Genomic DNA, 275,660 nt, shown 5'->3' with positions numbered 1-275,660 from the left:
AGCTCTATGATGTACGCAGCCTTTTGTGAAGGGGACCAGAGTACCATGTCTGGCCTAAGGTTGGTAGAAGCAATCTCAGGTGGAAAAATGAGTTGCTGGCCAATATCGACAAGCATCTTCCAGTCCCGGGCCATGGCTAGGTGTCCAGTTTCTGGCTTCTTAGGAGGATGCTTGGGCCTTTTCTGTCCCTCTCGGATTAATGTTGTTGTTTTGACGGGATTGCTTGTTTTTGGAGGTAATGAATTGGTTGCACTCTTGGTCTCATATGCTGCAGCCAGGCTCTTGAGGACCCGATTGTACCTCCAGGTGTAGCGGCCTTGTGAGAGGCTGGTCTTGCAACCTGTCATTATATGCCTGAGAGTCGCTGGAGCTGGGCAGAGGGGGCAGGTCGGGTCCTCGCCATACCATTGATGTAGGTTTTTTGGTGATGGAAGCACTGTTACGGTGTTCTTCCGTCGAAGGAGAGGCGGACCAAAATGCAGCGTGGTTATTTCGATACATGTTTAATAAAAGATAAACATGAACAATACAAAACAAATAAACGTAACGTGAAAACCTAAACAGCCTTATCTGGTGCAAACAAACACTGAGACAGGAACAATCACCCACGAAACACTCAAAGAATATGGCTGCCTAAATATGGTTCCCAATCAGAGACCACGATAAACCCCTGCCTCAGATTGAGAACCACTTCAGGCAACCATAGACTTTTCTAGACAACCCCACTATACCACAATCCCAATACCTACAAAAACCCCAAGACAAAACACACCACATAATTAACCCATGTCACACCCTGGCCTGACCAAAATAATAAAGAAAACACAAAATACTAAGACCAGGGCGTGACAAGCACATCATAAACAGCTCTTATGATGAAGCTGATGTTGCTTGCCTCCATTTGCCAAAGCTCACTCCAGTTGATCTTTCTCCTCTCCAGGCCTTCCCATCACGTCCATTGCCCTTGTTTAGCAAGAGAGACAGCCTTTGCACCTGTCTGCGCACCTCCTCGACCACCAGCTTCCTGCTTTCAGATGTTGTTGCCTTATGGAATGTTGGTTTGCTTGCTGCCAGGCCAAAGCCTCCTCTTCCATGCTGGATATTCCCCACAATGTCTCAGGGCTGATGCTGCACAGATGTTGCTTGCTGCACAGCCTTGGATGATGTCCAGTTTGTAGGGGAGGTGCAGCCTTGCTAATGGTCTGGTCTTTGGAGTTTTCAGTATCCTCTATGAACTTGAAGTGGACAAGAGGTAAGATACATTCATTTGCCAGTCGATATTATTTGATGTAGTCTGACATCCGTTCACAAATTCAAAGGTTTTACCTTTGTTTATTCACTATTACACAGAGCTGGGTTATTGTAAGGGCTTACCTGGGCTGAAGCCCCTGGGCCCAGGCCTGTTAGGGGCCCAAGAGGCAGGAAGAAAATTGTACAAATAAAGGAAATCCATACCGTATATATTATTTAGGTAATATATATAGTACCAGTCAAATTTGGACACACCTACAAATTCAAGGGATTTTCTTTATTTGTATTATTTTCTACATTGTAGAATAATAGTGATGACATCAAAAACTATGAAATGACATGGGGGGGGCGTTAAACGAAATATATTTTATATTTGAGATTCTTCAAAGTAGCCACCATTTGCTTTGACAGCTTTGCACACTCTTGGCATTCTGTCACGCAGTCGCCTTGGCATAGATCGGTACTAGTGGACCTAAACCATGGAAAATGCACCCTACCATAACATGTTACTTGTATCCCTCATTTATTCAAGTGTTTCCTTTATTTTGTCAGTTATCGGTTGCCTATAGTCGAGAAGTCTGCAATTTGGCCAGCATGATTGGGGCGGCAGGGTAGCATAGTGGTTAGCGCATTGGGCTAATAACCGAAAGTTAGCAAGTTCAAATCCCCGAGCTGACTAGGTACGAATCTGTCATTCTGCCCCTGAACAAGGCAACCCAGGCTGTCATTGAAAATAAGAATTTGTTCTTAACTGTCTTGCCTGGTAAAATAAATAAATGATTGCCATGTACAGTGCATTTAGAAAGTATTCTGACCCATTGACTTTTTCCACATTTTGTTACAGCCTTATTCTAAAATGGATTAAATAAATAATCCTCATCAATACCACAATGACAAAGTGAAAGCAGGTTTTTAGAATTTTTTGCACATTAAAATAAGAAAACAGAAATACCTTATAAGTATAAGTATTCAGTTCCCATTGATCAACCTTGAGATGTTTCTACAACTTGATTGGAGTCTACCTGTGGTAAATTCTATATAAGGTCCCACAGTTAACAGTGCATATCAGAGCAAAAACCAAGCCATGAGGTCGAAGGAATTATCTGTAGCGCTCTGAGACAGGATTGTTTCGGGGCACAGATCTGGGGAAGGGTAACAAAACATTTCCGCAGCATTGAAGGTCCCCACGAACGCAGTGGCCTCCATTCTTAAATGGAAGAAGTTTGGAACCACCTAGACTCTTCCTAGAGCTGTAGTACCCTCCAACACCATAGTACCCTCCAAACTCATCATTAAGCTCGAGACCCTGAGTCTCGACCCCACCCTGTGCAACTGGGTCCTGGACTTTGTGATGGGCCCTCCCCAGGTGGTGAAGGTAGGAAACAACATCTCCACTCCACTGATCCTCAACACTGGGGCCCCACAGGTTTGCTTTCTCAGCTCTCTCCTGTACTCCCTGTTCACCCACGACTGCGTGTCCACGCCTCCAACTCATTCGTCAGGTTTGCAGACAACACAACAGTGGTAGGCTAGATTACCAACAACAACGAGACAGCTTACAGGGAGGAGGTGAGGGCCCTCAGAGTGTGGTGTCAGGAAAACAACCTCTCACTCAACATTAAAAAAAAACTAAGTTAATGATTGTGGACTTCAGGAAACAGCGAAGGGAGCACCCCCCTATCCCCATCGATGGGACAGCAGTGGAGAAGGTTTGTCGGTGTACATATCACCGACAAACTGAAATGGTCCACGCACACAGTGTGGTGATAAAGGCGCATCAGCACCTCTTCAACCTCAGGAGGCTGAAAAAATGTGGCTTGTCACCAAAATCCCTCACTAACTTTTACAGATGCACAATGGAGAGCATTCTGCCGGGCTGTATCACCGCCTGGTACGGCAACTGCACCGCCCACAACAGCAGGGCTCCCCAGGGGGTGGTGCGGTCTGCACAACGCATCACCGGGGGCAAACTACCTGCCCTCCAGGACACCTACAACACCCGATGTCACAGAAAGGCAAAAATGTATCATCAAGGACAATAACCACCCAAACCACTATCTGTTCACCCCACTTCCATCCAGATGGCGAGGTCAGTACATGTGCATCAAAGCTGGTACAGAGAGATAGAAGCTGTTTTTCAATCTCAAGGCTGTCAGATGGTTAAACAGCTCTAGAAGCATAAGCATTTCGCTACACTCGCAATAACATCTGCTAACCACGTGTATGTGACCAATAAAACTTGATTTGATATATTAATATGGGACATTTTCAGCCCTTTCCTGGGTAGCTTATATAACAAATAGACATGAAATGGAAAAGAGCAAACAAAACAAGAGAATAAATATATACATTAATCAGTTGGTGTGTGTAAGTATGTGGGTGTTGCGGAGTTGAAGCTACAACCCATAGGCTTGGCTGTCTCAACAATTCCCAGCTTTTGGGAGGGAGGGTAGACAATGAGCATGTCATTGCGGATGTAAGCAATGTCCCCACGCACTCTGGCATCTTTCATGGCTGGAATAAGTTATTTTCTATTCTGTCAGGATGGTCATTGTTGGGGAAGATATACTGTACGTTCTTATCAAGTTCTTGGCTCTTTCCAGTACAGCTACCTTGACCTTGAACCTCAGGAACTTGACCAATATTGGCCTGGGCCTGTCACCTGGGCCAGTGGTGGGTTTTCCAGTCCTGTGGGCGAACTCCACCTCTGCCCATCTTCAGTTTCTCCAAGATAATTTCCCTCACTTTGTCCTCAGACTCTGTCCAGGTCTCATGTGGAGATTCTGCAATTTCGTCCACAACCATGTTGTTCCGCCTTGATTGTCCCTCGATCTGATTTACCTCTCGTTGTTATCATGGATTCACATACAGAACTCAATGACTTACAGATTGCTGCATGTTGCCTGTCTCCAGTTTAAACTCATCGAACTGACCCTGGGAGAACTGACCCTGCAAACTATTCTTTAGGTCCTGGACCTCTGGTCAGGTCGTCCATTCTTTTATTAGTTGACTCCACCAGTATTTGGACAAAACACTTGAATCTATTTTCTTGTTGTTTTAACAACTGCTTGTAGAAATATTGTTTTGTTTAAAAGATCCTTCAGCGTAGGTTGCGCTGTTACTCCTAGCAGTTCCAGACAGGGCAGGTCGCAGGGAAAATTGAAAACAACAAGTATCTGGACAGCCACAAGCCCGGGGCGATCCGTGGTCCCAGCCACAATGTCTAACCGCGTTGCCGGCTGCGTTCAAGCCCTCAAGAAATCTCTGCTAGCTTGATATGCAGCTATGCCAAACAGCTCCTCAGACCCCACCCTTGGTCGGCAGGATCACTGGACAAATAGGAGTGGTCCGAGCAACTGATGCCAACCTCCTTCGTGGGATCCAAACTCAAAATGTTTAGTATCCATTTCTACTGTGTTACAATTAAATTCTAATCCATCAATGGTCACTGTAATATACAGTAAACTAGTGTTTTTCAACTCTTCTAGCTGGCATAATATGGGCCGTTATGCTTTGCAATGTTAATGACAATAGATTAGTGATCTACTAGTGGTACAAAATGTACAAAATGTTTACCATCCATTTAAATGTGTTAACTGTGTTATCACTCAAATATAAATTGTGATAGGACAGAACAAGTATTATTCAAATGGTGTAGCTGGCAAATACAGACATGTTATGCTTTGCAATTGTATTAAGAATGTATTAGTGATCTACTATTGGCAGACGTGAAAAAAACATTACCATCCATTTCTGCTGTGTTTAAAATTGAATTATAATCATTAAATAGTTTACTGTAATATGCAGTAAACTAGTTCTTCCAATCTTGTAGCTGGCAAAATATGGGCATTTTATACTTTCAAATGATGAATGATATACTGGTGGCACACGTGAAAAAATGTTTACCATCCATTTTTACTGTGTTCAAATTAAATTATAACCCCCCCCCCAAAAAAAAAATCACTGTAATATACAGTAAACTATTTTTCCCAATGTTGTAGCTGGCATAATATGGGCATGTAATGCTTTGCAATGTTAACTCCAATACTGTATCAACCATTGTGTTATACACGGCGTTTGTAGCTGGTTATGAATGTCTCAAATAACACAGGTTAATATTGGTCATTATCTGAATTTCCTGACTTTGAGACAATTACATTTGTATTTGAATTTGTTATGAACAAGGTAATGGTATGTTTTTCTTATGTAGTCATTTACTTTTTATTTTTCAGTCAGTCTCGAGGCATGATCATGAACAGCATCTTAAAATCCATCTTTGAAACTATATTTTTAACTATATTTTCCATCTGAAAATATATTTTATGAAACAGCATATTTCATAAATTAATGAACACAAGATTTCTTCAGAACAGGTCAACTTTTAAGTCAATTTTTTCAGCTTTTACATTGCCGTTGGCTTTTCGATGGGCCATGGCTTATAAAATAGAATTTTGTATGCATTTTCACACATTTATTTACAGTATTTATTCTGTTCATCCTTTCCCTTTACAATTAGAAATGGTAGACTTTTGTGCAGTTATGTCCTCTGGCTGATATAACACTGACTAACTACAGTAAGGTGAAACAACATTTTGGTCATAGAGTCTATCTTGTTCAATATCTTTGTTTCAAAACCCCCCGAGCCTAGGTGAAAAATCTGTGGATGTGACCTTGAGCAAGGCATTTAACCATAATTGCTCTGGATAAGAATGACTAAAATCTCAAATGTTATTAGTGACACCAGGACCTAGACAATTACGTGGTGCAAACAGAAGGCTGGAGGTAGCCCAAGTTTTTGTTTTATGACAACACGAGCAATTGGGTTGTCAAGCAGGTTCACATATTCTGGATCTGGCTATACTGAGTATCTGCACATTATTGGATTTGAGGCTGAAGATGAGGCAGTCTATAGTTGCACTTGTCATAACTGGGTCACTGGCATACACCTAGTGCCACAATTGCATGAGCAGCCTGTACAAAAACCTAACTCCATTCAAAGCAGGAGAAACCTTCAAAGCTGTTGCCCATCCCTACTGTCATTTCCACCATTTTCATCAAACTGACCAGACATTTATAATTTGAAATCAACATACAATAATGTGTCAATCATGTCCATTTATCTAAAATATAATATCGATATGCATCTATATTATAATTCTCAACACCTGCATGCTAAAACAAGGGCCGCGATGATACCAATATTGAGATACTCGGTAGAGAAGGGAAGTGTTATTTCCTTCATGATGTCTTTTAATTGTATGTGAGGGGACCTCTAATGAGGAATGCTGTGTTGCAATAAGCATTTATTAACTTGCCTCTATTTGATATTTCAACAACTGAAGCCAATTCTGCCAAGTTTTTAAAGCAGACATTTACCATCATCACAAATCATGTTATATGTAAATCCCAGAGAGAAAGAGAGAGTGTTAAAGACTGGAGTGGGAGAATATGGGTCACTTGGACTGTACGTGGACATGCTTAAATCCACTGACAATAGCCGGCTGGGTTCACTGAAGACAGTAATGCTGCTCGTGTTTTGCGTTCTCTTGTGTAGCGATCGATTGCTACTGCCTGAGTCGTCTGATGTAAAGATGGATGCCTTCCGATATAGGTAAATAAAATAAAACATTTATGGACTGGCATGTATCTAATTGTTATGATCGTCAAGGCTAAAGGGAGCTACACCGTGAAGTGATATTTTTCTTGTGACACAATGTATCGAGTTTTTAAAACGAACAGCAGCAGTGCACTAAGCAAACCACAGCGTGCTTCGCAGTAATCTGTTTCTTGAAGTAACATTCAATGTCTTACAATTGCTTCCGATTGCACCATATGTTAAGTTGATGATACATTTATTTCCAGTATTTTTTGTTATTTTCTGTAAATGATCACAAAATATCCCCCGTCTCTTTCTGCTAATCTGAAATCGACACGAATACAATGGTGTCTATCTGCGTTATTTTCAATTGTGCATACTGGACAATGTTATGCCCCATAGTAGGGGCCGAGGACTTCTGTGTGATTTAAAAAAAAAAGAATATAAGGAAAACATTTATTCAATGCTGTTCTGTGAACGATATATGATGAGAAGCAGGACACGTAACATGTCGTTATCTGATTTGTACGACAAACAACGAATAATCCAATTATTTTTTGTCATAAATGACAGGTTATAAACGTGAATAGCCTAGATTCCACTTTTTTAATATAATTCATTGTGCATTTAGTTGTCACCCTTTGTTACAATGTTTAATTGCTTGTTGTTGCTCCTGCTCCCCACACTCCTTACCATGACTCATTGAAATATATTTTACATTGTAAATGTCATGTATGAAGATTAAATTATGTGTTATGATATGTGTCTTCTCTCCTGTCTGGTCTAGCCCCGTCTTGGCCAATGCATGCTGCTTTACAGCATGAACACAGAAGTGTGGGCTCATCTTCTAATTCTGGCAAATGAAAATGGATGAGATTTCGATGTCCAGCCTGGACAACAGCAAGCTGGAGGTAAATATAGTAGTAGGTTTGGTTTAGTCCTGTGTGGACTATACATAAGGGTATTGTTTTTTTACCCACACTTTTCATTTTAGTCTTAGACAAAGGCTTAAACATTTGGACTGTGTGTTATTTGGACTGCAGCTATGGCTGATGCGTAACCTGGCCGGCGCAATTCAGCTTGACTGTTTGGCCCTAGTGTGAATCAGTTCTGTAGCCAACTCTTCTAACAGTATCATTCCATAGAAAGGCTATATCCTGGTTCTATATAATAATGCTGGGGTGGTTGGCAGGGCGTAGCTCAGGACATCCTTTCTGACCTGGTGGAGGATGCTTGTCTGGGCCTGTGCTTTGAGGTCCACCGGGCCGTCAAGCAGGGCTACTTTTTCCTGGAAGACACGGACCAAGAAACCATGAGGGACTTTGGTATGTATTTCTACTTTCTACTCACCAATGTTTTTAAATTATTGTTTAACAATGGTTAAGATAAAGACGTGTACAGACGATATCATTCCACAAGTTTTAATTTGCTAACTACACCACCATACAATGATTGCAATATATAATATATACCTTTACTATGTAAAGTGCTTTGAACTACAATTTTTCTTTCTCATTATTTTTTTGCATGAGTAGAAATTGTGGACCAGCCAGGAGTGGATGTGTTCGGGCAGGTGTACAACCAGTGGAAGAACAAGGAGTGTGTCTGTCCCAACTGCAGCCGGAGCATCGCTGCGTCACGCTTTGCCCCGCACTTGGAGAAATGCCTGGGCATGGGGCGCAACAGCAGCCGCATAGCCAACCGCAGGTTAGCCCCCCTACCAAATACTAATTGAGTGTATGTAAACTGCTGACCCACTTGGAATGTGATGAAAGAAGTAAAAGCTGAAATAAATCATTCTCTCAACTATTGTTCTGACATTTCACATTCTTAAAATAAAGTGCTGATCCTAACTGACCTAAGACAGGGAATTTTATGAGGATTAAATGTCAGGAATTGTGAAAAACTGAGTTTAAATGTATTTGACTAAGGTGTATGTAAACTTCCAACTTCAACTGTATGTCATATTGATGCGTTTACTGACATCTTTAAAGGGGTGGCTAAACTCACTAAATTCGCCTCCCTTTTCCACATCCTTGTTATGAAATGCTAGAAGCCATGACTGAAGCAACGAGGGTTTGAATGGGGAGTGTTATGTTCGCTAATAGCCTGGCGTTGTGTGTTCCTCTTTACTGATCCTAAACAGCAACCATACTTTACGAGATGAATGGCTTAGCAACCACTTGACGCAGCATGGCAACGTGAACGTGATTGGTCAAGAATCTTAAACCCTGAGCATTTCCTCCTTTCTAGAATACCTATGATACTTGTGTTTATGATGCTAATGTTATCTCACGAATGTGAGGATGTTTGAGTTGGGTGGAGGGAAAACGAGCCCTTTTATAAAGACCAAGTCTTGTTCTTTCAACACAACATTGGCAACTATGTATTGTTTCATGTAAACAAGACTGAGGCGCTGTGTGCTAATGGGTATTTCTGTTGTCTGTAAAGAAATGGGCAGGCTGTAAGGTTCTGCTGCACTCAGCTCAGCTGCTTCTCCGTGCAGCGTTTACCATCCCCTTTTAGTGGGCAAGACTGGGCATGATTGAAATCAAAAAAGAAAATCACAAATATCCAAGGATTTAGGAATTTATGTCATAGTTTTGGAAGATATTGACTTAATGACCAAAATGATCCTATTTGCGCTTTGTATTACATTTTGGCACTAGAATAAATGTTTCTGACTAATGTTGATGCCTCAGGCCGTTTTCAACCAGACAATTATTTTTGTTTTGGTTCAGCTAACCTTTAAACACAGCTACCCTAATACCAGTTGACATTGCAGTGCAGACAGCAATGTAATGCCGTTAAGACTGGAGTTGCTGCCTCGAATACCCAAGCCGACAAGGTGAAACATCTGTTGATGTGCCGTTGAACAAGGCACTTAACCCTCATTTGCTTCAGGGGCGCTGTACTATTATGGCCGACCCTGTAAAATAACACATTTCACTGTGTCTCTCTGGTGTATGTGACGATAAAACATTTTCTCATACCACAACAGGGTAGTATTATTTTCTAATCAAATGTAGTTTGCACACTTTTCATTCAACTGTAGCCTTACTTTCTCTAGCAATCCTGAAGGAAGGATTCTTTCAAGTACTTTGCTTTAGCCTGCCCGGAGTAACAGACGGGCGGAGTTTGCCGTTTTTGAGACTATTCTATTGGTCCATTAAACCACACAAGCTCAATTAAGCGCAGATTAAATATTGGAAATGATTTCAAATAATTAAGCGCAGATTAAATATTGGAAATTATTTCAAATAGTATTTTGAACCCAGGTCTGGCCATAAATCAATGGATGATGTCACTGACTGTCCTTTCTTCCCCACACAGAATAGTCACCGGCAACAACACTAACAATAAATCAGAGAGCGACCAGGAGGATAATGATGACGTCAATGATAACGACTGGTCCTACGGGGCGGAAAAGAAAGGTAAAGGACTGACTTTCACCCTCCTTTTCATGGTGATCTGGGTCCTGTTTAGTAGGCAGAAAACGAGCGCAAACGTTGTGAAACAGAAAGGTACCACATGACCTTATCCAATAAGAACAGAGGTTAAATCAAATCCCATTTTTATTTGTCACGTGCTGAATACAATCAAATGCTTACTTACAAGCCCTTAACCAACTATGCAATTTTAAGAAAAAATAAGTGTTAAAGTATTTACTAAATAAAGTGAAGTAAACAAAAAATACATTCAAATTATAATGAAAAAAATAAGAAATTATTAAAAATAAATAAAGAGAAACAATAAAATAGCAGTAACGAGGCTATATACAGGGGGGGTTGGGTAGGTTACTTTCTAAATGTAATCCGGTAGTTACTAGTTACCTGTTCAAAATTGTAATCAGTAACAACTTTTGGATTACCCAAACTCAGTAACGTAATCTGATTACATTCCATTACTATTAGATTACTTTCCCCTTAAGAGGCATTAGAAGACAAAAATGCAATTGAACAACAACTATTGTAGGATAAATCAATGTTGAAGTTTACATAGCTGGCTATATATGGATGTAAAATGTTACTTTATTGGTTGGTTATGTAGGCTTCTTCTAACCCATCGCTTTCTACTACATATAATAATACGATTCAATTATATCTTTACATTAAAAACCAAAGTCTATCAGAATTCCAATAAATGTTTTACCCTTTGATCTTCAAGAATAGGATTTGAAAGTATAGATTAGCCAAATAGTTTTACCTGAGCATAACCCCAAAACTAAGGACTTATTAGCCAGCCCTACTTTGTTTCTGATTTTGTTGTCATGGAGAACTGATTGGGCTCATTGATTCGAGTTGAAAAATAAATGCTGCGCTCATGGAATGGCGTGCTTTGAGTGCTGTTGAAAAGTGCTATTTACATGTGAAAAAGGAATGCCATATGCTGCATTTTCTATAGGCTGATTGTTTACCTTTTTGTTGGTGACACTTTGATATCTTGATAATCTGTAACTGTTTAAACGGTAAATCCACAGATGAAACAATAACAAAAAGGCTACCCCACCTCGGTTTTGGTAAAAAGCTGAGGGATGGGCCTGGAGAAATGTAACCACACCCAGATTAATAGACAGAGCTATGGATGTATGGACTGACCATCCATGTTATCAAAATGATTGTTTTAACCATGTTGTGAGGCTGTACGGTGTTTGTTTACATTTACAATGTTTACAAACATTGGAGAAAAACAAGCTTATATTTTGGGTTCTCGTGGAGTGTGACAGTTGAACTAAGCTCGAGGCATTTATATAAGTTATATTCTTCAAGAATCAATGGATATATATAATTTATACATCTAAAAATTGATGTGGCAGATTGCCACTTTAAGTCTATCAAAAGTGTGCATGTGTCCATTAGACCTATGGAGAATAAAAAATGTTTAGCAATAAAAGCCCCACTTTTACTCCATAGGCTGGGATGCGCACTATGCAGCTGTTGCAAGAGCATTTTTCACTGGCTGTGTGATTCACATCAATGCGCTATGTAGATGTCAATAATAAGTGATATCCGTATCACCATAGACGACACCACTGATGTCATCCTTACCTCCAAGCGTTTATTCAAGTTGGATAATCTTTCGATGCCGACAGCAGTCGCACCATTGGAAGACATAGTTTGGACTGTAGCCTACAAAAGCCTATTCATGCTCTTTTCCCGTGATCCATCAAACACATTTGGTGTGTCATCATAGTGGTCTCTGACTTGTGGTCAGACTCGCTCACGTGGAACAAATTTAAACTTGCACCTTTTTTCAATACTGATTTGAATGTCATTGAGAAAACAGAAGTGTCAAGGATTTCTTTTCGCAAACATGCTTTCTGAATTTAAAAGTAATCCTCGACGTAATCATCTAGTTTTTCAAAAGTAGCTGTAATCTGATTACAATATTTTTTCTGGTATAGTAACAGATTGCAGTTAGGTTTTTTGTAATCTGTTACTCCCCAACCCTGGCTACCGGTACAGAGTCGATGTGCGGGGACACAGGTAGCCATTTGATTAGCTGTTCAGGACGCTTATGGCTTGGGGGTAGAAGCTGTTAAGAAGCCTTTTGGACCTGGACTTGGCTCTACGGTACCGCTTGCCGTGCGGTAGCAGAGAGAACAGTCTATGACTAGGGTGGCTGGAGTCTTTTGGAAATGTTTAGGGCCTTCTGACTCCACCTGGCATAGAGGTCCTGGATGGCAGGAAGCTTTGCCCCAGTGATTTACTGGGCCGTACGCACTATCCTCGAGTGCCAGTTGCCATACCAGGCAGTGATGCTCTTGATGGTGCAGCTGTATAACTTTTTGAGGATCTGAGGACCCATGCCAAATCTTTTCAGTCTCCTGAGTGGGAATAGGTTTTGTTGTGCCCTCTGCCCTCAGTGTGTTTGGACCATGACAGTTGGTTAGTGATGTGGACACCAAGGAACTTGAAGCTCCCAACCTGTTCCACTACAGCCCCGTCAATAAGAATGGGGGCATGCTCAGCTCACCTTTTCCTGTAGTCCATGATAATCTCCTTTGTTTTGTATCACGTTGAGGGAGAGGTTGATATTCGAGGTCGACCGATTATGATTTTTCAATGCCGATACCGATTATTGGGGGACCAAAAAAAGCCGATAGTGATTAATCAGACAGTGCCTTGCGAAAGTATTCGGCCCCCTTGAACTTTGCGACCTTTTGCCACATTTCAGGCTTCAAACATAAAGATATAAAACTGTATTTTTTGTGAAGAATCAACAACAAGTGGGACACAATCATGAAGTGGAACGACATTTATTGGATATTTGAAACTTTTTTAACAAATCAAAAACTGAAAAATTGGGCGTGCAAAATTATTCAGCCCCTTTACTTTCAGTGCAGCAAACTCTCTCCAGAAGTTCAGTGAGGATCTCTGAATGATCCAATGTTGACCTAAATGACTAATGGTGATAAATACAATCCACCTGTGTGTAATCAAGTCTCCGTATAAATGCACCTGCACTGTGATAGTCTCGGAGGTCCGTTAAAAGCGCAGAGAGCATCATGAAGAACAAGGAACACACCAGGCAGGTCCGAGATACTGTTGTGAAGAAGTTTAAAGCCGGATTTGGATACAAAAAGATTTCCCAAGCTTTAAACATCCCAAGGAGCACTGTGCAAGCGATAATATTGAAATGGAAGGAGTATCAGACCACTGCAAATCTACCAAGACCTGGCCGTCCCTCTAAACTTTCAGCTCATACAAGGAGAAGACTGATCAGAGATGCAGCCAAGAGGCCCATGATCACTCTGGATGAACTGCAGAGATCTACAGCTGAGGTGGGAGACTCTGTCCATAGGACAACAATCAGTCGTATATTGCACAAATCTGGCCTTTATGGAAGAGTGGCAAGAAGAAAGCCATTTCTTAAAGATATCCATAAAAAGTGTCGTTTAAAGTTTGCCACAAGCCACCTGGGAGACACACCAAACATGTGGAAGAAGGTGCTCTGGTCAGATGAAACCAAAATTTAACTTTTTGGCAACAATGCAAAACGTTATGTTTGGCGTAAAAGCAACACAGCTGAACACACCATCCCCACATGGTGGTGGCAGCATCATGGTTTGGGCCTGCTTTTCTTCAGCAGGGACAGGGAAAATGGTTCAAATTGATGGGAAGATGGATGGAGCCAAATACAGGACCATTCTGGAAGAAAACCTGATGGAGTCTGCAAAAGACCTGAGACTGGGACGGAGATTTGTCTTCCAACAAGACAATGATCCAAAACATAAAGCAAAATCTACAATGGAATGGTTCAAAAATAAACATATCCAGGTGTTAGAATGGCCAAGTCAAAGTCCAGACCTGAATCCAATCGAGAATCTGTGGAAAGAACTGAAAACTGCTGTTCACAAATGCTCTCCATCCAACCTCACTGAGCTCGAGCTGTTTTGCAAGGAGGAATGGGAAAAAATGTCAGTCTCTCGATGTGCAAAACTGATAGAGACATACCCCAAGCGACTTACAGCTGTAATCGCAGCAAAAGGTGGCGCTACAAAGTATTAACTTAAGGGGGCTGAATAATTTTGCACGCCCAATTTTTCAGTTTTTGATTTGTTAAAAAGTTTGAAATATCCAATAAATGTCGTTCCACTTCATGATTGTGTCCCACTTGTTGTTTATTCTTCACCAAAAAATACAGTTTTATATCTTTATGTTTGAAGCCTGAAATGTGGCAAAAGGTCGCAAAGTTCAAGGGGGCCGAATACTTTCGCAAGGCACTATATATATATATATATATATATATTAGTGTGTGTGTGTGATAATGACAAGTACAAAAATACTGAATGAACAAAGAACACTTATTTTAACTAAATATAATACATAAATAAAATCAATTTAGTCTCAAATAAATAATGAAACATGTTCAATTTGGTTTAAATAATGCAAAAATAGTGTTGGAGAAGAAAGTAAAAGTGCAATATGTGCCATGTAAAACTAACGTTTAAGTTCCTTGCTCAGAACATGAGAACATATGAAACTGGTGGTTCCTGTTAACATGAGTCTTCAATATTCCCATTTAAGAAGGTTTAGGTTGTCATTATTATAGGCATTATGACGTGTCGACTATTTCTTTCTATACCATTTGTATTTCATATACCTTTAACTATTGGATGTTCTTATAGGCACTTTAGTATTGCCAGCCTAATCTCGGGAGTTGATAGGCTTGAAGTCATAAACAGCGCAGTGCCTCAAGTATTGCTAAGAGCTGCTGGCAAATGCAGTAAAGTGCTGTTTGAATAAATGCTTATGAGCCTGTTGCTGACTGAGCGGGGGTAGGTAAACTGCTATATCAAATCATAGACTTAATTATAATATAATAAACACACCGCAATACGAGCCTTTGGTCATTTATATGGTCAAATCCAGAAACTATCATTTCGAAAACAAAGCGTTTATCCTTTCGGTGAAATACAGAACTGTTCTGTATTTTATCGAACGGGTGGCAACCCTAAGTCTAAATATTGCTGTTACATTGCACAACCTTCAATGTTACGTCATAATTATGTAAAATTCTGGCAAATGAATTATGGTCTTTGTTAGGAAGAAATGGTCTTCACACAGCAACGAGCCAGGTGGCCCAAACTGCTGCATATACCCTGACTCTGCTTGCACAGAATGCAAGAGAAGTGACAATTTCTCTAGTTAATATTGCCTGCTAACATACATTTCTTTTAACTAAATATGCAGGTTTTAATTGATTTTAAGAAAGGCATTGATGTTTATGGCTGGGTACTTTTGTGCAACGATTGCGCTTTTGTTAAATCATCACCCGTTTGGACAAATTGAAGTAGGCTGTGATTCGATGATAAATTAACAGTCACCGCATTCATTATATGCAACGCATGACACGCTAGTTAACCTTGTAAAATCATCAACCATGTGTAGTTCACTAGTGATTATGTTAAGATTGATTGTTTTTTATAAGATAAGTTTAATGCTAGCTAGCAACTTATCTTGGCTCCTTGCAGCCACAGGTCCTTTTGACGCTGCACTCGTGTAACAGGTGGTCAGCCTGCCACACAGTCTCCTCGTGGATTGCAATATAATCGTCGTCCAAAAAGGCAGATTCTTCTGAAAACTTGAAATCGGCCCTAATTAATCGGCCATGCCGATTAATCGGTCGCCCTCTAGTTGTTATGCTGGAACCACACGGCCAGGTCTCTGACCTCCTCCCTATAGGCTGTCTCATTGTTGTCGGTGAAGTTAATGATGGTGTTGGAGTCGTGCTTGGCCATGCAGTCATGGGTGAACAGGGAGTAAAGGAGGGGACTGAGCATGTACCCCTGTGGGGCCCCCGTGTTGAGGATCAGCGTGGCATATTTGTTAATACCTACCCTTACCACCTGGGGACGGCCTGTCAGGAAGTCCAGGATCCAGTTGCAGGATCCAGGTGGTCTGCTTGAAACATGTTGGTATTACAGACTCGGTCAGGGACAGGTTGAAAATGTCAGTGAAGAGACTTGCCAGTTTGTCAGTGCATGCTCGGAGTACACGCCCTGGTAATCCGTCTGGCCCTGCAGCCTTGTGAATGTTGACCTGTTTATGGTCTTACTCACATTGGCTATGGAACGCGTGATCAAAGTCGTCCGGAACAGCTGGTGCTCTCCTGCGTGCTTCAGTGTTGCTTGTCCAGATGCGCACATATAGAAATAATTTAGCTCGCCTGGTAGGCTCGTATCACTGGGCAGCTCACGGCTGTGCTTCCCTTTTGTAGTCCGTAATAGTTTGCAATCCCTGCCACTTCCAACGAGCATCGGAGCCAGTGTAGTAGGATTCAATGTTAGTCCTGTATTGATGCTTTGCCTGTTTGATGGTTCATAGTTGGGCATCTGCGTCATCTGACAACTTCCGTATTGAGCGAGTCACTGGTACTTCCTTCTTTAGTTTTTGCTTGCTTGTTGTTTTCCATTGCAAAATGTTTTCCTACAGTGTGCCCTACGAAACACTACCCTGGTGACTGACAGTTATATAAATTGTGTCTACTCACAAGAGTAGACACATGGAAATTAGAATCCTATAATGGTGAATACCAGTAGTCAATCTTTACATTAATTTGAACTGAAACAGAGTTGACTTCAACTGTGCACATGCAAAAAATGTAGTTGTATATGTTTGATCTTCACTTGATATCTAGTAGTAAAACAAATGTGCTTTGAAGTGTTATCAATGTGCTTGGTTCTCTTGTGTATTTGTACATTATGATATCTTGTAAATCATTGAAATTATGTCCACGTGTCTTATAAAATGCTCTCGTTTTTGCAGCGAAGAAGAGAAAATCAGATAAGGTATTTGCACTTTCTTTGAAACAACAATTAAATATTTTCTGTAATAACATAGTTTTGCCACTAGTTGATCATTCTGCTTTTCTTGATGCTTTATCTGAATAGAATCCACTGCCACAGCTGAATTTCAAGTGAGAAATCGAAGGGAGAATGTTGATTGGCACTTGGGGTTTGTGTAGTTGTAACCAATCTAATAAAATTACTACAGGAAAGCACGGCCAAAACAAACCATAAAAATAAAGTTATCTTAATATGTTCGTAAAGTTTCCAACAGTATGCAGCATGATCCTGAAAGGCGACGAGACCAAATTTCGATTTCTTCAATTTTAATATTTGTTGTGTTTGTCAAGCTTTCTGTTAAACAGAACATATTGTTTTTATTGAATAAGACAATTAAATTACACATTTCTTATAGTTTTGTGTAAACTATTTTGTTTTATATGTACATAAATATATATTTTCCTTTTTTATTGTAGAATCCAAACTCACCCAGGAGATCCAAATCATTTAAACATAAAAGTGGTAAGTTATCATCATTAGTCTGTAACTACAAAATGCATGGTAATTGTGACAAATGGAGCGATTGCTTTAGGCCTCATTCTTTGGATAGGCCTAATACACACTCTGGCATTAATTCAATAGTATGACAGTGTTATGACAAAGGATATACTGTATGTAAGTTGTCCCTGAGACGCTCTACCCTAGTTCTAGGTCATTGAGACAGAGATTAAGGTGTGGACTGTGGCTCATATGAAATATAAGCTATCCTACAGATAATGGTGTTTTGTATTGCAGTTGCGCTGTGAATCTAAGAAGATATTGCTATTTTATATTAAGGTGGTTCCAGAGATCATTTGACAAGTGTAACTAAAATAAAAACCTCCTGGACCATCCCCATAATCAGATTTTCACAGCCACAGTATAATTTCCTTGGAGTGGAGAATGGAGGTGACTTTGATAAATAGAGTCAGTCTGTCTCCACAGGTATGATGGGCCCCAGACGGCGTATGGACAACCAGGAGAGCCCACGCATGCTGATGAAAGACGAGGCCTTCCCTCAGTGACAGACACACAGGAAGACCATTCAGAGTCCACCCTGGCTCCTTTTGTTTTTCAATGGACCGTGACAGATGTGTAGTAGACTATTGCTAAATGGGTCGTGTTCATTAAGCACCACACTGAACAAAACTGACTGATACATGGAGGTAGTGACTGAACTTCTCCAATAAGAAATGCTTGTTTGTTTTTCCATTGTGAAACGTTTTAAAATGTTTTGTTACTATGTGCCCTAATGAACACAACACTGCTGAAGCAGTCCAGAGACTGTGTCTCTTCCGTTTTTCCCCTCCACCGAATCGTTGCACCAATAATCATTATTTTATATCATACATTATTTTATCGATAGGTAGCTCTTGGCTGGCCTCTTTACGAAATATTGTGTTAGAGCAACAGATAAGGAGTGAGGTCGTACAGTGGCTAGGCAGAGGCAGTCGAGGTCAGAGCAATGGATACTAAGGACCATTTGATTATGCACTGACTTTTTGATGATATCAGTCAAGAAGTCTTTTCAACTATCATTTTTTTGACAAGAACATAATTATGGACAAATGGACAGTTAAAATCAGAAGTCGCACAACTTACAGGCAATAATAATTAATGGTTTGTCATTTTATTACTCCATATTCACAGTGTCAACATCATGATTCTCCTACTGATGAGTATGCTGAAAGGACTCCCGTCACTTGTCATATACCTGTGGAAATAGGTTTTGAAATAAACTGCAAACTCCTTGCAGTAGAACATGGGTTAATCTGTTTCATTGTAGATGAGTAGTTAGTTAGGCTTGTTTTCTAGCATTCAAAACATTATTTTATTATTTGTTTACATTGTAAAGGGTTATATGTCTCCTCAGTGTTGTGATAGCAGCATTTCAACTATTTAAATATTTACACTATCATGGCTTTGTATTTGTTCATCTGTCAAGTAATAAACGATTGTCATCTGTCGACGTGTGATATTTGAACTGCGAGTATAGGAATTAAAATTATGTTTGGCTTGATGTGGGCTGATGCATACATCTGGGGAGGGGGGTTGCAACAAAGCCAAGATTTAGTAAACACTTTTCTGTTGAATGAACCTGAACATACCCTAAGCCTTCCGAGCCTGTAGTGCACTCAGTCGTGAGTAGGGGAGGCTGTTGATTGCCTGTTGTGGAAATTCAACATTTTGCTGTTTTTTGGTGTGTGCCCAAAGTGATGTAGCTAGTAGGGCTTTTAGCTTGCTGTGTTTTTGAAAATGTTTTGATTTTAAAGCCTATACACTCAGAATTTGTATTTGGCATGGGGGTTGACAGGGTAGCCTTCAGTCTCAGAGTAAAGTATCTTTGCTACGGTCGGAACAGTGACAAATAAAACCCATTCTTGCAGAAAGGGAGCTTTCAAAAGGTTCAGCTGTAGAGATAGGACTCATCTTTGTATCCGTGCCATTATAGCATCTGTGCCATTGAGGCTATCTCCATTTTGAAGTAGTCAATTTTATTATTCACGATTGGCTGATCCCTTCTGATGACTGGGCTGGACATGACTCCAACAGGGTCACCAGGAGGGATCAGCCAATGAAGTTGGAAGTCTCACCCAGTTGACTAAATTAAAATAGTGGAAGCCCTCAATGGCGCTGCCCATGCGAACATAGCCTTTTGACCACTAGAGGCCTCTGTCATTCTCTATGGTTTCAGCCAATCTGGCAACAACTAGCTAGTAGGAGGCGGCACTGGCAGTTGACACGGCGCACACACTTCTATCTTCAGACATTGGACAGACTCTTCAACATGCTCTTGTGACCATTAATATAAATTGGCCTGACAAATTCAACTATTTGGGGGAGGGATGATACAAATATACCACTTTGTAGGAAGGAGTAAAGCGACCGTCGGTCATCACTTGCAAATAAACACCCCGGAACTGGTTAGCTAGTTAACGTTACGCTCAGTTGGCTAGCTTTTTATTGGCAATGTTTACTAGCGTTGGTTGCTAGCTACACAACTGTCAACACGCGTGGAGAATAAACGTTTGGCCTGTGTACTATCAGCAAGACAGCTTGTTCTCAACACCGAAAACTTCACGGCGACCTACCACCACTTGTAGCTCCGAAAATGGCTTCAAGAGGGGGCTTTCCGGCTACTCAGATGAACCCCAGTGTTAACCCCATGAACGCTGGACATGCAGGCGGTGGAATGAGGATGCCAGGAATCCAACAGAATTCGGGTTTCCGAGCCATGAATGCCACTTCCCAGTACCATCAGGTAACTTGTCGAGAGGTTACCCCTCGGCTAACTTGTAACTAATTGTATATAATAGAATTTACCGTGATAACGTTGCTTTATTGGCTAAAATATGGCAAGTAATATTACTTAGTGACAAGTTAGGCAACGTTACTGTATAACGTTATCATGTTACAAAAACAGTGTTGGGTTAGGCTAACTACTAGCTAGTAAAGTTAGCTAGACACTACTGTGAATGTCAGACAAGTGGCAATGCAGCTACTGCAGTTAGAAAATTGACGTTTCCTCTTCATCTGTTGTATATTGATTTGTAATATAATCTGTCAACTTCCGCATTTCAAGAAAGTGAAAAACTGACCGCGGCATGAGTAGTTGATCATACCTATGTGAAGCTAGCCACAATAGTGTCATTTGCGGCTCGCCTTCAAAATAAACGTCCCCCTTTGAAAGTGATTCAAACGGATACAAATAGTGGAATAATGCCGTTGGATGTTGTACCTATGAAATGGGGTATCAGCCTACTCAGTCATACTCAAATATTAGCGTCTTATCTCTTATTGTGGGACTCTTAACTGCTGTACAGTGCCATATGGATGTCCAATAGACTGACTGGAAGGGTGATTTCCCACAGTTGAAATCCGACAGTAAGACCTAAGAAGCTTATAGTTGTGTCAACTCTACAGTTGTGTTGCGTGAAAGTCAATTTAATGGGTCCATAGGTTAGGCTTTAAACTGCATGTAAATATGCCCCAAATGCAATTCTAAAGTCTAATACATCCAATGTGATTTCATATTAACTAATTGTCTTTTGTTTAATTTATATAAAGATATTCTAGCCTTATCATGCCATATTTGGACTTGATATCAATTTTTTATCCGTTTGAATTACTTTCCATTGGAAACTTATTTTAAAGACCAACTGCAAATGAAACTCTTGTGGCTAATCCTTATTATGGCTAGCTTCATACAGCTAATCATATATCACGTGGTTGCTTCCTGACCACTGTCAGTTGTTGGAAAACAATGTTTGCAAATTAACAGGCAGTCGAAATGCAAGCTTTTTCATCACCGCTGTATGCATGACTATATGTAGCTAGTTCATGCATAATGTGTTAGGCTATGTAATATTGTGTTACTAATACATGGTTCCGCTTTGAAAGATATCAGAACAAACATTGATCACTTCAGCGAGGAAGAATGTTGTCAGTTTGCCATTAATGTAACCCCTTTCTGTCCCCCTGTGCTTTTAATTTCCAGCACCCTGGTATGCCTTCCAACAGGGGGATCCCGATGGGGCCAATTGGGGGCCCTGGACCCTCTTATGGGGGCGGGAACATGCCCTTACGCATAGGAATGGGGCAATCAGCCATGGATGCCTCTCGAAAGCGATTCCTTCAACAACAACCGCAGGGGGGGCTGGGAGGCCCAAGGCGTGGGTGAGTTAGGGGTTGGGTGGACTGTCTGGGGGGCACATGGTCGGTTTTTAAAAGGGGACATCGGGGTTGTTGTAGTGGTGGTGGGGTTTGTGGGGCACCATTGTACAGCATATTGATTAACCATGACTGAGGATTATGGCTGTACAAAAATATATTTGGTCTTGCCAGACATTGTCCTTGTCTGAAATCTGTCATGCATACTACTTACTTACTAAAACTACACACTATTTACTAATCAAACTACATACTATTTAGAACATACTGCTTAGTAAAAATGAATGCAGTAAGCAACAAATATCAACATACTAGGCTCACCCATCCTGAGAATGCATCATCTAATGTGAAATTGCGCTGATTCCCGCCATTCGTTCATTTGGGTACAACGTGTGCCCTTATCTCATTATCAGCTGTTGTCACACACATGTGAGTCTGGAAATACTCTTTTCTTCCTCAAAAATGTGCAGCTAGATTAAAAGCCAAAAGGAAAATAACATCCTGGAATTTAAAGCATACTCGCTTTTTGAAATTTCGCAAGCCTAAATGGCCTACTATTTAGAAAGCTAGTATGATTATTTGGACACGGCTATTGTCTATACCAGGTTATCGTTCTTGGTGAATTCTCAGGCAGTTATTTTTTAATTAATGATGCAGTTTGAATGCTGAATACTTCATGTCATGAAGACATGCAACCTAACTGCACTACTGTCAATGATAATGCATCTGGTAACCCCAACCAATAGAGCACCATGTGATCCCCCACACACAAGTACAAGCCCTTTATGACCATTAAGTGTACACCACAGTACTAGAAGTCAGCCATGTGGCGGTACATTAATGACACACAAGACAGACGGTCACAGTCTTTAGTGACCTTCCAGGGTCTTTGATAGTGACGGTGGTATAGGGACACTACTGAAAGACTCTTTTGTACCCCTGTCCTCTCAGTCAGTGGTCTGTCTGTTGCTCCACACAGTCTGCTGCACAGAGGAGTTAAAAACAAAGAAGACGTCCCATGACCATGCCCCACTGCCAGACAGAGCCACGTGGACAAGGGCATCTTTTTCTTACTTTTTTTTTACCTCAAAATGGAATGAGGTCATCTGCTTGTAAATGTTCGGGAGGATGGATGTCTGGTGGTTATTTCTATCATTTTGATTTACTGCAAGGGTCTTGTGTTTTTGAATGTAGTTTTCAAAATATACTGAACAAAAATGTAAATGCAACAATTTCAACGATTTTACTTAATACTACAGTTCATATAAGGAAATCAGTCAGTTGAAATACATTTATTAGGCCCTAATCTATTGATTTCACATGACTGGGCAGGTTTGCAGCCATGGGTGGGACTGGGGAGCCAGGCCCAGGGAATTAGAATATGTTTTTCCCCCACACAAAAGGGCTTTTATTTCCGACAAAAATACTCCTTAGTTTCATCAGCGGTCTGGGTGGCTGGTCTCAGACGATCCCGCAGGGGAAGAAGCCGGTGTGGAGGTCCTGGGCTGGCGTGGTTACACGTGGTCTGCAGTTGAGGTCAGTTTGGTTGTACTGCCAAATTCTCTAAAATGACGGAGGCGGCTTATGGTAAAGAAATGAACATTCAATTCTCTGGCAACAGCTCTAGTGTTTAATCAGCTTCTTGATATGCCACACTTGTCAGGTTGATGGATTATCTTGGCAAAGGAGAAATGCTCACTAATAGGGTTCTGAACAAATTTGTTCACGTTTTTGCGAAATAAGCTTTTTGTGCATATGGAACATTTCTAGGGTCTTTTATTTCAGCGCATGAAACATGGGACCAACACTTCACATGTTGTGTTTTCTATTTTTACTCAGTATATATTAGATACTTGGCACTTGATTAGCGAGTTGCACCAAGGGCTGAAAGTGAAAGGCTCTCCAAGGCCCTGAATAGTTGGATTTACTTGTTAAGCAAGGGTGAGCTAGTTTAATTCGATCAAAGAAAACAAAAGCTTTTGTTGATTCAATTGTGATAAGTGTTAGCCTTTGGGTCCAAAGAGTTGTGAGCCTGAACAAGCATCAGGGTCATATTCAGTAGGCACGTAGCGGAAGAAAACATATTGAAACGTGGCAGTACCATCTGAAGTCGTCCAATAAGAAACACTCTTTTTCTGTTGCAAGACATTTTGGTACGTTTTACCTGAATGAACACATCCCAATCCTCTAGCTTTTCCCTGTGTGGAATAGTGTAGCTATCATCATAAAGGTGTTTCTGTTTAAATAGCCAACATTCTAATTGCCTTACAATATGCCATTAAAGATTTGTGAAGATCTAACACCTTGTCTCGATTTTTGCAGCAAAAGGCGCAGGATGGCCGACAAGGTGCTACCACAGAGGGTGAGTATAAACGTTGCCCCCTTGAAAAATAATAGTTTGATCTAAAACCATAGATATGCATACATTATATGGCTCTGGATCGATCCATTTATTCCCGAGGGGAGGAAGACCCCATATCCCCCACATATTGAAACCTCCTTGTTCCAGATACGAGACCTGGTTCCAGAGTCTGAGGCCTATATGGACCTGCTGGCCTTTGAGAGGAAGCTGGACCAGACCATCGCCCGCAAACGCATGGAGATCCAGGAAGCCATCAAAAAGCCCATTACGGTACAGCTCAAACTCATTTGTATGTATGGTATTGTAAGATAATAATCATACATTGATCAATTAACACAATTTGGTCTTCCAGTGTTTCCCCTTAGATTCCTCTTCAGTCAGTATACAAAGGCTCCCGAAGCAAAATCCAGGGCAACATCCATTTTTTGTCAAATTATTTTACTCTGTCTAGATCTACAAAAATTATTTTAGGTCTCTCAGGCAAGAGAACTAGGAAGGGAGGCCTCCCCAACATTGGTATAGGTATGGGAAACACTTTCTTTGTAAGGTTGTGATGCGTGCTCTTGTTTACCTCTCCCTCTCAGCAAAAGCGCAAGTTGAGGATCTACATATCCAACACCTACACTCCCGGCAAGCCAGAAGGCGAAGAGGCAGAAAAAGTGTCATCCTGGGAACTAAGGGTGGAGGGAAAACTCCTTGAGGATGTAAGTGAGCCAACGGTGTCTGTTTATCTGACGCCAGTGGTAGCTAGCCTAAAACTTGTGACGTCACCCACCTAAAACCACACAAGACAAATGGAATCGTATTTCTAGCCAAAGCTTAGTTGTAAGTCACAAGCCAGTAGGTATTGTTCGTTGTCCACCATGTAGGGAAACCATTTTTTTTTTAAAGCGGAGGAAACGATACCTGAATAAAACTGCATCCATAGTGCTTGTTTGTCATACTCGTATAACACCATGTTATTTTTGCGATGTACAATCAACACCATATGTAGTTGGACAGAACCTAAAATTTGGCTCTATGCTCCAGCGTTTTGGGTTTTGAGATGTTTCAAGAGGCGACAGTACAAAATGTCACCTTTTCATTCGAGGGGATTTTCAAGCATACTGTTTTACCGTTTAGAAATTAAAGCACTTTATACAGTGCGTTCGGAAAGTATTCAGACCCCTTGACTTTAAATTGTTTTGGTTACGTTACAGCCTTATTCTGAAATTTATTAAATCAAAAATCATCTGCTATCTACACACAATACCCCAAAATGACAAAGGGATAACAGGCACTGATCTGTGGAAGGGTACCAAAACATTTGTCCAGCATTGAAGTTCCAAAGAACGCCGTGCCCTCCATTTAAATGGAAGAAGTTTGGAACCACCAAGACTCTTCCTAGAGCTGGCTGCCTGGCCAAACTGAGAAATTGGGGAGAAGGGCCTTGGTCAGGGAGGTGACCAAGAAACCAATGGTCACTCTGACAGAGTTCCTATGTGGAGATGGGAGGACTTTCCAGAAGGACAACAATTTCTGCAGCACTCCACCAATCAGGCCTTTATGGTAGAGGGGCCAGATGGAAGCCACTCCTCAGTAAAAGGCACATGACTGCCCACTTGGCATTTCCGAAAAGGCACCTAAAGACTGACCATGAGAAACAAGTCTCTGGTCTGATGATAACAACATTGAACTCTTTGGCATGAATGCCAAGCGTCATGTCTGGAGGAAACCTGGCACCATCCCTACGGTGAAGTGTGGTGGCAGCATCATGCTGAGGGTATGTTTTTCAGCGGCAGGGACTGGGAGACTTGTCTGGATCAAGGGAAAGCTGAACGGAGCAAAGTCCAGAGAGATTATTGATGAAAACCTCCTGAGGGCTCAGGACCTCAGACTGGGGCGAACGTTCACCTTCCAACAGGACAACGACCTTAAACACACAGCCAAGACAATGCAGGAGTGGCTTTGGGGCAAGTCTCTGAATTTCCTTGAGTGGTCCAGCCAGAGACTGGACTTGATTTGAATATCTCTGGAAAGACCTGAAAATAGCTGTGCAGCAACGCTCCCCATCCAACCTGACAGAACTTGACAGGATCTGCAAAGAAGAATGGGAGAAACCCCAAATACAGGTGTGCCAAGCTTGTAGCTTCATACCGAAGAAGACTCAAGGCTGTAATCGCTGCCAAAGGTGCTTCGACAAAGTACTGTGTAAAGGGTCTGAATACTTATGCAAGTGTGGTATTGTAAGTTTGTTTTAAATTATAAGTTAGCGAACATTTCTTGCCCTGTTTTTCCTTTGTCATTTTGGGTTATCGTGTGTAGATACTGTGTAAAAAAAACTATGTGATCAATTTTAGAATAAGGCTGTAACATAACAAAATGTGCAAAAGGTCTTAATTCCTTCCGAAGTCACTCTATATCTAGTCCCCCCCCATTTGACAAAGTCATAATTATTTGGACAAATTCATTTTATTAGTAAAAATTGTAGTATTTGGACCCATGTTCCTAGCAGGCAAAGAGTACATCAAGCTTCTGACTTGACAAACTCGATTTAGGTTTGTGTTTTGAGTTATGTTTTGCCCAATAGGAGCAGAAAAGTGATTGATTGACCAGAGTGATTTTCTTTCTAAATGAGTAGATAAGATGTTTCTGAACACCTTTTTAAATAAACCTTGATAATGCCATGATTAAGAAAAGTCATGATGAGTGAGGTTGGCCTACAACAAACCATGCTAACCTCTCACCATTACCAATAACAGGGGAGGTAAGCATTTTTCAGTGGGTATGGTCTTTGTGCCTCTACATTTCTCACTCCTCATGATTCATGAATGACTTTCCACAATCATGGTAGAATCCACATTAATTTAGGAGTGTCCAGAAACATCTTCTATTCTTACTAACAATAAAAGTGACTACAAAATGACACTATATTATTCACCATTCTGTTCCTACTGGGCAAAACATTATCTGAAATGCGACCAAAACAAACTATAAAAAAAGGGGAGTTATTTAACTAGGCAAGTCAGTTAAGAACAAATTCTTATTTACAATGACGGCCTACCAAAAGGCCTCCTGCGGCGACACAGCATGGTAGTGACACAGCATGGTAGCGACACAGCATGGTAGCGACACAGCATGGTAGCGACACAGCATGGTAGCGACACAGCATGGTAGCGACACATGACGACAACATGGTAGCAGCACAACATGGTAGCAACACAAAACATGGTACAAACATTATTGGCCACAGACAACAGCGCAAATGGCAAGAAGGTAGAGACAACAAGACATCACGCGATGCAGCCACAACTGTCAGTTAGTGTCCACGCTTGAGTCTGAGTGAAGAGCTGGAGATAAAACTGTCCAGTTTGAGTGTTTGTTGCAGCTCGTTCCAGTCACCTAGCTGCAGCAAACTGAAAAGATGAGCGACCCAGGTACGTGTGCGCTTTGGAAAACCTTTAGCAGAATGTGAATGGCAGAACGGGTGTTGTATGTGGAGGATGAGTGCTGCAGTAGATATCTCAGTTTAAGGGTTAGTTGATAGTAATTTAACGTTTTGTTGATAGTTAATTGAGCGTCTATAGACCATCTACAGATGGACTATCCAAATAGTGTCAATGGAATTTTCTGTTGGAAACATTCTGTATAGGAGGCTGCAGCGATTAGACAGAAATGGGGAAATTAGGGGCCACACATTAAAGCTGCAGCCATGATCAAAAGCCATTAACTGTTGTAATGCATACATTTCAGAAAATATGTTCCAGCTTTATTTTGGTGCATATGACCTCTCGCTTATCTCCGTTACACTATGTTGCAACTTTTTAGATCAAATCTCCACTACAAATGCATCCAACAAGTTTGTAGAGACACAAACACTATGTAGTCATAACCACATTTCCATACAACCATTTCATGCAGATGATTTGCCTGACGCATAAAACAATAAAATAAAAAGTAGTGGCAGGTCTGGTGGAAATTTGGTAGATAATTGTTGTTGGTGAAATGGATTATGCGACATTTGCGGTGGATATGCTTTTATGCGCAAATATGGATGTTAATTTAAACCATCTCGCTGGGAAGCTTGGAGTCATGAGATTTTAAAATGGGGAGTTGCAGAGTTTATAGGCTGAAATAAGTTTTAAAGTTCATACGTTTATGACTTATGGTGGATAAAGTGCACGATAATGAGCTTTATGCAAATGTACAATAAATATCGATACTACGTCATCATGCACAGCTGTTTATCTGCAAAAAGTCCGTTTGATGGAAACCAATTTGCCTATTTTTCTTTACATACAGAATTGAGTGACTTTGACCTAATATTATTACTTATTTTGGGGGGAGACTAAGTACATAAAGTGCCTTCATTTCTAGATGTTAATAGGAAACATTTGATCTCAAATCCACAATTCACATAGCCAAATTCACAATTTTCTTACTTAACTGTCCAAATACGTATGGTGTTGAGTGTATGCTCACTGTTCAGAAATATTGTTTTCGCCGCTACCATTTCATCTGAATCTAATGCCCCCTTTTTTTCTTTACAATTTACTACCTGAGCCTCTCTCAAAATATTTTAGGCACTTAACTTCAGCATTCTCCCATTCTGTTGGCCTGTGTCCTTGGCTTACACTACCCAGCCAGATGTTTTTTTTCAGTTTTTCTCTCATGTTCCTCTTTTCTCCGAAACAAGGAATTGAAACCATGGCTCGTTCTTTCTGCTACGTGCCATGAGTCGACATGCACCCTTCATACTTCTCATCTTCCAGCTGACAGTCATTGACTGCATCCCAAACGGCTCCCTATATAGTGAACTACTTTTAACCAGAGCCCTATGGTAGTAGTGCACTATATATGGAATATAGTGCAATTTGGAACGCATGCAATGACTGGGCTTGGCTGCAGCCACATTAAAAAGGGGGGGATTTATTTCTTGTTTTCCATTGCCTCAGTGGTTAGAGCGTGTGTAGGAAGGAGAAAGGGAAGGGGTGAGAGGGGACATGTTGCGCAAACCGTCATTGGCAGGGGTGAGTTTTGTTGGGGGGGGGGGGGTGTAAACTTAACCTAACATTCTGGGAGAAGTTGGCTTTCGCCAGCCACAGCCCCCTGATGTGGTAGGTACCAAACAATGCAGCTGTAGCAAAACACTGTAAAACCCAACAAAAATACCAGTGTGAATTATTTGTTTTCTTCTATTCTTTCCTCACATGCTTTTCCTAGCCTGGGAAACAGAAGAGGAAGTTTTCGTCCTTCTTTAAGAGTCTGGTCATTGAGCTCGATAAGGAACTGTATGGACCTGATAACCACTTGGTAGAGGTATGAAGGACACCATTACATACTTTGTCAACGACATTGACACCGTTTTTAGAAAGGTACCCCTGAACAAGCGTTCAAATTGCCATTACTGTTCAATTGGTCAGACATGAACAAAAAAAGCCTGGGTAATGAAAGGCTTACCGTAATGAAACTCCAATATACAAACGCATGTAGCACACAGCCATGTTGATCCTACGAATGGTGTTGGTGCTTATGTAGAGAACGGCTTGCACGAAGAAAATCTCAATAAAACCCACGCTAAAGAAGAATAGGTGTTAGTGTGCTGTTTTTGCACCATGTCAAGTTCTTTCGGGCACACAACGGGAAATGTTTTGCATCGGGAAAAAGATAATTAGTTTCTTATTGGACAAGTGCAGTTAGACCCTCCCTGTTTGTCCATTTTTCTACCATTTGGTGCCTAATGAACATGACTCTGGGTTTTATTCAATAGGCACAAAACAAGCCGAAATGTGGAGGGAGTTGCTAAACTTGTCCAATAAATTTGTTTTTAATTTTGTTTGCAAAATGTTTTGCACTAATTAATATGACCCACAGTTCTAAACTCTCTCTGTATTCTCTCAGTGGCACAGGATGCCCACCACCCAGGAGACAGACGGCTTCCAGGTGAAGAGACCAGGGGACGTGAGCGTGAAATGCACCCTGCTCCTAATGCTGGACCACCAGGTATACACACACACACACACACACCAGTGTATATTTTGTGCACTTAAATTTGATTTAGTCTATTAAGTCTTAGTCACATTTGTCATTTGAATAATGGCAGTTGGCCATTTTAGTCTACTATAGCCTACCTTTCATTTTAGTCGCATCACATTTGTATTGCCTCATTAACCAATAGTAAACATAAAACACTGACTTCGATGTGCACAAACATCCATAGCCTTGTCCTACCAACATTTTTCTGCATAACATCCTATTATCTTCCCAACAACAGAAATATGGCATATACAGTACCAGTCCAAAGTTTGGACACACCTACACATTCAAGGGTTTTTCTTTATTTTGACTATTTTCTACATTGTAGAATAATAGTGAAGACATCAAAACTATGAAATTTACACATGGAATCATGTAGTAACCAAAAAAGTGTTAATCAAATCAAAATATATTTTAGATTCTTCAAAGTAGCCACACTTTGCCTTGATGACAGCTTTGCACGCTCTTGGCATTCTCTCAACCAGCTTCACCTGGGATGTTTTTCCAACAGTCTTGAAGGAGTTCCCACATATGCTGAGCACTTGTTGGCTGCTTTTCCTTCACTCTGCGGTCCAACTCATCCTAAACCATCTCAGTTGAGTTGAGGTCGGGTGATTGTGGAGGTCAGGTTATCTGAAGCAGTGTTCCATCACTCTCCTTGGTCAAATAGCCCTTACACAGCCTAGATGTGTGTTGGGTCATTGTCTTATTTTTATTTATTTTTTTTACCTATAGTCCAGGCAGAGGAGGGTTATGTAATTTGATGAAATTTCGATATTTCTCAGTGTTTCAGATTTAGTTCCTCATTAGGCTGTATATCGATGTGCGCTGATGCCGCCCCTCATCTCTGATTCTCCACTGGGTGCTCAATATCAAGTGTTCCTATAGGCTAATTGGTGTGGTCTCAATCAAGTGATCCGTAGCGTATAGGCTACAGAGTGCATGTTTAGAGGGACAGAGCAAAGTTATATTTCTAAGATTGCTGCCGGGATGGTGTAAATAAAACTAGGCTGCATAATACACGGCAATGGATATTCCAACCCTGAGCCCCAGCCTGCTCTGCTATTGCTGATCCAACACTTTATTTTGTGTGTGTGTGCTGCTTACCCAATGACTGTGCTGTGTAGGGCTACGGTAGCAGTTCAGGAGGAGAGTCAAAGGTTCCTTCCTAAAATCATTTTTGATTAGGCCAAGTCCAAAAAATTCACTAACACTCTGTTCAGTTTGAGAAGGGGAGCGCGAAGATGAGGAGGGCCCGGAGGTCAACTTTGATAGCGTGCTACTGCTATAATAGATTTTTATTAAAAACAATATGTTATTGACCTCCCAATAAGCTAGTTTCTTTGTCGTTCAGAGGCTGACTTTGCTTGGGAAGTAATCTAATTCTGTCACTATGGATTGATTTAAGCTATTCACCCAGACAGCTTTTTGGGAAACACTTGTGACCTCTGATTGGGTTAAGCCACAGAAGAAGAGTAGCCATCAGTTAAAGCTTACATTTATCTGTGTAGGTAGGCCTACTTTCTGGGGTGGAAAGGTAAGCCCAACTTTTGAAAGTACCATGCTCAGATTCATAATGACGTCTCTGATTAAATTAACTGCGGACAAGACACACACTGATTTGGCATTGGAGAAATATGATAATATGAACACAGGCCTATATCTCTGTCCATTCTTAGCCTGTAATTTTGTGTGGTATTAAAAAGATATTCAACTAATATGTGAAGTTACATAGAATTGCATGAAATGTTTATAAAAGACCAAAAAAATTATCGGGCCTGCAAATACGATGATTGATTCAGGCAATGCTTTTACTATAAAGGAGATCTTTCCTCCCCTACTCTTGTCCACGGTGGTATTAGAACCCACAACCTTTTGGCCCACAGCCCTGTGCGCTATAAAATGCTTACAGAACGAAGAACCGTTTGTAAAACGGCACATCCAAGTCTCTGGTCTGTCTAAGAAGTGAGGGTATGTTCTCTGCTATCCACTTTGTTTCAATTATTATTTTGGGGTTAGGGGAGGGTTTAGGCCAAATATATTTCGCATTGTTCTACATAGCATAGTTCTATCTGAAAGTTCCAAAACATTGTGTCCTGCTGAACAAGTCTTTGGCTGTTTACACTGCTGCTACTCGCTGTTTTATTATCTATGCGTAGTGACTTTACCCCTACCTACATGTACACATTTCCTCAACTAACCTTTACCCCCACACATAGACTTGGGTTCCGGTTCCCCCTGTATATAGTCTCATTATTTTGTTACAAAATAATAAAAAAATATCTACTTTTAGTTTATATTTTTCATAACTGCATTGTTGGTTAAGGGCTTGTAAGTAAGCATTTCACGGTAAGGTTGTATTCCGCGCATGTGACGAATAAAATTCTTAGATTTATAGTTGGCTAATAAGAACATGACTGAACAAGATGTAGCCTAAACGAATGGTTAACGGTCCAGTCCGCAAGTAGCATAGTCGCGCTATGCTTTATGAATGTAAATGCGGCCCGCCAATGCGCTTGGGCAAGAAAGCGCAACCGTAGTATTGGTCATACCTTTTGAGCGGTAAGGGCTAGAATCAGGCGGTTTTCTGAGGAAAAGAGGGAGACTTGGCTACAGAACCTGGCTATGAAATGCAGTGGCGAATGTGTGGAGGGTTGAGCGAGACTACACATTCAAAGCCAGCCTACTTTTCTATACTCAAGGGGGAGAAAAACACAGCTAGACTGTTAACTATTAAACTCAATGCTGCTATTGTTTTTATTTTGTAAAGCAGCTTGTTTCCTAACCAGTCAAAGGGTAACTAAATAAAGGCTGGTGGTGACTGGTTAGCTATGGGGAAGCAAGAGTGTGATCCGAGGCGGCGCCGGAGCAGAGCCTGTCTGCCCACTCTCATCTCTTGCTCCCCCGCAGCTCACCAGCTCCAGGCTGTGTGTAGAGTATCCTTCCCACTGTTGGAACAGAGCGGTGCATCTGTGCTGCTAATATTGATGGTGCTTATCACTGAAAAGATCTCAATCTCTCCAAAAACGAAGTAAATACTGACACACAGAAGTGTAATACGGCATGGTAACACGTAGGCATTACAGTACCAATAAACCAGAGTAGCTATGGTGAAATGTCACATGCTATCACGTGTGATGACAATTTTGTTCATAAAATTGTGATGTATGTTTTGACTGTTATTACTACGTAGTCACTCAGACGTTATCAGGGTCATGTTTGCCCGCAGCATACCACCCTGTGTCCCATTTACTGGTTCAACTCTGAACCTAAGCAGGGTCGGTCCTGGTAGGTCCCTGGATGGGAGACCAGATTCTGCTGGAAGTGGTGTTTTGAAGGGCTTCTGGTCTAAGGAGATCCAAATTGCCCAGGAGAGTGAAGGGGACATTGCCCTACTCCATCTTTCGGATGGGACTTTAAATGGGTGTCCTGTCATTAAAAATCCCATGGCACTTACCGTAAGAGTAGGGGTGTGAACCCCGTTGTCATGGCTAAATTCCCAACCTGGCCCCATTCCATCATGGCCACCTAATCATCCCCCCATTCCTAATTGGCAGATCACTCCTCACCTCTCCAACTGAATGCTGATGTGTGGTGAACGTTCTGGCACATAAATGGTCGCCGTGCATCACCCAGGTGGGTGCTACACATTGGTGGTGGATGAGGTGAGTTTCCCCCTACTACGTAAAGCACTGAGTACCGCAGTTGGTAGAAAAGTGCTATATAAATCCAATCAATAAGTAGTATTAATTAGGCACCAAACCAAAGAAAACTGACTGAAACAGGGAGGGACTAACTGTCCAGTAAGAAACGCACATTTTTGTTTTCCATTGCAAAATGTTTTAAAAGATTTTCCGTTGCTTTCCGTAATGAACATGATCCTGATAATAGATATGGGGGAAGGTCAACTGAAGGATGCATGGCAGATGTGTCAGCCCTTTCGCAATATGTATATCATTTTAGGGAAGTGGAGGCGTGCCAATTTTAAAAAGCCAAACTGGCATTACCACATTTGAAGTACTATACTTTCAAACACGTGTTTAATATCTGCATGTGGATTTTGAGGGTTGAATAGTGATGTTTAAATTTCCAGTAACCAACAGAGACGATGTGATGGGAAGTGTGTTCATCTCCCTCCTCCTTTTTCTCCTCTGCATTTTTCCTTCTCCCCTCTCTCCTTTACCTCTTCTTTCACCACCTCCTCTTCACACAGCCCCCACAGTACAAGCTGGACCCAAGACTGGCCCGACTGCTAGGTGTACACACCCAGACACGGGCTAGCATCATGCAGGCGCTGTGGCTCTACATCAAGAACAACAAGCTGCAGGACAGCCACGAGAAGGAGTACATCAATTGCAACCGCTACTTCAGACAGGTGCAAGCCCTTAAATCTTAAAGGGATGACTTACTTATTCATGATGGCACCTAGTGGAGCAAAGGGCCTCACGTCTTAAAGGAATCATTCATCTCAATTGAACATTGTCAGTGTTTAATTGGATGTCGCCAATGTTTTTTGAGGCCTGCAGAATTATCTTAATGTAGATATAGTATGAACAACAAACCACACAGTCCTAAATCGATTACAGTTTAAATTTAGACTTTTGTGGGATAACTTTTGTGTTTTTTGGGGGGGGGGGGTGAACTGTAATTTAAACATTACTTGTCATGTAGCCTTAGGAAGCAATTGTGAAAGCTCTCAACCATTTGTCAACTTGACATAAATACAACACAAACATGCAGAAATACCAGCAAACAAAAGTAACTCCACAATGAATGAAACTTCTACGTAGAGCCAATTTAGGTTGGTAGAATGTGTGTGATAACAGTTGTCCTGAAGCAGGGATTTTCAAACATCTCCTCGGGGGGCCTCCAGCCGTTAGCAAGTTGGTTCAACTTGTCATCAAGCCCTTGACTACTGTGAATACAGATATGCATCCGTTTCTCACAGATACCTTTAAAAAAAATAAATAAAAAACGGCAGCCTAAGGCACTGCATCGCTGTGCATGAGGCATCACTACAGACCCGGGTTCGATCCCAGGCTGTGTCACAGACGAACGGGAGACCCATGAGGCGGGACACAATTTGTCGAGCGTCGCCAAGTTAGGAGAGGGTTTTGACAACCGGCATGTCCTAGCGACTCCTTGTGGCGGGCTGGGCGCCTGCAAGTGGACTTTGGTCGCTAGTTGTTCAGTGTTTCCTCCGACACATTGGTGCGGCTGGCTTCCGGGTTAAGCGAGCAGTGTGTCAAAAAGCAGTGTGGCTTGGCAGGTTCGTGTTTCGAGGGACGCATAGCTCTCGACTTTCACCTCTCCCGAGTCCGTACGGGAGTTGCAGCGATGGGACAAGACTAAATACCAAGTGGATATCAAGAAAAAGGAGTAAAAAACCCCACTCAGTATCTGGTGTGACCACCATTTTCCTCATGCAGCGCAATATCTCCTTTGCATTTGATTGTTGATTGTGGAATGTTGTCCCACTCCTATTCAATGGCTATGTGAAGTTGCTGGATACTGGCAGGAGCTGGAACACGCTGTTTTACACGTCGATCCAGAGCATCACAAACATGCTCAATGGGTGACATGTCTGAGTATGCAGGCATTGGAAGAACTGGGACGTTTTCAGCTTCCAGGAATTGTGTACAGATCCTTGCGACATGGGGTCGTGAATTATCATGCTGAAACATGAGGTGATGGCTGCGGATGAATGGCATGATAATCTGTTTATTCAAATTGCTATTGATTCAATGCATTGTGTTCTTTGTCTCTAGCTCATGCCTGCCCATACCATAACCCCAGCCACCACCATGTAGTATACTGTTCACAACGTTGACATCAGCAAACTGCTCGCCCACATGATGCCATAGATGTGGTCTGTGGTTGAGGCCAGTTGGACATACTGCCAAATTCTCTAAAATGACTTTGGAGGTGGCTTATAATAGAAAAATGTACATTTAATTCTCTGGCAACAGCTCTGGTGGACTTTCCTGTAGTCGGCATGGCAATTGCACGCAAGCTCAACACTTGAGACATCTGTGGCATTGTGTTGTATGAGAACTGCACATTTTAGTGGCCTTTTTTATTGTCCATAGCACAAGGTGCACCGGTGTATTGATCATGCTGTTTAATCAGCTTCTTGATATTCCGTTAACTTGGCAAAGGTGAAATGCTCACAAACAATGTAAACAAATTTGTGCGCAACATTTGAGAGAAATAAGCTTTTTGTTCATATGGACAATTTCTAGCATCTTATTTCAGCTCATGAAACATGGGACCAACACTTTACATGTTGCGTTTATATTATTGTTCAGTATAGTTTAGGGCTACAACAAAAGTGTGAAACATCTGGGGGGTCCCAGAGGAGAGATTTCTTTTTAAAACCACTGTCCTAAAGCACAGGTATCAAACTTTTTCCATGGAGGGCCGAGTGTCTGCGGGTTTTCACTCCTGCCTTGTACTTGAATGATCAATTAAGGTCCCTGATCAGTTCGGACATATAATATAACACAAATTAAGAAAATAACAAAACATCAAACTCTGCTTCCATGGAATGAGTTTGACACCCCTGTCCTAAAGGAATGTTTTCTTTTTTTTTTTTTTTTTTTTTTGTAAATCAAAAATAAGCTTTACTTAAACGGTTAACTACCCCTTTAACTTGTCTGAACTGCAGATTTTAGGCTGCACACGTATGCGGTTCTCTGAGATTCCCATGAAGCTGGCTGGCCTGCTGCAGCATCCTGACCCCATCATCATCAATCACATGATCAGGTGTGTATGAGTGGCTAATAACCAAACTCAAATCGACACCTACCCCTTGTGCTTGTATAGATCTGAGCGGAATGGATGGAATTATGCCAAGAGATCTCAAAGTGCGTTCTTGTTGTGGCCCCCATACTGATATCTAATACCTATTGGAATCGGGCCCTATTGGAAGTGTTCCTAAAACCCATGTTCATTACTTTATTACCATAGCTTAGTAATATCATAGTCAGGCTAAAGTCTGGGATATAATTTCTTACATCTGTATTTAATCATTTAATGTACGCAAAAAAAAATTAAAGGGATTTTTCTGTGTTCGTCCCTTTAAACCGATTACGACTGTCTTAATACGTCTCTGTTCTATTCTCACCACTCTAGCGTGGACCCGAACGACCAGAAGAAGACGGCGTGCTACGACATTGACGTGGAGGTGGACGATCCTCTGAAGGCCCAGATGAATAGTTTCCTGTCCTCCACTACCAATCAACAGGAGATCGCCGCCCTGGAGATGAAGGTCGATTTTGAATTGAATAAACTTTATTGATCCTTAAGAGGTCTGGAACCCTGACCACTATAATGCCCGACTGTTTCAGACCCTTGCTTTAAGTCAGTGGAATCTTTTGGCAATAACCCTTTCTTTTGAGTGGCTGCAGCCAGCAGTGTCTGCATGTTTTCATTGAGTGACTAATAAAACTTCCATGACGGAACTAGTGAGTAGATATCTTCGTAAATTGGGAGCGCCTCTGTTGCTCAGGTCTTAGTTTGAAGTGCAATGTTTGAGCGTCTGCCCGTTTCTCTTATTAGGTGATGGATGACGAAATCATTGAATCAACACGGCTAGTGCTTAGCCTGGTCCCAGATAGGATTGTGCTGTATAGCCAAGACAGTTGGCAAGACGTTATAAACAGATCTGGGTACAGGCTTATTAGGGCTGGCCTTTCCAACTATAAAAACATACAGGTCTTCATGTAATTTCTAGTATCTCATCAGGCATGTCCTCACTCGACTCTTCTCAGATCCACGAGACCATTGAGTCTATTAACCAGCTGAAGACCCAGCGAGACTTCATGTTGAGCTTCAGCAACAACCCGCAGGACTTCATTCAGGACTGGCTCAAGTCCCAGAGTCGAGACCTCAAGGTACTGACCAACTGTAAATACCTTGGCATCAAGGGCTGCATTCCATTCCAAAATGCTGCTCCCTTCCCGATCTCTCTCTCTCTGGTTCTTTTCCGCACACTTCCATAGCCAAATCTTTTCACAATGTAATAAATCCAATGACTTGTGCATCTGTCCTACTTAATAGAATGTATGTATAGGAATCCATTGCCTTGAATGTAATGTACACACATGCATATCCTCTTCTCCTTGTTGTGTAGAGGAGATTTGAGATGGTGGACCAAGTTATTAAAGTATTGTACCACTTACCTGTAAATGTATTGTTGTTTCTCAGTTGATGACGGACGTGGCAGGAAACCCAGAGGAGGAGAGGAGGACTGAGTTTTACCAGGCCCCCTGGGTGCCAGAAGCTGTGGGCCGATACGTCTACTCTAAGGTAGGCATCCAGCACCATCGGATGGGTGATGGGTCGCAATATTTTTCATTAGGGCTATTTGTTGTATCCGTGCAGTACACTCTGTATTGGTCTATCACTAAAAGGGAACAAGGTTGACACACCTGTACGAATACTTTTAGGATGTTTTATGTAGGTAGGGCTGGTCGACGTTTATAAATAAATGCTTATCATGCCGTTTCACTGTTAAAGGAATAGTTCACCCAAATTACACACTGAATTCCTTACCCTGTAAGCGGTCTATGGACAAGGTATGACCGCAGTCCATGGTTTGGTTTTATTTCTCTGGCACTGTTTCAAAAAATGCAAACGTTTCAGCATTTGTGGCCCATCCCATTCAAGTCATGGTACCTATATTCGCGTTTTTCATATCCAAATCTTCCAAAAGTATCTAAAATGTAATTATGACTCAAAATTGCTTAGATGATTTCAAAATGATGGTACCGATATTAGCGTTTTTCGCAATTTGAGACACTTATGGATGACTTGGATATTTAAAAAAAAAAGCTAATATTGATACCATGACTTGAATGTGATTTGTGTCACGAATGCTAAAATGTTAGCATTTAGAAACTGTACCAAGGAAACTAAACCAAAGCATGGCTCTGTCATACCTTGTCCATAGACTGAACAGGGTAAGTAAACCAATGTCATTTTTTAAATTTTGGTGAACTATCCCTTTAAAAATATACACATTTCTGTGTCTTAGGTGCAGCAGAGAAGACAGGAGTTGGAGCAGGTGCTGGGAATTCGACTCACCTGAGTCCTTATGGAGCGTAGCTCCCCAATCCACTAAAACAAAACAAGGCACATTTTTAAGATGGTCTTAAACTCCCAGTTTTACATTAATCATATCCAAAACACAACCACAGAACTGGAATCCGCTTCTATCAATTCGCATTGCCTTTTTCAACCACTTTGTAATAGCAAATGTTTATATATATATATATATATATATATATATATATATATATATATATATATATATATTATTATATATATATATATTATTCTATAACTATTGCAGCTAATGTGTCTTTCAATCACAAAGCCTTATGTCCTTATGGGAATGGTTTGGTGCAATGGTTTCAGCAGGGTAAAGGCTTTTGGGTACTTGTCTGGTATCTGTTAGTAGCGCTTTTCTTTCTCCAAAGTAATTACTTTGAGACCAAAGTAATGATTTTACATGGTCTTGCTTATAGTCTCGTCTTTCTCCACATTACGAGGGATACTGTTTGACAGCCAGCTGATTCAAATATTTGCCTTTTTATAATATTGCAAGATGTACAAATGAGTTTGTAGCTTTCTTCCCACATTTTGCTTATGATGTCTTAACTTGAGTCAAAACAACTTGGACAGTACCAATGCTTATGTGCCATTTTTGTTGTGTGTGTTTTTACCATAGTTTTTCAAAGCTATGGAGATGATTAGTTAGGGGAAAGTACCTAAAGCCTAGTAGCCTTTACACAAACAACGCTTGTTAGAAATACAGAATAATATCCTAGAATCCATGTTTGGACAGGACACTCAGGAAATCGTAGTGCTGGTAAAGGGGCTGTTCTATTCGCTAGGAAAGGAGCCCACTTTGTCCAGCTGTTTCAGTCAATTTGGATTTGTGTTTCTCTGTTCACATGCTGTTTTGATTGGTTGTTAGGGTATTTCACTGTCTGAATTCCAAGGGGGTGGAAGATTGGCAGTTTGGGTGGGTGCAAGGGGGTCTCCTAAAAGGAATACTTTGTGATTTTGGCAATGAAGCCCTCTACTTCCCCAGAGTCAGATGAAATCATTGATACCGTTTGTCTCTGCTTCCAGTATAAGGAACTTAGAGGTAGTATCGGGAGCCACTGATAACTAGCGTTAGCGCAGTGACTGGAAGTCTATGGTATTTACTAGCATGCTAATAGTTTCCATATACTTCCAGGCATTGCGCTAACGCTTGTTAGCAACTTCCAAACTGCACGCAGGAACATAACAGGGTATCCACAAGTTCATCTGACTCTGGGGAAGTAGATAAAGGGCTTCATTGCCAAAATCCTGAAGTATCCCTTTAACTTAATTTAGGAAGTCTGAAACTGTTATTTGAATTAATAAGAATCCAAACCATAGTAGTACTTCACAATGTGCATATGGTTGTCCACCATTGTATTTTCATGTAAGTCTTAAAGGGATAATCCACCACAAATTCATATGATTAACAGATTAATGCCAGTCTATAAGGTAGCTAGCTACCTGTAAAATCTCCTAGAGAAACTGCACTGTCAATTTAGGAGTCTTAACCCTGTTTAACTTGCAGTTCGTCTCTGCCCAGAGCTTCATACAGTCATTGGCCCACAGCAAGTGCAGAGAATGTTGCTATGGCAACTATGGCCCTTTCCCACAGACACACAGGGTGCATTGCAATATGGTACTTGAAGGAGAAACTGGGTTGAATAATTTGGTACACTGTTTAGATTGAGCACATCTAAGCAAAATATGTACTCTGTGATGCCGGTATAAATGGATGGATGTGTTCTAGAGAAGTATGCCCATATCATCTATTGGCAGTTTTGGCGATCTGGAGTGCAGGTAATTGTTTTAAAAGCGCTATTAAATGTAATGGGGGATAACACTATCTCCAGTGACAAGAACCATGTAGCTATGATACGTTCCTACACGGTTTTCACAGACTGACCACTTAGGAGTTAAATCATTTATTTTACCCAGTGATAGCGCAGGCTTTCCCCAAATTGACAGGCTTTACATGACTTTAATTTCTGGGGTTGGATTATCCCTTTAATCAATTCTGAACAAAAATGTAAACTCAACATAATAGTAATACTTTCAAAGATTTTATTGAGTTACAGTTCATATAAGGAAATGAGTCAATTGAAATAAATAAATGAGGCCCTAATCTATGGATTTCACATGACTGGGCAGGGGTGCAGCCATTTGGTGGGCCTGGGAAGACATAGGCCCACCCACTGGGGAGCCAGGCCCAGCCAATCAGAATGAGTTTTTCCCCCACTAAAGGGCTTTATTACAGATGATCCTGCAGATGAAGAAGCTGGATGTGGCGTTCCTGGGCTGGCGTGGTTACACGTGGTTGTGAGGCCGGTTGGATGTACTGCCAAATGATCTAAAAAAAACAACATTACATTCCTGCACTCAGCACGCTCCCTCAACTTGAGACATCTGTGGCGTTGTGTGACAACTGCACATTTTTAAAGTGGTGTTTTATTGTACCTGTGCAATGATCATGCTGTTTAATCAGCTTCTTGATTTGCCACACCTGTCAGATGGCTGGATTATCTTGGCAAAGGAAAAATGCTCACTAACTGGGACATGCAGAAACTGAGAGAAATCAGCTTTTTGTGTGTGTGTACAGGACTTTTTGTTTCAAGCTCATGAAACACTTTCTGTGTTTTTTTTGTTTTTTTTTCAGTGTAGCTTGAATGTTTTATATGCAGGTTTTTACTTTAGGAAAATGTCTAAATGCCTATGAACGTTCCAAGAATCTGATTTTTGTCAGTGCCAAAATTGTTCTTGTGAAACAGAGCAGTTACGTTTCAAGGAATCTCACTGCTGTGCCTGTTCCGCTTGATTTTCTACGATATCTTTGTAGAAGTTTGCATGTTTTTGTATCCTCAATTGAAAGCTTTTATACAATTATACTCGGGGGTGCCTTTTGGAATATTTCATAAAATAAATATACTTGAAGAAACATTTCTATGTATTTATTTGGACAGTAAACCTTACACATTTTTTTGGTCTCTATTCTCCAGCATTTTGGATTTGAGATGTTTTATGAGGCGACAGTACAGAATGTCACTTTTTATTTGAGTGTGTATTCATACATCTGTTTTATGTTTTAGAAATGAAATAACTCTGTATATAGTCCCCCATTTTGAAGGTGTCATAAGTATTTGGGCAAATTCACTTAATATATTAAAGTAGTCAAGTGAAGTATTTGGTCCCATATTCCTAGCATGCAATGACATCAAGCTCGTCGAACATCTCATTCCAAAATCATGGGCATTGATATGGAGTTGGTCCTCCCTTTTGCTGCTATAACAGCCTCCACCTCTTCTGGGAAGGCTTTCCACTAGATGTTGGAACATTACAGCAGGGACTTGCTCCCATTCAGCCAGAAGCGCATTAGTGAGGTCATGCACTGATGTTGGGCAATTAGGCCTGGTTCGCAGTCGGCGTTCCAATTCATCCCAAAGGTATTCGATGGGGTTGAGGTCAGGACTCTGTAGGCCAGTCAAGTTCTTCCAGACGGATCTCGACAAATCATTTCTGTATGGACCTCGCTTTGTGCACAGGGGTATTGTCATGCTGAAACAGGAAAGGGCCTTGCCCAAACTGTTGCCACAAAGTTGGAAGCAAAGAATCTAGAATGTCATTGCATGCTATTGCATTAAGATCTCCCTTCACTGGAACTAAGGGGTCTAGCCCGAACCATGAAAAACAGCCCCAGACCCTTATTCCTCCTCCACCAAACTTTAGTTGGCATTCTGCATTGGGGTAAGTAGTTTCTTTCCTTGCATCTGCCAAACTCCGATTCGTCTGTTGGACTGCCAGATGGTGAAGTGTGATTCATCACTCCAGAGAACGCGTTTCCACTGCTCTAGAGTCGAATGGCGGCAAGCTTTATACCACTCCAGCCGGCACTTCGGCATTGCACACGGTGATCTTAGGCTTGTGTGCGGCTGCTCGGCCATGGAAACCCATTTCATGAAGCTCCCGACAAACAGTTAGTGCTGATATTGCTTTGAGGCAGTTTGGAACTCAGGAGTTAGTGTTGCAACCGAGGACAAACTATTTTTACGCACTTCAGCACTCGGCAGTCCCTTTCTGTGAGCTTGTGTGAGTTACCACTTCATGGCTGAGCCATTGTAGCTCCTCAACATTGCTCTTCACAATAACAGCACTTACAGTTGACCGGGACAGCTCTAGCAGGGCAGACATGTTATGAACTGACTAGTTGGAAAGGTAGCATCCTATCACAGTGCCACGTTAAGTCACTGAGCTCTTCTGTAAGGCCATTCTACTGTCAATGTTTGTCTATGGAGATTGCATGGCTGCGTGCTCAATTTTATACACCCATCAGCAACGGGTGTGGGCGAAATAGCAGAATCCACTAATTTGAAGACGTGTCCACATACTTTCGTGTGAATATATAGTGTATTTATGCCTCTAGCTTTCTCACTGGTCCTAGATCTGTTTGTACAGCAAACTCATATTGTCATTGCCAAACTTTAGCATGACAATGAACTTAAAGAAGTGTACTTTTTTACAACTAAATTGGAATTTTTGATGTGAATGGCATGTTGTAGAAGTACCCAAACGGTTGTTTTTGTTTGTTTGTTGCTAGTTCACTTGTTTTTACTAAACTTCCCCCAACCAGCGATTTACTTTCTCATTCTGCCGTATGAGTGCTCAAATAAAACATAAACGAAAGTAATTTTAGAAATGGAAAGTACTGTGATGCAGGTCTTTCAGATGTTTTACATGTGAATTTGTCTCATTCCGAACTTTATCCGTAACGTTAAATTCCATTTTGTGCGATTTGCCGATAAAGTTCAGAATAGCACAATTTCATGTGTTCCCGTTTCTATAAGGTTGTATTTGGGTGTTTTTAGTGCTTTTGTTTGTTTTATTCAAGCCCCCATACTGTTGAACGAGGATGAGGAAGTATATTGTCGGTTGGTGTAAGTTTCTCAAAAACATGTGAAATTGCCAAAAAAAGTGTCTGGACACTTCCATAACATGCCATTTACATCCAAAATACAGATTTGTTTGTAAAAAAAAAAAATATATATATATATATATATATATATTTCTTTTTTAAAGGTGTTGGTTATACATCACAAACAGATCTGGGACTAGGCTATGTTTTAAGCTATACAGAGGAGGCTTAAGAGCTGGCCTCGTGCATGCCCAATGTGTTCGTGTTCAGGCTGGTTAAGAAGCCTGTTGCCGTTTACAGAAAAGGACTGCTTAAACCGGTATGGCTGGTCTTTCCTGTTTATTACTCTCCAATAACGGCCAAACTAACTACACATGTATGTCCTTGTGTTCTGCTAGGAGTTGGCTTGAACAAACTTGTCTATTCAAACACAAGGTTGTCTGTTTTAACTTAAGTCCAAGAACATATCCTCAATGCCAGTCTCTTTGAAATGCATTCAAAACTTAAATCATTATTTATCATACACACCGAGTGTGCAAAACATTAGGAAAACCTTCCTAGTACTGAGTTGCACACCTTTTTGCTCTTAGAATTCAATTCATCAGGGCATGGACTCTACAAGGTGTCAAAAGCATTCCACAGAGATATTGGCCCTTGTTGACTTGAATGCTTCCCACAGTTGTTACAAGTTGGCTGGGTGTCCTTTGGGTGGTGGACCATTCTTAATACACGTGAAAAACCCAGCAGTGTTGCAGTTCTTGACACACTCAAACAGGCCTGGCACCCACTCCATACGCTGTTCAATGGCACTGAAATATTTTTGTCTTGCCAATTCACCCTCTGAATGGCACACATACACAATCTATGTCTCAAGGCTTGCAACTCCTTCTTTAACCCGTCTCTTCCCCTTCATCTACACTGATTGAAGTAGATTTAACAGGTGACGTTAATAAGGGATCATAGCTTTCACCTGGATTGACCTGATCAGTCTGTCATGGAAAGAGCAGGTGTTCCTAATGTTTTGTACACTCAGTGAATGTAAATTGCACCATATTGATATAGCTAATATGGTACATCAGGCCCACTCCAAGGACTATGCAAATTTATTTTACAGTCTTCAACATTTTTCCTGACACAGCTTCTCAAAATAGTTATGGTATTTGCAGAAATGACAGAAGATCATAAACTTGCTTTTAGTATTATTACCTTCATTTCAGTTTAGTGTTTGACTGTACTACACCCCCAGTACAGCAGGCGGCAGTAGGCTCCAATTTTAATTGTAAAACATTTACTGAAGAAGAGATTTGTATTTCGGAAGTACGCTTTCGTCCACCGGAAGTTTAGAGTTTTAAGATGGCGCTGGACGGAATGGACCATCATGTAAGTGATTTTTTTTTTGTTGCCCTTAATTTATTATGATTTGTTCACACTTGTGGGAATGTTGTAGATACGACATTGAATAGAGACACTTAACAATGTGTTCTGTGAAGTTGGTACTTGTCAGAAGTTGATGTAACCGTTTTGAAGAGACCAAAACAGTTGTCAAAATAGAGAATCCTGACGGTTTGCTGTCTCATTGTAAACTAGCTAGCTAACGTTAGCTAATCTAATTAATCGTTTGCTTCAGTAACATTCCTTATATTTGTGGCTGTAAATAACTCAGGATAAGTTAAGTAAAATTAACACAAGTATTGCTAACTAGCTATTACGCCTAACGTGCTTCTTTAGTAAAGATACTTTTAAATATTTTACGTTTTGTAGCTAGCTGACGTTAGCTGCGTGTATTAACCATGTCAGTTAACTGTAGTAAATATTTTGCTGGCTATATTTCCAAGAGGAGTATTTGAAAAATGTTAGGTTAGTTTCGGGTTTTGCTATATAATTAGGCCTGTACAGCTAGCTACAACGTTAGCCACCATGATGTTAGCTGATTAGCCAGCAAGCTAACGTTAGCTAGCTACGTTGTTTACTTGACAACAAAGATCCCACTGTTAATGCATGTCTGTTTTGCAGATGGAGATGGAGGACAGTAAAGGTGGTTCTGGTCTCCGGCAATACTACCTGTCTAAAATAGAAGAGTTACAGGTAAGCAAACACAGATTCTCATTAAATTGACTGTTCGCTACACGTTGTCTATTGACTCCATTGTGACACTGCTAATATCCTGGTATCTGGTCTTTCTGCTTCCAGTTGACAGTGAATGACAAAAGTCAGAATCTCAGACGTCTACAGGCTCAGAGGAATGAACTCAATGCAAAAGGTAGGAATGATTGTTAGCTATCCAGCACTTTTTAATTGAAAAAAAGAACAGCTGAACTTCTTCAAACAGTGTAACTAGCTAGTACTTAATTGTAGCAGTAATTGTGTGGCTTATAAAATGGAAATGTTCTCGGACTAAGTAAATTGATTGTACTCAAACAAAACATGCACTTTATGAATTGGCAGTCATTGTTCAAATCTATTTGCTTTGTCCCTAGTGCGTCTCCTTCGTGAGGAGCTGCAGTTGCTACAGGAGCAAGGTTCATATGTTGGAGAGGTGGTGAGGGCCATGGACAAAAAGAAAGTGCTGGTCAAGGTAGAGTAGCCTTGTTTTGCTGAAATGTAGACGTAACAAACTTTTACGGTGGTATGCTGTAGCTGCATCTAGATGACACTGACAGTCTACTACTGTACCTACTTAATTGTCTCCAGGTCCATCCAGAGGGGAAATTTGTGGTGGATGTGGATAAGAACATTGACATCAATGATGTAAGTATGGACACGTTGTTGATATTTGACCCCAATGTGATGAGAACTTAATGTTTATGTATAAAGGTACATGTACATCTGTGTACGTACAGATTAGTAACACACAACCAATAATTTAACTATAATATTTGTTTTTGTCAAATTGGTTTGAGTGTTAAGGGAACAAAATTCAGTTGAAAAACAAATATCCCCACCCAATTCAGGTGGCTGGACAGAAAGAAAAGACTTGGAAACACAACTGAAATTAAGAATAAATGCAACAAACTTCCTCATAATTCAGGACTGTATCACACTGATTTACCCCGCTGACCATTCCTACCAGGTGACTCCAAATTGCCGTGTTGCGCTGCGCAACGACAGCTACACCCTGCACAAGATCCTGCCCAACAAGGTGGACCCGCTGGTCTCGCTCATGATGGTGGAGAAGGTACCTGACTCCACCTACGAGATGATTGGTGGCCTGGACAAGCAGATCAAGGAGATCAAGGAAGTGATCGAGCTGCCAGTCAAGCACCCAGAGCTCTTCGAGGCTCTCGGCATTGCACAGCCCAAGGTGGGTGGCCCAAAAGGGAAAAGCCCTTTATTGGGTTATTGGTTAATTCACAGGTCATATCAACTGTATATGTTACCCAGTACGCATTATGAGCTTTGAAGGTAAACTCAAACAATTGCTTTTTGCGTTTGAGTTGACCTTGTACTGTCTTAAAGGACACAACACTCCCAAAATCAAATGTTTTTCAGACTTTTTCATATTGTGTTGGGGTTGTCCTAAGGTCTTGTTCTGTCAATGCCCCACAGCATTTATCACATACTAAAATAACCTCAGCAGTCTTGATTCCCAGAAGGAACAGAAAAAAGTGACACCAGCTAATTCTAACACAATTATACTAAAATACATCATGACGTTTGAGATGCACTCTGTCGTGTTTTGGGATGTCTAGCCTCCCTTGTGTGTCTCACCACCAGGGCGTGCTGCTGTACGGACCCCCAGGCACAGGGAAGACCCTGCTGGCCAGAGCCGTGGCCCACCACACCGACTGCACCTTTATCAGGGTTTCTGGCTCGGAGCTGGTGCAGAAGTTTATTGGGGAGGGTGAGTCATCAACGATCAGTCAGCCATTTTGGTAACCATTCGACAGGGTTCCCAAGTGTCTAGTAATTACGTATGTCAGGGGATTTCCAGAATCAGGGAGATTTTGCTGCTTCTGTTCTCCAAATAGCTGCTGTTTAGCCAGCTCCAGCACGTTTAAGCCCATTTCAGTCCATTTTCATGGAGCACTGAGTGATAGTAGGCTAAATGTTTCTCACAATGCAATTGGTGAAATGGAAGCTGTTATTTGTTTTTCACTTACATCACACTGCTGGCTATAACGCTGCTTTGTCTTCCCCATCCCAGGTGCCCGCATGGTGCGCGAGCTGTTCGTCATGGCCCGTGAGCATGCGCCCTCTATCATCTTCATGGACGAGATTGACTCGATCGGCTCGTCACGTCTGGAGGGGGGCAGCGGGGGCGACAGCGAGGTGCAGAGGACCATGCTGGAGCTGCTGAACCAGCTGGATGGCTTCGAGGCCACCAAGAACATCAAAGTGGGTGACACGTACATACACACAGATACATCACTGTCGTCATATGCTTTATAATGTGGCCTAATCTACAATAACACTATCACTCTATACAACACCACACCCTCTCTGCACCTTTACTTAATGTGTATGCTATTCCTCTGCTCTAACACTTGACACCGCTGATTGATTTCTGTCACTCTCCTGTTGGTACTGTCTGACAACACTTTCTTTTTAATCACACTATAGCTACTTTATTGTCCTCTACTCACTGTCCTCCCACCCACTAACCCTCTGCAACCTATCAATCTGTATTTGCATGTTCTCTGTGATGCTATAAACAGACAGAACCAGTATTTTTTTTAATGATGATGATTATATAGAAATGGGCAATAAATGCAGATAAAGAATATATTTAATCTCTAAATAAGAAAGAAAATAGTAAGAGTAGTATACAGGGATGCAAACTCATACTTTTACGGCTATATTCACTGTGTTGATTTCAGAATAGGGGTCAGCCAATGAGCTAAATAAGAGGGGCACAAAAAATCTTCTCCCTGTGTGATCACTAACGTTACCTTCTCTAGCGGCTGTGTCATCGCACACTCCACGTAACAATCTTTGTTCCTGACATGGCAATTTGCAATGCAATTTGAGATAAGCAACCTGTGTTCGAAGTCACGCTTCGGTTATAGTTGATCAGAAGCACATTATAGTTGCATCTATGTTTCAGTAGCGCAAATTATTACACACCCCGTTATTAACGTTAGCTATGTTGGCAAGCTAACATTACCACCCGCCGATGAATACTGGTGTATGTTTCTCATATCAAATTTGCGTCCTACAAATAGAATATCAGTTCAGAGCGTGATGTCACATACTGTATGTTGTGGACATGTTATAGTCAAGGTAGTGCCACTTACTACTTATTGCATGGTGCCCTCACCTAACATGGACAGACTAAAACAAGTCTTCACTCAACATCCATGACAGTTATGTCACGTCAATCTTAACATCAACACTGAAGGTGCTAGTCAATATACTCTAGGGAAGGGGAGAGAACACGTAACGTGACCTTTCAAAAGAGACGGGTCAGGGATGTCTGGTCACACCATCACTTGTCCTATTGAGCAATTTATTTTTGTTTTGTATTTTTCCTGTTCAAATGAATACAACTTGAATAACCGAAACACACAGGCAGTCAGAGATGCTGCGTGTTTCTTCATTGTCAGCCTGACTAAGACCTTTGAATAGTGCTGAGCGACTAACTGAAATGTTGGTTATTTTTACACATCTAATTGACCGATGTCAGTTCAATTATTTGAATTCCATTTCGTAGAAAGAAAAATCTGTGAGCTCAATGCGCAGTTTTCTCTAGGAATAAATCCGATCAGGCCCGAACTGTGCGACGTAAACTGAACAAAAATATACTGAGGGACAGTTAGCGTAAGGAAATCAATTGAAGTAAATAAATTACGCCCTAATCTATGGATTTCACATGACTGGGAATACAGATATGCGTCTGGTCACAGATACCTTAGGGTAGAGGCGTAGATCAGAAAACCAGTCGGTATCTGGTGTGACCATTTGCCTCATGCAGCGTGACACATCTCCTTCGCATGAAGTTGATTGTGTAATGTTGTCCCACTCCTCTTCAATGGCTGTGCGAAGTTGCTGTATATTGGTGTGAACTGGACCACGCTGTTGTATATGTCGATCCAGAGCATCCCAAACAGGCTCAATGGGTAACATGTCTGCTGAGTATGCAGGCCATGGAAGAACTGGGACATTTTAAGCTTCCAGGAATTGTGTACAGCCATAGGGCCATGCATTATCACACTGAGACGTGAGGTGATGGCGGCAGATGAATGGCACGACAATTGGCCTCAGGATCTCGTCATGGTAACTGTGCATCCCGCAGGTGAAGAAGCTGGATGTGGAGGTCCTGGACTGGCTTGTTTGCGCGTGGTTGTGATTCTCTAAAACAACGTTAGTGGTGGCTTATGGTAGAGAAATGAACATACAATTCTCTGGCAACAGCTCTGGTGAACATTGCTACAGTCAGCATGCCAATTGTTGTGCATTTGTTTGGTAACAGCAGAGAATCCCCTCCTGGATCAAGAGCTCTGCTGGCTAATATTAGTTTTGTGCGTGCGGCAAACTGTGAAGACCTTTTTATTTTTTTTACTGTACTTTTATACTTGTAAAAAAATTTAAGTAGAGTAAAGAAGCTGTGCAAACATTTTGTACAGCTTCAATGCGCTTGTTAGAATTTAGTTATTATTCTCTGAGGATTCCTTTGTACTTGTTAGCATTCTGGTAAGTTATGTTTTTGTGGGCTTTGAGTATTAGTACTTTTTAAATAATAAACTTGTGCACTAGGTAATAAAAGCAGATCGTGTTCATCATTTCTCCCGCTAGATAATTTTTCATTATGAAGCTTACCGGTACTATATATTTTCTTAAGAGGTTTGAGCCAGCCATGTGTGTTTGTTTACAAAGACGCACAAAAAGCAAAATGGAAGCTTTGTGAGGTGAGTTCGCTCGGCAGTGCAACTTAAGTGAGGTGATCAAGTTACACTTGTATGAAATTCACTGTTTGCCAGCAATATATCTTAGAACTATTAATTTAACCATCTAAGATGTGCCAAATCAATTCTCCCCAGCTTGGTTTTGCTAATATTAGCTAAGTGGTTTGCAAGATCAAGCATCTTCGTAACAGCAGCAGAGACGATCCCCTCCTGAATTAGCGTTTACCTGGCATCTGCTATGAGAATTCCTTAGTACGCTATATATACAGAAGTATGTTGCCATACCTTCAAATTAGTGGATTTGGCTATTTCGGCCACACCCGTTGTTGACAGGTGTATAAAATCGAGCACACCGCCATGGAATCACCGTAGACAAACATTGGCATTAGAATGGCCTTACTGAAGATCCCAGTGACTTTCAATGTGGCACCGTCATAGGATGCCACCTTTCCAACTAGTCAGTTCATAAAATTTCTGCTCTGCTAGACCTGCAACGTCAGCACAATAACTGTTCGTCGTGAGCTTCATGAAATGGGTTTCCATGGCCGAGCAGCCGCACATAAGCCTAAGATCATCATGCGCAATGCCAAGCATCTGCTGGAGTGGTGTAAAGCTCGCCGCCATTGGACTCTGGAGCAGTGGAAAAGCGTTCTCTGGGGTGATTAATCACATTTCACCATTTGGCATTCCGATGGATAAATATGGGTTTGTCAGATGCCAGGAGAACATTATCTGTCCCAATGCATAGTGCCAACTAAAATTTGGAGGAAGGACAATGGTCTGGGGCTGTTTTTCATCACTGGAAATCTTAATGCTACAGCATTTTAGACGATTCTGTGCTTTCAACTTTGTGGCAACAGTTCGGGGAAGGCCCTTACCTGTTTCCCCATCGAACACCTTGGGATGAATTGGAACGCCGACTGCAAGCCAAGCCTAATCTCTCAACATCAGTGCCCGACCTCACCAATGCTCTTGTGGCCGAATGGAAGCAAGTCCCTGCAGCAATGTTCCAACATCTAGTGGAAAGACTTCCCAGAAGAGTGGAGGCTGTTATAGCAGTAAAGCTGGACCAACTCCATATTAATGCCCATGATTTTGGAATGAGATGTTTGACCAGCAGGTGTACACATACTTTTGGTCATGTTGTGTACTTGTTAGAGTTTTGTCATTCTGGTAAGTTACTTTTTTTTTGTCTTTTAAAAATAGCGCCCCTTGTGCACTACCGGTAATACCTGTATATCCTGGGATGGCCCATGCACGGTATGAATGTATTGAAATCTGGATACCGCCCAACCATACTTTTGAAGAGGTTGGAGCAATAAATAACATGTTCTCACGGGCCACTGTGTTTTTACCTCTTCTGAGGCTGCTGACGCACATCTATCTGGGGCAGATAGACGGGGGAGACGTTGAGCGTGAGACACTGGTTGCAGCCAGCTGGTTGCAGGTAAAGGCCTCCCACAGGCGCTACTTGATCCTGCGCCTCGGACCCGTCTGTGGGGTCCCTCTCTAGGGCGCTGGAGGGTGGGGGTGGACCATATATGTACAGTACCAGTCTAAAGTTTGGACACCCACTCATTCAAGGGTCTATTTGTACTATTTTCTATATCGTAGAACTATGAAATGAAACATGGAATCATGTAGTAACCAAAAAAGTCCAAATATATTTGAGATTCTTCAAATAGCCAGCCTTTGCCTTGATGACAGCTTTGCACCACAATTCAATGCAAAGGGTGGCTACTTAGAATAATCTAAAATATATTTAGATTCAACACTTCTTTTTTTTGGTTACATGATTAAATATGTTTTGATTTCCTCACTGATCTACAATGTAGAAAATAGTAATATAAAGAAAAACCCTAGAATGAGTAGGTGTCCAAACTTTTGACTGGTACTGTATGTACGGAGAGAGTTGTCTAACACCACACGCTATGACAGTCAGACCCTTAACTCTAGCAAATGGAAAATAGTTTGAGGGGCTCTCTAATAGTACATTTGTAAAGTACGTTGACATGACTCTACCTCGGCCTTGAGGAGTCGTCCAGTTTGGTGAAGAACATGTTTGGAGCTGGCCCTGAGGACGCTCCATCTAGAGGAGCGCTCGCCCCTTCCCTCCCTCACCTTGTCGTCTCCCTGATCAAGAGCAGGTGCCCTCGGCCTGGTGACCATGGGCAATGTGGGACGCCTGGTCTCCACGCTGGGCCTCACAGTGGCAGTGGGGCCGAACTGTGTTTGTCACTGGTGTATTTTGACCTGGCAGACCAGTGGCGCAACAGTGGGGCTGACTTCACCCTCTCCACGCTGCTGCTGGAGGACCCAGTGGTGCTTTTGTTAACAGGAGCAAGTGAAGAGGGAAGAGATTCCTGGGAGGAAGTGGAGCAAAGCTCTACCTTCTTTCACACTGTTGCCTGGTCAGCTAGCAACGTTTCCCAAGGGAGAGGCTTGCGCCCTTCACAGTAGTCAACCTCATGCCTGGAGGAGCTACACTACTGAGGCAGTACTTCTCGTTGGTTCCTGAAGAATTTAAATGAAGCTGCTCTTAGATTTTAGGATAAATATTTAACTAATTTATATATATTTTTTTTATTGAAATTCCATCCATTTTGAAGGATACAAATTAAAATGTTACAAATCTATACAGACCCCTAAACTTTTTCTACGTTTTGTTACAGCCTTAATCTAACATTGATGAGGAAATATTTTTATTGAATAAATTTACACACAATACCCATAATGACAAAGTGAAAACAGGGTTTTTAGAAATGTTTCTAATGTATTCAAAATAAAAACAGTTGCCTTATTTACATAAGTATTCAGACCCTTTGCTATTAGACTTGAAATTGAGCTCAGATGCGTCCTGTTTCCATTGATCATCCTTGATGTTTCTACTACTTCATTGGAGTCCAACTGTGGTCAATTCAATTGATTGGACATGATTTGGAAAGGCACACATAAAAGGTCCTGCAGTTGCATGTCAGAGCAAAAAAAAAGTCATGATGTCGAAGGAATTGTCAGTCGACACAGGTCTGGGAATGGGTAACACAACATTTCTGTAGAATTGAAGGTCCCCAAGAACACAGTGGCCTCCATTCTTAAATGGAAGAAGTTCGGAACCACCAAGACTCTTTTTCTAGAGCTTTCCACCCAGCCAAACTGCTTAATTGGGGAACAATTGCCTTGGTCAGGGAGGTGACCAAGAACCTGTTAGTCACTGACAGGGCTTCAGGGTTTCTCTGCGGAGGTGGGAGAACCTCCCAGAAGGACAACCATCTCTGCAGCACTCCATCAGGCCTTTATGGTAGGGTGGCCAGACGGAAGGCACATGACAGCTTGCTTGGAGTTTACCAAACGACACCTAAAGGACTCCGACCATGAAACAAGATTCTTTGTTCTGATTAAATCAAGATTGAACTCTTTGCCCTGAATGCCAAGCCTCATGTCTGAAGGAAATCTGGCACTATCCCTATGGTGAAGCGTGGTGGTGGCGGCATCATGCCGTGGGGATTTTCTTTAGTCAGGATCGAGGCAAATATGAACGGAGATCCTTGATGAAAACCTGCTCCAGAGCGCTCAAGGCCTCTGACTGGTGCGACGTTCACTCTCCGTCAGGATAACAATCCTAAGCACAGAGCCAAGACATCGCAGGAGTGGCTTCGAATGTCCTTGAGTGGCCCGGCCAGAGCCAGGACTTGAACCCGATCGAGCATCTCTGGAGAGCTGAAAATTAGCTGTGCAGCGACGCTCCCTATCCAACCTGACAGAGCTTGAGAGAATCTGCAGAGAAGAATGAAAGAAGAAAGAAACTCCCCAAATACAGGTGTGCTAATCTTGTAGCCTCATACCCAAGAAGACTCTAGGCTGCAATCTCTGCCAAAAGTGCTTCAACGAAGTAAACCATGTCTCTAAACCCTTATCAGTGCCTGCCACGGGATTGCCTTTCATTTACTAAATACATTCCACCTACAGATAACCATTAACTTCTGGTGTAGAAACTAGACTGGTACTCAATATTCCAATTGGATACCTGATAATTAACAATATTTCAAGTTTAGAACTCATCACTCTGGTACAATACTCATCACATCTCATACTTGTCTCTATTTTTCTGCTGCTTTGAATGATGCCCAAGTCCACATTGACTGCTAGCCAGTTACATTGCTATATATTGTTTTCACTATGTACCTGGATTTCAAAGGTTTCCATTTCTCTAAAAAACCTCTATAAACAAAATGCACAAACTTGCACAATTGTAAATGCATGGCTACTCGACTATAGTAATCAGTCATTGTGATTGAATTAACTAGCCTTTTTTTGTTGTCTAATTCTGTTCGATTTATAGAACACATTTTTGGTCTAGAGTAGCTGGGAATCATTTCTGTGTTCAGGCTTGTTAATTCCCTAAACCCTTTCTGTCCAATGTTCTTGCAATTTACAACCTACTTTTCTAACACTGCAATATATTTTCTCCCCTTTATGCAAAGTAATGTATTGAACATGTTTTTAAAGGTGATCACATAGGGTTAGCCTAACAGGCTAACATATAGAAAAGTGCAAACCAAAGAAGCCTTTATGGAAAAGGCTGAATATGACTAAAAGGACTAATACTGTGTGTTTGTTGTGTTTGTGCTTTCTCAGGTCATCATGGCCACCAACCGTATTGACATCCTGGACTCTGCCCTGCTCCGACCCGGCCGCATCGACAGGAAAATAGAGTTCCCTCCTCCCAATGAAGAGGTCGGTACTGTTCCAACATATATTTTTTTGCCCCTCGAATATTATGATAAAACAAGTAAAAACCTGCCTTTGGGCTGGGATTCTATTCGATCATGCTTGTCAGCTATGCACCTTTTTTAAAGGAAATGTTTGTGAACCTCGAAGGTAAACGCTGCATATGTCGTGTCAATCAGAAATGACCTTTAAATGGCGTGTGATATAACGCAGATTCTTTGCTCATCGGTAAAAAATCGATAGTTACATATCAGGATATAATTTAAGATATCTTATGGTTTTGAAAATAGTGCAATATTATTTTCACTCTAGTTGGCTGTACCTGCACCGAAACGCCAGTATTTGTCCTTCATGGTTGTTCTCATCTTTATTTAAATCAGGAGGCAATTTGTTTTCAGCTATTTTACTTCCATTGCTGTTCAAAACTCGTTTCTTCATGGCTCTTGTACCTCTGCAGTAGACATATTGTGAGCAATATGTTTGGTACTTTGAATCGCAAAATCCGTATCTAATCACAATACATAACATATAGTGAGATCCCTTGCATTTTCCGGCCCCTCATCAGAAATACAAAGTGCTGTATTCTGGCACCATTTTTTATTATTTGTAAATATTTTAAAATAAAGGATTTATACCATTGAATCTAGTCCAGCATCCTCACTCTCTCCTCACGCTCTGAAATGTGTTTGCGTTGACACTCGTTCCGTTTCATGTGAGCAGCTTGCTGCTACAGTGTCGTAATTCTGGCGTTGTCCAATTTTATTTCTGCTCCTCAGGCTCGTTTGGACATCCTGAAGATCCACTCAAGGAAGATGAACCTGACGCGTGGTATTAACCTAAGGAAGATTGCAGAGCTGATGCCAGGAGCCTCCGGGGCTGAGGTTAAGGTGAGAGACACGGTTTGGCATGTGCCAACCATATGAAGGCTACCACAGGTCTGAGACACTTTGGAATGGGGTTCAGAGTATGAGGGCCAGTAGGGAAGTATTTTAGCCTCTACCCCTTAGAGCTGTGGTTCTCACTTTTTAGCCTGCTACCCCCCAAAAGGGAGTGGTTCGAAGCTCGAGACCCTTCACGCAAACCCTGCGCCAATGAAGCCTGTCATTACATGCATAAACGGTGCCGCATTTACAGAAAGTAAATTTTCCTCATCAATCTACACACAATACCTCATAAAAACAAAGCGAACATTTAAAAAAAAAAAAAAGTTTGCACATTTATTGAAAATAGATGTCTTAATTACATAAGTATTCAGCCCCTTTGCTATAATATTCTAAATTGAGCTCAGGTGCATCCTGTTTCCATTGATCATCCTTGATGTTTCTACAACTTGATTGGAGTCCACTTGATTTGGAAAGGCACACACCTGTCTATGTAAGGTCCCACAGTTGACAGTGCAGGCCAGAGCAAAAACCAAGCCATGAGGTCGAAGGAATTGACCGTAGCGCTCCGAGACTGGATTGTGTCGAGGAACAGATCTGGGGGAGAGTACCAAAACATTTCTGCAGCTTTAAAGGTCCCCAAGAACACAATGGCCTCCGTCATTCTTAAATGGAAGAAGTTTGGAACCAAAATTCAAAAGGCACTCGCACATCCGAGCAAACTTTTTGCAGGTGCACTTGATTTAAAAAAATCTGAGTTATGTTCAGTAGTTCTAAAACATGTGATTGTGCAGAGCACCACATCAATTTACAGAAATACTCATAATAAACATTGAAGATACGACTATTATACATGGAACTTTAGATAAACTTCTCCTTAATGCAACCGCTATGTCAGATTTCAGAACTTTATGGAGAAAGCAAACCATGCAATAATCTGAGAACAGCCTTTAGACAACAAAGCAGCCAAAAAGATACCCGTCATATTGGGTAGTCAACATTACTCAGAAATAGCATTTTAAATATTCACTTACCTTAGACTATCTTCATCAGAATGCACTCGCAGGAATCCCAGTTCCACCATAAATGTTCGAGAATGTCCATCAGTTATGTCCAAATATCTTCTTTTGTTAGGGCGTTTGGTAAACAAATCCAAAAGCGCGTTCAGGTCGCGCTGAACGTCGGATGAAAAGTTCAAAACGTTCCGTTACAGCCCGTAGAAATATGCCAAACTAAGTATGGAGTCAATCTTTAGGATTTTTTTAACATCATTAATGTTCCAACCGGACAATTCCTTTGTCTGTACAAATGAAGTGGAACGTATCTACCTTTCACGTGAGCGCGCCAGACAGAGGCTGTGGCACTCTGCCAGACCACTCACTCAAAGAGCCCTTATGACCCCCTCCTTTAGAGAAGAAACCTCAAAACGGGTTCTAAATACTGTTGACATCTAGTGGAATCCTTGGGAAGTGCAACATAACTAATATCACCCTGTATCTTCAATGGGGGCTGAGTTGGAAAAACTACTTTTCCACTTCCTGGTTGGATTTTTTTTCTCAGGTATTTGCCTGCCATATGAGTTCTATTATACTCAGACATCATTCAAACAGTTTTAGAAACTTCAGTGTTTTCTATCCAATAATAATATGGATATATTAGCATCTGGGACAGCGTAGGAGGCAGTTCACTCTGGGCACGCTATTCATCCAAAGGTGAAAATGCTGCCCCCTATCCCAAAAAGGTTACGCTAACAATGTAGACCTATGCTTTTTGCAATTATCTTTAATTCAAGGCATACCCTCTCATACACTTCCATTTGAGTCTTGGTTTTAGCTTAATAACCTAATAGCCCGGTTACTGAGGATGCATCAACATTGTAATTACTCCACAATACTAACAAATGGCAGAGTGAAAATATGTAAACTTGTACAGAATAAAAATATTCCAGAACATGCATCGTGTTTGCACTAAGGCACTAAAGTAATGCTGCAAAAATTGTGGCAAAGAAACTGACTTTTTCTCCCGAATATAATGTTTTGTTTTGGGCAAATCAAACACGACAGAGTACAATTCATATATTCAAGATTGGTGGTGGCTGCATCATGTTAGGGGTATACTTACCATCGGCAAGGACTAGGGAGTCTATTTAGGATAAAAATAAATGGAATAGAGCTAAGCACAGGCATTATCCCAGAGGAAAACCTGTCCACTCTCCACCAGACACTAGGAGACAAATTCACCTCTCAGCAGGACAATAACCTAAAAGGCCAAATATACATTGGAGTTGCTTACCAAGACAACATTGAATGTTCCTGAGTGGCCGCGTTAGTTTTAACTCGTCGGATGGAAATCTATTGCAAGCAGTGGTGATTTAGCATGTAAGTCTTGGTGGGGCAAAAGAAAAGTAATGCCAGCTAGCAAAGCCACGACACACAATACTAAACAATACATTAGTTGCACTATAAGAGTGACAAACTGTGCCCATAAACTGTTAGGGCCTACATAAAACTGTCCCAACGTCTTACCACTGCTTCGCCTGGCTATCAGTGGCGCCTTGTCTGGCAGGCCTCATTTACTGCCTTTAAAAAAAATAACATGGCTGACTTGTGGCAACAAATGTGGTTTCTAATGACAATTGAGATGTACAAGCTAAGGCATATGGGGACAAAAGGAGGCAATCGGTAATTTCAGTTAAGACCATGATCGAGCTAGGACGGAAGTAACGTTAGTCAATAACTTTGTTTAGCACCCTTTGAAATGTACAGCGACCGAATTCAGAAAAACGTTCTTGGTGTTCTCCCTGTACACCAAGTCAGAACCCTAGGATAATTAATGGGGGCATATCAGCAGACACTGAAAGCTCTTAGAATATTTGATTACATTTCCTTAAAATGGGTTATAGGCTACAGTAGAACAGTAGGTGAAATTAAGAGGGGTAAGTAAGACCAAATTATTAAGGTGAGGGAAATGGGCTATTAACATCTTACTACACTTGGTATTACTTTCTTAGCTACAGTATACATATCTCCCTGGCATATTACATTTATGAAGCAGCATACGATACATTTTGGACTCACATTATTCATCCTGTGCTCACTTGAACAGAAAGGTGGCGTGGCGGTCCTCTGAGTTAAGTTTTTTTGACCGTGGCACAAATCATGCTTCATGGACAGCATGGCTAAAGTTTAATATTTTTTACTTGGAAAAGAGACCCTTAATCCCAGATTTGGGACCAGACAGCCACTGTCTGATTCCTTCTAAGCCATTCGTTGACCTTGTGATTTCCAACTTGTTGTGAAAAGTTTATGGCCAATGAGCACCGATATGTTTTATCTATCATTTCTCCATTATTTCTATTAATTTGACAATAATTAAAAAGGATTTGCCAGTAGATTGTAAACTTGATTCATGACTGTTAGCTAAGATTGTGAAAGTATGATGTTGACATGATCAGTCCATTCAAAGCTGCTGTACATATAACGTGATTTTCCATCATTGTCTGACCAATGACATTGAGCCTTCTTGGATGGGCACTTCTATGGCAGCACCCGAAGGGATAAAATGTTTCTCTTACACTTGGCAGTGGTGCAAAGTCCCCATGAGTGAAAGAACACTGAGCCAATCACGGCGCAACACTCTGTATTTTCTGCTGGCTTGCCCCACCACCCCAGAAAGCACCGAGCTATGCTAAAACACCTGCATTTTGAAACACCCTTACTCAGTAAAACAAAAAAGAGACACCATGTGACTTTATTAACTCAATTATATACAGTGCCTTGCGAAAGTATTCGGCCCCCTTGAACTTTGCGACCTTTTGCCACATTTCAGGCTTCAAACATAAAGATATAAAACTGTATTTTTTTGTGAAGAATCAACAAGTGGGACACAATCATGAAGTGGAACGACATTTATTGGATATTTCAAACCTTTTTAACAAATCAAAAACTTAAAAATTGGGCGTGTAAAATTATTCAGCCCCTTTACTTTCAGTGCAGCAAACTCTCTCCAGAAGTTCAGTGAGGATCTCTGAATGATCCAATGTTGACCTAAATGACTAATGATGATAAATACAATCCACCTGTGTGTAATCAAGTCTCCGTATAAATGCACCTGCACTGTGATAGTCTCAGAGGTCCGTTAAAAGCGCAGAGAGCATCATGAAGAACAAGGAACACACCAGGCAGGTCCGAGATACTGTTGTGAAGAAGTTTTAAAGCCGGATTTGGATACAAAAATATTTCCCAAGCTTTAAACATCCCAAGGAGCACTGTGCAAGCGATAATATTGAAATGGAAGGAGTATCAGACCACTGCAAATCTACCAAGACCTGGCCGTCCCTCTAAACTTTCAGCTCATACAAGGAGAAGACTGATCAGAGATGCAGCCAAGAGGCCCATGATCACTCTGGATGAACTGCAGAGATCTACGGCTGAGGTGGGAGAATCTGTCCATAGGACAACAATCAGTCGTATATTGCACAAATCTGGCCTTTATGGAAGAGTGGCAAGAAGAAAGCCATTTCTTAAAGATATCAATAAAAAGTGTTGTTTAAAGTTTGCCACAAGCCACCTGGGAGACACACCAAACATGTGGAAGAAGGTGCTCTGGTCAGATGAAACCAAAATTGAACTTTTTGGCAACAATGCAAAACGTTATGTTTGGCGTAAAAGCAACACAGCTGAACACATCATCCCCACTGTCAAACATGGTGGTGGCAGCATCATGGTTTGGGCCTGCTTTTCTTCAGCAGGGACAGGGAAGATGGTTAAACTTGATGGGGAGATGGATGGAGCCAAATACAGGACCATTCTGGAAGAAAACCTGATGGAGTCTGCAAAAGACCTGAGACTGGGACGGAGATTTGTCTTCCAACAAGACAATGATCCAAAACATAAAGCAAAATCTACAATGGAATGGTTCAAAAATAAACATATCCAGGTGTTAGAATGGCCAAGTCAAAGTCCAGACCTGAATCCAATCGAAAATCTGTGGAAAGAACTGAAAACTGCTGTTCACAAATGCTCTCCATCCAACCTCACTGAGCTCGAGCTGTTTTGCAAGGAGGAATGGGAAAAAATTTCAGTCTCTCGATGTGCAAAACTGATAGAGACATACCCCAAGTGATTTACAGCTGTAATCGCAGCAAAAGGTGGCGCTACAAAGTATTAACTTAAGGGGGCTGAATAATTTTGCACGCCCAATTTTTCAGTTTTTGATTTGTTAAAAAAGTTTGAAATATCCAATAAATGTCGTTCCACTTCATGATTGTGTCCCACTTGTTGTTGATTCTTCACAAAAAAATACAGTTTTATATCTTTATGTTTGAAGCCTGAAATGTGGCAAAAGGTCGCAAAGTTCAAGGGGGCCGAATACTTTCGCAAGGCACTGTATATGTGTGTGTATATACATATATTTCACCATGGTAAAACCTGTATGTGTGTTTCTGTTCCCTCTTACGTCTCAGGGTGTGTGCACAGAGTCCGGGATGTACGCCCTCAGGGAGAGGAGAGTGCACGTCAACCAGGAGGACTTTGAGATGGCTGTTGCCAAGGTTAGTCTTCTGTCCTGTTTGTCTCTCTCTCTCTGTCCATCACTCTCCAAGAGACAGTTTGTCTCGGTTTTACATTATTCCTCTTATTCCCACATTCCTAACATATCGTTACTAACTAGTGTTGATCAGAGATTAGGTGTACATTCTTATATCTATACTGTTGTCGTGTCTTTGGCTATGCCGGATTAAGTGATATGACATGCTATTCTATGAAATAGTTTCTCTAATTAATATTACCTGATTGAGCTAATCATGTAAATGTAATTAACTAGAGTCGGGGCACCACAAAATAATATTTATAGAGCTGTTATCTTCCCGAATAAACTCTTAAAGACCTAGTAATATTTTACATCAATAGCAGTCAATATTAATCGTCACCTTAATTCAGTCTCATCTGAAAGTTGTAAATTCTGCACAAACCCTGGCTAACAAGTTGAATCAGCAATACAAAATTGGGTTTAATTATTGATTTACTAAATACCTAACTAATCACAGAATTAAACATAATTAATGAACTTGATTACAAATTACGTCATAGGAAAACGTCCCTAGCGGGTGGAACAGATATGACAGCTGGTTACACAAAAGAAAAGGGTCTGGGTTTGAGTGAAAGAGTGGGAAGACTGATGAACAAAGGGCGAAGCTGTGCTATCGTAAATACAGTATCTTATGCATTCTAAATTACCGGCCATTTGGAAAAGGAAAATGCAATAAATATTTACTCTGAGCTGCGCTTCGGTAGGTTAGAGGTAGATGGAAGGCCGTGTTGCCCAACCGAGTCCTTTGTCCTTTGAAGAATGTCTCTGCTGGTAAATTGAATATGTTGTAGTAACGTCGTTGTGTGGTAGATGGGATACTCTGTCTGTTCCTTCCTAACCCTCGTTTGCAGCGGCTGTTGCTAACTCAGCGGCTAGGAGGTATCACTTCTGTAGTGAATAAGAGTTCAAAGTTCATACCATTCGCAACCAAAGCTCACGCTGATGTTGGCTTTGTTCTGTAGTTATTATCTGAACCATTCTGACATCGGAACGTTGTCCTCGGGAAGGAGGTTATATTGTCAAGGCTTTATATAGGAAGGGAGAGGAGAGCGTGTTTGAAACGTTTTATAGCCCATGTCCCTTCACAGGGGCGGGGCCATTGATTGAGCAGACCTTATGAAAACCCAAATCTCATGATTTAGAAGCTAAAATCACATTTCATCCCATCACAAATAATTTAATATTCAAACATTTAAATTGAACAACAATTCCATGTGAATCCGATAACTCTGTGTATACTTTCCACTGTAGAGTTTGTCATCTTATCATTGATGAGAATGTCTCAGATGACAACCGAACTGACATCATATTTGAACATCTTGACCATGTTTTGTTATAATCTCCACCCGGCACAGCCAGAAGAGGACTGGCCACCCCACATAGCCTGGTTCCTCTCTAGGTTTCTTCCTAGGTTTTGGCCTTTCTAGGGAGTTTTTCCTAGCCACCGTGCTTCTACACCTGCATTGCTTGCTGTTTGGGGTTTTAGGCTGGGTTTCTGTACAGCACTTTGAGATATCAGCTGATGTACGAAGGGCTATATAAATAAATTTGATTTGATATTCATTAAGTACCACCGCAAATGTTCAATTTGTCGGATTACCAGAGTATAGTTAATTTCCCCCCACCTACTGATGTTCCTAGAATCTCTGTTAACCAAGAGTTTTGCAAATGTAACATCAGTAGGGTAGAGGGAGGAAAAAGGGGGGAAGAGGCATTTATGACTGTCATAAACCTACCCCCAAGCCAACGTCATGACACTGTTCTCAGATCTGTGTGTCTTTCCAACTACTGTGGTCATTGTCATGCCAAAACTGACATGACAACTATATAGGAGTTGACTATACACTGCTCAAACAGATTTGGGTCAGACAAACTTACCATCTTGCCATTAAAATGGACAGTCAAATCCTTTTCCCCTTATCACTGATAATAAAATAATGTTATTTGTCACATGCTTACTTATGGGCCCTTTCCAACAATGCAAGAGAAAGAAAATTGAGAAATAATAGTAAATTAAAACGTGTAATATAAGTAATAGATACACAGAGTAACGATGACTTTGCTATGTACAAGGGTTAATAGTACCGCGTCGATGTTCAGGGGTAAGAGGTAATTGAGTTAGGCACACAATATATACAAAAGTATGTGCAAAGAGGTAGGCCACACAAGCGCACAGAACGGGACTGCTTAGTGCTGAAGCACGTAAAAATCGTCTGTCCTCAATTTGCACTACTGAGTTCCAAACGGCCTCTGGAAGCAAGGTCAGCACAAGAACTATTCGTCAGGAGTTTCATGTAATTGGTGCAGCCGCACAACAGCTTAAGATCACCATGTGCAATGCCAAGTGTCAGCTGGAGTGATGTAAAGCTCACCGCCATTTCGCTTTGGAGCAGTGGAAACGCGTTCTCTGGAGTGATGTATCACGCTTAACTATCAGGCAGTCCGACTGACGAATATGTGTTTGGTGGATGTCAGAAGAACGCTACCTGCCCCCAATGCATAGTGCCAACTAACATTTGGTGGAGGAGGAATGATGTTCTGGGACTGTTTCATGGTTCAGGCTAGACCCCTTAGTTCTAGTGAAGGGAGATCTAGATCTACATTCTAGATGATTCTGCGCTTCCAACTTTGGCAACTGTTTGGGCAAGGCCCTTTCCTGTTCCAACATCACAATGCCCCCGTGCCCAAAGCGAGGTCCATACAGAAAAGGTTTTGGTGTGGAAGAACTTGACTGGCCTGCACAGAGCCCTGACCTCAACTCCATCAAACACCTTTGGGATAAATTGGAATGACAACTGCGAGCCAAGCCTAATCGCCCAACATCTGTGCCCGACCTCACTACTGCTCTTGTGGCTGAATCGAAGCAAGTCCCCGCAGCAATTTTCCAACTACTAGTGGAAAGCCTTCCCAGTAGAGTGGAGGCTGTTATAGCAGCAAAGGGAGACCCACCCCCTATTAATGGCCATTATTTTGGAATGAGATGTTCGGCGAGCAGGTGTCCACATTATTTTGGTTATGTAGTGTATGTACAGTGCATTCGGGGAAAGTATTCCGAACCTTGACTTTTTCCTCATTCTGTTACGTTACAACCTTATTCTACCCCATAATGACAAAGCAAACACAGGTTTTTAGAAAATTTTGCAAAGTTATTAAAAATAATTCATTGAAATATTACATTTACATAAAGTTGAAGTCGGAAGTTTACATACACTTAGGTTGGAGTCATTAAAACTCGTTTTTCAACCACTCCACAAACTGTCGGTTAGGACATCTACTTTGTGCATACCACAAGTAATTTTTCCAACAATTGTTTACAGACAGATTATTTCACTTATCATTCACTGTATTACAATTCCAGTGGGTCAGAAGTTTACATACACTAAGTTGACTGTGCCTTCAAACAGCTTGGAAAATGCCAGAAAATAATGCCATGGCTTTAGAAGCTTTTGATAGGCTAATTGACATAATTTGAGTCAATTGGAAGTGTACAAGTGGATATATTTCAAGGCCTACCGTCAAACACCGTGCCTCTGCTTGACATCATGGGAAAATCAAAAGAAATCAGCCAAGACCTCATAAAAAACGTGTGAACCTCCAAGTCTGGTTCATCCTTGGGAGCAATTTCCAAATGCCTGAAAGTACCACATTTATATGTACAATAGTACACAAGCATAAACACCATGGGACCACGCATCCGTCATTCCGCTCAGGAAGGAGATGCGTTCTGTCTCCTACAGATGGTGCGAAAAGTGCAAATCAATTCCAGAACAACAGCAAGAAGCCACTGCTCCAAAACCGCCATTAAAAAAGCCACACTACGGTTTGCAATTGCACATGGGGACAAAGATCATACTTTTTGGATAAATGTCCTCTGGTCAGAGGAAACCCAAATAGAACTCTTTCGGCATAATGACCATTGTTATGTTTGGAAGAAAAAGGGGGAGGCTTGCAAGCCGTAGAACACCATCCCAACCGTGAAGCATGGGGTTGGCAGCATGTTGTGAGGGTGCTTTGCTGCAGGAGGGATTGGTGCACTTCACAAAATAGATGGCATCCTGAGGTAGGAAAATTATGTGGATATATTGAAGCAACATCTCAAGTCATCAGATAGCTTGGTCACAAATAGGTCTTCCAAATGGACAATGATCCCAAGCATACTTCCAAAGTTGTGGCAAAATGGCTTAAGGACAACAAAGTCAAGCTATTGGAGTGGCCATCACAAAGCCCTGACCTCAATCCTATAGAAAAGTTGTGGGCAGAACTGAAAAGGCGTGTGCGAGCAAGGAGGCCTACAAACCTCAGTTACGCCAGCTTTGTCAGGAGGAATGGGCCAAAAATCACCCAACTTATTGTGGGAAGCTTGTGGAAGGCTACCTGAAACAGCTGTATTTGGGGAGTTTCTCCATTTTTTGCACATCCTCTCAAACTCCGTCAGGTTGGATTTCAGGTCTCTCCAGTTATGTTCGATCAGGTTCAAGTCCGGGTTTTTGCTGGGCCACTCAAGGACATTGAAACTTGTCCCGAAACCACTCCTGTGTTGTCTTGGCTGTGTGCTTAGGGTCGTTGTCCTGTTGGAAGTTGATCCTTTGCCCCATTCTGAGGTCCTGAGCGCTCTGGAGCAGGTTTTCATCAAGGATCTCTCTGTACTTTGCTCCATTCATCTTCCCTTTGATCCTAACTAGTCTCCCAGTCCCTGCCGCAGAAAAACATCCCCACAGCATGATGCTGCCACCACCCTGCTTCACTGTAGGGATGGTGCCAGGTTTCCTCCAGATGTGATGCTTGGCATTCAGGCCAATGAGTATATTTGTTTCTCTCTTTTATTTAACCAGGTTGGCCAGTTGAGAACAAGTTCTGTTTTACAACACATAGAATTAACAAAAGTACAGTCAACACAATAGAAAATAAATACACAGTGTGTGCAAATGTAGTAAGGAGGTAAGGTAATAAATAGGCCATAGTAGCGATGCGATTACAATTTAACAAATTAACATGGTTGTGCAGATGATGAAAATGTGCAATTAGAAATACTGGCGTGCAAAAAGTATATACAAATGATATGGGGATGAGGTAGGTAGTTGGGTGGGCTATGTACAGCTTCAGCTGGTCTGATAATCTTGGTTTCATCAGACCAGAGAATCTTGTTTCTCATTGTCTGAATCTTTAGGTGCCTTTTGACAAACTCTAAGCGGGCTGTCATGTGCCTTTTACTGAGGAGTGGCTTCCATTTGACCACTTGACCATAAAGGCCTGATTTGGTGGAGTGCTACAGAGATGGTTGTCCTTCTGGAGGTTTCTCCCATCTACACAGATGAACTTTGGGTGACCTTTGGGTTCTTGGTCACCTCCCTGACCAAGGCCCTTCTCCCCCGATTGCTCAGTTTGGCTAGGCGGCCAGCTATAGGAAGAGCCTTGGTGGTTCCAAACATCTCAAGGATGATCAATGGAAACAGGACGCACCTGAGCTCAATTTCGAGTCTTATAGCAAAGGCTCTGAATACTTATGTAAATTTATTTGATGCATTTTATTTATAAATAATAATTTTTGCAAATAAAATATAAAACCAGTTTTCACTGTCATTATCGGTTGTTGTGTGTAGATTCAGGAAAAATATTAAATTCATTTTAGAATAAGGCTGTAACGTAACAAAATGTGGGAAAAGTAAAGCGGGCTGAATACATCCCGAATATATTACCAGTCAAAAGTTTGGACACCTACTCATTCAAGGATATTCTTTATTATTTTTACTATTTTCTTTTTGTGGAGTTATAGTGAAGACAAACTATGAAATGTCACATGGAATCATGTAGTAACCAAAAAAGTGTTGAACAAATTAAAATATATTTGAGATTCTTAGTAGTAGCCACTCTTTGCCTTGATGACAGCTTTGCAAACTCAACCAGCTTCATGAGGTAGTCACCTGGATTTTGTTTCAGTTAACAGTTGTGCCTTAAGTTAATTTGGGATTTATTTTGTTCTTAATGCGTTTGAGCCAATCAGTTGTGTTGTGACAAGGTAGGGGTGGTATACAGAAGATAGCCCTATTTGATAAAATACCAAGTCCATATTAGAACAGCTCAAATAAGCAAAGCGGTACAACAGTCCATCATTACTTTAAGACATGAAGGTCAGTCAATACGGAACATTTTAAAGAACTTTGAAAGTTTCTTCAACTGCAGTCGCATAAACCATCAAGCGCTATGATGAAACTGGCTCTCATGAGGACCGCCCCAGGAATGGAAGACCCAGAGTTACCTCTGCTGCAGAGGATAAGTTCATTAGAGTTACCTGCCTCAGAATTAAATGCTTCAGAGTTCAAGTAACAGACACATCTCAGCATCAACTTTCAGATGAGACTGCGTGACTCAGACCTTTATGGTCGAAATTTTGCAAAGAAGCCACTACTAAAGGACACCAATAAGAATAAACTTGCTTTGCCCAAGAAACACGTGCAGTTGACATTAGACCTGTAGACCTTTTTGTTCTGATGAGTCCAAATGTGAGATTTTTAGTTCCAATTGCTGTGTCTTTCTGAGAGACCTTGTCGTGCCCTCTTCATGACCGTGTTGGGATGTTTGGACCATGATAGATCATTAGTGATGTGGAAATGAGGAACTTGAAGCTCTCGACCTGCTCCATTACACCCCTGTCGATGTGAATGCGGGCGTGCTTAGCTCTCCGTTTCCTGTAGTCTACGATCAGTTCCGTTGTCTTGCCGACGTTGAGGGAGAGGTTGTTGTCCTGCCACCGCACTGCCTACCCTCACCACCTGGGGAGTCCCATCAGGTCCCAGAGTTCTTAGCTTAGTGATGAGCTTGCAGGGCATTATGGTGTTGAACGCTGAGCTGTAGTCAATGAACAGCATTCTCATGTAGTGTTCCTTTTGTCCAAGTAGGAAAGGGAAGTGTGGAGTGCAATAGGGATTGTGTTATTTGTGGATCTGTTGGGGGCAGTATGTGAATTGGAGTGTGTCTGGGATGATAGGGAGACATTCTCACCACATCAGGTAAATGATCACTGGCTAATGACCCCTATCCTTTGTGTCTTTCCAGGTGATGCAGAAGGACAGCGAGAAGAACATGTCCATTAAGAAACTCTGGAAGTAGAACTTTGGGGGGGGGTTTTGGACCCCAACGCAGATATTTACCCGCAAAGTCACATATGTATATTTTTCTTCTTTTGTTTAGGGTTGGTTTATAATTGTTACCTAGTTCATTCTAAAAAATAAATTGTCTCCCCACTGAGAAACAAGTCCCCCATTTTTTTTTGTATTCTGCTGTAGCCTGGTTCCTGATCTGTTGTGCTGTATACCTAAAAAGACCATAGGGGGTTGGCTAAACAGCACAAACCGATCTGGGATTAGGCTACCTCTCCTGAGTCTTGAATATGATAAGTATTGTGTAAATCAAGACCAGAGGGGTATACTACAAACAGGATCAATGAGTTGGCCAGATGACTTTGATAAACAACCAGTAACAGTACGTGGGTAAAATAACTGAGGAAGCCAAGCCAGTGAAAAAAGCCATATTATAACCTATGTTCTGATAATTGCGTTGTTTGCTCTATAACCCATTCGTTCATACGCCACCGTGATATTCAATAAGGCAAAGCCATCAAAAAGACAAGTCACACGGTGGCGGAATAAATTAAACTACACACACGTTTTTTTCCTCACAAAACCGGAGAGCAACACCTGTCCGTTGAAGTCCACAAAGCAAATATTGCATTCAACAATTTATATGACCTGCAACATGATCAAGCAAGTTAATGTTTTCGACTGTTTACTACATAAACTGATTTACCTCAAATCAGCACAAAGACGACAAGAGCTCTGCCTTTGCGATTCCAGCACCATTTTAACTTAAATGTAAAAATCACGTCAAGGCTATATATGCTTAGTTTAATAAACTGAAAAAATTAAGATATCAAAAACAATTTAGTTCAATCAATGTTGCTCTGTATTATGTGGCTGTCCATGGTATGTTTAAGTAAAAAAAAATATATATATGTATATATGTATGTGTGTGTGTGTGTGTATGTATATATGTATGTATATGTATGTATATATGTATGCCTGTACAGAGAATTAAGTCAACCACACGTCCAAAACCCCATCTCCATCCATGGTTTAGAAAGTTTGTCTGAAAATGTGTTTTTCTTAGGAAGTAATTTGTTTGGTCTGAAGCCAAATCCAAACTGGCCTCCCTTGGTGTTTTCCTGCACCAGATCAGCTCAACGCTGATTGGCTAATTATTACTTTTTTTTAATCAAGGGAGGCCAAATGCTTGCTGGCATCAGTCAAATGCTACAGCGGCAACATCTTATACTCTTTTTGTCCAGACAGCATCAGATACATGGGCTACACATACTGACAGAGGCAGTGTCTCCCTTGCTCAGATGATTTCTCCGGTGAGATTCAGCAACGTGCAAATTTAATTGTAGTATACCTTTTAAGGAAGGCCAAGTAAGCCCTGTTTATACCTGGTGCTAACATGTCTTGATTTTGCCCACATTTTTAGATGGGTATAGACAAGCTTTTCCTGACCACCAACCGGGGGTATCAGATCAGGTCTCTGCCAATAAACCTCAGAATTGGGCTGCCTGTGTATACACAGCCACCCTGAACCCAATTCTGATTTATTTTCATATCCACATTTTTCTAACTTTTGTGACCCATATCAGATTTAAGCTTTCACAGTGATGTAGCATCCAAAGTAACACACAGATGCAATGCTCATTTCCTGTCACCCTTCCTTGAAATTTGGCGGTATTTATGCTAATGGCAGGTCATGTAAAAAAAAATTAAAAAACACGTGAGAGCAAGAAAAATGAGTGTCCAGACTGAGGTCCCATATCCAATATCAGAATGGTATCAGGGATTAAGATCCACATATGGATATGATAATAAATCTGAACTCAAAAGACCAGATTCCATGTGGTGTTTTGCTGTTTAGCCATTAGGTAAAAGCTCAGATTGGCAAAACATCTAATTTGGGAGACATTTTAATACCATGTGTAGACGTGGGAAACCTTGAACAGAAACCCTATTAAAACCATGCACACTTTGTCCTGCCTGATCTTATCTACGTTCTGATTCTGATCATATTTTGTCAGATGCTAACATATGGAATTGTTGTAAGATGGACATACCGAGGATCATTTAGCTATTTGATTTGGGATTGTAAGACCCTTTAAAGGTTTCTCCCTTCACGGCCAGTGTGGGAGGAACTGGTGCAGCCGGCAAATTAAATACCACAGCAGAGGACTGCTGTGACTGTAGATCTGACAATAATCCTACAACTAAACAGAGAATGAGTATAAGGCCTAGATTCAATCAGATCAAGCGTTAACCGCCGACACCCGCATAGCTGATGTTTTGCCTGTGTCTGAGGTGTGACTGTGTTGGATCTGTCAAATCATCGGAAAGCAGCCGCTTTTGATCCTTGTCACGAAGACACACCCATCCTACTCGCGCTACAAGTTCAGAACGAGGAAGTGTGGGCTACACAGAAGTAATGACTCAAATTCAAAATCATTAAATGAAATGAGCATTTCTATCAGCCCAATCAAAGTGTAGAGTACATCTCACATTCCTGTGTTTAAAATTGTAAACAGGGCTGCGGATTTGGGGATTTGGATTTGACAGCTCTAACACAGTTCCCCTTCAGACGCCGCCAAAACAACTGCTATGCTGATGTCGGCTAAAGCGGATGTGATTAAATAGAGGGAGCGTGTGCATGTGTGTGTTTTAATTGCCTGTATCACCTTTTGCCGCCAGTTTAGCATAGGTAGACGACTGCAGCTGTGAAGGCTGTGGTTGAGCAAATAGGGGTGTCAGATCTAACATAGAAAGGCACAATTTTCTTAAGTTAACATAATTATACAACAAAATAGAGTGAGTGAGTGTGTGTGACAATTACCTGGACCACATCACACTGCGTCAGGTGTACAAGCCTCTGGAAGTTCCAGCGTGCCACTTCAACAACCACTCCCTCAATGTGAGCAAGACAAAGGAGCTGATCGTGGACTACAGAGGGTAATTTGAACGGCCAAGGACATCAATGGGGCCAAGCTTCCTGCTATCAAGGACCTCTATACTAGGCGTTCAGAGGAAGGTCCAAAAAATTGTCAAAGACTCCAGTCACCCAAGTCATGGACTGGTCTCTCTGCTACAGCACGGCAAGCGGTACTGGAACTCCAAGTCTAGGTCCAAAAGGCTCCTTAACATCTTCTACCCCCCCGAGCCATAAGAATTCTGAACAATTAATCAAATGGCCACCCAGACTATTTGCATTGACACCCTAGAAACTCCCTAGAAAGACAGGAACCTAGTAAGAAACCTAGAGAGGAGCCAGGCTCTGAGGGGTGGCCAGTCTACTGGCTGTGCTGGTGGAGATTATAAAATAGTACAGCCATTTACACCAGATTGTTCTTCAAGACATTTCAACATTCATAGATGACCAGCAGGGTCAAATAATAATCACAGTTGTCTCTCATTGTTGAGCATTTCGAAGTTGAGACAGCAGGTCTGGTAGTGAGAGACAGGATCAAACAGCAGGTCTGGGACAAGGTTGCACTTCCGGTGAGTCCTGAGCAGGCCAGGGTTCCATAGCTGCAGACAGAAACAAGATCAGCAGCACGACGAGGTGGACTGGGGACAGGGATAGCCAAGAGTCATCAGGCCAAGTAGTCCTGATGCATGGTCGTGGGCTCAGGTCCTGCATCCTTTATTTAATTTGTGTAGACTAAGCCCTAGAGGTTTTGTAATTTAGCGTACTTGTCAATCCAGATCTGAATAATTGAAATCCTTTTTCACACAGTTGTGCATGCTTCAGTGTTGCTTGCCTTGAAGCGAGCATAAAAAGGCATTTAGCCCGCCTGGTAGGCTCGCGTCACTGGGCAGCTCGCAGCTGGGTTTCGCTTTGTAGTTCGTAATAGTTTGCCCTGCTACATCAGACGAGCGACAGAGCCGGTGTAGTAGGATTCATTCTTAGTCCTGTATTGACGCTTTGCCTGTGGGACGACATTGATGCACTTCTTGATAAAGCCTGAGACTGAGGTGGTATGCTCCTCAATGCCATTGGATGAATCCCGGAACATGTGCTAGCAAAACAGTCCTGTAGCGTAGCATCCGCGTCATCTGACCACTTGAGCGAATAGATGGCGAGGGAGATCTTTGTTCGCGTCTCTGTGGGTAGAGTAAAGATGGTCTAGAGGTTTGTTTTCTGGTTACACATGTGACATGCTGGTAGAAATGAGGTAAAACTGATTTAGATTTGCCTGCATTAAAGTCCCCGGACACTAGGAGTGCCGGTTCTGGATGAACATTTACTTGTTTGCTTATGGCCTTATACAGCTCATTGAGTGCGGTCTTAGTGCCAGCATCGGTTTGTCGTAGTTAATACAGCTACGAAAAATATAGATCTCTCTTGGTAGGTAGGGTGGTCTACAGCTTTTCATGAGGTACTCTACCTCAGGCAAGCAGTACCTCCAGACTTCCTTAATATTTGACATTGCGCACCAGCTGTTATTGCCAAATAGACACACACCAACACTCCTCATCTTACCATTTCTGTGACTCTTGCTGGGTGAAGAAATATGCACCTCTTCCAGTTTACAGTGTTCCCTATGTGAAATCAGACTGACTAGCGCCACAAAACCAACCAGTGGCAAGAATTATATTACACCCGGTTTTGTTAAGAAACCCCATAGACAATGCATGGGAAATGGTTTAGGGGCCTACCTCCCTGCCAGCCTTGTCTTTGTTTTACGCTCACCTGTAAACTCCACTCACTGACTTGTCACTCTAAGCTCTGCCCACTGAGCTTTCATCAAACCAATACATTTGATCTGCCAGTGCCCTGGGTGCGGAGTTGCCCTCAGAACATAACTGAACCAGTTAAACCCCTCTGGGCAGAATTCCAGGGCTCTTTCTCAATTATTATTTTCTCAATTTCTTGTCCTCTCCTGGCACCATTGAAATGGTGGAAATCTGGTCACATTGGGGACACAGTGGACGCATAAAAGACACATTTTAATACCACGAGAAGACGCAGTAAACTGTGATCAGATCCTCTTTATCAAATCAGGAAAAAAACACATGATGGTGCCAGGTGTAACCAGGGCTAGAAGGACAATGAAGAGGGTGGCCAAATCAACAGGGTCATCTTGTATCTTTAAGGAAGAGATTTTATTGAATTACTTCATCACCAAGCACACAGTCCTCAGTATTATTTTGCGTTCAATGAGTAATCATTGATCATTCATAATGAAATCACATCTCCATCTTGCCCACATCTGTTATGTATAATTGAAAACCAAATTTGTACTTCATTCTGTTTGATGTTCAGTACTTACTAGACTAATCTACTGTACACATTCTAGATTATTATAGAATGCGTGGCTCTGATAAATAGTATACATTTTCAAGACCATTACTCTCACATGCAAGTATTATATGCTTTTTCATGGTTGTTGCCACATTGCCAATTAGGATTATTATGCTCTACTACAGATCAAGATGGCATAGCCCTACTCACAATACAGGTGAACGCACAATAGGAGTGTGTGGATGCATTAAGTTATTGAGCTTTATTTTGGCAGATTTCTGTGGAGTCTCTGGGGCTACAATCTGTTACCCTTCCATTTGGGACTTACAGTGTCTTAGCCGCCTGATCAACAACATTTGATTACCATGCTTTAGTTCAGCCAGTATCCACAATTCCCCATTGCACATAGCCTCTATTATAAATGAAGTAAACATGCAATGAGGATGAAGGAATAATACACATCTTTAAACTGTCCACAATTCAGTAATGCAAAATAGGCTTGATCTTGAGGTGACGGCAGCCAATACTTCTGATGCAACGTGTAAAGGCATCGACAAGTCTCTTATTAAGAGTCTGTCAACCCAAACTGCTCCAAATGATTCCACCGTATTCACTTGAGTCACCACCGATAGCCGTTGTCCTCGTGGAAAGGTCCCATTCCCAAGTCCCCTCGTTTCGTTCTCCACTCATCTCAATGTCAGTTTGCCACCACCAACACCATCACTCTGGCAGTGGGTAGTCTCTTGTGACTGTTAGCGTAAGCGCATCTGAGATTTGGTTCTGGCTTGTGAGATTACGGGAGTGGTTGAACACAATGGCAGTAAAACACTTCAAAGTTCAAATCCATTCCCATTATCTCAATGTCACCCGCTAGTTTCTAATGGCCTGGGTTTTTAATTGTATTATATCTGTAGCGCCAGGGAGTGTATGCTAGGTGGTTCGGGCCCAGCCAATAGGCACCCAGTGAACCTCTGTCTCAACCCTCTGCAAGATGTCCCGGAGTTCAACGCATGCACTGGCCAAGTCCTCCTTCACTAGTACCCGGTCCACCAGGTGGCCGTAGCGCTCGCCCATCAGCACGGCCGACTGCCTCATTTCCTGAAGGTCCTCCTCCTAACCATGGGGCAGAGAGAGATTCAGGACAATCAGGTGTTTTTAAAAGCATTGTTTTTTTACTGTTGCTACACACCTATGTATTATCAATAGGATGCGACTGCTATCCATACGAGGTTGCGTGTGTCCATAGGGTGAGTTTGACTTAAAGGTGTGGGTGGTCTATAGGATAGGTGGGTTTTCCATAGCATTGGTGTATTGATAGGGTGAATGTGTTTGTTTTTAAATGGATATTATGTCTTCAGTCTGTAGTGTGTCTGGGGAAAAGGTTATGCCTATGTGTGTGGCTATGTGTTTGGTTTGTCCTGGTTATGCAACCTGATCAGGAAAAAACTCCTGTCCCTAGTGTGTGTGTGTGTGTGTGTGTGTGTGTGTGTGTGTGTGTGTGTGTGTCGTGTGTGTGTGTGTGTGTAACTCACAGTGATGCCTACACTGAGTGATGAAGATGAGCCGTGACGTTTGCAGTGGCTCTCATGGATACGAGGCTTCACAAATATAACATAAGGCTTAAACTCAGCCGTCCATAGGATCTTCAGTGCCTGATGGAGAGCAGAACACATTACTCGTCATGATCGTCATCCTGGACGGCACAATACACATGGTTCGGGTTAACCTCAAATGGTTTACACAGGAATAGCCTGAGACACATGCACGTTGTGCCATTTGTTGCATAACGTATAAACACTGCAAGTAGTAGTTTTGTTTTTTGTTCAGTCGATTGTGTACACGTGACTGTACTTACAATATTTTATGTGAATCTGTTGGTTGAGGTCAGTAGAGGAGGGTGGAGTAAGGAAAAGGGGAGGACCGTTCCATTCCAGCCGGTACAATGAGCCCATCGTCCCCAATTTTTCCCCTCCACTGGCTGAGATACATACATACCTCTGGTTGTACATCCACCAAGCAAATCTTATTTCGATCCAGCACACTGCGGATGGCCTCCAGGCTGGTGCCATAGAAATGATCCTTGTACTCCCCATACTCTATAAAACTGAACAGACAAAACGTAGCCTAACACAACGCAGTAGAAACAACATGTCTTCATTATTGATAGATACTAAAGGGCTCTATTCAATCTGTACCGCTGAAGCGTTGCAGATTCCGCAATAGAAATGTTAAGGTCATTTCCGATTGAGGCGGCATATGCAGTCTCAGCTATTGCGGGAACATTGCCTTTAAATTTCAATCAGGATTTAACGCTGAACTTCTGCACATTGAATTGAGCCCACAACCTTCCTTTATATATATATATTTTTAAATTAGCTAATCTATATAATGTTAGAAGCATGAACTAACATGTTGCTCTGAATGTCAGCCTCAAAGGCCTGTTTAGTGATGAAGTTGTACTCCACTCCCTCCCTCTCGTGACTCTTCTTGGCTCTAGTGGTGTCTAGGGTGGAAAGGAAATTCACAGATACAATACCAAGAATAACATGGACACAATGCAACTTACTCTGTGTGTCTGAAATAAAGTCACTTGGGTGTGTGTGTGTATGTGTGTGTGTGTGTGTGTGTGTGTGTGTGTGTGTGTGTGTGTGTGTGTGTGTGTGTGTGTGTGTGTGTGTGACTCACGCGGCACAGCCACACCAAAGTGGCAGGGATTCTCAGCGATCACCTTCTGTTTGAGCTCATTAATTCTGGCCCCAAGGGAACCTGTGGCCAGACAGACAATGATAGAACACCTTGTTTACCAACCGTCTGAACACTTGTCGTCAAGTCTACATTACATAGACAGACATGTTTACAGTGCAGATCAGTAGAGGCTAGTCCAGGTAGGAAGGACCTCCCTTGTAAATGAGACTCTCATGAAACAGGACTACCTTTCTAAATGTCTCTATAAGGGAGTGTGATAATGTCAGTAGCGGTCGGTGCCGTTGAAGATGAGGGAAGGCGATTATTGTTTTATGAGCATGGCCTTATTTCTATTACAGCATATTGGATGACTGTCATTCATATTCCATTCACCCAGTTCAAAGTAACATCGATAGGTTTAGGCTACTACATGATACTCTAATTTTCCCTATACCCATCATGAGGTTGATAAAAACTAGCCTATGAATGAACGTTTACAACGTAGGTGCACAGGTCGAGAGAAAAATGTGAGTAATCAAGGTGACAGAGACACATTCAATACCGCTTTGCACACTCTTGCCTGTATCTAGCTGATCTAGGATGTAAAAATGTGTCCAACTGTTGCAAACAAGAGTTTCTATTGGACAAATTCAGGTATGTTTATCCCCGTTTGATTCTGTTTAAAGAAAGTTTTTCAACAGAATCAGCTGAAGGATCACACACAAACACCGTTCACTTTCATAGCAGCCACGTACAAACAGCATAATCACATAATTCCTTCTCGCATCTACGTGCTCTCCTCCTTTCACCTTTTCCCTTCGCTTGTGGACTTCAGTGCACAACAAATCAGCTGTCTGTGACCAGGCGAAAACACTGTTCCAAGCCAAACCTTCATATCATAACCGCTACACACAGCCTACATCATTGTCACCATATTCACTAACGCCATATTCACCAACGCCATAGTCAACATAGCTACGAGAACTATCGCGTTAGTAAACCCGCTACCATCATGCAGTACAATGCTTACCTTGACTTGGAAAAGTTCCAGTGTTGGATAGCTATTACCAGCTAGCTAACATAGCATCTCTTTTTATTCGAGCCGGGTGTTTGAGTAAGCTAAACTAGCTAGCTGCATTCGCAAGCTAAGTGAAAGTGAAAAAGATACGACATTGCTCTCTCTTTTGCTCTCTCGCTTCTCCTTCATTTTTGAAGAGTTCAAAACTGTTCAACTATTGTCTTTCTCTCTCTTTGAGTCAACTACTCACCACATTTTATGAACTGCAGCAGCTACCTAGCTGTAGCTTATGCTTTCAGTACTGATTCTGTGATTGTGTGGACAACATATCAGTTCATGCTGCAAGAGCTCTGATGGGTTGGAAGATGTCCTCTGGCAGTTGTCATAATTACTGTGTAAGTCTATGGAAGGGGGTGAGAACCATGAGCCTCCTAGGTTTTGTATTGAAGTCAATGTACCCAGAGGAGGACGGAAACTAGCAGTCCTACGGCTACACCATGGTGCTACACTACAGAGTGCTGCTTAAGCTACTGTAGACCATTGCAAAACTGTGTTTTTTAATAAATTATTTGGTGACATTTGAAAATGTTTAGTATTATCTAAAAAGGATAACTTTTGTAATGTAACTTTTTTTTATTTATTTTTATTTATGAAATTCACTTAGGAGGATGGTCCCCCCCTGCCTACTCTGAGGAGCCTCCACTGGGTAATGTACATTTTTGATCAATTGTTGTAGGTATTAATAAAGCTTTCAATGACAAGCACACACAATTCAACCGATCAGCTAAGTTTCCTCAATAAAACAATGGCAGTATTTATTCAGTACCAGTCAAAAGTTTGGACCCACCTACTCATTCCAGGGTTTTTCTTTATTTTTACTATTTTCTACTATTTAGAATAATAGTGAAGACATCAAAACTATGAAATAACACATGGAATCATGTAGTAACCAAAAAAGTGTTAAACAAATCAAAATATATTTTATTTTTGAGATTCTTCAAAGTAGCCACTCTTTGCCTTGATGACAGCTTTGCATACTCTTGGCATTCTCTTAAACAGCTTCATGAGGTTGTCACCTGGAATGCATTTCAATTAACAAGTGTGCTTTGTTAAAAGTTCATTTGTGGAATTTCTTTCCTTAATGTGTTTGAGCCAAGCAGTTGTGTTGTGACAAGGTAGGGGGTATACAGAAGATAGCCCTATTTGGTTAAAAAAACATGTTTATATTATGGCAAGAACAGCTCAAATAAGCAAAAAGAACGACAGTCCATCATTACTTTAAGACATGAAGGTCAGTCAATCTTCAAGTGCAGTCGCAAATACCATCAAGTGCTATGATGAAATTGGTTATCATGAGAACCGCCACAGGAAAGGAAGCTCAGAGTTACTTTTGCTGCAAAGGATAAGTTCATTAGAGTTAACTTCACCTTAGATTGCAGGCCAAATAAATGCTTCACAGAGTTCAAGTAACAGACACATATCAACATCAACTGTTCAGAGGAGACTGCGTGAATCAGGACTTCATGGTCGAATTGCTGCAAAGAAAGCACTACTAAAGGACACCAATACGAAGAAAATACTTGCTTGGGCCAAGAAACACGAGCAATGGACATTAGACCGGTGGATATCTGTCCTTTGGTCTGATGAGTCCAAATTGACGATTTTTGGTTCCAACCGCCGTGAGACGCAGAGTAGGAAAACAGATGATCTCCGCATGTGTGGTTCCCACCGTGAAGCATGGAGGAGGAGGTGTGATGCTGCTTTGCTGGTGACACTGTCATGATTTATTTAGAATTCAAGTGTTAACCAGCTTACCACACTTAACCAGCATGGCTACCACAACATTCTGCAGTGATACGCCATCCCATCTGTTTTGCACTTAGTGGGACTCTAATTTGTTTTTCAACAGGACAGTGACCCAAAACACACCTTCAGGATGTGTAAGGGCTACTTGACCAAGAAGGAGAGTGATGGAGAGCTGCATCAGATGACCTGGCCTCCCCAATCACCCGACCTCAACCCAATTGAGACGGTTTGGGATGAGTTGGAGCGCAGAGTGAAGGAAAAGCAGCCAACAAGTGCTCAGCATATGTGGGAACTCCTTCAAGACTGTTGGAAAAACATTCCTTATGAAGCTGAGAGAATGCCAAGAGTGTGCAAAGCTGTCATCAAGGCAAAGGGTGGCTACTTTGAAGAATATAAAATATATTTTGTTTTGTTTAACACTTTTTTTGGTTACTACATGATTCCATTTGTGCTACTTCATAGTTTTGATGTCTTCACTATTATTCTACAAAGTAGAAAACAGTAAAAATAAAGAAAACCCCTTGAATGAGTAGTGTCCAAACTTTTGACTGGTACTGTATATATAGAGAGTATATTTTTAACACAACTAGCTAACATTATGGATTGGTAAGTTCAGAAATGCTAAATCCTATACCTGTAGTTCAATATATCCCAAGACCATAGTCCACTTGACACTAATAAACTAAAAGAGCCCTTATGTCCTTTACCTATCAGCACCACTAGGCGAGGCCTCTCGCTGGGGCGGGGCTGGTAGCGTGTCACTTCCTCATAGATTAGGAAGTCCAGCAGGGCCGAGTCTGGAGTGCGAGGCTCTCCCGGGGACCCCTGTCGATCTTTTCTACTCAGACAGAAACTTCTGCGTAGACCAGCTGAGGTAACAGTCACACGAAAAGACAGACAAATATGAGGGACAGACAGATACAAAACGCAAGAAAGAGCACTTAACACTTTAGTCTGGGTGCCTATAAAATGCAAAAGCAGAGACAAACTAACACTCAGGCTAAATTCACAGTATAATTTAGAGAGAAGCTTTTTTTTCAGAAAAGGCTTCGAATCACAAAACGTTAGTTGTCTGATCAAAGGGCTCCAGATAAAATGATCAATTCCACTCTCCCCCAAAATATATATGGAAGGAAAAAGCAACATAACACAACACTACGACGTGAATAAAAGTCTGTAATGGTACCTGAGTACAAATCCCAGGAAAAAGCATGGCCACAGGAAGCAGGGGTCGCTTTACTCTTATTGGGAAAAACTACAACTAGCATTAAACCACCACTCAACCAGCCCCCGTGTCTGATATGGTGCAGCAAAAGAGCAGATCAGCTTGGTCGAGTTAGCCATGAGTCCAACGCAAGGCCTCTTTAAAGACAAGCACCAATGGACAAAAACACAAGAAGCACCTATAGCTTAAAGTATAAAATAATGGAAGCACTCTCTGTACACAATATCGTTTAAAGAAAGCTGCTCCTCTGCACAGTGAGGCGCAAACGCCAAGCACCACAAAAGTTCACAGCAGTGGCGCTCAACAAAAGGCCACAGAGCATACTGAAAGTAGACAAGAAGCACACAATGCTAATAGCACTAACACATTGCTAACAGTTTGTTGAATTGGATGTGGATTCTTTTCCCCATAGGAGCACAACTTTAATTCAACCAACCACAATTGAAACGGAATTGACCCAACTCTGTTCAAGAAACCAAAAAGGAGGTGGCAAAAGTGTTCAGCAGCATTAAGCCATAGTAAGACCCTTCTAACATAGTATGAAAGGTGGATCCTGTATTAGCAATTAGCAAAGCAGTAGAGATACTAGCTAGAAAGGTGGATGTGGGTTTGAGGACCGGGGAGTGCAGCAGAGTTGTCATATAGGCCACGTTCGAGGCCACCCACATTGCAGGTAACCACTTCAATATGATAATGTAATCTGATGCTCGACTGCAATGGATATTATGTATTCAATCATCGGTTAATGTGTGCAGTGCGACTGCTTTGCAGGCGGTCTGCAACATGGCCATAGTCACAAGGAAGGGAAAGGTCAAGGTAAAGGAGATGTGGTGTGATGGAGATCTTGTAAACCTTCACTTAAACTCTCAAAAGGGGACTAGAGCTACATAGTAAAGACCTCATAAGGGTAAATAATGTTGTCATAATGCATTCATTTGAACAAAATTTGTTTCAACGGCCCACATCGACCTTTCAGTGAATGGATTAGCTTAGCCGCGAGGCTAGGTAAAGCTTGGCTTTAGCGTCAGGGCTAAAAATGAAGCGTGTTGGCGAGTGGAGCTTAGTCCGTGATGCCCTCACCTATGTCTTGTCCACTCTGAGAGCCCTCACTGTCACAGTCTGCTGTAGGGAGGCAAGCAGGGAGAGAAGACAGGGTGAGAGGGGGAGGGTAAGGAGGGAAGGGGTGTGTGGACTGTGGAGGTTTCTGAAGAGTCCAGGAGGGGGGGGGGTTAGGGTGGTAAAGCAAAGCAGGCAGGTGTGTTACAGGTATTGGGTCAAGGAAGGTAGGCAAAGAAAATAACATTCAACAAGTGTCTGTATGTGTGTGTGTGTGTGTGTGCTCTCTCCACCTACCTCTTTCAGCCGGATCATCTGAGGTGAGCAGTAAGGGGGGGGGGATAAAGATACTCAGACAGATAAAGATATGAGAGGACAGTTATATTACCCTTTGTTTGCCCACCTACAGATTTGTTGTCATATTTGCTTCCGAACTGGATAAAAGGATTAACCCTTGGAGGATCATTTTAAAATCCCTCCTCTCTTTTGATATCCTTAATCTTTTTTTCTCTTTCTCTACAAAAAGCATACGAATTTCTAGAATGCAAATAATACAATGCAGACTAAACTGTTTTTTATTACTAATGGTGTAAAATATAAGTGATCCTTGGGAATCAGTGTATTGAGAGAGCTTACATGTGGGTGTTTTCGGTGACACAGGCGCCTGGTAAGTGCCCATCTTTATTCTGTATTTAAGACGCCTGTGAGAGGTGTACATGGGATAAAAATCCCTCAAAGTTAAAGTAGACTCGGCAATTTGACATAATCATACACAGCGAGGTGACTTCTAGTTTATAGAAAATCAACAATAACAAAATTCTAATCTGCCAAGACTAACACGACGGGCTCTTCCCAATATCATTGGCAATTATATCCCAAAAATGCAGAATACAAATATATTCCTCAAATTAAAGGTAAATTCAGCAATAGGACATCATATACAGCAGGGCCCCTTAAGTAAGTTGTCCATTATTTTGTACTCTTTAAAGTTTAAACCATTCTAAAAAAAATCAGTCTTGCCTACCTCTCCTGAAACTGTGTAGAGGGGATTAGGGCGGCCCTCAGGTTGCTGTCGCCCACTCTCTTGGCCTGCCACCAGGTGACATCGTCCTGGCTCACCACCTGCAGGATATCCCCCCGCTTGAAAGGAAGTCCCGCCTCCTGGCAGGGCGTGGCCTTGTCCTCAAAGGGGGTGTAGTCAAACAGGGCCCTCAGGTAGACCTAATACAGGAAGAACAGGGTTCAAATCCTGACAGGGGTCATTCTAAAGAGAAGAAGAGGTGCATCTCTCACCACAATTAAAATATGTCTTATTTGAACTTAAATTTAAGGAGGAGATGGGTTTTTTAACCCCTTTTTAGTTTGCCTTTTAAACTCTCATCATATTGTTTTGTATTTTCTTGTGTGCCAATAAATAAATAGCATGAGCTGGCACACACCCAGAGAAAATGATTTTGTGTAGAGGTGCTGACTATATAAACTCCCAGTCCTTTATTTATTGGGTAAAACACCAACGTTTCGGCATCACTGTGCCTTCAAGTTGGTGTTTTACCCAATAAATTACTGGGAGTTTATATATCTTTATTTATTTTTTATAGCTGCCAATAAATAAATAAAAGTGTAGCATTCTGGCCATCAATGGCCTTCATAATGTTTTGACTGTCAATGGACTACGAACATCCCTCAGAATGTTCGTATTACATAGAAGTATGCCTTGTAATTCCGTGGCTGGATACTCTCATAACAAATCCGGGTTGTGTTCAGCAGGGAGAAAACGTTTTCACACTACCTGAACTGGGGGCAATAAGAATGTACAGTTTTGGTGATCCCTCCTCACCTTGCTCTCCTTCAGCCTATCTTCCTCCGCAACGGCAGGGATGATCTTCAAAGTGATGGAGCCTTGTGACTGGGACTGGTTAAATAGAAGTCAGAAGGATAAAGCATGTGGCTAAAATGACCTTGATAATCAATTACTGCAGTCGTCAATGAAAACAATGATAGCCTGTATAGTAGCTAGATTAGCGAGCATTCGAGCAAAGCTTTACACCTACCAGAATCTGACTGATCTCATCTGGTCTTTTGTGAATGATCAGGTTCCCGTTGACCTCTCGAAGTTCGTCTCCCACATGCACCAGACCTTGAGGCAAGCAGACAGACAGACAGACAGACATGAAACAACACAAGCAGTACCAGTCAGTCAAACACCAACATGTGCATTAACTTTCTAAAATATATGAGCTAAACAAAACACAGACACAGTCGATAACGTTTCCATGGCAATGGCAGTGACCAGCTTTGACTGCAACCCCTCTCAGTAATAATCTGCAAAATGCAATCTTGTGGCACACGCCTAATCTGAAGGATTTTATGTCTAGTCCATATTGAGTAGTGACCTGTTTGATTTCTGTGAGGCCGTGACATATAATCCCTTCTCCTATCAGCATTTCAATATTTGTTCAACTTCAAATTTGGGTATAAATCTGAAGATCTTCCTTCTCTGTCTTCGGAATGTCGTGGTTGAGAGAGATGGACTTGCTGCGTTGAGTCATCCAGTTTGACTTAAACCAAGAAGTTAGACTTTTGAGGTGAGGACTTTTTGACCATGAATAACCTTCATTATGTTGTAATAGGTTGGGATGCTGTAGGGTTGAGTTGAGTAAAGTGGAACTGTAGTTCCAGCCAGATCTCATAGAATAGACCGAACATAGTCAATTTAAATCCGGCACACTCAAATTAGTATGATATGAAGCGTTTGGTATTGTTAGGTTCTAAATGAACCGTGTAAAGACTCACGGACGATTGTTAAAGCTCAAACCAAGTTTATACACCCAAAGGGTCAGACAGCTGACCAGACAAAGACATGTTCCCACCAGTATATAAACCCTAATTTGGGTGAAATCTCCTCCTTCCCTCTATAAACATTACATATGTATTTCTAGGCAGGAAGTTAAGTGATGTGGGTAATAAGCTCCCTTAATCTGACCTGACCTCGGCCCCCCAGTAACCGCAACCATTTGATTGCCTTTCCTTTACTCAGAACATTCCAAGCCCATGGCTCATATCCGACCTTAATTGACTCCACCGTACACATTCCTCCTACAGATAATCGTTTTCTTTTGGCGTCGAAACCAGACTATGGCCCTTCTCATTTCCATAGGATACCTGATGATTAACAGAATTTCAAGTTTAGAAGTCAGAACCCATCAGTATGGTTACATAGGACAGAAGGTTGCTTAAGGCTGGTTGGTCAGGATGGGTGGGCGTATAACGCGAACGTCTAGCAACCCAAAGGTTCCGTGTTTGAATCTCCACACAGACAACTTAAGCATTTTAGCAACTTTGGAACTACTTGCTACTTTTTAGCTACTTTGCAACTACTTAGCATGTTAGATAACCCTTTAGCCTAACTCCTAATCCTTTAATCTAACTCCTAACCCTAAACTTAACCCTAGCTAACGTTAGCCATCTAGCTAATGTTAGCCACAACAAAATGGAATTAGTAACATATACTTTTTGCAAATTCGTTACAAATTGTACGAATTGCAATTCGTAACATATTGTACGAATTGTAATTCATAACTCATCATAGGATGGACATCCACACATTAATACATACCATACGAAATACGTATCATACTAATTGGCGTGTCTCGGATTTATATTTAGTATGTTACGTGTACCCCTGAGTCCAGGTTGGTAGTTTATGAGGGTGGGTATAAATGTGGATGAAAAATGGAGGAGGCAGGGTACTTTGGTGGTGTCGGTATGGGGAAGGATCTAAGATATGGTTGGTGCAGTACCATATGAGGGGTAGGGCATTGTTGTGGGAGTGAGGGTTTGTGCTGTGTGTGTGTACACGTGCTTACACATGCTGCTCTCTTACCACTGCGGTCCGCAGCCCCTCCCCTCATGATCCTGGCCACTATTACAGCCCCCGTCACCTCATCCCTGCGGATGGTCGCCCCCTGGAAAATTTCACCAGGTGATGCGCTTAATTATTGCTCCCACGTAACTAGGTCACAGACACTTAACTAGCTCGCAGACACTTAACTAGCTCACAGACACTTAACTAGCTCACAGAAGACTATCGCAAAGCATGACACATTCCTACTTATAGCCTTTCAAATTCTAAATGGTTGTGCATATTATATTTTAAATGTACCACTGGCCTCTCAAAATGAATTTCCATGAAATGAGGGTCATAATCTCATGCACCCACAATAAAGTATTGTAACGTATATTGTAAGCTAACGTAAATTGTACTGTATATTGTATCATATCACATCATATCCTATCAAGACTCACCAGGGGCTCCTTGTTCTTCACCAACCGGACGATCTTCACAGACTCTTCCTCCAGCTCGTCGTCCACTTCGTCTGGCAGCGGGGGCAGCACGGGGTCAAAGTTCTTTTGGGCCACCGTGTCATGTGCTGCCAGGATAGCCTATAGGTCAAAGAGAGACAGACCATAGTGAGATGGGACACATCCTAAACAATGACAATGATAATAAATATTTTGTTTCCACTAAAACTGAGTGGGACAGACAATCCATCAATTCAATGAGCAAGGCACGGAAAGAGAGAAAGGATGAAAGAGAGGCACAAAGAAATTGAGACTGAAGAACCTTGAGAAGAGATTGAAAGAGAGAGACAAAATCCCCCCAGGCTATTGTGCAAACGAGCGGGTATAATGAAGATATTACTATACTAATGTCATGAGCTGTGATTTCTTCCCTAGCTGTTTGAAATAAAAAGCCATTAAATTGAGCATAATGACCTTGATTAATGTGACTGAAGAGGACTGTCTGTGGCTGCGTCTGAAATGGCACCCTATTCCCTACGTAGTGCACTACCTTTTCACAATATGTAAGGAATAGGGTGCCATTTGGGACTCAGCCTGTGTCGGGGCTGTAAAAAGGCTTAGTGCTTGCTTTTGATGATGTTGAAGAGATAAAAAACATGAGAGAGGGAGAGAGCGACGTGTGTGTGTGTGTGTGTGTGTGTGTGTGTGTGTGTGTGTGTGTGTGTGTGTGTGTGTGTGTGTGTGTGTGTGTGTGTGTGTGTGTGTGTGACATGTGTACCTTGAGATGAGGAGCACTCAGAAGCAGAAGCAGTTCCCTCTCATCACCTTCCATCGGTCCATTCTGAATCTCCTCGGCCAACTGTCAACCACAGCATTAGGATGTCATCATAAGTAGGCCTAAGACATATTGCTGGTGACTCAACACAACTGAATCGATCTGCCTCCATCTTCACTGACATTTATTAACTGGGTAGGTGACAGCAAAGTTCCAGGAGGCATCCACCAGATCTTCTTCACCTGCCCTGTGTTTTCAACTCAGTGGGTTGTGGATGTACTTACATCCTCTGCCAGACAGGAGGCGCTGTGGAGAACTGGAGTAGGGCTCTGCCGCTCATACTGCCGCAACTTCTCATGGATCTGTGGTACAACACATCAGAGGCTGGTGGGAGGAGCTATAGGAGGACGGGCTCATAGTAATGGCTGAAATGGTGTCAAACACATCAAGCATATGGAAACCACGTTTGACTCTGTTCCGTTAATTCAATTCCAGACATTACAACGAGCCCGTCCTCCTATAACTCCTCCCACCAGCCTTCTCTGCAACGCATATAGTATGAAGATCAAATTTAGCCGGACTTGCCTATAAGACCTGAAGACTTAAGTTAGCTCCCAGAGCCTAGGCTACACAACATTAACACAACTTTGAACCCAGTGGGTTACATCAGGGGGACAAATCTTTAGGGTTGTACCTTCATCAGATACGCCAGGCTCTTCTCGCTGAAGACATCCTTGAGGAACACCAGGTCTTCTTTGTGTTTGGCATCAGGGTGGAGCTGAGAGGTGAGAAGGGCCAGAGTCTCATGCAACCCTACAGTGAGAAAAGCATGATGCCATTACAGGGCAACAGTGGTGGAAAAACTACCCAATTGTCATTCTTGAGTAAAAGTAAAGATACCTTTAATAGAAAATGACTCAAGTAAAAGTAAAAGTCACCCAGTAAAATACTACTTGAGTTAAAAGTAAAAAAGTATTTGGTTAAAAATATACTTAAGTATCAAAAGTAAAAGTATTAATTTATTCAAATGTCTTATATTAAGCAAACCAGACTGTGAAATGTTTTTTTTTTTTTTTTTTTAATTTACGGCTAGCCAGGGCCACACTCCAACATTCAGACATAGTTTACAATTGAAGCTTGTGTGTTTAGTGAGTCTGCCGGATCAGAGGCATTAGGGATGACCAGGGATGTTCTCTTGATAAGTGTGTGAATTAGACCATTTTTCGTGTCCTGCTAAGCATTCAAAATGTAACGAGTACTTTTGGATGTCAAGGAAAATGTATGGAGTAAAAAGTATAATATTTTCTTAAGGAATGTAGTGAAGTAAAAGTAGTCAAATGTATAAATAGTAAAGTAAAGTACAGATACCCCCAAAAAACTACTTAAGTCAAAATACTTTAAAGTACTACTTAAGTACTTTACACCACTGCAGGGCAAGCACACTACCTCCTCTGCCATGAAGGTGAAAACCTCTTGGCAGAGGCTGTACTACCTTATAGACCTTTTCATATTGCATGCTGTAGCCCAGTGCTACTCACAATTAATATTCAAATTAGGGGACAACAGAACTCTGTGATTGGCTGGCCCCAAAAAAGCTGGTACTAAGAAGAGCACTCTTAGCTCCCAAGCGGCAGGGGGCTCCCGAGTGGTGCAGTGGTCTAAGGCACTGCATCTCAGTGCAAGAGGCGACACTACAGTCACTGGTTTAAATCCAGGCTGAATCACATGCAGCCGGGGTTGGGCAGAGCACAATATGCCCAGCGTCGTCTGGGTTTGGCTGGGGTAGGCCGTCATTGTAAATAAGAATTTGTTCTTAACTGACTTGCCAAGTTAAATAAAAAATAAAAAATAATGTAGTAACATGAACATTATACATGAGTTTTAGCCATATGTCTGCCCTTACCTGTGTTTCCAGAGAGTTGAGGCATGGCTTCAATCATTTAGAAGCTGGAAGGGCCAGCTAGTGTAGACTCAGGATGGACAGAAAAGGAAGATAGAGTTGCTGGAGCTTCTTTCTCTGCCTCCTTTTTCTTATTATCCAGATTTATACCCCGGCTGTCAATCCTACAGGAAAAAAAACAACAACAAAACAAACTGCTAGCTCTTCTTAAATGTAACTAAATGTAATCGAAAATGTAATCTACGTAAACCCCAAAAGTAATTATTGAGCCATTAACAATAGTTGCATACTCCAAGAAAGGATAAAATCTCACCTTTCTGGTAAAACAAAATGTAAAAAATTGCTGAGGTGTAGTCATTTTTGAGGACCCAAGCTCAAGTACAAAGTGCAAATATGAAATATTTTATATGATGTATTTCCTATTCAACAAAACTATGAATTATGCTTGAAAATACATTTTTTCTAAATATAGTATAATTAATTTCTAAAACGACTAACTATAATATTTCACCTTCCTGTAAAATACATAATTTGTACATTTAGTGTTAGAGAAAATGTGCATACTTTCTAAAGGTCTCTTGATCAAAAAGTCTGCCCCCATCACTGTGAACTTCTCACAGAACTCAAGCTTGGCATCCTGGCATTCATCTCATATTAATCTTGTCCATCTATGACAAATGATTGACACTTATGTAGTTCTGTCCTTGAGCTGTTCTTGTCTATTAATGTTCTGTATTATATCATGTTTTGTGTGGACCCCAGGAAAAGTAGCTGCTGCTTTCGCAACAGCTAATGGGGAACCTAATAAAATACCTAAAATAACAAATACTAAACAATGTGTTTGTTTAAAATCTAATTTAATTATTTTAGATTACTGGCTATAAATCGATCCACAGTGCTACAGTGATGAAACCACTCTCTCCTGATGTGTTACGATGTAAGGATTCCAGGCATAAGTGGCGGCAGGTAGCTTAGTGGTTAGAGCGTTGGACCAGTAACCGAAAGTTTGCTAGATCGAATCGCTAAACTGACAAGGTAAAGACCTGTGTGTTCTGCTCCTGAACAAGGCAGTTAACCCACTGTTCCTAGGCTGTCATTGTAAATAATAAATTGTTGTTAGTGGCAATGACTAGGTTTCAGCCAGTTGATTGACAGTCGGAAGAGCAAATGAAATGGTAGGAGGGACATCCCAGCTTCAAGTGGTGTCAGATTTCACATTCTGCTCCACACAGGCAGAAGATACATAATCTTGTGTCCATGAGAATCAGGGCTACTGCTCAACGCACATATCGATTTATAAGTGAAAATGTCGATGTGAACTGGTACTCGACCACGCAGGTCCCCAAAATAGGGGACTTTACTTTGTAAGCAGTCTTTTTTAAATCTTAATACTAAGATTTAAAGGTCCAATGCAGTTGTTTTTAATTAAAAAAAAATCTCAATATCAAAATAATTTCTGGGTAACAATTTCTTAAGCAAGAATATTCTAGGACTTTCTGGGATTGGTCTGAGTGGGGAGGTGGAAACTGAAAATGAGATGTTATTGGCAGAAAGGTTTGGAACTCTCTTGTTGGCCTAATTTACTGCATGGGGATGTCACCCATGGAAGGCCAAAACTCCATCCCACCAAAGCAGGCTGAAATGTCAGGTAGTCTTTGTTAAACAATTTCACAGTGTTATTTCACCCTCAGTGTGGAAATACATAAAATCACATTTTTGACTGCACTGGGCCTTTAATGTGCTGTGTTCGGTTTCTTGATAAAGTGGGGCCAGCAGAGCTGATCGGGAATGGGAAAACTTTTACACCTGTGCACCAATATGGCTGACTGTGGAGTCATGGGAAGTGTAGTGTGGGTTTTCTAAAAGTGAGAGGACATCATTTCCCTAAGGCTGCACCTGTTGACATAGTTATGGACTTATGATTGAAATGGACATACCAATTAAAATACTGTACAGTACTCACTTCTCATCCCTCACAGGCATAGGCGCACAATAGCTCTGTTTCGATATCCACACTAGCATACTACTTAGAATTAACTAATGTAATGTGCATGGATCCAAAGTAGTATGCTAATATAGACACTGGAGCGTAGCCATTTCCTCACGCGCGACATAGTCATCCTGAGAAATAAGTGTGGGAGGTCAGGAAACTCCTTACCACCTTCTTTCATGGAAACGTCAGTCCATTCTCCATCATACAGCCTGCAGTGATTGACACTAACTGTGTGTGTGTGTGTGTGTGAGAGAGACACCACCCCGTGCTGAACCAAAAAAAGCAGTTGGAAACGAGACTAAAAACTGTTACTATTCCCTGTTACGTATATGGTTGACCTTTCTTATCTGTTACTAATATTATATTTATTTATTTGATCATTAAAAGTGCATTAAAGGCTCTGGTTTACTATGGTGTACCTAAAAAAATACATTATTGAGGACAATATACAATAAATCCCAAAAGCTTATTTCCATTGTGGTCCTCTAAATACCAAATTGCCCCATTAACGTTTTTGGCAGATTTGTATGTGTTATCTATCCTTGGTAATCATGTGTGTAATCCTATAGATGGTGTTGAAAAAATCTGTAGAAAACGACACCATGACATCTTTTCCCACCATGGAAAATGACTCACAGATAACAGAAGGGCGCTCTGTGTGTGTGTGTGTGTGTGTGTGTGTGTGTGTGTGTGTATGTGTGTGTGTGTGTGTGTGTGTGTGTGTGTGTGTGTGTGTGTGTGTGTGTGTGTGTGTGTGTGTGTGTGTGTGTGTGTGTGTGTGTGTGTGTGTGAAAGAGGGAGAGAGATTGTGTTTGTGTGTGTGCATGTGTGTGACTGAAGGTGTGTGTGTGTAACCTGCATTACATGATTATCCTGTATTATAAACAAAAGCACGCATCAATCTTATCCATTAACTTACAAACCCAAACAACATAATCATACAAATGAAAAGTTTAATCCAAACAACATACTGATTGCATGCCTGCACCATACATGTCACGATCCTCTTCCCGTAAATGACGGGACCAAAGCGCAGCGTGATACGTGTTCATGATATTTTATTAAATCAGAACACTTGAACAAAAAAATAACAAATAGGAAAACGAACAGTTCTGTAAGGAAACTAAACTATACAGAAAACAACTACCCACAAAAACCCTGTGGGGAAAAGCTACCTAAGTATGGTTCCCAATCAGAGACAACGATAGACAGCTGTCCCTGATTGAGAACCATACCCGGCCAAAACAAAGAAATACAAAAACATAGAAAAAGGAACATAGAATGCCCACCCAAATCACACCCTGACCAAACCAAAATAGAGACATAAAAAACTCTATGGTCAGAGCGTGACAATACACTGCATCTTACTTTATCTTCCCTGGAAAAACTAACTGTGTGTGTGTTACCCATACGTTTAGGTAACATAGCTTGCATGCGAAATGAAATAAAATAATGAAAGTTTAGAGAATGTTATGGCTAGTGGCTACCAGTTGGGATCAGATTCCTTTTAAATTCAGAAGGTGTCTGGCTTTTCTCAATGCTTCTCATTAAGAACATTTGGAATTTGAGTTGAATTCCTGAAATGACTGAATTGAAATGGCATTGACCCTAACCATGGTACCTAATTGTTCACCCCGCTCCCACCTAGGAGGAGGAGACAGTACAGGTGCATCAAAACTGGGACAGATAATTTGATAAGCAGCTTATAACTTCAGGCCATCATACTGTTAAACAGCCACCACTAGCCGGCCTCTGCCCAGTTCCCTGACCTGAACCTTAGTAACTTTAACTAGCCGGCTACCACCTTGGAATCTACCCTGCACTTTAGAGACTGCTTTTCTCTGAGTTGCAGTTCATATAAATCAGTCAGTCAATTTAAATCAATAAATGAGATCCTAATCTAAGGATTTCACATGACTTGGCAAGGGTGCAGCCATGGGTGGGCCTGGGAAGTCATAGGCCCCACCCCCCTTAGACAATCCCACAGGTGACAAAGCCGGATGTGGTGCTGGCGTGGTTAAATGTTGTCTGCGTTTGCGAGGCCGGTTGGATGTACTGCCAAATTCTCTAAAACGATGTTGGAGGTGGCTTATGGTAGAAAAATGTACATTGAATTCTCTGGTAACAGCTCTGGTGGGCATTCCTGTAGTCAACATGCCAATTGCATGTTCCTTTAAAACTTGAGACATCTGTGGCATTGTGTTGTGTGCCAAAACTGCACATTTTAAAGTGGCCTTTTATTGTCCCCAGCACGATGTGCACCTGTGTAATGATCATGCTGTTTAATCAGATTCTTGATATGCCACACCTGCCAGGTGGATTATCTTGGCAAAGGATAAATGCTCAATAACAGGGATATAAATACATTGATGTACAACATTTGAGAGAAATAAGGTTTCTGTGCGTATGGGACATTTTTGGGATTTTCTATTTCAGCTCATGAAACTTGGGACCAAAACTTTATGTGTTGTGTTTATATTTTGTTTTCAGTGTACACTGTATATACGCAGCACATTCAGAAAGTATTCAGACACTTTTACTTTTTCCACATTAAGTTACGTTACAGCCTTATTCTAAAATTGATTACATTGAGGGGGAAAACAATCTGCACACAATACACCATAATGACAAAGCAAAACAATTTTTTTCCCGAAATGTTTGCATATTTATACAAATAAATAAACGGAAATATCACATTTGCATAAGTATTCCGGCCCTTTACTCAGTACATTATTTAAGCACCTTTGGCAGCGATTACAACCCTGAGTCTTCTTGGGTATCATGATAAAAGCTTGGCACACCTGTATTTGGGGTGTTTCTCCCATTCTTCTCTGAAGATCTTCTCAAGCTCTGTCAGGTTGGATTGGGAGCATCGCTGCACAACTATTTTCAGGTCTCTCCTGAGATGTTCGATCGGGGTCAAGACCGGGCTCTGGCTGGGCCACTCAAGGACATTCAGAGACTTGTCCTGAAACCACTCCTGCTTTGTTTTGCATGTGTGCTTATGGTCGTTGTCCTGTTGACAGTTGAGCCTTTGACCTAGTTTGAGGTCCTGAGCACTCTTGAGCAGGTTTTCATCAAGGATCTCTCTTGGTTTCATCAGACCAGAGAATCTTGTTTCTCCTTTACGTGCCTTTTGGCAAACTGTGTTCTTGGGGACCTTCAATGCTGCAGACAATTTTGGGTACCTTCCTCAGATCTGTGCCAAGACACAATCCTGTCTCGGAACTCTACAGACAATTTATTCAAAGTTGTAGAAACATCTCAAAGATGGCCGATGGAAACAGGATGCATTTGAGCTATATTTAAAGTCTCATAACAAAGTGTCTGATTACTTACGTAATTTACCTCAGTACTTCCGGCACTGACAGAGATGGCCGCCTCGCTTCGTTTTTTTATGTGTTATTTCTTACATTGATACCCCAGGAAATCTTAGGTTTTAGTACATACAGTCGGGAGAAACTATTGGATATAAGAGCAACGTCAACTCACCAACATTACGACCAGGAATACGACTTTCCCAAAGCGGTTCCTCCACCACCCAGGACAATGGATTGGATCCCAGCCAGTGACCCAAAACAACGGCGCCGCAGAAGGGGCAGACGGAGCAGTCTTCTGGTCAGGCTCCGTAGACGGGCACATCGCGCACCGCTCTCGAGTATACTACTCGCCAATGTCCAGTCTCTTGACAACAAGGTAGACGAAATCCGAGCAAATGTTGCCTTCCAGAGAGAAATCAGAGACTGTAACATTCTTTGTTTCATGGAAACATGGCTCACTCGAGACACGCTATCAGAGTCGGTACAGCCACCTAGTTTCTTCACGCATTGCGCCGACAGAAACAAGCATCTCTCTGGTAAGAAGAAGGGCGGGGGTGTATGCCTTATGATTAACGAGATGTGGTGTGATCATAACAACATACAGGAACTTAAGTCCTTTTGTTCACCTGACTTTCCTCACAATCAAATGCCGACCGCATTATCTACCAAGAGAATTCTCTTCGATCAGTAGTGTAGTGTATATCCCCCCCCAAGCAGACACATCGACGGCCCTGAAAGTACTTAATTCGACTCTATGTAAACTGGAAACCACATATCCTGAGGCTGCATTTATTGTAGCTCGGGATTTTAACAAGGCTAATCTGAAAACAAGGCTCCCTAAATTCTATCAGCATATCGATTGCGCGACCCGGGCTGGCAAAACCCTAGATCACATATGTCAGAGTCAAGGCCCGCGGGCCACATCCGGCCCGCAAGAAGGTTTTTTACGGCCCCTGGGATGATCTTGATTTATTATTAGAACCGGCCCGCAGCAAGCCGGCAGCCCGCAGATCTTTTACACGCACCAATACTACATTTCCCACAATGCAAAGGTGACGCACCGAGCAGTAGGCTGCTTCATTTCAATATTTATTGGCACAGCAGTCGTCAGCATCACAGTAAAATTAACTTTCAGATACCCATCAAAAATGGCAAAACGGAAGGTGGATACTGAGAACCGGGGGTTTCAAACAAGGTGGGAGTCGGAGTATATGTTCACGAAGGTAGCTGGAAAACCTGTGTGTCTTCTGTGTGGAGAAAGTGTGGCGGTACTGAAAGAGTATAATCTGAGACGACATTATGAAACGAAACACGCGGACAAAAACAAGAATATGGACATGGAACAAAGGCTACAAAAGGCAGAGGAATTAAAACGAGGCCTCAAATCTCGACAGGCTCTGTTCAAAAAAGCCAAATCACAAGGCCAGGCTGCTGTCAAGGCCAGTTTTATTTTGGCAGAAGAGATCGCTAAATCAGCCCGGCCATTTACGGAGGGGGATTTCATCAAAAACTGCATGATTAAAGTTTGTGACGAAGTTTGCCCAGAAAAAAGGCAACTCTTTTTAAATGTGAGTCTGAGCAGAAACACCATTGCCGAGAGAGTAGACCAGTTGTCCATCAATCTAAAAGAGCAGCTTGTGAAAAAGGGAAAAGATTTTATTGCATATTCCTTGGCTGTGGATGAGAGCACCGACATTTCTGACATTGCCCAGTTGTCAATTTTCATCCGCGGAGTGGACTCCAACCTAAGCGTGACAGAGGAGTTTTTGGCTTTACGTCCTATGCATGGCACAACTACGGGGCATGATTTGTATGAAGAGGTGTCAAGATGTGTAAATGAGATGGAGCTGCCTTGGGAAAAACTTGTGGGTTTGACAACCGACGGAGCACCTGCGATGTGTGGACACAGGAGCGGACTGGTGGCGAAGATACGGGAAAAGATGCAAGAGGAAAACGCGACAGGTGAGCTGACAGCTTATCATTGTATCATACACCAGGAAGCGTTGTGCGGTAAAGCCTTGAAAATGGAGCATGTAATGAGCATCATCACGCGCACAGTTAACTTTATCAGAGCCAAAGGTTTGAATCACCGCCAGTTCAAGGCATTTCTGACGGAGTTAGAAACGGAGCATGGTGATTTGCCTTATCACACAGAGGTGCGATGGCTAAGCCAGGGAAAGGTGCTTCAAAGATGTTTCGAGCTTCGTGAGGAGATTTGTCTGTTCTTGGACAGCAAAGGGAAAGACACAACACAACTCCGAGACGAAATGTTTCTGTGTGAAATGGCTTTTCTGTGTGACATTACGAGTCATCTGAATGCAATAAACTTGCAGCTGCAGGGTCGGGATCGTGTCATCTCTGATATGTACAGTACAGTGAAGGCATTTAAAACCAAACTGACTCTGTGGGAGACGCAGATGCGGAAAGAAAATTTGAGCCACTTTCCCAGCTGCCAGACCATGAAAGAGAAGCTCTCTACCAGTGCGTTCCCGAGCACACAGTTGGCTGATAAAATAGGTATGCTTGCCGCTGACTTTCGACGCCGATTTGCTGACTTTGAAGCACAAAAAAGCAGGTTGGAACTGCTCGGTAACCCATTTGCTGTTGACGTGGAAAGCTCACCACCAAACCTCCAAATGGAGTTGATTGACCTCCAATGCAATGATGCACTGAGGGCAAAATATGCGGCAGTGGGTGCTGCGGAGTTCGCCCGTTTCCTCCCCGGCACAATGCCCCAGCTGCGCATCCAGGCTGCTCAAACGTTGTCTATGTTTGGCAGCACATACCTGTGTGAACAACTGTTTTCTTTGATGAACCTGAACAAAACATCACACAGAAGTCGACTTACTGCTGAACACCTCCACTCAATTCTGAGGATTTCTTCAGCTCAGAGCCTTACCCCGAACATTGATGAACTTGTGGAAAAGATGGGACACCACCAAGTATCACCCTCAACCTCAAACAAGTGAACATTACTGTGCAATCACATATTTAGAGTTTTTACTCAGTTCAAGTTTAAAAGTTAAAATTTAATATTTGTTTTCACTGCATGTTACTTCTCCTTAAACAAAGTGTTGTTTTTGATTAATAGATTTTTGCACTTTATTTTTTTGTATTTCAATCCAATTATATTTTAAAAATATTTCAGTTGAGTGGATGATAGAAAATTGCTATTATTGTTTTTTCTTTGAAGTAAATTTAGCCCACTTTTGCTAAAATAGAAAATATAGTCTACTGATGGTGCCTTGAATACCGGTTTCTTTCATTTAATGTTCATGTTATGGGGATATTTATATAAAGGAAATTTGTCTTTTGTGTCTGTTGAAAATTAAAGATTACTGACAGAGCCATAAGAAAATATTGCTTTATTTATCTGATCATATTGTAATATATTTGTTAGGTTTTCAGTAGGTTCAATTAGGTTCACTAGACTATATGCGTCATTTAAAAATTTTTCAATGAACATTCGAACAGTCCGGCCCTCGTCTTGTAGCTGATTTTTTTATTTGGCCCTCCGTCCATTTGACTTTGACACCCCTGCCCTAGATCGTTGTTATTCTAACTTCCACAACGCATATATGGCCTCCCCGCCATCCTTTCAGAAAAGCTGACCACGATTCCATTTTGTTGCTCCCAGCCTATAGACAGAAACTAAAACAGGAAGAACCTGCGCTCAGGTCTGTTCAACACTGGTCCAACCAATCGGATTCCACGCTTCAAGATTGCTTCGATCACGTGGACTGGGATATGTTCCAAATAGCGTCGAACAACAACATTGATGAATATGCTGATTCGGTGAGCGAGATTATTAGCAAGTGCATCAGTGATGTTGTACCCACAGCGTCTATTAAAACATTCCCCAACCAGAAACCGTGGATTGATGGCAGCATTCGTGCAAAACTGAAAGTGCGAACCACTGCTTTTAATCAGGGTAAGGTGACCAGAAACATGACCGAATACAAACAGTGTAGCTATTCCCTCTGCAAGGCAATCAAACAAGCTAAGCGTCAGTATAGAGACAAAGTAGAGTCACAATTCAACGGCTCAGACACAAGAGGTATGTGGCAGGGTCTACAGTCAATCACGGACTACAAAAGAAAAACCAGCCCCGTCGCGGACCACGATGTCTTCCTCCCAGACAGACTAAAGAACTACTTTGCTCGGACAATACAGTGCCACTGACACGGCCCGCTACCAAACCCTGCGGGCTCTCCTTCACTGCAGCCAATGTGAGTAAAACATTTAAACGTGTTAACCCTCGCAAGGCTGCAGGCCCAGACGGCATCCCCAGCTGCGCCCTCAGAGCATGCGCAGACCAGCTGGCTGGTGTGTTTACGGACATACTCAATCAATCCTTATCCCAGTCTGCTGTTCCCACATGCTTCAAGAGGGCCACCATTGTCCCCCTTCCCAAGAAAGCTAAGGTAACTGAGCTAAATGACTACCGCCCCGTAGCACTCACTTTCATCATCATGAAGTGCTTTGAGAGACTAGTCAAGGACCATATCACCTCCATCCTACCTGACACTCTAGACCCACTCCAATTTGCTTATCGCCCCAGTAGGTCCACAGACGACACAATCGCCATCACACTGCACACTGCCCACTGCCCTAACCCATCTGGACAAGTGGAATACCTATGTAAGAATGCTGTTCATCGATTACAGCTCAGCATTTAACACCATAGTACCCTCCAAACTCGTCATCAATCTTGAGACCCTGGGTCTCAACCCCGCCCTGTGCAACTGGGTCCTGGACTTCCTGACGGGCCGCCCCCAGGTGGTGAGGGTTGGAAACAACATCTCCACCCGCTGATCCTCAACACTGGGGCCCCACAAGGGTGCATTCTCAGCCCTCTCCGGAACTCCCTGTTCACCCACGACTGCATGGCCATGCACGCCTCCAACTCAATCATCAAGTTTGCAGACGACACTACAGTGGTAGGCTTGATTACCAACAACAACGAGACGGCCTACAGGGAGGAGTTGAGGGCCCTCAGAGTGTGGTGTCAGGAAAATAACCTCACACTCAATGTCAACAAAACAAAGGAGATGATCGTGAACTTCAGAAAACAGCAGAGGGAGCAGCCCCCTAACCATCGACGGGACAGTAGTGGAGAGGGTGCAAAGTTTTGAATTCCTCGGCGTACACATCACTGACAAACTGAAATGGTCCACCCACACAGACAGCGTGGTTAAAAGAAGGCACACCAGGGCTAATTCTACCTCAGGAGGCTGAATAAATTTAGCTTGTCACCAAAAACACTCAAACTTTTACAGATGCACAATCGAGAGCATCCTGTTGGGCTGTATCACCGCCTGGTAAGGCATCTGCTCTGCCCATAACTGTAAGGCTCTCCAGAGGGTAGTGAGGTCAGCACAATGCATCACCGGGAGCAAACTACCTGCCCTCCAGGACACCTACACCACCCGATGTCACAGGAAGGCCAAAAAGATCATCAAGGACAACAACCACCCGAGCCACTGCCTGTTCACCCCGCGATCATCCAGAAGGCGAGGTCAGTACAGGTGCATCAAATCGGGGACCGAGAGACTGAAAAACAGCTTCTATCTCAAGGCCATCAGACTGTTAAACAGCCATCACTAACACTGAGTGGCTGCTGCCAACATACTGACTCAACTCTAGCCACTTTAATAGTGGAAAAATTGATGTAATAAATGTATCACTAGCCACTTTAAACAATGCCACTTTATATAATGTTTACATACCCTACATTACTCATCTCATATGTATATACTGTACTCTATACCATCTATTGCATCTTGATGTAATAAATGTATCACTAGCCACTTTAAACAATGCCACTTTACATAATGTTTACATACCCTACATTACTCATCTCATATGTATATACTGTACAATATACCATCTATTGCATCTTGCCTATGCCGTTCGACCATCACTCATTCATATATTTTTATGTACATATTCTTATTCATTCCTTTACACTTGTGTGTATAAGGTAGTTGTTTTGAAATGGTTAGGTTAGATTACTTGTTAGATATTACTGCATGGTCGGAACTAGAAGCACAAGCATCTGCTAACCATGTGTATGTGACAAATAAAATTGGATTTGATTTGAAAATGTTTTTTATTTTTAATACATTTGCAAAATTTTCTAAAAACCTGTTTTCGCTTTGTCATTTTGGAGTATTATGTGTGTGTGTATATATATATATATATATATATATATATATATATATATATATATATATATGTAGTAATATATATATATATATATATACACATAATATATATATCAGAACGAAATTGCTTTCTTCATTAGAACTTGTTTGGTTATTTGTGTATTGTTTAGTAATTGTTATTGGCTAGGTATTATTAATGCACTGTTGGAACTAGAAGCACAAGCATTTTGCTGCACCTGAATAACGTCTGCAAATCTGTGTATGCCACTGGAGGCTCCTCAGAGGAGGAAGGGGAGGATCATCTTCCTCAGTGAATTTCATGAAAATCAATAATATTAACATTGAAAAAGTAATCCTTTTTAGATAAAACTATACAAAATATGTTCACGTCAGCAAATAATTTATTTAAACACACTGTTTTGCAACGAAGGTCTACAGTAGCCTCAACATCACTCTGTAGGGTAGCACCATAGTGTAGCCAGAGGACAGCTAGCTTCTGTCCTCCTCTTGGTACATTGACTTCAATACAAAACCTAGGAGGCTCATGGTTCTCACCCCCTTCCATAGATTTACACAATAATTATGACAACTTCTGGAGGATGTCCTCCAACCTATCAGAGCTCTTGCAGCATAGAATGTATTCTCTGATCCTGTGATTGGGTGGACACAATTGTGCGTCGCCCCACGGACCTCCCGGTCGCGGCCGGTTACGACAGAGCCTGGGCGCGAACCCAGGACTCTGATGGCACAGCTGGCGCTGCAGTACAGCGCCCTTAACCACTGCGCCACCCGGGAGGCCAATAGTTGTTTCTTTTAAAATAAAATCTTCTAACTCACTCCAAAATCTTCTGACATAAGAGCAGTCCCAAAATAAATGGTCAAGAGTTTCTGGGTCACAACCACAAAATACACATTTGTTATCAATAACTATTTTAAATCTGTGTATATTAAAGCTCTTTACAGGGTCGATTCTATGAATGAGTTTGTATGATACTTCTTTCACCTTATTAGATATACAATATTTACCAGACAACAAAACTTTGTTCCAGTTCACTTGCCCTGGGGCTGCATTCCAGTACATTAGCAGAGGGAATATTGACATAGTTTATTGACATAGTTTCCTTATATACATGTTATTACATTTATAGTTTAAAATGTCATTTCCTTCTAATTGTATTGAGGCTACAAATTCCTCAATAGTTGCACTTGGAGTAGTGTTATATTCTCCTAAAAGAAGAATAGCACCTTTAGGGACAGCTCTAACAACAGTTTGATACTCCTCATGAGTGAATGTAACATTGTGTGTTCTCATAAATGCTGGATAATCATATAGTTGTCCATCATTATTCAATAATTGTTTAACCCAAATAATGTTGTTGTCAAACCAGTTGTGGAAAAAAAGACTTGTTTTTGTATTTTATGTCTTTATTATTCCATATTGTATACCTACGTGGGGAAAAATTATGTTTGTACATGAGGTTCCAAGTTAGAAAAAAAATGTTTATGAAAGTTTGCAAGCTTAATAGGGATTTTACCCATATCAAAGTTGCATTTTAGTAAGAATTCTAGACCACCAATCTGTTGGAATATTAAATTAGGGATGATATTCCAAATACAATCCTTTTTCCTTAAATGGTTTTGTATCCATTTAATCTTAAATATTATAGTAGAGGTTCTAAAATCCAGAGCATTCAACCCTCCCTCACTTTGGGTGCTACATATTACCGCTTTTCTTAAATAATGAGGTTAATTCCTCCATATGAAGTTAAATAATTTAGTATCAACCATTTTAGTTACTGATAGAGGAACATCCAAGGCAAGGGAGGTATAAACTCATCTGGACAGACCTTCAGATTGTGATAAAAGTACACGTCCAGATAAAGAAATATCTCTTAATAACCAGGAGTTAAATCTCTTTCCAATTTTCTCTACAATAGGAGAGACATTTAAGTTGGCCCTTTCTTTCTGATCTTTGCTAAATTTAAAACCAAGATATGTGATCATATCTTTTACAGGGATATTACAAACTGAGTTTAAGTCACATCTTTTCAACGCAAATAATTAACATCTCCTCATATTCAGAGATAAACCTGATACATGTGTGAAGGCATTAATACACTCATTCCAAGTCAAGTTAAGTTAAGCTTTAGGTTTTATTAATTTATTACCACTGGGGCACGCCAGTGTAACTGCTTACTGACTATACACTAACGTTACTGCATGATTGTAGTGGGTTTACTAACGCATTAGTTCTATTAGCTATGTTGACTAGGACGTTACTTTAGCTAATATGGGGACAACGATGTAGGCTGTGTGTAGCGGTTGTGACATGGTTTGGCTTGGAAAGGTTTTTTCGCCTGGTCACATATAGCTGATGTGTTGTTCATTAAAGTCCACAATTGAAGGGAAAAGGTGAGGAGGAGTGTGCATAGAGACTAGAATGAATACAACGTGGATGCTATGAAAGTGAACTGTGATTATGCGTGATCAAGGGTGTATACATTCCACCGATTCTATTGAAAAACGTTTCTTAAACGGAAGAAAACTAAACGGGGACAAAAATACCAGAATTTGTCCAATATAAACACTTGTTTGCAACTGATGGACTAATCCTTACACCCTAGCTAAGCTAGATGCAGGCAAGAGTGTGCAAGGCGGTATTGAATGTGTCACTGTCTGTCCATGTGTCACGGTCATCTCAAATGTTTCTCTCGACCTGTGTGCACCTACATTGTAAACCTTCATTCATAGGCTAGGTTGTACCATCCTCATGATGGGTATAGGGAAAATTAGAGTATCATGTAGTAGCCTAAACCTAGCGATGTTACTTTGATTTGGGTGAATGGAATATGAATGACAGTCATCCAACATGCTGTAGTAGAAATAAGGTCATGCTCATGAAAGAAAATATCATAAACGGAACAGACCGCCACTGGTGTACGCGACCAATAAACTTTGATTTGATACTTCTATTCCTAGAAGAGGTAACAAATCACTCTGCGCCTACCAATGACAAGCTAGAGAGTATAATAAAAACAGTCATGGTTGCCTTAGGAAGAGGTCTTCCTTGATTTCACCTTTATTTAACCAGGTAGGCAAGTTGAGAACAAGTTCTCATTTGCAACTGCGACCTGGCCAAGATAAAGCAAAGCCGTTTGACACATACAACAACAACAGTTACACATGGAATAAACAAACAAACAATCAATAATACAGTAGAAAAATCGATATACTGCATGTGCAAATGAGGTAGGATAAGAGAGGTAAGGCAATAAATAGGTCATGGTAGCGAAGTAATTACAATATAGGAATAAATCATTGGAATGGTAGGATGTGCAGCAGATGAATGTGCAAGTAGAGATACTGGGGTGAAAAGGAGCAAGATAAATAAATAAAAAAATAAATAAGTAAATACAGTATGGGATGAGGTAGATTGGATGGGCTATTTACAGATGAGCTATGTACAGGTGCAGTGATCTGTGAGCTGCTCTGACAGCTGGTGCTAAAGCTAGTGAGGGAGGTAGTAAGAGTCTCCAGCTTCAGAGATTTTTGCAGTTCTTTAATATGGTTATATACACTTCAACAAAAAGCCATGTCTGTTCCAGTCTAGACCGTCCATTTCTATCTGAATAAACCAGGCCATGACGCCCTGACCTCTCTGCTCAGAAAATCAGTCATTTCTACAGATTGCCTCCCTCTCAGGCCCCCTCTTACTTGGTCATGGCTAGAAGGGATCCAGCTTTTGTAAAAATAACGTCAGATTTGACTTTTCATAGCAGGTTATAATTTACGCAGCAGGTTAGGAAAATGAATGTAGCATGTTATGAGAATTAGGTTAAGGTTAGGAAAGGGTTAGGGTTAGCTAAAATGCTAAAAATTATACTTTTGATATTAATTTGACAAAAGCTGGATCCCTTCTCTCTCCTCAATTCGCCCTCCCCATTCCTCTTCATTACCTCCCAACCCATCTTTCTATCCCTCTCTCCCTCCTTCATCCTCCCCATCCCTCTTCTCTCTTTCTCCCTACACGTCCTCTCTACCCCTCTCCTTCTTACCCTTCTTTCATGCCCACATCTTTCCCTCTCTCTTACTCCCTACCATCCTCTCTGCCCTTCCCCCCTACCTTCTTTCCCTCCCTCGCCATCTTCTCTGTCCATTCCCTACATTCCTCCATCCCTCCCCTCTCCAGGACTCTGATAACAAGCAGTAGAGGAGAGCTTAGAGTGGACAATCTCCTCCCACTGACATTTGTCTGCCTGCCACTGAACAACATGACATTTTTTACTGGCTATATGGTCCGGGACAAGAGGAATGACTTTCTAATACAGAGTGGTCTATTGAATAGTAGTGGGACTACAATCTGTTAGTACCATCTGTGGCATGGCACTCTGTTACATGCACACTATACTATATTGCTGCATGCAGTAGTTTTGTAGTGAGGGTGGTGAGAGGATTATCATCTGGTCCAGAAGACTAAGCATTAGACAAAGAGGTCTGTACTTTTAGCCAAGTCCCTAAGCATCGGGCTAATGGACATGGTTGCACAGTGTTAAAAGCCAAAATCGTTGTCTGTTCAAACTTCAGAGGCCTAAATGATAAGCAGTGTGAACAGATTTTAAAGAGATCGTTAAGATATTTTCTTCAAATCTGTTATAGCTCACTCCTGTAGTTACGGTCTTGTGTCTCAGGACCACATCAGCCTATTGAGACAAAGCCTATAAGCATTAGCTCTGACACAAGTCTTCAGGTCTCAGGCAAGGTTACTCATCAATAGCCTTTCATAGTGCCTGTCTCTATGACAGATGGTGAACCCCCTCAGCTAAGGTCGCAGTATTATATGATAGCACGGTCTTCATTCAGCAGATTTTGACCCCTTGTTGTTGACCTCTCCCTCCCTCCCTCCCTCACTCTCTCTCTCTCCTCCATCTCTCTCCATTCCCCATCTCTCTGTCAATGCCAAGGGTGGTGTCACGCACAAACACACATGCACTCTCCTCTCTTTCCTCTCTCTCGCCATCCCTTTCTCTCTCCCTCACCACCTGTTTGACTGCCTGTAGAGTCAGATGAAGAGTGGATGATTTATCTGTTGTTGTGGGTGATGCCAGAGAGGGGGAAGGCAAGGTCACTCAAAACACAGACCTGGCACCATCTGCCCTTCTACCCAGTGTGTGTGTGTGTGTGTGTGTGTGTGTGTGTGTGTGTGTGTGTGTGTGTGTGTGTGTGTGTGTTTGTGTTTGTGTTTGTGTTTGTGTTTGTTTGTGTGTGTGTGTGTGTGTGTGTGTGTGTGTGTGTGTGTGACAAAGCCCCCGGCCTCACCTGTTATCCTTAAGTAATGGTTGACTGCTCGGTCTGCAAACAAACCTCTTTCCTCTGTCCCTTAAAGGGTCTGAAAAGCAACGAGTTGGTGTAAGCAATGTGATGGCTTATGGCAAGTGGTTTCAAAATATGCTGTAGTATTTAAAAAAGAAATATCGTGAGATGACCAGATCACTCTAAGGTCATGTATTGAATCATTCCAGGCCAAAGAGAGCAGGGGCGGTCATGCAAGGTAAGAATGCAATGTGTGTCCTTGCCATTCCATTACTGATGTTTCATAATACATCTTTGCAATTTGTATCAATGGATATAATTAGTCTGAGAAGTTGACTTTGCATTAGCACAGCACACGCTTATCAACATGGACCCCCCCCCCCCCCCCCCCTCCCACAGAACACAAAGACATACTAAATGTATCATTCAACCTACAGTTCCATGGCATTCAATGCAACCTCTAATATCAAATCTAACATAAAGCAGCTATAGCAAACTAAATAGATTTGATTTAAAGATTACATATGGCATTCTATGAACCCACTACACTTGTTTTTGTAAAATCTAGCATTTGGAGAATCCTAGCAGGTTTCACAAGAACACACACAAGGCTAAGCATCCCTGCAGCTTTCACATAAAGGTGAACACACGTTGTATCCCTCAATCTCTTTAATTGCTGAATCCTTCCCTCCTGCTGAGACGTCTGCCAGAATAATTATAAATGAAATAGAATAAGATCCTTACCTTATTCATGCTCTGCTCTGTCTGTGGTGTGTATCTGTGTGGGCGTGTGTGCATTGGCAATCCCTCCTTTTTCTCCTTTGGTTTGGTGCCTAGCGCTGTGTCTTGATTCCTGTGTAAACCTGCCATTAGCTTCCCTGCTATCTGTATCACTCTCTCCTCCTCCTCACACAGACACGCGTGCAGCACTGCACTTCGCTGTCCTCCCTTTCTATCTCTCGCTCAGGCTCCTCCCTCTCTGTCTATCTTCATCATATCACTCAGGCCGTTCCTCTCGCTCTCCCTCACACATACAGACGCATGGATGCAGGATCTGTGGTCCACCCCTTTCCTCCCTCTCTTTCTCTAGCTGCTTCACCAATGCTGCTGATTGTGACATGCTTGAGCTGATAAGCAGATTTGACATGTGGGGGTAGTAGAACTAAAACATGTCTATGAGTCATTATGGGGTGGCAGGTTGCCTAGCGGTTAAGAGCGTTGGGCCAGTAGCTGAAACGCTGCTGGTTCGAATCCCAAGCAGACTAGGTGAAAAATCTGTCAATGTGCCCTTGAGCAAGGCACTTAATCCTAATTTCTCCTGTAAATCGATCTGGATAAGAGTGTTTGCTAAATGACACACTTAGAAAAATGGGTTCCAAAAGGGTTCTTTGGCTGTCCCTATAGGGAGAACCTTTTTGGTTCCAGGTAGAACCCTCTGGAAAGGGTTCTACATGGAACCCCAAAGGGTTCTACCTGGAACCAAAAGGGTTCTACCTGGAAATAAAAAGGGTTCTTCAAAGGGTTCTCCTATGGGGACAGCCTAAAAACCCTTTTAGGTTCTAGATAGCACCTTTATGGTTCTAAATTTACCAGTCCCCCTACTTCACTCCTTTTCTGCCCCCCATCCCTCCACTCTTCCATCACCGCACCATCACTCCACTTATCCCTTAACCAACCACTCTGTCCTCCATCTACTCCCTCTCTCTCTTTTAGTGCCCTACACTCATAGGATAACCCTTTGAAGAACCCTTTGTGGTTCCAGGTATAATTTTTGGGGTTTCCAGGTAGAACCCTTTCCACAGAGGATTCTACATGGAATAAAAAAGGGTTCTACTTGGAACCAAAAAGGGTTCTCCTATGGGGACAGTTGAAGAACCCTTTTGGAGTGTAGTTACAGTCCACTCAGTCAAAGAGGAAGCCTTGATGTGATAAGACATTTATGATGGCAGGATGAGAGGAGGGAAAGGCAGAGGAGGACAGGGGAGGAGAGGTGAGAAGAGGAAGGGAAGGGAGTTGCAAAGTGCTGTAGTCATTGCTTTTGTTACCCCATCAGTAATCATTAAGGCGTGGCTATGTGGTTAGTGTAGGGCTGTAGGCTTTTATGGCTGAGCAGGGAGCACAGCAGCCATGTTCAGTGGGTCACAGCAAACATGGGTATCAGGGTCATCCTACTCAGATGACACCAGTGTGAGTCTCTATGCTGATTGCTTGGCAAATGTGTGGAGTGGACAGACACAAACACAAAAAGGGATGCAGAGAATGAGAGAGGGGAAGGAGAGAGAGGGAGAGAGTATATGTGTATATGTAGTCTACTGTATTGGGGTGTGGTGGCCAATGTCTTGTTGCTAATACTAACATAATTACCACCCATATTGATCTTCATCCAAACAATTCACATTTCATAATTATGGCCCTGTGTTTTGGTTAATCATGTCACATGACCTGGATTTTTAAAGCCTTTTCTAGAAATGAGAATTATACAAAAAATGAAAGAAACTGTCTGAGGATGGTGCTGGACCATCTGACATAAGAAAAAAGGGGACAGATTGATGAAAAAGCTTTAAATAAAGCAAAAAATTCAGGTCATGTGACATTATTAAGCAATACACAGGGCCCTTCTCATAATTGATGGGATGAAGAAATCGAAGGCCTGGTTGCCAAGGTTCATCTCCAAGAAACTCAACAACAAACGGTTTAATCATACAGTATCAAACAAGATAATTTACAACATCATATACATCAACAGTTTGTTTCGCTTTATGACGAGAGTCAATCAAATATCATTAATCACAGATTGTAATCATAAAAATATAGCCTTAGTTATAAAGACTTATAACTAAGGCACATCATTCTAGAAATATCCGTTCTACCGTTCACCCACTATCGCATCACTTCCTTTAACTGCTCTGGGCCCCAGTTTCCCGATAGCAATGGAACTTATGAGTGTTTTAACGATGCATTGTTCTCACAACGGCTGAAGATGTAACATGTTCACTCAGTGTTACGTTGGAGAATGTGTCCATACTGATAGGATCAAAAGAAAGGCAGCACTGCTCTCGGATCAGCTTTCTCCATTCAAATCTTACCTTTCAATTATACGTATTCCACAAGACTGACGAGGGATCAGCTCCTACAGAGACATTATTCTAATGCTTACCCGATAACAATCCACTAAATCACATATTTGGCACATCATTGCATCATGAAATATATTGAGGAAAAAATGACAGTAGGTTAGCTTTAATAACCCATTTTCCAACCAGGGAAAGGTGGGGGAGGTATGATTAGTCCAGTGTTAGTCCTAGTGTTCAGTTTAGTCCAGTGTTAGTCCTAGTGTTCCGTTTAGTCCAGTGTTAGTCCTAGTGTTCAGTTTAGTCCAGTGTTAGTCCTAGTGTTCAGTTTAGTCCAGTGTTAGTCCTAGTGTTCAGTTTAGTCCAGTGTTAGTCCTAGTGTTCCGTTTAGTCCAGTGTTAGTCCTAGTGTTCAGTTTAGTCCAGTGTTAGTCCTAGTGTTCAGTTTAGTCCAGTGTTAGTCCTAGTGTTCAGTTTAGTCCAGTGTTAGTCCTAGTGTTCAGTTTAGTCCAGTGTTAGTCCTAGTGTTCAGTTTAGTCCAGTGTTAGTCCTAGTGTTCCGTTTAGTCCAGTGTTTAGTCCTAGTGTTCCGTTTAGTCCAGTGTTAGTCCTAGTGTTCCGTTTAGTCCAGTGTTAGTCCTAGTGTTCAGTTTAGTCCAGTGTTAGTCCTAGTGTTCCGTTTAGTCCAGTGTTTAGTCCTGTTGTTTTGTCCACTGATTTGCCTGGTGTGGAGGTCAAATGAAGGAGTCTGCTGGGGTGGATGGGTAAGTGGGATCCTGTCGAAAGAGCAGTAGAATGAAGACAGACCGTATTTGATCTTGTGCGTTTAAAGATTTTGAAAGTGTTGGACGTGCGTGTGCTTGATGTAGCTTGGAGTTTATTTGAAACTAGAAAGTATTATTAAGTATTCTACCGAGGTCTACAACTTATATTACACTGCCATTATGCATAAAGATGACATCAACACACCAAAGCACATACGAAAACAATAAAACACATATTCTACTGTAGAATGGAATGCACTCGTATTTCTTGAACACTCACCGAGAACATTGGGTTTACGAAACTGCCGTCGGCATTGTCATCAGGAATGGGTTCGAACTGAAGAGGGGGGTGTGAAAGAAACAATTATTGGCATTCAGGTAAATTAACATGAACTTATATCTCAAACATAGACATCATATGACCATATTCAAGTACGCATGATATTTACAGTATTTTCATAGTAATGGTATACACAGAGAGAGCTGTACACTACAATTAAAACATGACAGTACTCATCATCATATATCATTTTTACAAAGTGCAGAGTAGTATCCGCGTCTAATTGTCCTTTATCATCTCCATGGATACCTTTAGTGACTCGTCGGCGACTGGTTCCTCGGGAGTCAGTTCCTCACCTGGATTCTTAAAGGCCCCCTAAAATGTCAGCCAGAAGAAAAATGGTATAAAAGCCTGAACTGTAAAGATTTTACTCTGTTGTCTGATATTTTAAAGGGATAGTTCACCTCAAAATCAAAACTTGTCAGTCTGTTTGAGTTACATTTAAAGGGATAATTCGCCCTATGTCAAAAGTCAGCTAAAACTTTAAAAAGCTAACTATCCCATGAAAATGAAAACAAGCTGACCAGCTTTTATTTTAGATGTGAACTATAACTAGCCCCTAAATGTTTGTTTTTTCAAATGGTGCCTACCTCGACTGATAAAGTATTAGCAGGTGTGGCGCTAGCGTCGGGCTCAGGGTCAGGCTCAGCTATCACACGAACCTCAGCATACAACGGGTTCTCAATGTTCTCCTATAGAACCAAGGACATCATAAAGAACAGTTCAGAACTACACGCAAGATACAGTCGACAGGGTGGTCTTCCTCATGTTCTATGTTCTGAATGAGATTGGCATACTGCTCAGTGCATGTCCCTAAAAACAATAATAATACACTTTTTAACTAGCTCTCAATTGAAACTCCAAATCAAGGGTCTTCAATATGGCCCACAAGCTGATTGGATGTGACCCGCAAGTGTTGTCTTAGTAAAAATAAAATCATAGAACTGCTGAAATCCACATTGGGATGATTTAACAGAATACAGTACATTATAGGGCTCCCAAGTGGCGCAGTGGTCTAAGGCACTGCATCCCTAGTTCGATTCCAGGCTGTATCACATCCGCCCCTGATTGGGAGTCCCATAGGGCGGCGCAAAATTGGCCCAGCATCGTCCAGGTTTGGCCGGTGTAGGCCGTCATTGTAAATAAGAATTTGCTCTTAACTGACATGCCTAGTTAAATAAAAGGTTACATAGTACATATATTGGCTAATAAAGTATATTTGGTGTATTGACCATTGCTGTCCCATTGGGCACAAGGACGGCAGGAGTAATGCAGTTAGGGGCAGGTCTCTCATCCCCCTCAGCTGCATAGGCGGGGTTCTCAAAACTCTTCCCCCCTGCCTCCTCCATAGGAACAGCAGTACAGGGCTCCTGATGAGACATTGATGAGACAAAGATGAGACATAGACCGTAAAGACTATGTAAAAGAGACCCCTTGCATGAACATAAGCTAACCACAGTACCGTGCGTCTGTGTGCTGGAAAATACTGATTGAAATACTTTAATGTTTTTGTTTTATGGATTATTAAGAAATCATGATCAGACAAACCACTTTGATGCTTGGGCCCGGGTCACTCCCCTCCTCCTTTGATGGGTCAGAGCTTTGATATGGGGAACCCCTGAAAATATCCATTAAAAGTACACTTGGTATGAATGAAAGGATTAGGACACAGATATTAGCTCTGTATTATGAGGAAACTTAGCTTTAGCATTAGCATCCCTTTAGATTTAGAATATAATGAGATGGAGGGGCTAGCTTTAGCATTAGCATCCCTTTAGATTTAGAATCCAATGAGATGGGGGGGGGGCTAGCTTTAGTATTAGCATCCCTTTAGATTTAGAATCCAATGAGATGGGGGGGGCTAGCTTTAGCATTAGCATCCCTTTAGATTTAGAATCCAATGAGATGGGGGGGCTAGCTTTAGCATTAGCATCCCTTTAGATTTAGAATCGAATGAGATGGGGGGGCTAGCTTTAACATTAGCATCCATTGAGATTCTAGTGGGCTAGTGGACAAGATATAGTGTGGCAGTACCTGTGGAACTGTGGCTCACCTGAAGCTAGGCATACTTGGCATGATGTGGCTTATTGTCTCCGTGACACTGGCCTTCCTCTGGGCAGCATAGACCAGACCCCCAAGGAGAAGTACTATCAGTACAGTCACCCCGATGGCTATACCCACTGGGAGGGACAGAATGAGAGAGAGAGGGTGAAAGAGAAGGGAGAGAAGGATATGAGGTGAAAGGGAGAAAGACAGAGACAAAAGGGAGACGGAAAGACATTGGCATCTTGTGGTATGGAAAAAAATATATGTATGAACAAAATAACGATGGATCATGGATGAACTGTAGCATGTACCTGAAGATGCGACCACCCCAAATATGTTTATCTCGCAAAAGTCTCCCTGCCATTCTGAAGGACATCTGAGGAAAAAAAATGTAACCAATGTTATACAGAGAGAGGTAACACCGGCAGGGCTCGTACGCTATCCATAATAAGGACAGAGTCACACGTTATGTTCAGGTTATTTGTTGAATTTAAGACTTTTTAATGCCACTTGGAATGCAAATCAATACCAATTTTGAGGTTTGCAAGCGCCACACACCTGCTAATATTCCACTCCATGTTGGCAAAAAGTAATATTTTTATGTTTGAATTTCACCAAAGGCTATAACCTACAGTACATTATCAGGCAGGTGTGCTATTTTAGCAATGCGCATTCTCCTGTAGGCTAACGGATGTAGTAGCATAGTGGCTAGGATATAGATGGCTGAAGCATGGGGTTGCCCATCTGCATTTGTTTAGGCTACCCCAAATGGGAAAATCATTAGCTAAATCACAAACTCTAGGCCTAAGTGTTCAGAATTTTGGCTTCGATACCAATATCAAGTTTAGTATAATGATGCTCAATATCATAACGAAACCACTGTGAAAATGCCTTAAAGTCAAATATACAACTATGTTACTATATAAAACACGTGGTCAACTCTCCATCTGGAAATCCAAGCCACTGGGTGTGCAGGCTTTTAATCCTGCACTGCTCAAACACACCTGAGTCAGCTTAACAAGGTCCTGTTGAGCAGTTGGTGTGTTAGAGTTGAGGGTGGAACAAAAGTCTACACAACCAGTAGCTCTCTTGGAGTTATTATGCTATACCGTTAGAACATTAGCCTACAACCAAAAAGCCTAATAAAATAATTCCCTTGTTCAGTGAATCAGGTATCAAATGGCTATCCTTTGAAGCAAGGTAGCACTAGACTGAGTTTTTCCAGAGCCAAGTAAGACATGTTAATGGAATGCATGAATTATATACAGTGCTTTGCGAAAGTATTCGGCCCCCATGAACTTTGCGACCTTTTGCCACATTTCAGGCTTCAAACATAAAGATATAAAACTGTATTTTTTTTGTGAAGAATCAACAACAAGTGGGACACAATCATGAAGTGGAACGACATTTATTGGATATTTCAAACTTTTTTAACAAATCAAAAACTGAAAAATTGGGCGTGCAAAATTATTCAGCCCCTTTACTTTCAGTGCAGCAAACTCTCTCCAGAAGTTCAGTGAGGATCTCTGAATGATCCAATGTTGACCTAAATGACTAATGATGATAAATACAATCCACCTGTGTGTAATCAAGTCTCCGTATTAATGCACTTGCACTGTGATAGTCTCAGAGGTCCGTTAAAAGCGCAGAGAGCATCATGAAGAACAAGGAACACACCAGGCAGGTCCGAGATACTGTTGTGAAGAAGTTTAAAGCCGGATTTGGATACAAAAAGATTTCCCAAGCTTTAAACATCCCAAGGAGCACTGTGCAAGTGATAATATTGAAATGGAAGGAGTATCAGACCACTGCAAATCTACCAAGACCTGGCCATCCCTCTAAACTTTCAGCTCATACAAGGAGAAGACTGATCAGAGATGCAGCCAAGAGGCCCATGATCACTCTGGATGAACTGCAGAGATCTACAGCTGAGGTGGGAGACTCTGTCCATAGGACAACAATCAGTCGTATATTGCACAAATCTGGCCTTTATGGAAGAGTGGCAAGAAGAAAGCCATTTCTTAAAGATATCCATAAAAAGTGTCGTTTAAAGTTTGCCACAAGCCACCTGGGAGACACACCAAACATGTGGAAGAAGGTGCTCTGGTCAGATTAAACCAAAATTGAACTTTTTGGCAACAATGCAAAACGTTATGTTTGGCGTAAAAGCAACACAGCTGAACACACCATCCCCACTGTCAAACATGGTGGTGGCAGCATCATGGTTTGGGCCTGCTTTTCTTCAGCAGGGACAGGGAAGATGGTTAAAATTGATGGGAAGATGGATGGAGCCAAATACAGGACCATTCTGGAAGAAAACCTGATGGAGTCTGCAAAAGACCTGAGACTGGGACGGAGATTTGTCTTCCAACAAGACAATGATCCAAAACATAAAGCAAAATCTACAATGGAATGGTTCAAAAATAAACATATCCAGGTGTTAGAATGGCCAAGTCAAAGTCCAGACCTGAATCCAATCGAGAATCTGTGGAAAGAACTGAAAACTGCTGTTCACAAATGCTCTCCATCCAACCTCACTGAGCTCGAGCTGTTTTGCAAGGAGGAATGGGAAAAAATTTCAGTCTCTCGATGTGCAAAACTGATAGAGACATACCCCAAGCGACTTACAGCTGTAATCGCAGCAAAAGGTGGCGCTACAAAGTATTAACTTAAGGGGGCTGAATAATTTTGCACGCCCAATTTTTCAGTTTTTGATTTGTTAAAAAAGTTTGAAATATCCAATAAATGTCGTTCCACTTCATGATTGTGTCCCACTTGTTGTTGATTCTTCACAAAAAAATACAGTTTTATATCTTTATGTTTGAAGCCTGAAATGTGGCAAAAGGTCGCAAACTTCAAGGGGGCCGAATACTTTCGCAAGGCACTGTATATGATTTTGATTTGTAATGTTTTTTGTGCATATTGACCAGGGGCAATTGTATGATTAAACAGTACAAATACAACCTACGCAGATTGATCAAGATGATGAATATAGGGACAAAGTGGAGGAAAAGAGGTGGATACGAGGTGCATGTGAAGGGCTTCTAATGATCACGGATTATCACCAATGCCGCCCTACCAGACGAGCTATACAACTTTTTCTCATGCTTTAAGCAAAACGACTCTGAGCTGCTGAGTAGAGCCCTTGACGACAACAAGGGCTATGTGGTTACGGTCTTCACGGAGGACGTATGCAAGTCATTCAAGCGTGTTAACCCTCGCAAGGCTGCCGGCCCATACGGCATCCCTAGCCATGCCCTCAGAACATGTGCAGACCAGTTAGCTGTTGATGGCGCCGACAGACATGGCAGCTCTGCTTCTAGCTCCTAAGCAACACTGCAGTGTTTTGTTTTTTTGTGTGTTATTTCTTACGTTATTAGCCCAGAATATTTTTGTTGTTATTACATACAGCCCGGAAATAACTTTTGGATATCAGAGGGCGGTAACTCACCAGTATTACGACCAGGAATACAACTTTCCCGAATTGGATCCTTCGTTCGTACCCCCCCAGGGCAATTGAACTTATCCCAGAGGCTGCTCCAAGATGCCGCCAGCGGCAAAGAGGTATGGACTTCTAGTCCGACTCAGGAGGCGTGCACACCATCCACCTCTTCCGAGTATATTACTCGCTAATGTTCAGTCTTTGACAACAAAATAGACAAGCTCAGGGCGAGGATCTCCTTCCAGAGAGGCATCAGGGACTGTAACAGTCAGTTTCATGGAATCATGGCTCTCTCGGGATATACTGTCCCAGTCCATACAGCCAGCTCAGTTCTCAGTTCATCATGCAGACAGGAATAAAGAACTCTCCGGGAAGAAGAAAGGTGGGGGTGAATGTTTCATGATGAACTACTCATGGTGTGATTGTGATAACATACAGAAACTCAAGTCCTTTTGTTCACCCGACTTAGAATATCTCACAATCAAATGCTGACTGTATTACCTCCCAAGAGAATTCCCTTCAGTTACAGTCCCAGCCGTGTATATTCCCCCTCAAGCCGATACCACGTCGACCCTCAAGGAACTACACTGGACTTTATGCAAACTGGAAACCACATATCCTGATTTATTGAAGCTGGGGATTTTAACTAAGCAAATTTGAGGAAAACGCTACCGAAGTTCTGTCAACATATTGACTGTAGTACTCGCTTAGGAAAAACATTAGATCACTGTTTCTCACCTTTTCAAGACGTCTACGGCCCTCCCTTCGGCAAATCAGATCACAACTCCATTTTGCTCCTGCCTTCCTATAGGCAGAAACTCAAACAGGAAGTACCCGTGCTAAGGTCTATTCAACATTGGTCTGACCAATCAGAATCCATGCTTCAAGGTTGTTTTGATCACGCGGACTGGGATATGTTCCGGGTAGCCTCAGAGAATAACATTGACGTTTACCCGGACACGGTGACTGAGTTCATCAGGAAGTGTATAGGGTATGTTGTTCCCACGGTGTCTATTAAAATCTACCCAAACCAAAAAACGTGGATAGATGGCAGCATTCGCGCAAAACTAAAAGCGCCAACCACCGCATTTAACCATGCCAAGGTGACTGGGAACATGATTGAATACAAACGGTGTACTTATTCCCTCCGTTAGGCAATCAAACAAAGCAAAACGTCAGTACAGAGACAAAGTGGAGTTGCAATTCAGCGGCTCAGACACAATAAATATGTGGTAGGGTTTACAGACAATCAAGGATTACAAAGGGAAAACCAGCCGCGTCACGGACACCGACGTCTTGCTCCCAGACGAGCTAAACACCTTCTTCGCCCGTTTTGAGGATAACACAGAGCCACCGATGCTGCCCGCTCCCAAGGACTGTGGGCTCTCGTTCTCTGTGGCCGACGTGAGTAAGACAATTAAATGTGTTACCCCTTGCAAGTCTGCCGGCCCAGACAACATCACTAGCCGCGTCCTCAGAGAAGGCGCAGACCAGCTGGCTGTAGTGTTTACAAACATACTCAATCTCTCCCTATCCCAGTCCGCTGTCCCCACTTGCTTCAAGATGTCCAGCATTGTTCCTGCACCCAAGAAAGCAAAGGTAACTGAACTAAATGACTCACTTCTGTCATCATGAAATGATTTGAGAGGCTAGTTCCCTGACACCCTAGACCCACTTCAATTTGCTTACTGCCCCAATAGATCCAGCAAAGCTGTCATCAAGGCAAAGGGTGGCTACTTTGAAGAATCTAAAATATGATTAACACTTTTTGGGTTGCTACATGATTCTATGTGTTATTTAATAGTTTTGATGTCTTCACTGTAATGTAGAAAATAGTAAAAATAAAGAAAAACCCTTGAATGAGTAGATGTGTCCAAACTTTTGACTGGTACTGTATGTGAGAATGCTTTTTATCGACTACAGCTCGGCCTTCAAAACCATTGTTTCACCACAAAGCGCACAGCTCTGGGACTGAACTCTTCCCTATGCAACTGGGTCCTGGACTTCCTGATGGGCCGCCCCCATATGATGAAGGTAGGCAACATTACCTCCTCCACATGGGGGCCCCACAAGGGTATGTCCTCAGTCCCTTCCAGTACTCCCTGTATACCCACGACTGCATGGCCTCACACAGTTCCAACTCCCTCATCAAGAGTGCTGACGACACGACAGTAGTAGGCCTGATTACCAACAACAATGAGATGGCCTACAGGGAGGAGGTAGGCACTGACGGTGTGGTGCCAGGTAAAAAACCTCTTAACGTCAGCAAAACAAAGGAGCCGATTGTGGACTTCCGGAGGAACCCGGCTGGCCACGCCCCCCATCCTCATCTATGGGGCCACTGTGAAGACTGTCAAAAACTTCAAATTCCTCAGTGTACACATCTCCAAAGAGCTGAAATGGTCAAACCACACTAACACTGTGGTGAAGAAGGAACGACAGCCACTCTAACCTCAGGAGGCTGAAGAAATTCGGCCTGTCCCAGAAGGCCCTCACATCAAAAACATACAGTCGGACTACTGCGGGGAGAACAGTCTGGTACAACGACTCCAACGCCGCTGACTGCAAGGCTCTACAGAGGGTGGTACGCTCAGCTGAACTTGCACACTGCCTGCTCTCCAAGACACCTACCAGACCAGGTGTCGCAGGAAGGCCAAGAAGTTTATCAGGGACCTCAGCCACCCGAGCCACGGCCTATTCTCCCCGCTTCCATCACTCAGATGCGGGAAGTACAGGAGCATCATGGCTAAAAATAACAGACTGACAGGTTCTACCCCCAGAATAGCCACCACTAGCCAGCTGCTGAATAGCCACCACTAGCCAGCTACGTGCTCTCAATGACATACTCTGTTTGTAAAGTGGTGTTATTTCCTCTGTATTGACAGTAGAGAAAAAATTGTTACACTCCCATAAAGCTGAGACTCTCCTCTTTTTTTAACAACAGTATCAGTAGTTATTTTTTTTTTAAAACTGTCTTTCACACAATTACATTTTGAAATGTTGCTCAACTGTCAGTATGCTTGCACGTATCAGAAGACATCTCTCCCTTCACTCCATGTTTAAATAGGTGAGCGGAACATACTTTCATTGCAGGAAGCAGATTAATTAAAGCACATTATTGTTGACCAAATAATGGCTTTTAGAGCCAAAACATCTGCAGGAACTTGTGTAGCCTAATCACCGAAATGACAGATGTACGCACATTTGCTTCGATAAGAGGGTAATGTTTGTGTTGTCTATCAAATTGTATAGGCTTATTAGGCTACTATTGCCTATTGGCTACTATTGATACTAATTAGGCTACTTATTATTGCTCTCATCTCTCTTCTCTGGCAACGGACCGACTCGCACTGGCACACGCACCTGATGTGCGCACACAGACATGTGGTTGGATAGCTCTTCAACATCTTCGAAAGTGTGCCTCGTGTATTATTTGATATTCAATTTTGTTTATTTTTTTGCTGTGGTGGCAACAATTAAAACCTCTACAGGATCGGTGGGTCCCCAACGGGACGGTTGAGCTAAAGTAGGCTAATGCGATTAGCATAAGGTTGTAAGTAACAAGAACATTTCCCAGGACATAGACATATTTGATATTGGCAGAAAGCTTAAATTCTTGTTAATCTAACTGCACTGTCCAATTTACAGTAGCTATTACAGTGATATAATATCATGCTATTGTTTGAGGACAGTGCATAGTTATGAACTTGAAAAGTTACAGTGCCTTGCGAAAGTATTTGGCCCCCTTGAACTTTGCGACCTTTTGCCACATTTCAGGCTTCAAACATAAAGATATAAAACTGTATTTTTTTGTGAAGGATCAACAACAAGTGGGACACAATCATGAAGTGGAACGACATTTATTGGATATTTCAAACTTTTTTAACAAATCAAAAACTGAAATATTGGGCGTGCAAAATTATTCAGCCCCTTTACTTTCAGTGCAGCAAACTCTCTCCAGAAGTTCAGTGAGGATCTCTGAATGATCCAATGTTGACCTAAATGACTAATGATGATAAATACAATCCACCTGTGTGTAATCAAGTCTCCGTATAAATGCACCTGCACTGTGAAAGTCTCAGAGGTCCGTTAAAAGCGCAGAGAGCATCATGAAGAACAAGGAACACACCAGGCAGGTCCGAGATACTGTTGTGAAGAAGTTTAAAGCCGGATTTAAATACAAAACGATTTCCCAAGCTTTAAACATCCCAAGGAGCACTGTGCAAGCGATAATATTGAAATGGAAGGAGTATCAGACCACTGCAAATCTACCAAGACCTGGCCGTCCCTCTAAACTTTCAGCTCATACAAGGAGAAGACTGATCAGAGATACAGCCAAGAGGCCCATGATCACTCTGGATGAACTGCAGAGATCTACAGCTGAGGTGGGAGACTCTGTCCATAGGACAACAATCAGTCGTATATTGCACAAATCTGGCCTTTATGGAAGAGTGGCAAGAAGAAAGCCATTTCTTAAAGATATCCATCAAAAGTGTTGTTTAAAGTTTGCCACAAGCCACCTGGGAGACACACCAAACATGTGGAAGAAGGTGCTCTGGTCAGATGAAACCAAAATGGAACTTTTTGGCAACAATGCAAAACGTTATGTTTGGCGTAAAAGCAACACAGCTGAACACACCATCCCCACTGTCAAACATGGTGGTGGCAGCATCATGGTTTGGGCCTGCTTTTCTTCAGCAGGGACAGGGAAGATGGTTAAAATTGATGGGAAGATGGATGGAGCCAAATACAGGACCATTCTGGAAGAAAACCTGATGGAGTCTGCAAAAGACCTGAGACTGGGACGGAGATTTGTCTTCCAACAAGACAATGATCCAAAACATAAAGCAAAATCTACAATGGAATGGTTCAAAAATAAACATATCCAGGTGTTAGAATGGCCAAGTCAAAGTCCAGACCTGAATCCAATCGAGAATCTGTGGAAACTGTGAAAACTGCTGTTCACAAATGCTCTCCATCCAACCTCACTGAGCTCAAGCTGTTTTGCAAGGAGGAATGGGAAAAAATGTCAGTCTCTCGATGTGCAAAACTGATAGAGACATACCCCAAGCGACTTACAGCTGTAATCGCAGCAAAAGGTGGCGCTACAAAGTATTAACTTAAGGGGGCTGAATAATTTTGCACGCCCAATTTTTCAGTTTTTGATATGTTAAAAAAGTTTGAAATATCCAATAAATGTCGTTCCACTTCATGATTGTGTCCCACTTGTTGTTGATTCTTCACAAAAAAATACAGTTTTTTATCTTTATGTTTGAAGCCTGAAATGTGGCAAAAGGTCGCAAAGTTCAAGGGGGCCGAATACTTTCGCAAGGCACTGTATTAATAAACCAATTAGGCACATTTGGGCAGTCTTGATACAACAGTTTGAACAGAAATGCAATGGTTCATTGTATCAGTCTAAAACTTTGCACATACACTGCTACCATCTAGTGGCCAAAATCTAAATTCTGCCTGGGCTGGAATAGTACATTATGGCCTTTCCCTTGCATTTCAAAGATGATGGTACAAAACCAGTACCAGTATTATCTTTTACCAAATCGAATGCGTTATATTGTCCTACATTAATTTCACATTTCCACAAACTTCAAAGTTTCCTTTGAAATGGTATCAAGAATATCCATATCCTTGCTTCAGCTCCTGAGCTACAGCTAGTTAGATTTGGCTATGTCATTTTAGGCAAAAATGGAAAAAAAGTGGCGGATCCTTAGCAGCGGCACAATATAAAGGAAACACTCTAGTCCTCTCCGTCACATTTGTTAAGACGTTTGAATACTGAATTTAAGACATTTTAGGATTTAATAAGGCTTTTAAATCAGATAAATTCATTTAAGACTAATACTTTTTAAGGACCCGGGGACACTTAAAAATGGCACTAATAGGACAAGTTAATGTAACAGCCAACTTACATGCACATGGCCTTGTTGTCATCAAAGTAGCATGTTCCGCCATTTATACACTGGCATGGAGGGGGCATGGTGGGTGGGGGGTCAAATCCTGACAGAGGTCAGAGTTCAAAGGTTAATACATGGTCAACACTAGTCAGCACAATTTCAGCACAGTTTCCTTCATAGTGTTACTTTCTGTTTAAGGTATTACATCATATCCTGTCTCTGCCCAATACTAAAGTTTGGAACAGTGTCTCAAAAATGTGTATTTTTGACCCACCTACAGCTATTCCAATGTTGTTGTGGCACACAAAATAGATTAAAAACCTAATGTAGCTAACCACAACAGTCAAACCAAGAGGAACAAGATACAGATAATTTACATTTACAATACAAGACAGAGTCATCAGTCCAAGATGGAGGAGGCTATGGTACCTGCATCACAGTCTGTGTTGCTGCCAGAGACAAAGCTGGATCCCTCAGGGCAGGCGCAGGTGTAGCCTCCAGGTCTGAGCAGACACAAGTGACTACAGGTCCCTTTACAAGGGGTTTTCACTGACAGACACAAGTAAACAATGTCACTTAAACCTAGACGGCATTTTCATTTATTCTCAAACAGAGACAAGAGATGTTTGAAGTGTCACTCACTGCCTATTGAGTTGTATCTCTGCTGCTGGTACACACTGATCTGGGTGAGCCAGGGCCCAGCGGTGAGCAGCTTGGTCTTGGTGCCACGGCCAAACTTGTCCTGCCGGAACACTTCCCCTTTCTCCTGCGTGCTCCAGTAAATGTGGTCCTCAAACACACTCACACTGAAAGGGTACCGCACATCTGGGCCCACAGAGACAAATTACAGGGGTTAGAAATGACAGGTTACCGATGAAAGAAAATAGGGTTAGAAACCATGAACCACCTTAAATTTCTGTTCATTTTCAGACCTATAAGTAGTCCAATGTCAAAACGAACCAATTCTCCACACACTTAGATTGAGTGTAATGTCCCTTTAAAGAATTAAAAAAGCATCAAGTTTGAATAGTAAGTCAGCCGACTGTCACAGAGAGGCAGGGCAATCGTATGATAGATTTTTGTACAAGTAAAGCAAACGATAAAAAATACGACTATTTTCAGGTCATGTGTTTCCCTCCACCCCATTGTGTATTACTCCGCCCTCCAAACCTCACCAATATACAGTGCAGTGCGGCGGTCTTCTCCGGAAGGTAGCACCGACTCAATGCGACTTTCCTTGGCATCGGACCAGTAGACCCGGTCACCGTTGGCGTAGTCGATTGACAGGCCTGTGGGAAAACCCAGGCCGTCGGGCACCAGGACATTCCGGTGCTGCCCGTCCAACCATGAGTACTCGATCCTGGCCGCGGTTCCGCGGTCCGCCCAGTACAGCATCCTGGATGAAGATGGTAAAGTGGAAAAGGAAAATGAGGGATAAGTGTTTCACCTTCAGTAGATTTATTTTGCAAGGGGATTTTCAGACGTAAAATTTTTTTGTCCAAAGAGTTCCGAGGTCAACGACAAATATGACCATGTCTCATCCATGACTGCTTGCTCGTCAATTGTGAAAACTGTCGTACTGCGATGATCCATCAATTTTGCAGTTGAAACCAGTTCACAGTTTCTATGTGTATGAATTTTTTGGGACAAAACAATTGTGAGCCTCTTGAAGCATCATCCCCAGCACCCAATACAAGCCCCAGACTCATTGCAGCCTACAATGATTCTCACCCCAGTCGAGGATTGACAGCCACAGCAGAGGGATGGTCAATGTCCGTCTTGACCAGGTGCTTCCTGTAGCGCCCGTCCAGCATGGCCACCTCTACCCTCTTGACTCTCGAGTCCGCCCAGTACAGGTTCCTATTCACAGGAAAATAAAGAACGTGTTATGTTATGTCCCAAACATGTTATAGCACTGCATATCAAAGTCATTCACAGCCATTAACATAAATATAACAAGTAACGTGTAGATACCACTGCCATGACAATTTCAGTGATCGATATATATTAGCTAACAGATTACATTACATTTCCATAATGTGAACATTTCAGAATATGAATGAAACACAAAACCACACAGTAGGGGAGTATGCCCAGTTCTTCATTACAAGGGAAGCTGAACAACAAACAAACAAACAAACAAATAAGTAAATAAAAGAGGCGCAGCCATGCCATCCTACCTTCCGACCCAGTCAACAGCGATGCCATCTGGTGTGGTAATGTATTTGATGCCCAGGTCGACAGCGGCGGCAATATTGTTGCTATTGTCATCCACTGTGGGTATATATGCCCTCTTGATGGCGCCCGCCGCATTGTCCTTCCCCTCCACCGTGAAATACACCATACCTGAGAAAGACACGGAGAGCTTACTCAGCTCTCTTTTAACGCGGAGACCTTATTTTTGTCAGGATTATTATTTTGCATCACTTAGTCCCGTTTGAATATAATTAGTAACTTTTTTATGATATTGATGACAATTAAGCTTTTCCATGTAAGTTTAACTAACATGTTAAACATGTATTTGAATATGCATTCCTGACTTTGATGAGTAAAGGTTTCTTTGGAAGCATAATGTTTCTTTGTTTCTTTGTAAATTAAAAATGAAAAAATAAATTACATTTAAAAAAAAAATACAAATAAAATAGTATTTTTAGTATTATCGTAGCTATTTTGTCTGGGTCATAGGAGGCAGCTAAATGTGTTGGTGTGACATACTGAGTCCAGTGTTGTTGTGGTCCCAGTCATAGTCCAGAGCCATGATGTGCTCCTGCTCCTCGAGGAAGTCATGGTAGGCCTCCATCTGCAAGTTGAACTTCCGGATACGGATATTCTCTGGGAGCAACAGGAGTGGCCCGGCACCTGGTAAGTTTGTGTTGAAGTAGGAAAGAGTTCATTTTTTAAGTTTCCCCATAAAACATTTCTCCAGAAACATCGATAAATTAATAGCAACTGTAATAACAACAATATTGTTACTCTTTGTTCATAATAGTGTATAATATTATGGAGATTATTTTGAAATCCCAAACAGTCCATTTATAGGCCTAAACAGTACTAAAATGAGATAGAAACAACAAACTGTTAATTTGCAAATTAGACAACTGGTCTTTAATTAGCAAAATACTTAGCAATTAGCATATTTCTAAAGCAAAGCTTTCTCAGGTCTAAACAACAGTATGGTAGAGGTGTGAACTCACCCTCAGCTTCACACTGGTTGCCATTGCCCACTTTGCGGTACCCGGGGGCACACTCACAGTCGTACCCGCCCTTGGTGTTCTTGCAGACCTGCGGGCAAGTCCCATGTACCTCACACTCGTTGATATCTGGGGAAAATGTCGGTAGAAAGTTAAGTAACTATATGTGCTTGTTATTGTTTATAGGGTAGCAAGGTCTAGGTAGGGGTGGGTGGATGTCAGGAAGTGATTTTGCCCTCCATATTGTAAACATGGACTTAAATATTATTTTCTAAGCAAAACATGTTTTGGACAAAGAATTGACCAATACTGTATATAACCACAAAAAGGAGTTGTACTAATGCTGCTTTTTTACCACAAACACTTTGATTCATGTTCTTTCAGAGGGTTATCTACGCTGCGTTTATTGTGTTTTGTTGTTTTCAGTGAACAACAACTCTACAAGGAAGAGATGGAACGAAAGCAACGATCCAGTTAATAAACAATATTCATGTTGCTTATGTCTGCGTGGGTGTAGTCTAAGTTGAATGTTGTTTAAGTGAATTCTGGAGTGTGTGTGGCATGCATGTATCGTGATAGGTCAACATATTTTAAACGTGTATTTGTCCATATATAGACACATCCTATGAGTTTTAATCAAATCAACTATATGCACTGAGCTTGTCTGGTGCTTTAAGCGCTCTGTCTGATTAAATAATTAACCTAAGGCCGATGTCCGCGCCCTCGTGGAAATCAAACTCGCATGGTACAAAAATCCCCATTAAAGTCTGTCAGTTTAAGCTAGAGATATCAATTTGACATTGGACGCATCTCAGTCGACCGCATCCGCCTAAGTAACACTTCCGTAGCTGCAGTGAAAGGTGATAGAACTAGAGCGGTGTTTGTCCGAACACGACGACCCGAAGATCGGTATACTCACAAAATAGTCTGTAGCGTCCGAATGGTTTGGCCTAGGAACTATTATGACCCCTCTATGGAAAGACGAGAATCTTGCTCTATGACACCCCCACAAGCGTCTTGGGACTCATTTGCAGTCGGTACAACCGATTTGCCAACTTCTGTCTGTAGCGCCCAAACGGTTTGGGCTACACACTAATATGACCCCTCTGTGTAAAGGTGAGAGTCTTGTTTTGCTCTAGGCCTCAAAAGACTAGTCTGAAGGTCCCATTGTACTAGTTGAAACAAAACAGTATATGGACACTGTTTAGTGACAAAAATAAGGGGTTAAATACATGTACAAAAAAATACAACAAAATGTTTCCTGATCTTTCTTACATCTCTGAGATATAGGACAGACACTTCAGAACAAACGTCATTTAGGTTTTTTTTTTGGGACTATCTGCTGTTCCATGTAATGAATCTGTTATTCAATGCGTTTGAATGGGCTAATAGCAGTAAGGCCCAAAAATTATTTTTATAATATTTTTTGTTATATATTTTGTTGATACTTCAAGGCGTCTTAAAATTTAAAAAATCAAATAGCAAAATTATCCTTGGTATGACTTTCTTAAAACAATTCAATTTATCTTAAAAACTACTAACCCTGCTAATGATAATGACATTACTTATAACGATGATCATGAAAATAACAATAACAAGGAGATCAAGAAAAGGAGGCTTATTGTTATTATAAATATTATTTTCCTGACAATTTGGAACAGTATAAAACACTAAATAAACAAGCAATACCAGAGAGTCTGTTCTAATGAAAGAAATTATAGCACAGCAAATATTAAAAACAGCCGAATTTGTGAAATTGTTTATCCGACATGTTGTCTTGCATGAGGCTTGGTACTCACGGGAATCAGTAGGCTGTTAAACAAACACTCAAACAGGCAAAACAAGCAGGATCTGTCTTACTTCTGTAGATAAACTATACATGGATGATAAAAAAACAGGCACATTTAACAGTTAGGCTATTGATTATAGATATACCTAATTAAGTTTGGGTTTCCTCTCTCCTCACTTTTCTTAGACAATTAAGGCAAGGGCTGTTTTCTCGCCTCCTAACTCTGCTGCTGCCTCCACCACATTGTTCTCAACACCAATATAGTGGTTAACTTTGCTATTATGCACATAGCAACATGGTCTAGGAAAAGGCACCAATTCAAAGGCACGCTCATGTTTCAGAACAGCGGGCAGCAACCACTATCAAACGAGGGAGAAAGCGCATTTTTTATAAAATATATTTTAAAAATTATTAGTGTCGTACCATTGTCCTTAACCATATGCAATTTCAGTAGCACATGCCTTAGTGATGGACTGCGCCATCCCCACAGCCTCCACAATGGAGTAGTCCACTCAGATAGGTGTCTTGTACATCATGATTATTATTTTTTTGCTCAACTAAAGAAATCTCGGTCAAACAACAAACAGCCTATCGACCAGACGACTAAATTGGGTCAACCCTAGTGAGAATGTCTTTATATGTGTGTACCTATGCAGTTGAAGGTGCTGTCCGGGTCCACTCTGTATCCAGGTCTACAGGAGCAGATGAAGCCGGTCCTGTTCAGGTTGGTACATTCGTGCTTACACAGTTTCTCCTCACAGGTCCGGTCATGGCCAAAATCTGAAACGGGGCACACAATGGGTCACTTTCTCCATTTGTCTAAATCAGCTTTTGATAAGATCACAGTAATAAACAATTGTTTAAAGTGAAGGATTCTGGTTCAGGCTATGAAAGTAGGATTAAACCCAATCCCCGAGGCCCACCAGCCATTCCATAATTTAGTTGTACTCCAACACTTGCACACCCTTTGCTGATTAGTTCACTAGTTTCAGTGGTGTTTGAATACATCAAATACATGGAATTGCGGTGGAGAAAAGTTGAGGTAAATTACCTACATTACATAATAGATCATGTGAAGACAGCATCTGCATAAGGACAATGCATCTTCACTCATACATTTTAAATGTGTTAGTTTGTCAAATATGTTGTTTAATTCCGCCCAAAGTGTGTTTCATTTCATTCAAACCTTGCTATACAAGTACCATCAACTTCACCTTCAACAGTTTCAAGTGTTTGTCTTTTCAGTTTGAGTGTGTTGATTTTCATTACTGTGTTAATTATTGATCTTAGTTATTGTGTGTTGCTTTGGAATGGTGTCTGTTTGAACAGTGTAGGAGACATACTTAGTGAAAGGTGGTAGACATGCTTTTATGCTCTGCAGGAAAGTTTGTTGATTTTATAACCTTTAGCATTGTTTTTTATTTTTGTTTTTTATTTCACCTTTATTTAACCAGGTTGGCCAGTTGAGAACAAGTTCTCATTTACAACAACTGCGACAAGATAAAGCAAAGCAGTGCGACAAAAAACAATAACAACAGAGTTACAAATGGCATAAACAAAACGTACAGTCAGTAACACAACAGCAAAAATGTACAGTGTGAGCAAATGTAGAAGATTAGGGAGGTAAAGAAATAAATAGGCCATAGAGGCGAAATAATTACAATTTAGCATTAACACAGGAGTGATAGATGTGCAGATGATGATGTGCAAGTAGAGATACTGGGGTGCAAAAGAGCAAAAAGATAAATAACAATATGGGGATGAGGTAGTTGTGTGTGCTATTTACAGATTGGCTCTGTACAGGTACAGTGATTGGTAAGCTGCTCTGACAGCTGATGCTTAAAGTTAGAGAGAGAGAGAGAGAGACAGAGGGAGCTACAAGTCTCCAGCTTTGTGATTTTTGCAATTCGTTCCAGTCGTTGGCAGCAGAGAATTGGAAGGAAGAGCGGCCAAAGTAGGTGTTAGCTTTGGGGATGACCAGTGAAATACACCTGCTGGAGCACGTGCTACGGGTGGGTGTTGCTATGGTGACCAGTGAGCTGAGATAAGGTGGGACTTTACCTAGCAAAGGCTTATAGATGACCTGGGGCCAGTGGGTTTGGCGACGAATATGTAGCGAGGGCCAGCCAACGAGAGCATACAGGTCACCGGTGGGTAGTATGTGGGGCTTTGGTGACAAAACAGATGGCACTGTTTGCTGAGTAGAGTGTTGGAGGCTATTTTGTAAATGACATCGCCGAAGTCAAGGATCGGTAGTATAGTCAGTTTTACGAGGGTATTGACAGTGATGAGGGGTGGTCGTTTGACCGCGGACCCATTACTGAGGCAGTGATCGCTGAGATCACAGCAGAGGTGTATTTAGAGGGCAAGTTGGTCAGGATGATATCTAAGAGGATGCCCATGGTTACGGATTTAGGGTTGTACCGGGTAGGTTCCTTGATAATTTGTGTGAGATTGAGGGAATCTAGATTAGATTGTAGGACGGCCAGCTTAGATTGTACATATCCCAGTTTAGTTCACCTATCAGTACAAACTCTGAAGAAAGATGGGGGGCAATCAATTCACATATGGTGTCCAGGGCACAGCTAGGGGCTGATGGGGGTCTATAACAAGCAGCAACGGTGAGAGACTTGTTTCTGGAAAGGTGGATTTTTAAAAGTAGAAGCTCGAATTGTTTGGGCACAGACCTGGATAGTATGACAGAACTCTACAGGCTATCGCTGCAGTAGATTGCAACTCCGCCCCCTTTGGCAGTTATATCTTGTCGGAAAATGCTGTAGTTGGGGATGGAAATGTAAGAATTTTTGGTGGCCTTCCTAAGCCAGGATTCGGACATGGCTAAGACATCAGGGTTGGCAGAGTGTGCTAAAGCAGTGAATAAAATAAACTTAGGGAGTAGGCTTCTGATGTTAACATGCATGAAACCAAGGCTTTTATGGTTACAGAAGTCAACAAATGAGAGCGCCTGGGGAACAGGTGTGGTGCTGGGGGCTGCAGGGCCTGGGTTAACCTCGACATCACCAGAGGAATAGAGGAGGAGTAGGATAAGGGTATGGCTAAAAGCTATAAGAACTGGTCGCCTAGTGCATTTGGAACAGAGAGTAAAAGTGGCAGATTTCTGGGCATGGTAGAATAGATTCAGGGCATAATGTACAGACAAGGGTATGGTAGGATGTGGGAACAGTGGAGTAAACCTAGGCATTGAGTGACGATGAGAGGTTTTGTCTCTAGAGGCACCAGTTAAGCCATGTGAGGTCACCGCATGTGTGGGGGGAGGTGGGACAAAAGGGCTCTCTAAGTAAGGCATGCTGGGCAGGGCTGGGGGCTCTACAGTAAAATAAGACAATAATAACTAACCAAAACAACAATAGACAAGGCATATTGACATTAGGGAGAGGCATGTAGGGTCCAATGAGTCAGGGAGCCTTCGATAGCCACTACTACGCTAGGCGAGCTGGAGACATGGCGATTCAGAGCTAGTGGGGCGGGAATAGCAGATGGGCTTCGGCAACGTCGCAACGGAAAAGCCTGCTGAAAACACCTCGGGCGATTACGTCGGCAGACCAGTCGTGATAGATCGGTGGTGTTCCGTGTCGGCAATAAAGGGTCCATGCCAATTGGCAAAAGAGGTATAGTAGACCAAGAATTAGCTGGTAGACCTCTTTGGCTAGCCGGGAGAAGGCCTAGCTCGAAGCTAGCTCAAGGCTAACTGGTGCTTGCTTCGGGACAGGTGTGTTAACCAGCAATAGCCACTCGATTGCAGCTAGCTAGCTGTGACGATCCGGTGTAATGGTCCAGGGCTTGCTGCAAGAATCCGGTGATGAGGTAGAGAAAAAGCAGTCCGATATGCTCTGGGTTGATATCGCGCTGTGCAGACTGGCAGGTATTGACCGAGCTGAAACTGGCTGGTGTCCGAGTTAACGGTGAAGACCGCTAGCAGGGGCTAACTGACTACTAGCTAGTTAGCTGGCTAGCTTCTGATGGGGGTTCCGATTCTAAAGTATAAAAATAGCAGAACCGTATGACATTGGGTGAGGTGGGTTGCAGGAAAGTATATTCAGTTCGTAGATGGAAAGTGAGATTAAAATATATATGGAAAAAAGCGAGGAAAACGACCATTTACACAGGACAAGACAAACACGTCCGACTGCTACGCCATCTTGGATCAATAGCCTGTATTTTAACCAATTTTTTAACCCATTCGTTTTACAATAATTATTTACAGATTTAGAAAATGTTTCCAGTCCATTTACCATTTTAATAAGCCTCTTAGTGTGCATGGGTACGGCCAGTTCCTTCACAGATACAGTTGAAGTCAGTCGAAGCATACATACACCTTAGCCAAATACATTTAAACTCAGTTTTTCACAATTCCTGACATTTAATCCTAGTAAAAATTCCCCGTTTTAGGCCAGTTTATTTTAAGAATGTGAAATGTCAGAATAATAGTAGAGAGAATGATTTATTTAATTTTATTTATTTTATCACATTCCCAGTTGGTCAGAAGTTTACATACAATCATTTAGTATTTGGTAGAATTGCCTTTAAATTGTTTAACTTGGGTCAAACGTTTTGGGTAGACTTCCACAAGCTTCCCACAATAATGACAGAGCTGGTGTAACTTAGTCAGGTTTGTAGGCCTCCTTGCTCGCACACGCTTTTTCAGTTCTGCCCACAAATTTTCTATAGCATTGAGATCATGGCTTTGTGATGGTCACTCCAATACCTTGACTTTGTTGTCCTTAAGCCATCTTGCCACAACTTTGGAAGTATGCTTGGGGTCATTGTCCATTTGGACCCATTGAGATGTTGCTTCAATATATCCACATAATTTTCCTTCCTTATGTTGCCATCTATTTTGTGAAGTGCACCAGTCCCCCCTGCAGCAAAGCACCCCCACAACATGATGCTGCCACCCCCATGCTTCACCGTGTTCTTTGGCTTGTTCTTTGGCCTTTTTCCTCCAAACATAACGATGACCATTATGGCCAAACAGTTCTATTTTTGTTTCATCAGACCAGAGGACATTTCTCCAAAAAGTATGATCTTTGTCCCCATGTGCAGTTGCAAACCGTAGTCTGGCTTTTTTTATAGAGAGGTTTGGAGCAGTGGCTTCTTCCTTGCTGAGTGGCCTTTCAGGTTATGTCGATATAGGACTCGTTTTACTGTGGATATAGATACTTTCGGACCTGTTTCCTCCAGCATCTTCACAAGGTCCTTTGCTGTTGTACTGGGATTGATTTGCACGTTTCACACCAAAGTACATTCATCTCTAGGAGACAGAACGTGTCTTCTTCCTGAGCGGTATGACGGCTGCGTGGTCCCATGGTGTTTATACTTGCGTACTATTGTTTGTACAGATGAACGTGGTACCTTCATGCGTTCTACAATTTTTTAAATCTGAGGCTGATTTCTTTTGATTTTCCCATGATTTCAAGCAAAGAGGCACTGAGTTTGAAGGTAGGCCTTGAAATACATCCACAATTACACCTCCAATTAACTAAAATTATGTCAATTAGCCTATCAGAAGCTTCTAAAGCCATGGCATCATTTTCTGTAATTTTCCAAGCTGTTTAAAGGCACAGTCAACTTAGTGTATGTAAACTTCTGACCCACTGGAATTGTGATACAGTGAATTATAAGTGAGTAATCTGTCTGTAAACAGTTGTTGTAAAAATTACTTGTGTCATGCACAAAGTACAGGTCCTAACCGACTTAAAGAACTATAGTTTGTTAACAAGAAATTTGTGGAGTGGTTGAAAAACTAGTTTTAATGACTCCAACCTAAGTGTATGGAAACTTCCGACTTCAAATGTACATTGCAGATCATGTTTACTCATTTGTAATGTATCAACAACGTAATACAAATAATTATGAGCAATGGGTTTTGCTCTCTCAGAAGATTCATGTTGTGAGAGAGTGATGTTGAACTCACTGCAGCCTATCTCGTCAGTGAGGTCCCCACAGTTGTCATTGTGGTCACACACATAGGGCAGGGCAACACACTGTCCATTGGTACATTTGAACTCCTGGAGCGTGCAAGGAGCCAGGGTGGGCTCACGGCCTGTAAGGAAACACACACACACACACACATGCTAGGATGAGCACACACACACAGACGCTAGGATGAGCACACACACACGCACGCTAGGATGAGCACACGCACACGCTAGGATGAGCACACACACACGCTAGGATGAGCACACACACACGCTAGGATGAGCACACACACACAGGCACACAAATATTTAAAACACAATGAAAAGGTGCATTCAACTCTTAATGTATTTTTTTGTCTCATCCTGTTGTACCCCCAAAAATATTACAAAACTACCTAAATTCATAACAGCAATCTCGTCTAAAAATAATTTGCCTAGATTGATTTTTATGCCGGATTGTACAACAATGAAACAAATAACTACTTTTGTTTTATCTCTAATATTGTTGTTTCAATAGGGATAAATGCTGCCCCTCTTGCCTTTCACCCTTCATTCGAGATTAAGTCACTGAGTGCCTGTCCATCTGCACTTTAACATAGAGGGTCATCTAACAAAGTCATTATCCATGGAATGTTCGGGAAGATTCCATTGGAAAAAGTACACTGAGCGTACAAAACATGCTCTTTCCATGACATGACCAGCTGAATCCAAGTGAAAGCTATGATCCCTTATTGATGTCACCTGTTAAATACACTTCAATCAGTTTAGATGAAGGGGAGGAGACAGGTTAAATAAGGATTTTTGAGACAATTGAGACATGGATTGTGTATATGTGCAATTCAGAGGGTGAATGGGCAAGACAAAAGATTTAAGTGCCTTTGAACGGGGTATGGAAGTTGGTGCCAGGCGCACTGGTTTTGAGTGCTCCAAGAACTGCAACGCTGCTAGGTCTTTCATGTTCAAGTTTCCTGTGTGTATCAAGAATGGTCCACTACCCAAAGGACATCTAGCCAACTTGACACAACTGTGGAAAGCATCGGAGCCAACATGTGCCAGCATCCCTGTGGTAAGCTTTCGACACCTTGTAGTCCATGGCCCAACAAATTTAGTCTGTTCTGGGGGCAACAGGGCAACTCAATATTAAGAAGGTGTTCCTAATGTTTTTTACACTCAGTGCATATTGCAATACATTTTCAAATATAAGGGCTGTGTTCACTGAACCTTGACCTAATGAATATTTGGGTTAGGGATACGTTCACGCAAACATAATCATAATACTATTTGCATAAGGGCAAATAAGTCATAAGGGCTGTTTTAACTAAACCTAGATAAACCCCAATATGTTGCACTAGGGCTATGTTCACTTCACTAAACATCACTACAGGTTGCATTATTTCTGCGTTTATTGAACCTAACCTCCACAACATATTGCATTAGGGCAGCATTCACAAATGTTGCGTTGGGGGTGCGTTGCTTACAGAGGTCCTCCTTCTCATCACTTCCGTCCCCACAGTCGTCCTTCTGGTTACACAGATTCCCAGAGTAGATGCAGTAGCCGTTAGCGCAGCGGAACCTCGATGGCATCTCACAGGTGATGTTCACTGGCAAACAACACCAAAGGAGGAAATGGGTATTAATTAATTTGACAAACATACACACACACACGACTGTATTTCTACAGTATTATTGGTTGCCCTGAGCCCTATACTACGAATTTAGCGAGGTAAATTTGGTCAACTCTGGATAACCGATGACACGAAAGTGGCTCACTTTTTCAATTATAATGAATGAAGGGTTTGAGCCGTGAGTTGGGGACCAATCAAATTAGATTCCCTCCGTTTGCAAAGACTGCATCATCATCCCATCAGACGACTGATTAAATATTTCATTAATCAAATGTTTTTGTGTGTTAAAATTATAAATATTCAAATACATACAGTGGGGTCTGAAATCATTGACAGCCTTGATAAAGATGAGCAAAAATTACTGAAAAAAACAACAATTAATATACTGAGGGCTTTATTTTCGGCTGGCGGTAGGAAGTGCAAGTGTCAAACGCATATTAGTTTCAAATCAAATGTTATTAGTCACATGCGCCAAATACAGTGAAACGCTTACTTACAAGCCCCTAACCAACAATGCAGTTAAAAAAAATACGAATAAGAAATAAAAGGAACAAGTAATTGAAGAGCAGCAGTAAAATAACAATAACGAGAGTATATACAAGGGATACCGGTACTGAGTCAATGTGCGGGGGCACCGGTTAGTCAATAAAAAAAGTGGTCAGATGAAGCAAATGCTAAGCTACAGGACAGTTTTGCTAGCACAGACTGGAATACGTTCCGGGATTCTTACGATGGCAATGAGGAGTACATCACATCAGTCATTGGTTTCATCAATAAGTGCATCGATGACGTTGTCCCCACAGTGAACGTACATACATACCCCAACCAGAAGCCATGGATTACAAGCAACATCCGCACTGAGCTAAAGGATAGAGCTGCTGCTTTCAAGGAGCGGGACTCTAAACCGGAAGCTTATAAGAAATCCCGCTATGCCCTCCGACAAACCATCAAACAGGCAAAGCGTTAATACAGGACTAAGATCATATCGTACTACACCAGCTCCGACGCTCGTCGTATGTGGCAGGGCTTGCAAAACCATTACAGACTACAAATGGGAAGCACAGCCGAGAGCTGCCCAGTGACACGAGCCTACCAGACAAGCTAAACTACTTCTATGCTCGTTTCAAGGCAAATAACACTGAAAGGCATGAGAGCACCAGCTGTTCAGAATGACTGTGATCACGCTCTCAGCAGCCGATGTGAGTAAGACCTTTAAACAGGTCAACATTCACAAGGCTGCTGGGCCAGACAGATTACCATACTGCGAGCTTGCGCTGACCAACTGGCAAGTGTCCTCACTGACATTTTCAACCTCTCCCTGTCCGAGTCTGTAATACCAACATGTTTTAAGCAGACCACCATGGTGCCTGTGCCCAAGAACACTAAGGTAACATGCCTAAATGACTACCGACCCCTAGCACTAACATCTCTAGCCATGAAGTGCTTCGAAAGGCTGGTCATGGGTAGGTAACAACCCATCTGCCAAGCTGATACTCAACACAGGGGCCCCTCAGGGGAACGTACTCAGTCCCCTCCTGTACTTCCTGTTCACTCATGACTGCACGGCCAGACACGACTCCAACACCACACCGTCATTAAATTTGCCGATGACACAACAGTGGTAATCCTGATCACAGACAACTACAAAACAGCCTATAGGGAGGAGGTCAGAGACCTGGCTGTGTGGTGCAAGGACAGCAACCCCTCCCTCAACGTGATCAAGACAAAGGAGATGCTTGTGGACTACAGGAAAGGGAGGAACCGAGCACGCCCCCATTCTCATCGACGTGGCTGTAGTTGAGCATGTTGAGAGCTTCAAGTTCCTTGGTGTCCACATCACCAACAAACTAACATGGTCCAAGCACACCAAGACAGTCACGAAGAGGGCACGACAAATCCTATTCCCCCTCAGGAGACCTGAAAAGATTTGGCATGGGTCCTCAGATCCTCAAAAGGTTCTACAGCTGCAACATCGAGAGCAACCATCGATGCAACAACTGTTCGGCCTCCGACCGCAAGGCACTACAGAGGGTAGTGCGTACGGCCCAGTACATCACTGGGACCAAGCTTCCTGCCATCCAGGACCTCTAATCAGGTGATGTCAGAGGAAGGCCCTAAAAATTGTCAAAGACTACAGCCACCCTAGTCATAGACTGTTCTCTCTGCTACCGCACGGCAAGCAGTACCGGAGCGCCATGGCTAGGTCCAAGAGGCTTCTAAACAGCTTCTAAGCCATAAGCCATAAGCCTCCTGAACATCTAGTCAAATGGCTACCCAGACTATTTGCATTGCCTCCCCCTTTTTACTCCACTGCTACTCTCCACTGCTACTTTAATAACTCTACTTATATGTACATACTACCTCTACTAACCGGTGCCCGTGCACATTGACTCTGTATCAGTGCCCCCCTGTATAGTCTCACTATTGTTATTTTACTGCTGTTCTTTAAAAGTGCCATTTGATGACGTTATCAAAAGTTTAAAAAAAATAAAATCAGTGATTTTAAAACACTTTGAGATTCACAATGACAAGGGGAACAAAACTCATTGCAGGTTTTGAAAATCATTTAAAAAAAACGTATAATCCTACTCGATCATGTCATAGAGTACGACTTAATGTCCTTTCTTTTTATATTTTTATCCAAAGAAAGTAGAAATGTGCCGTTTTCACATTATATGTACATATTATGTAGACACGGGTATGGTGCTGGAGATAATGAATAGGCGGTTGAAAAGTGGTGGAATTGCCCTTTAAGTAGTCTGCCATGAAAAGGAGACCAGAAGACATAACCAAATAAATGCCATCATCTTAAGAGAGTTTTTTGAGTGTGTGTGTGTGTATGTTAGGGAGTACTTGCATGTGTGTGTGTCTTACAACATAAGATGAGCTCCTCGTCGGAGTGGTCTCCACAGTCGTCATTGCCGTCACACACCCAGTTCTCATACACACACAGCTTGTTCGCACACTGGAACTGGTGGTTGGGACACCAGCGGCCCCCTGGGTAACGGGTCGCTATGGTTTGGAGAAAAGGTAGGGAATGAGAGATGTATTTGCATACCATTTTTTAAAAATAGCGAAATGGCTAGCATTGGTACTGAATATAAGATCAGCATCAACTCACCATCAGTACGACCAAGAATATGTTTTTCGCGACGCGGATCCTGTGTTCTGCCTTACAAACAGGACAACGGAGTGGATCCTATGCAGCGACCCAAAAAAACGACTCCGAAAGAGAGGGAAACGAGGCGGTCTTCTGGTCAGACTCCGGAGACGGGCACAGCGCGCACCACTCCCTAGCATTCTTCTTGCCAATGTCCAGTCTCTTGACAACAAGGTTGATGAAATCCGAGCAAGGGTAGCATTCCAGAGGGACATCAGAGACTGTAACGTTCTTTGCTTCACGGAAACGTGGCTTACTGGAGAGACGCAATCCGAAGCGGTGCAGCCAACAGGTTTCTCCACGCATCGCGCAGACAGGAAAAAACATCTTTCTGGTAAAAAGAGGGGCGGGGGCGTATGCCTTATGACTAACGTGACATGGTGCGATGAAAGAAACATACAGGAACTCAAATCCTTCTGTTCACCTGATTTAGAATTCCTCACAATCAAATGTAGACCGCATTATCTACCAAGAGAATTCTCTTCGATTATAATCACAGCCGTATATATCCCCCCCCAAGCAGACACATCGATGGCTCTGAACGAACTTTATTTAACTCTCTGCAAACTGGAAACAATTTATCCGGAGGCTGCATTCATTGTAGCTGGGGATTTTAACAAGGCTAATCTGAAAACAAGACTCCCCAAATTTTATCAGCATATCGATTGCGCAACCAGGGGAGGAAAGACCTTGGACCATTGTTACTCTAACTTCCGCGACGCATATAAGGCCCTGCCCCGCCCCCCTTTCGGAAAAGCTGACCACGACTCCATTTTGTTGATCCCTGCCTACAGACAGAAACTAAAACAAGAGGCTCCCACGCTGAGGTCTGTCCAACGCTGTGGCAAAATGGCTGGTAAAGGTGTAGAGAAATGGCTAGCATTGGTTAAGCAATATAGCGAAATGGCTAGCCTTGGGGTAGTGAAATGGCTCGCTAACTGAAACAGTTCCTCTTGTAGAGACTTACGACAGGAGCTCTCGTCAGAGATGTCCAAGCAGTCTGGTCGTCCGTCACATTGAAGAGCGGCGGGGATACAATGACCCGACAGACACTGGAAATACCCTGGACGACATGTCTTCAACTCTGTGTGTGAGAGGAAGGTAGAGTGACCAGTTGAGTGTGTATATGTGAGAGAGAGGCATATAGAATGAGAGAAAAGAGAGCAAGAAAGTGGGAGAAGAGAGTGGAGAGAAGAGATATAGTGGTCCATCTCACCACAGTCGCGCTCGTCTGAGTTGTCCCCACAGTCGTTGTCATGGTCACACACCCAGTTTCCAGGTATGCACTGCTGGTTGTCACAGCGATACTCGCTCTCCGAGCACGGCCTTGGCACTGTGAATGAACACGCACACATAAACTCTTCACTGTTTCTCTCTTTACACTATTTTGAAGGATTATATGGTTACGGAGGGGAACTCTATTTGATGGTTACGGAGTTGAAACCTATTAGATGGTTATGGAGTTTATTTAATTAGGATCCCCATTAGCTTCTGCACATGCAGCCGCTACTCTTCTTGGGGTACATACAAAGATACATACAAAATACAGAACAGTAATAGACAAAAACAACATAAGATATTACAATATTACAATAATATTACAAAAAAAAACATTAAAAAATAAGAGTTATATTGTCACGTCTATTCCTGCTCCGGTGCTCGATGTCGCCAGTTTGCTAACCACCTGTCCTGGCAACCCATCATTATGCACACCTGGCAACCTTCATTACGCACACCTGCGCCTCATCATTAGGCACACCTAGACGTCATCACTTCCCTGATTACTTCCCCTTTATGTTCATCAGTTCTTAGGTATTATTGATTGTCTCTCACTTTCACTACGCTTCCCATGTTTGTTCTTTTGTATCTGTTCTGTATGAAACTCACATTCCGCACACATACACACACACACACAATAGTGTGGGGTCACTTAGAAATATCATTTTTTTTGTTTAAGAAAAGCACATTATTTGTCCATTAAAATAACATCAAATTGGCCTCTCGGGTGGCGCAGTGGTCTAAGAGATTCTGGATTCGAGCCCAGGCTCTGCCGCAGCCGGCCGCGGCCGGGAGGTCCATGGGGCGATGCACAATTGGCCCAGCATCGTCCGGGTTAGGGAGGTTTTGGCTGGCAGGGATATCCTTGTCTCATCGCGCACTAGCGACTCCTGTGGAGGGCCGTGCACAGTGCACGCTGACCAGGTCGCCAGGTGTTTCCTCTGACACATTGGTGTGGCTGGCTTCTGGGTTGGATGTGCGTTGTGTCAAGTAGCAGTGCGGCTAGGTTGGGTTGTGTTTCGGAGGACGCATGGCTGTCAACCTTCGCCTCTCCTGAGTCAGTACGGGAGTTGCAGCGATGGGACAAGACTGTAACTACTACCAATAGATTATGCCACCCGATATCCCGAGGCCCATTCCCCTATGGGTAGCAGTCTCCAAGGGAATCACCCGGAAACTATTCCACCTCTTCAGCCGGCTGGGCATCCCGAACAAGATCCTGACCGACCAAGGTACCGAGTTCATGTCCTGACTAATGTAATATTTGTGTGCTCTCCTACAGCTAAGGCAGATTCGGACCTGTGGTTGCAGGTCAGACGCCGGACCTGTGCCTTGCGGTCAGACGCCGAGCAATTGCTGTACCAAGCAGTGATCCACAGATGGATGGACTCAAACAAATGCTGTGGACCAGCTACTACCCTACCTAATGTTCTCGATCCGAGAAGTGCCCCAGGCCTGCACTGGGTTTTCCCGTTTTGAACTCCTCTACGGGAGGAATCCACGCGGCATACTGGATCTTGCCAAGGAGGTGTGGGCCAATGGTAAGGGAACATATGGAGAAGGCCCAGTGCGCCCAAGCCTACAATCGGGGTACCCAGCACCGAGAGTTCCATGACGGTGACAAAGTTCTAGTTTTAATCCCCACCGCAGAAAGTAAGTTCCTGGCAATATGGCACAGGCCATACGAGGTGACAGAAAAGCTGGGACCTGTAAATTACCGCTTACCGTAGCCAGGGAGACAGAAACCCCAACAGATTTACGTGAACCTATTGAAGAGATGGCACGTGAGGACAGCCTTTGCCATGTTGTGGTCAAAACCCAGGACGTCACTGGTCCCGAGCAATGAGGACCCCTTTCCCAGGTGCGCCCCGCCCCCAACAATATACATGACACAACAAAAATACTATTTACACACTTCATATATTCATATTCTTATATACAGTACAGTTAAATCAGATCTTTAGAAAGAGGAGAGACGATGTGATACAAGATGTTTTTTAAAGCTAATCTCGCTTTTTGCCTGAGTACCCTCTGGTGGCAGAGCATTCCATGCACAATGACATGGCTCTATACATAACTGAGCGACACTTTAAATCTGTTTTTGGATTAGGTACCGTGAAGAAACCCATAGTGGCGTCTGTTTGAAGTGTATGCAAATTTATTACACAAGTGGTTAGGCATTTTCAATACACAAAAAAATCTTAAAAATACAAGAAGTAATGTAGTCAACTTCGCCTCAACCCGCAACCATGAAAGACTATCATGCTTGTTGTTGATGTTAGTTATGTTTGTGCAGTTAAGAGCAAGGCGTGCTGGTTTGTTTTGAGCCAGCTGCAGCTTTGCTAGGTCTATCTTCGTTGCAAATGACCATATTGCCAGACAGTAATCAAGATGGGACAAGATCAAAACCTGAACAACATGTACAGTTGATCTGTGTCAAAAACACATTTTTATAACAGACATACTGTACCTCCCCCCATCTTCACAATCATTTTGTCAATATGACTTGACCATGACAATTGACCATCCAATGTTACTCCTAGGAGCTCAAGCTTCTTCAACTTGTTCAATTATAACACCATGAGGATAGTACCATTTTCAATTTTCACCTAAAATGACATACCCAACTCTAACTGCCTGTAGCTCAGGACCTGAAGCAAGGATATGCATATTCTTATTCTTGATATATTTGGGCAGGTAAAAATCTGAGTGGCTGGTAAATTTTTTAAATCTACCTGCCACAGTTGCTGGTGTACCTGCGGGTTACCGCACTGTACACATCTGATGTTAGAGAAGCTCCCATTGAAGAATACTCTCTGGGTTCTGTAAGTAACTCTCCAACCATGTGATGGCAAGTGATGTAAAGCCATAACAAGTGAGTTTTTAAAAAACAAATTATGATCAATAACATCAGGCTGCACTGAAATCTAACAATACAGCTTCAACTATCATCTTATTATACATTCATTTGAGTCAGTGCAGTACAAGTTGAGTGCCCTTCCCTATATGCATGCTGAAAGTCAGTAGTTTGCTATTTTGTAAAAAAAAAAAAAAGAGTTTTGTATTGTTCAAACACAATTCTCTCCATTAGATTACTAAGAACAGGCATCAAACTGATTGGGCGGCTGTTAGAGCCAGCAAAGGGTGCTTTACTATTTTTAGGTAGTGGAATTACTTTAGCTTCCTTCCACAACTGTGGACACGCACTCCTTTAGGCTTTGGTTAAAGACATGGCAAATAGGGGTAACAATACAGTCTGCTAATGATTGGCTTTATCAAAAAGTTTTGTTATAAATTATCCATCAACTTCGATGAACGACAGAGTCATTATATTATGGGCAGAAAAACAAATGTAAGGTGTTGTCACACCCTGACCTTAGAGAGCCTGTTTATTTCTCTATTTGGTGAGGTCAGGGTGTGATTTGGGTGGGCATTCTAGTTTTCTATTTCTTTGTTGGCCGGGTATGGTTCCCAATCAGAGGCAGCTGTCTATCGTTGTCTCTGATTGGGAATCATACTTAGGCAGCCTGTTTTCCACCGGCGTTTGTAGGATCTTGTTTTTGCATTGTTGCTGTATAGCCCTGCAGAACTTTACGGTCGGTGATCTTGTGTTGTTTTCGGTGTTCATCTAAAATAAAGAAAGATGTAGACTTTCCACGCTGCGCTTTGGTCTCATTCTGACGACGGACGTAAACAGGTGCTCAATTCTTTCCCCATTGTTGATGTTGTTGATCTTGTTTTGGTAATACCATTTATTTTTTAAAGTTTAGTCACAGCATTTCTCAAATGACAGTATGTAAACTAAATCAGCTGAGCAGTCTGACTTGTTTCCCACCTTTTTTGCATAATTTCTTTGAACCCTGTTAGATGGCTATGGAGTTGAATTCCATTAGGAGGGCTACAGAGTTGAATCGCATGAGAGGGCTACGAAGTTGATCCCTATTAGATGGTTATGTACAGTGCCTTGCAAAAGTATTCGGCCCCCTTGAACTTTGCGACCTTTTGCCACATTTCAGGCTTCAAACATAAAGATATAAAACTGTATTTTTTTGTGAAGAATCAACAACAAGTGGGACACAATCATGAAGTGGAACGACATTTATTGGATATTTCAAACTTTTTTAACAAATCAAAAACTGAAAAATTGGGCGTGCAAAATTATTCAGCCCCTTTACTTTCAGTGCAGCAAACTCTCTCCAGAAGTTCAGTGAGGATCTCTGAATGATCCAATGTTGACCTAAATGACTAATGATGATAAATACAATCCACCTGTGTGTAATCAAGTCTCCGTATAAATGCACCTGCACTGTGATAGTCTCAGAGGTCCGTTAAAAGCGCAGAGAGCATCATGAAGAACAAGGAACACACCAGGCAGGTCCGAGATACTTTTGTGAAGAAGTTTAAAGCCGGATTTGGATACGAAAAGATTTCCCAAGCTTTAAACATCCCAAGGAGCACTGTGCAAGCGATAATATTGAAATGGAAGGAGTATCAGACCACTGCAAATCTACCAAGACCTGGCCGTCCCTCTAAACTTTCAGCTCATACAAGGAGAAGACTGATCAAAGATGCAGCCAAGAGGCCCATGATCACTCTGGATGAACTGCAGAGATCTACAGCTGAGGTGGGAGACTCTGTCCATAGGACAACAATCAGTGGTATATTGCACAAATCTGGCCTTTATGGAAGAGTGGCAAGAAGAAAGCCATTTCTTAAAGATATCCATAAAAAGTGTCGTTTAAAGTTTGCCACAAGCCACCTGCGAGACACACCAAACATGTGGAAGAAGGTGCTCTGGTCAGATGAAACCAAAATTGAACTTTTTGGCAACAATGCAAAACGTTATGTTTGGCGTAAAAGCAACACAGCTGAACACACCATCCCCACTGTCAAACATGGTGGTGGCAGCATCATGGTTTGGGCCTGCTTTTCTTCAGCAGGGACAGGGAAGATGGTTAAAATTGATGGGAAGATGGATGGAGCCAAATACAGGACCATTCTGGAAGAAAACCTGATGGAGTCTGCAAAAGACCTGCGACTGGGACGGAGATTTGTCTTCCAACAAGACAATGATCCAAAACATAAAGCAACATCTACAATGGAATGGTTCAAAAATAAACATATCCAGGTGTTAGAATGGCCAAGTCAAAGTCCAGACCTGAATCCAATCGAGAATCTGTGGAAAGAACTGAAAACTGCTGTTCACAAATGCTCTCTATCCAACCTCACTGAACTCGAGCTGTTTTGCAAGGAGGAATGGGAAAAAATGTCAGTCTCTCGATGTGCAAAACTGATAGAGACATACCCCAAGCGACTTACAGCTGTAATCGCAGCAAAAGGTGGCGCTACAAAGTATTAACTTAAGGGGGCTGAATAATTTTGCACGCCCAATTTTTCAGTTTTTGATTTGTTAAAAAAGTTGGAAATATACAAAAATTTCGTTCCACTTCATGATTGTGTCCCACTTGTTGTTGATTCTTCACAAAAAAATACAGTTTTATATCTTTATGTTTGAAGCCTGAAATGTGGCAAAAGGTCGCAAAGTTCAAGGGGGCCGAATACTTTCACAAGGCACTGTAGTTGACCTCTACTCACCGCAGTCCCTCTCATCAGAGCCGTCACCACAGTCGTTGCTGCCGTCACACCTCCAGCGGATGGGCACACAGCGGTGGTTGTCACAACGAAAGTCTCCCAGGGGGTCACAGGTCAACGCCTCTGTGAATAGGTCAGGGGTCAGGTTAATGAGGGGTCAAATAGTTTGAAATTATCTATTTTAAGTTATTTAGTGAAATGTAAGGAAAAAGCAGGACCCGGAGCTTACAGAAATGTGATTGGTAGCCTGCTATACATTTTCTGTATCCATATTCAGACAATGTAACTTTGCCCTTATATCACAAGCACACACACACACCGCAGTTCTGCTCGTCAGTGTTGTCGATGCAGTCATTGGAGCCATCGCACACGGCCCAGGTGGGGATACAGCGGTAGTTGGTCTTACAGGAGAACTCTGTGAGCTCGTCGCAGTTATATTCTGGCCCCACTACAGAGGGAGGAGACAAAGGGATGAAGGGATAGATAGAGAAAAAAGATGGACGCAGTGAGTTTTTCTGCAAGACAGTGTTTTAAAAAATATATATATATTAAGCACTATGCAGATGACGGAGCACAATTCTCTCCTGATCCTATAAGTGCCACTGTTTCGGTACATAAAACATAAATTCATAATTAGCACCGAACAAAAAAATCCAGACTTATACAAACATAGCAAACTCACTGCAGATCTCGTAGGGCTCATCGGATCTATCTCCGCAGTCGTTCTGAGTGTCACACACATAGTTGGGCGGGATACACACTCCGTTTGCGCACGTGAACTGGCCCGGTCGGCATGTCTTCTGGGCACAGCCATCAGGATCCTCGTCACTCCCATCAGAACAGTCGATGATGCCGTCACAGTGCAGTGACACAGGGATGCACTGCTTGTTCTTACACTGGAACTGATTTTCTGCACACCTGTGGTCACCTAGGGGATTGAAGGATTGGGTGTTTTGATTCTAAGGCCACATCTCTGAAAGTTTTAGTTTATCTTGAGGGATCAGACTGGGTTGCCCCCCCCATGTTTGTTTGTAATCGCTATTAAAGACACTACAACAGAAAGAGCAACGAGAGCAGTTGAACAATCACACTGTGGGTTTCGGACGCTAGTAGAATGGTGGGATGGAAGTGGTGTGGTACAAATAGGTGGAATAGGGTTTTCGTACTGCAGAGGGCAGCGTCCTCATCTGAATTGTCACGGCAGTCAGCGTGTCCGTCACACAGGAAGCCAGGATAAGTGCAGTTCCCATCCTGGCACTGGAACTGACCAATTGGACAGTAGCGGGGCGGGCAGGTGAGGGGTTCGTCGGACCCGTCACCACAGTCGGACTGACCATCACACTTCCACCAGATGGAGACACACCTAGGGGATTAGAAGGAGAGATGGAGGGAGGTGGGAGAGTAAAGAGTTAACTCACTCACTTAATGAATTTAGACAACTGTGCAACCACACAAGTTATCAAGCAAATAGTCACATGGCTCCAAATACCCTTTTCCACACTCACCGAACCAAACTGTGCTCGCTCAAATATTTTACATTGTCCTTTTCAAGCAAGCTTAGTACAGCTTAGTTTGGCTCAGCTTGGTAGTGTGAAAAGCCCTAAATTGTACGGTTGTGTCAGTATCTGATCCCCCAAAAAACTGATTCAAATTCTACTACATGGAAAACAAATATTCCTGATAAGTGACATAAGTGACATAAATTCAGACTGACTTCTCGTTGTCTCCGCAGCGGAACTGGGTGCTGGAACAGTCGGCCACACACTGGATCTTGAAGCCCACGGAGAGGCCAATGAAGTGGTCTGGACACTCACACGTAGCGCTGGTCCCGCCAGGACCAATCAGACACAGGTGGCTACAGGTTAGGTGGTGTGTTGCACAAGGGTTATCGCCTAGGAAACACCAATCAGCAGCCATAAGAATGGACGCATCTATGATGGAAAGCTAATAATATTGTCCCGATGGACAATCAAGCCATTTTGAAAATGCTGTTATCCAGTAAGTGCATTCAACTAGGTTAGAGGAAAACAACCACATATCAAAGTCATTGCAAGTAAAAAATGTATTTTAAATAAGCTGCTATCTGCAAAATCAGGGCCAGTAAGAAAATACAAATATGAGTGTAAATGCAGGAAAGACAAGTACAACAGTGGTGTATACAAATGAAAATTAAGCAAGCAATGTATGGGAATTCCAAAGTGTCAAAGGGCACAGTACTATACATACTGCGAGGCTGCCTGTAGGGATGGTATACATGGATGTCGTTTGGCCGGTGTGTGTTGTTGCCCATGACGACGCGGCCGGTGCCAGTGTACTTGTGGGCCTTCTCAACGGTGTGGGTGTTCCAGTCAGTCCAGTAGACCCAGTCTTCAAACAGGGTGACGGCAAAGGGGTGAGGCAGGGAGCCTGCTATGGCCCGGTGGCGGTTCTCCCCGTCCATATCAGCAAAACTTTAGAGAGTTAGAGAGAGGGCATACACTTTAACTGTACTGTTCTGTTGTCTTTATTTTGTTCTTGTCTTTTGTTTTTTTAAATGTGTTTTTTTTTGTGCACACCAAGAAGAATAGCTGTTATGACTGTAACAGCTAAATGGGGATCCAAATAAACAAAGAAAATGTATATCAATGTAATGTTCTGTAGGGCAGCTCCTGTCTGACCTCTTTGATCATGATCTCTGGACTTCAAACAGGCAAGCTTGAGAAGGATGGGCCCGGGCTCCTCGCTTTCTTCCTAACTAAAGAGTTTTTTCCTCCATTGTCTTTTCTCTACTAGGGGTTTTCTTACCTACTTATCCTCAGTGTTTTATTTCTTCAACTGAACATGATCTCATTCAACCCTGATATTCAAGGCATAGATGTGATGGGGTCATAATGCCTTATTTTTCTGCCCTATGACACTTTCATGATAAAGCCCGATAGTACTACATAGAAAGGTATTAAGAGTGAATTATTAAGTTCATTTCTGAAGACAGCGTTGTGTTGATGTCTCACTCTAGGAAATTGAGGTGGGAGTCGGCGAAGAAGATCTTGTTGGTGGTGTAGTCAATGGTCAGGGCACTGGGCCACTCCAGCTTGGTGGTGATGAGGGCAGTGGCGTTGGTACTATCCATACCAACCCTGCCAATGTAGGCGGTTTCCCCCCAGTCTGTCCAATACAGCCAGCTGCAGGCAGAGAGAATCAAATGGAGAGTCAATTTTAAAAAAGGGAACAAAAAATTTGATGTAATTTGTTAACTGGTATTACTCAATAATATATCAAAGATGTCATGATTATCGAAAAATGCCTCAATATCTGCCATTAATTAAGAATGTCCACTCTTCCTCTATCTTGCAGGTGGGGATGTGTGGGACCTCGTATGTTTGTGTGTATGCGCGTGCATGTGCATGTCAGTACCACAGGAGGTTGGTGGCACCTTAAATTGGGGAGAACAGGCTTGTGGTAAAAGCTGGAGCAGAATAGGTGGAATGGTATCAACTGGGGCCAAGCTTCCTGCCATCCAGGACTTCTATACAGTACCAGGCAGTGTCAGAGGAAGGCCCTAAAGTGTCAAAGACTCCAGCCACCCTAGTCATAGACTGTTCTCTCTGCTACCGCATGGCAAGCGGTACCGGAGCACCAAGTCTAGGTCCAAGAGGCTTCTAAACAGCTTCTACCCCCAAGCCATAAGACTCCTGAACACCTAATCAAATGGCTACCCCCTATTTGCATTGCAAATGCCCCCCCCCCTCCCCCCTCCTCTTTTACACCGCTGCTACTCTCTGTTGTAATCATCTATGCATAGTCACTTTAATGACTCTACCTACATGTACATATTACCTCAACCCCCGCACATTAATCCTGTACCGGTACCCACCTGTATATAGTCTCGCTATTGTTATTTTACTGCCACTCTTTAATTACTTGTTACTTTTATTTATTATTCATATTTTTTTTTGGTTAGGGGCTCGTAAGTGAGCATTTGACTAAGGTCTACAAAACTACACCTGTTGTATTCGGCGTATGTGACTAATAAAACTTGATTCGATTTGAAATACATCAAACACGTGGTTTCCATGTGTTTGATGCCATGCCATTTGCTCTGTTCCAGCCATTATTATGAGCCGTCCTCCCCTCAGCAGCCTCCACTGGTTAGTACCCATATTTGGGGTTGACGGCTACGGCACGGGGCCGGGCAAAGCAGTAGGTGGTGTTAGGTCCCACGCATCCACTCAGCAACTTCTTCTGGAAACGGCCATCCAGCTCTGACACGTGGATAGAGCCGTAGTAACCTTCTACCCAGTAGAGCTTCCTTTGGAATACATACACATAAACATACAATAATTACTATGGACATATGCATAGATGCAATATCATACAGTGGCAAGAAAAAGTATGTGAACCTTTTGGAATTACCTGGATTTCTGCATAAATTGGTCATAGAATTTGATTTGATCTTCATCGAAGTCACAACCATAGATGAACACAGTGTGCTTAAACTAATAACACACAAATTATTGCATTTTTCTTGTCTATATTGAATACATCATTTAAACTGTCACAGTGTAGGTTGGAAAAAGTATGTGAACCCCTAGGCTAATGACTTCTCCAAAAGCCAATTGGAGTCAGGAGTCCACTAACCTGGAGTCCAATCAATGAGACAAGGTTGGAGATGTTGGTTAGAGCTGCCCTGTCCTATAAAAACGCTCACAAAATTTGAGTTTGCTATTCACAAGAAGCATTGCCTGATGTGAACCATGCATTGAACAAAAGAGATCTCAAAGACCTAAGATTAAGAATTGTTAACTTCCATAAAGCTGAAAATGGTTACATAAGTATCTCTAAAAACTTTAATGTTCATCAGTCCATGGTAAAACAAATGATCTATAAATGGAGAAAGTTCAGCACTGTTGCTACTCTCCCTAGGAGTGGCCGTCCCGCAAAGATGACTGCAAGAGCACAGCGCAGAATGCTCAATGAGGTTAAGAAGAATCCTAGAGTGTCAGCTAAAGACTTACAGAAATCTCTGGAACATGCTAACTTCTCTGTTGACGAGTCTACTATATGTAAAAAACTAAACAAGTATGGTGTTCATGGGAGGACACCATGGAAGAAGCCACTGTTGTCCAAAAAAAACATTACTGCACGTCCGAGGTTCGCAAAAGAGCACCTGGATATTGGCAAAATATTCTGTGGACAGATGAAACTACAGTTGAGTTGTTTGGAAGGAACACACAACACTATGTGTGGAGAAAAAAAGGCACAGCACAGCACAGCAACATCAAAACACCAAAAAAAGTATGGTGGAGGGAGCATCATGGAGCTGCTTTGCTGCCTCAGGGCCTGGACAGCTTGCTATCATCAACAGAAAAATGAATTCCCAAGTTTAACAAGACATTTTGTAGGAGAATGTAAGGCTATCTGTCCGCCAATTGAAGCTCAACAGAAGTTGGGTGATGCAGCAGGACAACGACAAAAAACACAGATGTAAATGAACAACAGAATGGCTTCAACAGAAGAAAATACACCTTCTGGAGTGGCCCAGTAAGAGTCCTGACCTCAATCCGATTGAGATGCTGTGGCATGAGAGTGGTTCAAACCAGACATCCCAACAAAATCCAAAATTCCTCCTGACCGTTGTGCAGTTCTGATTCGCAGCTACAGAAAATGTTTGGTTGAGGTTATTGCTGCAAAAAGGAGTTCACATACTTTTCCCACCCTGCACTGGGAATGTTTACACAGTGTGTTCAGTAAAGACATGAAAACGTATAATTGTTTGTGTTATTAGTTTAAGCAGACTGTGTTTGTCTATTGTTGTGGCTTAGATGAAGAACAGATCAACTTTTATGACAAATTTATGCAGAAATCGAGGTAATTCCAAAGGGTTCACATACTTTTTCTTTCCACTGTATATATAGACCTTTTGCTATGAAACATATAATTGTAAGGAGATACAAATGTGTCATTATAAGCCAACTGTAGGCTATAATCAAAATGTGAAGTGTGAGACAGATTTATTAAGCTTTTGAACACAACACAGTGCATCATGAAATTATTCACACTCATAGTTTTCCCTCACCTGTCCTTTCCAATTGAGGTGCTGGAGATTAAGGAAACTGCGTCGCCATGAGGCCAATGATTTTAAAATTACAATCAAGCTCTGATGCCCCTCCCCCTTCACTCACCTGCCAACCCAATCCACCGCCATTCCCTCAGCCCCTACCACGTTGTTATCCACTATCATCTCCCTCTCACTGCCGTCGAATCGCATCCTCTCAATCCGCGCCATTCCCGCATCCAACCAGTACAGCCTCTTTTCGTAATGGTCAAAATCCAGCGCCACCACATTCGACAGTCCTTGCAGAATCACGCTCAGCTGCAAACCGTCAGTCGTCAAATTACGAATGTAATAGCGATTACTGTACAGAAGATAAGGGGCGATGGCGCTGTTCTGGCGGCACGTACTCCCGTCTGGCTCACGCACGTAGCCCGGGGCGCATTTGCAGTGGAAGGAGCCGGCGGAGTTCTCGCAGATCTGGCTACAGACGGCGGGCGTGTCGCGGCACTCGTCCAGGTCTGCGCACGCCTTACCATCAGGCATGAGGTGGTAGCCGGCATCACACGAGCAGTAGTAACCTGTCAGGGTGTCGGTGCAGACCTGGGCACACTTGTGGACCGACGGATCTTGGCATTCGTTAATTCCTGCACAGAGTAGAGAGGGAAGGAGATAGAGAGAGGTAGGATGAGTTCTGTAAGATTAAGGTGTGCTGTAAGATTAATCTAGGAATCCAAATCAGAGTTCCCTTTTCCTACTCTAAATTCTTATGTTCTTACTGCAAATACTAATTTCCTACTCCACATACTTACAGTATTTCCTACTCCAAATACAGTGTACGTCTTGAAATATCATACATTTAGTGTGGTTACATTCGCATGACCTATTGTACAACTGTCACAACCTCCATTCACTCAAAGAAAATAAATCTATCCCTTCCCCATTGTGTTACACCCTTCGCTGTACGAGAGATCTTACCGCATCCCTTCTCATCACTGTTATCCGAGCAGTCCTTCTGCGAGTTGCAGACCTTGTGGGTGTCAATACACTCGCCCGACTTGCACAAGTACTCTCCCGGGGCACAGGTAGGCTGGGGGGTGCTGCACATGCCTTCTGCCTCGTCAGAACCGTCCAGACAGTCGGCCTCGCCATCGCAGGCAAAGGTGGCTGGGATGCAGGCGCCGTTTTGGCAGGTGAACTGGTAGCTGGTGCAGGTGTCGTAGGAACAGTCCAACTCGTCGCTGCCGTCCCCACAGTCATTGACTCGGTCACAGCTAACAGGAGAGGAGGTAAACAATGGGGTATGAAGTCTTTGTGTAAGTACCCCTACTCTTCAATGTACGAGAGAGAGACACTCAACAAAAATACAGTGCATTCGGAAAGTATTCAGACCCATTGACTTTTTCCATATTTTGTTACGTTACAGCCTTATTCTAAAACAGATGTAATTCTACACAATACCCCATAACTATTCAGACACTTTGCAATGAACCTGAATTAAGCTCAGATGCATCCTGTTTCCATTGGTCATCCTTGAAATCTTTCTGCAACTTGATTGGAGTCCACCTGTGGTAAATTCAATTGATTGTCCATGATTTGGAAAAGCACACACCTGTCTATAAGGTCCTACAGTTAACAGTGCATGTCAGAGCGAAAACCAAGCCATGAGGTTGAATGAATTGTCAGTAGAGCTCCGAGACAGGATTGTGTTGAGGCATAGATCTGGGGAAGGGTACCAAAACATTTCTGCAGCATTGAAGGTCCCCAAGAACACAGTAGCCTCCATTATTCTTAAATGGAAGAAGATTGGAACCACCAAGACTATTCCTAGATCTGGCTGCCCGGCCAAACTGAGCAATCGAGGGAGAAGGGCCTTGGTCAGGGAGGTGACCAAGAACCAAATGGTCACTCTGACAGAGCTCCAGAGTTCCTCTGTGGAGATGGGAGAACCTTCCAGAAGGACAACCATCTCTGTAACACCACTAAATCAGGCCTTTATGGTTGAGTGGCCCTCACCCGCTAGTCCACTTGAACTGATTCACTAAGATCTGCCCATTATTGTGCTGTCTAGGCTTGGGCGGTGTACCGTATAACAAGCTATTTGGAAATAGCAACGGGATGGTTTTTTAATACCGTCAATACCATTGAAACTATTTCTTTGAAGTTTTTCAATAAATTGTAATATTTGTAGCTACTGTTTAAGTAAATACCTGCAGTCAAGATGTGCAATTTGTTAGGAGATAAAGAATATTGGGTTCTTCATTTCACCCATCACATGATTTTACATTATGAAGCTTACCATAGTTTCCCTGAACAGTTGAGCCAGATTGTAACTAGCACAACAGGAGAAAGCGGGAGCAGGTGAGTCCAGCTTTATATTGACACGGGACGTGTTTTATATTAAAAGTCAAGTGTTTTTTTGCAACTATAGTTTTAGTTTACAGAAAATACATTAGTGCATGACATTTGGCCGAAAATGTAATCTGATGAAAATTAAGCTAACAGAAGTGCAACGCTATTTAGCTGGCAGTCACAAGTAAATGAGCTTACAATGAAAAAGCATGGTATTTTTTGCTAAAACGATGCATGGCCATCATATATTGGGGCAGCAGGTAGCCTAGTGGTTCGAGCGTTGGTCCAGTGACCGAAAGGTGGCTAGATCAAATCCCTGAGCTGACAAGGTCAAAAATCTGATCTGCCCCTGAAGAAGGCAGTTAACCCACTGTTCCTAGGCCATCATTGTAAATAAGAATTTGTTATTAACTGACTTGCCTAGTTAAATAAATAAAAATGTTTATCACAGAAAGGATGTAGCCAGCTACATTTCCTAATGTTTTGTTTAAAGGTAATCTTTCATTTTACCAGAGAAAAGTAGGCTGGCTAAACCAAGAGAAAAGTATCTATCAGTCAGAGCGCTGTTTGCTGATAGAATGACACCGTTCATGAATTCTCATCCAAGTGGAGAAGTGCAACTGAAGCACAAAATTTGTCTGATGCCGAGCAGAAATTACAATAAGAATTTTACATTTGTGTTTACAAAACGCAGCATGAACTCATTATATATGTTTTTCCTGCGTGAAAAAACGAATTCTGACATTCAGTATATATATATTGTATGTTGCATATATTGTATGTATAACTTCATGACCTGGATTGGTGGTCATTGCAATTTGTTTATATTTGTTTGCGCTCGTTAGCATCTTTAGCTAGCAGTCTCCATGGGAATTCGGTAATACTTTTGCTAATTTTGTTAGAATTCTGGTAATAGATGCCCAATGGGATTTTATGCTGTTTTTGGCACCCCCTTGTGTACCAAGCCGGTAATACCGTAAATCCTGGGAAGAGGATATGAAAATCTACATACTGCACAACCCTAGTGCTGTCCGGTCAGAACATGATGTTGAGGCCCATGCCACACACGCACAGACACAGTGGATTCCATTAGAAGTTATTTACAGTGGGGAGAACAACTATTTGATACACTGCCAATTTTGCAGGTTTTCCCACTTACAAAGCATGTAGAGGTCTGTAATTTTTATCATAGGTACACTTCAACTGTGAGTGACGGAATCTAAAACAAAAATCCAGAAAATCACATTGTATGATTTTTAAGTAATTTGCATTTTATTTATTGTATTCTACCAACCAGTAAGAATTCCGGCTCTCACAGATCTGTTAGTTTTTCTTTAAGAATCCTTCCTGTTCTCTACTCATTATCTGTATTAACTGCACCTGTTTGAACTCGTTATCTGTATAAAAGACACCTGTCCACACAATCAATCAAACCGACTCCAACCTCTCCACAATGGCCAAGAACAGGGAGCTGTGTAAGGACATCAGGGATAAAATTGTAGACCTGCACAAGGTTGGGATGGCCTACAGGATAATAGGCAAGCAGCTTGGTGAGAAGGCAACAACTGTTGGCGCAGTTATTCGAAAATGGAAGAAGTTCAAGATGACGGTCAATCACCCTCGGTCTGGGGCTCCATGCAAGATCTCACCTCGTGAGGCATCAATGATCATGAGGAAGGTGAGGGATCAGCCCAGAACTACACGGAAGGACCTGGTCAATGACCTGAAGAGAGCTGGGACCACAGTCTCAAAGAAAACCATTAGTAACACACTACGCCGTCATGGATTAAAATCCTGCAGCGCACGCAAGGTCCCCTTGCTCAAGCCAGCGCATGTCCAGGCCCGTCTGAAGTTTGCCAATGACCATCTGGATGATCCAGAGGAGGAATGGGAGAAGGTCATGTGGTCTGATGAGACAAATAGAGCTTGGTCTAAACTCCACTCGCCGTGTTTGGAGGAAGAAGAAGGATGAGTACAACCTCAAGAACACCATCCCAACCGTGAAGCATGGAGGTGGAAACATAATTCTTTGGGGATGCTTTTCTGCAAAGGGGACAGGACGACTGCACCGTATTGAGGGGAGGATGGATGGGGCCATGTATCGCGAGATCTTGGCCAACAACCTCCTTCCCTCAGTTAGAGCATTGAAGGTGGGTCATGGCTGGGTCTTCCAGCATGACAACGACCCGAAACACACAGCCAGGGCAACTAAGGAGTTGATCCGTAAGAAGCATCTCAAGGTCCTGGAGTGGCCTAGCCAGTCTCCAGACCTGAACCCAATAGAACATATTTGGAGGGAGCTGAAAGTCCGTATTGCCCAGCGACAGCCCTGAAACCTGAAGGATCTGGAGAAGGTCTGTATGGAGGAGTGGGCCAAAATCCCTGCTGCAGTGTGTGCAAACCTTGTCAAGAACTACAGGAATCGTATGATCTCTGTAATTGCAAACAAAGGTTTCTGCACCAAATATTAAGTTCTGCTTTTCTGATGTATTAAATACTTAAGTCATGCAATAAAATGCAAATTAATAGATTTTATGGATTTTTGTTTTAGATTCCGTCTCTTCCGTCTCCGTCTCACAGTTGAAGTGTACCTATGATAAACATTACAGACCTCTACATGCTTTGTAAGTAGGAAAACCTGCAAAATCAGCAGTGTATCAAATACTTGTTCTCCCCACTGTATATTGTTGTGTGGTTTTAAAAGGGGAAACAAAACAATAATTAGTATCCATTAGTATCCACGCTTTAAAATTCTTAAAGTATGGCCAAGTTAATAATTATGCTGTGGATTATACACTAGTATAGGTATTTCTAACATGTACTAACTCAGGGAGCTGAATATTTTAGTTATTTAATTTCTATTAACATCAAATCAAATGTTAATTGTCATATGCGCCGAGTACAATAGGTATTGTAGGCCATACCGTGAAATGCTTACTTACAAGCCCTCAGGTTCCAACATAACAATAACAAGGCCATATACAGGGGGTCCCGGAACCAAGCCAATGTGCAGGGGTACAGGTTAGTCGAGGTAATTTGTAAAGGGACTAGGCATAGATAGACAGCAAGTAGCAGCAGTATAAAAACAAAGGGGGGGTGGGGGTCAATGTAAATAGTCCGGGTGGCCATTTGATTAATTGTTCATCAGTCTTATGGCTTTGGGGTAGAAGCTGTTAACCTTTTTGGGCTAGGGGGCAGTATTTTCACATCCGGATGAAAAGTGTGCCCAAAGTAAACTGCCTGCTACTCAGGCCCAGAAGCTATGATATGCATAGTATTAGTAGATTTGGATAGAAAACACTGAAGTTTTTAAAACTGTCTGAATGATGTCTGTGAGTATAACAGAACTTATTTGGCAGGCGAAACCCCGAGGACAAACCATTGACGATTTCACTTTTTAGGTCTCTCTCTTTTCAATGGATTTTCTAGAATTCTAAGGAAGTTGCTTGCAGTTCCTTTCGCTTCCACTGGATGTCAACAGTCTTTAAAAATTGGTTGATGTTTTTCCTTTGAGAAATGAAGAAGTAGCCCTGTTCAGAATGAGGGTCGAGTGAAGTGTACTGTTTGATAGAGGCGCGTGATCTGAAAAGCACGCTCCACTTTGTTTTCCACCGGTATTGAAGAGAGGTTATCCCGTCTTAAATTTTAGCGAATATTTACGTAAAAAAATACCTAAAGTTGTATTAGGAAAGTTGTAATTTATGAGATGAGATATTTTGTAGTCATGTTGCACGAGTTGGAACCAGTGTTTTTCTGGATCAGACGCACCAAATAAATGGATTTATTTATTTATTTCTGAGTTTCGTGTCATGCCTGGCGGGTTGAATTATGATTGTCTGTCTTTGTTTGATGGGGTGCTGTCCTCAGATAATAGCATGGTTTGCTTTAACCGTAAAGCTTTTTTGAAATCTGACACAGCGGCTGGATTAACAAGAAGTTTCTTTAATCCTATGTATAACACTTGTATCATCAATGTTTATGATGAGTATCTCTGTAATTTGATTTGGCTCTCTGCTATTTCACCGGATGTTATTTGAGACAATGCATTTCTGAACATAACGCGCCAATTTAAACTGAGGTTTTTGGGTATAAAGAGGGATTTCATTGAACAAAACAAACATTTATTGTGTAACATGGAGTCCTGGGAGTGCCACCAGATGAAGATCAAAGGTTAGTGATTAATTTAATTGCAATTTCTGACTTTTGTGAGGTCTCTCCTTGAATGGAAAATGGCTGTATGATTTTTGTGGCTAGGCGCTGTCCTAACATAATCGCATGGTGTGCTTTCGCGGTAAAGCCTTTTTGAAATCTGACATGATGGCTAGATTAACAAGAAGTTAAGCTTTAATTTGGTGTATTGCACTTGTGAATGTATGAAAGTTAAATATTTCTAATAATTTGTTTTGAATTCCGCGCTCTGCCTCTTCACCAGATGTTGTCGAAACGTTCCGCTAGCGGAACCCCTAGCCCGAAAAGGTTTATTAAGGAGCATTTTGGTCTTAGACTTGGTGCTCCGGTATAGCTTGCCGTACGGTAGTAGAGAAAACAGTCTTAGACTTGAGTGACTGAAGTCTTTGACAAGTTTTTGGGCCTTCCTCTGACACCACCTAGTATATACAGTTGAAGTCGAAAGTTTACATACACCTTAGCCAAATACATTAAAACTCAGTTTTTCACAATTCCTGACATTGAATCCTAGTAAAAATTCCCTGTATTAGGTCAGTTAGGATCACCACATTATTTTAAGTTGAGAGAATTATTTATTTTAGCTTTTATTTCTTTCATCACATTCCCAGTGAGTCAGAAGTTTTCATACACTCAATTAGCCTTTGGTAGCATTGTTTTAAAATGGTTTAACTTGGGTCAAACATTTCAGGTAGCCTTCCACAAGCTTCCCACAATAAGTTGGGTGAATTTTGGTCCTTTCCTCCTGACAGAGCTGGTGTAACTGAGTCGAGTTTGTAGGCCTCCTTGCTCGCACACGCTTTTTCAGTTCTGCGCACACATTTTCTATGGGATTGAGGTCAGGGCTTTGTGATGGCCACTCCAATACCTTGACTTTGTTGTCCTTAAGCCATTTTGCCCCAACTTTGGAAGTATGCTTGGGGTCATTGTCCATTTGGAAGACCCATTTGCGACCAAGCTTTAACTTCCTGACTGATGACTTGAGATGTTGCTTCAATATATCCACATAATTTACCTACCCCATGATGCCATCTATTTTGTGAAGTGCACCAGTCCCTCCTGCGATAAAGCACCCCCACAACATGATGCTGCCACCTTCGTGCTTCATGGTTCGTGCTTCATGGTTTTTTAAGGTGGTTTTGAGCAGTGGCTTCTTCCTTGCTGAGAAGCTTTCAGGTTATGTCGATATAGAACTTGTTTTACTGTGGATATAGATACTTTTGTACCTGTTTCCTCCAGCCTCTTCACAAGGTCCTTTGCTGTCGTTCTGGGATTGATTTGCACTTTTCGCACCAAAGTATGTTTGTCTCCTAGGAGACAGAACACGTCTCCTTCCTGAGCGGTATGATGGCTGTGTGGTCCCATGGTGTTTATACTTGCGTACTATTGTTTGTACCGATGAACGTGGTACCTTCAGGCATTTGGAAATTGCTCCCAAGGATGAACCAGACTTGTGGCGGTCTACAATTTTTTTAATCTGAGGTCTTGGCTGATTTCTTTTGATTTTCCCATGATATCAAGCAAAGAGGCACTGAAATTGAAGGTAGGCCTTGAAATACATCTACAGGTACACCTCCAATTGACTCAAATGAAGTCAATTAGCCTATCAGAAGCTCCTAAAGCCATGACATCATTTTCTGTGATGTTTAAAGGCACAGTCAACTTAGTGTATGTAAACGTCTGACCCACTGGAATTGTGATACAGTGAATTATAGGTGAAATAATCTGTCTGTAAACAATTGTTGGATTACAGTTACAATTGTTGGATTACAATTAACAATTACTTGTGTCATGCAAAGTAGATGGCCTAACCGACTTGCCAAAACTATAGTTTGTTAACAAGAAATTTGTGGAGTGGTTGAAAAACGAGTTTTAATCACTTCAACCTAAGTGTATGTAAACTTCCGACTTCAACTGTAGTTCCTGAATGTCAGGAAGCTTGGCCCCAGTGATGTACTGGGCCGTTACGGTCAGATCCCGAGCAGTTGCCATACCAAGAGGTGATGCAACCGGTCAGGATGCTCTCGATGGTGCAGCTGTAGAACTTTAAGGATCTAGGGACCCATGCCAAATCTTTTCAGTCTCCTGAGGGGGAAAAGGTGTTGTTGTGCCCTCTTCACAACTGTCTTGATGTGTTTGGACCATGTTAGTTTGTTGGTGATGTGGACACCAAGGAACTTGAAACTCGACCCGCTCCACTTCAGCCCCGTCGATGTTAATGGGGGCCTGTTCGGCCCTCCTTTTCCTGTAGTCCACGATCAGTTCCTTTGTCTTGCTCACATTGAGGGAGAGGTTGTTGTCCTGGGACCTCCTTCCTATAGGCTGTTTCATCGTTGTCAGTGATCAGGCCTACCACCATTGTGTCGTCAACAAATTTAATGATGGTGTTGGAGTTGTGCTTGGGCATGCAGTCATGGGTGAACAGGGAGTACAGGAGGGGACTAAGCATGCACCCCTGAGGGGCCCCAGTGTTGAGGATCAGCATGGCAGATATGTTGTTGCCTACCCTTACCACATGGGGGCGGCCTGTCAGCAAGTCCAGGATCCAGCTGCAGAGGGAGGTGTTTAGTCCAACGGTCCTTAGCTTAATGATGTGCTTTGTGGGCACTATGGTGTTGAATGCTGAGCTGTAGTCAATGAACAGCATTCTCACTATAGGTGTTCCTTTTGTCCAGGTGGGAAAGGGCAGTGTGAAGTGCGATTGAGATTGCGTCATCTGCGGATCTGTTGGGGCGGTATGCGAATTAGAGTGGGTCTAGGGTTTCCGTCATGATGGTGTTGATGTGAGCCATGACCAGTCTTTCATAGCACTTCATGGCTACCGACGTGAGTGCTACGGGGCGGTAATCATTACAGTATTTTGTGTAGAATGTTGACAGAAAATGACAAATACGTTTTAATCCCACTTTGTAACACAATAAAATGTGAAGAAATCCAAGGGGTCTGAATACTTTTGCAAAGGCACTGTACATGTCCAGAGAGAGAGAGAAATAGAAGGCTAAGGCCATGGAGCTTTATGGCTCTCTCTCTGGCCTGGCTGAGCTCTCAACTTAGGGCTAGTGCACATGTGCTTGCGCACAGAAAGAGCTAGAACATTCTGGGAACTTCTAGAATCTGTAGAATGACACCAGCTACTATACAAGTAACACAAGAGGCTATACATATTGCAGATATAAATATACTGCAGCGGTAGCATGCATATAATATAAACATATTGCAGCGGGGGCATGCAAGTAATACTAATGAGTAGGCTAGTCGGACTCAATAAACACACTTGTAGCAATGAATAAAGATACTAGACGAAGTAGCATGCACAGGGCAGGGTACATACAAATTAACTGGAGCTAGCATTAACACGAGACCTAGCAAACAGCACTGCAACTTCTTACTTGCAAACTTATCTACACTGTTACAGTACACTGCACAATAAGGTACCGTAACTTACTACTATTGCACCCCCTATTAGCACAATAACATTCCCAACACACACTTGTCAATGGACGCTTCAGTTGTCCAAAGGTCCGTCTGCAACACAAAACTTGCTTGTTCTCGGGATGGTATATTCCGGGCACTAACGTGAAGTGATAGGAGGCGGAGCCCTAAAGTGCGTCCAAGCACCCTGATTGGTTGGGATGAATGTGATTTATAGATCTGAAGGCCAATCAGATTGAGAGGGCCTGCCTTTTTTTACACAGATACAGAGGCAAATTTGCACAAAACACACACGTTTGTTTTACTACGCTTGTGGGGACCAAACAATTGATTCCCATTCAAAATCCTATTTTCCCTAACCCTAATTCTTACCCTAACCCTAATTGTAACACTAACCCCTAAGCCTAACATAGGCTTTTTCCTTGTGGGGACTGGCGAAATGTCCCCACTTTTCTGAATTTCCCTTGTTTTACTATCCTTGGGAGGACTTCTGGTCCCCACAAGGATAGGAAAACAAACAAAAACACACAAACACACCTTATTTTTACAGTATGTGACTGACACACACACAAACTCACTGGAAGGGGACGAGGATACACAGGCCATTGGCGCAGGCAAACTCATTCATGTGGCAGGTGCGGTTGAGGCAGTTTTGAAGCTCATCAGCTGCATCGGCACAGTCCTTCTCCCCATCACACACATAGCTCAGAGGGACACAGCGCGGGTGGCCAGGACGCCATGGAGGGGGGCAGGTGAACTGATGAGAAGCGCATGTCCGCTCTCCTGAAATTGGAGAGGTAAGTAAAGATGCACACACAATATTTTGAAGAACATTTGTCTTGCGCCAGAGTAGTTAGAGTTGAAACAAACCCCAAATGAGACATCTGAAGCATTGTGAAGCAAAACACATGGCTCTCTTTGCTGAACCGTCTTTTTACACTCTGAAGCATACACAATTGTTACAAAAATGATTGCTTTCAGTTCCTGTTCGTGTGTAGATTCTGAGTTACAGTGCCTTCGGGAAGTGTCCAGACCCCTTGACCTTTTCCACATTTTGTTACATTACAGCCTTATTCTAAAATGGATTAAATAAATAATCCTCCGCAATCTACACATAATACCCCACAATTAAAAACAAAAAAAATTAGCAAAAATTCTAAAAAACATTTTTTTGCTTCGTCATTATGGAGTATTGTGTAGATTAATAAGGGCGGAAAAAAATCAATAATACGTTTTAGAATAAGGCTGTAACCTAACAAAATGTGGGAAAAGTCTAGGGTTCTGAATACTTTCTGAATGCACTGTATACTGTAATGTCTCACCACATTGGAGTTCCAGTGCCTCGTCACTATTGTCCCAGCAGTCGTTGTTGCCGTCACACGTCAGTGACATGGGGATACAGTTCCCGTTGGTGCACGTGAACTGGTCAGGGTGACAGGTGTTTATTTGGTCCTCTGGAAGAAAGAGAGAGAGGGGGACAATTTAACAGCTATTGTTTTCACTACATTGTTGAATATTCAGATAGACATATGTTACATCAAACAAGTATGCCTCTCTGTCTTGTAGAATAAGGAATCAATAGTTTTACAAAATTACATTATTTGCAACAGTCCGCAAAGTTTGCCTTCTGAATGTGGCCATGATCTAGGTCGCACTGTTGCAAAACATTTTGAAGTGGAAAACGAACATTTGAATTTCTTATTGGAAATGTCCAGGTAAATCTCTCCCTGTTTCAGTCTGTTTTCTTGCCTTTGGTGCCTGAACATGGCCCAGGTTAGGTAGTACTCACGGCAGGAGGGGGGCTCGTCGGTCCCGTCGACACAGTCTCTGATCCAGTCACACACCCAGTGGCTGGGGATACACTTCCCCTCGTCACAACGGAACTGGTCGGGTGAGCACGTCCGGCCCGCTGTAACATACACACACACACAAACGCGCATGCACACACACACACACGCATGTATGCCCAAACACACACACGCATGTATGCCCAAACACACACAAGGGCACAGTATACAGTGAACAGACTGTGGAGAGTGACGTAAAACTGAAAAAACATACATGCGCAAACAAGTCAGGGATAAAAAGATAACTACCTTGTCCAAAACCACAGCAGGTACAGGCATGATATGCAGTGTACAAAACATTAGGAACACCTTAATATTAAGTTGCACCCTCTTTTGCTCTCGGAACAGCCTCAATTCGGGGCATGGACCCTACAAGGTGTCGAAAGCGTTCCACAGGGATGCTGACCCATGTTGACTCTCAATGCATCCCACAGTTATGTCAAGTTGGCTGGATGTCCTTCGGGGGGCGGACTATTCTTGACACACACAGGAAACTGTTGAGCGTGGAAAATCCAGCAGCGTTGCAGTTCGTGACACACTCAAACCGGTGCGCCTGGCACCTACTACCATATCCTGTTTAAAGGCACTTAAATATTTTGTCTTGCCCATTCACCCTCTGAAAGGCACACATACACAATCCATGTCTCAAGGCTTAAAAATCCTTATTTAACCTGTCTCCTCCTCCTTCATTTACACTGATTGAAGTGACATCAATAAGGGATCATAGCTTTCACCTGGATTCAACTGGTCGGTCTAAGTCATGGAAAGAGGATGCACACTCAGTGTATAAAACAAAACAGACATCATAGCTAGACTTACCACAGAACAAAGGGTTCTCGTCACTGTTGTCCCCACAATTGTTGTAACCGTCGCACAGTTGGCTCGCGTAGATACAGATGTTGGTGCTGTCACACTTGGTTTGTCCGGAGGGACACGTTCTGGGCGCTACGGGAACGGAGTAAAGTAGAAAAGGTTAAAGGTAGATTCAACGATATGAGGTTACAATAAGGAGCGGGGTAACTTTTGACATAAGCAAAGAGAGTTTGAATAAAGAGGTCAAACTTTACTTATGTCACACAGCTAAATATGTTGCTGGACAGAGTGAACTCCTAAGCACATGTGCAGATGCTTAACAGTATCTGTGGACTAGTGCAGTCTCTTTTTTGGCACTCTTGCTAATATCTTTGTTTCGACTCTCCTTAAATCAACTCTAGTCACAGCAGTTATCACTCACGACAGTTGATCTCGTCTGAGGTGTCGTTGTCGCGGCAGTCACTGTAGCCGTCGCAGACGAAGGCGGCGGAGATGCAGCGTCCATTGGTGCAAGTGAACTCGGTGGCGGAGGCACAGGTGGGGAACGCGCAGCCCAGCTCGTCACTGTTGTCGCCGCAGTCATTCGCGTAGTCACAAACATAGGACAGGGCCACACAGCGGCCGTTGTCACAAGTGAAGTCCCGGGCCGAGCACTCGTGGAAGGCTGAGAGGGGAAGTAAGAGAGGGTGAGCACAACTGGTTTCTCTTGAAGATTCTTCCTTGCCATTGTGCTTTTCAAATCAAATCAAATTGTATGTCACATGCGCTGAATACAACAGCGAAATGCTTACTTACAAGCCCTTACCCACAATGCAGTTAAAAAAGGAATAAATAAAAGAATACCTCAAAAAAATAAAAATAATAAATAAAAGTAACAAATAATTAAAGAGCAGCAGTAAAATAACAATAGCAAGGCTATATACAGCAGGTACCGGTACAGAATCAATGTGCAGGGGCACCGGTTAGTCTTTGGGGTCTACGCCAGGTTACTGTAAAGCACTTTGTGACAATTGATCTAAACAGGGCTTTATAAATACATTTGATTGATTGATTGATTGATTATTTGATTGAGCAAGTGTGGAAATCTATGCGAAATAGGAGTCTTTTTAACAAGGTTGCTAGGTGCAGGGAAATGACAGTACAGGGAGCACACTTGAGCTATAAAACATTTGACATGACCGCTGAGTTTGAAAGATTCAAAACTTAAGAGCTCTTGGCTTTGCTGTTGCTGGGTCTTGACTAAAATGGCGGCAAAAAACAGACTGAGGTAAATACACTCACCGCACACTCTCTCCAGCTCGTCTGAGTTGTCCTGGCAGTCACTGTAGCCGTCACACTTCAAACGCACTGAGATACAGCCACCATTCAGACAGGTGAACTGCTCGGGCTGGCAACGGTTACCATTGTCATGGATACAGTCCCTGCCATTGTTGGCCAAATACCAGTTACCCGATACCGGACACTGACACTCTGGACCAGAGGGACCTATAGGCAGAGGGAACCATCATCAGGGTCAGGGGTGATAGACATTGGCAGGATGGACATACATAGATGTTGCTTTAGTTGCTCAATCTTATTGTGAGTTAAGTGTGTGACTACCCACTGGGAACAAACTGGTTGATTCAACTTTGTTTAAATTTAGTTTGTCAACTTATTGTGACGTGGAAAATATATTGGATTTGAAAAAACGTTATCAATGTACACTTGTTTTGAGGGTAACATTTAAACCACAGGATTATGTCATCATGGTAACAAAATTTCAACATCGACAAACCTTGAATTTGTTGAATTTATAGCTCTAAAACAACGTCAGATCTTCAATGCTGTGTCCACTTACAAGTGGTGTAAATACTTAAGTAAAAAAACGTTAAAGTACTACTTAAGTCGTTTTTTGGGGGGTATCTGTACTTTACTATTTATATCTATGACAACTTTTACTTTTACTCCACTACATTTCTAAAGACAATGTACTTTTTAATCCATACATTTTCCCTGACATCCAAAGTACTCATGACATTTTGAATGCTTAACAGCGTGTTCGTAACCAACTTGCCTAGTTAAATAAAAGGTTAAATAAAAAATACATTTTAAAAACGGAACAGCAAAATGGTTTCTGTTTGTCTGTTGCCAGTTTGTCATGTCCCACCAGCGGGTTCCCTGTGCGCTAGTTTTCCCCCTAGTCTTCCCAGTGCTGACCTTTCTGCCTGTCCTGTACCTGCCTGACTCGGATTTGGATTATGACTCTTTGCCTGCCTTGACTTACCTTTTTCCTGCCCCTTAAACTGTAAGAAACACCGAGACTCGTACTATCTGCCTCCTGTGTCTGGATCTAGGGTCTTAGCCCGAGCCGTAATAACTAAACACAAATGTTTCATTTGTAAATGTGCTCCTGACAATCTGCATATTATAAAAACAAGAACATTGTGCCGTCTAGTTTGCCTAATATAATTAATTTTAAATTATCCTTAAATATATTTAAAAATCAAATACTGTAAGACTTTTACTCAAGTAGTATTTTACTGGGTGACTTTCACTTTTGAGTCATTTTCTATTTAGGTATCTTTACTTTTACTCCAGTATGGCAATTTGTTACTTTTCCACCTCTGCCACTATCAAAAAATATATAAATAGGCTGGGCTGTACTGGAGAATTGATCTATCTACAGCTACCCTTTGGTCTCCCAGTCAGGGTTTTAACCCAGACCTCCTTAGCTATGATATTTGTCACTGACTATTACTAATGTGCTATAGTGAGAAAGATTGTTGAGAAATCTCCACTTAAAAACTAAACAGATGTACTGCTATCGAGGGTTTAACAGAGCATATGAAATGTAACCATACTTTATACCTCAAATATCATCAATGACGCTATTTAGGACGATATACCAAGTCATGAACAGCTATTGTTTCAATTCAACCCAGACATAGGAATAGGGTTTCAAGTATAAATACCAAGTCAGAGCAGCTTCAATGCACCTTGGCATACAGTGCATTCCGAAAGTATTCAGACCCCTTGACTTTTTCCACATTTTGTTATATTACAGCAATATTCTAAAATCAATTTAAAATAACGAATCCTCATCAATCTACACACAATACCCCATAATGACAAATCAAAACACAGGTTTTTAGAAATGTTGGCAAATGTTTATGTTATATATATATATATATATATATTATATTATATAAAATAAATAAAAAACAGAAATACCTTATATACATAAGAATTCAGACCCTTTGCTATGAGACTCGAAATTGAGCTCAGGTGTTTCTATTGATCATCCTTGAGATGTTTCTGAACAGCTATTGTTTCATTTATTGGATATTTCAAACTTTTTTAACAAATCAAAAACTGAAAAATTGGGTGTGCAAAATTATTCAGCCCCCTTAAGTTAATACTTTGTAGCGCCACCTTTTGCTGCGATTACAGCTGTAAGTCGCTTGGGGTATGTCTCTATCAGTTTTGCACATCGAGAGACTGAAAATTTTTCCCATTCCTCCTTGCAAAACAGCTCGAGCTCAGTGAGGTTGGATGGAGAGCATTTGTGAACAGCAGTTTTCAGTTCTTTCCACAGATTCTCGATTGGATTCAGGTCTGGACTTTGACTTGGCCATTCTAACACCTGGATATGTTTATTTTTGAACCATTCCATTGTAGATTTTGCTTTATGTTTTGGATCATTGTCTTGTTGGAAGACAAATCTCCGTCCCAGTCTCAGGTCTTTTGCAGACTCCATCATGTTTTCTTCCAGAATGGTCCTGTATTTGGCTCCATCCATCTTCCCATCAATTTTAACCATCTTCCCTGTCCCTGCTGATTCAACCCAGGATTCAACAATAAATAGGCAATGCATTTAGCCCAATTTTTCAGTTTTTGATTTGTTAAAAAAGTTTGAAATATCCAATAAATGTCGTTCCACTTCATGATTGTGTCCCACTTGTTGTTGATTCTTCACAAAAAAATACAGTTTTATATCTTTATGTTTGAAGCCTGAAATGTGGCAAAAGGTCGCAAAGTTCAAGGGGCCGAATACTTTCGCAAGGCACTGTATGTACTGTACATATACTGTAGGTAGAGGTAAAGTTACTAGCAGCACCGTATGTGGTGAGTGTGTGTGTGGCGTCAGTATGCATGCGTGTGTGTGTGTGTGTGTGTGTGTGTGTGTGTGTGCGTGTGTGTGTAAGCATGTGTGAGTGTGTGGGTAGAGTCCAGTGTGTGTTCATAGTCAGTGCAAGAGAAGGGTAAAAAGGGTAAATGCTGGTAGTCTGGGTGTAGCCATTTGATTAGCTATTTATCAATCTTGTTTAGAAGTCTTATGGCTTGGGGGAAGAGCTGTTCAGGGTCCTGTTGGTTCCAGACTTGGTGCATTGGTACTGCTTGCCATGCGGTAGCAGAGAGAACAGTCTGTGGTTTGGGTGGCTGGAGTCTTTTACAATTTTTTTGTGCCTTCCACTGACACTGCCTGGTATATAGGTCATAGATGATGTACTGGGCTGTACGCATTAACCTCTGTAGCTCCTTGCGGTCGGATGCCAAGTAGTTGCCATACCAAGTGGTTACGCAGCCAGTCAAGATGCTCTCGATGGTGCAGCTGTAGAACTTTGAAGATATGAGGGGCCCATGCCAAATCTTTTTCAGCCTGCTGAGGGGGAAGAGACATTCTCGTGACCTCTATCACAACTTTGTTGGTGTGTTTGTGCCTTCCACTGACACCGATAGATCCTTAATGATGTGGACACAGAGGAACTTGAAGCTCTCGACCAGCTCCACTACAGCCCTGTCAATGTGAATGAGGGTGTGCTCGGCCCTCAGTTTCCTGTAGTCCATGATCAGTTTAGGGAGAGTTTGTAGTCCTGCTAGGGGTTGTCTCATCATCGTCGGTGATCAGGCCTACCAGCATCGTGTCGTCGGCAAACTTAATGATGGTGTTGGAGTCGTGCAGGGCCACACAGTTGTGGGTGAACAGGGAGTACAGAAAGGGACTAAGCACGCACCCCTATGTTGTGGGTCAGCATGGCAGATGTGTTGTTGCCTACCCTCACCACCTGGGGGTGGTCCGGCGGGAAGTCCAGGATCCAGTTGCAGAGGGAGGTGTTCAGTCCCAGGGACCTTAGCTTAGTGATGAACATCGAAGGCACTATTGTAGTCAATGAACAGCATTCTCACGTAGGTGTTCCTTTTGTCCAAGTGGGAAAGGGCAGTGTGGACTGCAATAGAGATTGCGTCATCTGTGGATCAGTTGGGATGGTACGTGAATTGGAGTGGGTCCATCTTGTCGCAGGTCTATGAAGATCTTCACAATTATTGGAATAATCTATGCAGAATCTCGAACGGCATTGATCCATGTACTTAAAAAAAATATATATATATATATATATTTGATTTTTTTTTTTACCCCTTTTTCTCCCCAATTTCGTGGTATCCAATTGTTTAGTAGCTACTATCTTGTCTCATCGCTACAACTCCCGTACGGGCTCGGGAGAGACGAAGGTTGAAAGTCATGCGTCCTCCGATACACAACCCAACCAAGCTTCTAAACACAGCACGCATCCAACCCGGAAGCCAGCCGCACCAATGTGTCAGAGGAAACACCGTGCACCTGGCAACCTTGGTTAGCGTGCACTGCACCCGGCCCGCCACAGGAGTCGCTGGTGCGCGATGAGACAAGGATATCCCTCCCGGCCAAGCCCTCCCTAACCCGGACGACGCTAGGCCAATTGTGCGTCGCCCCACGGACCTCCCGGTCGCGGCCGGTTACGACCTGGGTGCGAACCCAGAGTCTCTGGTGGCACAGCTGGCGCTGAAGTACAGCGCCCTTAACCACTGCTCCACCCGGGAGGTGCACCATGTACTTTCAATGTAATCTCAACTGCAATCCAGGTAATTTGATTCTGCTATTAGATGAGGCACAGTGATAGCGCATTAAACAAAATATCTGACATTGTATTCCCATTTAAACTTTGCTGTACTTTTAAATGGTTGAAAGCGCAGTGATAGACATTTGGGTGACAATTAAACCAAAAATCAGACATTGTTTATCCGTAAAAATGTGGTTGTGCTTTTAGATGGTTGAAATCATAGTGATTGCAAATTAAAATAACTTTTGCCTGTCTTTTTGAGTGGGTGAATATAGGTTGTATTCTCAATGATCAACGTCTCAACCAAATACTGTATTACGAAATTATATATGTTGAGATAATGTGGTGTGCCCAGTGGGTATTGTTGTTCTCAGAAGTTCACCTGAATCATTAATTGATGTCAATGAGAGATGAGACATTTGAGTTTAGCATGTGGATCTCAAGCCCTGGAGGAACTCCAAGACACTAAAAGCAAATGTTTTGTTATTCAAACTCCTGACCTGGCACGCAGACGTGACTACACCCTCCGTTAAACTGCTGACAGGGGCTTGAGCAAGCCTGCTGCTTGGAGCCGGCGTACACGTGGATGTCGTTGGGCCTGTACTGTAGTTCCTGGACCAGGACCGTGAAACCTGACCCGTCGTCCTTCCCGGCACGGTAGACCGCTCGCGTGGTCCAGTCAGTCCAGTATATGTCCTGCTGGAACACGGTCATAGCGTAGGGGTACTGGACGCCCCTCATGATCGCCTGGCGCCTCTCCCCGGTCATGGTGGAACGCTCAATCTTATCTCTAATGGTGAGAGGGAAGGGAGTGGAGAACAATAATGGATGGGTGGGTGGGTGGGTGAGTTGGTGGATGGATGCATATAGAGGGATGGATATATGGATGGAAGGATGAATGGATGGAGAGTTAGAATGATAAGAGATCATGAGAAATGGGTGCATAGAAAAACAGTGTAGCCTACAGAATGTTACTAATGGTTGTGTTCTTACAGGGAAGCGTCGGCCCAGTAGAGCATCCTTTCCTCATAGTCTATGGAAAGTCCGTTGGGCTGGGACAGACTGGTGCTGATGATGGGCACCCGGAAGTTTCCACCCAGAGTAGCTCTCTCTATCTTAGCAGGGCTCCCCCAGTCAGTCCAGTATAGGTAGCTACAGAGAGAGAGAGTTAAAGAGAAATGTTATCCTGGCATCTTAGCTTAGCCAAGGCCCCTATGAAGGGGTGTCTGTACATGACTATTTTTACTTTTACTCCACTACATTCCTAAAGAAAATAAATGTGCTTTTTACTCCATACATTTCCCATGACACCCAAAAGTGCTTGTTACATTTTGAATGCTTAGCAGGACAGGAAAATGGTCTAATTCACGCACTTATCAAGAGAACATCCCTGGTCATCTCTATTGCCTCTGATCTGGTAGACTCACTAAAAACAAAATGCTTCGTTTTTAAATTATGTGTTGACCCTGGCTATCCGTAAATTAAAAAAAACAAGAACGTTGTGTCGTCTGGATTGCTTAATATAAGACATTTAAAATGATTTATACTTTTACTTTTGATACTTAAGTACATTTAAAACCAAATACTTTTTGACTTTTACAGTAATATTTTACTGGCTGACTTTTACATTTTCTTTTAAGGTGTCTTTACTTTTACTCAAGTAGGAAAATTGGGTACTTTTTCCACCACTGCCGACCGCAAGGCGCTACAGAGGGTGGTGAGTAATGCCCAGTACATCATAGCGGAAGGCCCCCAAAAAACTCCAGCCACCCAAGCCATCGACTGTTCTCACTGCTACCACAGGGCAAGCGGTACCGGTATACCAAGTCTGGAACCAACAGGACCCTGAACAGCTTCTACCCCCAAGCCATAAGACTGCTAGACAAGACTGCTAAATAGCTAATCAAATCAAATTTTATTGGTCACATACACATAGTTAGTAGATGTTAATGCGAGTGTGCAAAATGCTTGTGCTTCTAGTTCCGACCGTGCAGTAATATCTAACAAGTAATCTAACAATTCCTAACAATTACCTTATACACACAAGTGTAAAGTAATGAATAAGAATATGTACATATAAATATATGGATGAGCGATGGCCGAACGGCATACGCAAGATGCAGTAGATGGTATAGAGTACAGTATATACATATGAGATGAGTAATGTAGGGTATGTAAACATTATATAAAGTGACAATGTTTAAAGTGACTGGTAATACATTTATTTAATAATACAAAATTGGCTAGAGATTTGAGTCAGTATGTTGGCAGCAGCCACTCAATGTTAGTGATGGCTGTTTAACAGTCTGATGGCCTTGAGATAGAAGCTGTTTTTCAGTCTCTCGGTCCCAGCTTTGATGCACCTGTACTGACCCTGACTTCTAGGTGATAGCAGTGTGAACAGGCAGTGGCTCGGGTGGCTGTTGTCCTTGATGATCTTTTTGGCCTTCCTGTGACATCGGGTGGTGTAGGTGTCCTGGAGGGCAGGTAGTTTGCCCCCGGTGATGCGTTGTGCAGACCTTACTACCCTCTGGAGAGCCTTACGGTTGTGGGCGGAGCAGTTGCCGTACCAGGCTGTGATACAGCCCGACAGGATGCTCTCGATTGTGCATCTGTAAAAGTTTTGAGTGTTTTCGGTGACAAGCCAAATGTCTTCAGCCTCCTGAGGTTGAAGAGGCGCTGCTGTGCCTTTTTCACCACGCTATCTGTGTGGATGGACCATTTCAGTTTGTCCGTGATGTGTACGCCGAGGAACTTAAAACTTTCCACCTTTTCCATTACTGTCCTGTCGATGTGGATGGGGGCTGCTCTCTCTGCTGTTTCCTAAAGTGCACGATCATCTCCTTTGTTTTGTTGATGTTACTTTCCTGACACCACACTCCAAGGGCCCTCACCTCCTCCCTGTAGGCCGTTTTGTTGTTGTTGGTAATCAAGCCTACCACTGCAGTGTCATCTACTAACTTGATTGAGTTGGATGCGTGCATGGCCACGCAGTCATGGGTAAACAGGGAGTACTGGAGAGGGCTGAGAATGCACCCTTGTGGGGCCCCAGTGTTGAGGATCAGCGGGGTGGAGATGTTGTTTCCTACCCTCACCACTTGGGGGCGGTCCGTCAGAAAGTGCTGGACCCAGTTGCACACGGCGGGGTCAAGACCCAGGGTCTCGATCTTAATGACGAGTTTGGAGGGTACTATGGTGTTAAATGCTGAGCTGTAATCGATGAACCGCATTCTTACATAGGTGCTCCTCTTATCCAGATGGGTTAGGGCAGTGTGGAGTGTGATTGCGTCGTCTGTGGACCTATTGGGGCGGTAAGCAAATTAGAGTGGGTCTAGGGTGTCAGGTAGGGTGGAGGTGATATGATCCTTGACTAGTCTCTCAAAGCACTTCATGATGACGGAAGTGAGTGCTATGGGGTGATAGTCATTTAGCTCAGTTACCTTAGCTTTCTTGCGAACAAGAACAGTGGTGGCCCTGTTGAAGCATGTGGGAACAGCAGACTGAGAAAAGGATTAATTGAATATGTCCATAAACACACCAGCCAGCTGGTCTGCGCATACTCTGAGGACGCGGCTAGGGATGCCGTCTGGACCAGCAGCCTTGACTAACCGGTGTCTGTATGTAGCCTCGCTACTTTTATAGCCTCGCTACTGTATATAGCCTGTCTTTTTACTGTTGTTTTATTTCTTTACTTACCTATTGTTCACCTAACACCTTTTTTTGCACTATTGGTTAGAGCCTGTATGTAAGCATTTCACTGTAAGGTCTACCTACACCTGTTGTATTCGGCGCACGTGACAAATAAACTTTGATTTGATGGGATTTGTAAAATTAGCTATCAATGTATGCAAACATCTCAGTTGGTTTTACCCATAGCAGGGATCCACAATGATGCCAAGAGGGCGGTTGGCATGGGCTATCAAGGAACGGTTCTGCCCGTCCACCCCCATGGCCTGGACACTTCTGTTGTAGTAGTCGGTGAAGTAAAGGCGCTTGTGAACCCAGTCATAGGCCAGCCCCTGTGGATAATTTAAATCTGAGAGAGAGAAAGAGCGAGAGTGAGAGAGAGGAGGAACATTTAAAAGAAAGAGGGGAGAGAAATAGAGAGAGAGAGAAAAGAGTCAGAGTGGGAAAAGATGAAGGTGAGGATGGAGACAACCTAAGTCACCAAGGTAACTAATACTGCAACTTATAGATGTTAACAGCTACACTCAATACTGCAACAAGACATTAAAGGCCCAATGCAGCCGTTTTTGTATCAACATCAAATCATTTCTGGGTAGCAATTAAGTACCTTACTGTAATAGTTATCGATGGTCAAAATAGATTTTTTGCAACAACAAAAAATTCTCAAGACAGAATTTTGCTAAGACTGTCTGGAAGTAGGAAGGGGAAAACTGAATAGTATCTGTTATTGGCAGAGAGCTTTGGAACTATTTATTAACTAATTTACCATCTGGTGATGTCACCAGGCAAGCCAAAACTACACCCATGCAAAACTTGCTAGTTAGAAGGTCCTATGTACACTGAACAAAAATATAAACAAAACATGTAGTGTTGGTCCCATGTTCATGAGCTGAAATAAAATATACACAAAATGTTCCATAAGCACAAAAAGCTTGTTAAAAAAAAATATACAGTGCCTTGCGAAAGTATTCGGCCCCCTTGAACTTTGCGACCTTTTGCCACATTTCAGGCTTCAAACATAAAGATATAAAACTGTATTTTTTTGTGAAGAATCAACAACAAGTGGGACACAATCATGAAGTGGAACGACATTTATTGGATATTTCAAACTTTTTTAACAAATCAAAAACTGAAAAATTGGGCATGCAAAATTATTCAGCCCCTTTACTTTCAGTGTAGCAAACTCTCTCCAGAAGTTCAGTGAGGATCTCTGAATTATCCAATGTTGACCTAAATGACTAATGATGATAAATACAATCCACCTGTGTGTAATCAAGTCTCCGTATAAATGCACCTGCACTGTGATAGTCTCAGAGGTCCGTCAAAAGCGCAGAGAGCATCATGAAGAACAAAGAACACACCAGGCAGGTCCGAGATACTGTTGTGAAGAAGTTTAAAGCCGGATTTGGATACAAAAAGATTTCCCAAGCTTTAAACATCCCAAGGAGCACTGTGCAAGCGATAATATTGAAATGGAAGGAGTATCAGACCACTGCAAATCTACTAAGACCTGGCCGTCCCTCTAAACTTTCAGCTCATACAGGGAGAAGACTGATCAGAGATGCAGCCAAGAGGCCCATGATCACTCTGGATGAACTGCAGAGATCTACAGCTGAGGTGGGAGACTCTGTCCATAGGACAACAATCAGTCGTATATTGCACAAATCTGGCCTTTATGGAAGAGTGGCAAGAAGAAAGCCATTTCTTAAAGATATCCATAAAAAGTGTTGTTTAAAGTTTGCCACAAGCCACCTGGGAGACACACCAAACATGTCGAAGAAGGTGCTCTGGTCAGATGAAACCAAAATTGAACTTTTTGGCAACAATGCAAAACGTTATGTTTGGCGTAAAAGCAACACAGCTGAACACACCATCCCCACTGTCAAACATGGTGGTGGCAGCATCATGGTTTGGGCCTGCTTTTATTCAGCAGGGACAGGGAAGATGGTTAAAATTGATGGGAAGATGGATGGAGCCAAATACAGGACCATTCTGGAAGAAAACCTGATGGAGTCTGCAAAAGACCTGAGACTGGGACTGAGATTTGTCTTCCAACAAGACAATGATCCAAAACATAAAGCAAAATCTACAATGGAATGGTTCAAAAATAAACATATCCAGGTGTTAGAATGGCCAAGTCAAAGTCCAGACCTGAATCCAATCGAGAATCTGTGGAAAGAACTGAAAACTGCTGTTCACAAATGCTCTCCATCCAACCTCACTGAGCTCGAGCTGTTTTGCAAGGAGGAATGGGAAAAAATGTCAGTCTCTCGATGTCCAAAACTGATAGAGACATACCCCAAGTGACTTACAGCTGTAATCGCAGCAAAAGGTGGCGCTACAAAGTATTAACTTAAGGGGGCTGAATAATTTTGCACGCCCAATTTTTCAGTTTTTAAATTGTTAAAAAAGTTTGAAACATCCAATAAATGTCGTTCCACTTCATGATTGTGTCCCACTTGTTGTTGATTCTTCACAAAAAAATACAGTTTTATATCTTTATGTTTGAAGCCTGAAATGGCAAAAGGTCGCAAAGTTCAAGGGGGCCGAATACTTTCGCAAGGCACTGTATATATATATATATATATATATAAAAAATACGCAGCTGTACCTTGTGCTGGGGACAATAAAAGACCACTCTAAAATGTGCAGTTTTGTCACACAACACACAACACATATCTCAAGTTTTGAGTGAGCATACAATTGGCATGCTGACTGCAGGAATGTCCACCAGAGCTGTTGCCAGAATTTAGTGTTAATTTCTCTCCGTCTCCATCGTTGTTTTGGAGAATTTGTCAGTACGTCTCACAACCACATGCCACATGTAACCACGTGTATGGCGTCGTGTGGGTGAGCAGTTTGCTGATGTCAACGTTGTGAATAGTGTGCCACATGGTGGCAGTGGGGTTAATGTATGGGCAGGCATAAGCTACGGACAATGAACACAATTGCATTTTATCGATGGAAATGTTAATGCAGAGATACAGTGACGAGATCCTGAAGCCAAATGTCGTGCCATTCATCCGCCACCATCGCCTCATGTTTCAGCATGATAATGTATGGCCCCATGTCGCAAGGATCTGTACACAATTCCTGATAGCTGAAAATGTCCCAATTCTTCCACGGCCTGCATACAGTACTTACCAGACATTGAGCAGTTTGGGATGCTCTGGATCCCACCAGATACTGACTGGTTTTCTGATCCACACCCCTACCTGATCCACGCCCCTACCTGATCCACGCCCCCTGATCCAGACCCTTATCCACTCCCCTACCAGGTATCTGTATTCCCAGTCATATGAAATGCATTGATTGGGGCCTAATTTATTTATTTCAATTCACTGATTTCCTTAAATGAACTGTAAAATCTTTGAAAAATGTGCATGTCATATATATCTTTTTTGTTCAATGTAGATTGTACCAGCAAATATCAGGAAATAACAATGATAAAATTATTTCACACTTTTACAGTGTATAATAATAATTCACTTTTTGTTTTTAATAGACTGATGGCCTGGATAGATAGTCTGAGGGGAGGGAGCAATGGTGAGACTGCCTCTCACCTCACTCACCGTCCCTTTGCCCTCCCTCCCTCCCTCCACAGAGAAAAGGGGGCAGTCTTCCAGCTGATGGCGAAAGTCAAGTCACACTGCATTATTTCTGCCTAATGCACCAATTCATGTTGTCACTCCTATGACCAGAGAAAGTGAAATATTCCTCGATATTAAAAAAGACATATGTCGCTAAAAATAACAATGCAAGCTTATCGAAACACTTCGAAAATACTAATTCATTGCAGCTGCAGTGCTGGTTGTAGCGTAAATGGAAGAAGAGAGATTTTATGGCTAATAAAATATTGAGCAAAGTGTTGACAGTGCTGAATAACAACATAAACATGAAGTTACTCATAAAAACAGCAGCTCTTTGCTGTATTCGTTGTCTCTCTCTAGTCATGGTTTTAAATGTTTAGAAATCTCACAGTATTAACTTTGCTGTGCGTTCAAGGTTTCTTTTTACAGTCTATGGCTCGAGGAAACTGTGCAGACACGGTGATCTGAGCTTTCTGATTGGCCAGCAGTAAACCTATAGGTGCACTTGATCTGTTCTCTTGGCCTGCAGGGTAGGCGGAGTTCTACCTTCAGACACATGAAATGGTTCAAAGTGGGAATACTTTGCCTTCCCGGTGCTATAGCTGCTGAATCAAGTGCGTCTATCAGCAAGAGCTCTAAAAAATAAAAAATAATAACGCAAATAGGAAGGCAAGGCTTTATCGTTTGGTTTTAACATAAATGTTTGGTGATTGACAAGGAATGCCTTGTAGATCGAACACTGGTCTAGACTCTACAGCCTAGCGCTTACCCTTAAAAGTAGGAGGATACATATGCAAATAAAGGATGACTGGTCATTGATCAGAATAATCAGATCCGATTGTGATGTCACAATCTGAGCAGGCTGAAATTCTAGGCATTTTTTTCAAACTCTTCCACAAAAAGGGCATTATCATAATTTTCACAATTTCATCATTTTCACAATCATTACAAAAACTGGAAAACCACACTATACATTGTCTTCCCCAACCCTCGGATTCACAACACTTACTGTCGGCTATGATGACAGGTGCACCGGTAACCGTGGTGATGACATAGCCTATCCTGCTTCGGCCTATCCCCAGGTACTGAGTAAAAAATATCCTCTTGTCTGCAAAGTCAAAATCCAGCGCCACTACATTATAGCCCAGGTTGATAGTAGGGTAGGGGCTAGTGTGATCGGAGGGGTCTAAACGTAAACTATTCATGGTGTAGTCTGTGGTGAATACCAGGAATTCGTCCAGACCGTAGCCACACGACACTCCATTGTTGAGGAGCGAACCGTGGGCGCAGGCGCAAGTGGGTTTCTCCTGCTCGGGCAGGGCGAAGCAGAGCTGCTGGCAGCGCCCATTGTCCTCCTGGCACGGGTTGAAACCCACCAGGTTGGCAGCGGTGGGCTGCACGTGGGAGTTGAAGACCACCACGTCCGTGAGCCCGTCAATGCCGTCGCGGATCACCTGGTGATGACAGTGGCGTTGTTATATTCGGTCTTTGAATGTGAAAAGACACTATTTTGTGCTTTGTGATTTTGTGGTACTTTTGTGCAGCTTGTCTAGGAATTGTATGCTGTGGGTTTACTCGTTGCATACATTGTTGTGTACATTAATTATAAGTATTTTGTTATGTTACTTTGATAATACATTTTTAAGACACTGGGCAAAATAAAGCTACTTCATAATCACCTCTGGCTGAGTCGTATTCGCTGGATCCTTGCTGGCCTGGAAAAGCTTCCCGAGCTTTCTATCCACCCACAACATAGAATTCCCAAATATCGACAATCCGTAGGGAGCCGGGTATCGACTCCCATAACGGACAATCTCCCTCTGTGTCCCATCGGCCGCCATGCGCGAAATCATATCCAGCACGTCGTCTGTCCAGTACAGGAAATCGTTGGTGTAGTCGACAGTGAGGCCGCGTGGCGATGCAAGGCTCTCGGAGGCTAACACGGTGCGGTTGGCACCATCTAGCTGGGCACGTTCTAGAATAGAAAATAATACATTTGTTACACACACATTGAAAGGCACAGGGTTTATGCACAGTTTTAGGTGCAGCACCACTGCATGGAAAGCTATTTTGGGGGTTAAGGGCCTTGCTCAAGGGCACAACGGTAGTGGTAGTAATGACACCATCAGCCCTCCAGTAGCCAGTTCAATTCCCACTTTTCCTTTTGTATATGTAAGGTGTTTTCTGACTTTATTGAACGGAGAAAGGGGGTGAGTGGGGAAAGATAGAGAAGTTGTGTCAAAGGGCAATAGGCCGGATTCAAACCTATGCCAACCCTTTAGACGTGTGCCACAAACAGCGGCTTAGACCGCTAGACCACCCTAGGTCACTGTTCTCATCGCCCAGCCGGGGACCTGAAACGGCAACCTTTCGGTTATTGGTCAACCTCTATAACCTCTGGACCACCTACCAATTTTGGGGTTCTGGCCTCCGTCGGCCCAGAAGAGAAAACGGAGCTTGGGGCTGACGGCAAGGTCACTGGGCCGGTCCTCAGTGGACTTGAGGAGGACCGTGCGGTAGGGGGTTTCGAGGCGGGTCACCTCCAAGTAGGTCTGGGCCTCAATAGCGTTGGTGAAGTAGAGGTTGCCTAAGGGGGAGAGGATGGGAGAAAGAACATTTAGGGAGTGAACAACATTTATATTGAGGGATACCTGGACCTTTTTGAAATGAAAATGGATGGCCTTTCCCCTGAGGAATTAAAAAAAAAACTAAAACTCCCCCCCGTCCAAAAATAATTATTTAAACAAAATATCAGGTTATATTAAACCCCTTTTTAGTAGGCTATCAATGTTGCAGACGTGCTTTCTATCAAAATAAACCCGTGGTTGAGAACCACTGCTGTATTCATACCACATTCATGTTATCCGCTAGAAGGGGGAATTTACCAATTTAAGCGTTAAGGGCCGTCCACACCAAGGACGATAAATCGAACGATATATTATACATAACTATAAAACGTTGGCAAGCATCCACACTAGAAGAAAGTTTACATTCTACAGTAGCCTACACCCGTCAATCAACTGTCAACGCATCCTACTGCACGCCGTAGGCCTATTAATAAGGTGATAGCACAGGCCATTCAGTGCTTCAAAGTGTGTTCATTGTTATTGTGACAACTGCAAATAATATTTCAAATACATGTAGCTTAATGAAAATGTTCATCAAATGCTGAAATTCAACAACAAACGCTGTTCAGCCTGCACATCTTTTACATCGTGTCATTGATCGCCTCGTTGCTCATGTGGTTTGAAAGTGATTTCCATTTTTCTAATGGATGTAAATTCATTCGGATCCTCTTTCCTCGCCGTCTTTCTGTCCTGTGCAACCATTTAATAGGCTACTTCTGTGCAGCAATGTTATCATCACTGCACTCTCTCTCCTGCAACTTTCCCCGACAGTTCATTTGGCCAATGCCTATTTTACATTCAGCAGTAGCAAGAAAGCCTTCAACTCTCCACGAAAAGCCTATAATGCCTAGTATAAAGAAAATGCAACAGCAAAAAAATAAATCCTATAGTTTTTGTAGCCTATAGCTTTTCCTGGGATTTCACGAGAAGAGGTATAGCAGAGGCTTGCGTCCGTAGCCTATGGCCTATTGCGCACTGTAGCTGGAAGAGAGAGGCTAGAATTCTAAAAACAAAAAGTTTTGCAACAGAACCATCGTGATGAATATGCCCCAGTTCTTTTGGGTTGTACGTCAAAGTTACACAGAGTCTAATTCAATGCGTAAATTCCGAAATGCTGACAAATACTAACATTCAATCGATTAGGAATTACATGACCCTCCCCTGGACTAAATAAAAAAATACTACCCCCCATTTTTCTCCAGGTAACAATTGCATAAAGTCATTTCAACCACTTTTGCCTGCTGGATGTGGTATATAGATGAGGATCTGTACCAGAACTATTTACAACTTGGAGTATGTCTCTCAACTCTTTACATCATGGATCCTAACCTGAGATCCAGTCCACAGCCATCCCTTGTATGCCACCTCGGCCGATGCCTTGGTTGACGACGGGAGTGAAGCTTCCACCGTCTGTCTGGGCCCTGAAGATCCCTCTGTACGAGCCGGAAGTGCTGTTGTCGATCCAGTAGATGTACCTAGAGGCGACGTGGAGATCCAGCTTGTCCATCACAGAGTAAGAGTCTGCAGTGGGCAAAGACATGTTAACTTATCGAGATACTCAGTTACAGTGTAAGTTAGTAACAAAGTTGGGTATAGATTTGTGAAAGAGGATTCATGACAAGATGTGTTTCAGACATAGACTTAGGGTATATTTAGGTCCGGTTACTTTATATAGTTAGAGTTAGGGTTACGTACATCCAGCAACAGGCACCATGGCCTCCGAGTGGTCGGAGCTGTTGATGTGGAAGCCTCGGATAAGTCTGGGGGTGGAGACCACTGCGTAGGAGTCGTACTGCACGCAGGTGGTGCCATCCTGGGAAGGCACTAAGCCCGTGGTGCAGACACATGTCTTCTGGCCCCCAGGCTTGGGCAAACACAGGTGGGGACAGGCCCCATTGTTGGTGCTGCAGCCGTTGGTGGTGCCGGCCGAGTCTGGGGAAGAAGAGAAAGGATGAGAAATTAACTTGAGATATAATGCCTGTGTGGAACACATTATGTTCACAAAAATCTCCCACTGACACCAACTTGCATGATTACATGAAATTTCAAGGACCTTTTAATCTACTTGGTGGCAAATGTACCCAATATCGGATCAGTAAAATGTTCCGTATCATACTCTACATACTGTCGCTCTCTGTTGAAAAAAGACTAGCGGACTAGGTTAGCTGTAGGTAGCCACACTCACTGTCTCGGGCGTGGACTTTGAGGGCTCGGACTCCTATCATCCCACTCCTCAGCACGACCATGTTGGCCCCGGTGCCCTTGTCCACCCTCTCGATGACCTCGTAGTCCAGGTCGGTGTAGTAGAGGTAATCCTGGTGCACTGTGAGGCCCCAGGGGTGGGACAGCTGGCTCACTATGGTCACCCTGCTGACCCCGTCCATCGTACCACACTCAATCTGTTCACAGGGAAAGGGAGAGTAGAGGGAGTCAGGGACATTTAGAGTTACTGTATGTTTCAGTTGCAGCACTATTCAATACAATTCAGTACAACCTTATTTGTCCCCTTAGGGTAATTATTACTAGGGCTAGTGGTGTTTCAGACACATACAACAACACGTATATGATATGCAATAAAGTTGTGTGCACTAAATGAGAAATGAATACGACAGTGGTTGTGCGTGTTCGCGCATGCATGTCCATCCGCCCGTTCGTGTGGTCCTTTGTAGCTCAGTTGGTAGAACATGGCGTTTGTAAAGACAGGGTAGTGGGTTCGATTCCCAGGACCACCCATACATAACATGTATGCACACATAAGTCGCTTTAGTGTCTTCTAAATGGCATATATTCTCCTCAAGTCTGCAGACGACACAACAGTAGTAGGCCTGATTACAGACAATGACGAGACAGCCTACAGGGAGGATGTCAGGAGTGATGCCAGGAAAATAACCTCTCCCTCAAAGTCATCAAAACGAAGGAGCTGATCATGGACTTCAGGAAACAGCAGAGGGAGCACGCCCCTATCCACATAGACGGGACCGCAGTGGAGAAGGTGGAAAGCTTCAATTACCACGGCGTACACATCACGATCTGAAATGGTCCACCCACACAGACAGTGTGGTGAAGAAGGCGCAACAGTGCCTCTTCAACCTCAGGAGGCTGTAGAAATTCGGGATGGTCCCTAAGACCCTAACAAACTTTTATAGATGCACAATAAAGCGCATCCTGTCGGGCTGTATCACCGCCTGGTAAGGTAACTACACCGCCCGCAACCGCAGGGCTCTCAAGAGGGTGGTGCGGTCTAGCCAACGCATCACCGGGGGCACACTGCCTGCCCTTAAGTACACCTTCAGCACCCGATGTCACAGGAAGGCCAAAAAGATCATCAAGAACATCAACCACCCAACCCACGGCATGTTCTCCCTACCATCATCCAGAAGGCGAGGTCAGTACAGGTGCATCAAAGCTGGGACCGAGAGACTGAAAAACAGCTTCTTTCTCAAGGCCATCAGACTGTTAAATAGCCATCATTAGCCGGCTACCACCCGGTTACTCAACCCTGCACCTTAGAGGCTGCTGCCCTATATAAATTGACATGGAATCGCTGGCCACTTTAATAATGGAACACTAGTCACTTTAATAATGTTCACATACTGCTTTACTCATCTCATATGTATATACTGTATTCTATTATACTGTATTTTAGTCAATGCCACTCCGACATTGCTCGTCCTAATATTGATATATTTCTTAAAAACCTTTTGTGACTAGGGGGCAGTATTTTCATTTTTGGAAAAATAACGTTCCCGTAGTAAACGGGATATTTTGTCAGGACAAGATGCTAGAATATGCATATAATTGACAGCTTAGGATAGAAAACACTCTAAAGTTTTTTCTACAGCATTGTGATGTAATTTTACGCATTTATGTTGAAGAATACCCGTAAGCGGCTACATTGCGCAACTGGTCACCTGATGGCTCCCAGAGTGATTCTCGCGTAAAATACAGAGGTAGCCATTATTCCAATCGGTCCTACTGAAAAACCAATTGTCCCGGTGGATATATTATCAAATAGATATTTGAAAAACACCTTGAGGATTGATTATAAACAATGTTTGCCATGTTTCTGTCGATATTATGGAGCTAATTCGGGATATTTCTCAGGGCGATTTCTCAGCCAAACGTGAAGAACAAACGGAGCTATTTCGCCTACAAAAATAATATTTTTGGAAAAAGGGAACATTGGCTATCTAACTGGGAGTCTCGTGAGTGAAAACATCCGAAGCTCATCAAAGGTAAACGATTTAATTTGATTGCTTTTCTGATTTCCGTGACCAAGTTACCTGCTGCTAGCTGGACAAAATGCTATGCTAGGCTATCAATAAACTTACACAAATGCTTGTCTAGCTTTGGCTGTAAAGCATATTTTGAAAATCTGAGATGACAGGGTGATTAACAAAAGGCTAAGCTGTGTCTCAATATATTTCACTTGTGATTTTCATGAATAGGAATATTTTCTAGGAATATTTATGTCCGTTGCGTTATGCTAATTAGTGTCAGTCGATGATTACGCATGAGGGATGGGGAGTCACTAGAGGTTTTAATTCAATTATTTTACTTTTAGATTTGTGTGTATTGTTGTGAATTGTTAGATAATACTGCTCTGTTGGAGCTAGGAACACAAGCATTTCGCCACACCGGTAATAACATCTGCAAATATGTGTATGTGACCAATAAAATTTGATTTTATATATTTGTTTCTGTGTAACTCGGTACCCACCACTCCGGTGCCGGCTACGCCCCAGTACAGCTTGCTCATAGCGATGTCTGCGGTGATGAACCCAATGATCCCCTGGTTGACGGTATAGAGGTTCCTCAGGTTGCCTCCATCCATGTCAGCACTGGCAACCTTAGGAGGTACGCCACTGTCTGTCCCTCGGTCTGTCCAGAACAATTGACTAGCAAGCAGGAAGTCAGAAAGTTCAGTATTAATTAGCACTAGCGTTAGTATTAATCCACTGATGATGACATGGAATGAAGACTAACTAGCAATTCAAAATATGTCTGGTGTTGTCGTTGACTTTCCCTATAACGTTATGAAATGCTTGGTACAATGTTGGTATAAAGTCACATTGATTATTTTACTTCCTAAATAAATCAGTAGCCAACAAACTGTACAGTATCAATACTTGACAATTAAACATGCAGGACGACACACACACACACAGTACTACTTCTTTGTCAGTATTACATTTATTTAGTTGTATCCTTTGTAACTAGTAATAATGATACACAGATGAGTGTTTACCCTCTGGCTGGGTCCAGGGCTATTCCAATAGGCTCCCCTGCTCCCTCTGGCTTCCCTGTGTTTGTGATGATGGTCTTCCTGTAGAGTTGAACTCCATCCACACGAATGACCTAAGGTAGATGAGAAACTTGCTATATCATGTTAAATTAATACATTATAACCACGTTACTACCAACGCAGTTAAAAGACTACATTATGCAAAGTAAAGAGATAGAGTCACAATTAGCATGAAACTACTCAGTTATCATCTCTATATTGGTTCCAGTAACACCTTGAGCCAAGTAATGACATTGTATCTCTACAAAAGCAAGTCAGATATACATCATTTACAATGAGGACATGACACGCTACCTCTATTGCTTTATTAGTTGGATTAGTGTAGTACATCATGCGAGTTATCCAATCAAAAGCCAGACCAGAGGGCGAGCCAATGATTGCAGATGGAGCAAACAGAGTCCTATTGGTTCCATCAGTTTTCACCCTGTAAATGGAGCTCTGCGAGTGGGAGACAGCAAACAATTAACTTATATTAGACTCGAATCCAGACTTGAAATAAGTGAGTTTTGGGTTCTAACTTGAAATATCCTTATTCATGTTACCATATTAGAACTGGGTGTACGGAAATCTACTAAGTGAGAGAGGGGAGCCCAGAAAATGTACATTCTGTCAGCACATGTTATTGTCAAATCTCATGTATCCTATGGAGAGAGAGAAAGAGTAACAGTCTGGTTTCAGTCACTGATAAGGTTGTATAGCCGTGGATTAGGGAGAAGTGAGGAATGTGGGCCGAGGTCAGGTCAGATGTAGTGAGCAGGAACAGTCCTATGACATACACACACAGGAGGCAAGGCCGTGACTACATCCATGAGAGGAATCACTTAAGTTCCTGCCCAGCAATAGAGATGTATTGGCTGTCTAGATGTGCAAGAAGTGGACTCTGCCCAGTAGAGGGTATAAATATATGCACTTGTGTAAACATGTATTTGTCTTTTCAGCTGTTGGACCCCGGTGGGTGAATAAACTTGGTTTGAGCTTTTCCCGAGTTGTCCGTTTGAGTTTTTACTCTGTTTGTCAGAACCTAACAGGGGCAAATCCTCCTCTGACATCAATGTGTGAGTTAAGCAAGAGTCTAGTTAAGTGTGTGCATATTAAGCTGGGATTCCGCCCTTACAGCATTCAAAATGGTTAAAGTTGCAAGATTCCAGTAACCATCCCATTTTTTCCCTCAAGAAATCCTGGTTGGAGGATTCCAGATTCTCTGCTTATTCCTGCCCTATTACGGGAATCTCACAACCGGGATTTCTGGAAAACCTGGAAATTTTGCAAAACCAGATTTTTGCAACCCTTAAAATGATAGTGGCTTATTTACTGTGAGCAACTTGTCACTCACCGAGCCCTGCACCCAATAGACAAACTGCTCCTGGTCGTCAAAGTCAATGTCCCGCCCGTGAGTGATGCCAGACACGGGTGCCATGGCGTTGTTGGAGGGGTCGGCCGGGTCCACAGGGATGCCGAAGATCACAGTCTCCCTCACCACCATCAGGAACGGAGTGTCATCTGAGGTAGAGACAGAGTAGGATAGGAAGGGATGAGGTGGAGTGGAGTGGAGTGGAATAGAATATGAAAGAGACAAGCAAGACAGGAAAGCACAATCTACCATTGTTTTTTTCCGATTGGCCTTTGCGAAATCGTTATCTCCATTTATCATGTCATGACAACTACATAACACATTTGCCTTCATACAGGATAGTATAAATCAGAGTGGTACAGAAAACAATACAATTGATTAGGAATAGAAAACAATCCCTTGTACTGTACTATGACAGCAATAATTAAATCAGGTCAAATAGATGAGTTAAGAGAGATGCTATACAAGCCTATCATTAGAGCTGCTGTTAGGGTACCTTTGATGCAGGTGCGCCCATCACTGTTGAGGTTCCAGCCAGACTGGCAGTGGCAGGTGTAGTACCTGGGCCTAAAGCCAGACAGTAGGCACAGCTGACTGCACAGGTGCTCCGCGCATGGGTTGATTGCTGCATAGTGGAAAGCAATGGAACAATCATGTCAATGGAACTATAAAGTCATGCTTTATCCACTACTAGTGCTGAGCGGTTAGTGCTTTTTGAGGTCAGTTCGGTTTCGGTTCAATTATTTAAAAATAATCACGGTTTTCGATTATATATATATATATATATATATTTTTTTTTTTAAACTTGAAATGCCTTATGCAATACATTTATGTGGGTTGAATGCTGTATCACAGAATAAAACAATTAATAAAAGTCCAATGATGGTAGTGGCTGCCACATGCTTATTAACCATAATTTATTCACATTACCTTACTTTAATAGAACATTTCAGTTGTTGTGTATATTACATTTGTTTTAGGCTTCCAAGTCATCATCTCATCTCTATAGAGCTGCTGCCTATGCGGTCTGACAAAATCACTGTTTTAGTAGTTCTTCAAAGTAAATAAGGCTAAACACCAACTATCAACCACATATCATGTATTTTCAGGTAGAGATGCCTCACGAAGCTCTCTATCCCTCTCGCTTGTGCCTTCTTCTATCACTTCTCTCCATCTCAGACCGGACAATGAGGTGCGCAATGGGTTATGGTTATAGTTAATTATCACATTTTCTGCGCTAAACTACGTTGTCACGTTCGTCGTATAGAGGAGACCAAGGCGCAGCCTGATTTGAATACATTCTTCTTTTAATAAAGAAAGAACACTAAACAAACTAACAAAACGACCGTGAGGCTATATAGAAGTGCAGAACAGGCAACTACACATAGACAATAACCCACAAAACCAAAATGGTTCCCTATCAGAGACAGCTGTTTATCGTTGTCTCTGATTGGGGATCCTATTTAGGTTGCCATTTTGGTTTTGTGGGTTATTGTCTATGTGTAGTTGCCTGTCAGCACTTGTTATTGTAGCGTCACGGTCGTTTTGTTATAGTTTGTTAAGTGTTCTTTCTTAATTAAAGACGAATGTATTCTGGTCACGCTGTGCGTTGGTCTCCTCTTTATGACGACCGTGACATACGTAGAACTCCCTACTACAACGCACAGTTCAGGCTTGATCTGATTTCTCTAGAGAAACTGTGATTTGCCCTCACCAAAAAAAAAAACGAAATGGAATTCAAATAATTTAACAATAACCAGAATGTATTTTAATTGTTCAGCACTATCCACTATAAACAAATGGTAAGTTTGAATGTTTTATGGACGTATTTTGAAAGTTACCCGCTGGTTGTTAGAATGTCATCCAGAATTTGTTGGAACAGTACCTACTGTTTGTTTGAATGTTACCTGCTGGTTGTTTGATGGGGTGGTCCATGACAATGCCCATGGGCTGGTAGACGTTGGTGATCACGGTGGTCGTGTTTCCCCCGTGGAACTTGTTGGTCCTCAGGACCTGGTAAGTATAGCGCTCCGACCAGTAGATGTGGTCCTCGAAGATGGTCATACCGTGGGGGTGTTGAAGAACCTACAGAGAGGTAGGGGGAAGGACAGAGTGGGTGAGAAACCGGGATTTATAAAGGATAAAAGGGTGACACTTTACTGAAAGTCAACGTGTTCAATCCTTTATTACATGTTATAGTTTGAGCCTTTATAATGTCTTATTATACAACTCATGACAACTTATTACATGTTATAGTTTGAGCCTTTATAATGTCTTATTATACAACTTATTACATGTTATAGTTTGAGCCTTTATAATGTCTTATTATACAACGTATTACAACTTATTACATGTTATAGTTTGAGCCTTTATAATGTCTTATTATACATCTTATTACAACTTATTACATGTTATAGTTTGCGCCTTTATAATGTCTTATTATACAACTTATTACATGTTATAGTTTGAGCCTTTATAATGTCTTATTATACAACTTATTACAACTTATTACATGTTATAGTTTGAGCCTTTATAATGTCTTATTATACAACTTATTACATGTTATAGTTTGAGCCTTTATAATGTCTTATTATACAACGTATTACATGTTATAGTTGGAGCATTTATAATGTCTAATTATACAACTTATTACAACTTATTACATGTTATAATTTGAGCCTTTATAATGTCTTACTATACAACTTATCATGTATTTATATAGCAGCCACAAACATGAGATGATACTAAGACATTATGAAGGGTCATAAATGCTTATGCTCAAGTCTTACGATACAATGCATTACCATCTGCATTAAGTGTTAACAATGAATGCGATACTGTAGGAAGTAGTGCCATGAGAACAAATGATTCATGGGCCCTTACAATAAGAATAAGATACTAGTGTACAGTGTCCAGTTTAGGACAACCTCAGCCTGCTGGTTTTACCCATGCTCACCATATCACTGGCCATGACCTGGAAGCGGTTGTTGCCGTTGTAATCGCAGTAGTTGATGTACTTGAGGTAGGCGTCAGCAAAGTAGACCCGGCGCGTGGTGTAGTCCAGGGCCAGACCGTTGGGCCAGTAGAGCTTGGTGGTGACAATGGCCTGTCTCCCGGTGCCGTCCATGTAGGCCATCTCTATCCTCGGGTTCTGACCCCAGTCTGACCAGAACATTACGTTGGTGCTGGGAAAGGTCAAATGCCAAATCAATTATGCACATTTTTCTGTAACCTTTGCTGTGCTGTGATTGTGCAGTGAATAAGGTAGATGTGGAGAACTCAACAGAGAGAGAGAGAATGCACAATAATGATTCAGAGAACAACATGTAAAGTCAAATGCAGTGGTGCTGGATGATTTAGCAATTCTTTATTTGAAGGGTTCCTAAAAAGGGACAGCATAACACCATTAACATTCATTAACCATACATAGCACATTCATTAACCATACATAACACATTCATTAACCATACATAACACATTCATTAACCATACATAGCACATTCATTAACCATACATAACACATTCATTAACCATACATAACACATTCATTAACCATACATAACACATTCATTAACCATACATAGCACATTCATTAACCATACATAACACATTCATTAACCATACATAACACATTCATTAACCATACATAACACATTCATTAACCATACATAGCACATTCATTAACCATACATAGCACATTCATTAACCATACATAACACATTAATGTGAACAAACATAGCACATTCATTAACCATACATAACACATTCATTAACCATACATAGCACATTCATTAACCATACATAACACATTCATTAACCATACATAACACATTCATTAACCATACATAACACATTCATTAACCATACATAACACATTCATTAACCATACATAACACATTCATTAACCATACATAACACATTCATAAGCAGTAATTAAGTAACTTAAGTCATTCATAATTTGAGCATTTGTTGACAGGAATTTCATGAATTATTGTCTACTGCTCATGAATGTGCTATGTATGGTTAGTGAATGTGCTATGTATGGTTAGTGAATGTGCTATGTATGGTTAGTGAATGTGCTATGTATGGTTAGTGAATGTGCTATGTATGGTTAATGAATGTGCTATGTATGGTTAATGAATGTGCTATGTATGGTTAATGAATGTGCTATGTATGGTTAATGAATGTGCTATGTATGGTTAATGAATGTGCTATGTATGGTTAATGAATGTGCTATGTATGGTTAATGAATGTGCTTTAAAATCCTTATGTAGGTACCTTTCAGTGCTACTGATCATTCAATCATTGCTGTGTTCCTATGGTTAGCAGTGAAAGGCCTTACTGGTTTCGGGGGTCCAGAGCCAGTCCACGGGGGCTGGTGACGTTCTTGGTGAGGAGAACCTTCCTGAAGCGGCCGTCCAGAGTGGACACCTCGATGTTCTCCATCACCGAGTCGGTCCAGTAAAGGTTCCTCGCCACCCAGTCCACAGCTATGCTCTCCGGTACCATTAGACCAGTGGAGAACACCTAGAACCACAGAAGAACAAAGTGTGGTATATTAGAACACTGTAGACCCTAAGTGGAGTTCAATTTCATGTGCTTGAATTATTGTATTTTGGAGTTTCAGCGCGTCATATAGGTCATACTGTTTAATACGGATGAAATATTAAGAATCCTAATAAGGCACAGGATTCTGATGTATGTTAAATAACTATATTTGTTATTAAAAACTGGACGAAGGCTTTTTTTTCTTGGAGCAATAACCGAAAAATAACCATTATTCAGCGTGTTCCTAACGTATGTTCTCAGACCTCGCGTCTGTCCGTGCCATTCTGAAAGGAGGTAAAGATCTTCTTCAGCGAGGCGTCGGCCCAGTAGATTCTGCTGGTCAAGCGGTCAAAGTCAACGGTCACGATGTCGGAACCGCTGACCACAGGGTGGATGAGGGGCGGTTGGAGATTGACTTTGTTGGAGATGATCTGACTGCGCTTGGCAACTAGGAGCGTGGCTGCTGTGGGGTCTGCGGGTAAACAAATAAATAGTAAGTACAAGAAAAGTATTTCACAATAGATTAGAGGGAGTTAGAGTTTAGGTTAATACAAATATATTGTAATAACAAATATTTGCTAACATTACATGGCAAATGTTTTTCCATAACAATATCTTTCTTTGTATTCGCCAATAAAAACTATTGGGATTTGTTTTTTTACTGTAATGTCAAAATAATCACATCACTTTCACCTCAAAATTATAAAGATAAATGTATTCTGTCGAAGTGCAAATAGCAATGAACGAACAGCTCAAATGTCAGGTTGCTCCCTTACCGGTGGCTTTGCAGGAGCGACTATCGGCCTCTAGCAGGTAGCCTTCTGAGCAGGAGCAGCGGAAGGAGCCTCTCTCGTTGTAGCACTGCTGGCTACACCAGCCTGGGATGGAACACTCGTCGATGTCGTCGCAGGTCTTGGAGTCGTTGAGGAGCTGGTAGCCTGGTTGACAGGTACACTCTGCTCCGAAAGGACCCTGGATACAGCCGTCACTGCAGCCCCCGTTGTTCAATGCGCAGTCCTCCTGGTCTATGGAGGGAACAAACATGGAGGCATGTTTATTGGTTCACCTGCTCAGGGACAGTAGAGATAAATGACTCGTTTAGCTAAATCTAGTACAATGCATCACATTTCTCCTTGAGAGTTATGTTTTAATTACAGTATATGTGTCACTGTTAAATAAACGTAATATTTAAACATATTAAATGTTAGACCAAAAGTAACTGGACACCTGCTCGTGGAACATCTCATTCTAAAATCATGGGCATTAATATGGAGTTGGTCCCCTTGTGCTGCTCTAACAGCCTCCACTCTTCTGGGAAGGCTTTCCACTAGATGTTGGAACATTGCTGCGGGGACTTGCTTCCATTCAATCACAAGAGCATTAGTAAGGTCAGGCACTGGTGTTGGGCGATTAGGCCTGGCTCGCTGTCGGCGTTCCAATTCATCCCAAATGTGTTCGATCAGGTTGAGGTCAGGGCTCTACGCAGGCCAGTCAAGTTCTTCCACACAGATCAACAAATCATTTCTGTATGGACCTCACTATGTGCACAGGGGCATTGTCATGCTGAAACAGGAAAGGGTCTTTCCCAAACTGTTGACACAAAGTTGGAAGCACAGAATCGTCTAGAATGTCATTGTATGCTGTAGTGTTAAAATTCCCCTTCACTGGAACTAAGGGGCCTAGCCCGAACCATGAAAAACAGCCCCAGACCATTACTCCTCGTCCACCAAACTTTACAGTTTGCACTATGCATTCGGGCAGGTATCATTCTCCTGGCATCTGCCAAACGCAGATTCTTACATCAGACTGCCAGATGGTGAAGAGTGATTCATCACTCCAGAGAACGCATTTCCACCACTCCAGCCGTCGCTTGGCTTTGCGCATGGTGATCTTAGGCTTGTGTGCAGCTGCTCAGCAATGGAAACCCATTTCATGAAGCTCCTGATGAAAAGTTATTGTGCTGACGTTGCTTCCAGATGCAGTTTGGAACTCGGCAGGGAGTGATGCAACCGAGGACAGACCATTTTTACGCGCTTCAGCAATCGGCGGTCCCATTCTGTGAGCTTGTGTGGCCTACCACTTTGCTGCTGAGCCGTTGATTCTCCTAGAAGTTTCTGCTTCACAATAACAACACTTACAGCTGACCGTGGCAGCTCTAGCAGGGCAGAAATTAGACAAACTGACTTGTTGGAAAGGTGGCATCGTATGACGGTGAAACGTCACTGAAAAAGTCACAGAGCTCTTCAGAAAGGCCATTCTACTGCCAATGTTTGTCTATGGAGATTGCATGGCGGTGTGCTCGGTTTATACACCTGTCAGCAATGGGTGTGGCTGAAATAGTCAAATCCACTCATTTGAAGGGGTGTCCACATACTTCTGCATATAGAGTGTATGTTGTCACATGTTAAAGTCACGCTAGTACCACTACTACTTATTGCATGGCGCCCTCACCTAAAATGGACAGACTTAAACAAGTCTTCACTCAACATCCATGACCATTTTAAAAATGTATATCACACGTCAATCTTAACATCAACATTTGAGGCGCTTCTCCAGCGTGCCATTGGCCATCGAAGGTGAGCATTTACCCACTGAAGTTGGTTACTACGCCGAACTGCAGTCAGGTCGAGATCCTGGGAGGACAACGAGCACGCAGATGAGCTTCTCTGAGACAACTTTGTGCAGTAATGATTTGGCTGTCCAAACCCACAGTTTCATCAACTGTCGGGGGTGGCTGGTCTCAGACGATCCTGCAGGTGAAGAAGCCAGATGTAGAGGTCCTGGGCTGCCGTGGTTACATGTGGTCTGCGGTTGTGATTCTCTAAAACGACGTTGGAGACGCCTTATGGTAGAGAAATTAACATAAAATTATCTGCCAACAGCTCTGGTGGATATTCCTGCAGCATGCCAATTGCATGCTCCCTCAAAACTTTGTGGCATTGTGTTGTGTGACCGAAATGCACATTTTAGAGTGGCCTTTTGTTGTGCCCAGCACAAGGTGCACCTGTGTAATGACCATGCTGATTAATCAGATTCTTATGATATGACACAGCTTTTAGGTGGATGGATCGTTTTGGCAAAGGAGAAATGCTCAATAAAAGGGATGTAATGAATTTGTGTGCAACATTTTAGAGAAAAAAAGCTTATGGAACATTTCTGGGATCTTTTATTTCAGGTCACGAAACAAGGGACCAACACGTTAATATTATTGTTCAGTGTAGTAGTGAGTTGTAGTTTCCAACAGGCATTTGTTCTACATAGTTTAGCACAGAAAACGTGGTAATGTTGATTTGTTTTCAATTGAATTAACTACAATGACCATGCAGACACTTAGAGGGAGAGAAAAGACAGAAGAATGCACAAATAAAACAAATTTAATGCACACAACTGAAATATTTTATAAAAGTAATGTGAATAAAGGATGGTTAATATTACGTATAAATGTCATATCGCTTAGTGATAAGCAGTAATGGGCTGTCACTACCCTCATGGGACTTGAATTAGTACGTATATTCTGTGTTGTTACAGCATTCAACCCACATAATGCATAGTGCATTTAATGTAAAAAAATAAATATATTTTTTAATAATCTAACCGAAACCGAACCAAACTCAAAAAGCTTTAATCTCTCATTACTACCTTCAGGTCAAAACCTTGCACAATAACATTGCGGGAGCACTCAACAGTGTGCAGGCATCTTTCTTAATGTACCTGAAAGTTATTACATGTCATACACTACTTCTAAACTAGAAACGTCCTTGTCACTCACTGCAGAGGGGTGACTCATCAGCTCCATTGGGACAGTCCCGCTGTCCATCGCACACCTTCCCCAGGACGATGCACACCTGGTCGGTGGGGCACAGCCACTGGCCCGAGGGGCACATGAAAGGAGGCGTGGGGCAGTTCTGCTCATCGCTCATGTCCCTGCAGTCGTTGTCGCCGTCGCACACCTGATAATAACAATGTCCACGATGGAAACAAGTCGATACACTCACGTGCATGTAAAATTTGTCCAATCAAATGAATTCATTCATTCACCCATCCACTCACTCACCCAGCTCGGAGAGATGCAGTTGCCGTTGGCGCACTGGAAATAGTTGATGTGGCATGTTACAGGCGGGCACGAGTTGTGTTCGTCCGAGCCGTCCTCGCAGTCGTGATGCCCGTCACACTCCCACTCGTCGGGCACGCACAGGCCGTCCGTCTGGCACTGGAACTCATCATTGTGGCAGAGGCCAGGTCCTCGCGTGGCTGCAGACGTAAGAAATTAACACATTGACTGAGGAGTCCATAAAGGATATTGGAGGGCTGAATGTGATACAATTAATATACGATTCAATCTCAGATGAGCACAAATATTTGGCTTGATAAGTCCTTGCAATAAAATTCAAACACAGCCATACTCAAAGTTAGGAAGTATTAAGCAATTATTTTTCCTACGGGAAAAACAAAACTGAATTTGTCATATGACTCGAAATCTGAGTCAACTCAGGATGATGGTACAGGAAGCGGGTAGAGTCGACTTACGGCAGCCGCTCTCATCCGATTGGTCCCTACAGTCAAAGACCCCGTCGCAGCGGTAGATGCTACTGACACAATGGTCACCACTGGCACAGGCAAACTCATAGGATGAACAGGAGAACTCTGAGAGGAGTGGAAGAGAAGAGGAGGTGTGGTAAAGGAGAAGAGGGAAAGGGGGATTTGTGAGGGGAGGAGAAGGGAGAGTAGGAAAATGAGGCAAAAAAGAGCATAGTTGAGAAATAGAAAGGGTGGGGGAAAACAGTGCACAATATTGCAAAATACAAAACTTAGATTAACAAGAGTACTTAAAGAAATAGACGCTTATTAAAAAGAAATAGAAGCTTATTGAATAGAACTAATTCTCTCTTATGCATCCCAGTGGCAGAGCACACGGAGGAGGATAGTCTTAGATTACTCATTGTACCACAGTCCTTCTCATCGGAGCCATCCATACAGTCCTGGTCTCCGTCACACACGTAGGAGCTGTAGATGCAGCGGTGGTCGGGACAGAAGAAGTACCCAGGCTCACACGTAGCGATGGTCCCGTCTGTCAGAAGAGACAGAGCAGGGTTTTTTCTGAATCAAAACGGGGCTTAGGTGGTCGACGTGACACGGGTGTGGCAGGGGGCACAGTTGGCCCATCGACACGGCTGAATTTTAGATACATTTCAGAGGCCTCCCATCTTGGCGGTAAAGATTGTTAGTTAAAATATATAGGTCCATTATATTTTCTACATACTTCATATCTGGTATAGTCGTTTAAAGGTGCATTATGCGGAAATCGCTCTGCCATTTCCTGGTTGCGAAAATTCAAATTGTTCGCCTAATTTCAGTTTATGGGACAAAACAAGCAAGTATAATGTAGAGAATCATCGTACCATCTAAACCCCTGTGAAATATATTTTCCATAACCAAAAATATTGCATTTTCAGCTGTTTGAAGCTGGTGCACAAAATCGAAAGTAAAAGCACACATAGAACAGATCTACCGCTTCTTAGACTTGCTTTCAATGAGAATGACAGATCTATAATTCACATGTCTATGTTAATTTGGTGGGTCGCCTCCAAAAGTTACATATTGCATCTTTAAGTTTACATTAAAAGTGTTTTTCCATCCCGGGAAAAATCTCAGCCCCAAAAAAGTTTAAACAGTTTGGACTTAAAGACAACCTGAAAAAAGGCCCGTCCACGGATTTCAATGACAGAACAATCCCTGACAGATTTATTAAGACAGAGGTCAATCCTTATAGTTCACATTTTAGTTTATTTAAAAAAAAAATGTAACTATCCTTTTAACATCATGTCTGTTTGCTAAAGGTATGAGAGGATAAAGGATTGAGAAATGAGAAGTTAGGACTTGATGAGTCTGCCCCTTCAAATAAATAAAATAACACACAAATCAACAATGTAGTTCAGTACAATTCCGCAAGGCAATCATATACTGTGAAATATTTTCCTGGCTACCCAAATTCCTTGCTCCGTCCAAACGCTACGCCAACGGATGTTCATTTCTTGTCCGCAAGGAGTCTGGATCTGAGTACCTCCCTGACCATTTCTACAACGCAAACACATTCTAACCCTTCTGATTGGTCCCGGAAACAGATGGGTTCGGCCAGAGTCAGAAGTTGAACACACCTAGGTAAACGCTTAATTTAGAAAATTCATCATTGGCTTTGGTACACTGATTGGTTAGCGATGATCCAATCGCTGATTCATTGGTTTTGTACAACACCCCTCATTTTGACATCAACACAAACGACTTCAATGATGGCAGTCTCAGATTTAAGTATGTCGCGAACATATAGCAGCGGAAGAATTCCGATTGAGTCGTCAGGCAAGTAAACATATCCCTAGTCAAATAATCCTATAGGATTTGAATTTAAAAAATCATATTAGAATCCAATACAAAATCCTATCATATTTTGGAACCTATCCTATATGATTTTATCTAATTCAGATTTTTTTATTGGATTCTTGTATTGTGTTACTGTAGGTAAATGTATTTTATTTCTACATATAAGAACTGTAAAGTTGCTGTGCATTCTATAGGGAAACCCCCTACATTCTTGTGTTATTGTAACATTGTACATTGTATTGTATGTCACATTGTAATGTCTCATTCATAGACAACTTGCATGAATAAGAATCAATTCAAATAACTGAGAGTTTTGTCAAAAAAAGGTGCGCTGTTCTGGTGGTCATAACTCAAATGAACACACTTGATCCTCGCCCATATTGTGGTGGTGAATAAAACAGAAATGAATATAGAACTGTTGTTTCCCATCAACTAAAAATGTGGTCAATTACATTATTTCATTGTACTGGAACACATGAGAACAAACTATAACTTAATGTGTTAAATTAAGAAAACACTTCTGATTGGGGTGACAAAATCCTACAAAACCTATAGGATCTACTATGATTACTTTGGATTGCCAATAGGAAAAAGGTAGTCCAATAAGGATTCCAATAGGATTATGACAGTTGACACAAAATCCAATAGGATTGTGTTAATCCCATAGGATCCAATAGGATTACTTTGGATTGCCAATAGGAAAAAAGTAGTGCAATAGGATTCCAACAGGAATCTGATAGAGGTGACACAATCCTATAGGATTCGAATAGAAAAATCACTAGTCCTATAGGATGTTTTGACTAGGGATACACTTAAGTAACAGTAGGTGTATAAAACTCTATCCGCCACTAACAATCCTGGCCCCTCCCACTTTTACTCACTGCAGTTTCTCTCATCCGAGCCATCGCTGCAGTCCTTGTCGGCATCACACGTCCAGGCTTTGGGGATGCATCTGCTGCCGTCAGTGCAGGCGAACTGTTCTGAACTGCAGGTGAACGGCAGACGTGTGGGGCAGTCGACCTCGTCTGAGCCATCGCCACAGTCTTCGTGGCCGTCACAGCGCCAGCCGGAAAGGATGCAGTGCTTGTTCTCGCAGGTGAACGCCCACGGGGAGCAGGTCATGCCTGGTAAACAGGTAAAGGAAGGAGACGAGGAAAGAAGCATGAAGAGGAGGACATTAGGTCAAACTTGTTGGGTTGTCTGTGTTTGTTTGCTTTTGGAGCAAGATAGGATACAGTTACATGATGCTGATTATCTCACACACAAACATGTTTTCTATGTTAACACAACACTTTTGACACCCACTCGTACAGTTTTCATTATTTCACATAAACACACACACTAATGAAAACCACAAACGATCTTGCACAAGTACGTTCGCACACTCCCACCCAAACACAAAATGCCTATACGGTCCCCCACTCATAGAGATCTAAAACAAAAGAATCCCTGACCGAGATGGCCTCCGTTTTAGTCACATTGCCAGGATACTAAACGTGTATTCTAGTGCCACCACCTGTGTCAGTGCAGTTGGCCTCATCCGTCTGGTCCATGCAGTCTTTAACCCCGTCGCAGCGGTACGAGTCGGGCATGCAGCGGCCCCCGTCGCAGGGGAAGGAGTAGTCTCCGCAGCTGGTGTCTATAGGGGGTTCTGAGTCGTCCTTCACACAGTCCCTCTGGTTCTCCTGGAGCTTCATGCCGTAGGGGCAGCCACACACGCGGCTAGAGGAGGGCGCGGGGAAGCAGAAGTGGCTGCAGCGGCCATTTGGCACCATGTTGCACCGGCTGTTGAACACTTTGAGGCAGAGAGGATGCAACACAGAAAGACGAGAAACAGATGTGGAGAAAAGATGTGCAAAAAAAAAAAAGACATGCAGAAACATATTTGGGTCTTTTAATAAAACCCATGTATTATTTTATTATTAGAAAGAGAGAGAAATAGTGTCTGGTTCATAACACCCAGAGGAAATGCTGCAGAACCATGTCAAAAGCTTTTTATAAGCACAAATCAATACAGCAATGTCTGTGTTTAACTTGTGTGACTTGAGGCTCGGTTGATTTTTAAAAGAACAATGGTAAAAGACACAGCACAGCTGTAGTTTAGCAGTGCATGAAGATAAGCCCTTCTTTCACCAGCCCCCTAACCAGGGATATAGTGGTAAAAAACAAAACAAGGCGGTTTAACCAAACGGCAGTATTAAATTAGCATCAGCATTTAGGTTACTTGCGAAATGTCATCTCTACTAGCCTGGGTACCAGTCTTTTTTTAGCTAACATTACACTCCTTACCACTCATGTCATTTGTTGCTAATTTTGTGTACTAGGTGCATAAACTCTATTCACAAAACACTTTGTAAAATTGCTTATTTTTCACTCACTGCCATGAAGGTCAGCTGTGTAAGCCTTGACACTCAGGATTCCGGAGATTCCCTTTCGGATAGGGGTAATTTCACCCCCGTCCCTCTTCCGCATCCGGAACACCGACCTGGTCCTCGAGTCTGACACAAACAGGTAATCTGGAGAGAGAGAGAGAGAAATTACGGGATAAAGGAAAGACATAAAACTTAGTGGCATGTGGGAAAATACATTAATTTCACAGGTAGATGTGTCAGAGCTGTTGCGAAATCTTGCTATGTAGTTTAATTTTTCTTTAAATCTGAATGTCAATTATCCAGAAATATAGCTGCAAGTAGCAATTCCAGGGGCCAAGCACGCAATAGCCACATTTAAGATACCATGTGGTCAATCGGAGGGACCTTGGAGTGACCTTCTATCATTGTGCAAAGTTTTGTCACAATATACCAGGTGGTTATGTAGTGTTATCGAATCGTATAGGGAGAGTAGCAGCATTTTATTTAAAAAATCTATTCCCCCACACGATCGCGTTGGACAAAAAGCCTAATTTGCAGAAATCTAATAGGCAGAGTTTATAGGTCCTTATGTGAAACGTTTTTTTCTATCATGAGGAGATGCATATGTATAAACATTACATGACTGTTGGTCAAACAGGGCAAGAGACATGTTTGTTCAAAGTTTGGTAGGGGACAAAAACATTCTGAAAATCGAATGGGCAGAGCTGATTTTTAGTTAACTAGGCAAATCAGTTAAGAACAAAATGACAATGACGGCCTACCCCGGCCAAACCCGGACGATGCTGGTCAATTGTCTATGGGACTCCCGATCACGGCCGGTGTGATACAGCCCGGGATCGAACCAGGGTCTGTAGTGACACCTCTAGCACTGAGATGCGGTGCCTTAGACTCGGGAGCCTTAAAACCAATACTGTAGGATCTTACGGGAACATGTTACTCATGAGGGTTCTGCATATATGTATAACATTTCATGGCTGTAGCTCAAACGGGACAGGAGATATGCTCGTTCAAAGATATCAAATGATTACTATGGCACCCCACTTGGGCCAATCAGTGTAATCTTGTAAATGTCAGATCTTCATGGCAAGACTCACTTGTAACCCACATGTAAACATTTTAACATGTAAATGTACGTGTAGTTCAATTCACAGTTACACAGTTAAATAAAGATAAGAGTCATTGGCTCATCCGACTGTGCCCACCTGCATGGATAGTGATGGAGAAGGGTTGGGTGATCTGCCCGATGTTGGAGAACTTCAGTCTGTCGTACCCGTCAATGCCCACGTGGCCTATCTGGTCTAGAAGGGCATCCGCCCAATACAGCCTGTCATTCCTGCCAACCGGAACCAAGTCAGAAGAGATCAGGTTGTTATTTAAGCGCCGAATCATCACAGGAATCAGCTATGCGTCTTTACATGGATGAGACAAGTATTCCCGTGACATGCTAGCAGAGATCTTATCAATTCCATATACAGTTCCAGTTGTTTTTAAAAAAACATGTCAACGGACTAAAATTGTGAAGGAAGCGCCCATTACTATAAGAGCTGGAGTGAAATCTTAGGGGACGACCGGCAATTCTCTGAAAAGTGTGCATTCGTGTACTCTCCCCCTTACATTTAAAAGCATTGGATTGGTAAAGGCATGGGCTAGGGGCAGTTTCCACTTTACTTCGTATACCAGTCCTTTCCTTTTAAATCCGCGAAGGGACGTCTTCATCGGCAATCACTTCGAGTCGAGTATGATTGGGCAGAAGGGTGGAAAACTTGGACGCATAGAAACAACTAAACAAACAGATGTGTATAGTATTCCTCCTTACATGTAGTCAATAGTGAGTCCGTTGGGCCAGCCCAATGTGGTGTTGATGAGGGGAACAGCGTTGCTACCGTCAGTCCAGGACCTCATGATCACTGCTGGCCGGTACCAGTCAGTCCAGAACAGATATCTGTGGGCCAATATCTTTGTTATAGGACTGTCTAGAGAGAAAGCCCCCCCCCCCCCCCCCCCGTCCATGTATTCTTATTCACTGTGGCCTACGAGGCAAAACTGATCCTAATTGTTTATGATGTGTTGTTATGTCTGAGATTTATTTGAAACATTATTCCCCGCTGCTGTTGTCTTGGTTGGACCAGGTCTCTCTTCAAAAATAGATTTTTATCTCAATGAAACTAACCTGAATAAATAAAGATGACATTTAAGTCAAAATTCTGGTTCTCACCCGGCACTGGGGTGCACAGCGAGACCCCTGGGGTTCTTCAGGCCTGTCACGATGTCCCGCCTGGACTTGTCGGTCACTCTGAAGGCCACCACCACCCTGTAGGAGCTGGATGTCCAGAAGAGGACCTTGGAGGTCCAGTCGTACGCCATGGACTCCGCATGGCCCACCCTGTAGCCTGTCAGGATCTCTGTGTCTGGAGAACAAAACATTAAATTCCTGGCATGAAAAATGTCATGTCCACAACTCTTATGTTTTCTTTGTCTGGCGCCTGACAATGGGATGTGGTATTTTTCCTTTTTAATACCAGAGAACAAAACAAATATGTTGAAATGTAACTTCAATGAAGCTTGTTGTAGTAAATGAAAGAGTAGAATTAGTTGGAGTTGGAGAAATAAATCACTTTAAGGTAGCGACGCAGACTTAAACTAGCAATGTAGAAGGTGTAAAGGTGAAGTCTTATGTGTAAAGTCCTCTTCAGCCTTCTACCTCTTCAGTGCAATCTTTTTCCCTACTACAAGATCACTAATGTGCATAAAGACAGGAAGCTATTTTTCTATGTCTATACTAACATCTCACTTAGAATGCATGTCCAATAAATCACTTCCTTCTAAGCAGTATGCTAATGTGAATATTGGAACAGAGCTGATATTGCAGTACAACACATTGCAATCTTTAACGGCAGGACATGACGGAACACATTCAGCCAGACCTGGGTAGCTCCGAATAGGAGCGCTGATCTAGGATACATTTTCCCCTTCAGATCATAATGAATAAGATTATACGGACAGGGAAGACCTGACCCTAGATCAGGAAACCAATTCTGAAACGCTTTGTGAACACGGGCCCTGAAAGACTACAAACTCACTGGAGCCGTTGGTGTTGGACTTGTAGATGATCTGCCTGCTGCGGTCATTGTAGAACACGGCCTCCTGGTTGCCGTCGAACTCCACGGCCGATGAAGAGAAGGTGACCCCCAGACCGGTCAGCGGCAGGGTCACATCCTCCTGGAGGGACACGTTCAGGGGGATCCCACGCACTGCGTATTGGGTGGCCAGTAGCAGGTAGTCTCTCACCTCTGGAGGGGGGACAGAACAATCAGAAACTCTTTATTATTAAACTCTCTTTACCTTTCAATCATTTATGAGACCCCGTCCGTCCCAGTCACTCACTGAAGCAGCTGTGGCGGTCTTCATGGAGGTCGTAACCCAGGCGACACTTGCAGCGGAAGCCCAGGCCATCATTGTCGGAGAGGTGACTCAGGACGCAGATGTGCTGACAGCCCCCGTTGTTTCGACCGCAGGGACTCATCACTGTGGGGGAGAGAGAGAGAGAGAGAGCAGAGTAGAACCGCACACGGTCAATTACAACAATGCTAAAAGCCCACAATTTGTTTTATTAAAGATGGACTCAGTAGTGAGTTTTGACTACCATCAAATATCTCTTAAAAAGTTAGATTCATAAATGCAAATAAGGATGTTCATGTTCAAACCATCTTAAATATCCCCAAGGTTTTGTATGTTGTGACATCATTGTGTGATGATCAAATCTCACAATGCCTATGGACATTACTACAACCAGACAGAGCAACATGCTCTCAACCTCCTGCAGAGGTCCATGCCAGGCAGAATCAGGCACATTTCAAACTAGCAAAAGTACATTAATTGGTAAGATATACTGTATAAAGTACTAGCCTCATTTTAGGTCTGTTTGTGCTGTTTTTTCCAACTCCTGAACATGAAAATTACCATAGCGGTTGGCTGTACAACACAAACAAATCTGGAACCAGGCTTATAAAGTACTGCAACACTGGAGAAAACCATGTGCTTTATTGATAGGCAGTCTGCTGTTCTTCTACTCACCAATGGGTTGCAGGACAGGGTGCGCGACCACAATGTGACCGGGTCTGTCTGCGGTGCGATAGATGAGGTTCGGGTCACTACCGTTGAAGCGGTTGGTCCGTATTACCCCCATCTTGGTCCAGTCGGTGAAGAACAAATGGTTTTCAAAAACAGAGATGCCAAACGGGTATGGAACCTGGGTGCCACCGTTGAGCACCGTTTTCCTGTGGAGAATTAGCAAACATGGCTAACACTGTAGGCGGCAATGATTTTTTATATAGAAAAGAATGCTAGTGTAAAGGTGGTGGTTCTGTAAAAAAGAAGAATACTTTATTATTAATAGGATACCTATCATTTTTCCTGTCTGACTTGAGATTTGGACCAGCAACCCTCCAGTTGCAGATCCACCTCTCTAACTAGTAGGACCTTGTCTGAGACCTGAGGACTTGCATGCATACCTCTCCAGACCACTGTAGGTGACCGTTTCCACCATGTTAAAGTGGCTATCGGACCAATAGACCCGTTGGGTGACAATATCCAGGGTGACGCCAGTCGGCATCCCCAGCCTGGTCTTCACCAGCTCCACACGGTTACTACCATCCATGTAAGCCCTCTCCAGCTTCATGTCCTCACTGACGTAGCCGCTGTCCGTGAAGAACATGTACCTTCAAAAAGCAGGAGCCAAGTTAGATTTTGAGGGTTAGCATTGAGTTGATTAGCTTGCGTTAGCCAGTGCTAGTTAGCGGTTATTAATACTATGGGCAGTACAGTGTGGGAGAGTAACTGAATTCATGATGTAAGCTGGGTTAGTACCAAGATAGCATAAACTGTGCTCAAAAGCAGTGTTGGTTGTTACATACATGTAAGGAGAGTTGAAAATGTTGACAATCAAATGTCTCTTTCAATCTCCTTGTCCTTGTTTTTCCAATGGGTATGTTTGTCAATGGGTTATATTAATGTAAAGGGGATGGGTTCCATGTTTCATTTCTTTTGGTGGTGAGACGTTCAAAGTTATTACCCCACGGTGGGGTCCAGAGCCAGCCCGTGGGGAGACAAAAGGTTCTCGGCCACAAGGGTGACCCGGTTGCCTCCGTCAAAGTCACACATGTCGATGCGCTCCACCCTGGCCTCTAGGACGTAGAGCTTGAAGTTGATCCAGTCCACAGCGATGTTCTGGGCACTGTGAACGGCCTCGTTCAGCACTTCTTGGATGTCACCTCCATCAAAGTTGGCAGAGTACACCTATAGGGAGAGAGTGACACTAATTGAAGATACAATCTGGGATCCTTGAAGAATAAATCGGTATATCATTCATTGCAATTGTTCAAAAACAGCTGCATTAACCTGAGTGCAGTTTCAAGGGACACGCCATACTGGAAATGATTGCGTGACAGATGTGTTAAAAAATGTATTTGTTGTATTAATATTGTGTTACAACGGTCATTTAAAGACAAGTCTGATTCAGCAAACACAAACAAAGCTGGTTTGACGTGCGTTTTTAGTTTGTGAGTTTATTACATATAGCAAATATGTCAATCTTATTCTTAACATTTAGACTTAGGGAGGAAAAGGGGGGATGCTTTTTCAATTGCATTCAAGAAGAGGGTTTAGTTTAGCTTTTTCAATCTGCAGTGTTTTAGAATGAGTGGCTTATTAGGCCTTATTAGGCCACAAACTTTTGTTTGTGCTGCCTAACCAATGCTGCCCTGTGTAAGCCTACAGTGGCAGTTCAGGAGGAGAGTCAAAGAATTCTTCTGAAAAAATGTTGGGATCTATATCTTGCGGGTGGTCTAGCCTATAGCCTACCTGCTTTTTATTTGAGAATGAGGACCCGAAGATGAGAAGGAGGACCGGAGGTAAACTTTGATAGCTTGCTACTACTATAATTCATTTGAATAAAAACAAGATGTTTCTTGCCCATGATGTATTTATGAGTTATTTGCCAGATTCGAGTAACTTGCATTGTGGTGCTGAAACTAGAAGCAGCAACTGCTGCACAATCAATCGGAAATGGACAGCTCATGGTGCTGAAAGTAGCCAATAATTCATTTCAACCCTCTTCATTTTAATTAGACTTGACCAACAAGAGAGCTTAGTGTTGAAGCCTATTGTGTCGGAGCCTACCTGTTTGATAGACGAAATTAGCCTATATGCTGCAATATCCATAGATGTGTCTGCCAATTACTCCACCCACCATGCACTCAATTAAATAGCTTACCTCCGTGTCAGTGAAGGACTGTTAAGTTAAAACCAGGACTCTAATTGAGGTGGTATGAGAGGGTATGACACTGACCTACCTATTGTTAGATGAAGATTTGGAAGAAAATAAAACAGATCCGATTGTCTAAAGTGATCTACCGCACTTTGGTCCGTGCTGCTTTATGCTGTAAAATACCAGGGGAAACGTGGCTAAGATGCATATGGGGATGTCATTGTTTCGTTTCTTTGACATTCAGAGGCTGAGCTACAACCTTCTATAGCCGAGGAGACCTCAAATTTATTAGGGAAGTAATCCAATTCTGTTACCATCAATTGATTAAGCTATTCACTTCCTGTACAATAGAATAGGTTTAAACCCAGACAGCTTTCAGGGAAACACTTGTGACCTTCTCTCGTTGGGTTAAGCCACGGAAGAAGAGTAGCCAGCAGTTAAAGCTTAAATGTTTATGTGTCACTCGGCCTGCGGTCTGGGGTGGAACGGTAGGCCTAACTTTTGAAAGTACCGTGCTCAGATTCCTAAAGATGTCTCAGATTTGATTATTTGCAAACATGGACAATTTCATTGCTAACAAGACACACTGATTTGGCATTGGAGAAATATGACAAGATGAACAAATAGGCCTATATCTCTGTCCATTCTTAGCCTTTAATTGCGGTAATTTAATTGGTATTAAAAAAAGTATTCTGCTAATATGTAAAATTATGTAGAATTGCATGAAATGATTATAAAATACCTGCAAATATGATGATAGATTCATGCCATGCTTTTACTATAAAGGAGATCTTTCACCCATACTCTTGTCCAGAGTTTAACCAGAAATGTAGTAAACAGTGCACTACATGCGCCAAACCAATGCAATCGCTCTGAGGCATCGGAGCTCCCCTTATTTAGATCATTGCATTAGTTCACAGCGCAGTGCTGTTTTAGAGTGAGGAAAATGTCACCCACAAGCAGTAAATACGACCCACCTTCTGAGTGTTAGCGTCTGTCCAGAAGACCCTCTGACTGTGCCAGTGGTACCCCACACCCACCGAACTACCTCTGCCCTGTGAAGGGACCAGGGTTCTGATAAAGCGCCCATGAATGTCTGCCATCATCACGTCACCACCATTGGTGAAGATGAGCTGCGGCAAGCCAACTACAGGGTAGATATAAAGCATAGGTTGTTATCCTGTAAAGCATGGGTGGGCAACTCCAGTCCTCGAGGGCCTGATTGGTGTCACACTTTCTCTCCATCCCTAGCAAACACAGCTGATTTAATCAAATTGCATTCTAAACGGAAGATCATGATTAGGTGATTATTGGAGATTATTAGTGACACCAATCAGGCCCTCGAGGACTGGAATTTCCCACGCCTGCTGTAAAGGGTTCATTCTGATCCTACTTCTGACACCATGTTAGGTTATTATTTATGGATTAGGCAGAGACCTGAGTTCAAGTTAACATGTTTTCTGAGAAGATAATTGAAAAGAGTACAGGGCTTACATCCAGGTCCTTGAACTTGATCACAACGGAGATAACCCGATATAGGACAATCATTTTATATTTTGGAATGATAACTGGTACACTTACAGAAAGTTTACTTAAGCACAGTTATGCACACAAGGAAGGTATTTTCACAATGACCCATTTGTAATAATGACCTTCAATGGAACTCCCACAATTAAACACATCACTCACACAATGCTCACTCGTGCTAGCACATTAGCCACACCACAACTTATCACAAAAGACGACAGTTCCCTAAATGTACGTTTCGTGAATGTTTGCTTGTTTGACGTTTATTTGATTCATCACACAATTAAGATATAAATCAAATTAACTTGAACCTGAACAAAAATACAGTAGCGCTCCCACGTGATCACGAGTGACGCTAGTGGTGTCACATCCTGTACCTGAGATGTTGGCCCTGCAGCGGTCGCCCTGTTCCAGGAAGTATCCATCTGCACAGCTGCAGCGGTGGGTCCCGGGGCGGTCCTCACACAGCTGGTCACAGATCCCCCAGATGTCACAGTCGTCATAGTCTGGGTAACACAACCACAGTGTTGTCATGTAAGCCTAAACCTGCAGGTAACTGCCAAAATAAAATAAACACTTGAGCAAATGAGGGATACAAAGTTTATAGAAAGCAGGTGCTTCCACACAGCGTAGGGCCATATGCATAAAAAATGCTTAGTTGCCCATTGTTTTGGCTACCGTGGCTAGAAGAAGAGATCTCAGGGACTTTGAAAGGTGGTTTTCAAAGGAGCATAGGGAATCTGAAGGGTGTTTGTATGTGTGTGCCACCAGATCTCCATCCAATTGAACACTTATGGGAGATTCTGGAGCGGCGCCTGAGACAGCGTTTTCCACCACCATCAATTAAAACGGCAAATTATGGAATTTCTTGTGGAAGAACGGTGCCGCATCCCTCCTAGCTAAGATGGGGAGAAGTCTGTCCATCATAAAGTGTTGCTCTACCTTCTTAAAACTGCACCATCAACAAAGCAGGTCCTACAGAACATAGTTTTGTTGCACCTGGACTACTGTTCAGTCGCGTGTTCAGGTGCCACAAATAGGGACTCGGGAAAATTGCCATTGGCTTAGAACAGGGGCGCACGGCTGGCCCTTGGATGTACACAGAGAGCTAATATTAATATTATGCATGCCAATCTCTCCTGGCTCAAAGTGGAGGAGAGAATGACTTCATCACACCTTGTATTTGTGAGAGGAGCAGCAGCTAATGGGGATCGTTAATGAATACAAAATTACAAAATAGGGTTCAGGACATTTGTGGAATCTCTGACAAGGTGCATTGAAGCTGTTCTGGTGGCTTGTGGTTGCCCAACGCCCTATTAAGACACTTTATGTCGGTGTTTATTTTGGATGTTACCTACACTAACATAATAGAATTGAGTAGAATAGAATAGAACAGACCTCTGTGTGTCTATGTTAAAGAATGGTCATTGTTGATCATTTCTCTGGTCTACATCTGTTTCTATTTAGTAATCTGTATGTGGATTCATTCATAGCGTTTGTCACATCACTGCTAGTGGCCCTGTTCCCTTCCTCACTTCCTTCAGCTGTTTCTGTCCTTACTACTTCCACCAATCAAACCGTTCACACTCAGACTCACCCGCACAGGAGCGGCTGTCATTGGCCACGGTGAAGCCATCTGGGCAGTAGCAGGCTCCGCCCTGTGGGGTGAGGTGACACCGGTACTCACAGCTCAGCGCTGAGCACCGGTCCAGGCCTGGGAGAGGGGAAAGAGACGGGAGATACAACTAGTGGTGGAAATGGGCCGGACCGCAACAGGAAATATGATCTACTACACCCCCAATGCTGTACTAGCACTTTTAGTTTTCAAACACTTTTTTAACACTTTTTTTAGATTGTGCGTCCCTAATGGCAGCCTATTCCCTATAGTCACTACTTTGTGACCAGTGGCACAGTAAATAGGGAGTAGGGTACCATTTGGGTAGCAGCCGTTGAGGGGCCGTTTCCTGGACACAGATCAAGCCTAGTCCTGGACTAAGAAACAATGTTGAACGGAGATTCTAGAAAACGATTAAGCTTAATCTCTGTTGTGGGAAACTGTCTCTGATTGTCCACCATCCAACTTCTACTGGCTGCCTATGACTTACACTATAACACCAGTACAATTACTAAAGAGGACATTTTTATGTAGTTGTGCACAGTAGTAAGTAAAAGTGCAAATGTAAATATTTAACAAAGAGTGTACACACACATGCTGATGAAGGGATAAGGGAAGGTGAGAGTTAAAGCCATAAATGTGACGACAGCGGTCGTAACAGGTGAGCTTGGAGGAACATTAAAACATTCAAGAGTACAGTCTTGTTGCATGACCACAGGACCTTGGCTTTACTGCACAATTTAACATCACACAGCATTGAGCTGACTGTGTACGCTACTGTCCTTTTAAGTGTGTGTGTGTGTGTGTGTGTGTGTGTGTGTGTGTCAGACCTGGGTTTAAATACATGTGTATTTTATGTATCTGGGGGGGTGAAAATACTTTTTCTGTGTATTTGATTATTTTCAAATACACAGAAAGGTCCCGCTGACCAAATTGTTAACCTCCTAAAACCCAGTACAAAGGTGCGCCCTGTAGTAAAACGTGTCAGATAGAAGAAGAGACTCACTGCAGGTTTGCTGTGCGGTGGTGTTGGTCTCATCTGTTCCTCTGGGGCAGTCTGGTTTGCCGTCACACACCTTGCCCACTGGCACACACATGGAGGAGCCTGGACAAGGCCACTCACCAGGGTAACAGTCTCGGGAGTTACTATCTGAAAGAGAAAAGACAACACATTTCATTTGCCACCTTTTTCTGGGTAGGCCTCAATGACACAGTTATTTTCATCCAATAATTATACATTTCACTCAGCTTTGACTAAAATGTCAATATAATTATTTCCTGGATAACCTGATTTACTATTATGTTTTGATTTATTTTTCACTCTTTATGCAGCGTGCACTGAATTATCACTGAATAATCACAGTGAATTATCACAGTGAATTATCACAGTGAATTATCACAGTTAATTATTGTAACGTTTGTTTATGTGTCAATTAATCCCGTAAGGAATGGGTTGCCAACTGGCAACATGACATGAAAATAAAATGTAATTCATGCATTCATCATTTATTCATTTATTCGTCAATGTTTTAGGGCCGATGAAACAGTATGCTTAAAAAAAAACGTTGTTTCCATTCAATTCATTTAGTATGACCACTACTTAGAATATTTACTATACTACACATATAGCTGCAATGTTATTTGTTCCTCTTTTATGTTCCACTTGTTACATATTACCGTTTAGATTTACAAATCAACAATGTCTCAATCTTCATGGTCAGTGACATAATAAACTGTCCCAGATTTCCTAGTGAATTTCTCACCACATCCGTTCTCGTCGCTGTAGTCCCCACAGTCGTTGAACTCATCACACACCCAGTTCTGAGGGATGCAGCGGCCACTGCTGCAGGTGAACTGAGTTCCACTACAGCTCTGGTACTCTAAGGGGAAGAAAATGATGCAATACAATACAATACAATACAATACAATACAATACAATGTGTGTGTGTGTGTGTGTGTGTGTGTGTGTGTGTGTGTGTGTGTGTGTGTGTGTGTGTGTGTGTGTGTGTGTGTGTGTGTGTGTGTGTGTGTGTGTGTGTGTGTGTGTGTGTCTTTCATTCAACAAAGCCATGACTAGCCATCAAATCTGAATTGCTGCCCCCGACATGAACAAAATATTACAGTTTACTATAGAATACTACAGCACTTACTGTAAACTGTAGTAAACTGAAGAATATTATACTTCACACTGTAGTATCCCTCGATCATGTGCAGTGTTTACTATAGCATTTTGTAAATACTACAGTATTATCTGCAAAAATAACGCTGTAGTAAATACTACAGTAATGTCCGCAAAAACACTATAGTGAATACTACAGTAATGTTCACAAATAACACAACAGTGAATACTATAGTATTTATACCATAGTATACCATAGTATTTTTTTTCATGTGGGCTCATAACAATAGGCACGATGAAACCTCCATTAGATTCTGTATGGTTGATATTGTTGAGTTGATTTAGCGAGAGGTACAAAGGTTTGAAATAGCAATCCCAGATTAACACATATTTACACCAATGTTTTAGGACTTCACCGTGTTTACGTTGTGAGGTAAGAATATCCTGTGTACTGCGGGTGGTCTATGTGCTTCTTACCACAGCCTTGCTCATCGCTGTTGTCCCCGCAGTCGTCCCAGTGGTCACAGATGAAGGACGTAGGGATACAGTGGCCATTGGTGCACTGGAACTGGTGCAGAGGACATTGCTGTGTCGCTAAGAGACACAATGTCATATACTCAGCAAAAGAGCAGACATATAGGAAAATGAAATAAATTCATGAATCTTTATGTCAACCCAATATGCCTGACATATATTTAGTATATATTTTGTGTCTTTGTCATTGTCATTAAAAATTGGATAAATGCATACCTATTTGATTATGTCAAACCATCATTTCTTAATTGGGCCATATATTTTATCATCCTGCTAGGTGTCTTTGGTGTTTGGGGTCAAGACTACTCCCTCAAACAGACGGTTATCTTCAGTTGAATTTTTCCAGACTCTCTTGATCCACTGAAGTTCAATTGACTAACTCGATTGACGCTGTCGAGTTCGATTCCCCTGACCCATTCGACTTACTGCAGTTGGATTCGTCTGAGCCGTCCCGACAGTTCTGCAGCCCGTTGCAGTGCTGCGAGTTATTGTAGCAAGCTCCATTGGCACAGGTTTTCTCAGTGCAGCTGGGGTAGTCTGGAGAATAACACACACACACAAAAGGTTGGGGGTCAATTTCGAACTGAAATCAGTCCATTCAGGAAGTAAACTGAAATTATAATTCCATAAGTGAGAAAAGGCCAGTTATGTTAAATTAATTCTCAATAAACTGAAAAGGAGAAGCAATTTACTTCAAAAGTTTGAACATTTTCGTATTTGAATCACTCCTTGAATTAGCTGACTTCAACTTGAGATGACCCCGACCCTTGACACACACACACACACACTTGTGATTGTCATGTTGAAGCGTTTTCTCACAAGACCTCAAAATGGTTGTGGGGACAAAATTGTGACAAAAGCAATGACTTAAATGTGACTGAGGATTATATAGTTGAACTATGATGGACTTGAACAACTTTCTTGTTAAAAAAGGAAGAGAGAATAAAGTCTACTCCTGTGTTGCCACATTAAGATGAACAGTGGCCTGTAATAGGAGATGCAATCTGAGTTAACAACGTAACAAGCCCTAGTTAAAAATCAAACCCTTTGGTGACTAAAGCATATCCAGCAGGAACAAAACTGGAATGCTTCTTAAATTTTTAATACGAAAGGTTGTAAAAGTAGTCCCATATACAATAGAACAGTCTGAATTTGCACATTTGCAAATCCCACAAATTGCAGTGTCATTCACAATGAACATGCAGTACACTCATAAGTCCTACATCGATCATACAGTACATCACAAGCATCTATAACACTCAATCATGAGAAAATGTGTTATTGTCAAAGTAGACAAATGTCCACAACCTCTGCTTTCAGCAGAAATGATCTACTGCAAATTAACCAGACAGGTTTTTAGAGCCGTAAACTACAGACCAATCTTATTAAAGAACATGGATTTAAAATTCTTACTGCAGTTGTTCTCGTCTGAGTTGTCCAAGCAATCCTTCACACGGTCACATCGGTACACTTTGGGAATACACTGGCCCTCCTGGCACGTGAACTGGTGTGGTCCACAAGTCTGCTCTCCTGAAAACGTAGGAGAACACGAGCACAGCAATCATAAGGTACAGTGCCTTGCGAAAGTATTCGGCCCCCTTGAACTTTGCGACCTTTTGCCACATTTCAGGCTTCAAACATAAAGATATAAAACTGTATTTTTTTGTGAAGAATCAACAACAAGTGGGACACAATCATGAAGTGGAACGACATTTATTGGATATTTCAAACTTTTTTAACAAATCAAAAACTGAAAAATTGGGCGTGCAAAATTATTCAGCCCCTTTACTTTCAGTGCATTAAACTCTCTCCAGAAGTTCAGTGAGGATCTCTGAATGATCCAATGTTGACCTAAATGACTAATGATGATAAATACAATCCACCTGTGTGTAATCAAGTCTCCGTATAAATGCACCTGCACTGTGATAGTCTCAGAGGTCCGTCAAAAGCGCAGAGAGCATCATGAAGAACAAGGAACACACCAGGCAGGTCCGAGATACTGTTGTGAAGAAGTTTAAAGCCGGATTTGGATACCAAAAGATTTCCCAAGCTTTAAACACCCCAAGAAGCACTGTGCAAGCGATAATATTGAAATTAAAGGAGTATCAGACCACTGCAAATCTACCAAGACCTGGCCATCCCTCTAAACTTTCAGCTCATACAAGGAGAAGACTGATCAGAGATGCAACCAAGAGGCCCATGATCACTCTGGATGAACTGCAGAGATCTACAGCTGAGGTGGGAGACTCTGTCCATAGGACAACAATCAGTCGTATATTGCACAAATCTGGCCTTTATGGAAGAGTGGCAAGAAGAAAGCCATTTCTTAAAGATATCCATAAAAAGTGTTGTTTAAAGTTTGCCACAAGCCACCTGGGAGACACACCAAACATGTGGAAGAAGGTGCTCTGGTCAGATGAAACCAAAATTGAACTTTTTGGCAACAATGCAAAACGTTATGTTTGGCGTAAAAGCAACACAGCTGAACACACCATCCCCACTGTCAAACATGGTGGTGGCAGCATCATGGTTTGGGCCTGCTTTTCTTCAGCAGGGACAGGGAAGATGGTTAAAATTGATGGGAAGATGGATGGAGCCAAATACAGGACCATTCTGGAAGAAAACCTGATGGAGTCTGCAAAAGACCTGAGACTGGGACGGAGATTTGTCTTCCAACAAGACAATGATCCAAAACATAAAGCAAAATCTACAATGGAATGGTTCAAAAATAAACATATCCAGGTGTTAGAATGGCCAAGTCAAAGTCCAGACCTGAATCCAATCGAGAATCTGTGGAAAGAACTGAAAACTGCTGTTCACAAATGCTCTCCATCCAACCTCACTGAGCTCGAGCTGTTTTGCAAGGAGGAATGGGAAAAAATGTCAGTCTCTCGATGTGCAAAACTGATAGAGACATACCCCAAGCGACTTACAGCTGTAATCGCAGCAAAAGGTGGCGCTACAAAGTATTAACTTAAGGGGGCTGAATAATTTTGCACGCCCAATTTTTCAGTTTTTGATTTGTTAAAAAAGTTTGAAATATCCAATAAATGTCGTTCCACTTCATGATTGTGTCCCACTTGTTGTTGATTCTTCACAAAAAAATACAGTTTTATATCTTTATGTTTGAAGCCTGAAATGTGGCAAAAGGTCGCAAAGTTCAAGGGGGCCGAATACTTTCGCAAGGCACTGTATGTCAATGTAATGTCAAATGGATGAGGAGGGAATTCACATTCACATATGAATCAGGGGTGGATGGAGAAAAATCCACACTCTTTTCATTAATTTTTGTAAATAATACAATTTCGGGTTTTCAATCTTCAATAGTCTTAAACAAAGCATGACATGACTATGAAAATGACATGTTCAGAATCAGAGGAGAAAATACAAAAAATAAAAAGCTGTGGATTTTTGTACAATATTTTTTTGTTCATTTTCTTGCTTTCAATCTTCAATAGCTCTTACACAAATTGTGAGACATGACTATGAAAATAATATATTCAGAATCATGGGAGGATGGTTTAAATCCACTGCTTTTTTTCCAATTCAAATTTAGTTTTTATATCATATCATATATCAGTTTATATATCATATACAGTACCAGTCAACATTTTGGACACACCTACTCTTTCAAATTTGTTGACTATTTTTCTATATTGTAGAATAATAGTTAAGTTATCAAGACTATGAAATAACACATATGGAATCATGTAGTAACCAAAAAGTGTTAAACAAATCAAAATATATTATATATTTTAGATTCTTCAAAGTAGCCACCCTTTGCCTTGATGACAGCTTTGCACACTCTTGGCATTCTCTCAACCAGCTTCACCTGGAATGCTTTTCCAACAGTCTTGAAGGAGTTACCACATATACTGAGCACTTGTTGGCTGCTTTTCCTTCACTCTCCGGTTCAACTCATCCCAAGCCATCTCAATTGGGTTGAGGTTGGGTGATTGTGGAGGAAAGGTCATCTGATGCAGCACTCCATCACCCTCCTTCTTGGTCAAATAGCCCTTACACAGCCTGAAGGTGTGTTGGGTCATTGGGTATGTTGAAAAACAAATGATAGTCGCACTAAGCGCAAACCAGATGAGATGGCGTATCGCTGCTGTGTTAGCCATGCTGTGCCTTGAATTCTAAATAAATCACAGACAGTGTCACCAGCAAAGCACCGCCACATAGCACACCTCCTCCTCTATGCTTCATGGTGGGAACCACACATGCAGAGATCATCCATTCACCTACTCTGCATCTCACAAAGACACAGCGGTTGAAACCAAAAATCTCAAATTTGGACTCATCAGACCAAAGGACAGATTTCCACCGGTCTCATGTCCATTACTCGTGTTTCTTGGCCCAAGCAAAAGTCTCTTCATCTTATTGGTGTCTTTTAGTAGTGGTTTCCAATGCAGCAATTTGACCATGAAGGCCTGATTCACACAGTCTCCTCTGAACAGTTGATGTTGAGATGTGTTTATTACTTGACCTCTGTAAAGCATTTATTTGGGTGGCAATTTCTGAGGCTGGTAACTCTAATGAACTCACCCTCTGCAGCAGAGGTAACTCTTGGTCTTCCTTTCCTGGGGCGGTCCTCATGAGAGCCAGTTTCATCATGTTGCTTGATGGTGTTTGCTACTGCACTTGAATAAACCTTCAAAGTTCTTGAAATGTTCCATATTGACTGACCTTCATGTCTTAAAGTCATGATGTACTTTCATTTCTCTTTGCTTATTTGAGCTGTTCTTGCCATAATATGGACTTTGTCTTTTACCAAATAGGGCTCTTCTACAAAAAAATTTTTTTTTTTTTTTGCATAGTCATGGCATGCTTTGTTCAAGAGCTATTGAAGGTTGAAAGCAACATTTTATTTAAAAAAATGTACAGTGTATTTTTCTCCATCCACCCCTGATTCAGAATTTACCATTTTCAAAGTCATGGCATGGTTGGTTCAATAGCTATTGATAAGAGAAAACCGAATATCCAATACAAACACATTTTACCTCTGGATTATAAACATTGAGAGAGATAGGCAACAGCTTTGTCTTAATCCCAAGGAAAAACATAATAACATATATCAAATTCATAACATATAACATGTTTTGCTAATTCGTAACGTATCATACAAAATGGATGATGGACATCCACAAATTAATGCATACCATACGAAACGTAACATAGCATACTTAATGGAGTGTCTCAGATTTATGTACAGAATAATACGAAATTCTCTGAGACCAGGTTGAGATAAGACCAAACCGTGTGAGGTCAGGGCCTGTATGTTTAAAGCGTCTCAGAGTAAAATGTTGGTCTTAAGTGAGTGATATCCAGAGGAAACTGGCAACCTATGTAACCCAAAGTGAAGCCTTGTGAACTCGTACGTACTGCAGGTTCTCTGTTCGTCTGAGCCGTCAGTGCAGTCCTCCTCCCCATCGCAGACAAACTGGAGGGAGATACACTCGCCTCCCGTCACACACTTGAACTGCTGGGAGCTACAGGATGGAGGTGCTGCCACACAGAAATACACAAGGGCCCATATTCACAAAGCGTCTCAGAATATGATGTAGGATCCGTTTTTCCTTTTAGATTACAATGGCAAAGTGTCACACCCTGATCTGTTTCACCTGTCCTTGTGATTGTCTCCACCCCCTCCAGGTGTCGCTTATTTTCCATGATGTATTTATTCCTGTGTTTCCTGTCTCTCTGTGCCAGTTCGTCTTGTATGTTCAAGTCAACCAGCGTGGTTTTTCCCCGTGCGCCTGCTTCTCTTTTACTAGTCCTCCCGGTTTTGACCTTTGCCTGTTTTCTGGATCCATTCCTGCCTGCCATTCTGTACCTCTGGAACTTTGAACTGGTTTTGACCTTTTGCCTGTCCACGACCTTTCTCTGGCCTACCCCTTTTGGATTGTTAATTAACATCTTGGACTATAACCATCGGCCTCCTGTGTCTGCATCTAGGTCTCGCCTTGTGCCCTGATACAAAGATTATATGGACAGGGAAGATCTGATCCTAGATCATGACTCTTACTCTGTGACGCTTCATGAATAAGGCCCAGGACAAATTATGCATAGGGAACTATTCAATCAAAACCTATAACCCAGTGCCTGGCGTTTTCAAAAACACTTTGAATTGAATTTTATCTGGTACAGTTAGCGTCATGTTCAGCATGTATAAGAGCAAACCTGAAGCCATGTACGGTATAAGGAATTCCAAGATCATGGTACCGGTGATACTCACAACAGTTGAGCTCGTCAGAGTCATCTGTGCAGTCCTTGGTTCCGTCGCACCTCCAGTCTAAGTCAATGCACTGACTGTTGGCACACTGAAACTTACCATTGTCACATTGGCCTTCAAAAAAGAGAGTGCAGTGGTCAGTAGCACAGTTTATTGTGGTAACCGCGGTATGGTTGACTTGTTAAAAAATAAATAGCTTAGGGCCCCCAAAAGGCTAGGGCCATCTCTGACTGCACATGCGGTTATGGAAGAGGGTACGCAGACCCGGGAGCCACTGCGGCCCCTCATGATGAGTTCAGATATTTTGTGACCCCCCCACCCCATCACTTATCTAAACCATTAGAATGTCAAATTGTACACTCCCGGATCGTCTACAGAACTAGAGAACCTTTATCATTTCATGTCTTAATACGAATGATATGTTGTACTTTTCGATAGACAAAATGACATGATGTGAAGGGGGGAAAAAATACAGTCTTCGGTGCATTTGAACAAAACTGACATTGAGATGGACTAACTATTAATAACACATCTTTGAATCTCTTCATCTGGTAGAATTTGCTATAAAAAAATAAAAAATAAACGTTTTACTGTTTCCCTGAACAATAAGTAACAGTGTTTATGACAACTACAGCTACTGTTCCGTCTACTTTGTACGGCATTTGAACCCTACCGCATGTGGCGGACCTTTAAAAATAGAGTTAATTATTGCCCATAAATGCAGTCAGGACACATCCTATGAACCTTGAAACTCATGAAAGATGAGTCCTTGATCATATAGCTGGTTTTAGATGGCCAAATCATGTCACCATGTAATACTTTTCAAGGGAAATACATATTGATAATAAATCAGCTACTCCGTTTAAAAAAAACAATAATTTGATGACTTTAACCTGTCGAGCTCTGAAGCAGACATATTTTACATTCAGACAAATCTAAATGTGTGCAGCTCCGAGCAGACATATTTCACATTCATATAAATCAAAATGTGTCCCGTTTTTAGTCAATCTAACGATTCATAGTGTTTGTCTGTGAAAATAACAACCAAGAAATGTTCCAAGACACATTTGGATCCCCCCCCTAAAATTCTAACCTTAACATGTCTACACTATTGCACATTATATCTTATGACATTCTTTACTGAAGGAACCTGTGGTATAATAGAATAAGGTCAGCACACCTACTGATCTTGGTTAGGCCTGTGGTGAAAACACATCTTTTTTTTATGTTTGGGCATTGTCTGCACATAGCATTCTGGAAAGCATATTGAACACCTAACTCTTCAACTAAGAGGACACTTGTCAAATCATGTAGAAAGACAACGATTCAATCGATTCAAAAAAACAAAAATAATGCATTATCTCTGTGCCATTAAGGCAATACGTGTACTATAACAAATTGTTAAAGTACATTAAAACAAACAGTAATAGACACATCCTTTTTTTCAAATCATACATACCTTGAGTAAGCTGAATTCCTTGAGAGAGCAGTAAGAGAGACAGAACATTTAGACCTAAGAGGTCCATCTTCAAGCACCCTCTCCCTTTGGTCAATACTCTCTTTTTTTTGGATTGGGTATAAATTAGTATGATGAACAAAATTGATTCATACTCAATCTTAACTATCACCCCTCTTCCCTCTAAGCCCAGTGTAAACCAGAGTGTCTTTTGGATGAAGTTTTCTAAACCCAAATGACATAGGGTCCAATTTGAAGTACACAGCTTTTTATGACTCTCTTTTACATTAAATTCATCTAAGATTAACTTGTACTGGTGGAGATGTTGTCCACATCAGCAAGAAAACATCCCCAGTCATTGTTGTGCAACAGGAAGACAGGAATTGTTATTTTCATCCTGGTTTTGTAAGATCAGATCCCACCAATCAAGACCCATTTTTAACTGTACAGTCGTGGCCAAAGTTTCTGAGAATGACACAAATATACATTTTCACAAAGTTTGCTGCCTCAGTGTCTTTAGATATTTTTGTCAGATGTTACTATGGAATACTGAAGTATAATTACAAGCATTTCATAAGTGTCAAAGGCTTTTATTGACAATTACATGAAGTTGATGCAAAGAGTCAATATTTGCAGTGTTGACCCTTCTTTTTCAAGACCTCTGCAATCCGCCCAGGCATGCTGTCAATTAACTTCTGGGCCACATCCTGACTGATGGCAGCCCATTCTTGCATAATCAATGCTTGCGGTTTGTCAGAATTTGTGGGTTTTTGTTTGTCCACCTTCCTCTTGAGGATTGACCACACATTCTCAATGGGATTAAGGTCTGGGGAGTTTCCTGGCCATGGACCCAAAATATCGATGTTTTGTTCCCCGAGCCACTTAGTTAGCACTTTTGCCTTAAGGCAAGGTGCTTCATCATGCTGCAAAAGGCATTGTTCGTTAACAAACTGTTCCTGGATGGTTGGGAGAAGCTGCTCTCGGGAGGATGTGTTGGTATCATTCTTCATTCATGGCCGTGTTCTTAGGCAAAATTGTGAGTGAGCCCACTCCCTTGGCTGAGAAGCAACCCCACACATGAATGGTCTCAGGATGCTTTGTTGGCATGACACAGGACTGATGGTGGCGCTCACCTTGTCTTCTCCAGACAAGCTTTTTTCTGGATGCCCCAAACAATCGGAAAGGGGATTCATCAGAGAAAATTACTTTATCCCAGGCCTCAGCAGTCCAATCCCTGTACCTTTTGCAGAATATCAGTCTGTCCCTGATGTTTTTCCTGGACAGAAGTGTCGTCTTTGCTGCCCTTCTTGACACCAGGCCATCCTCCAAAAGTCTTCGCCTCACTGTGCATGCAAATGCACTCACACCTGCCTGCTGCCATTCCTGAGCAAGCTCTGTACTGGTGGTGTTCCGATCCCGCAGCTGAATCAACTTTAGGAGACGGTCCTGGCGCTTGCTGGACTTTCTTGGGCACCCTGAAGCCTTCTTCACAACAATTGAACCGCTCTCCTTGAAGTTTTTGATGATCCGATAAATGGTTGATTTTGGTGCAATCTTACTGGCAGCAATATCCTTGTCTGTGAAACCCTTTTTGTGCAAAGCAAAGATGACGGTACTTGTTTCCTTGCAGGGAACCATGGCTGAGATGAAGAACAATGACTCCAAGCACCACCCTCCTTTTGAAGCTTCCAGTCTTTTATTCAAACTCAATCAGCATGACCGAGTGATCTCCAGCCTTGCCCTCGTCAACACTCACACCTGTGTTAACGAGAGAATCACTGACATGATGTCAGCTGGTCCTTTTGTGGCAGGGCTGAAATGCAGTGGAAATGTTTTTTGGGGATTCAGTTCATTTGCATGGCAAAGAGGGACTTTGCAATTAATTGCAATTCATCTGATCACTCTTCACAACATTCTGGAGTATATGCAAATTGCCATCATACAAACTGAGGCAGCAGACTTTGTGAAAATTCATATTTGTGTCATTCTCAAAACTTTTGGCCACGACTGTACATACCATCAAAGAGTGGGTCACCAACAAAATGTTTAACAATGGAGCAATTCTCACAAATAACATTGGGTTGATATCTGTAGTGCTCAAGGAACTACATTCTATGAGTGTCACGTTCTGACCTTTATTTCCTTTGTTTTGTATTTATTTAGTATGGTCAGGGCGTGAGTTGGGTGGGCAGTCTATGTTGGTTTTTCTATGTTTTGGGGCATTTCTATGTTCAGGCCTAATATGGTTCTCAATCAGAGGCAGGTGTCATTGTTGTCTCTGATTGAGAATCATACTTAGGTAGCCTGGGTTGCACTGTTTGTTTGTGGGTGATTGTCTATGTTGATTGCTTGTTTCAGCGCAGTTTGCATTAGCTTCACGGTTGTTAGTTCGTTTATTGTTTTTGTATAGGGTTTCAGTGTTCAGTGTTTTTCATACCACGCCGCATTTTGGTCCTCCGATCCATCTCGCCTCTCCTCTTCAGATGAAGAGGAGGACGACCGTGACAATGAGAGCAAAGTTACTTTTATCTAAACACAATCTAAAATCATGCTGAAATCTGTTGAAGCATTACTTTTTCCCGAAGACCTACCATAAATATAGTTACAAAGACACATTGGAAAAACAAGAATTTGTGGATACGAACAGATATACAATCTGAGACATCAAAAGGTAGAGGGAGAAATCTGGAAACCTTTACAAACTCCCCTGCTAACCTCAAACCTAGCCTGGGTTATGTATCCACAGGCTATTTTTGACAGAAATACTAATAATTCCACCTAAGCATAATTTGAAACACATTTCTAAGATGGAAGCATGTGCCTTTACACTTTACAGACATTATTCAGAAGTGTTATTAAAAATCTTTAGATGCCAATGCGCCCTTGAGCAAGGCACCTGACCCCCCCCCCCCCACGCGTGCCTTTCGGAGGGGTTGGGATAAAGCGAAAGCCCAGTTTCGGGTGGACCTTGTGTACAATTGTTGAACGATGTGATCTTAATCTTAAAATACAGAACTGCATCCTGACAGCACACGTTACATATTTGCAATATGATACAGTCTCACTATTAAAATTCCATTATGTACAGAAACACACAAACTCTGAATGAATAACCAAACGCAGTTGTAAATTCAAAATGGATTTATTTTCCTTTTCTTTATTCCAACGAGAGGCCAGTCTCATTTACAAAATGTATTGTGTAAAAGTCATCATACTGAACGGTGTGTCTCATTGAACAATTTTACACACATTCTGTTTATTTATATTGGACTATATTTATATGACATATACAATATGTATTAAGATGGCACATTAAGGATAAAAAGGCATTATTTGCTATTTGTAAACCCCGGTGTAGATGTACAAGAGATCAAATAGACAATGGCGAACCACACCAATAAATTCCCCTAACACCATTTGAACTGGGTTCGTCCATATTCAAATAAATTAACAAGAAACATTTAAAATGACAGACCCATGCAATCATAATATAATGATGATTTAGCACGCGAAACTTGGGCCTTTCACGTTATAACATCTTGCATTGGCATTAACGTAAGATTTGCATGAGTCACAGACTAAGCCCTCATGTATCACACATGAATACAGTATTGGATTGATATTAGAAAAAAACACATTCATTACAGTTCTACAATACAATCAGGACATGAGAATGGATTAACTAATACTTAAAAACATAAGGAAAACTGAGCGACAATACATTAGTAGCCTTTTGGCTACATACATTTCAGGAGCTTGGATACACCGCCCACTCTTGGACAGAATGGACACTGCAACTCAACTATCATTTATTGTACAACAAAAAAAAGATTGATACACAGTGCATAAAAGTTGAGTAGAACATAGGGCAGAATCACACGTAGGACTATTTAAAAACCATTGTTATTGGTTTCTGATTTCTAAGCATTTGCGTTCTGAAGAAAATGGTATCCTTAATTGACTGTTCCAGTGGGTCTTCAGTTTCTTCTTCCATTGTCGTGTGTAAAGTAAGGGTTGTCCTAGCCTCTGCTCTGGTAGGGGTTGTTGCCCTGACCTCCGCTCTGGTAGGGGTTGTTGCCCTGACCTCCGCTCTGGTAGGCGTTGTTGCTCTGACCTCCGCTCTGGTAGGGGTTGTTGCCCTGACCTCCGCTCTGGTAGGGGTTGTTGCCCTGACCTCCGCTCTGGTAGGCGTTGTTGCTCTGACCTCCGCTCTGGTAGGGGTTGTTGCCCTGACCTCCGCTCTGGTAAGGGTTGTTGCCCTGACCTCCGCTCTGGTAGGGGTTCCTGTTGTTGAAGCTACTTGTGTCATCAGGGTTCTGGTAGCTGCCAATCTAAAACACAAAACAACATCTGTATCTGACAATCTCAGTCCTGGGGGTCTTGGTCTTTACCCAGCGGGAAAAATTTGGCACCAGACATTTTAATGACGTCCTTTTCTGGTTGTAACTAGTGTTCTGGTTGAGAAGACATCATATTACAACCAATACAACATTTCCTAAAAATACACCTTTTTGTGTATACTTTAATGCATAATTAATGTTGAATGCAAGTGCTTGAAATGTTCTTCAATAAATTGTTTTTCGTGGGGTTAAATTGGCCCAGTTCTTTGTACTATTTGGTACTTTATATGTATAGTAACTGACATTTAAATATTTGACAATTTAGCAATAACCCTGCATGAGCATTTCCCTCCCAGAATTCCACACTGACTTTGTGCCACTGATCATATGGATAAATCAGGGGTCATGCTGACCATAGACTTGCCTAAAACCGGCTGAGTATTTCGGTTTAGAGGTGGAGACTTCGCTAGTCTCATTAGTAGATTTTCTAACACGTTTACCCCCAGAAGTTAATCGAGCATCTGGTGAAATTACGCAAGATGTTAGTTCTGGATGTCCGAGATTAGACATAAAGTAATATTTTGGTAGTTATCTGGCCAGATGAACTCTTGTATCTTCCCCACCCTCCTTTCTCACTCATTCTTCCTCTCTCCCTTCCCGAGGTTCTTACCCCTCCTTTGTCTCCCCTGGTCACCAGTGCCTGTCTGCTACCGCTCTCCGTCATCTCCAGGTTGCTGCCACGGTCCCAGCTGTTGTTGTTGGGCATGGCCCGGGGGATCTTGGGTACGCCCGCAAAACCTGAACTGACATTGGTCACCCCCCCATTGGTTAAGGCCGATGCCCTGAAGTCCTTGGCGGTATAGGGGCTGGTGTAGGTAGGAACCTCAGCGTTCTTCGAGGACTTCTTGGAGGAGCTCTTCTTGGACGTCCTATAGAAGACGACAATACACATAAGATTTAACAACTTCCTTTTATACTCCATTAGGGTCAATCGTGGAATCGTAACAAGATTAAAGATGAAGGTATATATTGAATTGTATTTGATGTGATTCAAATATTATGGTGTAAATGTTGTCCTCTGTGTGGGTGTGACTCACTTGCGTGCAACTACTGGCAGCATGATTAGTGTGATGAGTAGCAGCGCACCAAGAACAGTCCCGACAATCACCAGAATCAACTTCCATGCTGCAGAGAGACAGAGAGCGAGAGAGCAAGAGAGAGGGGGGAGAGATATGTTAAAAAAACCTGCCAACACTAGTATACTCAATACCACTATTACAGGAAACACCACATGAAAGGAGAGAACAACACCTATTGCGAAGGCCAGAGGCAGCCTAGTGTCAAATCCTTGGAAGGAAGAATCATACCATAATATGGTATGTTATACTTACATTCATTGCAGTTTAAACCCGAGTAACCAAATGAACAACTGAAAGAAAAAAACATTTTTTTAAATCTTTGCACAGACCAATAATGCAAGTTAACCATTACACTGTATCCAAACTCCCAGTTGAAAGACATTGTTTACGTGAAAATAGATATGACTGAATAAATGAATTGATGGGAAATGACTAAATTGATTAAATGTTTTAAGTACTTACTCATTACACACACCGTCCTCTGCTTTCTTCCCACTTTCACAAGCTGCAGACAGAGACGGTAAAGTAAGTCTATCACACACACACACACACACACACACACACACACACACACACACACACACACACCACCAAGACCCAATCTCTTTTTACCCTCTCTCATACAAACCCCCAGAGTCTATTGTAAGAGGAACAATCGGTGCCACTCACCTTTGCATGTTCTGATAGAGTATTCCGATTTCACGTAATTGTCCTGACAAGTACATTCAGGTCTACCACTGTCAGAAGTACAAGTAGTTGACGTGTCGTCACAAGGTTTCCGATACGAATCACACAGATCGGTTTCTGTATAGACAGTGCCACAGGGAGAGGATTACATACAGTAAGAAAGTACCTCCATTCAGCATTGTGGTTGGGGCAAATAGTGTTCAATTCCATCAATTCAATCAATTTCCTGATATGACGCAATATCCCCCCACATCATGTCTTCATTACCCCCCCCCCCCGGAGGCCTGAATACATCGCATCCAAAAGACATGACTAAGCATTACAAACATTAGTGACATAGTAATGTGGATAGTGTTCAGAATTCATTGGCTAGTTAACATCATAGTTGCCTAGTCTACTGAATGCTCCAGATGTCTATCAATAGGAGTTTCAGTGACAAACCGTTTTCTACTGTTCAACTCCTCTTTTACATATTTTCCTAGAACAGTAATCCTCAATCCTGCTCCTGGAGAGCTGCAGTACTGCAAGTTTGTATTGTAGCTCAGCAGTGAAACACAGGATTCAGCAAGTGAAGGGGTTGAAGATCCGATTAAAAGTTTAATCACGGAACAAAATTCAGGTACATCTCTCCAGCAACAGGATTTAAGAGGATCAGTACTCTAGTGTGAAGTTACATCATACTACCAATGTCATATGACAGCATCATGATTGTGATTGATTGCATACTTAGTTCTCTGCAGTGGTGTAAAGGACTTAAGTAAAAGTCCTTTATTAAAGTACTACTTAAGTAGTTTTTGGGGTATCTGTACTTTACTATTTATATTTTTGGCAACTTTTACTTCACTACATTCCTAAAGAAAATAATGTACTTTCTACTCCATTCATTTTCCCTGACACCCAAAAGTACTCATTACATTTTGACAGGAAAATGGTCCAATTCACACACTTATCAAGAGAACATCTCTCGTCATCCCTACAGCCTCTGATCTGGTGGACTCACAAATGCTTCATTTGTAAATTATGTCTGTGTGTTGGAGTGTGCCCCTGGCTATCTGTAAATTAAATAAAAACAAGAAAATTATGCTGTCTGGTTTGCCTAATATAAAGAAGTTGAAATTATTTATACTTTAACTTTTGATACTTAAGTACATTTGAGCAATTCCATTTACTGTTGATAGTTAAGTTTATTTAAAACCAAATACTTTTAGACTTTTAATCAAGTAGTATTTTACTCAGTGACTCACTTTTACAGTTATCTTTACTTTTACTCAAGTATGACAATTGAGTACTTTTTCCACCACTGATTTTCTGTCTTCCCCTTGACATTCATTGTAGCTATGCTCACAAGATTGTCTCCTAGCTTATGTTAAACCACAGTCATTATACATCAAGGGAATAGTGCGTTACTATTACTATAGGGGACGTACCTTTGTATGCTGCATTTTTAAGTAGATCATTTAAACAAACGGCACCCGTTTTGTCACAGTCTACAATAGCACCCTGTATCGTTCTATTGATGACGGCTTCTGTGATGACGGAGTCGAGTTTAAAATTGTTCTCCATGGCCACGTTGACACCACCTGACTTGAGTGACCAGATGGTACGGGCCGGACCCTTAGCCATTTTGCTAGGAGGCAAATTAGTGTCAGTGTTTTTAGAATTATGATCATCATGGAACTATCACATACTCATGAAAGTAGTGATAGCAACAGCATCAATCTTCTGTCAATAGTTGTCTTGGGCGTGTGATATCTTCCAAATCAAAATTATACATTATCATGATGGCTATAATAATCTGGACTGACACAATAAATTAGGTAAAAAAAATTCAAGAAGACATTAACTTCAAGGATGAAGGTAGTTTGTTAGAATCAAACCAACAACAAACAAATTGTAGAGTAGCCTATAGCGTGAGTGGTAATGCAAAATTATAGTTTATTGGTAAAAGCAGGGACCACAGTAACTACATTAACACTGACCTGAAATTCAGCACTGTGGAATCAATGTAGCCAAGGTGACTCTGGAAAAGATTCCTCATCTGTATTTTGGACAGACAAATGCTAATAAGTTCACAATATAAATTTACTGGACAGTTCATCATTTTTTGCCTAGTACAGCTAAATAAAGGAGACTGTTGTTTGCTACAAACATTGTCGTAGATCATGGGGAATCGAATAATTTGACTTCAAATAATCATCCGTGAAATTGCAAACAGCAAAAGGAAAAAGTTAATGTAAAACCCACTGAAAAGTTAACAGCAAAAAATGTTCTCAGGCTTCCAGTAAATATCAAGCTTTCTTTTGGATTAAATAGCGGTAAACATGTCTTGTATAAGTTGATTTGAGCATTACATTGATGGGACATTCCAACACTCAATAGATGCTAGTCAGCCTGCAAAGTAAACATGGGCTTATGGTGGATGACGTCACTACTGACACAATACTTCTAAGGTAAGATCGACTGAAATGGTACATTTCCTGAAGAAATGTGTGTGCTTGCTTCAGCTGTCTAAAACCATTTTTGGTTTGTTTTTATCGTCGTGAGAGAAGTTTTACGTGTAGAAATCAAGCTGAATAGCGGCTAAGGCATTTCAATATAGTGCGAATAGCTCTGACTACTTTGTAATGCATGCACACTAACAACCAAAAATAGCTATGCCTCAGAAAACTATACTGTGGCCCAGACTTGCTAGGGACATGCTTCCAATGGTACTAACCACTTCCTACACCAATGTAGTTAATTAGGTGGGTAACCCGACCAGGACCCTAGTCCCTATGACTGCCATTCCAAAACCTGATCCCATTACACCAAGAGGGTAAAATCCCTAGGTGCTGTACTAAAGTCGTCGTTATCATATTTTTACATGGGGGTCCATCTTTATTAGCATATTTCGAGGCCATTACAGTAGCTGATACTGACTGAATGATACCCCCACACACAATAAATTGTATCCCATCATGTTAATTAGAAAATGTTTAAAATAGAAGGCAATTCTTTATCAACTTCATCTCATATGTGAGATTAAGGAAGTAAATGAGAATGTTCATACTACTACAGTAGATGTATGTTCACTGATTGAACGGGTCAACATGGATGCTCCTTGGAAGATCAAGTTAACCCATATTTTCTCGTCAGAATTACTGCACTAACTGTTCTGAAAATACCTGCTTGGGAAAATTCTACAGCTTCTACAACCTGGGTTGACTGGGACAGTTTCCAAGGACATAGAAATAAGTGTAATGCAGCTGTTACCCAGCTTACACGTTGTCAAAAATGTCACAAACAGCTTGGTAATGACCTATGTAACATTGCAGAAAAGTTGTGATTTTGAACTACAGCCAGACATACTTAGTGTAAAAAGTATCATATCTATTTTACCATAGTAATTAACTTGTCAGCTGATGAATTGAAACCTTCTGATTGTGGGTTGGTCATGTCATCGATGAAGGTCATACTAGGCACGGTCAGAGATCCTGGGAAGACCTTGGCTGAAAATCAGAATCAACACATGACAAATACGAATTATAAGCACTTATTGAAAACAGTGGGGATGCAGCATTGTGTTAAAAAGCCCACAGAGGAGATGGTAAATGAGATCCAATATACATGTATAGATAGATGCTATAGCTAATATCTTATATCTTTAACTGAGTTTGACTCCTCTAGCCACTGTCATCTAGGTTGCTCTCATTTATGTATTCATACATTTATAAATATATCAATTTATTGGCCAAAACCTAAGCCTATCCGATTGTTTCACGTGGAAGCTAAATACAAATCTCGAACCAGTTTATCCACACTTAACCATACTCAGGACAAAACATTCTCAACTGGTCTTAAATCAGAATAGTTTCTAAAGTTCCTAACTTTTCATTGCAGATGATGAAGCTCTTCTCCCTACCAATCAGAGCTATTTAGGCCTATATCGCACTGTCTTCCATGGTATTGTAGCACCCACTAGTGGTGGCAGACAGGAGATTACCCACCTTCCTCACATCGCTTTCTATCCTCAGAGTATTTTTGGCCAGCCAGACAGAGACAGGTGAAGTGGGAGTCATAGCCTGGCTGACAGCTGCTGCCACCTTCGCATGGGTTTGAGGCACAGGGATCTTAAAATCAAAGAGGAACACAGTTCTTCAGAATACACATAGCACTTTGTGATGCATTTATTAATACAAAACAGTCTGTGTAGAATAGATGGTACAGAGCAAGTCTTGGGGAGACTTTCTGTCCACTAAACAGCATAATTCCCCTACACCTGGGGGGTACAACTGGTTTGGCTTGATGCATTTCAACGAGGTACAGATTTTTAGCAGGGAAACCAAGGGTGAGTTTGGTTCTATACATTTTTCATTTTCCTATTTTAGTTGTAGTTAAAATGTGATAACAAAAAGTGTAGTTGATATAGTTAATTTTACAAGTGGTTTATATACAGTCGTGGCCAAAAGTTTTGATAATGACACAAATATTAATTTTCACAAAGTCTGCTGCCTCAGTGTTTTGTCAGATGTTACTATGGAATACTGAAGTATAATTACAAGCATTTCATAAGTGTTAAAGGCTTTTATTGACAATTACATGAAGTTGATGCAAAGAGTCAATATTTGCAGTGTTGACCCTTCTTTCTCAAGACCTCTGCAATCCGCCCAAGCATGCTGTCAATTAACTTCTGGGCCACATCCTGACTGATGGCAGCCCATTCTTGTATAATCAATACTTGCATTTTGTCAGAATTTGTGGATTTTGTTTGTCCACCCGCCTCTTGAGGATTGACCACAAATTCTCAATGGGATTAAGGTCTGGGGAGTTTCCTGGTCATGGACCCAAAATATCGATGTTTTCTTCCCGAGCCACTTAGCACTTTTGCCTTATGGCAAGGTGCTTCATCATGCTGGAAAAGGCCTTGTTCATCACCAAACGGTTCCTGGATGGTTGGGAGAAGTTGATCTCAGAGGATATGTTCATACCATTCTTTATTCGTGGCTATGTTCTTAGGCAAAATTGTGAATGAGCCCACTCCCTTGGCTGAGAAGCAACCCCACACATGAATGGTCTCAGGATGCTTTACTGTTGGCATGACACAGGACTGATGGTAGCGCTCACCTTGTCTTCTCCAGACAAGCTTTTTTCCGGATGCCCCAAACAATCGGAAAGGGGATTCATCAGAGAAAATGACTTTACCCAGTCCTCAGCAGTCCAATCCCTGTTCCTTTTGCGGAATATCAGTCTGTCCCTGATGTTTTTCCTGGAGAGAAGGGGCTTATTCGCTGCCCTTCTTGACACCAGGCCATCCTCCAAATGTCTTTGCCTCACTGTGCGTGCAGATGCACTTACACCTGCCTGCTGCCATTCCTGAGCAAGCTCTGTACTGGTGGTGCCCCGATCAGGCAGCTGAATAAACTTTAGGAGACGGTCCTGGCGCTTGCTTGTAACGGCCGTTGGCGGTGGAAGAAGGTGAGGACGACCTCGGACTGGGGACCCTAGCAGTGGCCCCCGAATGGACGGGAGATTCCGGCAGCACCGGAGTGAAGGGCGATTCCGGCAACGCCGGAGTGAAGGGTTATTCCGGCAGCTCCGGAATGAAGGGCGGCTCTGGCAGCTCCTGACTGATGGCGGCTCTGGCAGCTCCTGACTAACTGGTGGCTCTGGCAGCTCCTGACTAACTGCCGGCTCTGGCAGCTCCTGACTTGCGGGCGGCTCTAGCAGCTCCTGACTGACGGACGTCTCTGGCAGCTCCTGACTGACGGGCGGCTCTGGCAGCTCAGGACAGACGGGCGGCTCTGGCAGCTCAGGACAGACGGGCGGCTCTGGCAGCTCAGGACAGACGGGCGACTCTGGCAGCTCAGGACAGACGAGCGACTCTGGAAGCTCAGGACAGACGGGCGACTCTGGCAGCTCAGGACAGACGGGCGACTCTGGCAGCTCTGGACAGGAGCGAGACTCCGGCAGTGCTGAACAGGAGGGAGCACCTGGAGGAAGGAGACGGATAGACAGCCTGGTGCGTGGGGCTGCCACTGGAGGCCTGGTTCATGGAGGAGGCACCGGATAGACCGGACCGTGGAGGCGCACTGGAGGTCTCGAGCACCGAGCCTGCACAACCCTACCTGGCTGGATACTCCCCGTCGCCAGTCCAGTGCGGAGAGGTGGAAAAGACCGCACTGGGCTGTGCTGGCGAACCGGGGACACCGTGCGTAGGGCTGGTGCCATGTACCCCGGCCCAAGGAGACGCACTGGAGACCAGATGCTATGAGCCGGATTCATGGCACCTGGCTCGATGCCCACTCTAGCCCGGCCGATACGAGGCGCTGCTATGTAATGCACCGGGCTATGCCTGCGCACCGGGGACACCGTGCGCCTCACTGCATAACACGGTGCCTGCCCGGTCCACCTCTCTCTACAGTAAGCATGGGGAGTTGGCGCAGGTCTCCTACCTGACTTAGCCACACTCCCCGGGCTGCCTCTCGTGCCTGTTGCGCTGCCGTGTTCGTGACGCCATTTCCATTCTCCTGTAACCCTCCTCGCACTGCTCCAGAGAATCCCAGGCGGGCTCCGGCACTCTCCCTGGGTCAACCGACCACCTTTCTATTTCGTCCCAAGTTGTCACATAGTCCAGATCTCGCTGCTTGGTCCTTGATTGGTGGGTGATTCTGTAACGGCCGTTGGCGGTGGAAAAAGGTGAGGACAAATGTGCAGCGTGGTAAGTGTCCATATTTTTTATTTTTTATTTTATTAAAAATGTGAGGGTGGATCAGCTTAATATTGTGGAAAGAATGTTGCTTCCAATGTAATTGTCTGCATAATTTCCAACGGCCCATTTTTTTGGGGTAAATATATATATCCATACACATATGCATATATATACACATACAGTGCCTTGCGAAAGTATTCGGCCCCCTTGAACTTTGCGACCTTTTGCCACATTTCAGGCTTCAAACATAAAGATATAAAACTGTATTTTTTTGTGAAGAATCAACAACAAGTGGGACACAATAATGAAGTGGAAATCAAAAACTGAAAAATTGGGTGTGCAAAATTATTCAGCCCCCTTAAGTTAATACTTTGTAGCGCCACCTTTTGCTGCGATTACAGCTGTAAGTCGCTTGGGGTATGTCTCTATCAGTTTTGCACATCGAGAGACTGACATTTTTTCCCATTCCTCCTTGCAAAACAGCTCGAGCTCAGTGAGGTTGGATGGAGAGCATTTGTGAACAGCAGTTTTCAGTTCTTTCCACAGATTCTCGATTGGATTCAGGTCTGGACTTTGACTTGGCCATTCTAACACCTGGATATGTTTATTTTTGAACCATTCCATTGTAGATTTTGCTTTATGTTTTGGATCATTGTCTTGTTGGAAGACAAATCTCCGTCCCAGTCTCAGGTCTTTTGCAGACTCCATCAGGTTTTCTTCCAGAATGGTCCTGTATTTGGCTCCATCCATCTTCCCATCAATTTTAACCATCTTCCCTGTCCCTGCTGAAGAAAAGCAGGCCCAAACCATGATGTTGCCACCACCATGTTTGACAGTGGGGATGGTGTGTTCAACTGTGTTGCTTTTACGCCAAACATAACGTTTTGCATTGTTGCCAAAAAGTTACATTTTGGTTTCATCTGACCAGAGCACCTTCTTCCACATGTTTGGTGTGTCTCCCAGGTGGCTTGTGGCAAACTTTAAACAACACTTTTTATGGATATCTTTAAGAAATGGCTTTCTTCTTGCCACTCTTCCATAAAGGCCAGATTTGTGCAATATACGACTGATTGTTGTCCTATGGACAGAGTCTCCCACCTCAGCTGTAGATCTCTGCAGTTCATCCAGAGTGATCATGGGCCTCTTGGCTGCATCTCTGATCAGTCTTCTCCTTGTATGAGCTGAAAGTTTAGAGGGACGGCCAGGTCTTGGTAGATTTGCAGTGGTCTGATACTCCTTCCATTTCAATATTATCGCTTGCACAGTGCTCCTTGGGATGTTTAAAGCTTGGGAAATCTTTTTGTATCCAAATCCGGCTTTAAACTTCTTCACAACAGTATCTCGGACCTGCCTGGTGTGTTCCTTGTTCTTCATGATGCTCTCTGCGCTTTTAACGGACCTCTGAGGCTATCACAGTGCAGGTGCATTTATACGGAGACTTGATTACACACAGGTGGATTGTATTTATCATCATTAGTCATTTAGGTCAACATTGGAACATTCAGAGATCCTCACTGAACTTCTGGAGAGAGTTTGCTGCACTGAAAGTAAAGGGGCTGAATAATTTTGCACGCCCAATTTTTCAGTTTTTGATTTGTTAAAAAAGTTTGAAATATCCAATAAATGTCATCCACTTCATGATTGTGTCCCACTTGTTGTTGATTCTTCACAAAAAAATACAGTTTTATATCTTTATGTTTGAAGCCTGAAATGTGGCAAAAGGTCGCAAAATTCAAGGGGGCGGAATACTTTCGCAAGGCACTGTATATACATACACATACCTATATAGACATACATACTTTTTAAAAGAATATACCTTTATTATTATTCCCCGCAAACCCTTACCGCCGATCCCCCAATTGAAGTAAACTAATAAACACTTATGCATCTACCTTCAATCCATACATCTTATACACATTCTACAGACACAGTCTACTTTACAATAGTTCTCTCTTGTTTGTTCTTAGTCCTTCCTCTATTTCTGATGTCCATCCAGTTTGATTTCTATTTGTAACTATGCTATTTCACAAAAGTTCCGAACCTATATTCATTTTACAGATCCCGTATATTTTACATTGTTTATCTTGTTATTAGTCCCACCCTTCAGCTCCATGCAACCCCTCCCATTTGTCTCTCAACATCATCCATTTCGGATTTCTACATGCCATATATTTATCAACTGTGCTGTGATGCTTCACAAAAGAATTTAACCTTCCTATTCTCATAGCTTCTACAGATTGTAAATTTAAAATATTTTTTTTTGCTAAAATAATTATTATATTATTGATTGATTGATTGACTATGGCTTTTCAAATCATCCAGTATTGCTATCTGTAGTGTTAGTTCTAAGGCAAATGTTGCAATTCTTCAGCCATTCCTGGACCTGTGACCAAAAATGAGCTACATATGGACAATACCAAAATAAATGATCTAATGACTCTGCCTCCTCACAGCAGAATCTGCAGAGCTGGGAAGATTGTATATATATATAACATTCTACTAGTTGCAAGAATTTTGTATAGTAATTTATATTGAAAAATGTGAAGTTTTGAATCCGGCGTTGTTGTGCGTATCAATTCATAAACCATGTGCCATGGAATGGGTACATCGAAAATCTCTTCCCAACTATTTTACAATTTATATGGCACAGCTGTCAGTTTTTTGGTCCTTGAATGAAATTGGTATATGTTTTTATTTATCACACTTTTCTTTAACCATTTATGTTCTTTAATACAAGGCCGACATACAAGTTCCTTATTTTTTTCCCCTTCTACTTGCCTCTTCCATTTTTGTGGTAATGCTGCAATTAATTGGTTGTAATTTTGGGTAGAGCAGACATTTCCATATGTTTGTGTTAGCTGCATGTGTGACATAACTCCACCAGTCCTATTTATGATATCATTCACAAAAATTATACTTAAAAAAATATATATATTTCTTCAATAAAAACAGTTTTTTTTAATCAATAAGTATATTTGAATTTAACCACAATATTTGTTGTACTATTTGTTCCGTCCTTTCAGGTGGATTAAACTGAAATTGCAACCAACTTTCCAAGGCTTGTTTAAAAAATAAAGATATTTTGGAGATTATTTCCTTTTCAAACAACCGAAAGTGACCAGGTGTCATTTGAATAAAGGGGAAAAGGCCCTTCCTGAATATAGGATGAGACATTCGTACCAATTGACTAGAGAACCAGTTTGGATTTAAGTATAACTTTTGTATGACTGATGTCTTTAGTGAGAGGTCTAATGCTTTAATATTTAATCATTTCTGCCCACCGAATTCATATTTGTTATATAAATAGGACCTTTAAATTTTTTTGCCGTTCCAAATAAAATTGAATATTTTTTGTTCATATAATTTAAAAAGCAGGTCACTAGGTGTAGGCAAAACCATAAGCAAATAGGTCAACTATAATATAACTAAGGAGTTAATCAGGGTGATTTTTCCAAGTATCGTCCTTTCCATGGTAGCAAGATCTTATCTATTTTTGCTAACTTTCTACAAACATTTATTGGAGTGAGATCATTTCTTTCTTTTGGGATTTGTATACCGAGTATGTCCACATCTCCGTCAGACCATTTAATTGGTAAATTACATGGTAATGTAAAACGTGCATTTTTTTAGTGATCCAATACGTAATATGGTACATTTATCACAATTTGGTTTTAATCCAGAGAGGATAGCAAAAGTATCTAGATCCTCTAAGAGGCCGTGGAGAGACTCCAATTGTGGTTTTAAAAGAAAACATGAATCATCAGTGTACAATGACACCTTCGTTTTTAAGCCACGGATTTCTAATCCCTTAATATTATTGTTTGATCTAATCTTTGCAGCTAACATTTCGATGGGAATAATAAATAGATATGCCGATAGTGGACAACCTTGTTTTACTCCTCTAGATAGCTTAAAACTTTCTGAGATGTAGCCATTATTTACTATCTTACACCTTGGGTTACTATACATAACCTTAACTAATTTTATAAGAGATTCCCCAAAATTGAAATATTCTAGGCATTTATATATAAACTCCAGTCGTACTTTATCAAAAGCCTTTTCAAAATCAGCTATGATTTACCACTTGGGTCCTGTTTCAGTAATAATGATATCAAACCTTCTTGTTGCATGTCTGATAATCTACCATTTATATATGTGTGGTTAAAACAAGCCAATAATGGTCCTTTGAGTATACCCCCAAAAAATGTGTATACTTCCACTGGTATGCCATCCAGCCCTGGAGTTTTCCCATCCTTAAAGGTCCCAATTGCCTCAAGCAGTTCCTCCTCTGTAATTTGGCCATCACATGAGTCTTTCTGTACAGATATTAATTTTACATTATTATTTTGAAAAAAATCCATACAATTAGTTTCAGTTAGTGGAGATGGAGGAGACTGAAATGAAAACATATTCTTAAAGTACTTTACTTCCTCTTTCAAAATATCATTTGGTGAATCATGCGTGACTCCATCATTTGTAAGAAGTTTTAATAATTTTTTTTGGTAGCATTTCTATATTGAAGATTGAAAAAGAATTTGGTGCATTTTTCCCCATATTTCACCCAGTTCGCTTTATTTTTATAATATATTACACTAGATCTTTCTTGAATAAGTCTCTACATTTCTTTTTGTTTTTCCTCTAACTTATTCTGTGCCCATATTTTTAATAAAGTAATTGAACACTGAACAAAAACAACAAAGTGAACGAACGAAACCGAAACAGTTCTGTCTGGTGCAGATACAAACACTCAACAGAAAACAATCATCCCACAACTCAAGAGTGAAAAGAGGCTACCTAAGTATGGGTCTCAATCAGGGACAACAATTGACAGCTGCCTCTGATTGAGAACCATACCAGGCCAAATACAGAAATACCAAATCATAGAAAAAAGAACAGACTGCCCACCCAACTAACGCCCTGACCATACTAAAACAAAGACATAACAAAAGAACTAAGGTCAGAACGTGACATTGCTGGACTTTCTTGGGCACCCTGAAGCCTTCTTCACAACAATTGAACCGCTCTCCTTAAAGTTCTTGATGATCCGATAAATGGTTGATTTAGGTGCAATCTTACTAGCAGCAATATCCTTGCCTGTGAAGCCCTTGTTGTGCAAAGCAATGATGACAGCACATGTTTCCTTGCAGGTAACCATATTTGACAGAGGAAGAACAATGATTCCAAGCACCACCCTGCTTTTGAAGCTTCCGGTCTGTTATTCAAACTCAATCAGCATGACAGAGTGATCTCCAGCCTTGTCCTCATCAACACTCACACCTGTGTTAACGAGAGAATCACTGACATGATGTCAGCTGGTCCTTTTGTGGCAGGGCTGAAATGCAGTGGAAATGTTTTTTGGGGATTCAGTTCATTTGCATGGCAAAGAGAAACTTTGCAATTCATCTGATCACTCGTCATAACATTCTGGAGTATATGCAAATTGCCATCATACAAACTGAGGCAGCAGACTTTGTGAAAATTCATATTTGTGTCATTCTCAAAACTTTTGACCACGACTGTACATACCATCAAAGAGTGGGTCACCAACAAAATGTTTAACAATGGAGCAATTCTCACAAATAACATTGGGTTGATATCTGTAGTGCTCAAGGAACTACATTCTATGAGTGTCACGTTCTGACCTTTATTTCCTTTGTTTTGTATTTATTTAGTATGGTCAGGGCGTGAGTTGGGTGGGCAGGGTATGTTGGTTTTTCTATGTTTTGGGACATTTCTATGTTTCGGCCTAGTATGGTTCTCAATCAGAGGCAGGTGTCATTGTTGTCTCTGATTGAGAATCATACTTAGGTAGCCTGGGTTGCACTGTTTGTTTGTGGGTGATTGTCTATGTTGATTGCTTGTTTCAGCGCAGTTTGCATTAGCTTCACGGTTGTTAGTTCGTTTATTGTTTTTGTATAGGGTTTCAGGGTTCAGTGTTTTCTGTAGTAAAATAAATGATGAACACATACCACGCCGCATTTTGGTCCTCCGATCCATCTCGCCTCTCCTCTTCAGATGAAGAGGAGGACGACCGTGACAATGAGAGCAAAGTTACTTTTATCTAAACACAATCTGAAATCATGCTGAAATCTGTTGAAGCATTACTTTTCCCGAAGACCTACCATAAATATAGTTACAAAGACACATTGGAAAAGCAAGAATTTGTGGATATGAACAGATACCATTTACTTTTGTCTTTTTACATGTTGCAAATAAAGGTTTGTGCAAATAAATGTTTGGTTACATTTGCAACAGTACGTACTAATTAAGGTTTCTTAAGTGCTCTTGAAATTGCCAGCAGCATATCACCCTGCTCCCAAATCACTGCTGGCTTGCCTTTGAAGCTAAGCAGTATCAGTCCTGGTCGGTCCCTGGATGGGAGACCAGATGCTGCTGGAAGTGGTGTTGGAAGGCCAGTAGAGGGCACTCTTCAATCTGGTCAAAGGAGATCCAAATTCCCCAGGGCAGTGAAGTTATCATAGCCCTGCGTAGGGTGCCTTTTTGTCTGATGGAATGTTAAAACGGGTGTCCTGACTCATCGTAAGAGTAAAGATGATAACCCCGGTGTCCTGGCTAAACTCCCAATCTGGCCCTCATACCATCATGGCCACCTAATCATCCCCAGCATCCAATTGTCTCATTCATCCCCTCTCCTCCCCCCTGTAACTATTCCAAAGGTCGTTGCTGTAAAAAATTATATGTTCTCAATCAACTTACCTGGTAAAATAAGTGTAAATAAATCATTAAAATGTTGCACACAGTTATTCAACTTTCATTGGGGTCCGTTTGCTTCTGGTGCTCGGGGTGTCCCTCAGGGTGACCACGCACTGCTTTTCAAATGTGGCCCACATAGCAATAGTCATGCACACCGTACACAATTGCCATGTTAGCCACAATAATAACTTTCTTCTGCTGGTTGATCAAAACAGCACCATTACCAAATACGTAAAATGTTTACTGCATTTCCTTCATCCTAAAAACAGCCTTTGTGTGTGCACTTCCCAGCCTATCAGTGGCATCAATTAATCAAAGCAAAATGGAAAACCAACACGACTGCCGAACTCGAGGGCTGAGTTATGAGTTACTGATTTAAGTATGGAACAGCAAGAGGATCTGCCCCTCCCAACCTTCAAGCTATTCTCAAACCCTAATCCCCAACCCGAGCACGCCGTTCTGACAATTTCAGTGAGTTTACATACACTAAGTTGAGTATGCCTTTAAACAGCTTGGAAAATTCCAGAAAATGATGTCATGGCTTTAGAAGTTCCTTTAGAAGTCTCTAATTGACATCATTTGAGTCAATTGGAGGTGTACCTGTGGATGTATTTCAAGGCCTACCTTCAAACTCAGTGCCTCTTTGCTTGACATCATGGGAAAATCAAAAGAAATCAGCCAAGTCCTCAGAAAAAAAATTGTAGACCTCCACTAGTCTGGTTCATCCTTGGGAGCAATTTCCAAACGCCTGTAGGTACCACATTCATCTGTGCAAACAATAGTACGCAAGTATAAACACCGTGGGACCACACCGCCATCATATCGCTCAGAAAGGAGACGCGTTCTGTCTCCTACAGATAAACATGGTGCGAAAAGTGCAAATAAATCCCAGAACAACAGCAAAGGACCTTGTGAAGATGCTGGAGGAAACAGGTACAAAAATATCTATATCCACAATAAAACGAGTCCTATATAAACATAACTTGAAAGGCCGCTCAGCAAGGAAGAACCAAGTTTGTAAATGCACAAGGAAACAAAGATCGTACTTTTTGGAGAAATATCCTCTGGTCTGATGAAACAAAAATAGAACAATTTGGTCATAATGACCACCGGTATGTTTGGAGGAAAAAGGGGGAGACCTGCAAGCCGAAGAACACCATCCCAACCGTGAAGCACAGGAGTGGCAGCATCATGTTGTGGGGGTGCTTTTCTGCAGGAGGGACTGGTGCACTTCACAAAATAGATGGCGTCATGAGGTAGGAAAATTTGGTCGGTATATTGAAGGAACATCTGAAGACGTAGTCAGGAAGTTAATGCTTGGTCGCAAATGGGTCTTCCAAATAGACAATGACCCCAAGCATACTTCCAAAGTTGTGGCAAAATGGCTAAAGGACAACAAAGTCAAAGTATTGGAGTGGCCATCACAAAGCCCTGACCTCAATCCTATAGAAAATCTGTGGGCAGAACTGAAAAAGCATGTGCAAGCAAGGAGGCCTACAAACCTGACTCAGTAACACCAGCTCTGACAGGAAGAATGGGCCATAATTCACCCAACTTATTGTGGGAAGCTTGTTACCAAATACTAGTTGAGTGTATGTAAACTTCTGACCCACTGGGAAAGTGATGAAATAAATAAAAGCTGAAATAAATAATTCTCTCAACCATTATTCTGACATTTCACATTCTTAAAATAAAGTGGTGATTCTAACTGACCTAAAATAGGGAATTTTTACTTGTATTAAATGTCAGGAATTGTGAAAAACTGAGTTTAAATGTATTTGGCTAAGGTGTATGTAAACTTCCGACTTCAACTGTATCTTAAGATGAATGCACTAACTGTAAGTCACTCTGGACAAGAGCGTCTGCTAAATGACTAAAATTAAAAAGATATATACACACAAGTGGCACTTACTCAAATTAGTTTGAATTACTGCAGCTTTCAATTAGCCTATATTGCACGCGACACACAATTGTGCTGGTTATATATTTAAGCAATAAGGCAAGAGGGGGTGTGGTATATTGGCCAATATACCATGGCTAAGGACTGTTTTAATGCTCAACGTGAAGGGGAGTGTCTGGATACAGCCCTTAGCCATGGTATATTGGCCATCTACCACAAACCCCGGAGGTGCCTTATTGCTATTCTAAACTGGTTACCAACATAAATAGAACAGTAAACAAATGGAATATTGTCTGATATACTCATGGCTGAAATGCTGTTTAAACCAATCAGCATCCAGGACCCAAACTGCCGGGTTTATCATTTTAAATTCCACTGCAAGTACTGTGATATGGCATTTTTTGCAAGCAAATTTTTAGCACAGATTCTGTTACTTGAAACCTTACTATTTGCTCTAAAATAGGAGTTGTAATGATATGTTTTGTAACTATTTACTTGCATTAATTTATTACAATTTATAAAAACGTTAATAAATAAGCCATTATAAATGCTTAAAAATGGTTTGTATATTATTATGTATCCTTGCAATGCAGTACTTACAAATGCCTAATAAATATGTATAAATGTTTACAAATAACAAAATATTGTATTTTGTAGTTGAATACTGTAGTTGAATACTTGTTATACAGAGTGTATTAATGCTGTAAAAAAGTAAATCATTTTTATATTTTAGTCATTTAGCAGATGCTCTTATCCAGAGTGATTTACAGGAGCAATTAGTGTTAAGTGCCTTGATCAAGGGCACAGAACAATTTTTCATCTAGTCGGCTTGGAGGTTTGAACCAGCAACCTTTCGGTTACTGTCCCAATGCTCTTAACCTTTAGGCTACCTGCCACGACACCAGGTGTCAATTATTCATCTGTGAATCCTGAAAATTATGAACAAAATTTAATTACCTTTTTAAATTCTTACTCTGAAAATGATGTACATAAAAAAAAAATATCCAAAGTGGGATATCATATCACCATTTAAGATTGACAATGGGGCACTCATTTTTGATTTTAATATTGAATTGGCTATGCCCATAATGGGTAGTAACTACCGTGTTTTAGGTTATTGTCCTGCTGAAAGGTGAATTCATCTCCCAGTGTCTGGTGGAAAACAGACTGAACCAGGCTTTCCTCAAGGATTTTGTCTGTGTTCAGCTCCATTCCGTTTCTTTTTTATCTTAAAAAACTCCCCAGTCCTTAACGATTACAAGCATACAAGATGCAGCCACCACTATGCTTGAAAATATGGGAGAGTGGTACTCAGTAATGTGTTGTATTGGATTTGCCCCGAACATAACACTTTGTATTCAGGACAAAAAGTTCAACAAAAAGTTACAGACACATTTTTTGCAGTGTTACTTTAGTGCCCTGTCGCAAACAAGATGCATGTTTTGGAATATTTTTTATTCTGTATTCTTCCTTCTTTAATTAGGTTAGTATTGTGGAGTAACTACAATGTTATTGATCCATCCTCAGTTTTCTTCTATCACAGCGGTTGAACTCTGTTTTAAAAAGTCACCATTGGCCTCATGGTGAAATCCCTTAGCGGTTTCCTTCCTCTCCGGCAACTGAGTTATTGTTATTAGCAGGTAGACTAGTGGTTAGAGCGTTGGACCAGTAACCAAAAGGTTGCTAGATTGAATCCCCGAGCTGACAAGTAAAAAAATCTGTCATTCTGCCCCTGAACAAGGCAGTTAAACCACTGTTCCTAGGCCATCATTGTAAATAAGAATTTGTTCTTACCTGAATTGCCTAGTTAAATAAAGGTTAAATAAAATAAAATACCAACATGTGCCCATCTTTGCGAGGCATTGGAAAACCTCCCTTGCTTTGTGGTTGAATCTGTGTTTGAAATTCACTGTTCAACTGAGGGATCTTACAGGAAATTGTATGTGTGGGGTACAGAGATGAAGTAGTCCTTCAAAAATCATGTTCAACACTATTATTACACACAGAGTGAGTCCATGCAACTTATTATATGACTTGTTAACCACAGTTTTATTCATGAATTTATTTAGGCTTGCCATAAGAAAGGGGATGAATACTTTTTGACTCAAGACATTTCAGATTTTCATTTTTAAAATGTCACTGTTGCATTATGGGTTATTGTGTGTGGGCAAGTGACAAAACATCTACATTTAATCCATTTTAAATTCAGGCTGTAACACAACAAAATGTGGAAAAAGTCAAGTGGCGTGAATACATTCTGAAGGCGCTGTATATGTGCATTGAAATAATTGCCTGAAATCTAATCATGTCACCAGATAACTTCGCTAGGTCTGATAATGGTGTTAACCCAATCCATATCCTATTTCAGTCAATTTAGGGAGCTGCCATTCTGTCATCTAAACAACTAAGTCACTGATGTCTAGAGGGCAGCAATGAAAATGGGTTGTAATTGCCTTGCCGTCACAGTTTGAAAAATATACTCCTCTATCCATAGTCTTTGGAATTTCTGATGCTCAATGACTCTAGCTTTTGTTTTATCGTCAAAATCTGCAAAACAATTACTCCTCTTTCAATAAATGTTCCCTGACTGTCTAGCTTTCGTTTCAGTAATTGCTAAGTTAAACATTTTCCATCAGCCTGTCAAGGTATGCGTGAAGGGCTGTAGGAAGTCAGGTGCAGTAGACCAGAAGTAGAGCACACGGCACAAACGAACACGAAATACAAATACGGGTTGAACATAACCCAGCGCAACCAGCCTAACGTGCGCATACTGTACGTGAAAACAGATAAACAATACCACACAAAGACATGGAGGAAATAGAGGGTTAAATACACAACACATAATGAGGGAAATGAGATACAGGTGTGTGGGAAAACATGACAAAACAAATGGAAAATGAAAAATGGATCGGCATTGGCTAGAAGACTGGCGACGTCGACCGCCGAACACCGCCCGAACAAGGAGAGGCATCAACTTTGGCAGAAGTCGTGACACAGCCATTATAATTTCTACAAGCTATATGGCTTTAGTCATTTAATTCATTTTTTTTTAAGAAAAAAATCTTACCAAGCCAACATGACGGCCCATATGAAATTGGCCCTGCTGTTTGACACCCTTGGTCATGGAAAAACAAGAAGGATAGCTGGACGACTAATGAGCCTACCTGATTTTGATGGTGTTGTAGTGGCCTCCGGTGTTGGTGTTGGTGCCGCAGTAGATGGGGGAGCCGCAGTAGACGGAAGAGCCGCAGTAGACGGGGGAGCCGCAGTAGACGGGGGAGCCGCAGTAGACGGGGGAGCAGTAGTAGACGGGGGAGCCGCAGTAGACGGAGGAGCCGCAGTAGATGGAGGAGCCGCAGTAGACGGGGGAGCCGCAGTAGACGGAGGAGCCGCAGTAGACGGGGGAGCCTCAGTAGACGGAGGAGCCACAGTAGACGGAGGAGCCGCAGTAGACGGGGGAGCCGCAGTAGACGTGGGAACCGCAGTAGACGTGGGAGCCTCAGTAGACGTGGGAGCCTCAGTAGACGTGGGAGCCGCAGTAGACGTGGGAGCTGCAGTAGATGTGGGAGTCGCAGTAGACGTGGGAGTCGCAGTAGCTGGGGGTTCAGAATTGGGATTAGTGTCTGAAGGGTATAGATTAAAAAAAGATTAAAGTGCAATTGCACCACTTTTTTTTTTTTTGCCATTTCAGTGTCACAGCAAATCTCGTATTGTTTGAAAATCAATGTTTTTACTTTTGATGTCATTGAGTAAAACATTTTAACTTCATATTTTTAACTACAAAACTTAGAAATGCGGCGTTTTCACATATGTAGAAACTGGTATTGGTATTGTACTGGAGATAATGAATATGAGGTTGAAAAGTGATGGAATTGCCCTTTAAGATAATGTAAGCTAATGTATATGTTACAAAAACGTTTTAATTCTAAGAAACTCTATATAATGAAATTGAACAGGAAATATTGTCGATGGTCAGGTACTGTGACGGGTAGAGAAGACCAGTTCATTCTTGATTTACTGTTACACAATGGAAACAAGGCTGTACTGCCACAGCCAGACTCTCTTCCTCCCCTCTCTAATCAGCCCAGCTGGGAAGACTCCCACAACGTACTGGCATGGGCCCTGGAAAAACATTGAGTCTTCCTATCCTCTATGTTCCACCCTAGCCCAATATGGTTTCTCCCCCTTCTCCCTGAGGTGACGGTATCTATTCATTCACTCCCCCTCAAGGATTTCAAAGAATTGGACTGGTGTAAGAAATATGGTAGACACTTGAACAAGTGCACACTTCAGGTAGAAGGGGTGTGGGAAGAACCCTTATCCAATGTCCCTTAGGTATTTCTGTAGAGCTAAAGGCTTGGACAGGTGTAACTCAGTCAAAAAGGTGAAAGTACAATATTGCTTATACCTATCTAATCCTTTCAGATCTACATGAAGTGCCTAAAGGTAGGGCCTATGGGTCAATTCGGATTTCAGAAAAGTTCTCCACCCTCCCCACCATATTTCCCTCCACCAAACCTGAAAGTCATAATATAGCACGTCAATAACAGGGTTGCCAAACACAGGATGTGTCCACTTCAGCAGACTGCGTCACCTTGATCATAAAACCATCGGGATGATAAACATTGCGTTATGTTTAAGTTTCAGGTGAAATCCAGGGCACGTAACAGCAAGCTGTGAACAAATAAAAGTACAGCATTGGGCATGTAACAGTTAACACGACAAACTAAGTCCATATACAGTATAGGCTAGGTCCCTCTGCGAATTAAGCCATTGCTACTTAATGCTACGATAAAATCTATAATATGCCATTCATTTGGATAATTGTAGTCGGCAGGATAAGACAGATCCAAGTTCACCAAGATAGATAGACACTGATTAAACGGTCATATGTCATAACTGAAGCAGACACCAACCCCTACACACAGACAATGCAGACACAAACACCCACATCCTTTCATTCACTGTCCACCGTGATGCTCTTGCAGAACAGCAGCAGCAAAGAATAGGGTCTTTATTTGGAGTCTTGTGGGTTCAGCTCTTGACTGTATACAGCTCAACCCTGTCCCAAGAGAACTACAGGGGCCCCTGAAAGAGAACAAAGCTATCCAACCAGCAACACTTGAGGCACCTGGCTAAAGTTTCACTCTACATTGTATATGCCTACTCTGTCAGAGGAAACATATTTACGGGTATCCCTCAGAGAAAAAGCAGGTAATGCAATAAAATACACAAGAGTCCACTGTCCAAGGCCATAACTACTAGGAGTAGACAATGCCATTATTTGTACTGTAGGTAGGTAACCTGCTCTGTACTTTGTGTTGTGTGACTAAATAGATTTATCGCTTGGTTACCAGTGTTCACTGGGGGGGGGGGGGGGGGTGAGCAGCCAGGAAAGGGACCGATTTTGACTGTCTCTTCCTCTTTCGTGTCACAGTAAAATTATATAATGATTCACGTCCACCCATAAAACACACAAGACAATTCGGGACATGAATTTGCCCTACAATTAAACTACTTTGTAATGGTTAGGGAAGTAAACTGCATAATATTCCTGGCACTTGCACTTAAATTCTTCTGATAAGTTCCTATACTGCTTTTACCAACTCCTTTTAATGACCAGTGGCGACCCGTCATTCAGTGCAGGTTTGTCTGTTTTGCATGTTATTTTGGCATTAATACGTGTCACATATCAATTTGCAAACAATGGAAAAAAACGAAACATATTTGAGTTAATAAAGCCGCATACAAACAGTCTCTTTTTTTTTTTGCTTTCTTGAGTAATGCAGGTGTTCCAGCCTAGCTCAGTGCTTTCTGTGGTGGTGAGTCAGCCAGAGGTAAATACGGAGAAATGATAGTTAAAACATATCGGTGCTCATCGGCCATTGGACATAAACACTACACAACAAGTTGGAAATCGCAAATTCAACAATGAGTGGTTTGGAAGGTATCAGTGGCTAACTGCAAACACTGCAAAGCAATCACTAGCATGCTATTCATTGGAGTGGATGTGTGGTCCAAGTCTGTGTTTAAAGGTCTCTTTTCCAAGCTTAAAAGGATAAACATTCAACATTGGCCATGCTGTCATGATTTCTGCCGCGTTCAAAACAACTGGAAAATCGGAACTGGGATATCTCAGACAACTGGGAACTCTAGAAAAAAAACAAGCTTGGACTGGGAAAAAACATTTTGAACTGTCATCCAACTCGGAATTCCAAGTCGGGAACCTGGGACTCTTTCTAGAGCTCCGACCTGAAGATCACTAACGTCATGATTCAACCGTTTATTTCGCCGGAGTTCCCAGTTGTCTTGAAAGCTCCATAAATCCTGAGAATGACAGACTTTGATGATAAAGCCTGATGACAAGATTTGCCCACGAAGGCCCGCCGCACCACCTTCCTGTTCAAGTGAGCAGACACACAACAACAGGGTGTCCAACCATGTCTTGTATGCTGCTGCATTAATGATGTAATATGCCAGGGAGATACAGTGCCTTGCGAAAGTATTCGGCCCCCTTGAACTTTGCGACCTTTTGCCACATTTCAGGCTTCAAACATAAAGATATAAAACTGTATTTTTTTGTGAACAATCAACATCAAGTGGGACACAATCATGAAGTGGAACGACATTTATTGGATACTTCAAACTTTTTTAACAAATCAAAAACTTAAAAATTGGGCGTGCAAAATTATTCAGCCCCTTTACTTTCAGTGCAGCAAACTCTCTCCAGAAGTTCAGTGAGGATCTCTGAATGATCCAATGTTGACCTAAATGACTAATGATGATAAATACAATCCACCTGTGTGTAATCAAGTCTCCGTATAAATGCACCTGCACTGTGATAGTCTCAGAGGTCCGTTAAAAGCGCAGAGAGCATCATGAAGAACAAGGAACACACCGGGCAGGTCCGAGATACTGTTGTGAAGAAGTTTAAAGCCGGATTTGGATACAAAAAGATTTCCCAAGCTTTAAACATCCCAAGGAGCACTGTGCAAGCGATAATATTGAAATGGAAGGAGTATCAGACCACTGCAAATCTACCAAGACCTGGCCGTCCCTCTAAACTTTCAGCTCATACAAGGAGAAGACTGATCAGAGATGCAGCCAAGAGGCCCATGATCACTCTGGATGAACTGCAGAGATCTACAGCTGAGGTGGGAGACTGTCCATAGGACCACAATCAGTCGTATATTGCATAAATCTGGCCTTTATGGAAGAGTGGCAAGAAGAAAGCCATTTCTTAAAGATATCCATAAAAAGTGTAGTTTAAAGTTTGTCACAAGCCACCTGGGAGCCACACCAAACATGTGGAAGAAGGTGCTCTGGTCAGATGAAACCAAAATTGAACTTTTTGGCAACAATGCAAGACGTTATGTTTGGCGTAAAAGCAACACAGCTCATCACCCTGAACACACCATCCCCACTGTCAAACATGGTGGTGGCAGCATCATGGTTTGGGCCTGCTTTTCTTCAGCAGGGACAGGGAAGATGGTTAAAATTGATGGGAAGATGGATGGAGCCAAATACAGGACCATTCTGGAAGAAAACCTGATGGAGTCTGCAAAAGACCTGAGACTGGGACGGAGATTTGTCTTCCAACAAGACAATGATCCAAAACATAAAGCAAAATCTACAATGGAATGGTTCAAAAATAAACATATCCAGGTGTTAGAATGGCCAAGTCAAAGTCCAGACCTGAATCCAATCGAGAATCTGTGGAAAGAACTGAAAACTGCTGTTCACAAATGCTCTCCATCCAACCTCACTGAGCTCGAGCTGTTTTGCAAGGAGGAATGGGAAAAAATTTCAGTCTCTCGATGTGCAAAACTGATAGAGACATTCCCCAAGCGACTTACAGCTGTAATCGCAGCAAAAGGTGGCGCTACAAAGTATTAACTTAAGGGGGCTGAATAATTTTGCACGCCCAATTTTTCAGTTTTTTATTTGTTAAAAAAGTTTGAAATATCCAATAAATGTCGTTCCACTTCATGATTGTGTCCCACAGCCTGAAATGTGGCAAAAGGTTGCAAAGTTCAAGGGGGCCGAATACTTTCGCAAGGCACTGTATGTATACTGTAGCTAAGAAAGTAATACTACGTTTACAATGCATTCGGAAAGTATTCAGACCTTTTTTCCTCAATCTACACACAATACCCCATAATGACAAAGAAAAGTGTTTTTTTTCTGCAAATGTAAATAAACGTCATCTCACTGTCAACTGTGTTTATTTTCAGCAAACTTAACCTGTGTAAATATTTCTATGAACATAACAAGATTCAACAACTGAGACAATAACTGAACAAGTTCGACAGACATGGAATAATGTGTCCCTGAACAAAGGGGGGGAGGTCAAAATCAAAAGTAACAGTCAGTATCTGGTGTGGCCACCAGCTACATTAAGTACTGCAGTATATCTCCTGCTCATGGACTACACCAGATTTGCCAGATCTTGCTGTGAGATGCTACCCCACTCTTCCACCAAGGCACCTGCAAATTCCCGGACATTTCTGGGGGGAATGGCCCTGGCCCTCACCCTCCGATCCAACAGGTCCCAGACGTGCTCGAAAGGATTGAGATCCGGGCTCTTCGCTGGCCATGGCAGAACACCGACATTCCTGTCTTGCAGGAAATCAGGCACAGAACAAGCAGTATGGCTGGTGGCATTGTCATGCTGGAATGTCATGTCAGGATGAGCCTGCAGGAAGGGTACCACATGAGGGAGGAGGATGTCTTCCCTGTAACACACAGCATTGAGATTGCCTGCAATGACAACAAGCTCGTTCCGATGATGCTGTGACACACCGCCCTAGACCATGACGGACCCTCCACCTCCAAATCGATCCCGCTCCAGAGTACAGGCCTTGGTATAAATGCTCATTCCTTCGAATCCGACCATCACCCCTAGTGAGACAAAACCACGACTCGTCAGTGAAGAGCACTTTTTGCCAGTCCTGTCTGGTCCAGCGATGGTGGATTTGTGCCCATAAGCGATGTTGTTGCCGGTTATGTCTGGTGAGGACCTGCCTTACAACAGGCCTACAAGCCCTCAGTCCAGTCTATCTTAGCCTATTGCGGAGAGTCTGAGCACTGATGGAGGGATTGTGCGTTCCTGGGCACGCATGCCTAAGGCACGTTCACGCAGATGAGCAGGGACCCTGGGCATCTTTCTTTTGGTGTTTTTCAGAGAGAGTAGAAAGGCCTCTTTAGTGTCCTAAGTTTTCATAACTTTGACCTTAATTGTCTACCGTCTGTAAGCTGTTAGTGTCTTAATGACCGTTCCACAGGTGCATGTTCATTAATTGTTTATGGATCATTGAACAAGCATGGGAAACAGTGTTTAAACTCTTTACAATGAAGATCTGTGAAGTTATTTGGATTTTTACTAATTATCTTTGAAAGACAGGGTCTTGAAAAAGGGGACGTTTCTTTTTTTGCTGAGTTTATATAAAAAACTGAAATATCACATTTACCCCTTGACCCCTTGACTTTTTCCACAATTTGTTACTTTACAGCCTTATTCTAAATGTATTAAATAAAAAATATCCCTCATCAATCTACACAGAAGACCCCATAATGACAAAGCAAAAACAGTTTTTTATGAATAAAACAAAAAGTATTCAAACCCTTTACTCAGTACTTTGTTGAAGCACCTTTGGCAGCAATTACAGTCTCGGGTATTCTTGGGTACTACGCTACAAGCTTGGCGCACATGTATTTGGGGAGTTTCTCCCATTCATCTCTGCAGATCCTCTCAAGTTCTGTTAGGTTGGATGGGGAGTGTCGCTGCACAGATATTTTCAGGTCTCTCCAGAGAAGTTCGATCGGGTTCAAGTCCGGGCTCTGGCTGGGCCACTCAAGGACATTCAGAGACTTGTCCCGAAGCCACTCCTGCGTTGTCTTGGCTGTGTGCTTAGGGTCATTGTCCTGTTGGAAGGTGAACCTCTGCCCCAGTCTGAGGTCCTGAGCACTCTGGAGCAGGTTTTCATCAAGGATCTCTGTACTTTGCTCCGTTCAACTTTCCCTTGATCCTGACTAGTTTCCCAGTCCCTGCCGCTGAAAAAGATCCCCACAGTATGATGCTGCCACCATTCAGGCCAAAGACCTCAATATTGGTTTCATCAGACCAGATAATCTTGTTTCTCATGGTCTGAGAGTCTTTTAGGTGCCTTCTGGCAAACTCCAAGTGGGCTGTTAAGTGTCTTTTACTGAAGAGTGGCTTCCATCTGGCCACTCTACCATAAAGGCCTGATTGGTGGAGTGCTGCAGAGATGGTTGTCCTTCTGGAAGGTTCTCCCATCTCAACAGAGGGACTCTGGAGCTCTGTCAGAGTGACTATCGGGTTCTTGGTCACCTCCCTGACCAAGGCCCTTCTCCTGGTTACTTGACAGGCTCACTTTCCCGTTGAACTTTTCATGTCTTCTCGAATCCGCAGGACATAAAAAAGATGGATATTGATTTTGAAACATGACTACTAGTATTTTCATATTTTAGTATACACTTTTCATATTCATTCGAAATACCTCTTATTTTTCTACGATTTCTCACAAAAACAAGCCTGTCTCTGAAATCAACGGAGCACTGAGCATATACCAAGATTTTGTTTTCAAAGCCTTTTTACATTTAATTCAGCTTGTGTCATGCTAATTTTGAAACACGCGGAAACAACTTTAAATAGAACCACAAAATGTAAAATCGTCAAAGTTGTTACGAGAAACCTTCACAGCTATGCCAGAGCTCAGTTCTTATTTTCAGATGTATTAGGTTATAAAATCTGACTTTTGGGAAATAGAGTTAATGATACACTACATGGCCAAAAAAGACGTGGACACTTGCTCGTTGAACATCCCATTTTAAAATCATGGGCATTAATATGGAGTTGGTCCCCCCTTTGCTGCTATAACTCTACTGGGAAGGCTTTCAACTAGATGTTGGAACATTGCTGCGGGGTACCTGCTTCCCTTCAGCCACAAGAGCATTAGTGAGGTCGGGCACTGATGATGGGGGTTGGGGTATTAGGCCTGGCTCGCAGTCAGCGTTCCAATTCATCCCAAAGGTGTTCGATGGGGTTGAGGTCAGGGCTCTGTGCAGGCCAGTCAGGTTCTTCCACACAGATCGACATATGGACCTCGCTTTGTGCACGGGGGCATTGTCATGCTGAAACAGGAAAAGGCCTTCTCCAAACTGCTGCCACAAAGTTGGAAGCACAGAATCGTCTAGAATGTCATTTTATGCTGTAGCGTTAAGATTTCCGTTCACTAGAACTAAGGGGCCTAGACAGAAACATGAAAAACAGCCCCAGATCATTATTCCTCCTCCATCAAACTTTACAGTTGGCACTATGCATTCAGGCAGGTAGCGTTCTACTGGCATCCGCCAAACCCAGATTAATCCGTTATCCGTCGGACTGCCAGATGGTGGAGCGTGATTCATCACTTCAGAGAAGGCGTTCCCATTGTGCTGACGTTGCTTCCAGAGGCAGTTCGGAACTCGGTAGTGAGTGCTGCAACCGAGGACGGACGATTTTTACGCGATACACGCTTCAGCACTCGGCGGTCCCATTCTGGGAACATGTGTGGCCGCTGAGCCGTTGTTGCCACTAGACGTTTCCACTTAACAATAACATCACTTACAGTTGACCGGGCAGCTCCAGCATGGCAGAAATTTGACGAACTGAGTTGTTGGAAATGTGGCATCCTATGACGGTGCCAAGTTGAAAGGCACAGAGCTCGTCAGTATGGGCCATTCTACTGCCAATGTTTGTCTATGGAGATTGCATGGCTGTGTGCTCGATTTTATACACCTGTCAGCAATGGGTGTAGCTTAAATAGTTTGAAGGGGTATCTACAGTGGCAAGAAAAGGTATTTGAACCCTTTTGAAATACCTGGATTTCTGCAGAAATTGGTCATAAAAGTTGATCTGATCTTCATCTAGGTCACAACAATAGACAAACACAGTTTTCTTTTCATGTCTTTATTGAACACACTGTGTAAACATTCACAATGCAGGGTGGAAAAAGTATGTGAACCCTTGGATTTAATAACTGGTTGACCCTCCTTTGGCAGCAATAACCTCATCCAAACATTTTCTGTAGTGGCGGATCAGACCTGCACAAAGGTCAGGAGGAATTTTGGACCATTCCTCTTTACAAAACAAAAGTTTCAGGTCAGCAATATTCTTGGGATGTCTGGTGTGAACTGATCTATTGAGGTCATGCCACAGCATCTCAATTAGGTTGAGGTCAGGACTCTGAATGGGCCACTCCAGAAGGCGTTTTTCTTCTGTTGAAGCCATTCTGTTGTTGATTTACTTCTGTGTTTTGGTTTGTTGTCCTGTCACATCACCCAACTTCTGTTGAGCTTCAATTGGTAGCCTAACATTCTCCTGAAACATGTCTTGATAAACTTGGGAATTCATTTTTCCGTCAATGATAGCAAGCTGTCCAGGCCCTGAGGCGGCAAATCAGCCCCAAACCACCATACTTTACAGTTGGGACGAGGTTGATGTTGGTGTGCTGTGCCTTTTTTTCGTTGTGTTTTGTGTCACTTCCTAACAACTCAACTGTAGTTTCATCTGTCCACATAATATTTTGCCAGTAGTGCTGTGGAACTTCCAGGTGCACTTTTGCAAACTTCAGACATGCAGCAATGTTTTTTTGGACAGCAGTGGCTTCTTCCGTGGGGTCCTCCTATGAACACCATTCTTAGTTAGTGTTTTACTTATCGTAGACTCACTAACAGAGATGTTAGCATGTTCCAGATATTTCTGTAAGTCTTTAGCTGACACTCTAGGATTCTTCTTAACCTCATTGAGCAATCTGCACTGTGCTCTTGCAGTCATCTTTGCAGGACGGCCACTCCTAGGGAGAGTAGCAACAGTACTTAACTTTCTCCATTTATAGACATTTGTCTTACTGTGGACTGATGAACATCAAGGCTTTTAGAGATACTTTTGTAACCCTTTCCAGCTTTATGCAATTCAACAATTCTTAATCTTAGGTCTTCTGAGATCTATTTTGTTCGAGGTATGGTTCACATCAGGCAATGCTTCTTGTGAATAGCAAACTCAAATTTTGTGAGTGTTTTTTATTAGGGCAAAATAGCTGCTCTAACCAACATCTCCAATCTTGTGTCATTGATTGGACTCCAGGTTAGCTGGCTCCTGACTTTTGGAGAAGTCATTAGCCTAGGGGTTCACATACTTTTTCCAACCTACACTGTTTATGTTTAAATTATGCATTACATATAGACAAGAAAAATACAATAATGTGTGTGTTATTAGTGTAAGCACACTGTTTGCCTATTGTTGTGACTTAGATGAAGATCGGATCAAATTTGATTGTTGTGATTTGATGACCAATTTATGCAGAAATCCAGGTAATTCCAAAGGGTTCACATACTCTTTCTTGCTACTGTGCATACTTTTGGCCATGTAGTGTACCAAGGTAAGGAAGCGAAATTTCATCACCTAAGCCAGTTTCACCCACTCTGGGTAGAGTGGGTGGACATGCTACAATACTATTCCATAGAGTCTGATCCAGATAGGAGGGACGGCCCACCAACACAATGGTTGGGGAAACACACAAACGTTGAGAACTCTGAGCTGAACCACAAAAATCCTGATAAAAAAGTTGAAGTTAGTGATTGTAAGACCCATGAGAAAGTAACTGACTGACCTTTATCACCACCTCTCAGATGGATAGAATATTAACTAAAAGGGAATATTTAGCCAAGTTTGAATCCCTCTATGTGACGTGTTGTTTTTTCTCATATTATATCAATTATTCTAGTTTTGTGATTGAATTCAATGCAAGGAACTTATTGTACTCAAAATTACATCTAGGTCAGAGGCCTACATTATCCAGAAATTCTATCACTAAAGGCGTAAAATTGACCATCTTGTTGAGACATTTCTTTAACAGCCTTTTTATCAAGTCATGACTTGCAACAGAGAGCACTTAAAATGTTATTAATTGACAGGGACGATAAGACAGTGTGTGTGTGTGTGTGTGTGTGTGTGTGTGTGTATGTGTGTGTGTGTGTGTGGACATACCTGAAAACACAATCACACTGATTTCTGAAAGACATCCATTGAAGCCTCACATCTGACCTCCAAGCAACCCACCCCAAACTCTTCTCTCCTACCCACACACACCGTCGTACTTGCACATTCCCACTGAAAGTGTATGAAGAAGACCAACACAGTTGGGTCCCATTTCAACTTTTTGAGTCCCTGTCTCATAATCCAAATGTTTGTCCATGTCAATAATTTTCTATCAGGGCACTAATGGCAACACACATCAGTGTCATTGAGTAGTTGTTATACAACACACATCAGTGTCAATGAGTAGTTGTTATACAACACACATCAGTGTCAATGAGTAATTGTTATACAACACACATCAGTGTCAATGAGTAGTTGTTATACAACAAACATCAGTGTCAATGAGTAGTTGTTATACAACACACATCAGTGTCATTGAGTAGTTGTTATACAACACACACCAGTGTCAATGAGTAGTTGTTATACAACACACATCAGTGTCAATGAGTTGTTGTTATGCAACAAACATCAGTGTCAATGAGTAGTTGTTATACAACACACATCAGTGTCATTGAGTAGTTGTTATACAACACACACCAGTGTCAATGAGTAGTTGTTATACAACACACATCAGTGTCAATGAGTTGTTGTTATGCAACACACATAAGTGTCATTGATACAACACACATCAGTGTCAGTTAAACAACACACATCAGTGGCAATGAGTAGTTGTTATACAACACACATCAGTGTCATTGAGTAGTTGTTAAACAACACACATCAGTGTTATACAACACACATCAGTGTCCAACACACATCAGTGTCAATGAGTAGTTGTTATACAACACACATCAGTGTCAATGAGTAGTTGTTATACAACACACATCAGTGTCAATGAGTAGTTGTTATACAACACACATCAGTGTCAATGAGTAGTTGTTAAACAACACACATCAGTGGCACAACACACATCAGTGAGTAGTTGTTATACAACACACATCAGTGTCAATGTTAGTGTCATTGAGTAGTTGTTATACAACACACATCAGTGTCATTAGTTGTTATACAACACACATCAGTGTCAATGAGTAGTTGTTATACAACACACATCAGTAGTTTGTTATACAACACACATCAGTGTCAATGAGTAGTTGTTATACAACACACATCAGTGTCAATGAGTTGTTGTTATGCAACACACATCAGTGTCATTGAGTAGTTGTTATACAACACACATAGTTGTTTGTTGTTATACAACACACATCAGTGTCAATGAGTGAGTAACACACATCAGTTGTTAAACAACACACATCAGTGCCAATGAGTAGTTGTTATACAACACACATCAGTGTCATTGAGTAGTTGTTATACAACACACATCAGTGTCATTGAGTAGTTGTTAAACAACACACATCAGTGCCAATGAGTAGTTGTTATACAACACACATCAGTGTCATTGAGTAGTTGTTATACAACACACATCAGTGTCAATGAGTAGTTGTTAAACAACACACATCAGTGTCAATGAGTAGTTGTTAAACAACACACATCAGTGTCAATGAGTAGTTATAAAAGCAATGCATATGAATCAACTCCACTATCTAAGGTCAACTGATCATCAAAACGAGGAGGAAAATATACGCCTATCAACATGACAAGAACATAATGTTCGAGAAGCCTAGGTATTTATGAGGTCATGGACTTTGCCTTTTCGTTTCTCTGGAAAGAAACCATCACAAAAAAGGCGTGATCATTGATCATGGCGAACAAGTGGGGGTTCCCTGAGTAGGCCTAAATGTCTCAAGTCATATTTGTCTCACCACAACAAGAGCCTTAATTGAGGATAGTCCTCCATAGTTGTCTTAAATTGACTCATTCCAGACTGAATTAGATAATTAGAGTCTGAATCAAGCAATATGATTCCTCACTGTGCTAAGTCAATGGAGTCGGAATTATGCCAGGACATTGGATTCCCTGAAACACTGGACTCTTCACTTGTGCTGAGTCATTTAAGTCCTCACTGAGCAAATAAACGAGGGTATTTTCTGTGCTGAGTCATTTGAGTCTCAATCAAGCCAAGCCATTTGATAATCCCAATGAGCGAGAAACTCAGGGGTCTTCACTGTGCAGTGTCATTCAAGTTTTAGCCGAACAAGAAGATGGAGGGCCTAGCCATCGCTCTCCTGGGTTACTGTGGTAACATCTCCCGCTTACTCGGGGGGATTAGGAGCGCATTCCTGAAATAGTCATTATCCCATCAAGCAGTGCAGGTTGCAGTCCTAGACTACAAAAAAAACTGAGATGGGCAATCAGTGGGCCACAGCTGTATCATCCCCTCACAGGACAGAACATCCCGGTTTGCCATTTACGGGTTGGATGAAGATTTCAATGACCAACTCAATGCAATTTCTTGATATAATCAACTGGGGGTTCAAAACTGGCTTTTCTTATAGATGCAAAGAAGAACCAACATACATTTGCATTCCTTATGTTATCCTTCCTCACAATTAAAAACTTTCCAGAGCCACAGTAATTCAAGCAATGACATTAAAAACATTGTTTCAGGTGGCATGCCACCATAGAAAATGAGTAACCACTTCATATACTGTAGTAAATACTGTAGACCGGGATCAAAGTGTGAAGGCAAACAATTTGAAAGGTTCAAATATGACACAACGTTGTTGACGTGGTGACGTGATTGAGCTAGCACCATCTATTAAGCCTGGCATGCAAGCAGATCCCAGATCAGCCAAACTCTGTAAGGACCAGACTCAAATATAGGAACTAAACAGCCTGACTGACATGGAATCTGTGTGGCATCTGCAACAGTTGCAAACACTGAGAATTACCCCAAATATCTATTCAAAAGCTTAGGGCCACCCAAATGACTCTTCAGGAGCAAAGGCAGACTGGTCCTTTACGAAATGAATACTGCATATGCATAGATTTGATGAAAACGATTTGTTTCCTTCATTGGTAAGGATTAAACCTACAGCAGTAGCAAAACAATTATGAATGTCTTTGTAGTAAAAATGTTGCAATCGCCAATACATTTCAGCTTAGCTCACCAGACTCCCAACCCATTTGTATGGCAGTGTACCATCTGAGGGAAATTAAATGACAGTAGAAAATTCCTGGGGGAAATCCTTCAAGTAGCACTCCTTAATCTCCCATACTGGTCCACAAGACAACGCTTGGGTGGGGGGGGGGGGGGGGTTGCTTTTAGACATGTATCAATACAAGCCAATTATGGATGAGAGGTGACTATAGAGATGCTCTTTGTGAAAAATAGCTGGTTAATGTTTGCTGTAGCCTACTGCTTGTCTTCAATTGCAGAGATACAGAATGACATATTAACTTTGAACAATATAAACATGCACAGAAGGGTATTAAAAAAAGACTGAAATGTTGACAAATAAGCAAATGCAGATGTTTCAACAATGACAATTATAGGCCTACTCATTTCTTTGAATTTGTGTGAGTAAATTAGTATTGGAAGTTAGAAGTGACCATTGAACAGCAGATTGAGCGCTCACTCTTCAGAGGCAACTTGAAAGCATTTTACCAGCCTGCTTTCATTAACTTCAGTCTTACTCCTGATTTATGAGAACGGAAGGATAACTCAGTGCATTAGTCTTATAATTTAATAACTTTTACTGATTTATTTTTATGTGTTTAAACTCAAGCTCATAACCCATAACCCCTTTCCGTTTCTTTAAAACTAGAATCCTTAGTTCCGATATCCATTTTTCGACTTATACATTTATGTTTGTGAACTTTGTAAACGTAAACAAACACTGTATAGCCTCAAAACATGGTTAAACTCAAATGTTGATACCATGGATGGTCAGTCCTTTCATCCATAGCTCAGTCTATACATTTGAGAGTTCTGTTTTTTAGCAAAACAGAGGCAGGGAATCGCTTTGTTATTGTTTCGATTGAGGATTTTAGCGTTAAGACTAACTAAACTGGTTTGAAATGCGTTGTTCGACAAGACATTCAATAGACTATATAATGACAACCTGTTGTCCAAAATGGGAGAGAGACCGTTAAACTTACTTGTTATCTGTCCGAAAACGGCCACTGCAAGGCATAAGACGAGAATAAGTCTAACGACGAACATCTTGCTCAGCTCATGAAATCAAATTAATATAAAAGGAAAAACTTTCTTCAGGTCAAAAAACGGAGACAGGCGACGATCAATACGACGTGTTCTAGGTGCGTCGCCAGGTAGTCTTCCTCCTTGTGTGAATACTAATGGCTCAGGTGTCTTTGACCACTCATCGCGAGGGCGGCACTTATTTTATTTTACGAGTATGTTAATGCACTATGATCACTTAATAACCTCGTCATTCTTAGTACATATTTTTATTTATTTTTTTAATAGAAGGACACAATCAATCCGCTCGCCTACTTTCGTGTTTAAGGTAATTGTCATCCTAGGAATAAATTCCGCGCCGCCAAAAACAGCTGATCTCTTACTTAATAAAAATAGAAATGTGTTTATAAGGCTCTGGGGTTTGCCATGAAAAGTAGTGGGAAAGACTAAATAGCGTGTTATGGACATAGAATCAAAGCGAGTCAATCTATTTCGCAATATGACTAGAGTCGAAAATAGGCTAAATGCAGTAGGCTATCTGGCCAGATATAAGTAATTTATGTTTGACCCCATTCTAATGTAATATCATCAAAATTATATATATCATAATGATTATGGCTAAAGACCAGACATTTTGAGTAAGTTTAACATTTCTAACATAACTATAAGCTTAATAAGAGGCTCATGCATAACAAGTTATAAAGCATTTAAAGCTGGCTATACCTGTAGACTTTAGACAAAGTTTGACTAACATTCAAAACTAAAATGTACAACCGGACACTATTACCCTCCACTCCTTCTTTCTTCTCTGATAGTATTGACTCAAACATACATCTTGACCTAAAAAAAAAAGGTAACATTCCAGAAGATAAATGATACATTAACAGATTCTGAGATCAATAATATTATGCTATCTTTTCCAAATGGTGTCCACAAACTGATCAAGCACCTGAAAATGTCCCAGTTCTTCTTCTGGCCTGCATACTCACCAGACATGTCACCCATTGAGCATGTTTGGGATGCTCTTGATCCACGTGTATGACAGTGTTCCAGTTCCAGCCAATATCCAGTAACTTCGCACAGCCATTGAAGAGGAGTGGGTTAACATTCCACAGGCCACAATCAACAGCCTGATCAACTCTATGCGAAGGAGATGTCCTGCTGCATTTGTCAAATTGTGGTCACACCAGATACTGACTGGTTTTCTGATCCATGCCACGACAGTTTGTGCAGAAATTCTTCGGGTGTGCAAACCCACAGTTTCATCAGCTGTCTGGGTGGCTGGTCTCACAGACGATCCCGCAGGTGAAGAAGCCGGATGTGGAGGTCCTGGGCTGGCGTGGTTACACGTGGTCTGCAGTTGTGAGGCCGGTTGAATTTACTGCCAAATTCTCAAAAATTATTATTTACAATGACGGCCTACCCGGCCAAACCTGGACGAAGCTGGGCCAATTATGCACCGTCCTATGGGACTCCCAATCACAACCGGATGTGATACAGCCTGGATACGAACCAGGGACTGTAGTGACACCTCTTGCACTGAGATGCAATGCCTTAGACCGCTGCACCACTCGGGAGCTGTTCTGGAGGCAAAGTGGGGTCAGACATGGTTTATTAGAAGGTTGTACTAAATAAACTGTCCAGTGATATTTCCATACTATGAGGTTGGAATAATACTGTGAAGGTTGGAATAATACTGTGAAAATGATGCCAATGCCCTTTTAGTGTAAGACAAACTATTGCTTGAGAAACTGCTCTTTGCTAAGAAGCTATTTTTGTTTATTTGTGACCATTTTAATTGAAAACAAATCACAATAAGGTAACTTAATTGTTACCCAGAAATGATTTGATATTGAGATAAAAATGGCTGCATTTAACAGAGTTCTTAGAAAATGTGGTCTCATCAAAAACTGAGGGAGATTTTACCGTCATTCTGTTACCAAACTTTGCATATGCACAGTTCCTCAAGTAAGTGTGTCTTTGTAAAATAGTCCGTGGCAATTGTTAAAAGTAGACATCCTGCATATTGGTGTATGGTTTGTTGAACTTTGCAGGCAAGGATTTCTGCTTGGCATACATTTTAAAGTGAAAAGGTAAAGTCTCAGCGGCACTCGTTTACCGTGGAATTGCCCTTCACTCGATGTTGACATTTTCTACATAATATTCAGTAGTGTGCAGCTATCGTAGGAGGGAATTTCCATATAAAATCTGAGTGTTCTGATCATTCCAAATTACAAAAAAGTAAACAAACATATCAACTTTATATGGGATGATTTATGATAGGGAACAGCCGGGAATAGAAATGTGGCAATCCGGGTTCCTGCTTCACCAGCCTTGTAACATGAAACGTTTCTCCATCACATGCACAAAAATTAGTTTGTCAATTTAGTCAATCGAATTGCACCAATTCATTTAGTTTGACCCCAATTCAGTGGATCTGACCCTAATTATCATATGCCTGATCAATGTTTGACGATTACATGTCATTTCTATCAATACATGGTTTGGGTTCATTCAAGTTCAGTTCTATTAATACATTTTTTATTCATGTGGGGCTAAATGGAATGCATCTCATTTCTAGAAACTATTGATGTAATCACCCTGATATAAGATTGGCCTCCTTGTTAATGACCAATGAAGATTTCAGACCATCCACATTGTCAAGGCTCTGTGGTGAACCCCTACAAATTATAGGGCTATACTTGTCTAGCGAAGGGGCGCTGTACCAATGATTTACAGTACATTCAGAAAGTATTCAGACCCCTTGACTTTTTCCACATTTAGTTACATTACAGCCTTATTTTAAAATAGATTAAAGTATTTATCCTCATCAATCTACACACAATACCCCATAATGACAAAATAATAACGTGTTATTGCACAATTTAAAAAAAAATCTATTAAAAAATAAATCTGAAATATCACATTTACATAAGTATTCAGACCCTTTATTCAGTACCTTGTTGAAGCACCTTTGGCAGCGATTACAGCCCCGCCCGGGCTCTGGCTGGGCCACTCAAGGTCATTCAGAGACCTGTCCCAAAGCCACTCCCATGTTGTTTTGGCTATGTGCTTAAGGTCATTTGCCTGTTGGAAGGGGAACCTTTGCCCCAGTCTGAGGTCCTGAGTCCTCTGGAAAAGGTTTTCATCTCTGTATTTTGCAACGTTCATCTTTGCCTCCTGACTAGTCTTCCAGTACCCTTCCACTGAAAAACATCCCCACTCCTGAGTGATGGTGCCAGGTTTCTCCAGATGTGACGCTTGGCATTCAGGCCAAAGAGTTCCATCTTGGTTTCATCAGACCAGAGAATCTTGTTTCTCATGGTCAGAGTTCTTTAGGTGCCTTCTGGCAAACTCCAAGCGGGATGTTTGTTTTTTATTTGGGTATATATTCTTTTAATTCCTGACATTTAATCCTAGTAGAAATCCCTGTCTTAGGTCAGTTAGGATCATCACTTTATTTTAAGAATGTGAAATGTCAGAATAAAATGAGAGAGAATGATTTATTTCAGCTATTATTTCTTTCATCACATTCCCAGTGGGTCAGAGGTTTACATACACCCGATTAGTATTTGGTAGCATTGCCTTTAAATTGTTTAACTTGGGTCAAATGTTTCAGGTAGCCTTCCACAAGCTTCCCACAATAAGTTGGGTGAATTTTGTCTCATTCCTCCTGACAGAGCTGGTGTAACTGTTTGTAGGCCTCCTTGCTTGCACACTTTCAGTTTTACCCACAACTTTTCTACGGGATTAAGGTCAAGGCATTGTGATGGCCACTCCAATACCTTGACTTTGTTGTCCTTAAGCCATTTTGCCACAACTTTGGAAGTATGCTTGGGGTCATTGTTCATTTGGAAGATCCATTTGCGACCAAGCTTCAACTTCCTGTTACGTCCATTGTTAGAAGGAGACCAAGGTGCAGCGTGGTAGGCGTACATTACACTTTTATTTTAAATGACACCAAAAAACACCAAAAAGCAATACGAATGTAAAGCTATATGCAGTGCAGAAAGCAACTGTACACAAACAAGATCCCACAACTGAAGATGGGAAAAAGGGCTCCCTAAGTATGATCCCCAATCAGAGACAACGATAGACAGCTAGCTGCCTCTGATTGGCCAACAAAGAAATAGACAAACTAGAATGCCCTCCCAAATCACACCCTGACCTAACCAAATAGAGAAATAAAAATGCTCTCTTAGGTCAGGGCGTGACACTTCCTGCTTGATGTCTTGAGATGTTGCTTCAATATAATGACATAATTTTCCTTCCTCCTTCCCATCCATTTTGTGAAGTGCACCAGTCCCTCCTGCAGCAAAGCACACCCACAACATGATGCTGCCACCCCCATGCTTCACAGTTGGGATGGTGTTCTTTGTCTTGCAAGCATCCCCCTTTTTCCTCCAAACATAACGATGGTCATTACGGTCAAACAGTTCTATTTTTGTTTCATCATAAAGGGGTATTGTGTGTAGAAAACATTTATTTCATCCATTTCAGAATAAGGCTGTAACGTAACAAAACAAGTTAAAAGTCAAGGGGTCTGAATCATTTCCGAAAGCACTGTGTGTGTATATATACACATACATACATACACACATCAAACTCATTCCACGGAGGGCAGAGTGTCTGCATATTTTTACTCCTCCCTTGTACTTGATCAATTAATTAAAATCACTAATTAGTAAAGAACTCCCATCACCAGGTTGTCTAAGTCTTAATTGAAAGGAAAAAACAAAAACCTGCAAACACTTGGCCCTCCATGGAATGAGTTTGACACCCTTGGTGCACTGCTTTGAAGCCACCGCGCCGCCATCTTGGCACTCCAACATCTTTGTTTAAAAAAAATGTAGTAGCTAAAGAAATGCATTTACTAATGTCTATATTTGTTTTTGACACAATTATTCTATTACAGACACCTTCATGCATACTTTTAAATGATATTACAGTACCAGTCAAAAGTTTGGACACACCTACTCATTCCAGGGTTTTTCTTTATTTGTATGATTTTCTATATTGTAGAATAATATTGAAGACATCAAAACTATGAAATAACACAAAAAAGTGTTACAAATCAAAATATATTGTATGTTGAGATTCTTCAAAGTAGCCACCCTTTGCCTTGATGACAGCTTTGCACACTCTTGGCATTCTCTCAACCAGCTTCATGAGGTAGTCACCTGGAATGCATTTCAATTAACAGATGTACTTTGTTAAGAAGGAAATCAATTTCACAAATTAAAACCTCTACGGGATCGGTGTCCCCCTGACGGGACAGTTGAGCTAGCGTGAGCTAATGTGATTAGCATGAGGTTGTAAGTAGCAAGAAAAATTATTGTTAATCTAACTGCACTGTAGCTATTACAGTGAAAACATACCATGCTATTGTTTGAGGAGAGTGCACAGGAATGTAATTGAAAATTTATATATTGACCAATTAGGCAAATTTGGGCAGACTTGATACAACATTTTAAACAGAAGTTCCTTGGATCAGTCTAAAACGTTGTACACACACTGCTGCCAAAATCAAATTGCACATAACCTGGAATAATACATTGTGACATTTCTCTTGCATTTCAAAGATAGGAAAAAAAAATTGCATGGTTTTTTCGGATGATCTTTTACCAGATCTAATGTGTTATATTGTCCTACATTAATTTCACAAACTTCAAAGTGTTTCCTTTCAAATGGTATCAAGAATATGCATATCCTTGGTTCAGGTCCTGAGCTACAGGCAGTTAGATTTGGGAATGTCTTTTTAGGCAAAAATAGAAAAAAAGGGTCCGAACCTTAAAGCGTTTGAGCCAATCAGTTGTGTACAGAAGATAGCCCTATTTGGTAAAATACCAAGTCCATATTATGTCATGAACAGCTCAAATAAACAAAGAGAAATGACAGTCCATTACTTTAAGACATGAAGGTCAGCAAAACCATCAAGCACTATGATGAAACTGGCCCTCATGAGGACCGCCAAAGGAAAGGAAAACCCAGAGTTACCTCTGCTGCAGAGGATAAGTTCATTAGAGTTACCAGACTTAGAAATTGCAGCCCAAATAAATGCTTCACAGAGTTCAAGTAACAGACACATCTCAAAATCAACTGTTCAGAGGAGACGGCGTGAATCAGGTCTTCATTGTCGAAATGCTGCAAAGAAACCACTACTAAAGGACACCAATAATAATAAGAGACTTGCTTGGGCCAAGAAACACAAGCAATGGACATTAGACCGGTGGAAATCTGTCCTTTGGTCCAACTGCCATGTCCTTGTGAAACGCAGAGCAGATGAATGGAAGATCTCTGCATGTGAAGCATGGAGGAGTAGGTGTGATTGTGTGGCGGTGCTTTGCTGGTGACACTGTCTGATTTATTTAGAATTCAAGGCACACTTAACCAGCATGGCTACCAAAGCATTCTGTAGCGATACGCCATCCCATCTGGTTTGCTCTTAGTGGGAATATAATTCGTTTTTCAGCAGGACAATGACCGAAAACACACCTCCAGGATGTGTAAGAGCTATTTGACCAAGAAGGAGAGTGATTGTGTGCTGCATCAGATGACCTGGCCTCCACATTCACCCGACCTCAACCCATTTGAGATGGTTTAGGATTAGTTGGACTGCAGAGTGAAGGAAAAGCAGCCAACATGTGCTCAGGATATGTGTGAACTCCTTCAAGACTGTTGGATAAATATTCCAGGTGAAGCTGGTTGAGAGATTGCCAAGAGTGTGCAAAGCTGTCATCAAGGCAAAGGGTGACTATTTGAAGAATCTAAAATATATTTTGATTTATTTAACACTTTTTTGGTTACTACATATCTGTTATTTCATAGTTTTGATGTCTTCACTATTATTCTACAATGTAGAAAATAGTTTAAAAAAAGAAAAACTCTTGAATGAGCAGGTGTGTGCAAACTTGACTGGTACTGTATGTGAGCTAAACATAAAAATTATATAAAAACATTTTCCTTAAAGTATAATTTTAAGAAAGTACTAATGTTACTCTCACAACTACAACAAAATAAATACTTAAATACATGTAATTTTGTCTTTACATTTAAATGAAATACTGTAGAATTCCATTCATTCCTATGGAGGACTGCTTTTCTGAGGAGTGCCAATATGGCCGACCAGTGCCTTCAAAGCATTTCCATGGCCAAAAAAATAATATCAGCAATCCAGGGTTTATATACATCATTGCACAGTACCCACTATAAGACAAGGCCCATTGATTGTCATAAAACTTTGACATTGGCCTCACAAGGGTCTACAGATAAGAGCAGAGACCATAGTGAGAAATGTAAACACTAGAAGAGACTTATAGATTAACAGGCAGGCATGGCAAGGGTGCATTCATCGTCACGGCTCGGAAATTGCCACTGTCGCATTCCCATGGGAAAGTCCACAGTTTCTCACGTCACTTGCGGGCAAGTCCATCTCAACCACACCCAACTCGATCATTGCAGATGGTGGCAACATACTTTAACGATGATTAGGACCACAATTTGAACACATTGGACCAAGAGTTCACTTGGCCCAGCCCTACAGTAGTTGGACAAAACTTCAGCCAACAGCTTTGACGGGGTGAGAGATAGTTAGCTTGGCTTTGACGGCAGTGTAATTACACACTGTATTTTGATGACAGAATAAAAGTGTTGATAATATGAATATAATGGTAAGATACTCAAATATAAAGACTCAATGACCTAACTGGTGGTTTAAATCTAAACTGGGAGAAAGGAGACTAATAGAAAATAAAACTGTATATTTCCACATAACGGTCCAAAAGAGCCAGCATGAGGTGAATCAGAAAACATGCTTGAAATACATTTGACGATTAATTGTTTTTAGGGCAGGATGTGGATGAAAACTACACTCCAAATATCAAATGGGTTAAGGGGATGTTGAATACTTTCTTTAAAAAAGTATTCAAGCCCTAGCCTTTTGGGGGCCCTAAGCAAAAATGTTGTTGGGGTCAGGGCCCTTGGTGTCACACCCTGACCATAGTTTACTTTGTATATTTCTATGTTGTGGTTGGTCAGGGTGTGATCTGAGTGGGCATTCTATGTTACATGTCTAGTTTGTCTAGTTCTATGTTCGGCCTGATATGGTTCTCAATCAGAGGCAGGTGTTCGTCATTGTCTCTGATTGGGAACCATATTTAGGTAGCCTGGGTTTCACTGTGTGTTTGTGGGTGATTGTTCCTGTCTATGTGTTTTCACCAGATAGGCTGTTTAGGTTTTCGTTACGTTCTTTATTTTGTAGTGTTTGTATTGATTCGTGTTTTATGTTTGTTTATTAAAACATGGATCGCAATCGACACGCTGCATTTTGGTCCGACTCTCCTTCTCATATAGAAAACCGTTACACTTGGGCACATGTCCAGTGGGTAATTAGACCATGATTAGCCTACAACAAGTTTAGATATCTAAAAAATAACTGATAACAGAAAACTGCTTAAATCAAATCTAAGTTTATTGGTCGAGTATACAGATTTGCAGATGTAGCAGGTGCAGCAAAACACTTGTGTTTCTAGCTCCAACAGTGCAGTAATACCTAACATAATTCTTCGGGCATGGAAACAGTCGTCAATTCATATCAAGGGACCTAATGTGTGCCAGGAAATCATTCCCCAAACCATTACGCCACTAGCCTGTACCACTGACACCAGACAGGATGGGGCCATGGACTCATGCTGCATACGCCAAATTCCTGACTGCCAACAGCATGACACAACAGGAACCGGATTCGTCAGACCAGGCAATGTTTTTCTCACTCGTCAATCGTCCAGTGATCGTGTGCCAACTGGAGCTGCATCTTGTTGTTTTTAGATGATAGGAGTGGAACCCGGTGTGGTAGCCTGCTGCAACAGCCCATCCGTGATAAGGACCGACGAGTTGTGCGTTCCACGATGCCGTTCTGCACACCACTGTTGTACTGCCCTGTTATTTGTTTGAGGCTCGCCTGTTAGCTTGCACGATTCTTGACATTCCCCCTCGACCTCTCATCAACGAGCAGTTTTGGCCCACAGGATTGCCACTGACTCGATGGTTTTGTTTGTTTGCCGCACCATTCTCGGTACACCCTAGACACTGTCGTGTGTGAAAAGCCCAGGAGGCCAGTCGTTTCTGCGATACTGGAACCGGTGCGCCTGGCACTGACGATCATACCACGCTCAAGGTCAATGGAACAGGAACTGAATGCCTCGATGCCGGGTCTGCCTGCGTTACATAGAAAACCACTGCTATGTGACTCTCAGTCTGTAGAATGAATGGAGTGGTGTACCTAATATAATACCTAATATAATGGCGTACACACGGAGTACACCAAACATTAGAAACACCTTCCTAATATCGAGTTGCGCTGCGCACCCCCCACCCTTTTGCCCTCAGAACAGCCTCAATTAGTCGGGGCATGGACTCTACAAGGTGTCGAAAGAGTTCCACAGGGATGCTGATCCGTGTTGACTCCAATGCTTCCCACAGTTGTGTCAAATAGGCAGGATGTCCTTGGGTGGTGGAACATTCTTGATGCACGCAGGAAACCGTTGAGCATTAAAAAGAAACAGCGGCGTTGCAGTTGTCGACACTCAAACCGGAGCACCTACTACCATACCCCGTTCACAGGTACTAACATATGTTGTCTTTCCCATTCACCCTCTTAAATGGCACACACACACACACACACAACTCATGTTGTGATTGTCACGAGGCTTAAAAACCCTTTCATCTACACTGAATGAAGTGGATTTAACAAGTGACATCAATATGGGATCATTGCTTTCACCTGGGTCAGCCTCATGGAAAAAGTTCTTCATGTTTTGTACACTCACTGTATAGACAGTATTTGTCAGTATATGAATAGAAAAGGTGTGTACAGCAGTAGATGCGTAGGATGAGCAATGACTAGAATAATTACTGTATATACATATGAAGAGGGTAAAACAGTATGTAAACATTATTACATTGACCAGTGTTCAATGACTATGTACATAGGGCAGCAGAAGATGAAGGATAGAGTAACGGGTGGTAGCCGGCTAGTAACAGTGACGAAGGTTCAGGGCAGGCTACTGGGCCGGCTAGTGATGACTGTTTAACAGTCTGATGGCCTGGAGATAAACAGTTTCTATCAGTCTCTCGGGCCCAGTTCTGATGCACCCGTACTGTCTGTCTTCAAAACAATTGTATTTGTCACGTGCGCCGAATAGAATAGGTGTCGACCTTACAGTGGTAAGCTTACTTACAATGCCTTTAACCAACAATGCTTTAAGAAAATAAAAGCAACAAATAATTAAACAGCAGCAGTAAAATAACAATAGTGAGGCTATACACTGGGGTTAACGGTACAGAGTCCAATGTGCGGGTGCACCGGTTAGTTGAGGTAATTGAGGTAAGATGTACATGTAGGTGGAGAAAGTGATAATAATAAACAGAGTAGCAGCAGCATAAAAGAGGGGCCTGGGTAGAGCCCTTTGATACGTTGTTAAGGAGTCTTATGGCTTGGGGGTAAAAGCTGTTAAGAAGTCATTTGGACCAAGACTTGGCACTCCGGTACCTCTTGCCATGCGGTAGCAGAGGGAACAGTCTATGACTTGGGTGGCTGGAGTCTTCAAACAATTTTTAGGGCCTTCCTCTGACACAGCCTGGTGTAGAGGTCCTGGAAGGCAGGAAGTTTGGCCCCAGTGATGTACTGGGCCGTACGCATTACCCTCTGTAGTGCCTTGCGGTCGGAGGCCGAGTAGTTGCAATACCAGACTGTGATGCAACCAGTCAGGATGCTCTCGATGGTGCAGCTGTAGAACCTTTTGAGGAACTGAGGACCCATGCCACTACAGCCACATCGATGAAAATGGGGGCGTGCTCAGTCCTCCTTTTCCTGTAGTCCACAATTATCTAATTTGTCTTGATCACGTTGAGGGAGAAGTTGACCAGGTTGACCAGGTTTCTGACCTCCTCCCTATAGGCTGTCTCATCATGGTCGGTGATCAGGCTTACCACTGTTGTGACATCAGCAAACTTAATGATGGTGTTTGGAGTCATGCCTGGCCATGCAGTCATGAGTGAACAGGGAATACAGGAGGGGACTGAGCATGCACCCCTGAGGGGCCCACGTGTTAAGGATCAGCGTGGCGGAAGAGTTGTTACCTACCCTTAAAACCTGGGGGTGGCCAGTCAGGAAGTCCAGGATCCAGTTGTAAAGAGAGGTGTTTAGTCCCAGGGTCCTTAGCTTAGTGATGAGCTTTGAGGGCACTATGGTGTTGAATGCTGAGCTAAAGTCAATGAATAGCATTCTCACATACAGTTGAAGTCGGAAGTTTACATACACTTAGGTTGGTGTCAATAAAACTCCATTTTCAACCACTCCACAAATTTCTTGTCAACAAACTATAGTTTTGGCAAGTCGGTTAGGACATCTTCTTTGTGCATGACACAAGTCATTTTTCCAACAATTGTTTACAGACAGATTATTTCACTGTATCACAATTTCAGTGGGTCAGAAGTTGACATACACAAAGTTGACTGTGCCTTTAAACAGCTTGGAAAATTCCAGAAAATGTCTTTAGAAGATTTTGATAGGCTAATTGACATAATTTGAGTCAATTGGAGGTGTACCTGTGGATGTATTTCAAGGCCTACTGTCAAACTTTGCTTGACATCATGGGAAAATCAAGACAAATATGTCAAGACATCAGAAAAAAAATTGTAGTCCACAATTATCTCATTTGTCTTGATCACGTTGAGGGAGAAGTTGTTGTTCTGGCACCACACGACCAGGTCTCTGACCTCCTCCCTATAGGCTGTCTCATCATGGTCGGTGATCAGGCTTACCTGGATAACAATATCTCTATACTCTCTACACTCGCCAGCATTAGCTTTAGCCAGCACCATCTTCAGATTAGCCTTAACGTCAGTAGCCATGCCCCCTGGTAAACAGTGTATGATCGCTGGATGGTTCATCCTTGGGAGCAATTTCCAAAAGCCTGAAGGTACCACATTCATCTTTACAAACAATAGTACACAAGTATAAACACCATGGGACCACACAGCCGTCATACCGCTCAGGAAGGAGACGCGTTCTGTCTCCTAGAGATGAACGTACTTTGGTGCGAAAAGTGCAAATCAACTCTAGAACAACAGCAAAGGATCTTGTGAAGATGCTGGAGGAAACAGGTAAAAAAGTATCTATAGCCACAGTAAAACAAGTCCTATATCGACATAACCTGAAAGGCCGCTCAGCAAGGAAGAAGCCTTTGCTCCAAAACCGCCATAAAAAAGCCAGACTACTGTTTGCAACTGCACATGGGGACAAAGATCGTACTTTTTGGAGAAATGTCCTCTGGTCTGATGAAACAAAAATAGAACTGTTTGGCCATAATGACCATCGTTATGTTTGGAGGAAAAAGGGGGAGGCTTGCAAGCCGAAGAACACCATCCCAACCGTGAAGCACGAGGGTGCAGCATCATGTTGTGGGGGTGCTTTGCTGCAGGAGGGACTGGTGCACTTCACAAAATAGATGGAATCCTGAGGTAGGAAAATTATGTTGATATATTGAAGCAACATCTCAAGACATCAGTTAAAGCTTGGTCGCGAATGGGTCTTCCAAATGGACAATGACCCCAAGCATACTTCCAAAGTTATGGCAAAATAGCTTAAGGATAACAAAGTCAAGGTATTGGAGTGGCCATCACAAAGCCCTGACCTCAATCCTATAGAAAAGTTGTGGGCAGAACTGAAAAAGCGTGTGCGAGCAAGGTGGCCTACAAACCTGACTCAGTTACACCAGCTCTGTCAGGAAGAATGGGCCAAAATTCACCAAACTTGTTGTGGGAAGCTTTTGGAAGGCTACCTGAAACGTTTGACCCAAGTTAAACAATTTAAAGGCGATGCTACCAAATACTAATTGAGTGTATGTAAAGTTCTGACCCACTGGGAATGTGATGAAAGAAATAAAAGCTGAAATAAATAATTCTCTCTCTCTAGTATTATTCTGACATTTCACATTCTTAAAATAAAAGTGGTGATCCTAACTGACCTAAGACAGAGAATTTTTACAAGGATTAAATGTCAGGAATTGTGAAAAACTAAGTACTTCCTACTTCAACTGTAGGTGTTCCATTTGTCAGGGTGGGAAAGCGCAGTGTGGAGTACAATAGAGATTCTATCATCTGTGGTCTGTTGGGGGCGGTATGCAAATTGGAGTGGGTCTAGGGTTTCTGGGATAATGGTGTTGATGTGAGCCATGACCAGCCTTTCAAAGCACTTCATGGCTACAGACGTGAGTGCTACGGGTCGGTAGTCATTTAGGCAGGTTACCTTAGTGTTCTTGGGCATAGGGACTATGGTGGTCTGCTTGAAACATGTTGGTATCACAGACTCAGACAGGGAGATGTTGAAAATGTCAGTGAAGACACTTGCCAGTTGGTCTGTGCATGCCAGGAGTGAACGTTCTGGTAATCCGTGCGGCCTTGTGAATGTTGACCAGGTCTTAGTCACATTGGTTACGGAGAGCGTGATCACACAGTCTTCCGGGCCAACTGATGCTCTCATGCATGTTTCAGTTGTACTTGCCTCGAACCGAGCATAGAAGTAATGTAGCTTGACTGGTAGGCTCGTGTCACTGGGCAGCTCGTGGCTATGCTTCCCTTTGTAGTCTGTAATAATTTACAAGCCCTGCCACATCTGACGACTGTCGGAGGCGGTGTAGTACGATTCAATCTTAGTCCTGTATTGACGCTTTGCCTGTTTGATGGTTTGTCAGAGGGCATCAAATCAAATCAAATTTATTTATATAGACCTTCGTACAACAGCTAATATCTCAAAGTGCTGTACAGAAACTCAGCCTAAAACCCCAAACAGCAAGCAATGCAGGTGTAGAAGCACGGTGGCTAGGAAAAACTCCCTAGAAAGGCCTAAACCTAGGAAGAAACCAGGCTATGTGGGGTGGCCAGTCCTCTTCTGGCTGTGCTGGGTGGAGATTATAACAGAACATGGCCAAGATGTTCAAATGTTCATAAATGACCAGTATGGTCAAATAATAATAATCACAGGCAGAACAGTTGAAACTGGAGCAGCAGCACTGCCAGGTGGACTGGGGACAGCAAGGCGTCATCATGCCAGGTAGTCCTGAGGCATGGTCCTAGGACTCAGGTCATCCGAGAGAGAGAAAGAAAGAGAGAATTAGAGAGAGCATACTTACATTTACACAGGACACCGGATAGGACAGGAGAAGTACTCCAGATATAACAAACTGACCCTAGCCCCCTGACACATAAACTACAGCAGCATAAATACTGGAGGCTGAGATAGGAGGGGTCAGGAGACACTGTGGCCCCATCCGATGACACCCCCGGACAGGGCCAAAGAGGAAGGATATAACCCCACCCACTTTGCCAAAGCACAGCACCCACACCACTAGAGGGATATCTTAAACCACCAACTTACCATCCTGAGACAAGGCCGAGTATAGCCCACAATGATCTCCGGCACGGCACAACCCAAGGGGGGGGCGCCAACCCAGACAGGATGATCACATCAGTGACTCAACCCACTCAAGTGACGCACCCCTCCTAAGGACGGTATGAAAGAGCCCTAGTAAGCCAGTGACTCAGCCCCTGTAATAGGGTTAGAGGCAGAGAATCCCAGTGGAAAGAGGGGAACCGGCCAGGCAGAGACAGCAAGGGCGGTTCGTTGCTCCAGAGCCTTTCCGTTCACCTTCACACTCCTGGGCCAGACTACACTCAATCATATGACCCACTGAAGAGATGAGTCTTCAGTAAAGGCTTAAAGGTTGAGACCGAGTTTGCATCTCTCACATGGGTAGGCAGACCATTCTATAAAAATGGAGCTCTATAGGAAAAAGCCCTGCCTCCAGCTGTTTGCTTAGAAATTCTAGAGACAATTAGGAGGCCTGCGTCTTGTGACCGTAGCGTACGTGTAGGTATGTACGGCAGGACCAAATCAGAGAGATAGGTAGGAGCAAGCCCATGTAATGCTTTGTAGGTTAGCAGTAAAACCTTGAAATCAGCCCTTCCCTTGACAGGAAGCCAGTGTAGGGAGGCTAGCACTGGAGTAATATGATCACATTTTTTGGTTCTAGTCAGGATTCTAGCAGCCGTATTTAGCACTAACTGAAGTTTATTTAGTGCTTTATCCTGGTAGCCGGAAAGTAGAGCATTGCAGTAGTCTAACCTAGAAGTGACAAAAGCATGGATTCATTTTTCTGCATCATTTTTGGACAGAAAGTTTCAGATTTTTGCAATGTTACGTAGATGGAAAAAAGCTGTCCTTGAAACAGTCTTGATATGTTCTTCAAAAGAGAGATCAGGGTCCAGAGTAATGCCGAGGTCCTTCACAGTTTTATTTGAGACGACTGTACAACCATTAAGATTAATTGTCAGATTCAACAGAAGATCTCTTTGTTTATTGGGACCTAGAACAAGCATCTCTGTTTTGTCCAAGTTTAAAAGTAGAAAGTTTGCAGCCATCCACTTCCTTATGTCTGAAACATATGCTTCTAGCGAGGGCAATTTTGGGGATTCACCATGTTTCATTGAAATGTACAGCTGTGTGTCATCCGCATAGCAGTGAAAGTTAACATTATGTTTTCGAATGACATCCCCAAGAGGTAAAATATATAGTGAAAACAATAGTGGTCCTAAAACGGAACCTTGAGGAACACCGAAATTTACAGTTGATTTGTCAGAGGACAAACCATTCACAGACACAAACTGATATCTTTCCGACAGATAAGATCTAAACCAGGCCAGAACTTGTCCGTGTAGACCAATTTGGGTTTCCAATCTCTCCAAAAGAATGTGGTGATCGATGGCACCAAAAGCAGCACTAAGGTCTAGGAGCATGAGGACAGATGAAGAGCCTCGGTCCGATGCCATTAAAAGGTCATTTACCACCTTCACAAGTGCAGTCTCAGTGCTATGATGGGGTGTAAAACCAGACTGAAGCATTTCGTATACATTGTTTGTCTTCAGGAAGGCAGTGAGTTGCTGCAGCCTTTTCTAAAAATGTTGAGAGGAATGGAAGATTCGATATAGGCCGATAGTTTTTTATATTTTCTGGGTCAAGGTTTGGCTTTTTCAAGAGAGGCTTTATTACTGCCACTTTTAGTGAGTTTGGTACACATCCGGTGGATAGAGAGCCGTTTATTATGTTCAACACAGGAGGGCCAAGCACAGGAAGCAGCTCTTTCAGTAGTTTAGTTGGAATAGGGTCCAGTATGCAGCTTGAAGGTTTAGAGGCCATGATTATTTTCATCATTGTGTCAAGAGATATAGTACTAAAACACTTGAGTGTATCTCTTGATCCTAGGTCCTGGCAGAGTTGTGCAGGACAACTGAGCTTTGAAGGAATACGCAGATTTAAAGAGGAGTCCGTAATTTGCTTTCTAATAATCATGATCTTTTCCTCAAAGAAGTTCATGAATTTATTACTACTGAAGTGAAAGCCATCCTCTCTTGGGGAATGCTGCTTTTTAGTTAGCTTTGCGACAGTATCAAAAAGGAATTTCGGATTGTTCTTATTTTCCTCAATTAAGTTGGAAAAATAGGATGATCGAACAGCAGTAAGGCCTCTTCGATACTGCACGGTACTGTCTTTCCAAGCTAGTCGGAAGACTTCCAGTATGGTGTGGCGCCATTTCCATTCCAATTTTCTGGAAGCTTGCTTCAGAGCTCGGGTATTTTCTGTATACCAGGGAGCTAGTTTCTTATGAGAAATGTTTTTAGTTTTTAGGGGTGCAACTGCATCTAGGGTACTGCGCAAGGTTAAATTGAGTTCCTCAGTTAGGTGGTTAACTGATTTTTGTCCTCTGTCGTCCTTGGGTAGACAGAGGGAGTCTGGAAGGACATCAAGGAATTTTTGTGTTGTCTGTGAATTTATAGCACAACTTTTGATGTTCCTTGGTTGGGGTCTGAGCAGATTATTTGTTGCAATTGCAAACGTAATAAAATGGTGGTCCGATAGTCCAGGATTATGATGAAAAAGATCCACAACATTTATTCCATGGGACAAAACTAGGTCCAGAGTATGACTGTGACAGTGAGTAAGTCCAGAGACATGTTGGACAAAACCCACTGATGATGGCTCCGAAAGCCTTTTGGAGTGGGTCTGTGGACTTTTCCATGTGAATATTAAAGTCACCAAAGATTAGAATATTATCTGCTATTACTACAAGGTCCGATAGGAATTCAGGGAACTCAATGAGGAACGCTGTATATGGCCCAGGAGGCCTGTAAACAGTAGCTATAAAAAGTGATTGAGTAGGCTGCATAGATTTCATGACTAGAAGCTCAAAAGACGAAAACTTGGTCACATGGTCCTGACGAACCATGTCCAGATAAATCGTCCGGAGTGAAAAAGTTGAATGAAAAAAAAAAGTTGAGGGAAAAAACAGAAATATAAACGGTAATTAAAATGTAAAAAAACGGAAAGTTGTCAGGTAGCAAAGTAAGGTTGGCAACAAAACGCACAGCAACACAGCATAGCGGGATTTCTTATAAGCTTCTGGGTTTGAGTCCCGCTCCTTGAAAGCGGCAGCTCTACCATTTAGCTCAGTGGGGATGTTGCCTGTAATCCATGGTTTCTGGTTGGGGTATGTACGTAAGGTTACTCTGGGAAC

At 42.0% G+C, this 275,660-nt stretch overlaps 6 protein-coding genes across 6 annotated transcripts; 3 read left to right on the top strand and 3 right to left on the bottom strand.

Moving 5' to 3' along the window:
* Positions 1-6,740: 6,740 nt before the first annotated feature.
* On the top strand, positions 6,741-19,197 carry LOC139368250 (ataxin 7 like 3b). Its single transcript, XM_071106961.1, has 8 exons — positions 6,741-6,862; positions 7,635-7,758; positions 8,040-8,172; positions 8,383-8,554; positions 10,181-10,281; positions 17,119-17,141; positions 17,615-17,660; positions 18,123-19,197. Exons 2-8 carry the CDS (start codon positions 7,708-7,710, stop codon positions 18,200-18,202), a joined length of 606 nt encoding a protein of 201 aa, XP_070963062.1. The 5' UTR covers positions 6,741-6,862; positions 7,635-7,707; the 3' UTR covers positions 18,203-19,197.
* A 658-nt stretch (positions 19,198-19,855) lies between these two features.
* On the top strand, positions 19,856-39,501 carry LOC139368249 (SWI/SNF related BAF chromatin remodeling complex subunit D2). The gene is made up of 13 exons (XM_071106960.1): positions 19,856-20,439; positions 21,676-21,854; positions 24,171-24,210; positions 24,358-24,480; positions 24,795-24,914; positions 29,413-29,508; positions 30,091-30,192; positions 34,439-34,600; positions 36,893-36,990; positions 37,360-37,495; positions 37,998-38,120; positions 38,434-38,535; positions 39,263-39,501. Exons 1-13 carry the CDS (start codon positions 20,290-20,292, stop codon positions 39,314-39,316), a joined length of 1,485 nt encoding a protein of 494 aa, XP_070963061.1. The 5' UTR covers positions 19,856-20,289; the 3' UTR covers positions 39,317-39,501.
* A 6,042-nt stretch (positions 39,502-45,543) lies between these two features.
* LOC139368248 (proteasome 26S subunit, ATPase 5) lies at positions 45,544-70,378 on the top strand. The gene is made up of 12 exons (XM_071106959.1): positions 45,544-45,604; positions 46,238-46,309; positions 46,415-46,484; positions 46,702-46,799; positions 46,916-46,972; positions 47,295-47,525; positions 47,939-48,065; positions 48,369-48,559; positions 55,702-55,800; positions 56,571-56,681; positions 62,140-62,226; positions 69,318-70,378. The coding sequence occupies exons 1-12, from the start codon at positions 45,578-45,580 to the stop codon at positions 69,369-69,371; spliced, it is 1,224 nt and encodes a 407-aa protein (XP_070963060.1). The 5' UTR covers positions 45,544-45,577; the 3' UTR covers positions 69,372-70,378.
* Positions 70,379-75,507: 5,129 nt separating this feature from the next.
* On the bottom strand, positions 75,508-107,040 carry LOC139367539 (MAGUK p55 scaffold protein 3b). Its single transcript, XM_071105785.1, has 19 exons — positions 106,896-107,040; positions 89,365-89,525; positions 88,156-88,274; positions 87,746-87,823; positions 87,465-87,545; positions 86,690-86,827; positions 86,268-86,349; positions 84,436-84,521; positions 84,222-84,296; positions 83,409-83,605; positions 83,021-83,085; positions 82,682-82,699; positions 82,409-82,450; positions 80,811-80,972; positions 77,280-77,360; positions 77,004-77,097; positions 76,590-76,698; positions 76,127-76,246; positions 75,508-75,707 (listed from the first exon to the last, which is right to left on the bottom strand). Exons 2-19 carry the CDS (start codon positions 89,399-89,401, stop codon positions 75,525-75,527), a joined length of 1,767 nt encoding a protein of 588 aa, XP_070961886.1. The 5' UTR covers positions 89,402-89,525; positions 106,896-107,040; the 3' UTR covers positions 75,508-75,524.
* Positions 107,041-109,898: 2,858 nt separating this feature from the next.
* Positions 109,899-218,492, bottom strand: LOC139367538 (low density lipoprotein receptor-related protein 2b). Its single transcript, XM_071105783.1, has 83 exons — positions 218,426-218,492; positions 216,970-217,080; positions 216,117-216,239; positions 212,145-212,261; positions 211,158-211,268; positions 210,675-210,791; positions 209,842-209,958; positions 209,085-209,228; positions 208,061-208,177; positions 206,841-206,969; positions 205,914-206,083; positions 203,743-203,966; positions 203,183-203,389; positions 202,746-202,948; positions 202,056-202,196; positions 201,752-201,961; positions 200,887-201,079; positions 200,488-200,613; positions 199,874-200,004; positions 198,678-198,815; positions 197,816-198,094; positions 197,181-197,423; positions 194,870-194,992; positions 194,452-194,568; positions 193,979-194,175; positions 193,694-193,874; positions 190,701-190,949; positions 190,188-190,396; positions 189,719-189,903; positions 188,333-188,561; positions 187,284-187,461; positions 185,873-186,001; positions 185,359-185,525; positions 184,320-184,463; positions 183,969-184,078; positions 183,441-183,618; positions 180,906-181,119; positions 180,416-180,652; positions 180,050-180,241; positions 178,504-178,680; positions 177,773-178,068; positions 177,103-177,547; positions 172,687-172,852; positions 169,810-169,968; positions 169,317-169,606; positions 164,240-164,443; positions 163,380-163,622; positions 162,965-163,090; positions 162,088-162,207; positions 161,621-161,752; positions 160,877-161,081; positions 151,308-151,603; positions 150,460-150,976; positions 148,434-148,586; positions 147,289-147,459; positions 146,525-146,748; positions 146,013-146,190; positions 145,465-145,661; positions 144,981-145,226; positions 144,618-144,746; positions 144,302-144,421; positions 138,645-138,761; positions 138,396-138,512; positions 137,143-137,280; positions 134,122-134,244; positions 132,640-132,768; positions 127,353-127,484; positions 124,919-125,044; positions 124,440-124,583; positions 123,905-124,070; positions 123,456-123,584; positions 122,900-123,120; positions 122,367-122,549; positions 122,154-122,273; positions 121,740-121,827; positions 112,682-112,746; positions 112,378-112,504; positions 111,873-111,942; positions 111,557-111,694; positions 110,915-111,016; positions 110,574-110,639; positions 110,265-110,321; positions 109,899-109,996 (listed from the first exon to the last, which is right to left on the bottom strand). Exons 1-83 carry the CDS (start codon positions 218,490-218,492, stop codon positions 109,955-109,957), a joined length of 13,851 nt encoding a protein of 4,616 aa, XP_070961884.1. The 3' UTR covers positions 109,899-109,954.
* Positions 218,493-221,548: 3,056 nt separating this feature from the next.
* Positions 221,549-258,227, bottom strand: LOC139367537 (mucin 13b, cell surface associated). The gene is made up of 12 exons (XM_071105782.1): positions 257,991-258,227; positions 243,055-243,486; positions 228,575-228,697; positions 227,967-228,076; positions 226,568-226,626; positions 226,016-226,215; positions 224,571-224,705; positions 224,364-224,406; positions 224,154-224,191; positions 223,860-223,947; positions 223,433-223,691; positions 221,549-222,753 (listed from the first exon to the last, which is right to left on the bottom strand). The coding sequence occupies exons 1-12, from the start codon at positions 258,052-258,054 to the stop codon at positions 222,442-222,444; spliced, it is 1,863 nt and encodes a 620-aa protein (XP_070961883.1). The 5' UTR covers positions 258,055-258,227; the 3' UTR covers positions 221,549-222,441.
* Positions 258,228-275,660: the final 17,433 nt, after the last annotated feature.

This window comes from Oncorhynchus clarkii, chromosome 16 (genome assembly GCF_045791955.1).
Source record: "Oncorhynchus clarkii lewisi isolate Uvic-CL-2024 chromosome 16, UVic_Ocla_1.0, whole genome shotgun sequence".
NCBI lineage: Eukaryota > Metazoa > Chordata > Actinopteri > Salmoniformes > Salmonidae > Oncorhynchus > Oncorhynchus clarkii.
The sequence above is the reverse complement of the archived record's forward strand: the minus strand, read 5'-3'. Positions and strand labels throughout refer to the sequence as shown.

Bases quoted from the DNA above. Each gene is read 5' to 3' on its own strand.
- LOC139368248 (XM_071106959.1), top strand. From the start codon at position 45,578: ATGGCGCTGGACGGAATGGACCATCAT. The intron at 47,526-47,938 runs GTGGGTGGCCCA...TCTCACCACCAG, and splicing joins TCGGCATTGCACAGCCCAAG to GGCGTGCTGCTGTACGGACC. The intron at 48,560-55,701 runs GTGGGTGACACG...GTGCTTTCTCAG, and splicing joins AGGCCACCAAGAACATCAAA to GTCATCATGGCCACCAACCG.
- LOC139367538 (XM_071105783.1), bottom strand. From the start codon at position 218,492: ATGGACCTCTTAGGTCTAAATGTTCTGTCTCTCTTACTGCTCTCTCAA. The intron at 146,749-147,288 runs GTGAGACATCAA...AACTCTCTAAAG, and splicing joins TCCCACCTCAATTTCCTAGA to TTTTGCTGATATGGACGGGG. The intron at 121,828-122,153 runs GTACCATAGCCT...GACCTCTGTCAG, and splicing joins CAACACAGACTGTGATGCAG to GATTTGACCCCCCACCCACC.
- LOC139367537 (XM_071105782.1), bottom strand. From the start codon at position 258,054: ATGTTCGTCGTTAGACTTATTCTCGTCTTATGCCTTGCAGTGGCCGTT. The intron at 228,698-243,054 runs GTAGGCTCATTA...TTTGATTTTAAG, and splicing joins TACAACACCATCAAAATCAG to ATCCCTGTGCCTCAAACCCA. The intron at 223,948-224,153 runs GTAAGTATAACA...GTCTCTCTGCAG, and splicing joins GGGTTTAAACTGCAATGAAT to CATGGAAGTTGATTCTGGTG.
- LOC139367539 (XM_071105785.1), bottom strand. From the start codon at position 89,401: ATGATTGAAGCCATGCCTCAACTCTCTGGAAACACAG. The intron at 87,824-88,155 runs GTACAACCCTAA...GTTGTACCACAG, and splicing joins GCCTGGCGTATCTGATGAAG to ATCCATGAGAAGTTGCGGCA. The intron at 87,546-87,745 runs GTAAGTACATCC...TGTGGTTGACAG, and splicing joins CCTCCTGTCTGGCAGAGGAT to TTGGCCGAGGAGATTCAGAA.
- LOC139368249 (XM_071106960.1), top strand. From the start codon at position 20,290: ATGGCTTCAAGAGGGGGCTTTCCGGCTACTCAGATGAACCCCAGTGTT. The intron at 34,601-36,892 runs GTGCAAGCCCTT...TCTGAACTGCAG, and splicing joins GCAACCGCTACTTCAGACAG to ATTTTAGGCTGCACACGTAT. The intron at 36,991-37,359 runs GTGTGTATGAGT...TCACCACTCTAG, and splicing joins ATCATCAATCACATGATCAG to CGTGGACCCGAACGACCAGA.
- LOC139368250 (XM_071106961.1), top strand. From the start codon at position 7,708: ATGAAAATGGATGAGATTTCGATGTCCAGCCTGGACAACAGCAAGCTG. The intron at 10,282-17,118 runs GTAAAGGACTGA...TCGTTTTTGCAG, and splicing joins CTACGGGGCGGAAAAGAAAG to CGAAGAAGAGAAAATCAGAT. The intron at 17,142-17,614 runs GTATTTGCACTT...TTTTTATTGTAG, and splicing joins AGAAGAGAAAATCAGATAAG to AATCCAAACTCACCCAGGAG.